The sequence below is a fragment of the Thermobia domestica genome, chromosome 9, assembly GCF_964235325.1.
Source record: "Thermobia domestica chromosome 9, izTheDome1.hap1.1, whole genome shotgun sequence".
Taxonomy (NCBI): Eukaryota; Metazoa; Arthropoda; class Insecta; order Zygentoma; family Lepismatidae; genus Thermobia; species Thermobia domestica.
Window position 1 is genome coordinate 96,954,494 of NC_137462.1, and position 265,809 is coordinate 97,220,302.

The 265,809-nt window shown below is 36.2% G+C and overlaps 3 protein-coding genes and 1 non-coding gene across 6 annotated transcripts; 3 read left to right on the forward strand and 1 right to left on the reverse strand.

Moving 5' to 3' along the window:
- The first annotated feature begins 81,820 nt into the window (after positions 1-81,820).
- On the forward strand, positions 81,821-81,892 carry TRNAR-CCG (transfer RNA arginine (anticodon CCG)). The gene has a single exon. It is a non-coding gene; the product is annotated as a tRNA-Arg (tRNA).
- Positions 81,893-108,939: 27,047 nt separating this feature from the next.
- Positions 108,940-151,082, forward strand: LOC145660947 (sensory neuron membrane protein 2-like). Its single transcript, XM_081726390.1, has 7 exons — positions 108,940-108,960; positions 114,432-114,680; positions 122,112-122,323; positions 123,242-123,420; positions 135,614-135,732; positions 144,691-144,828; positions 150,923-151,082. The coding sequence occupies exons 1-7, from the start codon at positions 108,940-108,942 to the stop codon at positions 150,980-150,982; spliced, it is 978 nt and encodes a 325-aa protein (XP_081582516.1). The 3' UTR covers positions 150,983-151,082.
- A 1,536-nt stretch (positions 151,083-152,618) lies between these two features.
- Positions 152,619-237,409, reverse strand: LOC145694871 (uncharacterized). 3 transcript variants are annotated; one of them, XM_081771576.1, is made up of 10 exons: positions 237,287-237,409; positions 220,776-220,954; positions 217,297-217,484; positions 215,563-215,805; positions 191,367-191,666; positions 179,968-180,093; positions 175,858-175,974; positions 170,886-171,058; positions 166,500-166,723; positions 152,619-153,395 (listed from the first exon to the last, which is right to left on the reverse strand). In XM_081771576.1, exons 2-10 carry the CDS (start codon positions 220,918-220,920, stop codon positions 153,379-153,381), a joined length of 1,533 nt encoding a protein of 510 aa, XP_081627702.1. In that variant the 5' UTR covers positions 220,921-220,954; positions 237,287-237,409; the 3' UTR covers positions 152,619-153,378. The 3 variants fall into 3 exon arrangements, with proteins under 3 accessions (XP_081627702.1, XP_081627700.1, XP_081627701.1); XM_081771574.1 differs by having other exon boundaries at positions 179,968-180,144; XM_081771575.1 differs by having other exon boundaries at positions 179,968-180,144; positions 220,776-220,902; positions 237,287-237,405.
- Positions 237,410-252,345: 14,936 nt separating this feature from the next.
- LOC145694050 (uncharacterized) lies at positions 252,346-256,353 on the forward strand. Its single transcript, XM_081770190.1, has 2 exons — positions 252,346-252,529; positions 255,445-256,353. The coding sequence occupies exons 1-2, from the start codon at positions 252,491-252,493 to the stop codon at positions 256,312-256,314; spliced, it is 909 nt and encodes a 302-aa protein (XP_081626316.1). The 5' UTR covers positions 252,346-252,490; the 3' UTR covers positions 256,315-256,353.
- The last annotated feature ends 9,456 nt before the right edge of the window (positions 256,354-265,809 follow it).

Consider the following 265,809-nt stretch of genomic DNA (forward strand, 5'->3'; position numbering starts at 1 on the left):
TTACTTTTGTTGTAAATGTGGTAGTTTGTTTGAACAGTCTTCCAATAACTGTGGAAAATGTTTACAACATGAATGTGTACAGTTACACTGTTTTGTAACACTTGATCTAAAGACTCAAATAGAAAACCTTTTTGCACAACCTAATTTCATTGAAAATTTATCGAGAGCTCACACACGAAACGTTATGAGTTCAATACGTGATGGTAAAATTTATGTCGAATTTAAGCGTAAATACCTAGAGTTAATTTCTGATGAAGGCAGAATTGTTTTATCTGGAATTTTAAATACTGACGGAGATCAATGTTTTGTTGGCTCCAACACCTCTTTTGGGCCATTACACATTTCAGTTTTAGAAATCAATGAACCACATCGGTGGAAAGCTGAAAATATGTTGTTAGCTGGTATCTTTGTCATACATAGTTTACCAAAAGGTTCAATGAAAAATGTGATCTCTTACACTGTACTTTCTACAAAACAATTGTTTCACAGCTTAAAGATTTAGAAACAGGAGTTGAATTATCTACTAATTTACAGATATTCGAGAAATTTGTGCAACGTTTTACGTTGTTTGTTTTGATGGGAACATTTGATAAGATCGCAAAATGCACGGTGCAACAGTTGGCTCAATTTAACGGAAAATACGGGTGTAGCAAATGCTTACAACCGGGTAAATATTTGCGAAGAGGCTTAAGAGTTTATCCTTATGTAAAGGAAAATCCGAAGGGTCCTCTAAGGTGTTTTTGCTGTTAAACTACATTAGAGCAGCTGCCTGCAAGACATTCGTACACATCCCCATCAGTGCAGGGTCGATTTTTTTCTGTGTAATTTTCATAGTTTGATTTGTATGTGGTAGGAAAGTACATATTTCTGTAAAGCAAAAATTGTGATAAATATCTCCTATGTATGGTTGATTGTGTTTCTTTTTGAATTCCGGATACTTTCAGGAATCTTTTAGGTATGTTCGCTTCTTTTATCATATATAGAATGTTAATGAACTAGATCGACTAACTGAAAGAGGTGATTCCTTAAATTAAATCTTTTTTCTTTCTTTAATAAGTTCTTAATGTTCACCTTTAAAAATAAGAAAAGAGTTCATGTGGACATGTGGGAGAAAACGCATTGTTTCGGAGCTAGGGCTGTCCAAAAACGTGTAGAAAAATATCCCGACGCCCGTTATTTTGAACATTAGAAACATTACTTCCAATCTCCTATCACTGCTATCAAGGCTTACTTTTTGGCTACTTTGGACCCATTTTCAAGCTGGAGCAAAACTGGGAGTTCTGTTGGGAACATATTTGGAATTTTGTCGTGTGAAGAATCCCGTGCGTACCCATTACATACTGCTGAAATGAGCATTTTTTGAGTGTTCTGTGACTTTCTTTATGCTAATGTGGAGAGCCCGCCGCTCCTCCATTCCTCGTGTTTGAAATAACGCGTGTTAAATCTAAGTTTTCCGTACTTTGGACCGTCCTAGCCCTCAAACTATGCAATTTTTCTCCCACATGTTCATATAAACATTTTTCTTAATTTGAGGTAAGAAATCACCTCTTTCAGTTTGTCGGTCTACTTCATTAACACCCTGTATAACAGTAAATTGACGAAGCTGGCAGTATGTACAATGAAAACACGTGTATTCAAAACTTATGCACTTTATTTTTTGGACCATACAATATTTCTAAAAGAAAGACATTAAGTAGAAAAAGGTACTGTGCACAGTCGAAATATTTTGTGGGTTTATAGTTAAGATTTATTATATACAGAGGGAGAGAGAAAAGTGTGTTTTTATACTTAACGCATAAAAACTGTAATGCTTATTTAGAAGTAATTTTTAGGTAACAGTAAATTGCATTTGAATGTACCACAATGTTCAAAAAGTACAAATAATATTTTGTATTTACTTGTATGAACCGTGTACATGCTACTTTCCTGGAAATAAATAAAAAAATATTCATGCAAAAATTCTTTAAAATCTGTTTTCCCTGCACTTGCTGTACACAAGCCTATATGCAGTCATGTTCCAGAAATCTTTTGACGCATCCATTTTAGAAAAGTCTACCTTCCGTTTTCTTTAAATACGGTTAGAAAAAGATCTCGAAGAGGACTAAAGGCGACAGACCTTTCATTTATGTTAAGCTGTGGTAGCTATTGTCAGGGGTGAGTAGCTACGACTGAAAAGAAGTAGCTTTCCCAGATCTTTGAACATGACTGTACCTTAACGAGTCAAAGGTTTTCCTTTTTTAGAAAAAAAATTCGGAGTGAGTAATTACAGTGTTTATATTTTGATATATTATTTCCACTTACTCTGTTCGCAGTTACAAAATTATCTGTGAATGGACATGCATACATGTTGCCGTTCAGTGACAAGTGAATTCTGCACACACATAATTCTGAATGAATAATATGGTACTAATTACTTCACCAGGGTACCCACCTAACCGTGAAACTGTGAATAAGCCGTGGATTTCGTCCGTGAAAATCCTGGAATAAACAGTGAATTTCTTTATCAAACCTTGAAAATTCTAATTAGTGTTTTCCCTTTTTCTTGTGTGTCCAGTTGGCATTGTAAGATTGAACGAGATAGGTTTAATTATTCTACTGCAACGTAGCGACTGCCACGCCCACGGTTCAATTCCGCATCAGGCAGTTTTTATTGTCAGTGCGATCAGTAGAGAATCTGTTTATACACTTTCCGATTAAGAAATTGAAAAATTTTAAAACATGAAAACTGTGAATTTGGTTATTTAGTTTGAGTGAAAACCCTGCTTACTACGCAGTAACAGTTTAAACATTGTCCTGCATATTACACGTTTGAGGCGATGCATATAGGAACAATAACCTCAGCTCTTACTGCATTGGGGTAAGTAGCTATCCTATTGGTGCATGTGTACATTACATTTACAGGCTTTGTGCATGAGTACTATATGTTCATGCTCTGTACAGACTATACTTACATTTCCTTTGTATATATATATATATATATATATATATATATATATATATATATATATATATATCGAACAGGTGATGCCAGAGAAGTTTTTAATGCCTGTACATGCACTATACATTTTATCTATTTAGTAGCATTTGAAGTATATCTACATGCACCGTTTATCATTTATTATGAGCGCACTGTGTACGTGTAGATATACTTCACAAGCCACTAAACAGACAAGATGTGTAGTGCATGTGCAGGCACTGAAAACTTACTCCGATCACCTGTTCGATGTATGTACAGATGCAATAAAAAGGAAACATAAGTATAACCTGTACAGTGCATGTACATACAGTACACATACAGAGGGCCTGTACATGCAATCTACACGTTGCCGGTTAAGTATATGTGCAGGTGTAAAATACAAGCAATGTACAGTTTTCCTATAAAGAGCATATAACAAGTTAATGAAAATGCAATGCACACACAAACTGTACAGGTACTGTAAAAGTTGCCTGTTCAGTGCATGTAAAAAGTTATCAACATGCAAGACACAAGTAACCTGTACAATCATTATACACATTGCCTGTTCAGTGCATGTAAAAAATTTAAAAAATAATAATAACCATGCAATGTACACGTACCTGTACAGGCAATGTACATGTATCTATACAGGCAAAGTACAAACACTTTACAGTTATTGTGCTGGGTGCTCTAAATGGGTGCTGGGTGTGCTACATCTGTGTTACATACCTGAAAAGCACATGTATTTCGCCTTATACATGCAATGTACATGTACTGTTTCCTTCCCTAGGCATGTGCATGTATACGAATTTGTGTTTGTGTTTTGATCCTGAAAACAGCATGTTCCTCACCTGTAAATAAACTGCTTTTTTTCTCTGAACATATACTGTACATTGCATGTACAGGTTTCTTGTATGTGCTTGACGCCTTTAAATGCATGTTCTCTGCGTTTATACAGGCACATTAACTGGATAAGTCCAGGCATTGTACAGGTGAAAAGTCGTGTTCCAATTTTAGGCACATGTTTGACATTAGCTGTACAGGTGACTGTTCTTTTCATATGGGCAGCTTTATTACAGTGGGAGATGAAAAAATCCCAAATATTACCTTTCTCCTCCTGAAAGTGTCACCATAGAGGGTGTTCAAAAATGCCAAAAAAAAACCGGCATTTTTTCAGTTAAAGTGATTATTAAAAATTGTTATAAAATGGTTAATATGTGCACTAGAGATGTGGAACAAACACCATTGGAAAGCTTAAAGATTGCTCTACAAGTTGTACTATATTGAAAAAACCTGTAAAATAAAAAATAACACTTCCAAAATTCGAATTAAATTTGCATTTTGAATTTCGCATAGAAATAACCCTCTGAATTTGTTCAAAATTGTTGAGATTGTAGTCTCATATGTGTACTAAAACACCACAAAGTTGCATTTTGAGCAGTCAATGGGATCCGATTCAAAATTCAAGATAATCAAGCATTGCAGGATATTGACCATGTGAATATCTGGGTTCAGATCGATAACCATTTGCCTGGAGTTATTTACCTGCAGCATCAAAGGAATTTATATTCAATTTCATTTGTTTCTTGATGTATTCATTTGAATTTACACAATTATCCACCTTTTTTCTAATACAGGTCATTATTCTTGTTAGTTAGTATGGATGTTTCTAAATTTATGTTGGCTACATTGGTACATGTTATTTTCATTCCTTTGTTTCAGGATTGCTATTAAAGAACATATTATGAAAGGGAGGGATATATTTTCCTTTCTTTCACAATATTTGCATCAAATATGTTATGAAACACAACACAGTAAGATTGTTCACAATCACTTCACACACTTTCAGCACAAACAATTAGTCAATAAATTCTTTTTCCTATTTCAATTATCCTCTTCCACATATCTGTGACAGCAATCCTGATACAGCCAGAGTCTATTTACTAGATATCGTTCTGGAATTTGACTGATAGACCTGAGGAAAACCCTAATCAGAATAGTGGCAACGGGATTCGTACCCACGACCTCCCGAATGCGAAGCCAACGCTCTACCAACTGAGCTAGTTCGCTATACATATATTAGAATGTTTTAATACAATCTATGCTCTTTTTCACAATAGGACTTGGCAAATACATTTCTCGTACTCCGTCATTCCTTTCAGAAATAACGTAAGTCAGAATATTTCAACATGACTTTTGTACATACGCTTTTGATGTATGTAAGTCAGAGCTTAATATGCATGATTAAACAACGGTTTAATGTTATAGTAACAATTAGAACTTCACTTTACTGATGCTTTTCGTTCTTTCGACTTTCACTTAAAATTCTTTTTAAAAACTATCGATTATCTCAATTAAAAGGATAGAGTGAACGCGTGACGATATTAGAAAACGTCAGAGTGGAAACTTGATGCTGATCAGCTTGATGCCACTAGTTTCGGAGATATAAAGTGCTAAGAATGAATTTGAGCCTAAATTTAAAAACTATCCACTGTAGAGACTACGGCTTAAAATATCACACTGAAAGTAGAACCTTATCTACTTTTAAATGCGTGTTTCAAAGCTCTGCGATGCATGGGCAAGGGATTTCCCAAAGGGACCGACGAACTGAAAATCAATTCACTGTAAACTAAATAGATATTGAAAATATGTAAAATACAGTCAAGTATTTTTTTTTTAAATTTTGAAGACAGTTTATATGTTAAAATAAAATTGGTCGAGCTAGAGAAATCTTTACACAAGAACTCTTGTGACAGTGGATCTAAAATTTTCATTTTTTTAAATATAAATTTCTTCAACAAAGTATGTCAAGATTAAAGTTATGTAAATAAAGTGTACAAGCCGTGAGTTGAATGTTTCTTTTCAAAGCAGAGAAATGGGAAAATACCACTTTAGTTTTAAGTCATTAAGAATATAGTTTGATGTACGATATATTGATGAGGTTTAAAGCAGTACATGAAAATGTTTATCTCTTGTGAAAATGATGATTACAGCTGTGATGGATGGAAAAGGTTTTCTTAGTGTGACCGGGAATAGGAACAACGGAAGTCTGAGGTGAAATTCATTCTTTCACTTCTTTCAAAATTTTCAGTTTGGATTTTTTTGTATTTTACCGTTGCGTTAAAATTTTTTGGAAGTTATTGTGGATTTGTTTTTCTGTTAGGGCCATTACAGACTTAGCATCAGATTTTTCCGTAGTCCTCATTACCAGCATAACTGGGAGGTCGACACCCTGTGTCGGTAGTTTGTGGTTCGCGACCTTTTTCACGAAGAGTTGCGGATGACGGACTGCAGGCCTGGATGCCGAGCTGTGAGTTGTGATGGAAGAGGTTCTGGAATTATCTTCTTTGGGCATATTTGAGTTCCATTTTCCGGGGAAAATTGCTTTGGTGAATGGATCGGTGATTGTCGGTGGCATGCCTACACGAGGCCCAGTAGGTTCGCGGCCACCAGTCAATGATACATTTACAGAGTCCATAGTCCTAAGGAAAGTGAACATCTCACTCAACTACACACTACATTTTACACAAATAAGTAATCCCATACTGCGTTTTATGTATTTATTTAAATATTTTTTTATAATCATTTTCTTTAGTATGATATTAGTATGACTATTAAGGAGATCAAGAACATCTCACAAACATGTTTCTACGAGATTTCCATTAACTTTCACAAATTTTAATGTCAAAATGACAATATGCAATAAAATAAAAAGAATTGTTCTACTTTTTAAATAAGACAACTTGAAAATACCCCACCAGTTTTGTCTTGTCTTTGAAGCAAGCCTAATATTGATCTTTTTCATCTTCGCTATTCCCAATATCTCCTTATTAGTTTGTTACCTTATACATGGTATAATGTAACATGGCCCGGACGTTTTGGGCAAGCAGTATATATAGGAATTTTATATTTATTGAACTTTTGCAAAATATATAATTAGTTGTATACTCAATTTTAGGTAGATCGCAAAATTTGCATTAAGTTGCTTGAAATGATAATTTTAGTGTATTTAATTGAATATACGTATATGGTAATATATATCTACATTGGACAATATTCGTATATTTAGCCGAAATCTAATGTTATTTTAGGAAATAAAGTCATATCTGGTCGTTTTGAATCCTTTCCAGTCTATTTTCATGGATATTTTCGGCTTAGGGGATCCTCAAAAGAAATCAAAATTTTTATTTTCAAAAATCTTCTTTAAAATTTCACATTTGTAAAGTCAGCCATAATAGCTTCTTGAAGCATCTCTTTGTTTAATCCAAATTATCTGTGATTGGATCTTCCGCAATCACAGTTGTGGTTGAGATTTTCCGCTTTCTTTGATCTTGAGAGATAAACCTATCATATAGTTACATCAGAGTAATCTTCCAATTGGGAATCTTCTTCAAGTTGTCTTTGTTCTTTTCGTTAATGAAGCCGTCATGATCAGATGAGTAATGCGTCTGGTCTACAGAAAATCTGCAATTTGATTCAGTGTAGTTAGTTGCTAGTGGATCATTTTGGGAATGTGAACTCCTGAGGACTGCGGCGCCATACAAATTGGTTTTGACTTGCTCATTGTGTAAGGGTGAAGGAGAGCAAGCTGCTGGCGTCAGGTTTGCACGTTGTCGCAGTAACCCGAAGACATGATGGTTGCTTTTTAGCTTTGTGTTTTTTGCCATCCCAATACTTACCAGGAGGTAAGGGGGTGAAGTAATTTAATAACAATAGCCACAGGACCATCCATAACGGGTTACATGCGTAGGATCGACGCTGCGTAGCGTCGAAACTGCGTACGATCGAAACTGCGTACGACCGAAACTGCGTACGATCGAAACTGCGTACGATCGAAACTAAAACCGGCGTAGAATCGAAAACAGATAAGGTCATATGATCAAGCAATAAAAAAACAATTATTTTATAATCACAGAATATTAAGTAATAGTAATTTTTTGAAGTTATATAGGGAAAAACCGGAGTAGGATCAAAACTGTATACGACCGAAACTGCGTAGCGTCGAAACTGCGTAGGATCGAAACTGCGTACGGTCGAAACTGCGTAGCGTCGAAACTGCGTAGGATCGAAACTGCGTACGATCGAAACTGCATAGAAACGAAACTGACAAATAAAATAGTGACAAATATAATTAAATAATCATACAGGGGTGTACCCAGGAAGTTTTTCTTGGGGGACTATGACTTATTCAGGAGGACCAAAAAAGCTAAGTCTTGTCTCAGCAGGGAGAAAGGAGAGGCCTCCCCCCAAAAGCCACTACTTCTGATCAAGTTGGCAAATTCCTTGTTCAGAAGATTGCCGTTAAGTTCAATTGACTTAGCTTAACATTTTCTTAGTTACCTAGTTGCTGTGAATTGTCACTTCTTTTATAGACTTTGCAGGTGGCACAATCGAAGGTTCATGTAATTAGTTCAAGTTTTTGCTAGTTTGGGCTTCGTCCCAAATTTACTAACTTCCAGGGTTGTTTTGTTTAAAACAAAATATTTAAAACAAATGATTAAAACTTTTTTTAAACAATTGATATTGTTTAAAACAAAATTTGTTTATGTTTTAAACATTTTGTTTTAAACACGTATATTTTGAAGACTTGTCTTAAACATGTTTATTTGCATTTTATTTTATGTTCGTAAAAAAAAATCTTCCAGAGCAAGAGAACTGTCCAAAAGTGCTCCCCAATCAGAAGACTATTTTCTTCCCATGTGAATGGTTTGATTTCTCGTGGCTACAGCAGGTCAATGTGGTGATCTACAATTTATTTTGTCTCTTTTCCTCCTTATTTTTAACGTATATTGTATTGTTTAAATGCTTCTCAGTTAACTTGCGAGAAAGTGTCGTAGTCGAAGGTTGGACTACTTATAGAACTGATATTAAAAAATAAATAAAATAATTATCACGGAAACAAACTGTTGTGTTGTATTCATTGCGACGTTGAGGTTCTGAAATTAAAATATCGCAAGCATTCGTTTGTACAGTACATGTTAGTTCTGTCTCCGTACAACATGGAATCATTTAACATGGGTTATACGTGAAGAAAAGGACATGATTTGGTACAAATTTATTAGAGTAACTCAAACTCAATCAGGTAAGTAAACGATCAAATGAGTTTGTTGCAAAACGTGTAAGAAAGAAATGGGCGGTTTAGTTCCAAGAACGAAAATCATTATGAAAAATACAATGCTTGGTAAAAATGGAAACCCAAACAAATGGTAAAAATGTTGATCCGAAAATTGCTTCTGATGAATCTAACGTCAGTGGTGTGGCTGAGATGCAACTGGAAACTTCAGGTAACAATTAATTTTATATCAACAATATCTTTTACATTATATTATGAAAATTTTATTTCGTACCTCTTCCCCACCACAGTTCTAAATTTTCTTTGAAACTTTACAACTTGGCATAGCTTGTATGAAGAGACCAGGTGAGAAACGCAAGGTATGGCAGTCGATCGTGTAACTAACCAAGTGTGATACTTATTATAACGTTAGTGCTGAACGTCAAGGTCTGGGACAATTTGATCTCAATTTGTTTGTTTGTATGCATGTACCACGCTACAGGGTGCAATATTCAGTCTTTTAACATTAATTTTTGAGGATAGAGACACGAGGCGTGGGAATTTGCTGTATAGATTTTGACTGCGATCCCACGTAAAATTTCAAAATTAGTGGGTCAGATCCCACTTTAAACAAAAAGCCCTGTCTCATATAGCCTTGCTACTGATGCAAGTTGTAATCAATCAAACTAAACAAACTAATTTTATATGTTTCGAACAAACTTGGGTTGCAGGATAAATTTGGCTTCAACTCAACATTTAGAGCACAAGGGATCCAAGTTCATTTTCAGAAAGGTTCACTTTTGCTCAGCAAATGTAATATCTTCGTAGCATAGGGTATGAAATAAATGACACAAAAACCACGGGAAAGCGTATGGACTAGAGTTTCATAGGACAACCGCTAGACAAGGGCGTTGACGGAATGGGGAGGAAGGCTAATTTTCCCTTCCCCCTCCTTGCTCATACATTTAAGATATTAACATTATACTTGTATTGTGTATGTTGCAGCGTTGGAATGATTAACAAGTCAAGCTCCGAATGTCATAGTCAATGATGCATAATTACGTTACATAAATGCAGAATGTGTTCAAAAGAATACATCGACGTAAAATGTCATATTTTCACAACCACGAATCCGAGATGAAAGAAAGAAAAACTACCTGAAAAAAAGGAATCTAGAATTTTGTATGATTGCCGCTAGATAGGGGCGTTCGTTTAGAAGTCATCCGTCTTCTACCCTGAATTTCAGATTTTTGGGGCAGTAATGCAGATTTAGAAACATTTTGCTTAGCAAAGTCCAACATTTAAAAATTGAAGTCCTTGCACCGAATAAATACGGATTTTGATCATTGGCTGTAAGGAGCTATAGGCCTATATTGCTTTCTTGTATATTTTTTTTACCCAAGGATTTCAAAGGTGGCTCTACTTTCGAGTTTCGGGCCTGCTTAAAATTCAGGAAATTGGACCTAAGCAACTTCCCAGTTTTAATCATCTGTATGTCCTTCGTATTTATTCGGTGTAATTACCTCAGGCTTATTCTGTTGGATTTTGCTTATCAAAAGATTTCTAAAACTGTCTTACCGTCCCCAAAATCTGAAATGCAGGGTGCGGATGAGGGTGGCTGCCCTCCTGTTCCACTGACGCCCCTACTAGCGGCTGTCATATGAAACTATCCCACGCCTTTTCGCATGGTTTTAGTTACATTTGTTTTGGATTCTTGACTGCGAAGTATTATTTTTTGAAATAGAATTCATTTGCTGAGGAAAACTGAAGTTTATTGAAAATGGATTTGGATATATTGTGCTCTGAACGCCCCAAATATTACCTTTCGTCAATAAATTTTTGACTCAAAAAACAACCAATTACATAGACTTGCAGAAAATATAAAGTTAGCACAATATGAAGTGTGCTTCAAACATTACTTTTCGAAAACGTAGCCCTATTATTATAAAATAATTTTATTAGCACCAGTGTTATGAAATAGTAATCAAATTTTGCAACAAAAATCTCACCCGTCTCCACGAAACGCTAGCTTAGCCCCTAAAGGCATAACTACAAAATTTTTAGAAGCGGTAACTCGAAATTATTTTCTTTATGGTTAAAATAACCGCACAACAGCATTTCTGGTAAAATTCTAGCCCTCATGTAAATTGACACCATTTGCATTTGAAATTTCGAATGCTAAGCACAGATGTTCGCCATGATGCTTGATAGCACCATCTGGTGTGTCAGACCACTTCCAAGTTTCATCATTCTCTCTCAACCCGTTCTCAACGCACAAGGATGGTGAGGACTTTTGTTTTGCCATGTATATTGATAGATTGTGTGAAACCTCTATAGTTGGTAAATTTTAAAATCTACCTTAAAAGCTTATTATATTCAAGAAAATACTTACTGTATGAGAGTCACTTGCAAGAGGGTGTAATAAAAGGGGTCGTTATATGAAATAAGTTGAGAATTACTAATCTATACGGAAATGTTCTGTACCCAACACTGTGTAGTCTTAAAGAGAATAAAATAAATGAAAAGATCGGTTGAAAGAGCAAAAAGTCTTAATAAATACGTGATTACACGATTTTGAAATATGTTTAAAATCATATTTTAAACTGTTCAAAATGTTTAAAACATGTACTTTTTCGTGTGTGTTTTAAAACATCTTTAAAACATTTTAAACACTTTTTTCATGTTTTAAACACGCGTTTTGTTCTTTTTTTTATAAAAAAAAAATTGTATTTTTTCCAACCCTGCTAACTTTTGACCAAGTTGGAAAATTAGAATGCGTTGTTGCCAATATTTACTTAAAAGACTTTCGTTTCTTTCAATTGACATTTGGATTAGCATTTTCTTACTTACCCAGTTGCTGTGATTTTCAATTTCTTTATGAACTTGGCAATTGGCACAATTGAATGTTTATATAATCAGTTTAGTTTTAAGTAGGTGGGAATTTGTCGCCAGATACATTTCTCATCCTACGGCCTCGCGCCTCATAAACCTACTAACATACCAAAATTCCTAGTTTTTATTTCGATTTCAATTACGGTACCTAAAATATGAGATTTTGTACATCTAAAAAGTCTATTTAAATTACACAGTTTTTTGTCTCTTTAAAGCTGCTAAAATTGGAAAATATTCACTTTTGGAAATTTTCTATATAGTCCCAGGAGGCTAAAAACTTTGCCAAATTTAATCGTTGTAGTTCTACTGGAAGTGCCTATACTGTAAAAAATCGTTGTATTATTTCAACGACATGCCTATGTGTTAGCACGATTGTGTTAAAATATAACACAAACAAGTGGTTAGAACAACTCACTCTCCGTTTGGAGTTGTGTGTCAAATGCCGCTAGTTGAAATGACACACAGCCTGTGTGTTAAATTAACCCTTAGTTGGTAACATCCAAAAAATAAGCTATAACAGTAACATCCGCCTGAGAGACGGACACGCACAATTGAGACGCTTGAAGCCAAAGTGGTGTAAGTAAATTTTCAATAAGGTTTAGTTACACCCAGAGAATTGACTCTACGTAACAAAATTAATAAACTGGATAAGAAGCACATCGTAGTTCACTTGTAAATGTACCCATGAGTTCAATGCAACACGCTTCGCCGCTAAGAATTAATTTCTAAATATATACCTTGTAGTGCTTTATCAACACGTATATGCACCCCAATAGAATATGCCGTTTAGCAATTAGAAATGAACTTACTGAAAACATTGGACACTTCTGCTGGTGGATTCTTTCTATTCCTTCGTTCACGAGTAGATGAATCATCAAACCAAGACTTCACACCTTTTGAGGCATGGTTGCATGAAAAGCACGAAGTCCGGTGCAGTCAGTTGATAAAGGTGACACCAAGCTCTCACGTCCTGACTTGAAAATGGATCACAAAGTCATGAAACCAATAAGCCCTTCAATTTTAGTCTTATAAGTATTCTTATAACTTGAGAAAGAGTTATGTAACTTTCTTCTCATCACTTCCATTGTACACTAATGCAGTTCACAGTTTCGTTCAAAGTGTGATCAGTAAGGAATAAATGCCAGATGTCCTCTGGATTTGGAAAATTCTATAACTAATTCGCGGGTCCTACCCATGATGACAATTTATTTATTTATTTATTTATTTATTTATTTATTTTTTTTTTTTTTTGTATAACGTTTTACTTAGGTGTTTTAGTACCCAAATTTGGCTCCTTGCAACTCTATCTGATTGAACTTTTTTTTTTTTTTTTTTTTGCAATAAACACTATCAGTTTCTGTTGTACTTTCGTATTATTCTGATCACTTTTCTGATGATTGCTGTATCCCTTATCAGATATGTTATTGGCATCATTAAAATCTATTTCTGGATTGGTTTTATAAACTTTTGGATAAATGATCTTGCGAAGGAACATACGAGTCATCGGATCCGTAATCATAATCAGTTTCTGATTTATAGCCATCTCTAACTGTTCTATAGCCATTTGTGGTATAGTCTTACTCCTTTGTGGTACACCTTTGCTATTTGACATCTTAAAATATTCAATTTTCGAAACGAAAGAAACAACCAAATATTAATAGTTGTCAGTATAAAGTAATATCCGTCCTTTAGACGGATAAAATATATTTCCTTTACAGTAATATCCGCTTGCGAGACGGGGTGGAATAACTTTATACACTTCGAAGTTTGCAACTATGAGCTAGACACGCAACCACCTGCTGAAAACTGCACACTCAACTCACAACTGAAGCATAGGTGAAGTATCAGATCATACCTGCAATATGAGTACCAACTCTGAAGAAAAAAGTATCGTACATCCGCCTGGGAGACGGATAAGATTTAAATATCTTATAAAACCATCCCTGGAATTGAAACCGACAACTTTTTGTGACGCCTCAGTTACCAGCTACACGCATCGTTCTAATGCTTTGGTGTGACACGGGAATTTATCAAAGTTCCACTCAGTCGCTGTTTCACCTGATTGGACCTTAGACCAAATCTCGTGATCGGTAAATTTCCGCAGCAAAGGCTGAGGTGAAAGTGTAACAGTGTTCCAGTGAATCATTTCGGTGTAGTCTCTAGCTAGGAAATTGATCTTAGGTAGTTGGAAATTCCTTATTGACTTCCTCTTAGAAGTTAAGTTTCTAGCCTTTGTAATTCTTCTGAACCCTAAGTCTGTTATCCCTTACGTGATCCGGGGTTTTTGGGGTATTTTTTAGACTTTCAGTCAAGCAGCTACTGCATCGTCTCTATTTATCCTAGGATCATGGTTCATACCTAATTCTCTTCAGAATGAAGCTGGCTTTCAAATAATACCACTTGCATGCCCATATCATATACTAGAAGAGGGAAAATTGATGCGAAAGGGAAAATTTCGGAGGAAGAATTTTTTCACACTTTGGGCCCCACTGGAGCGGCCCTGTGTGAACGTAGAGATCTCAAAAAAATCTGATAAATAGTACTTGGTAGACTAAATGTGTGTGCCAAATTTCAAGTTTCTATCTTGAATACTAAGGGTGGGAGAAATTTTATCAAGAATCCCCACAATGCCCCAAATTACCGCAAAAGACCATGATCTCAGGTAAAAAATTTCCTGAGACATCCCTAATTACCCTAGGGTCATGTTTCGCCCATCATTCTCTTCAGAATAGAACTGCCTTTCAGACGGTATGACTCACATGTCTCCATCGTGTATCTAAGGCGGAAAATCCCGAAGAAAGGGATTTTTGGTCTAATTATCCCTTTTTTCAACATTTAGCCCCTCTTAACCCCCGTGTTTTAACGCAGAAATCTGAAAAAAATCTGGTAAATACTACTCTGTGGGCTGAATGTTTGTGCACAATTTCAATCTTCTACGTGCAAAAATAACCACGCCAAAACAAAAAAAAAAAAAAAACGAAAATGTCCAATATTCCTTTATACAGAAGTATATTTTTACAAAAATTCCCTCAGACATCCCTAATTACTCTAGAGTCATATTTCGCTCATCATTCTCTTCAGAATAGAACCACCTTTCAGACGGTATGACGCACGTGTCTCCATCATGTATCTAAGGCGGCAAAATCCCGAAGAAAGGGATTTTCTGGTAAAAATATCCCTTTTTTCAACTCTTTGCCCCTCTGGATCCCCCCTGTTTTAACGCAGAAATCTGAAAAAAATCTGGTAAAGACTACTCGGTAGACTGAATGTTTGTGCAGAATTTCAATCTTCTACGTGCAAAAATAAGCGCGCCAAAAAATAATGAACATAGGCTTAATAAGAGAAAATATATATTTTAAAATTATGACGTCATCTCCTCCTATGTCTGGACGCAGGAAGGTGTGAAACCATACGTAAGGTCTTCTACAATGCCCCAGGACTTGAAAAACAAAAGAAAAATTGGCAACGTCTTGAGCGGTCATTCACCTATCTCCTCCTCAATAAGGAAAAATGTGACAATAAGCCTATACCAGATTCAGTTGGTAAGTGCTACTCTGCAACAGGCTCGCAAACAGAGGGGGGTAAAGAGGGACTGGTCCCCCTAAATTTTTCATGTCCTCTCCAGACCTCAATACAAAATGCACAATTTAGATATTTGTAAGAAAATTTTTAATGACTTAGCCCCTCCTAACATATTCATGGACCCCAAAGCTCTGTTGCTGGTCTCGAGCCTGCTCTGCAAGTGGTGGATCAACGGGCGGACATTAGAAGGGTGTAATCAAAACGTTTTTAGAAATGAAGAGATCGATCGAAGTAAGAATTATATATATTTTAGACTGAGTCTAGTGTTATGCAGGAATGCATTTGGCGCTAGCTTAATTTTTGTAAAGTATATTTTTATTTACGTAAATTCATTGAGCGAAACAGGGCTCATAGCAAGTCACTTTTTTAAACTAAAATTTACTTTTTGCAAGTTCCTCACTAAAAGTTACTTTTTTTTTCAAATTTGTCACTAAAAGTTACTTTTTTGAGAGGTAATCTCCACGTTGTGCGTGTGTGTTTGTGTGGTTCATCATGTTCGTCTTGTGCTATGCTTCTTGTATGTTCTTCTTCAGAGTAGGTGATGAATTCGAATATTTCACGTTTTTGAGAACTCTTTATGCGAAGTTAAATATAATGTCTGGGATGAACGAATTCGGAAATAGGCCAGAACTGGTTTCACTTACTCAGAAGCTTTTTACATCTGCTAAGTCTGCTTACCGTAACTACAAAGCATACTTTGAAACCCTAAGAAAGGAGGAAGCTCAAAAAGAAGAAGTAAAGAAGAAACAAAATAACAAACAAAGAGAGAGATGTTGGAGAAATTGACAAAGGAAAAGAGGCATGATGAGATTTTAGTAGTAGTAGAAAATGGATCTATCTGGAATAGACCTGGCTCATAATAGAACAACTCAGGAGCCCCTGGGAAAATTACCACCGTGCACCGTGAGCCCACGGTCTTTTACGACCTCCATTTTAGGGGTGAATTTATTCCCTTTTATGACCACTTTTTAGGGGGTGTACTCGTTCTCTTTTATGAGCACATTTTTAAGGGTGTACTCGTTCCCTTTTATGAGCACTTTTCCAACCCCTATTTCAACATAGCGCATCAGACAGAGACTACGTAACATAGCGGGGGTGTACTCGTTTTTACGAACACACAGCAGATACATAAGACTCGTTCCACCCTTCCAACCCCTATGTTAATTACGAACACATAGAAGAACAGATAACACATAACACTACGTAACACACAGCAGAATAGATAACAGATAAGAATATGAAACATAGAAGGGGTGTATTCATTCCCTTTTATGAGCATATTTTCCAACCCCTATTTTAAGATAACAGAAATTACATACGATTACGAACACATAGAAGAGCAGATAACACATAAGAGTACCTAACATAACAAGGGTGTATTCATTCCCTTTTATGAGCATATTTTCCAACCCCTATTTTAACATAGCATAGAATACACTGAGACTATGAACACACAGCACAACAGATAATACATAACACAGCTAATAAAAGAGCATGGCGTATTTTCCAACCCCTATTTTAACATAGCAGAAATTACGAACACACAGCAGAGCAGATAACACATAAGACTCGTTCTCATTTACGACCTCCATTTTAAGGGGTGTACTCGTTCTCTTTTATGAGCACATTTTTCAACCCTTATTTTAACAACTGAGATTATGAACACATAACAGAGCATGGCTTATTTTCCACCCCTTATTTTAACATAGCAGAAATTACACTGAGACTACGTAACACACAACATCCTCCATTTTAGGGGTGTACTCGTTTTCCAACCCCTATTTCAACATAGCGCATCAGACAGAGACTACGTAACATAGCGGGGGTGTACTCGTTTTTACGAACACACAGCAGATACATAAGACTCGTTCCACCCTTCCAACCCCTATTTGAACCCATGGTCTTTTAGGGGGGTGAACTCGTTCCCTTTCCAACCCTTATTTTAACATAGCAGAAATTACACTGAGACAATGAACACACAGCAGACCAGAGAATACGTAAGATTCATTCCCTTTTAAGGGGTGTACTCGTTCTCTTTTATGAGCACATTTTTCAACCCCTAGTAGAAATTACATAAAACTAAGACAATAATGAGGGTGTATTCGTTCCACCGAAGATTAAACATAGTCCATTTTAAAGGGTGATCTCGTTCTCCAACCCCTATTTTAACATAGCATAGAATACACTGAGACTATGAACACACAGCACAACAGATAATACATAGCACAGCTAATAAAAGAACATGGCTTATTTTCCAACAACACATAGCACACATAAGACTACGGGGGGGTGTACTCGTTCTCATTTTTCAACCCTTATTTGAACATAACAGATAATACATTCGAACCCTATAACAAAGATTCTTTTAAGGAGTGAACTTGTTCTAACCTATATTTGAACATAGCAGAGATTATTTAAAGATTGTAGAGGAATGCGAAACTTCCGTGTTTTGTTATCAGTTACATAATAACTTCCGCCATATGTAGATAATTCTCATTACGTCATTCATCCGGATTTTAAAAAACATTGAGCTAGTTTTCTCTTTAACAGACAATAACTTGTCATTCAACGATAGGAATCCCTGAACGTAATGTAATCAATTACAAAGGTATAAAAAAAGAGGGGAATCCCCGAGCATGACTCATACCTATTGCGTAATATTGCGCAATGCAATCACACAGGTATAAAAGACTGACCGACATGTTTTTTGTAATCACTTCCTGTTTGCCGTCTGAAGCGTAAAGTTCAGATATTTTTTGTGTGTGTGGTTTATATTATTAGTGTGGTTTTGTTTTCTTTTGTAAGTAACACATTTTATAATAATAATATTAATATTATATTATAAAAACTCAGTTCAGAATTATTATAGTAACTTTGAGGAGTTAGTTTTTAAAAAGAAAAAATGGCAACAAAAAAGGTTAAATCAAATACTATCAATTCTGATACTCTATTTAATAATAATTTAAAAAAAATTATTTTAAAATGTGATACTGATTTAAATGAGGATAGTGGATGTTTTTTAAAGAATAAAAGAAAAGACTGTTTAGATATATTAAAACAGGAACAAGATAATTCAGCATTTAAAGTAAATTTTTCGTTGGCTACAACTTTTGTAAAACCAGTAGATTTAGAAACATGTCGATTCTTTGTAAATAGTGGTAACGAAATTATTTTACCGAGTACAGATGTGAATTCTATAATAGAAAAACTATTTAATAAAATTTTAGTTGAACAAGAAAATAGAGCAATTAAGAAATCCGGGTGGTCTTTATGTTCTGAACCAAACCATCACTTAGAAATTAAAATCAGTAAATATGATCCTCTTTCCGCTTCTTCTTTTATAAAATTACCTCAATGGATTTTATCCAAAAAGAATTGTGTTCTAAATATTCAAAATAATGATAATAGATGTTTTATGTATAGTATTCTAGCTGCGTTGCATCCCGCAAAAGATAATCCACATCGTGTAAATAATTACATACAATATATTAATACTTTATTACCATTATTTGAAAAAACAATATAAAATTTCCCGTCGAAATAGAACACATAAGCAAAATTGAGCATATGTATAATTCTGTATTTCCTAAGGAACAAATTTCCGTTAATATATATAGCATTGATTATGATCATGAAACTATTTTCCCGTTACGTATAAGCGAAAACACATGTGTAGATAAACGTATAGATTTACTGTGTTGTGAAGAAAATTGCAACACTCATTATTGTTTAATAAAAAATCTCAATGCGTTATTGAAGAGTCATAAAGAGAAAACTTATGTAAAATTGCCTCAATGGATTTTATCCACAAAATGTGTTTTAAATATTCAAAATAACGATAATAGAAGTTTTATGTATAGTATTCTAGCTGCGTTGCATCCCACAAAAGATAATTCATATCGTGTGAATAATTACATACAATATATTAATACTTTATTACCATTATTTGAAAAAACAATATAAAATTTCCCGTCGAAAGAGAACACATAAGCAAATTTGAACATATGTATAATTCTGTATTTACTAAGGAACAAATTTCCGTTAATATATATGGCATTGATTATGATCGTGAAACTATTTTCCCGTTACGTATAAGCGAAAACACATGTGTAGATAAACGTATAGATTTACTGTATTGTGAAGAAAATTGCAACACTCATTATTGTCTTATAAAAAGTATCAATGCGTTATTGAAGAGTCATATAAAATTGCCTCAATGGATTTTATCCACAAAATGTATTATAAATATTCAAAATAACGATAATAGAAGTTGTATGTATAGCATTCTAGCTGCATTGCATCCCACAAAAGATAATCCACATCGTGTAAATAATTACATACAATATATTAATACTTTATTACCATTATTTGAAAAAAACAATATAAAATTTCCCGTCGAAATAGAACACATAAGCAAATTTGAACATATGTATAATTCTGTATTTCCTAAGGAACAAATTTCTATTAATATATATGGCATTAATTATGATAATAAAACTATTTTTTCGTTACGTATAAGCGAAAACACAGCTGTAGGTAAACATATTGATTTATTATATTTAAACTCTCATTATTGTTTAATTACAAATTTAAATGGTTTAGTCAGACATCAGTTAGGTAGTCATCAAACATTTATTTGTAGACGATGTTTAATATCTTTTTATAACAAATCAAAATTAGATGAACTTGACAAATTATGTAAAGAACACACTCCAACCAAAATTAACATGCCGAAACAAGGAGAAGTTTTAAAATTTCGAAAATTGAAATTGTTATTACAGAATGATGTAATAATAATTGCAGATATGGAAAGTTTATTAAAACTTATAAATAAACAAAGTGGATCTCATACAATACAAATTCACCAACATATACCATGCAGTTTTGGTTATATTGTATGTTGGAGTAACAACTATATGAAATCAGATTTAGTTATTTATCGGGGAGAAAATGTATCGATGAAGTTTATGTCTGCTATGGAGAATGAATTAAGAAAAATCATAAACATATTAGATCAACAAAAACCATTAATACCATTAAATAGTTCTCACTTACAGGAGTTTAACCTATCCACTGAATGCTCGGTTTGCGATAGTAAATATATGAGTAACAATAGAAAAGTTAAACATCATAACCATTTAACTGGTCAGTATATTGCCACGGTATGCAACAATTGTAATTTACAAATTAAACGTCAAAGTAATTTTATCCCTGTCTTCTTCCGTAATTTGTCTGGGTATGATGCACATTTATTTGTGAAAGAATTAGGTTGCACCCCTGGAAATATTTCGGTAATTGCTGAAAGCACTGAGAAATACATAACATTCTCTAAGCACTTTAATTTTAATGGTAGACCTATCGAGTTACGTTTTGTAGACTTATTTAAATTTCTGCCGTATAGTCTCGAAAATTTGGTGTCAAAATTAAAACCTGAGCAATTTGTCTATACAAAGCAATATTTTTCCGATGAAAAGTTTCTTTTAATTCTCCGTAAGGGAATTTATTTTTATGAATACATAACAAATTTAGATACATTTAAAGAAACTGAATTTCCTGGAAGAGAGGCGTTTAGTAGCAAATTGAATGGAACACAAATTTCCGAGACTGATTATCAATATGCAAAACTGATTTGGCGTGTGTTTAAATGTGAAAATTTAGGGGACTACCACGATCTATATTTAAAATGTGATGTACTTCTCACAGCAGATGTGTTGGAGAATTTTAGAAAGACATGTTTAAATGCTTTTTGTATTGATCCGATTAATTGTTTTACTGCACCTGGGTTGGCATGGCAAGCCATGTTATATAGAACAAAAATTGAACTTTTATCAGATATCAATATGTATGTTTGTAGAAAAATCGATTCGCGGAGGTGTTACTCAAGTTGTGTTAAGGTATGCCCAAGCTAATAATCCTTACGTACATGATTTTGATGCGGAAAAAGAAAAATCTTATTTACTGTATATTGACATGAACAATCTGTACGGACTATCAATGATTGACTATTTACCATATGGTGGTTTTCGGTGAAAGGATAAAATTGACAATTGGCAAGACAAACATAAAATTATCAATTGGCCCACGGATAGTGAATGGGTTTTTTTTCTAGAAGTGGACTTAGAGTATCCAAATTATTTACACGAATACCATTCTGATTTTCCATGTGCTCCCACTAATGAAGTTCCACCGAATGGTAAATACTCAAAATTACTATTGACACTTAAATTGAAATCGAATTATATCTTGCATTATAGAGTATTACAATTTTATCTAAAACAAGGTTTAATATTGGTAAAAGTACATAAAATATTATGGTTTCGTCAATCTAAATGGCTTGCGTCTAATATTCAAGAAAATACTCAACGCCGTGCAAATGCTAGAATTGAATTTGAAAAAGATTTCTATAAGTTATTAAATAATTCTGTATACGGAAAGACAATGGAGAATATACGAAAACGAATTGATATAAAATTAATTAACAATGGATAAAAGTGTAAAAAATTAGTAGCGCAAAATCAGTTTCAAAATTGGGTAAAATTGGCTGATAATTTGGCATTGTTTCATATGGTAAAAAAATCGGTAACTCTGAATAAACCAATTTACGTAGGAGCAACAGTTTTAGAATTATCAAAATTAGCTATATATAACTTTCATTATAATATAATGAAACCGCGATATATACATAATATTAGAATTGCGTATATGGATACTGACTCTTTCATTTACCAAATTAAAACTAACAATATTTATAACGATATAAAAGATATGATTGAGTATTTTGACACCTCAAATTTTCCTGAAAATAATTCTTTATATAGCACAAAAAATAAACACGTTTTGGGTAAAATGAAAGACGAATTAGGTGGAGTTCCCATAATTGAGTATGTAGGCTTACGAGCCAAAACTTATGCAATTCCCACTAAATCGGATAAAAAAATAAAAAAAAAATTAAGGGTATAAGACAAAATGTTACTAGTATGATCTCGATCGAAGATTTTAAGAATTGTTTAAACAATAATAAAACTATTCGAAAGACACAAACACAGTTGCAATCTAAAAAACATGAAATTTTTACAATATCTGTTAATAAAATTGCTTTAGATCCGTATGATGAAAAGCAATGTATTCTTAATTGTAACATTCATACATTGCCATGGGGACATTATCAGTTACCATTAAAATATTGTAATAAGTGTAAAATGTAAATTAATTCTTTTTTTAAAGAAAGTTTTTCAATCGATAATCAATGTAAAATATGTAAATAATATTTTAGGAGAAATATATAGAAATGATGTCACAATCAGTTGGAGAACAAATAGTTGCAGAATTACATAAAAGTGCAAGACGAAACTATCCTCGAATACCCGTTATAACGAAAGGGATTCATGATTTATGGCAAGCTGATTTAGTTGAAATGAATAGTGGAAAATTGAAAGGTCTAGCAAAAATTAATCGAAATTACAAATATTTATTAACTGTGATAGATACATTCTCTAAATATGCTTGGCCTATTCCTGTGAAAAATAAAACTGGGAAAGAAATTACACAAGCATTTATAACAGTACTGAGAAAAGCAAACAAAAGCCCTAAATTTTTACAAACTGACAGGGGTCGAGAATTTTATAATTCAGAGTTTCAGAAGGTGATGAACCAAAATAACATTAAACATTATTCCACGTACAGTGATGTGAAAGCAAGTATTATGAAAGATTTAATAGATCATTACGTAATTTAATGTGAAGAAAATTTACACTGCAGGGAAATTATAAATGGATTGGCATTCTGCCGGAATTAATACATAAATATAATAATACTATTCATTCCACTATTAAAATGAAACCTATCGACGCTGTTAAAAAAGAAAATGAAAAACATCTATTGACAAACATCTATTGCAAAAAGTTTTCTGTGATAAAAAGAAAAAGTAAATTTAAGATAGGTGAATATGTAAGAATTAGTAAACTTAAGCGTCCTGGTTTTGATAGAGGTTTTACACGCAATTGGAGTACAGAAATTTTTCGAATTGCTAAAGTTTTCTTCACTAATCCTCCGACATATCACTTAGTAGACTCAAATAATAAACCTATTGAAGGAAGATTTTACGGACACGAATTACAATTAACGAAATTTCCAAACACATATTTAATTGAAAAAGTTTTGCGAAAGAAAAATAATAAGGCCTATGTGAAATGGTTAGGTCTGCCAAAAAGTGAAAATTCTTGGATTGATTTAAAACATACTATATTGTAAAAAAAGAGAAGTCAAGAATTTATAGGTGAAGCATGTCGTCACAAGTATTTTAAATTCTAGCAATATATCTGTAATAGAGATGGAATGGAAAATTCCTTTTACATGTATGGTAGCAGGTCCTACAGGTTGTGGAAAATCATATTTTGTTAAAACATTTCTTGACCATTATAGTAAGTTATTTAAAAATATTGTATGGTGATATGGTGAATGGCAACCGTTGTATGATACTCTTTCAAACTGTACGTTTAAAGAAGGTTTACCTCAAAATAATGAATTTCAAGCACATGAGGGTCCACATCTTGTCATTATAGATGATTTAATGCGTGAGTGTGACCATCGGATTCGTAGATGGGTGATGATTCGTAGATATTTTTACGAAGGGTAGCCATCATAGAAATATAAGTGTAATATTTATAACAGAGAATATTTTTCATCAACAAAAAGGAATGCGGGATATTTCGTTAAATTGTCATTATATTGTTTGTTTTAAAAATCCTAGAGACCAAGCTCAAATTAATTATCTCGCACGACAATTGTATCCAGGTAATACAAAATTTATTCAAGAAGCATATCAAGATGCAACTCGAATTGCACATGGTTATTTACTCTTTGATTTAAAACAAAATACTCCTGATGAGCAGCGAGTTCGAACAAATATCTTTCCAACAGATTCTTTTAATTATGTTTATGTACCTGTAAAAAAATAATAATTGTAATATGGTTTATATTCTAACAACTATTTGTGCTTTAATAGCCGTAAAAAATGATTAGTAAGGAAAATGCACATATGTTAAAACTTTTAGCAAAGTCAAAACCGAAAGCACGTAAGGCAATTTTACAAAATGCAGATCCTGATTTGATTCGCTCTATTTGTGAATGTTCCTATAACGTACACCAGGGAAATGTTCCATTAAATAAAACAGAGATAAATAAGCTAAAAAAATATAAAAAGGAACTGAGATATTTGGTGAAAAAATGTCCGTTATTAAAACAAAAGAAAAAACGAATAATTATACAAAAAGGTGGTTTTCTTACTGCTTTGCTTGCACCTATTATTGGAGGTATACTATCTAGTTTAATTAAATAATTATGCAAAACGCACAGAAACTTATTTTAATCTCACCAGAAAAATTACATCATTATCAAACGATATCTAATCTTGATGATGAAATGAAAGAAATTTTAAATAATAAAAGTTTAAATGCAGAAGAAAAATGGACAAAATATAGAGAAGTCTTACAAAAATATTTAAATATAATTCAAAAACCGGCAGCAGTTACAACAACAGCAACAACTACTACTACTACGGAGGAAGAAGAACAACAGGACGAGGAGGAAGAGGAGGAGGAGGATGAAATAATATCTACTCTCCCTGAAATTTGTAAACGTAAAGCGAGACCTTTATTACGTAAATTGAAACAAAATCCAAATATTCAATGGGACGATAATGGAAATGTGAATATTAATAATAAATTAATTCCAGGTGCAAATATAGTGGATTTGATATCCGATTTTGTTAGATGTCGTAAGAAAAATATTTCAGTTGCCGGCTGGAAACCTTTTGCTACATTATTAGCAAAAGCCAATATACCCTTAGAGTACATTGGTAATCCTCAACGAATAGATTATATTAGAAAACTAACAGAAGACGAAGAAGACGAAGAAGATGGTCCTCCACCCCGTAAACGCAAATGGTGTACTTATAAGCAATAATAATAATATTCTATTGTAATCTATTGATATTTTTAAGTGTGTAGAAAGAAAGAAAGAAAGATGAATGAGTCCTACCTTAATTATTACATACATCAAGCAGGAGGTAATTATAACGTGTATAGAGGTACAGCATATCAAGAAGGTTATGGCATTGGTAGTTTTCTAGGAGGTTTATTTCGTACTGTATTTCCTTTATTAAAACAAGGTGCAAAAACTGTTGGTAAAGAATTGATACGTACAGGAATTAATGTAGCAGGAGACGTACTAGATAATAATAGACCTATTGAAGAGTCTTTGCATGATCGATGGCAAGAAGCTAAAACAAATTTAAAAAGTAAAGCTCAAAATAAATTAAATCAGGTGTTGGAAGGATCTGGAAGAAGAAAAAGAAAGAAAGTTCATTTTAGTGGTGCTGGTGGTGGTGTGAAACGGATAAAAAGATCCAAAGATATCTTTGATTGATTGATTAATTATGGAGCAAAGTGATAGTTCTAGCAATAGTTCTATGGAATATTTTCCTCAAAATACTCTTGCTTGTTATACTACTAAATTATATCAACCTATTGTACTGGAGAACGGAGTGTGGGAAACAGCTGTTGTTGAAGTGCATTATACAAGTTCATTTCAGAATGTTTCCAAATATACAAATAATATTTATTATCGTCTCATGAATACAAAAAACTGGAACATAACTCAAATCTTACCAGGCCACTATTATCATGTTGATGATATTCTATCTCAAATTAATCATAAAAGTGATATATTAAATTTACAATTAAAAGTCAAAGCATCAGTGAAACGAATTGAGGTTAATAGAGTAATAAAAGATCAAGATACGCCTATCTCCTGAACTAGCCAGAATACTAGGCTTTGATCATATTCAACAAGAAGATATTGCAGTTGTTCATCATGCTCGTTATCCACCTGATTTACAAAAATCGCTACCTACACTTATGTATATTTACAGTGATATTGTAGAACCACAAATGGTGGGTGACACCGTAGCTCCATTGTTACGTATTATAAATACAAATATTACAGAGCATGGTATTAATAATGTACATATTTTTGATAATCCTCATTATGTCACTGTGCAACGTAAACAATTTGATCAAATTATTATTGATTTAAGAGATAGTACAGGTAATCCACTTCCTTTCCAATATGGCAGTGTATGTGTAAAATTACATTTTCGTAGACGTAATATGGTATTGTAAATTTTACCATGTATGAATATTAATAGTAAGAAAAGAGAAAAATGCAGTGTGAGTGTATGAAATCAGAATTAGATTTATTTGCTGGTTTACCCACTCAAACCAGTATTATAGGTAATAAAATAGTTCCATATAAACCTGTGGCTTCAATAGCTGATAATACACCAATAGAATTTGTAGTCCCCGGTCATGGGGATGACTATATTGACTTACCGCACACAATGTTATATGTTAAAGGTAAAATTACTAAATCAGATGGTTCTAATTTAACTTCTGCCGATAAGAAAATCGGCCCTGTAAATGATTTTCTCAATGCAATGTTCAGTGAAGTGCAATTATATTTAAATAATCAAATTATTTCCTACTCTTCACATACATATCCATATCGATCGTATATTGAAAAACTACTAAATTATAATGCTGAAGCTAAAACAACGCATCTTCAAACATCAATGTGGTTTAAAGATACTGCAGGGCATATGGACAGTGTGGCCGATGCTAATGTAGGATTTAAACAACGTTTTCTTCTCACTGCTTTAAGTCAGTCATTTGAATTATTGGGTTATATTCATGCTGATATTTTCAATCAGGAGAAATTTTTTACTGAATGGTGTACAATTGCGTATTAAACTAATTCCAGCTAAACCTACATTTTGTCTAATGGGTGACGCAGATGCTGATGGAAAAGTTGTAATTACAGATGCAACATTGCTTGTGAAAAAGGTTGATGTATCACCAGCAGTTAAAATAGCACAAAATAAAGTATTACAAAATCCTAAATTTAGAATAAAATATCCTATAACAAAAGTGCAGGTGAAGACAGAAACGCTGCCACAAGGAATTATGGATAGTACACTTCCAGATCTGTTTTCAGGCATAGTGCCTAAACGTATTATTATTCGTTTTGTTACTAATGCTGCTTTCAATGGTACTTATCAAACAAATCCATTCAATTTTCAACATTTTAGTATGTCATTTTTTACATTGTATGTTGATGGAAACCCAATGCCCTTCAAACCTTTACAGCCAGATTTTGATAATAAGCTATATGTACAAGCATATTCTACGTTATTTACAGGTTCAGGTATTTATTATTCTAATCAAGGTAATAATATTTCACTCGCTGAATATCCTAATGGTTATACTCTACTGGTGTTTGATTTAACTCCTGATTCAAGCGCAAGTGCTGCATTTCATACTAGTCCGCAACGGCAAGGAAGTGTACGTTTAGAGGTTCATTTTAAAGAAGCACTGTCATCTTCTGTAACAACAATTATTTATGGTGAATTCTCTTCAGAATTAGAAATTGATTTCCAGAGAAAAATATATATTAATTAAAGAAAATGTTAAATACAATTGAGCTTTATGAAGCATTACAACAAAATTTGCCTAAAGATCATTTTATTGGTGTGTATGCTGCTGATGAGTTACCTTTGTTTATTCATACATTTCCAGCCGCCATAATTATAAACACTGATTCTAGTGATAAGTCTGGTGAACATTGGGTTGCTGTTTATATATCTAATATGTGTGTGGGAGAGTATTTCGATAGCTATGGTATACCTCCCTATATACAACATCATATAAGGTTTTTAAAACGAAACTGTCTGTATTATACATGGAATAATAGACGTATTCAAGGTGATTTATCTCAATTTTGTGGACATTACTGTTTTTTATATTTAGCATTTCGTGCATCTGGGTATTCGATGCAGGATTTTTTAAACAAATTCTCACTCACTACTATTGATGCTAATGATATTATGCTTTATTCATTTATGAGAGTATGATGATGTTATTTTTTTAAACTCCGCCATTGCCGATCCCAAGCCCTGGATGAGAAAGGAGGAGGGTTGGGGGTGTTGCTACCCCCGTAAAAGAAAATAATGTTACATTAAAATAGAGGTTGGAAACGAGTACACTTCTATTCTCTGCTATGTTAAAATAAGGGTTGGAAAATAAGCCATGCTCTTTTATTAGCTGTGCTATTTGCTATGTTAAAATAGGGGTTGAAAAAGTGCTAATAAAAGGAAACGAGTTCACCCCCTTAAAATGGAGGTCGTAAAAGGAAACGAGTACACCCTTGCTATGTTACGTAGTTTTATGTGCTCTTCTATCTGTTCGTAATTAACATAGGGGTTGAAAAATATGCTCGTAAAAGGGAACGAGTTCACCCCCTTAAAATGGAGGACGTAAAAGAGAACGAATACACCCCCTAAAAAGTGGTCATAAAAGGGAATAAATTCACCCCTAAAATGGAGGTCGTAAAAGACCGTGGGCTCACGGTGCACGGTGGTCATTTTCCCAGTGGCTTGTGAGTTGTTCTAATATGAGCTAGGTTGGCCTAGGTTGGCCCAGATCGATCCATTTTCTACTACTTTTAGTCACTTTTTCGTGTGCTTTTGGCCATTTTTAGTCACTTTTCAACTATTTACAAGAGATCAGACCACTATGAGCCCTGGGATTATTAAAATTAGGGTATATTAAAGAAGACAAAACAGACAGATACAACATATTTGTAAATTGAAAAACTGAATATCTGGAAAATAACTAAATCAATGAATAATTGCTTATAAAAGATATTCAGAGCCAATAACGTAGCTAGGAAGGGGCAGGAAGAGAGATTAAGAGATCAAATAATATTACAACAATTAACTTTAATAACAGGGTTAGAATATTAAAATAATGAAATTGGAACTATGTACAGTATTAATTACTAAACGAATGTGATTTCAGCATGGGACGAGGGAATTTTTTCCCAATTAATATTTTTTAAAAAATCACCCACTAAAACTTGCTGGGGTGAATAAATTGAAATAATAGCAGAATTTTGCAAAATAATTAGACTACAATAATTCGTATGTAATGAATTCACATGTAACTACTGGGTAAAATAGTGGAGGTTAATTCCTAATACAGTGAAACCTCTCTTAACGGGCATCTCTCAATAGTGGACATCTTCGTAAGAGGACAAACTTTCTTATTCTTCCATGCCATAAATATGTGTGGTGTTGTGTTATAAAAAAGAGTGAACCCTTCCTTTTAGGGACACCTCTCATTTACGGACAAATAATCGGTTCCATCGATGTCCGTTTTGAGAGGTTTCACTGTATTACTTAGTTTAATAATAATAATAATAAATGCTCAAATGTGTGAACTTACTTTATTGAACCTACCACTGCGAAGAGCTGATATTATTATTATTATTATTATTATTATTATTATTATTAGTAGTAGTAGTAGTAGTAGTAGTAGTAGTAGTAGTAGTAGTAGTAGTAGTAGTAGTAGTAGTAGTAGTATTGCAATAGTTGCGTAACAAAATATACTGTTTTCTTGTTTGAGTTTGTTTAAAAGTTATATCACTATTCTGAGAGCACACCCCCTTTTATTTTGAACACCCCCCCCCAAGTAAACATTTCTGGCTTACTTACTGTCTTCAGGCAAATCACTGCCTACCTCTTTTGACAGGAGAGTTTCAGCATTTGTATATTTTGAACAAGATGGCTGTGAAAATAAATTAACATTGGACTGAGTTCTTTTATGTTCAACCAACTTCCTTTCATGTCTTTGGGTAATCTCTTTTGTACCGTTACACTTCCAATATTACCTGTGCCAATATTTCTTTCGGGGTACAAGAATTTAATTCAATGATGGGTATTTTTTTTTCAGTTTTTCACAGTTATAGATAATGGACACAGGGAATTCACAGACCTCAGTATTAGTGACCTTTTGGCTATTGCAGTCAAATGTTATTTTGCACTTACATGCAAAGACATCAAACAGTAAAAAACATTTTCTTTTGAAATGTTCAACTTACATGTTCTTTTGAAATATTATCCCGCTTAAACTACTTCATAAGATTATGATAACTTACCTGGTATGCATTTATTAACTGAACAGTTCTGTAAGACGTTGCTGTTGGTATTGAAGCTTTATCAAACACAGATTCAACTTGTCTGCCACAATATTCGAAACTTAAGAAAAACTAACTGACCTGCTGTTTGTTTTCACTACTAAGTTGTAATGTTAATGAAAGAAAACGCTTAAGAAGATCTTCATAAGTTGGAAGTTTATTCAATGATAACTCTTTTGGGTTGCCAAATAACGGGCAGTAAAACTGGCTGCGAGTAATTTTCTTGTAAACAGCCACGACACAGTGGTTAATATAATGAAATCACTAAACAGTTTGTAGGTTTCAATCAGTCATATATTTCAAAATGTCATTTTTTGTATATAAAAAAGTGTTTTTATAAGTGTAATACACTACTAATAAATTGTGAAATGTATTCCTTTTCCATTTATTTATCTTTTATATAATTTTCTCTATTGATATTACTATAGGTACTTGTTATAGAAGTTATTTGAATTTTCTCAATGTATTCAAAAAGTTATGAAAATCGTATATTTTTTCAAAGTTTAGGGTCGTTGCGTACCGTCATACGTAAACAAGAAAATATATTTCTTTTGTATTTTATTTATCTACCATAGAGGCAAGTTTTCCGCAGTGTACCGTTTAAAAGAAAAAATATTTTTTTCGGTGCACCCATATATATATATACAGTATGGCACTAAATTCATTGTACAAAAGCAGAGGAGTTATTCCTGAGAGTAAAACAAACAAAAACGTTCCAATAAACATAGGGCAAAAACCCCATCGTTTACGTGTTATAGGCTGCCAAAAACATGAAAAAATTAATTTTAAAGGTCCATAGCTCCAAAACTATGGGACCTACCGCAGTCGGGTCAAGACTTAACTTAGGAACTAGTATGTGCCCTATCCAAAAATGCGTGTGTCAGAATCCTGAGGTGCTTCCACAACAATTTTTATAGAGGGAGTTTAACTACGGGCCTATGATATAAAGTATTCTCCAACTACCTCCATAAAAATTGTTGCGTGAGTACCTTAGGAATCTAAAACATGTATTTTTGCATAGAGCACATACTAGTTCCTTAGTGAAGTCTTGACTCGACAACAGTAGATCCATTAGTTTTGGAGCTATGGACCTTTAGAATTCATTTTTTCATGTTTTCGGCAGCCTTTAACACGTAAAGAAGGAACGGCCATTTCGCCCCGCTGCTACAACCGTCAGCGTCTTGCATCGTGTTTACTGTAGTTTTTCTTTCAGTGGTCGACGGGATTGCAATGATTGTTAGTGACTGAATAGGTAATTATTACTCCTTGTTGCACATTTCATGAGGACTTACGTAACACAAATGAACATACTAATACATACATAAAATAAACTATAAAATTGTATTAGTTTAGCGATGCCACGTTTTTCATACTCGATACATGTGGGGTGAAACCCGATTAGCATGTACACCTGGTCTTACTCCACCATTAGGGTACTTCCGGGTGATTCGCTTTTTTGTGAAAAACATACATGCAAAACAATAGACAGAACCTATCACATTTTTGTAGTATTCACGAATTATAAGTCAAGAGTAATTGTTCTGATCATCATTACATTTTGTTGCCAATCTTGACTTTGACAACACATCAAACCTTAGTTACCCGTTTCTACCCCACTTTCCCCTATATAAAAATTACTTTAATATCCTTTTTCATTCATACATTACAATATACGTCGCAATTTCATTCAAATACTACTTCATAATATATATATATATATAACCTTCGATCTCTTCCCCCACTTAAAGAACTTTACAACGCAATACATTTTTTGGAAACATTTTCACTGCAATATTTGAAATGGATACAAAGAAATAGCGAACAATCTTTAACGCAATGCGTTCTCAGGAAACTTTATGCTTCTGTAGAGTGTTTTTCATTTACATGAGATTTTTATTTGAAAATGCTACCCAAATAATGTTATTTAAGAATCTAGCAGACGAAAAAATCATCAATCTACAATGTCCTACATACACACAATAGTACCCATTCTAGGATGACTCAAGAAAATTAATTGTCTTTACCAAAAAAAAAAAAAAAAAAAAAAAAAAAAAAAAAAAAAAAAGATGTTAATGGATTTTCACAAAGAATATTAGTACAAGAAATTTTATTCATTTATTATACGAAATATAATTTTCTTTTCTTAAACAATGAATGTTGCATCTTGCTCATATTGATATAGATAAGCTGATATTGAGAGCTGAAATGGGACGGAACCAAAATACGGGACACTTGCCTGTCCCGTCTAAATTGATGGGGACGCAGGACACTTGAGTCCAAAATCGGGACTCCTGTTTTTTACGGGACGTATGGCAGGCATTATATATATATATACGATTCTCAACCTTACGCACGGGACATTTGTACACAAAAACTACTATTTTAACAAAAATCTATTTTCAAATAAAATGAAAAGTATGTCAAAATTAGGGGGGAAATTATTACTGCATAGTTAAATAAAATAAAACATACTAAACAATTGCAAATTTGAGTTATAAGCCAAAATTAAGCGTTACGCACGGGACTCAGACAAAAAGCTCATTTGACAACCTCAATTTCATTGGACATTCTCTGCGATTTTTGGCAGCATCAGCATTTTATATACCATCGCTTATGTTCTACATTCATTCTCCTTACTGTGCATTATGTTTTTAAATTGGAAAATAGAATTTAATGACCTTTATATTAAGTTTTCTTTTCCGACTCACCGTTACGCACGTGACAGAAAAGTAACCATGCAATTGTTTGGTTGTTCTAAGACTGTTATTATGCAATATCCTTACTAAAGAGATTGATATTTTAAGATTAACATTTGGGTATTAACAAGCATAAAAAAATTGTATCAATAATTTAATTTAAATGAATTAAATTACATTCCAAAATATCAAAGTCGAACTTTGCTAGGCAACTCGCTCAGTGTTATTACCATGACTTTGGGGTATTTGTTTGAGCGCTGATTGATGGCGTTCAAACCACATAATCTTGTACAACTGTTGAGCTACTCGATCCTCTGTGGTATCTACCAAACGTTGAGTCGTTTGAATGCCATTGCGGGAAAGTGGATTGAAGGGAAAATAGTTGGTTTTTGGTTATTTGGTATGATTGATTGTTACTTCACAGTGAAGATTATGAATGAAATATGAAATATGAAAATATTGACTTTGCGGGGCCCTGGCAACCCTTGAATTCTCCCTACGCTGACAAAATGATGCTAATGTGTAGGCCACATACTTGTGACAATAATATAAGAAATGGTAGCCATTGCTGCCATTGCGTAATGAATTCGTTTTATGTAGGAAATATTTAAAGAAAATATACGCAGTAAAACATTCATTGAATTAGACATTCTCTCCCCTCCCCCACTAAAGTACCACGTCCATATAAAAATCACTTTTGCTGCACACATCATGTATACGAACAAGAATTATGCTCCTAGACCACTTCAGTGAAATATATCTTGTGTTATATGGGACCGTTTCGAAAATAAATGTAAATTAACCAAATTAGACCCTATCTTCCTCTATAAACAACAAGTACACATACAGGTTAATATCATGTAGGTGACTACTTCATTGTTTCACATACCAATTTTTATGGTTGTACCACAAAGGGGGAGGGAATACCCGCCAAAACCTGATGAAAAAAAAATTGATGAAAAATTTAAAAAAAAAACTTCATCCTCCCTCACTCGGCCGTACATACGTACCCCCTATATATACATAAAATGCAACTGAGGAAAGCTTCATCCCTCAAAAATACTTTGGTACCAAATCATCTTTCTAGCTTAATTAAGGACTGAGCTATTGATTGTTGTAAAAATAAATGTAATTTACGTCAAAAAACTCCACAAATTGGCTAACTTTGCCCCCTTCCTGTTACCATGTAGTGGCCTACTTCATTGCTTCACGTAACAATTTTTATGAATCTATCTCCCAAGACGGAGAATGATCCCCAGAAAACTGTTGAAAAAACAAAAACAAGAAAAAAACACGATATTTACCCTCCTCCCACATACATAAAATGCACATCAGCAAAGCTGCATCTTTCAGGAATGAATTGGTATCAAAACCATCTTCCAGCCTTAATTTGAGGTTTAAAACTGAGGCATTGAGGTTTAAAGTCCTGATAGAACGTTACACAAAGAAACTAAACTACATACTCTGTGAACGAAGATCGGGAAATTCCCGATTTCTTTCTCCGGAATTGAACATTTGGGCGGATCGAGATTAGGGAAGTTCCCGAAATTTGATCTAGTGGTTGAATATAGATGGCAAGCAATATCTAAGAGTGTAAAAATGTAATATATATGCCTATTTAGATTATAGTTTTAAACAAAATAAACATTTTAAACATGTTTTTTTTTTTGGTTTAAAACAAAGTACTTTGTTTTAAACGTTAAAAACGTTTTAAACAAAAACAACATGTTTTAAACATAAAAAACGATCTTTTTTTAAATCGTTTTTTTTTCAACCCTGCTACTGTATAGTACTGAATTTAATTTAATAGAGTTTAATTGTATAGGCACTTCTGACCTGAGGCTATATGAGAAAGTCTTTTGCTGAAAGTGAAATATGGTTAACTATTAGAATTATATCCCAGGTATGATATCCCCACTGATTATTGAACCTGGAACACAAACATGGAAGGCATCAGCGCTAGTAAATTAGCTCTGAAGAAGTACACCATAATTCTAAGTCAAGAATAAGGCCAAAAATAAGAAGCAGAAACGACAGACTGTACGATAATAATACTTTTACAATTTTAATTTCACCTATTTATTTCGAGACTTTCGAGACGAGACCGAGATTTGGCCCTCGAGACCGAGACGGAGATCGAGACAAGCATTTGTTGACCGAGACGAGACCGAGACCGAGACGGCGTTTTTTGACTCGAGACGAGATCGAGACCGAGACAGCTAGTTTTCAACCGAGACGAGACCGAGACTGTACAAAGTCTCGTCTCGTCTCGTCTCGATACCATCCCTAATAACATTTGAAATGCGTATTTAAAGTTAAATTCATGTAGCACATTTCAAAGTAAACTTTATAATAAAAGAGAAATAATATGTTAAGCAAATTTATTAGGAGGCCCTACTCCGACACCGTTAATATTGAGGGGGCTCTTCCCCCACATCATTAACATTGGGGCTCTCCGGCCCCCCTAAGCCCCATTGAGTCGGCGCCTTTGATATATATATATATATGTATGTATGGAGATCACTGTAAATATGGATAATTGTAGTAGTGTAATGTTGTTTTAATTTTTAATGGCATCAGTACATCTGTTTGAATTTAAATCTCTTCTACTTATTGTTTGGAACTTCCAGTTGTTTTGTCTTATATGCAGTTTTATAGAAATACATTACATTGGTGTTCTGCATGAACAACCTCCCCCCCCCCCAGACTGACTGTTCCTCATACAGGCCAAATCGCTTAAGGTAGGAACTTGAAATGTGCACAGTATGTATAATTTATGACGTAGGGTACCACTAAGGAAGGGTTTTTGGAAATTCGATGGGGAAGAGAGGGAGGAAGTGGGGTTCTAAGAATTTCAAAAAATTGAGCGTATCTCCAAATCACTTATCATGCCAACAGACGTATAGTCAGGCATAACCAGATTGTTCAAATTATTGAAAGACATTGCGCGTTAAGAGGCTATCAGACGGGTAAAGAGCTAGAGTTTGATATTGAGAATGTACAATTGAAACAAGACCTAATTGTTGAGAATAACTGTGTTAGTATGTAACTGACATTATCATTACGTTTGAAGGAAATGACATGGATGTAAGGGCAAAAGAAGAGAAAATAACTAAGTATGAAAGACTTAACCCTTTCCGGATCCTGGCTTTTTGGGCTATTTTTTAGACTTTCAGTCAAGCAGGTACTGTATCGTCACTATTTATCCTAGGATCATGGTTCATACCTCATTCTCTTCAGAATAGAATTGGCTTTCAAATGGTATCACTTGCATGCTCATACCATATACCAGAAGCGGGGAAAAAATGTCACAGTGAAAATTTCGGAGGAAAACATTTTTTCTCGAACTTTGGCCCCTGTGTGATCGTAGCCATCTAAAAAAAATCTGAGAAATAGTACTTGGTATACTGAATGTATGTGTCAAATTTCAAGTTTCTATCTTGAATAGTAAGGGCGGGAGTATTTTTATCAAAAATTTCCACAATGCCCCAAATTACCATAAAACACTATGATCTCAGGGAAAAAAATCCTGAGACATCCCTAATTACCCTAGGACTATAATCCGCCAATCATTCTTTTCAGAATAGAACTGTCTTTCAGGCGGTACCATTCACTTGTCTCCATCATGTATCTAAGGCGGGAAATTCCTGAAAAAAGGGATTTTTGGGGCTAAATTTCCCTTTTTTCAATTTTTCTCCCTCTGGACCTCCCTTGTTTTATTGCAGAATCTGAAAAAAATCTGAGAAATACTACTAGGTGGGCTGAATATTTGTGCACAATTTCAATCTTCTAGGTGCAAAAGTAAGCCCGCCAAAAAATAAATATACCCACCATGTCCCATTTTTCCCTATATAGAAGTATAGTTTTCAAAAAATCACTGAGGCGTCCCTAATTACCCTAGAATAATAATTCGACCGTCATTCTCTTCAGAATGGAACTGTCTTTCAGACGGTATGACTCACTTGTTTCCATCATGTACGTAAGGGGGGAAAATGACGAAAAACGGGATTTTGGGGGGTAAAAAATCCCTTTTTTACCCCTTTGCCCCTCTGGTTCCCCCCTGTTCTAGCACTGACATCGGAACAAAAAATCTGGTAAATACTACTCGGTGGACTGAATGTTTGTGCAAAATTTCAATCTTCTACGTAGAAAAATAAGCCCGCCAAAAAATATTGAACATAGGCTTAGAAAATGAGAAAAGAAATTTTTGACTTATGACGTCATCACCTCCTATGTCTGGACGCAGGACGCAGGACGCAAGCTCAAATAAAAGAGAAATAACGCAATGTACCATGAAAAACGCGTATGGTACAAAATTGCACCATAGGATCCCCAAAGGGTTAAACATTAGGTCCATGATAACAAGCGATTTGAGGTTCTCCCCTTGGTCATAGGATCCAGGGGAGCTAAAACACATGTTGCAAGAAACGTGTTTACAAAACTTGGGGTGCCTAAATTCACCCAAAAGAAAATTGCTTTTGCTGCTTTGAGGTCTACGATTGAAATGTTAAATTGCCATTTTAATTATGTTAGTGAATGTATATTTTATGTGGATTTTTAAAAAATTTAAGGGACATTTCAATTTATTTTACTTTAATACGTATTTGAATTATGAGTAGGGATGCGCACGAGACAAGATTTGTGGCTGTCTCGTCTCGAAAATGTGCTGTAAAAGTGATGTCTCGACTCAAAAATGTATATTTCTCTATTAGAAGAGCCGTGTCTCGACTCGAATATTGTAAGGAAAATCCTGTCTCGACTCGTCTCGTGCGCATCCCTAATTATGAGCAATGATGCCGAATGTAATTGGCTATGGTAAATATTGTAAATATGTTTTTTTACACTGCAAATATGGTTAATTATATTGTAAATTTTATTATTTTTTTAATTGACTGGTTTCGTGAACAATATTTTATTAATGTGGTGAATGTAATGCTTTTTTAAATTGAGAATAGGAAATATGAATTGCACAACTTTTATGTGGAATTTGTGTGTGAGAGGAATATTTTGTACATTTTGAAAATTATTGACAGGCTTTCCAACACTACATTTTGATCGGGAAGAAAAATGTCATTTTCAAAATTTCTCGCAACTAGGACTACGTTATTTTAGGAAATATTGGTAACTTTAACAATAATAATTATACCTCCAGAACGGTTTGAATTATCAAATTGCCGTCAACAGTATTATGATCCTCACAACCTTTAAAAAGAATCTATGTAATTAGACATGGTACGTATCTAAGCACTATTTTTTTTTTCGAAATAGTCCTTGGAAATGCAATTTTCAATTCCTTGCAACTGTTCCGTCCGTCTTACTTCAGTTATTAGTATTGTAGAGGCCTCCAAAATTTTCACGTTCCTGAATACTGGTGATGCTGTAGCGTCCTCGGTTTGCAACAATGAACAACAAGTTTGGTTTGGTTTGTTTTTGCTTTGAATGTAGATTTGAAATTTATAATAACCTGACGTAGTGCCATTAATAAAATAACTTTGTGATGGGTTGGCAACACTGTTAATCTGGTGGTATTGAAGAGTATGGTAGAGAATGTCACCCTGCTGATATTTGTATGTGCAAAATCCCAGCGTTATATATCTATTCGCTTAAAAGTTATAAAGGCGTATCAAGATGAATAGTTCACCCCATATCCGAACACAAAGATGCCGCCTGTCGACAAACACAGACTTTTACATGGGAATGGCTGACCCCACGGTTTTTGTGTCCAATAATTTATATAACCTACATGGTTTCATTTAGATTCTTCCGTCCGAGTCCAGATACATCCCTTGTTAGTAAAATTAATTTTCAAGCTTATAAGAGTAAATGGTACTAAAGATGCATTAAAGTGCTTTTTTCGTGATTTTCGGTGATGCAGCGATGTGGATAAATATTTTTTGTACGATGCCCCTGGCGTGCCATCTTTATATTTGTCATGTCGGTGCTACTATATTGGACTTATAATTTTTTTTTTTCAAATAAATTGAAGAGGGGGTATTTTGAGATATTCAAGGTCAAAGGTTAAGGCGTTGATGAAACTTGATATATAAGCTCCTTTCTACTAACTTTATTGAAGATATCGTAGTCTGGAAGAAAACGTAGACTATATAGAATTTTTGGTGCGCATCTTGCGGGGAGGGGAGAAAGAGGGGAAGGAAAAGGTTAAAAACGGAAAAGGGGGTAAGAAGTAATGAAAAATTATAATATCTTACGAGGTGGGGTGATGTATAGAATACTGTCTCTTTCAGCAGCGACTCTATGTAAGACGTGGATCTACCCCACCGGATATCGAACTCGGGAGAATATCAGTCGAGACACTTATGTCAGGAAGATTAAACTTAATATATATGTTCCTTCTAGGTAAATTCATCAAGGACATAATAGTCTGGAAAAGACTGTAGTAGGCCTATATTTAATTTTATTGGGTGCGGATCCTAGGGCGGGGTTCAATGGGCAGTGGTTTAAACTTTGTCAAAAATAAAATATTTCAGGAAGGAGAAATTAAGTTCAAGTATACCTTGAGACCTTCCTATAACTATATTTCCCTGTGCACACCGGGCATTTCAGCTAGTATTTCATAAATGAATGTCAATGCTCACATGTGTTTAGTTTAAATATTACCATTCGATATTGGTGCTGACTTTCTGTTTTCTGGTTCAATGACGTGTACAAGCCTGCCGAATAAAGTTTCGTTCCATTTTGTTATGTCTCATGATGGAGACATATTTCTGAGCCTACATTTACTTACCTAATAATGACCTAACCTCAATTTGTAAATAGAAAATGCACTAGCGAGAGATTGCGAAAAGATCTTTTCTATTACTCAACACATCCTGTTTAAATATGTCATATACCTAGGCCTGTAACCCCTCCCATTGAGTCCTTCATATACTACAGGTCAGTTCACCCAAGGTTGTTTACAGAGCTGATAACGAGCACAGCGTAGGAGAAGGAACCAGAAGTCAGTAGCCCGTAAATCCAGTAGTGAGTCACGTACACCGCTGTGGAAGTTGTTGTGGTGAGCAGCTAGTATTTCTGTTAAAGTGACACCTTATTGCGAAGGTCACATATGTGCACTTCCCGATGCAAAATGCAATGAGTCAGTGATTGTGAAAATGTGTGCGGCAAGCAGCAACAACATCATCAAGCGTGCAGTAGGAAGGGTAATAGCGCTGTAAAAGCACCGGCCCTAAATGTCAAGATCAAGTCGTGAGAGTGAAGAAGAAAGGAGTCCAGCCAGGAAACCACGCGTTGTGAGAAACATCAGGGCAGCAGTTGTGAAGAAGAACCCACCCACCCAAAGCAAACGTGCCATCTCATGCAGGAAGTCTCAGAGCACAATGTGTTGATTCACAAAGGACAATTTGCAAATAATAAAAAAAACGACATTAGGCGATGGGCCATAAGTTATCACCAAGGTATATTCAAGAGAGATTCAAGAAAGTTGTATGAACAGTACCTCTCAGATGACAAATGGTAGTGGGTTGTCACTCTGGATGAAGCCTGGATCTACCTTGATAACACCAATAAGCCCAGGGCCATTTTTTATTCACCACATGATGCGAAGAGCCGCGGCGAGTCCGTCCGTGAATGTCGCGAGAAGTTTTCGAATTGCTTCATGATGGTGGCAGGTTTCTGCGCCAGTGGGAAGTTGCCAATGCATCGTGTGAATTTCGAGGGCAAGGTAAATGCAGACTACTTTCAAACGAACATCATGGAACCCTTATACAGAACGCACATCCCACAGTTGTATGGCAGGGACACCCGGAAGGTGTGGATCCACATGGTCAAAGCATCCAGTCATAATGTGCGCAGTTCTGTCGCGTATTATTGGCGTATGGCCACGGAGAGTGATGTGTCTGTTATACCCTTCTCGTTCAAACTTGTGGAGTCACCAGATGCGTAGCCAATGGATTTCTGCGCCTTTGGCCTTCTGAAACAAGGACTCACACAAAGGCGTCCCATACCATAGAGGGCTTTGGAAAGCTTGTCAAGCGGTGTGGTCTAATATTCCCCTCACACACCTTCTACGCGCAATGCTTTAGTGGCAATTGCGTTGCAGGGCGATAGTCCAGGCTCGTGGCCGCCACATCGAGCACAACCGTTGGTGGAGGAAGGAATTGTCTGAGCAGGTGAGCGCACAAACTTTGGACATCTTAGGTGAATTGAATTCTGTATGGAAATGGAAAGCATTTCAGTTTTATTTAAATCTTGGAAAAGAAACATTCTCTGTGTGCAAAAGGTTAATTTATACATATGACGATACATCACTCCAAATGTTTAGAAAATATTAACTGGCAGAGTATATAGTTATCCTGGGGGCAAGAAAACAAAGGGATTTTTACTGAAATTAAAAATCGTAGTATAGTGGTACGTACCCTACGCATGAATTTACTTCGGAGGAGGGGTCCAAATTCAATGCGAAGATAAATTATTTTCAGATTTGTCAATTTTCGAAGTTTATGTTTATAATTCCGTACCTATACGTCCGAGCGCAAGTGAACTACGTCAGTCAAACATCGGTCCTTACAGAACAAACTTGGGCACAGATCGTTGCAATTGCGTAATTAGAAGGCGCACCATAAATTCGTATTTAGGTTCTAAACATCGTGTGCGTAGGTTTTATCGGGGTTCTCCCGTTTCCTTCCACTTTTTTCATTCCACCATTTCATTCATTTCTCATCATCAGCGTCTACTTTAGCCTAACCGGCATAACCGTAGGACGTGAAACTCAAAGATTTCATTTCATTTCATTTTCGTATTAAGGTTCTAATCCTTGATTTTTCTCACTTTTATATTTATCATAATCTATTAATTTTTAATTACTAGCTTCGTTTATTCAATATCGACATGATACTTTCAGGATATATTAATGGTGGGCTAAGGTTTATTTTATGATAGTTGCATCTGTCTCTTAGCAGTATTTCCAGCCATAGAACTATTTATTTCCAGACTTTTTTGGTAAACAAATTCTCTTTTTTCCCTTCTAAAATTTGCCTCTTATTTCCTTCTCTTCTATTGGCTACATTGGAACGAACATACCAGATTCTGGAAGCCTCATCCTTGACTTACACAACGCACTATAAAAAGTTTCACTTGGATAATTGGGGACACTACAATTCCGGTCTTACAGTATACCATATTACACAATTTTAAGGATAATAGTGACTTTCTAGGAAAAATGATATATTTTTTAAAATTACATGCTTAATTTGAGAGATATCATCATGATACTAGCTGAATATATTATTGGTGGGCCAAAGATTACTTTAAAATTGTTTGCTTCTGACTGGTAGCAATGTTGCCAGCTACAGAAAATGTTAATTGTAATTGTTTGTGAAAATTTTGGGAAATTTATCCTTTCCCTCCTATTATTTCAGTGTCCTTGGCTATATTCAAACCAACGTACAACTGTCTGGAATCATTCTTGGCCTACAAAACGCACCATAGAGGAGCACGATTGTATAATTAGGGAAGCCGGTGAACCACCATGTATGCTGATTTTTGCTTCTGACGCGTAAGAAGTGCCAAAATTTAATGTGTATTATGAGAGGGTTTTTTTCTTTCTCTCTTTGTATGGCAGCCAGCGACTTCAGGTTTTTACTGTACCTTGTCAACATACCAGAAAATTCTTTTTAGGTGACTTGAACCCATGTGGCTTCGGTGTTGCCAGCTAGAAAAAATCATGAAATTCGGCTAGGGATTTTTTTTTTAAAATTTCACTCTTACATTTTTTCAATAATCCCTCCCGTTAGCAACACTGCAATCTAACTTACACAAAAAAATAGCCATGTCCCTCTTTTAAAATACAAGACGTAAACGATATCAATCGGGCTAACAGTGTTTGGGCAATAAATCATTAACTGAAAGTCTACCAAAAACCCCAAAATGGATTTTGTCCCGAAAGGGTTAATGAGATATGCGCGCCAAAGATTTCGGGCTCTAATTTAACGTGAGCCCCCCCCCCCCTTCAAGTTTCTGGGCTGGTCCAGAGAATGAATGGCCTACATAGTACTGTCTACGGGCTGGATGGGCTACCAAATTTCAGCTTTCGTTCTCCCATAGTTAATGTGATATAGGCGCCGAAAATTTGGGGGCTAACTTCACCAGAGCCTCCCAACTTTCTGGGCTAGTCGAGATAAAGATCGATGGGCTAACAAATTTCATCTTTTGGGGCAATATAGTTAATAAGGTGTGAAAACCAAAGTTTTGGGGCGTTAACTTAACGTGAGCCCTTAACTTTTTGGGCAAGTTGAGATAATGGGTGTACCAGGTACTAAACTTCATGGGCCTTCCAACCCATTATTATTTAGCATTTGGGGCACTCAAGGAACACAGATACAGGGTCTCCAAATGTGAAAATGAAAATGCAATCTTTAAATTTTATGTCCGACTGTCATCCTGGGTAGACTAAAGGAGACGCAGATGATGAGAATAAATGGAATGGTGAAATGAAAGAGTTGTGGGAAAGGGAAACTCCGAGAAAACCCTCATACACGGTGTTTGTTCACCACAAACCCCACTTTGCGCAAGTTGGTATAGAACCAGGGCCCCGCATCATGTGTGAATCCTCTGCCACTAAGCCACTGCGGCCCAGAAGTCCTCGAGACGAGACACATAGGCGTATACCTAACGTGTAATTTGTTCGTAGCGGGAATTTCTGTTATGGTATAGTTAATTACATACAATGAAAAACCGAAAATGTGATGTGGACAATCGCGACCGAAAATGTAATGTGGACAATCTCGAACAAGCAATAAACAATCTGCGTGATTTGTTTTAGATTTCGGAAAATAGGTTCTGCCAGATTTACGCTTATCGACTGTAATCGTTTATTTATTTGTTTATTTATTTGGGAGGGAGGCAAAATATAATACATTTAAGTCATTACACATGCAAAGAGATGTTTTATGGTAATTGTTTTTTGCTGAAATATAACTTCGGTATCTTTTATACGTGTTTAGGAGCTGACAAGTAAACCTTGCGTTTGGGTGAATCGAGTTGCTGACTGAGATACATATGAGAAAGTAGTACTAAATGTGGTCAGTATTTCAGTGAAGTTGTAGGTGCGAAGCTCCAGGGGTTTAGGAGATACAGCTATCAGAACATCACATGGAAGTACAGAATAGTCTTCATACAGTTGGAGGTAAAAGCTCTGTAAGACCTCTTGTAACGACAAAAGGTGAATAACAAATATATGGGTATATATTAGGACTAGGGGGAAGTCATATAGTAAGGGTATACCTGACGGCGGCCATCTTGAAATCCGCCATTTGGAATTAAGGTTAAGTTTTTAAAATAGGAATAGGGTCATGTGATACATGATTTAAGGCGCAAATTTAATCAGAAGAACAATGGTCACGTTAATTTTGAGTTACGCACAATTGGTAAAAAGTTACAGGGAAATTAAATATTGTTGCAGCATATGTATTAGTCCTTTACCCCACCTTGTAAATTTTGTTTTAATGGTAATAATTAAATAAAAAGCAGGTGGATAAATATTAGGTCTATGGTAAGAGTTGTCTTGATGGTGGCCATGTTCAAATCCGCCATTTTGAAGCAGACAAAAGTTTTAAACAAAACGCATAACAGTGATACCTTATTAATAGCAAATTTTACCATAACTCCAACGGTATAACATTTTGGCTTTATCATTAAGCATCATTTGTTATCGCATAAACAAGTTGCTAATTTAAGGAAAAATGACCAAAGAATAATTGAGTCATAATTGAACTTGGGTCTTTCTTCCAGAAAAGTCCTCAATTAGTACAATCAATATGTAGTTCAGAAAAGAGTGCATGACTTGCACAAATGCTCTGCTCACAGTGAGCACACCTGACAAAGGCAATCGAGTTACACATGACACATCTGTCGTTAACAATTCCGTCAAAGCAGTAGTCGTAAGGAGCGATCCATTTAATTTTGTGCTGGTTAATGATAAAGCAAAAATGGTTATACCGTTGGAGTTATGGTAAAATTTGCTATTAATCAGGTATCACTGTTATGCGTTTTGTTTAAAACTTTTGTCTGCTTCAAAATGGCGGATTTGAACATGGCCGCCATGAAGGCAACTCTTACCATAGACCTAATATTTATCCACCTGCTTTTTATTTAATTATTATCATTAAAACAAAATTTACAAGGTGGGGTAAAGGACTAATACATATGCTGCAACAATATTTAATTTCCCTGTAACTTTTTACCAATTGTTTCGTAACTCAAAATTAACGTGACCATTGTTCTTCTGATTAAATTTGCGCCTTAAATCATGTATCACATGACCCTATTCCTATTTTAAAAACTTAACCTTAATTCCAAATGGCGGATTTCAAGATGGCCGCCGTCAGGTATACCCTTACTATATGACATCCCCCTAGTCCTAATATATACCCATATATTTGTTATTCACCTTTTGTCGTTACAAGAGGTCTTACAGAGCTTTTACCTCCAACTGTATGAAGACTATTCTGTACTTCCATGTGATGTTCTGATAGCTGTGTCTCCTAAACCCCTGGAGCTTCGCACCTACAACTTCACTGAAATACTGACGTATGGCAAGATAGCCCCCCCACTTCAGAAAATTGAAACAATGACTAGGTCATTCGTTTGTACTACGTTAGTACCGTTTGTACCGAAAATATTTTCGTTTGTACCATTTTCCTTATAGGGTTACTTGAGAGGTCGACTGGGGGGGCTATCTTGGCGCCAAGATAGCCCCCCCGTATCACAGCACAAAAAATTGGAATACACCATTCGAAACCAAATCGTTTGTACCGTTTGTACCGAAAAAAGTTTTGTTTGTACCCTGATAGTTTTCGACAAACAGGGGATGACATTTGGGGGGGGCTATCTTGGCGCCAAGAAGCCCCCCCCCGTATCACAGCACAAAAAATTGGAATACACCATTCGAAAGCAAATCGTTTGTACCGTTTGTACCGCAAAATGTTTTGTTTGTACCCTGATAGTTTTCGACAAACAGGGGATGACATTTGGGGGGGGCTATCTTGGCGCCAAGATAGCCCCCCCCCGTATCACAGCACAAAAAATTGGAATACACCATTCGAAAGCAAATCGTTTGTACCGTTTGTACCGAAAAATGTTTTGTTTGTACCCTGATAGTTTTCGAAAAACAGGGGATGACATTTGGGGGGGGGCTATCTTGGCGCCAAGATAGCCCCCCCGTATCACAGCAAAAAAAATTGGAATACACCATTCGAAAGCAAATCGTTTGTACCGTTTGTACCGAAAAATGTTTTGTTTGTACCCTGATAGTTTTCGAAAAACAGAGGATGATATTTGGGGCGGGGAGTTATCTTGGCGCCAAGATAGCAACCCCCGTATTACAGCACAAAAATTTGAAATACACCATTCGAAAGCAAATCGTTTGTACCGTTTGTACCGAAAAAACTTTTGTTTGTACCCTGATAGTTTTCGAAAAACAGGGGATGATATTTGGGGGCTATCTGTTCGCAAGATAGGCCCCCTAATGTGTAGTTTTTCCATGTCCATTAATAAGTATTATATGTTTATCCATGTGAATTCATGTGCATTTAGAATTCTGGTTGTGCATATCAAAATAAAAAAATGAATTTTTCGGTAATAACTCAACGTTAGGATTGAATCGGCGAGTGGGAAAACAGTGAGAGTCCAAAATAAACCATTTTGAAGTAAAGGAAAAAATAACACTAAAGATGTAGAACTACAAGTTGTAATGAAGAGCAGTGCAATTTGCAAGACCTTGCACGTTATAACAGAATGCTATAATGTCGACTGTACATTTCTAGCATTAACAAACGAAAGTTATTTTTTCAAATATCTCAAAATGCGTTTTGTGGACTAGTAGCGGTTTTATACTCACCGATTCAATTAAATTTTCTCTATTTGTGCCCTTTTCCGTAAACAAATACCGTAAAAAGAATAACGAAGTGTGTAAAATTCAGAAAGAAACTGGCGCCAAGATGACCCCCGCCCAAAATATCACCCCCTGTTTCTCGAAAACTTTCAGGGTACAAACAAAACTTTTTTTTGGTACAAACGGTACAAACGATTTGCTTTCGAATGGTGTATTCCAATTTTTTGTGCTGTGTTACGGGGGGGCTATCTTCAAGATATCCCCCCGCCTCAAATATCATCCCCTCTTTCTCGAAAACTTTCAGGGTACAAACAAAACTTTTTTTGGTACAAACGGTACAAACGATTTGCTTTCGAATGGTGTATTCCAATTTTTTGTGCTGTGATACGTGGGGCTATCTTGGCGCCAAGATAGCCCCCCGCCCCAAATATCATCCCCTGTTTTTCGAAAACTATCAGAGTACAAACAAACCTTTTTCGGTACAAACGGTACAAACGATTTGCTTTCGAATGGTGCATTTCAAATTTTTGTGCTGTGATACGGGGGGGGGGGGCTATCTTGGCCCCAAGATAGGCCCCCCAAATGTCATCCTCTGTTTCTCGAAAACTATCAGGGTACAAACAAAACTTTTTTCGGTACAAACGATTTCCTTTCGAATGGTGTATTCCAATTTTTTGTGCTGTGATACGGGGGGGCTATCTTGGCGCCAAGATAGCCCCCCGCCCAAAATATCATCCTCTGTTTCTCGAAAACTATCAGAGTACAAATAAAAAATTTTTAGGTACAAACGGTACAATCGATTTGCTTTCAAATGGTGTATTTCAAATTTTTGTGCTGTGATTCGGGGGGGCTATCTTGGCGCCAAGATAGCCTCCCCAAATATCATCCCCTGTTTGTCGAAAACTATCAGGGTACAAACAAAACTTTTTTCGGTACAAACGGTACAAACGATTTGCTTTCGAATGGTGTATTTCAAATTTTTGTGCTGTGATACGGGGGGGCTATCTTGGCGCCAAGATAGCCCCCCCAAATGTCATCCCCTGTTTCTCGAAAACTATCAGGATACAAACAAAACTTTTTTCGGTACAAACGGTACAAACGATTTGCTTTCGAATGGTGTATTCCAATTTTTTGTGCTGTGATACGGGGGGGCTATCTTGGCGCCAAGATAGCCCCCCCAGTCGACCTCTCAAGTAACCCTATAAGGAAAATGGTACAAACGAAAATATTTTCGGTACAAACGGTACAAACGTAGTACAAACGAATGACCTAGTCATTGTTTCAATTTTCTAAAGTGGGGGGAGCTTTCTTGCCATACGTGAAATACTGACCACATTTAGTACTACTTTCTCATATGTGTCTCAGTCAGCAACTCGATTCACCCAAACGTAAGGTTTACTTGTGAGATTATTATATAATAATTATAAGGAAGATACAAGTTTTTTTTTTTTTTTTTTTTTTTTTAAAGATACAAGTTTTTCACCTTCGTACAACAATTCATGTTTAATAGGCGTATAGAAGGGGCTCATGCCCAAAACATTGGGACTCCATTTCTGGGACCCCATGGTGGGGGCCCGGTTCCTGATCACCACTGTGCTGAGGGGAATCGGATCTTTCCAACGTCACCATCTGTATGAACAACTCCATGCTTAAACGAGAAATAGAGTGGACTCGAGCCCAACATTTCGGAACCACATTTTCTGGAGCTTCGAGGCCAGGGCCCAATTTCTGACATTACCGCTTTCGTTAATCGACCCCGACCTTTCAAACGCTAACACTATAGTACAACACCATGTTAAATAGGCAAATAAAAGAGACCTGAACCCAAACTTTTGGGATCTCATTTCTGGAGTCTCAGGTCCCGGAGCTTTCCAACACCACAATATGTATCCAATAACTCCATGCTTAAAAGAAAAATGGAATGTTAGCCAAGCTCAAAAATTCGGGACACCATTTTTGGACCTTTGAGACAAGGGCCCAATTTCTGACGTTAACACTGTGCTCAGACGACCCGAACATTTCCAACTTCACCACCAACATACAATTCCATGTTTAATAGGCGTATAGAAAGAACCCGCGCCCAAAACTTCGGGACCCCATTTTTCTGGAGCCCCATGGCTGGGGCCCGGTTTCTGATATCACCACTGTGCTCGGGAGACCCGGACTTTTCCAATGCCACCATCTGCATCCACTAACTCCATGTCTAACACGGCTTCCCCATTGTAGGAGGATTTTGATGAATTTTCTGCAGGTTCTTTACAACTATTTACAACGTTTCAAACTATTCATAAGAAATGAAATTTCAATACATTAGAAACTATGTTCTTTTAAAATGTTCAAAATGGATGACAGCATTGATTTCCAGTAATAATTGTAAACTTTCGTAATGTTATTCTCTATTTGAATAGTAGTTCAATTTCGAATCTTTTACGGTTAAAAATATTTTTGTGAAATGTAACGGAATACATTGAAATGCTCCTACTCCCACGGGTACGTGTTCCAATTATAAATCGCTTTGAGGTTCAGTGTACAAATGAGAAACTCCCAAAGCGAAGTACAACATTGTAACGTTGTTGACATACATATGAATAACTGGTGATTAGGCCGTTAAGCTGTACATAAAATCATATAAATTTTCATTCATATTACGCAGACAAGTACACACAGAACAGCATATGAATCTTTATCTGACTTTTGTTTCTCTAACTTTCTGACAGCCTTTACGAAATAATATCTTTACAATCGAAATATTCGTTAAACATTATTATTATTCTTATCCTTCAATATTCATCATACATCATATTCTTCATTACTTTAAATTCTTCATATTACATAACTATTTTACATTATATTCCGTCGAAGCTATTTCAAAGTTAGTATTACACTTCTGACATAGTCATCATTACAAATCATAATTGATTCTCAATCCATACGCCTGTAACTTGTCCATCCTACCTGCAGTGTGGATCCTACGCAGTTTCGACCGTACGCAGTTTCGATCGTACGCAGTTTCGATCCTACGCAGTTTCGACGCTACGCAGTTTCGACCGTACGCAGTTTCGACCGTACGCAGTTTCGATCCTACGCAGTTTAGGTCGTGTGGAGTCCATTAATATAACCCTAATTTATAGCTGCACAGGTTAAAGAAATTAAAGAGAGAAAAAAAAAATATATTTTTTTTGAGCGCATGATTAAAACTTAAATTATTTCAGGGCAACTGCGTACGATCGAAACTGCGTATGGTCGAAACTGCGTAGCGTCGAAACTGCGTACGATCGAAACTGCGTAGGATCGAAACAGGTTTTGAGCTGAATTTTTCGATCGTACGCAGTTTCGACACTACGCAGTGTCGATCCTACGCCGCATTCCCTCCATAACTCCTAAGGTATAGTCAGGGAGATGATCAAGTAAGTGGTAAAAAGTAAACTCCAAATTATTGTTGTTTTGACCAAGTTCGAAGCTGCAAAATTTTAACCTCTTTCCGAAAATTTTAACCCCGAAGTGTGACCGGGGTTGGAATCACAGACCTGACAGAGAAATTCACTTCGTTAATAAAATCAACAAAATTCATTTTTGGCATTCAGCTTGACAAAATTCCATTCCGTTACGCTATTCAGAATTCAGTTTGAGATTTTTTTATCTGGGTTAGTAAATACAAACATTCAGATCTCCGAAGCACTCATTGTCAGTTTTCACTCTTGGGTCAGAGTCTTGTATTTGTTAGATTGTGGTTTGCAACCTATCTCGCGATGGGATGCAGACTATGAACTGCAGGTCTGGATACTGGACTGCGAGTGAGAATGAAAGAGGCTTAGAAATCTTCACATTTTTTGTCAAAATTTGAGTTCAATTTTCCGGAGATGATTGATTTGGTGGATGGGTCAGTGAGTGTTGACAGCTTGCCCAACCTGGGCACGGTGGGTTCGCGGTCACCAGTCAGTGACACATTCACGCAAACATAGTCTTAAGGAAAGTGAACATCATACAAGAAAACACATCAGTATCATCATTATCATCATTTTACTTTATATTTTTATTTCTTGTAAAAAGTTTTCGTATTTAAATCTTGCCAAATTTACTCAATCTTCTCCATAACCACATTTTCTAGTCGTAAATCATTTTCTCGAATAGTAACAATACTTATTAAATATAGAGAACAACACTTTAAATTAGACATTTTATGGATCTGTCCTATAACTTTCTATACACAGGCTAACCAAATACATTTTACCTTTACCTATATGCTCTTTTACTTTTCTCGTTTCTATTTTGATTTCAAGTCTTTACTAATAACAAGAGTTTATAACCACGAAACGTGAAAAAGAACTAATCAAAATTTTACCATTCAATATTTCTTAATTACATTTACTATTATATGAGTAAATTGCCTAATTTCATCTGTATAATTAAGGATCAAAGAATTCTTAAGTTGGGAAACAGGCACAAACATGTGCTCGAAGTCTCCAGACGTGGTAGCTGTAACATTAGTTGAAATTTGGTATTGTAGTATATATCTAAATTGCTTTGCCTTACCGTGTCCTATGTATTGTAAAGACATCTTTGACGTCATGGCACCATTTATGATTCTCACATTTTCTCTAACTAAGAACATTGAGTTCCATTGTTTAACATTTAATAAGTGATAATAGTCTGCGTCTTGCGGAATATGTTCAAAATCTACAATATTAGTTACTTCGTTATTTAATCCGTTCAAATCGACGTCGGTTACTCCTGCTCCATGCGTCTGAATAAAATGATCTCGCACTGTATTATAACGCAACAGTTCTCCACAATTGTGGGAAGGACAAATGAAAGCTGGAAGTACTAACTGCATTCCTGCTTGATGATTTGGTAGTTGTGCTGCTGCATCAGGTGCTGGTAGTTGTGCTGCTGCATCAGGTGCTGGTAGTTGTGCTGCTGCATCAGGTGCTGGTAGTTGTGCTGCTGCATCAGGTGCTGGTAGTTGTGCTGCTGCATCAAGTGCTGGTAGTTGTGCTGCTGCATCAGGTGCTGGTAGTTGTGCTGCTGCATCAGGTGCTGGTAGTTGTGCTGCTGCATCAGGTGCTGGTAGTTGTGCTGCTGCATCAGGTGCTGGTAGTTGTGCTGCTGCATCAGGTGCTGGTAGTTGTGCTGCTGCATCAAGTGCTGGTAGTTGTGCTGCTGCATCAGGTGCTGGTAGTTGTGCTGCTGCATCAGGTGCTGGTAGCTGTGCTGCTGCATCAGGTGCTGGTAGTTGTGCTGCTGCATCAGGTGCTGGTAGTTGTGCTGCTGCATCAGGTGCTGGTAGTTGTGCTGCTGCATCAGGTGCTGGTAGTTGTGCTGCTGCATCAGGTGCTGGTAGTTGTGCTGCTGCATCAGGTGCTGGTAGTTGTGCTGCTGCATCAGGTGCTGGTAGTTGTGCTGCTGCATCAGGTGCTGGTAGTTGTGCTGCTGCATCAGGTGCTGGTAGTTGTGCTGCTGCATCAAGTGCTGGTAGTTGTGCTGCTGCATCAGGTGCTGGTAGTTGTGCTGCTGCATCAGGTGCTGGTAGCTGTGCTGCTGCATCAGGTGCTGGTAGTTGTGCTGCTGCATCAGGTGCTGGTAGTTGTGCTGCTGCATCAGGTGCTGGTAGTTGTGCTGCTGCATCAGGTGCTGGTAGTTGTGCTGCTGCTGCTGCAAGATCTAAATCATTAGCTACCTCGCCTGCTGCTGCAGGTTCTGCATTTGCTTCGTCCTGTTGAACCTCACCCTGACCAACTTTATTTCCCATTATTTTCTGAAATCAAAAGGAGAACAATAAGGACAACTACCAGCAAGGACTTGTCAAACCAGTTCAAGGCGTATGGAAGTGACATATCCGTCTACAGTAAAAAGACGATTATGTATAGCGAACTTACTAGCGCTAAGACTCCGCAGAAAGGCGAAGTTAACCCCAGAATTGGCAAAGAAGAGGTTGGAATGGGCAAAGTAGATGAAAAATAGATTCAAGTTTGACTGGAGCAAGGTAAGGTACCAAGCATTACATATTTATCCTGTATATTTTGTTAATTTGGGAATCTTTGGGGTGTAAAAAATTTATTGTACAAAAGTTTACTGGATCAATTGCTCCTCTGAATATGATGTATGGTGTATGATAATGTGATAAATTAAAAATCCATACACTAAAATATATTATACTATTTCTAGGTCTGTTTCTCTAATAAATAAAAGCTTTCCATAAGTGAGGAAAGTAGATAATATGTTCGCAAAACATCAGATAAAACATTTTCTCCAAGTTCTGTTTCCCAAACAGTGAAGCATCCGTCAGTCATGGTCTGGAGTTGTGTGTCAGTTTATGTTCCTGGTAGACTGTACCTTGTGAAAGGAATGATGAATCAAAAACAATATCAAAACGTGCTAGAAACCACACTTATTCCACAAATGAAGGAATGTTTTCCGGATGGAAACTTTGTTTTTACGTATGATGGGGCCCCATGCCATAAAGCAAGGACTGTAACTAATTTTCTGAGGGAAAATGGTATTCAGGTTCTGCCATGGCCAGGAAATAGTCCCGACAAACCCTATCGAAAATTTGTGAGTTATTATTAAGAAGAAAATGAAGAGAAAGGATAACTATCAAGATTGATCTCATCGCAGCACTTGTCAGAATATGGCATCGCGATGAGGAAGTGAAAATACTTGTGTAAAGTTAATGAAAAGGATGCCAAAGCATATAGAAATGGCAATAAAATCGAAAGGATAGCATACAAAATACTAACATATTTTAGCATGGTGAAAGAATGCAGTAATACAGGATTTATTTAAAATTGTATTTAAGGTTATTCAGTTTTCAAACTTTAGTCTATATTCGTGGGTGGGGGTCGAACTCGGGAGGGGGCGCAGCATGCTGATTGCAATGACTCATTATGCAAAACTTTCACTAGTCAGTTCGCTAGACAAACATTGCAGTGAAGATTGTCCGGGTATCGCCCAGTGGGGATCCAAAAAGGGGGCGCGGGGCTCGCGCACCCCTCCATTAGGAGTAAAATATAAAGCGCTTGTCAAAATGAAGTCCCTAATGTCCCTAATGAAGCGATTGTTCAAAGCTGTGAAAACAAAGTTTTAAAATTTCTCTCAAAAGGAAGATTCTGAGTGCGTTCTCCACTCATTGCAGATAATGTATGCGTCTCCAGTTCATGGTAATCCTGGATTCTCTCGTGTTGAATAACATGGCTTTCCTCAATGCCGCCTCCAGAAGAGCGGAGATAAATACATATTATGAAGCACCGCAGTCCACATTTTTAGTTAGCGCACCAAATATTGAAAAATCTCAAGTTTATTTTTCTGACCTGCGCTCCTTCTCAAAAATTCCTGGGTCCGCCCCCGGTATCGGCTGATGCCAATTAACTACGGTACTAATAGTCATAGCGTACGTTTTGAAATTTTTCTAACATTCTTTGAATAAGAAACAGTTTTCCGTATTCTTTTTTTCGCCTTTGTGCCCTTTTACTGTGCACCCTGGAGCAACTGCTCCACTCGCTCCATTGTATTTACGCCACTGCTTTCAATCACGCAATGTGAAACCTAGCAATTTAAGTTATCTTTTAGGGTCGCACGCACGGTGAGTACAGGAATAACCACGACGAGCTTTCTCGTCACGTGTTTATCACACACAAAGTTTCAGGAAATTTGAAAAAGGTGAGATCGAAAAGTGCTCTTTTTCTTTAATTTGACGTGGAATGCTGCCGTTGTTAAATTCTATAATTCTATACTCCATTCTATACCACAGTAAAACTTGGATAATTCGAACCTCAAGGGACCAGTAGAAAAATTCGAGTTATACAAAAATTCAAATTAGAAAAGCTTTTGTAAATGGTTGAAATAACCAAACCTCATGTTTTAACATAAAGACCATTATTGGAGCTAATAATAAGTGTTTTAAGTACCATACACTCATTGTAAAACTAGAAAAAAACTAGGTTAATACAATATGAAGTAAAATACTGTACTGTAATACGTACGTACATATTTAATACACTAGCACTGTATTATGCATGAACATTGAAAAAAATCATAAAAACAGAAAAGAATATTACTGTATTAATAGGCAAATAACTGTCATGAGACACAAGAAAAAAATCAACATTTTTCAAAAAATGCTGAGATCTTTGCTTGTTTCCTAGAATTTAGTCTCTCGGTCATTGCAAACGAATCTAACAAATTCAAGGAACGGAATAGTTCATCACTTCAATTTTGCTTTCCAAAAACAGTCTGAGTTGCGTGATGTGCTTCACTGTCTCGGCCGGGGTGGGTGCGATGACCTTCAAGCTGAGTAGCCTGCGGGCGGGCCGGAAAGCCTGCTACAGTACGTATCTTCATCCGTTTCTTGGAAAATCCGACCCCATGACTTTACCTCCTTTTAGATTTACACGGCAAAAACTTCGAATTTTCAGATTATAATTTGAATTAACTATGATTTTTTAGCATTGTTTGTATATAAAATTCTAGGGACCAAGAGAAAAATTCGAAATAAAGAAGTTTTCGAATTACGGAAGTTCGAATTATCCAGGTTCCACTGTATTTCAATGTTACATACTGACATTTTCAACCACAGTACAAATATGTGAAGTAACACGGATGAAATATAAGAATTTCTACGTATGAAAGATTATACTTCACAGGTTTTGGTGGAAATCCTCATATTTTGTCCACGTTTCACCTCACCTATTGTTGTTAGATATTGTAATTGTAATGTTGGGTATTCAGTTCATTTTCAGTAGTATCAATTCAGCTTACAACGGAAGAGGAGGAGATTATATATCGAAAGAAGATGGTTTAAACACCAATCGAAAGCACTAAGGACGCCTATTAAACTGTAATATTTTTTTTTTTTCAAATGCATATACTGTGCGAGTTATATGAATATACAGGGTGTCCAGGGAAAGTCCATTGCCACCCTAGAAATCGCAAACTGTGAAACAGATGCCAAAACAGGAAAACACGTGTTTGATCATTTGCAAAGTGCAACGTATCAAAGCAAAAGTTGTTGTCCCAGGACCACCCTCAGGGTGGGAAGCTTGATCCAACTCAAATATTTCAAATGGTAAGGTAAGGTAGCATATCGTTTGAAAGCTGTTGTTAAGTGAAAGAAGATTGAACGCCTCGACGCTCTACAATAATACTGTGCAAACATCTTGGGTGTTAGTTCTTTCTGTAGTCGGGTTTTAGTTTGTTTTCACTTTAATTCGTGTACTTCAAATAAATTAAAACTAAATGCAGATAAAACGAAGTGTGTTTTCTACCATTTATCTCACAGAATATCAAACCAACTGCCACAGATATCATTGAATAATGAAGTATGTACATTTACTAATAGTGTAAAATTTTTAGGTATGTATCTGGATGATAACTTCTCATGGCAAGAACACGTAGAGAAACTAAGCAAAAAATTAGCCCAAGCTATGTACATAATACGAACTCTAGTCCCAATACTTGATCTGCAATCAATTCTGTCCCTGTATTATGCCATGTTCTTTTCTCATATTAAATACGGAAATGCGTTCTGGGGGTCGTCGCTGAAGCTTCAGAATATATTTAAACATCAAAAATGTGTCTTAAGAATCATTACTAAATCACTGAAACGCACCAGCTGTAAGAAACTATTTGAAATCATTGAATATGATGACAGTTCCTTCTTTATACATATTTGAACTTATGAAAATTACCTGGGATCATTTAGATAATATTAAAAGAGATGGTGATACTCACAACTACCTTACGCGTGGAAAAGATAACTTATCCACTGTGTATCATAGAACATCAGCATACGGAAAATCACACATTTATATGATTGTAAAGTTGTACAATAAACTACCTGGGTACATAAAAAATAGTCATGGAAAGAGTTTCTTTGTGAACTCGGTGCGCAAACTGCTATCAGAAAACACATTTTATACTGTAAATGAATATCTTAGCAGCAAATTTTGAAACTTCCAAAAGTAATTAAATTCCAATTGTATATACTAGATTTATGCCAGTTGATGTAGTTTTATGTATAGTTAAGATGGTAAATACAAATATACAGTAATTAAAATAATAATTAAGTTCCTATATATATATATATATATATATATATATATATATATATATATATATATATATATATATATATATATATATATATATATTATTGTCATATAGATTGTAGAAATGGTTTAGCCTATATCTATTTTCACAAGTTGTGGAACACTAGAGCATTGTATTTGTTTTAAATATTGTATCGTAATTATGTACTGACGAGTTCTATACCATTTTGTACAAATGTACATGTAGCACCGTCCAGAGAATGATTAATAAATCTAATCTAATCTAATCTCAACGTAAAGAAAGGAAATGCCCTTATTGTGAGGTACTGCTCTTTGGGACCCATTAATGTGTAAAGAAAGAAAGAAAGAGAAAGAAAAGAAAATAACAAAGAAAGAAAAGAAACGACAAGAACAGAAAAATTAAGAGAGACTGAGATTATATATCGAAGTGGAATATGGTTTGTATACCAATCAAAAGTACTAATTATGCTCATTAAGAAACTGTAATATTATGGTTCCGAATGCATGTACCGTACTGTGCGAGTCATATACATTTTGTGTTTTTTTTTTTAATTTTATTATTATTATTATTATTATTATTATTATTATTATTATTATTATTATTATTATTATTATTATTATTATTATTATTATTATTATTATTATTATTATCGAATATAGCATCTGATCGCTTCGGAAATGGTTTGAATACAGTCTGAAACTGATTTCCTAGATATGCGTTTGACAGAAGTGCACAGTGTTATCATACTGTTATCGTAAGTGATATTTGCCCAGTAATCATAGTGTTCAGACTTGTTCTGTTTTCATTTAACAACAGCTTTCAATCGATATGTTACTTGATTCCCCCTTGCCATTTCAAAATTTTGAGTAGTACCACGTCTGGGAGCCTGCGGGGGACCGTGGGACAAATATTTTCACTTTCTATCATTGTATTTTTGAAGTGATGAAACCCGTGTTTTCCTGTCTTGACATCTGTTTCATCGTTTCAGATTTCTGGGGGTTAGCCATAGATTTTACAATGACGTTTTTTGTAACATTTGACCGCCCACCATTTTGTACTGGGTAATTTTAGAGAGTCGAGATTTGTTCCGTCTTCTTTCATTTCCTAACAGCTTTCAAACAATATGCTACTTGACCCCCTTTCTATTTGAAATTTTTGAGTTGAACCCCGCCTGAGACCCTGCGGGTGACTCTGGGACAAGAATTTTTGCTTTGATGCGTTGTACGTTTAAAATGATCAAACACGTGCTTTTCTCTTTTAGCATCTGTCTCACCGTTTGTGATTCCTTGGCGGTGGCAACAGCGCCGTAACTTACATTTTTCTGGGGGGGGGGCAAGCATTAATACGCGTATTTGTTTCCTAGATAAGTTGTTTTTCTAATTCTTGACCCCCTTTCTATCTTTCTCTTACTCTTTATGAGCCTCCTGGAGCCCTCGTGGCTACGCCCCTGAGCATTGCTAACTAGGGCCAAATTCAATGTGACGTTCCCCATCATACAGTTTTATGTGGAAATTATCAAGAGTATAAAATATACTTATTTTATAAAAGAAATATGTTTATACTAAAATACTATCCACAGAGGGGGGGGGGTGTGAGCGATTCTACATACTGACTTATTAATATTTGATTCACAAATTACTGTAGCCTTCATTATCAATATAAGCTAAGAATTAACTTGTAAATGAGGGTCTACTTTCATTTGTTTTCTTCTCTACTATATATTTTCTTTCTTATTTTGTAATTCTGCAATCACTTTTTAAATTGTCATTATATTGATTTGCTTCAGTATGGTCCTGTAATTTAAAAATATGAATGCATAAAAACATATTCCATTTGTTAATTGTTAGTGAAAGAAAATTCAGAAATCTTATTTAGTGCGAAAATCTTCTCGTTCACTGGAAACCGTGCTGTGTTGCAGAAGCAATGCAACGACCAGTCCCTTTAACTTCTGAGATAGGGGAAAGGGGATTTAACATTTGCTCCAATTGCCGCGCTGAAGGAATCTGGTCGTTGTATGCTCGCTGCAACACAATATAAATTAGAGACTCTGTGACGGATTATTTTTCGCTTTTTAAAACAGATTAACGGAACGGACAGTTACAGAAGTAAAAAATATGTTATTTAAAGTGTATATATGCGAGTATTAAAAAGTATTTTTTCTGTTCTTTACTACTATTGCTAATAATATTTTTTTCTTGAAATACTTTGGTCGTTGCGCAACGCTGCAACAGTAACATTAGCCTCCACTGGTTAAGGCTGAATTCGACCACTGCGATAGAATGTAAAAAACGTTTGAGGATATTTCTGACGAAACTATGGATCACACAAAGTTGTGAATTCGGATAATTGTAGATTACCTATGCATTGAAGTATGCATTGAAAAAAGTAAAATATTCCTAATCATTGCCATTGTTGTATAAAAAGAGCATTTGAATGAGAAGTTACGGTTTTCGATAATGAACTGAGTTTGAACAGTGGTTCTACTTGTCTCTTATTATTAAAGCAAGTTTTATTTAGTGACTAATAAGCTTTCCAAACTGTAGTTAGAAGTATAAAAGATATTGCGAGACTGCACAATTTTAAACTACTTCTTGTTTCAACGAAATTATCCACACAAATGGAGTGCTCTTCAGGTGGAATTCACCCGCAAAGAGATTCACACAGTACGGCAAGACACAGCAGCAGTGGGAACTGGCATCCGGGATTGAACATTAAGTAATAATAATAATAATAATAATAATAATAATAATAATAATAATAATAATAATAATAATAATAATAATAATAATAATAATAATAAATTATCCTCTCGCGTACTTAATGTGTCGGGCAACCAACAGCGCCCACTGTTTTATAAAGCTGTAAAACACCTCTAAAGCGAAAAGTTACCAGGTGATTTAGGAATAGCTTTCTGAGAAGTGTTGGAAATCTGGCAACCTTGCCTGTCATTACGAAAGGAAGAAGCAGAGTTTTTTATAACTGCTGCTTCTATGGCTTAGGTGTGGTCGCGTTTCTTAAGCGTCACGTCTAGCCAGATGTTTACTATTTATTAACGTAATTTGATACACTGCAAATCAATTATTTCAAGTTTTATCCACGACATGACAAGGTTACTGTGGAATTTAAGTACTTCCCATTGCTGATTAAGGCTCCTCTAAACGCTCCCCACAACGTTTCTCGGTTTTTGAAAATTGTATGAAAACGAAAGAAAGTAATTGAATTTTGAAAATTCGGGCACACAGTGAATTAATGTACAGAAATGTTAAAAAGTGAAAGATCGTTTAAAGAATCTGAAAATTTTCATGGCTGAGACAATTTTCAGTACTATGTAGGAACAAGTGAAACAATTTTTCATGAATCGAAATATTTTCTGTTTTATATGGAAAAATTGAAGAACTTTTTATGAGTCGGAAAATTTTCATCATTTTGAAGCAAAAAATAAAACAACTTTTTGTGAAGCAGAAAGTTTTATTGCTCTGTAGATACAAGTGAAAGGAATTTTCATAGATCGGAAAATTTTAATCACGATGTAGAAACAAGTGGAAAAAATTTTTCATAAGCTGGACAATTTTAGATATTATGTATAGTGATGTTAGGTGGAAAATTTTCCACTATATTTAACTGCACATTCAGCTACAAAATTGAATTTCTTCAGAGGAAAGTTAGTCAGCAACAAATTATAATTTTCCAATTAGCTTTCGGGAACCGAAAAATTTTCTATTTCAAGTTGGGAAGTAAAATTGTACACAGTGTTTCTCTCTTTCTTTTCATCTGCGAGTTCCTTCGTTGCTAAGTGATTAGCATACGCGCCTTTGGCATGGAAGACCTGGCTTCGTTCGATTCCCAGTGGGAGCTCATGTAGTTCGGATTCCACGTTAATCAGTTGGTCCCGTCTTTTATAGTCTTGCTGCTGAAAGGGACGTTAAACTCAAAATCAACTCAATTCAACTCCTCTCTCTCCCTCTCTCTCTCTGTGTGTGTGTGTGTGTGTGTGTGTGTGTGTGTGTGTGTGTGTGTGTGTGTGTGTGTGTGTGTACGAAGTGCAGAAAACATGAGTAGGGATGGTACCGAGACCGAGACTAGTCTCGGTATCGTCTCGAATTATCGAGACCGAGACGGCCTTTTATATACCGAGACGAGACCGAGACCGAGATGGCGTTTTATTTACCGAGACGAGATCGAGACCGAGACGGAGCTCTATAAATCGAGACGAGACCGAGACGAGACTTAGGTCAGTCTCGAAAGTCTCGGTCTCGTCTCGAATATTGATATAGACAACTATTAAGATTGACCTTTACTCAAAATTTCTTTCGTTGCTGTATTAGGTAATATGGGAACAGTTGACTATGTTCAGTGGCGTATTTAGGGGATGACTATCGGACTGAAGCCCCTCCCGAAATTATGATCATTTTTTCGCATTGCACGTACAACACAAATATTTCTTACTCGTTCTCAAGCCTCTCCCGAAACAAAACCCACTGCTGATGTGTATAGTCATCTCTGTCTCCCTCTCTCAACACACACACACACACACACATATATATATATATATACAGGGTGGTTCAGTAATGTTGGACAGCCCTGAATAAATCGGAAACCAGCAGAGATATTAGCAAGAGTGTGGTGGATCCAGATACTTGTGGAAGGGGGACGTCTTTTGAGGTACTACACAATGTTACCAGGTCAACAGTGTTGCCAGCTCAGTACAAAGTTGTATTTTTTTAAATGGAACATATAGAAGTTTATGCCATCAAAAGAATTAGTACAGAATGTGAATACGAACAAGCGAAACCGCACCTGTCAGTGTTGCCAAATAAGGAAGTTATAAAGCTTCAAAGATCAAGAAATTAGAGTGTCCGTAGAGCAAAACTAGCAAAAAGGCAAGAAAAATAATACTACGGAATGAAAAGGAGGAACCAAAAGAGTAAACCCAAGAACGCACAGCATCCAGTGAGTAACATGGTTGCCACAGCAAAGGGGGGAAAAATTGAAAATTTTGCAGTTGCCATAGAAGGAAAAATGCCCATATGACATAATGCTGGAAACACCATAGAAAGTCCATGTAAGATTCAGGAATCCTAATAGCGTTTGTTCGAAAGCGATATCTCTAACCGTTCCCGAGATACACCAAAGGTATGCGGGGTTTGCAACACTGCATAATAATTCCCTCGCCCTCCAAACTACGGCAACGAGTAATGAAAATGACCCGCTCAACAAAATGTAAGAACTACACGAGTCTAATCGTAAAATAGTTTGGAGGGTGAGGGAATTATTATGCAGTGTTGCAAACCCCGCATACCTTTGGTGTATCTCGGGAACGGTTAGAGATATCGCTTTCGAACAAACGCTATTAGGATTCCTGAATCTTACATGGACTTTCTATGGTGTTTCCAGCATTATGTCATATGGGCACTTTTCCTTCTATGGCAACTGCAAAATTTTCAATTTTTCCCCCCTTTGCTGTGGCAACCATGTTACTCACTGGATGCTGTGCGTTCTTTGGTTTACTCTTTTGGTTCCTCCTTTTCATTCCGTAGTATTATTTTTCTTGCCTTTTTGCTAGTTTTGCTCTACGGACACACTAATTTCTTGATCTTTGAAGCTTTATAACTTCCTTATTTGGCAACACTGACAGGTGCGGTTTCGCTTGTTGGTATTCACATTCTGTACTAATTCTTTTGATGGCATAAACTTCTATATGTTCCATTTAAAAAAATACAACTTTGTACTGAGCTGGCAACACTGTTGACCTGGTAACATTGTGTAGTACCTCAAAAGACGTCCCCCTTCCACAAGTATCTGGATCCACCACACTCTTGCTAATATCTCTGCTGGTTTCCGATTTATTCAGGGCTGTCCAACATTACTGAACCACCCTGTATATATATATATATATATATATATATATATATATATATATATATATATATATATATATATATATATATACCAGCGGATCCAGGATACGATAGAGGGAGGGGCTAAACCATAGTTTGACATTTTATCCAGTGTAAAGAAAGAAGTAGGATTGAAGCCCATTTTATACAGTGTATAGCTCTGCCGTGTCGTGACAAAACGCTGTAACTTTGGCGGAGATGTTTTGCGAAAATGAGCCGTAAAGTTTTCGTTCGAAAATGTGATCTGTATCGTGTAGAACCAGTGTATCTTGACTTTGGAAACACGTGGTTACACATAATGTTACGTAAATGCATGTTGTGTGATTAAATTTGGTGAAAATTGATTGGTTGACCATTATTGCCTAGTTACACCGGTTCTACACGATACAGATCACATTTTCGAACGAAAACTTTACGGCTCATTTTCGCAAAACATCTCCGCCAAAGTTACAGCGTTTTGTTACGACACGGCAGAGCTGAGCGTCAAGGGGAGGTATAACCCCTTTAACACTCCCCTTGGATCCTCGCCTGTATATCATATCTAATATAAGTAAAAGGAAGAGTTTGTTTGTCTGTGTGTCTGCGTGCCTGTCTTTCTGATTGCCTGTGTGCGGCCTGTGGACCAGACGAGAGTCCAAGAGTTACGAAATTTGGGTGACAAGTATCATGTCCCAGGCCTCAGACCAAGAAGAAGCGTTTTTTTTTTTAATTTTGAATCAGGAGGGGCGTTTACCGGGACATGTAAAAGTAGTAGAAAATGACCGATATTAGTGTCAAATGTATAGTTTTTGCGGTCGTTGAGATCAATGGTGCCACTTCCATTAGGGATGACTTTCAAATTCAGCTACCAGTGCATGCGGGCCGGGGTTCACCTGTTGGGGAGGGGGTACCGAGACATGTAAAAATAATACAAAATGACCGATACTAGTGTCAAATACATAGTTTTCGTGTTTGCTGAGATAGTGATACTCCCACAGGCCTTGACTTCCAAATACTGGTCCCATGCGAAAAATGGGTATTTCATCTAGTTATATATAATAGTCATATATATTAAAAATGCTAAATTTTTTTAACATGCTGTGTGAAATATGGAAGGGGGAAATTCTTCTAGATACTCTGCAATACCACTAGATAAACAAGCAATGTTGCCAACGCAACATAAAGTTCTAATTTCCCAAATTACACTACGTTTGATATTACATATTTCTGTTCAGTTAATTTAGTTTAGTGCGTGGGTTTTCTCGGGGTTGTCCCGTCTCCTCCCACTTTCTTCATTCCACCATTTCATTCATCTCTCATCATCACAGTCTCCTTTAGCCTAACTGGCATAACCGTGGGACGTAAAACTTAAAAATTTCATTTCATTTTCTAATTGAGTTTAACGCCTCTTTCAGCAGCGAGGTTATATGAGACTGAACCTAGTAATTAACGTTGAATCTAAACCACATGAGCTCCTGCCGGGAATCTAACCCGGGTCTCTCACGCCATAGGCTAACTGCTTAGCCACGAAAGAGCTCTACATATTTCTAATTTAGATATTAAATTAAACCACAAAAGCACATATATATTATTCAGTGTAACAAAGGACAATACATATCACTAACATCAACATTTTGGAGATCTCTAATAACTCAAATGGCAGGAACATTATAACATTAGTGTTCAGTAGTTTCAATTACAACAAGTCGCAGTTACATTATTTTAAGCAGTGTTGGGAACTAAGTATTGCTATTGGGAACTAAATTGCTAAGTATTATTATAAATATAGTGCAAATAACGTAGCTAAAGTGCAAAATATTTTAAAATTACTCGTAATTTGTTTTATAGTGCAAGAATGTTTTCAAAACATGATGCTTTTCATAGTATTTGGGCTACTTATAATGTTAATGTCAAAGTTTTCGTTCCAGCAATACATGTAAAAGCAAATTGTAACTGAAATTAAACGTAACTGGCAACTTTTCAGTAGCACTAGTTGTTCTCCCTAAGCCTTAGGCCTGGTGTATTTTTTAGATGCTGCTTTATTAAAATTTTAATTGCACCCTAACTGCATTTCATTTGTTATAGTTTGACCACCGACCACCTCAAACTCGATCCATACCATATAGCTATATGCAATTATTCAAAGACTTACAGTTAGTAATACACATTGTGTTGATTTTTGGTTTGTTTTGTTTTAGTTTAACGTCTCACGATTATGCTAGAGCGGCTAAAGGAGACGTGGAGTTACTGATCATAGTGGAATCCGAAAAACTTCGGTCGTTGAACATTACCGCAACCGGGAATCGAACTCGGGACCATGCGAACCAAAATCAAACGTACTAGCCATTACAGCAAATGGGGGTTCTTACATTGTCTTGATTTAAATAATTGAGTCAGAGTTTCCAGATCCGAAGATCAAAAAGTAGCGTGTCTGCGCTCCAAAAATAGAGGATATGAACTATTTGTAGCCCAAATATATAGAAATGAATTATTTGGCAACTAAGGACTGGTACTAATGAAATAATGTTTAAAATAGACCGGAAATTATGATCGATAGACGAAAACAATTTTAGATTGGATACCACGTGACAAATACAGCCTAGGAAATGTCCGCATACAAGAAATTGTGATAAAATCAAGAACCACTGGGGAGTAACCTGGAAAAGAATTACCCAAGATAGATAGTTGTAGAGAAAACTTGGGAAGACTTCATCCGGCAGTGGATTGATAATGCTTGATTATGATGATGGTGATGATTTTATATCGAGACCTCAGAGGTAAACTAAACCAAGTCATAATTTCGTAATTTTACAGGAGAAGCGAAAAACCGGTTCCTTAACTAAGATCTATAATACTGTTTTTCAAAGTATACTAAGTAGTTACAAAGTAGTAAGATGGCTTTAGACTCACATTATTACATAGAAAGAACATAGTCTATTTAAAAAAAAAAAAAGTATTCTAACTCAATTTGACCAAAAAGTGACTTAGCATAGTCTACCACTAATGTTCATATACATATATATATATATATATATATATATATATATATATATATATATATATATATATATATATATATATATATATATATATATATATATATATATATACTGTATAAATTTACTAGGTAAGGTAGGGTAAAATTGGATCCAAAATTTAACGAAAGTCATACAGCAAAAATATATATATATATATATATATATATATATATATATATATATATATATATATATATATATATATATATATATATATAACTATTTAATGCTTCATGTTGCTGCAAAACTACGAAAATGAATACAAAAGAAAACTAGAAAGTTAAGAATCACTTGTTTTGGCGAGAGAGAGAAAATAGATACAGCTAGCTCGAATTACCTATATACTTATATAATATGTATGTTCATATTTTGCAAGTAATTTTCAATCAATATAAAAGTTCAACGTAATGAACGCACGATTGGTTTTCTCGGATAAAGATCACATGCACCGCTAAGAGCTCAGGAATAAGCTTAATCTATGTTACGGCAGTGGATATACGTATGCGTATGTAATGCATTACAACTTTAGGAACTTGTATAAGAAACAGAATGTACTTAAATTTAGAGGCGAACTATGCGAAACATCTGACTTTGAATCTAACTTGTTTCGTGATGCATCCCGAGGCCACACATAGCAAAGATGAGTGTCGTAGCTCCTACCACAAAGTTCAGGAATTTCGTGTTATAAGGTGTCAATTAAACACGTAGATGTGAAACGGTAATAAAGCATTTGATCAATTTTAAACTAAATATATTGTAGTAATAATTTACCCTATTTGTTCAGATCATGAACGTTATATTATGTTTTTAAAATGACAGTCAAAACACAACGTATTGGATAATAAATGAGAAATTGTAAAATTTCAATTTCGGTATGATTAAGTACATTCATGCTGCTACGTGTTGCGTTATCCGTTAGGAGGTATTGAACAATTCTTATTCTAACGAAGGAAATAAACTACTGTATAGTACTGAAGTTAATTTAATAGAGTTTAATTGTATGGGCAGCACTGAGGCCAGATGAGAAAGTCTTTTGCTGAAAGTGAAATATGGGTTACTATTAGAATTTTATCCCAGATATGATATACGCACTGATGATTGAAACTGGAACACACGCATGGAAGGCATCAGCGCTAGCAAATTAGCTCAGAAGAAGTACACCATACTATAATTCTAAGTCAAGAATAAGGCCAAAAATAAGAAGCAGAAACGACAGACTTTACAACAATAATATTTTTACAATTTTAATTTCACCTATTTATTTCGAGACTTTCGAGACGAGACCGAGATTTGGCCTCCGAGACCGAGATCGAGACAAGCATTTGTTGACCGAGACGAGACCGAGACGGCGATTTTTGACTCGAGACGAGACCGAGACCGAGACAGCTATTTTTAAACCGAGACGAGACCGAGACTTACAAAGTCTCGTCTCGTCTCGTCTCGATACCATCCCTAAACATGAGTTTGTAGAATACAAATATCCCATTCTATTATTTAAAATTTCAATCTATTAAAAGTCACGAATATTTTCCGGTTCATAAAAACATACTCCACTTATTCCTACATCGTTGTTTAGCCGTAAAATTTATTGGTAATAAATACTGTCTTAAAAAGTTTCATGAAGTGAAAATCTAACGATTCTTCATTTCAAGAATGTTTCAAAAACTTCAATGCGTTCTTCCCTCAGAATCCACCTTTGATCTTACAATATTAGATTTCGTTAGTTTCATAAGCATAGGACGGTTTTCTCATAGTTTTACAACTTTTATAGATTTGCATACTGCAAGTGCATATATATGTACTTGTTCTATCGAATCGTCACTATTTCTAATACGTTTTTATACATAATAATGATAGTTTTACATGTTGATTATACAAAATTCCAATATTGAAATTATGACTTACAAGTGTTAAACACAATAAAATCATTTTCTGAAGATTATGAAGATTATTTTCTGTTACAAAAATAATCTTCATAAGGAACTCTTATGTAGTTGTTTCATTACATAGGCAGGCCTACATGTGAAACGGTAGTGGAATTTTCTGTTTCTGAAATTGATAAATTCACAAAGGTTTCTTTTCAATTTCTTGTTACATTTTAAATATTGGAATGGGATTTTTTTTCTCTACGAACTCGATGTATGTTCCCTGCACTTTTTACATACGTAAAAATACGTAAAAATAATAAGCACTAATTTGCACCTCCTAAGTCTGCAACACAACAGTTTAATCTAAAATGGCTTTATAATAGTGCTTATATTAGCGTTCGGATACTTGTTCCGATGATCCTGAACCACCTGTAGAAGACACTGCAGTTGATCTTCGTCCTATACAATCGATTTGGAGTAGGTTTCGATAAGAGCGACGCCTCGTTCAGCATTGTTGTTGACAACACGCAACTTCTGGACAATCTGCAAACCCTGTTAATGACTCTCCTGTAAGTGCCAACTTTCGGGTTCAGCTTTGATGAAGTCTGTGTCTATTTCCAACAAGGCGAAGAAATTTTTGGTGTTCTTCGTGACAAAGTCAGATATATTGAAATCGGGAACAGTCTTTTCTGTCGATTTTTCTATCGTCTGTAACTGTGCCCGCTTCAGAGGTTTGTTCTCGCCAGTTCGGATTTCTAGAGCCTTCACCATCTTTTGCTTTTCCTCAAAATAAACACCAGGATAGAAAAATGAAAGGGCAATCAGATTCTCACTCAGGTACCAAAGATGACCAGCAAATTTCTTAAATGCCACCGTTGATATATTTTCATTGTTGTTCTTGTAGGCCAGAAGATGTTGAAGGTATTCCAAGTCATTCCTTGGGGCCTGGAGTGGAAAAGGTGCAGTGAACCATAATTTAAGGTACTCCTTAACAACGAAAATGCAAATATCTCTAAGTCCCATTGTTTCTCCATAAGTTAACCTACACTGGCCGCGGAACATCCACATTTTGCGTGCGTAGATAACCTTAGCCATCCATTTTGCACGATGAACTGCCCCTGGGATGCGAAACCTCACTCCACAAGGTGGTGTTCCTCCCAGAAATATAACAGCGAGCTCTAGCGTCTCTCGGTAATCTTCTCGTGGATGGGAAATAGAAAATTGACTTTGAGCGAAATCTATAATGGATAATTTGACGTCCTTGACAGCTGAGAGGACATACGGATCCTCCACGCCTGTCTCATACTTTGGTTGGTCTATCTGTGCCCATGAATCTTGAAATCTTTTAAAAATCTTGATGTCTGGTCCGCTTGACGGGGCCCCCATGCAAACGAAGAATACAGCAGCAATCACAAGTTCAAAAATATGGTGTCTGCAAGCAAAGTAAAACAGTTCCTTGTTGAGTTTCGTTTCAAGTGAAGCGCAAGCACCAGCTTTTGTCCCTGTATTGCTGGCCGTTGTATCGAAGCATATTCCACGGACAGCACCTGTTAGATTCCACTTATTTAAAAGTTCTAAAACTGCAATTGCTATAACAGTCCCTGTTCCGGAATTTAACTTTGGAACACCCAAAAGCTGATCATCAATTCTAGGGCCGGAAACAATAACCGGAAGGCGATCGATCACTTCTTTTCCAGATATATCTGGCAACAACTTTCCGTCCCAGTGTAAAGTAACTGTTTGATATAAAGAAACATGAACTTTTGAAAACTCATTGAAAGAAAACTTTGACTACAACTGTACATTCTCAGACACCTGTTGTAAATGCATATTTGTTAAATAAAACTCGACTAGCTTCCTTCTTTCCTTTCCGCATACCTTCAAGCGCAGCCTGAAACTTCCCGATTCATTGGACTCTTAGGTCATCATTCTTGAGTTGAACAAAACTACGAGGAACAGAACAACAAGGGGTATTCGACACACGATCAAGATAGGTGCAGGATCGTCGGAGACAAGCAGATCCCACCATTGGAGGACCACCGACTCCACAAGTCAAAGAGTACCATTCTGTTGGTTTATCACCGCAGACTCATCAAACTCCAGTCTAGTAGAATGAAGATGTAGAAGGACATCATCCTAAAGAGGCATTATCGACGCCCCTTGCAGATCAACAGGATTAAGATCCAGATGTTGACTGTCTCCAGCTAATCCAGACTTCTCCAGAGAAAGATATTCATCATTCCAGATGACCAGGACGACGCCAGCCTCGTTGGATCTATCAGGCTAGTGCTCATCCCTTATCTTTTATTCATAACCTTTCTCTCTCTCTCTCCCACCCTTCCCCTACTAGTCATTTTCAAAATTAGAAACATTTGAATTTTATTTAAATTCAACCATAAGTTTAGTTGTTAAGTACCGTGTTGTGCATTAGTTCCATCCCCAATTGTTACATTATTGTATGAGTATTTTTTAGAGATTATTCTGAGCTACAACTGATGGCACAGCACCGACACACGATGGAGTTGCTGTGAGGTTTACGCCTTTGTTACGATCCCAAAATTTCGATAGAGTACGATTCCACTATTTATAGTTTGTCGAGAAAAATTAAGTAGAGTTACTTTTAGCCCACCCGCCCACCCTCACTTCGTTTATTCATTTGCTCTGTTAGAATAATTTTTATTTTATTGTTTCTTAGTTAAATGATTAAGTGGGAAAAGAGAAAATTTTGCCAAGTCACTATATTTTGTTTTTCTTTCTGTTAGTATATGAGAAGTGTTATTTACATTTTGGTGTTGGATATATATATATATATATAGTAGTGTAAGATATTTATTATAAGTGATTTGAAAATAGATATAATGGAGAATACTAGTGCTATATCTTCTGCCTTAGATCGTTTAGTAGAACCCCCCAAATTTTCCGCCAAATTGAACGAGTCAGTTCAGTCATTTTTTAGTCATTTTGAGGATTTTTCTGTCCTTCATAACCTACGTGATGTACAGAAACGTCATTTGTTGCCATATTGCTTAGAAAATGGGGCTCGCGCTTTCTTGCTAGCTTCACAATCAACCGCAGAATATGGCAATCTCATGTATGTACAGATTAAGAAGATATTAATAGAGGCTTATGAAGATAACATAGTTTCGCAAGTTTTAGAGCAAGAAATGAGAAATAGGGAACAGTTAGATTCTGAATCTGTTTTAGATTACATTTTTCATAAATGGAAATTAATACTCGAGTACGATCCGAAGATGCCAGTGACCGAACAAATTACCTTGATAATCGATGGGTTATGGATAAAAGTTCTAAAACTGCAATTGCTATAACAGTCCCTGTTCCGGAATTTAACTTTGGAACACTCAAAAGCTGATCCTCAATTCTAGGGCAAGAAACAATAACCGGAAGGTGATCGATCACTTCTTTTCCAGATATATCTGGCAACAACTTTCCGTCCCAGTGTACAATCAAAGGCCCTTCTGGCTTAAACTGCTCTTGCAGATTGGCTGAAAGAGAAGAGCGGATTTGTTGCTTCTCCTTTCTTATCGTGGAGTAACTTACACAATAATCATTGACATTCTTTCCCATGCCTTCTAGGGTTGCTGCTATTACTAAAGCTGCTTTTCGGTTACTGATATTTGTTCTATCTAGAGTGGCAGCTAGTTTAGGTGTTATTATAGATGATGGTCCAGCTTCACTAATATCTACTGGTTGGTCAGATGATTTTTGAGACACACATTTACGATCAAAACTAGGGTCAATTGTTTCACCGACATCAGGCTCAGAGTCGGAGGAATCCATTTCGACGGCAGTCCTGACACAGTGATTTTCTAACTTTCGCTTCTCACGTTCAATTCTTAGCAGTTGTTCCATTTTTCTTTTCTCCGCTCGGCGTTCTTTTCTCGCCAATTTCAAATCAACACTAGTCATGCAGCCGCGACGACCCTTTTCACGCTGTGCCACAAGAAACTCCCGATCATCCTTGTTTGTTATCAATTGCAGTACATCCGCGTGTGCAATATCAAACAAATCATCCAAAGAGTCTACAAATGTCTGCTCATTACGATGTTGCGCTTCACCCTTTGTTTTTCCATTTTTTTTTAAGCGCATCCAAACGTCGTGAAGTTTTTCTATTTTGTTTATCACGTGCTGTACACTTCGAATGGGAATCCGGGCTTTTGACCAAAATACACTCACATTCTTGGCGACTTCTCGCGAACTGTCACGGATAGTTTTCTTAAGATTCCTATGGTAATAAAATAAATTGCACAGGACTTGACGGTTGTATGGAAGTTTACTACCTTTGATTTTACACTCCGCGGACCTGTCCAGAAGGTATAATAAAGTTCTACTTTTCGTTGAAATATCTGATTCTGCCGATTCCAATACACTCGTTATGCTTATGCAACTTACAACAATGTTTTATAACAACAAAAATAGCAGTTACCTCCTCCGAGTCGCGTATTTTGTGATGAAAATCTTTCTTCTAACAATTCACAATATATCACTACACTAAATGAAGCATTGAATGCGGATCAAAGATTACATAGTAATTCACTAGTTCAACAACACTACATACGTTAATTCGTGTTAGATTTTAAAAAAAAATATTTTTTTCACAAGTCACTGTCTACTTCTCAAGAAAAGAAAACATAATGGCTAATTAATAACAGTAATCAGTTAAAGTTGGTAAATCCAATGGCTAAAGTATTACATTGCTGCATGGCTTCGGTTAACTCTTTTATTTTTATGTACATCACGAACATTACCGCCCTAATACTTTCTTCTTCCACTCTACTCAGACTTGCTGAGCAATGTTGCCAGGCTCATGCGGAGTAGAAGTTACTAAATATGATAACCACCAAAAACAAGAATGGGAAAGTTTTGAAATTAAGAAATTAAAACAAAAAGAGTATATGACAATCGGTGTCAAGACTAAGAAAACTTCGTTAATGAAGGTTAATCTTAGTGATCTGAAACGAGGGATCCCCGTAGCTTTATGGCTACAGCTCTCGAGTCCGGCGCTTGTGGTCCCAGGTTCGAGTCCTGCAAAGAGTCCAACGCCTCGAATACAAACCCGAGTAGTGGCTCAGATCCGACACTGTATAGCACCGCTTCTGAAGACAAACGTAAAACCCAACAGAAACAAATGACCTGAAATACAACATAATGTTATAATTTGGCATATACTTTATGCTTGATGAGCGACCTCTAAATATTAATTAATGTAGATCATATTTTGCACAAAATTTTCTTCTAAACAAAGAAACATTTTTGGGGGGTGACACATAAAAAATTCCAAATATGATTTTTTAAAATCACCCTTATATATATATATATATATATATATATATATATATATATATATATATATATATATATATATATATATATATATATATATATATATATATATATAGATGGTGATCAGAAACATGGAAACACCTATACTTGGCAACACGTCAGATGTATAGGTTGGCAGTGGTGTCGTGGCGCCCGCAGCGCCGGATCGCTGGTGGTGGTGTGTTAGGTCGGTCTCCATACTACGTCAGGCGCAGTGGAACAGCAGTGTCCAGTGGCTGCAGCAGACGGAGGTAGTGTAAAATGAGAGACCTCTCAGATTTTCAAAGAGGGCAAATTGTTGGTGCGCGGTTATGTGGAGTGAGTGTGACGGCAGTGGATACTGTGTTAGGTGTGTCGCGTGGGACAGTGTCGAAGGTGATGACGGCCTACACAACACACGGGAAAACCACATCGGGGAAGCGGAACAGTGGGCGGAAGAAAATCATGAGTGACAGGTCACGCCGGGTATTAAAGCACATTGTCACGCAGAACCGTCATGCCACTGTGGAGCAAGTGACGGAAGAACTCAATCAGCACCTCTCCCACCCTGTTTCGACAATCACAGTCCGCTGCGAATTAAATGGCATTAACTTACGGGGTCGTGTTGCACGGGCCAAACCGCTCATCAGGGAACATAACGGTTTCGCACGCCGCAAATGGTGTCGTGACCATGCAACTTGGACCGTTGAGGACTGGAAACGTGTGATATGGTCGGATGAGCCATCCTTCACCCTATTCCCAACCACGGGCCGTGTTTATGTGTGGAGAACGCCCAAAGAAGCTTATGATCTGCAGTTTCTTCGCCCAACTGTGAAACATGGCGGCGGCTCGGTGATGCTGTGGGCCGCAATATCATGGTTTTCATTGGGTCCTGTGGTCACACATAGTGGACGAATCACTGCCAACGATTATGTCGCAATTTTAGGAGACCACTTACATCCTATGGTCCGGATGTTGTTCCCTGACAATGACGCCATCTTCCAGGATGATAATGCACACAGCTGGCGTTGTTGCAGCGTGGTTTGAGGAACATCGGGATGAAGTTCAACACCTCCCCTTGCCCGCCCAATCCCCAGATCTCAACATAATTGAACATCTGTGGTCCGTCTTGGAAACACGACTCCGGCGACGATTTCCACCTCCATCCTCTCACAGAACTGGCCGATGCCCAAGACGAGGAATAGTGTAAAATTCCACTTGCTACCATTCACGACCTCTATGCCTCCATCCCACGTCGCATCAAGGCTGTTCTGAAGGCGAAAGGTGTCCCGACACCATATTAATCTGGTAAGTTGCAATTTCGTTCAGGTGTTTCCATTTTTCTGATCACCATCTGTATATATGGGTGATTCCACGAAAAAGGGAAATTTTCTGTCACGGGCATTTCTTCAAACTACTATTAGAAAGAATCACTTTTTTTTTTTGTAGTAACCGTCACAAAGTAGGTGTGTCATGTATAACCGTTTGCAAATAATACGAAACATACGTAAAAAATTAATTATTACCCAGATTTCTCAACACCGTGGTCTGTCACAGACTACAGTTGACTGATTTTAATCAATAAATTAAAACTGAAGTCGCCAATCAAACATCATTTAATGGTAATTAAATGGAAGAGAACACTTCAATGTTTTGGTTTTATGGAAAGTAAACTTTTATAACGATTATTTTCGAAAGCTTGACTATGTTTCGTTTCTGTCACCTCTATTTCGTCTCAACTCCATGGCATGGGAAAAAATTGTCACTGCTCTCAACAGATAGCATGGTCGTCCATATTGGCAACACCCACAAGAAGACAAGGCAGACATGTTTGACTGAAGAACAGAAAAAGTTGTGTGCATGTGTTAAAAGCTATAGGAAAAATATTTTTGTGTGTGGAAAGCAGGTGCGTATATTAATTGTTACTCAACACCATGGTATTTATTACTGATTCTATTTGTATGGTATACACCTTCTTTCCCTTGAGAAACCTACGTCCTAACGTAGAAAATTCGTACACAATTACTCACATGTACTGGTTGAAAAGTGTGCCGGTAAAGGTAAATTATATTCAATTTTCTCAACTTCATGTCCATCTGAAAACTAAGGAATCCACGGTGTTGAGACAAGTTCACGGAGTTGATAATCCTATAGTGTTTGTTATGCTCATACTCTTCCAAATATTTGTTTTTTCAACATATTGATAGAAATAAAGCTCGTTTATGGTCTAGTGGCTAGTACGCTCGCCTTTCGTGCATGGTTCTGGGTTTGTTTCCCGGTGGAAGCTCAAAAATTAATGGTGTTTACTTTGTACAGTGAGGCAATTGAAAAACTCATTTGAGTAGAGATGTACTGAAACCTGATCGCGCAGACCATCACAACGGCCGTAGGAGCCGACACGCTGACCACGTGTCATTCACACTCAAAGGCTGGTTGGTGGGTCCTAGCCCATTTAAGGAGTGTTTCGCGAAAGTTCAGATTTGCGGCTGTCAGGTAGCCGGAGGTATATATATATATATATATATATATATATATATATATATATATATATATATATATATAACTTCAGTCAAGTCAAGATGTATGGTGTCTGTTTTTACCCTATTGACGTCTCAATCTATAAGTATTATACGCACCAACAAAAAACTTTTTAAAAAGTTTTAAGAAAAATATTTTTGTGCGTGGAAAGCAGGTGCGTATATTAATTGATATTGGTTTATTTCCTCTCTTGATTGATTGATTGATTGATATTGGATTATTTCTTCTTAACTAATTTGTAGCTTTTTCCAACTCATTATTTGTCACATATGAGTCTCAATAGAAGTTTATTAAAAATTCCGAAAAAATAAATTCGGTACGTACAATTTGGTACATAGGCGTTTAACGAAGAAAAAGAAAAAAAAGCTGTTCATCAAAATCTTTCAATATCAATGAATTTCTTAAATATTTCTAAATGTTTCTTATGTAATAGTCTATAAGAAGTAACATTTGTTACAAGTTTTTTTTTTTTTTTTTCATATCAGATTAAAATGCCGAGAAAAAGATTAAGTGAAAAGGAAAAGCTAGAAAGAAAGAGGAAAGCCGATAAGAAACGTCGGTTGGTAATCAGGAATGATCCTATTAAGTATGAAGAGTTCAAGAGGAGAAAACGAGAAAGGTGGAGAAAGAGGAAGGAAGAAGAAAAAATAAAAGGCATATTGTTATTATCCGAAAGAGAGCAAAGAATAAAGAGAAAAAGGTGGCGACCATCATCAAGAGAACATTACGAAAGGAAAAAATCCGCACAAGTTGCTGAAAAATTTGCTACTTACCTGTCAATATCAATTATAAAATGCAAGAATATTACATAGAACCATGGAACCATTACATAGATTTAGGATTGGTCGAAAGGTGCACCTGCGTTATAAATGTACATTTCCTAAAGTGAAAAGCTAGCAGTGAGTTTTGCAAAATCAATAGTTTCTCTCAATTTTCTGAAGGTTGAAGGAAGAGAATTCATCAAGTGCGGACATTGAGCATTTCCAGGGCAATTCTTAATTCACACTACAAATGCCTAAAGACATTTAAAAAACTCAAATTTAATTCAAATGTACTGGCTGTTATTCAGTGCACCCCCTCAGAAAATCCTGGGTCCGACCCTGCTTGGAACTATTCCGAAACTGGACACGGTGTAACACAACACCACAGACCAATCTGGGTGCACAAATGCTTCCTTTCGGAGTTATAGGGTGCCGAAAACATGAAAAAATGAACTTTAAGGATCCATAATTCTAAAACTATGGGACCTACCATAGTCGGGTCAAGACTTCACTTAGGAACTAGTATGTGCGCTATCCAAATATCCATGTTTCAGAATCCTGCGGTACTTCCACAACAACTTTTATAGAAGTAGTTAGTGAGTAGTTCAGATTATATGCCCGTAGCCAAACACCCTCTATAAAAATTGCTTCGTGAGTACCTCAGGATTCTGAAGCATATCTTATATATATATATATATATATATATATATATATATATATATATATATATATATATATATATATATTAGGGTGGTCCTTAATTTTTGATTTCTGAATTTCTTTGGACGAACCCCCTAAAGTGGTTCCATATGGGACCAAATTAAGCCAGGAGAAAAATTATCTCTATTGGATAATGTTAAATGGTGCCTCAAGAGACCTAAAGTTTTGAAGCCTATTACAATACATATAATATATGGAAAAAATCTGGAATAAACTCTTGTAATTTAGAAACAGCTTAAGGGAATGCGAAGATATCCTGGATAATGGAATTAGAGGAATAAACACACCTAATGTTCTATAGTGTTGTCATAGCGGCCATCTTGAGATCCGCCATCTTGGATTCAGGTCAAAATTTTCAAATGGGAAGAGGGTCATGTGACATATCGTTTTGAGGTAGCGTTTCACCAGAAGCACAAATCTGGCACTATTTTAAAGATAACTTTAGTCGTCTAAGAATTATTACCTGTGAAAAGATTTCTCGTTTTGACAGGTAACAATTCTTACACGACTGAAAGTAAGGACATGAGTTTAGTCTTGAAAAGAACTAAAGGGATATGCATGGTTTCAAAAGAAAGAAAAACGCAAAAGAAAAATGCACTTCTGAAACTAATTTTTTAGAATTTTATACGCCAAAAGACATGGAGGTAAGCATTTCAAGAAATGAAGAGGAAAATCCAGCTGAGTATGTTAGAGAAAATGTAAATATGGATGCGTGTGTGCGTCCGGACCTTGCAAGAGATGTAAAAGAGGAAAAACTAATTTTATGAGGTCTACTCCAAGACAGGTTGCTGCTCTTGATATGTACAAGGTCACTAATACAGCAACAATACATATACTGGCAGAAGCATTACGCGATAATGTAGAGGAACTAGTAATAAATACGTCTTCCATTCACCGATGCTGAAAGAAAATCCGTAGTGGAGTTGCACAAGACCACAAAAGCAATTTCGGAGTGCATCAAGTGCTTTAGTTATGCAATGGGACGGAAAACTACTGACGAATTTGACTGGTAGAAAGACTCAACAGGTTATCAATAATTATTACAGGAGATGGTCATGAGAGGCTAATTGGTGTTCTCAGTTTGTCATTATCAAGAGGAGAACATATTGCTTCTATTATAGTTCATTAGCTTGAGGAATGGAATTTGGTAAAGTTCGTGCAGGGTGCAGGCAGCTTGTTGTAACACAACTTCCTGCAATATGTGTTACGTGAATGGTGCTTGCATTCTGCTAGAGCAAAAGCTCCAAAACAATCTTCTATACCTTCCTTGAAGACACTGCATTTATGAATTAGTTTTAAAATGTGTATTTGACAAGTGTTGTGTTTCGTTTGCATCTGGACTGGATGTTCCCCTATTTAAGAGTTTTCAGAACGAGTGGTCTAAAATAGATTGTACCAATTTTATTCCAGGAATTGATGATGATGATGTAAGGAACAATATTTCCAATGTAAGAAATGAAGTGTTACATTTTGTATCAAACTTGTAGAAGCAGGACACTGCATAGAAGATTACAGGGCATTTTCTAGAACTGACCATCACATTCTTGGCTGGCATATCTCCTCAAGGTGTTTTCTTTCGTTTACCGTATACTTCTCTTTCGCCAACAATTTCGTTTAACGAAGCAAATAGAAACGAGTCTTCGGAGAGTATGCATTTTTCTGATACGACTGTATGTGCAAGCTTGATTTAAATGTGATCAAGCACCCCATTCACCATTACAAGACCTGCAATTTTTGAAAGGTTTGTACAGTTATAGACAAATAGATACTAAATTGTCTGAAGTGGCTCTTTCTAAATTTTCTCGGCATCTCTGGTACTTGACCGAGGAATACGTAGCATTGGAGTTTTTTGATGATGAAGTTAGCATAATGGAAAAACAAAAATTGTTTGAAAGAATTAAAAACTGTAAGGGAAAATCGTGAAGCAGCAAAGAGGCTTGATGCAAGAGTGATACCATACAAATTATTGTGATTCCCGGCGGGAGCTCATGTGGTTCGGATTCCACGTTAATCAGTAGGTCTACGTCTCATATAGCCTCGCTGCTGCACGGGACGTTAAACTCAAAATCAACTCAACTCAAAAATTATTGTGGAAAGAGAAATCAGTCATTTTGTTACAACAAACAAATTTTTCTCGAGAGATTTCAAATACTCAAAGGGTTTCTTGAGTGCGATCCGATTTCATGGTCAAATAACAATGACTATCTTCAAGGCATGGTGGAAAGACTACAAGGTGGTTGCATGCGCATGTCGCCTGGAGCGCTGTCGTGGCTGTGACGTCATCTGGTTTGCAAGAGACAACGGGAAAAGGCGCGGCTTTAAGTGACAAGTGGAAATTTTTTGTTACTTTGTTCTTTTAAATGATATCGAGAATGCCTAACTGTGCAGTGTACGGCTGCAGTAATTATTACAGAAAAACTAAGGGAACTAATATAAAATACTTTAGATTTCCTCAAAAAGAGGGGAAATGTCTCCAGAAATTGATTTTAGCTTGCAGGCGACAGGACAAAATAAACCTAAAATATGGTAAATTTTACATAAAAGTAATAAATAAATGCAATGTTAAATGAAATTATAAAAAAAGCTATTTCATTATGTAGTTTCTTTTTAGTATTAATAATATGTAATAGTATATAGGGCTACAGGAGCTTGTGTTGATTCTGCATACAAAAATCCAATAGTACGATTTAAAAAGACGAACTTAGAGGCAAGACCCGGATTCGAAATCAAGAGGGAGGGGAACCGACAGAAGTGATCATTTCTATCATCATTTCCTTTTACATAACATATTGAGACAAAATTTTCCCCACAGAGGCAGGCAAGTAACTCGAGAAGGGAGGCACGATGATCTAGGAGGCTTACGTCCCTCGAGTTACGCAAATGGAGAGCATTGAACGCGTTAAAGTAGTTCAGGTCCCATTTCATTCTGGAGGTCTGCATTCCCTGTAGCCTCGGTGCTAAAACGGGACGTTGCACTTCAAACTTACTAAGGAATGGAAGGTTCGTAATAACGGTTACAAGATATATAACAATGTATTAGATCAAGAGAATAAAGTATCCACCTACCAGTCAGGGTGACATTGTCGGGACATTTTTACCCTCAGATTTTGGAATTTTTGTTCATTTGAATCATAACTTTGGATAATTACATATACATATTTAGGGGCCCCCTCCAGAATTACAAAATTAAGAATGACTGCAGTAAATTTAAAAATATGGTAGATTCTCAACCAATCAAGGAAGCACAGTGGCTCAGTGGCAGAAGGCTCACCTCTGGTGCAAGGGGTACTGGTCCGCTTCTCGGTCAAGTAAGTTTGTGGTTGACAACATTGTGTCCGTGAATTCCTCGGTGTACTCCCGCATTCTCATTCCACCAAATTTCACATAATTATTCACTTGCATTTATCTTTTGTCTTCTTTAGTCCACGGGACAGAAAAGAGAAAACTTATCAAGAAAATTAAGAAAATTATGTAATTTTATGGTTTATATGTTTTCTAGTCTAGCTGTAACACCCCTACATGGTCTTCACCTACGCCTAGTACTTTGTTTCTTGCTTGAAATAGTCAAGTTGCAATTTCTTGGTTTGAGGTGCTTTGTATATACATATTTATTTCTATATATTTTTAGAACACAATAGTATATGTAACGTTTTATTTCGCACAAATGTTTAATAATACAGTTTGTTATGGCGTAAATTTTGACAGTAATATTCAGAGAACTGTCAGTTTCACCAAACCTTTTTTTAAAATACAAATTTATAAATAAGCGATCAACGACTTCAAATAAGATGATTTTTTTTATACAAATCAAAAATAAAAACAATGTTTAAAATATTAAATACGTGCGTCCCTGCTCAATAAAGTTTTTAACTTCCCCTGAGATTCTGACGAAACTTATGTGGGAGCAATCTGTTTTTTTTTTTTTTTTTTTTTTTTTTTTTTTTTTTAATCCAAGCATAAGGAAAATACACTTACGTGCATTTCTGTTTACGAAAACCATGAATTCTCCCTTGAGATATTCTCAAAATTTATAGGGGGTCATCAGTAAAGAATTATCTTTCAAACAAAATAATAATTATAATAAATCAAAACCGGTCAATGTGTTACGAAAATATACTTGAGCATACATAAATATATAATAATGAAATGCATTAACGACACACTGTGTTACAGATTAATTAGGCCTATACATACTCGAGTGTATTACTTCAGATGTTTAAAAAAGAAAAGAAAGAAAGAAAGAAAAAGTAGAAAATGTAGTGAGTAATATTAGCTTGTTCAAGCTTCAAAGTTGTTTAATATGAACTGATATTGCTGTTTCTTTTGCTATTGTAAATATCTTCCTTTGAATTCACTTAGCTTAAGCATTGATTACATTACGTTTATACAATTATTGTTTGTACTAAAATTTTTACTTCGTTGAAGATCACTATAAATAGAAGAGAAGTTTGCGTGTAAGATACCAGCGAGCAAGCGCTTGTTAAAAGTTCATCTGAGTCTCGCTGGCCACGTCGGGGGGGCACGGTGGCTCAGTGGTAGAGCGTTCACCTCCGGTGCGTGGGGTCCCTGGTTCGATCCCAGCTCGCGCCGTGTGGACTTTGTGGTGGACAAACACCGTGCTCGTGGGTTTTCTCGGGGTTCTCCCGTTTCCTCCCACTTTCTTCATTCCACCATTTCACTCATCTTTCATCATCACCGTCTCCTTTAGCCTAACCGGCATAACCGTGGGACGTAAAACTTAAAGATTTCATTTCATTTTTTCGCTGGCCACGTCTGCGACAAAGATGACGTCATGCGCCAGAGCGACAAGAATGTAGCACTGCATTGCATCCACCTTGTAGTCTTTCCACCATGCTTCAAGGAAAGACAATAGTTAAGTTCATCCACGTAACAAACGATGCAACAGAAAGGCGAGTGAAACTAATAGAAGATTACAGCAATGTTCTTACGAAAAATAGGAGCATAAACAGTTTCTTTTGCAGATAGTGAAGGCCCATAGAAAATAGTTTCCTAGATGTGAGAAAAGTGAATTGTGTAGCAAATAAGACTGAAAACTTATTGAAAACTTACCATAAAGCTACTACATAAATAAGGGATATTTCAGTTTCTTCAAAGTTATAATTTTTCTTTTTCTTCATAATGGTCTATGAATCATCTTGATGGGAAACCTTATTTGTAGTTCATGAGGAAACACAGATTTAACTTTCTCTAGCAGTTTGTTTCCAATTTCTGTAAAATACTTTCAAATTCTTACAAGTATGTGGTCCATAACTACAATAAAATAACATTACATCGAAACATTTCGTTTTCCTCACGTAATAACTCTTACATGATTATTGGTAGCGTGAAAATAATGCCAGGTTTGTGCTTCTGAGAAAACGCTATCTCAAAACGACATGTCACATGACCGTCTTCCTATTTGAAAATTTTGACCCGAATTCAAGATGGCGGACTTCAAGATGGCCGCCATGATAATGCTATACAAGATTAGGTTGATCTCTTCCTCTAGTTCCATTATCCAGGGTATCTTCCCGTTCTCTTAAGCCGTTTCTAAATTACAAGGGTTTATTCCAGATTTTCCCCATATACAGCTAATTCCAACAGTAACAGCCATATTTGTACTACTAAGATTATTATTATCACTATCTGTTCTGCACTTATACACGAATTACATAATACAACCTATTTCATTCTAAGAATTAATTACATAGTTAAGAAATTCGTTTCTTTCGAATGGAGATACGAGAATCCCAAGACAAATTCCTAAAATAAAACTAAATAAATAAATAATTAAAAAATAAAAAAATGTTTAAAAAGCATATTTTACCAGACTTCTGAAACCAAGCAAACATTCAGAATTGCAATATATACTGTGCAGAGCGTATTTTATTAAGAGTAGGACAAAAATCCACTAAAGTTTACTTAATTAGGACAAAAGCTCACTAGACATTTCACGAGTGAACATTAAATACCAACTGTATACATAAAGAACGCAGTAAATTTAAAATTGAACAAAGAGCAGTGGGTGACATTCATAAGTCCTAAACGGCAAAGTCCTAAAAATATAGGCACTAGACCTAAATTTTAGGTCCTGTGCCATTTTTGCAGAAATTACTACATAGTCATTTAGGGGTGTAGCCTGCAAATTTTTCTAGGGGAGCAGGTTTTTTATATATTAAAAGCAAATCAAAAGTGTATTTCCAGATTACGAAAGCTTCAATAAGACAATAAATTTATACATATTACACATGTACATAATACTATTATATTTCCAGTTAGTTCCTTTTTGAAACCTGGACCTTGACAGAGCGTAAATTTAAAACCACGGCTTGTGGGAAATGTACGAATAAGTTCAAAACACTTCTGATGAAAGAAAGATATACACGACAAATTGCTACTAGAGTTGGAGTAGGTAAAAAATATGTGAGTAAAATCTCCGTTGCGATGAGCAAGAAGCAAATGTGTCAGCAAAATAGGCTTTGGAAGTGTGGGTGAGATCCAAAACTATCGCTAAGAGGTATCAAAAAAATAAAAAAGATTGTCTCTGGGAAACAGAAACGCAGCTTCTGGAGACTTAAGCATAAAAATGGCTGAGTAAGATGTAGACATTTTGCCTGAAAATGTTCGAAGGGTTCCTTGTGTTAAGGGAATAAAAGCACTCAGGCCAAGAAACAAAGCAAAAATTACTCCAATCATTGCAAAGAAGCGCCTCGAATGGGCACGAGGCAAAGAACATTGGACTGCTGATGTTAGGAGTTTCAGTGATGAATCATGTGTCTTCGTGTCTGATGAATGTTCACAATATGTGCGACTAGTGTTGCAAAGGTCTAGAAAAAAAACGGAAATTTTGGGTAAAAAGACCAGTTTTTTACCGTTTTTCCCGAACTTGAAAAAAACGAAAAGATTGGGGAAATTGAAATTTTCGAATGTTTCACACATTATGCTTTTAAAATGAAAACTATTTTGTATTTACTACTTTACAGTTAAGATCATTGAGTAGTTATGTTTCTTGTATTAGAATAGGAAAATTTTATGGCAATAAATATATTTACACCATTCCTTTAAAGTTAGCACCGTGATAGAATGGAGTTATGGCTACAAAAAATACTGAAATATAATCGAAGTTAGATTAAATAATATAGACGCATTTAAATTATCTTAAGTAATCTTATAAAGTTACCGTTTAATGGCAAGGAAGTGTTAAAATAACAGGGCCTGAATCATTTTAGTTAATACCAGTATGTTAAAATCAAATATCTATTTTATGGAGACACGTATCTTCCTTGTGCTGTGTAAATTTTTGTAAATTTTGAACGCATTAGAAAAAAATCTTTTGTTCGGAAATATTGGCAAAACCCGGATAATGTAATTTAAAAACTATTTATTCGTCTGATGCTAATCTTATTTGCTGTAACGTGTCTGCAGCATCTATACATACAACGTATATCGCTAGCAGGAAAAATAATTAAAACAACATCTTTTAATTTTACTTTTTAGTTTTCTGATAAAAATATCTCTTTATTATTTGTATATTTTTCGAAGAACTCAAAAAGAGAGAGGATTTTCTTTACATATACACACATACACCGCATAAGTGCGTAAATTTGAGCAGCGACAAATATATTAAAGAATTTAACATGTGAAACTTCCGTTCGTTATTCTTAAAGACTAGCAGAATACCAGTTCTTCACACGGGGAGAATAGTTTCATTTTCGGTATAAGGAGCATCAAAACTGTCACCAGTGAACTTAGGGACACCAAAACTATGAGTTTGACACTAGTATCAGTCATTTTCATTTACTATTACACGTCATTCTCTCCCTTTAGAAATAATAATGGGGGATGAATTTGGATTTAAACGACATCGCAAGTGTCACTGTTCATCTCAGCCACCCAGAAAAGTATGGATCCGACACTGATATCGACCATTTTTGACCATTTTTATATACCCACATCTTCTCCCCCCAGAAGTTGCGGTGCTGAATTTGGACTTAAATGTCATCGGAAGTGTCACTGTTCATTTCAGGACCCCAAAATCCATGAATTCAACACAAGTATCGGTCATTTTGGATCATATACATACATACATACATACATACATACACACACACACACACACACACATATATATATATATATATATATATATATATATATATATATATATATATATATATATATATATATATATATATATATATATATATATATATATATATATATATCCGCCTCCAAGTTGAGGGGATGCATTTGGATTTAAACTGCATCGGAAGTGTTACTGTTCATTTCAGCGACTCTAAAAACTATGGATTCGACACTAATATCGGTCATTTTCGATCATTTTTATATATCTCTCCGCCCCCAAAGTTGCGCAGATGAATTTGGATTTAAACTGCATCAGAAATGTCACTGCTCATCTCAGCGACCCCGAAAATATTGATTTGGCACTAATATCGGCCATTTCCAGCCATTTTTATATATCTCTTCCTACCCAAGTTGCGGGCCTGAATTTGGATGTAAACGGCATCAGAAGTGTTACTGTTCATCAAAGCAACCCCAAAAACGATGTATTCGACTATAATATCGGTCATATTCCCCCTCTCCTCTGTCCCCAGGTCACGGCTCTGAATTTGAGTTTAAACGGCATTAGAAGCGTCACTGCTCATCTCAGCAACCCCAAAAACTATAGATTCAACACTAATATCAGTCATTTTCGATCATTATTTATATATCACCCCCTTCCTCCTCCCTAAAGTTTCGGCGTTGAATTTGGATTTAAACTGCATCGGAAATGTTACTGTTCATCTCAGTGGCCCTGAAAACTATGGATTCACACTAATATCGATTATTTTGCATCATTTTAATATACCTCCCCCTCCTTCAATTTCCGGGGATAAATTTACATTTTTTAAACGGCATCGAAAGTGTCACTGTTCACCTCAGCGACCTCGAAAACTATGGATTCACACTAATATCAATTATTTTGCATCATTTTTATATACCTCTCTCAATTTGCGGGAGTAAATTTGAATTTAAACGACATCGAAAGTGTCACTGTTCACCTCAGCGACCGCAAAAATTATGGATTCGACACTTATAGCGGTCATTTTCGATCATTTTATACATCTTCCTCTCCTTCCCCCAAGTTGCAGTGCTGAATTAGAATTTAAACTTCATCGGAAATGTTAGTGTTCATCTCAGTAACCCCGTAAACTATGGGTTCGACACTAAGATCGATAATTTTTAATATATATCCGCACTTCCTTCCTCCAAGTTGCACCTTCAAAGTGAAATGATAAAACCATCTCAGGCCCGAACCTCATCTATGTTGAAAGTTTTTGTCGAGATCAGTCTGGTGGTTCAAGTGTTGTTAAGTTACAAATATAGTTACTTTCATTTATATATATATATAGTTACATTCTTTCATTTCTAGACCAGTTAGTTACATTCTAGTGTACTTTCATTTAAATATATATTTATAAGAAGCTCAGCTATTGCTTCTGCACTATTTCAATGGTTCGTACTTTAATACATCCCTTCCTCAACCATGGTTGCGGAATTGATTAAATGTAATGTTCTTGTATTAAATAAATTTATTTTAAATATATCTTTCTCATTAATTTCAATTAAGCTGCTTTTCAAAGGTTCTCTAAAATTTCAGTGACGCACTATGGGCTATAAGCCATTAACTTCTATGGCCACCCTGCTACAAACTACATACTTAAATATTCGATAAAGCATTTCAATAGTAAGTAGTTGCCACAATACCAATATGAACGTATTTAATTCCAACGGTAACAACTATGTTAGTAACACTAAAATTATTATTAATAATGATAACGAGTAAGGAGTAGTTAATTACGAGTATGACAATTATTTGCTACAGAAAGACTTCTGTACAAGAAATATGTGTAAAAATAATTTACTTCAAAACAACACAAGGAAAGCAAAATTTATGACGTGCATAACTAAAACACAATATTATGTTACTAATATGAGGTCAATGGTGTGGAAATAGAGAAAAACAGACATTATGAAAGATCTAGGAATCACATTTAGTAGGAAGTTAAAATTTTGTCAACATAGATATATATCATGGAAAGAGCAAGAAAGGACAATAGGCTTCATTTATTTATTTATTTATTTATTTATTTATTTATTTATTTATTATTTCAGAACGATAGAATATGTATTTATACAAATAACTTGTAAGAACTAAGGTTCTGTAATATGAAACAGTATATCTAAAACTTTGATTAACAGATTGACAGTATTCTTCTTACGGACGCAATGGTAGCGCCCCAAGAGATTTTTAGGACTTCTGCAGTTTAGGACTTGTGTCGCGAAATGATTTTTAGGAATTCTGCCGTTTAGGACTTGTGCCGCGATATGATATTTCGGACTTGTGCCTTTTAGAACTTGTGCCGCAAAATAATTTTTAGGACTTGTGCATTTTAGGTCTAATGCCGTTTAGGTCTTATGCCTTTTAGGACTTCTGCCGCGTCCCCCACTGAATGACAACTCGGTGACGCAACTTCTTGTGAAGCATTGCTTTAAATTGTTGCGTTCGTACAAGGTACCTGCAGTTGCCGTCACCGACCGCTCTGGACCAACTCGTCAGTGTCCGTCACTCGAGGAAAAGCATTGCTTTAAATTGTAGCCTTCGTACGGGGACATTGCAGTGACCATTACCGCACAATGTTGTCAGTGTATCTTGATGCCAATGTATGTATATGCTTTAAAAAAAAAGTGCTGATGAGACGAAACATGCACACTTGATCTTTCCGTACCTGCCCTAGTCGCGAGCTTTCTACCCCTCCCCGGTGGGGAAAATTTTTAACACAATAGAAAATAGGGATCTAATAATGAAAAACTTATTTTATGCATAGGGGTATACCTTTATTCCGTTTTTGTATAAATTTTAATGAATTTTCATTTTACAAATGCTGTGAAGAAAGACTAATTACTACAAATTCACGATATTTTCTTGTTGTTTGAAATAGTTACAGAGAATGAAGAGTGAGTTTTACAAAATGCGTTGGCGCAATAATGAAAGAAATTAGTTTTGAATTTTCGTCCGTAATAGTTTGAATATTCCAGCACTAAGAATTTCATTAAAAGGAATAAAATAATCGGATTGTTGAAATTTATCTAATTTATATTGTGACATAGTGTTGAGGAGCACATGCACAGGAGGGTTGCGAGGGAAGCGCAGTATACCATAATTACCCGCCTCTTCGCTACTGTCAACTGCAAGTACAACGTTAAAATTCTATTTAGCTTCGACGACCAATGATTAAAGCCAATAGACTTGCTAAATCAATTATTTGGAGACTGTTTAATTTGACTTCTATTATTATTATTATTATTATTATTATTATTATTATTATTATTATTATTATTATTATTATTATTATTATTATTATTACGTAACAGGACTTATAATATTGTATTCTTAGTACGTACGTCTTACCCCCACGATAACTCTTGTACAAATGCCAAATTTTTATATTCTGTTTTTGCAATAGATATGTGGAGCGATTATGGTATCTCGTCCGAGTTCGCTAATGGAGACGATTAATCAACCGGACGTGGTAAAACTCAACCATTTCCGGTTTTAACGTTGCCATTATAGAGCGAAAGTGTAATCCACATTTTATAAAATAAATGTTTCAAATTGTCTTAAATGAAATTAAATATCTTCCAGCATAAAATAAATAGTTTTGTTGTTTAGTATTCACTCCCAATGCTTTGTGTGTTCAATTGCGGGAATTTTCCGAGCACTTCTTCCACGACGGATATTTCCCGAAAATACAGCTTTCTTTACCGTACATCTAAACTACAGTATAACATATGTAGGTAGGTAAACCGATTTGCATAAGAGATTTTGCGTCCAAACGTCTCGTGCCTAAATATCATGGACCCGGCAATTATATAGGTTTGGAACATGTAAATCCAGAAGTATCCAATTCAGGTAAGTTGCACCATATGTGGCCATATATTACATCTAGATAAGGGAGATAGCCGAAAGATACATTTTTATGATCTTCACAGGAATTTTAGCCTACAACACAAAGCAGATAACCTGCTTTTATCCCAAAAAGCGTTTTATTTTTTTCTTGGATTCCTTTGAGTCATTTCAAAACATCTATGACGTGCAATTTCTTCGGAATCGTGCAACGAAATGTAAATTATTTAGGTGAATACAGACACATACGTGATACGAATAATGGTCAGGTATTTTATTCCTGTAAAATATTATAAATGATATAGGTAAAACATTTCCGTGACTTTGTAAGAAGTTATTCTACATTTGCTTTTAAATAATAATAGATGTAACACACGAAATAATCAAAACACTAAAAAATAATTTCTACACACCACGTTAAGTAGTCGCATGCATATTACAGTTTCTGCTTTCTTTTCACTGTGATTACTTAAACTGGGAGAGCTAAAAGGAAGCTTGTGTCACATTTGAGAGCCATTGTAAAGGGTGAAAATAGATATACAGCAACGCTCTAGAATTCTACTGGACGACAGTTGCAGTGACAGCAAAACTAGTTTTTCTCCTTTCGCACAAAATTTTTCCAGCCCCACCCATTCCTTCCGAGCTTTTAGAGATTTTATTGATTTTCACTCTGAGCGCATTCTTTAAGTCGTGAAGTGAGACACACACATTATAGGAAAACGACAAACGACTGTCATTGCATAATCACATATCTAATATATGCCTTACATATAGAATCACTGCTGCTAGATTCCATTGTTCGGAACTATCCCATCATTTATGCTAGCGCATTCAGTCGAAATCGTCTAGGATGGAAAAGTTTCGGTAAGCTTCATCGTTTGATTACTAAATTACCAAATTTCAAGCCAATACACTTCGAAATTCCAAATTCAGACTGAAACTAAAAAAGCCTAAAGTTATTAAACTACAAACTAAGATTTCTTTACCTTTCTTTTTTCTCTTTTTTCGTGAATATGATAGCATGCATTCTTGTATGAAAAATTTCTATTATAAGGTTGACAATGAAAACTAATAAACGAAGGTGTATTGAAATAATTGGCTCTATGTTTAAGAATTATATTCTTGCGCATTACCGGCAATTAAGAAGCCACTCACGTATTAAGGATGGCGTCCTTGGCGATCTCACTACCTGGGGAAGTGGAGATGGAAGGAAGAGGCCTAGTGATGGGCAATGGGAATAATCCCGGTGGGAAGAAATTTAAAAAATGGGAATATTCCCGGGTTTTTCCCTGCCCTATAAATTCCCGGGAAGGAATTTATTTCCATTTCTTTACTTTTTCTTCCAAATTATAAGAACCGTATGACTAATTACATTATTTTAATATATTATGATTTACTTCTAGGTTTTAAAGAATTTGGTGGATAAAAAGTTATAAATTATTTGACGGTACTTTATATAACTAATAATATGATTTTTTAAGTTCCATTTCCATTTACACTAAAAAGTAGAGTAATTGTTTAGTATTCGGGGCCAAAACTAGCAAAAAGTAGGATGATTTACGAAAGAAATGAGTTGAGAGTAGTGTTCAAGTAGTCAAGAAAGTATCGAACACATTTTTAGGGCAGTAGGGGATTTGTACAAACCGTAAAGGTAAGTCGAAGCGGTTTATGTGAGAAAAGAAAGTGAATTGTTGGTAACGAAGATAGAAAACAGCGTGACCTGCGGGGCTCTAATCCGCCTTCACTCGCTAACGCTTGCTCGGCAATGCTCTCTAAATTTAATGTTCGTAACGTAATTTAACGTATGAAACCATAAAACAACAACATCGGAATAGAATATCGCAAAAAAGTAGGTGCAAAATCTGACCCGTCAAAGCTAAACAATCGCCGAAAGTAGCAAAGTACTAATTTACAAATGATGGAAAGAAACCATTTTGTAAAGTAATGTAGAATTATGTAGAAATACAAATGAAGTACTATTAATAAACCCTGAACCACCGTTTTTAATAGACATCAGTCTGTCTCCTCTCTCTGACTCGAATTTCTGAAGAGGTACTCGAACTTCTTTTACATGTGAATTAACGCATGGAATTTCGAGAAATGGGCAGGTAGAAAAGCCGTGTGTGGCAATGTTACATGCAAAATTATAAAGACATGCAAATATTGTGAGCATACATATTTATGTTGACAAATGTTGACAAAATGGTGGGACATCTGTGTTCTGGCAGTTACCTAACCTAATTTGTTTGTAACATTTAAAAATTTAATATGTTTATAATATCAGTAGTAGAAGTTCAGAAAATCCACCAACATGTAAATTTAAACTGTTTAGCGGTTTAAAAGTATGTGGACTTACTATACCATTTTTGAAACATATTTACTTTCATAGAACATATTGTAAATAAATATCCATTTTGTGTACTCTCTAAATATAATAAAATGTTCATAAAATAACATAACATCGTTCAGAATATACACTCACAAGACTTCCCTGGGGACAACAGTAATAATATATTGTGATATAAAAACGAATTTAACTTAAAAATCATAATATAGTAATAGAATGCAATTTTCTTTGTGATTGTACATAACTTCCCGGAAAATTTCCATTTTGTGGAATCTTCTCGGGAATATTGCCGAAAAATATCTTCCCGGGAATTTAAGCATCACTAGGCCCGACTGAAGTTAGGAGTGGCGATGCTACCATATTATATTTCATCACCATATTATAATTCATTTGTCAGTCTACCGTGAACATTTTAGGGGGCAGCTAAAATTTAGAGGGGGCCTAGACCCCCTGAATACGGCCCTGGAGACAACTGTAATAATATAGCTACTGTGATAAAAAAAAAAAAAAAAAAGATCCTAACTTGAAACTATAATATAGTAATAGAATGCAATTTTATTTAAAATTGTAGATAAATTCCCGGAAAAATTCCCATTTTGGGAATCTTCCCGAAAATTAGGTTCTATCCCGACATTAAGAAAACTTCACTTAGGATGCCTGGTGTGAAAAGGCTTTTACACTTTGTGATCGACGTCCCTACAAGGAATAGAACCCGGAACTGCTTGCATAGAATCGAGTACGTTATTCCAGAATATTATTCCACAAGAATTACAAACTCAACGATAAGTAAAGAGAAAATAAAGCCAAGGCAGGTGAATCAAGGTGAGAAATTGTTAATTTTTACTGTGTTCTGTAATACATAATTCTATTTATAACATAAAAAGATGTACGTCTGTCAGTAATGCTAATCGTCTGAAATGTTAAAATAATAATAATAATAATAATAATAATAATAATAATAATAATAATAATAATAATAATAATAATAATAAACATTTTTAAGAGATGTATAATGTTGGTTGTAGGAAGATAAGAGGTACAATGATAATTTATCACAATCCACGGCAAATGTCTGAGTGCACCACACTAATAAGTGTTGCTACGTGTGCCCCCTTTTTTGAAGCTAACAGACGTCGGTATCTGCAGGATTAATTTGCTTAGTGAAGTCCTTAAGTAACTGCCTAAAAGATGTGGTATTGACTGAAGCAGGGTTGGCAAAAACCATGTTTTTTATTTAAAAAAACAATAAACCCGATTTTTTGGTTTAAACCAGGTTTTTTCGGTTTAAATAATTTGCTCTATGTATTTATATCATATATGCACAGAAATAAGTTTGCTTCGCCTTGGTGTTATTATGCAACAACCGGGTAATGCTGGAAGGGGTCCCATACGCTTAAAGCGGAATCCAAACCGCTTTTCGGCTTACATCTGAGAGAAATTGTCCTCCATTTGAATTCGAAACCGGAACTAATTGGCCACAAACGCGATACTTCTGCCGACTCACTCACGAAGGACTCCAGATAAAAATACTTTGTACTGATCTTTACACACTTGTTAATATAATTGTCAAGAGTCATTTCAGAAGGACAAAAAGATAAACAATTGCACAAGTGAAACCATTATTCAGAATTACATATGGACAATTTCAAAATACTGCAGAGTACAGAAGAACTAATGTAGTTCAAGTTAATTCACTACGACTTTTATTAGTCCAAGTTAAAGAAATATAATGACTTGATTTTCATATCAGTAAGAAAAGTGAATAAAGATACGAATTATTTGAGTCCACTTTGGCTCTGAACCATTTATACATAAATAGATACAAACATATTTCTGATTTCAATAAATGCCTCTCGTGGAGTTTGTATGACCCCCCCCCCTTCCCCAAAAGTACGGCATTTCGATGTATTTTATCAATAGTAAACATTATTAAAACGAAACAATATTTAGAATAACAAACTATAAAAAAAATAAGAAACATTCATAAACTTATAAAAAACAAGTTGCTTTTGTAGTATAATCTCTTTGAGTAATGAATGGAGAATTTAGGTCTGAATATACCAAGGTATTAGGAATAATATACGAGAATGAAATGTGATAACCCAGAAATGTGTGTTCATCAAGATTTTACGAAGAATTTTCTTTTTTTTTTTTTATCTAAACCAGTTGTTAAAAAAAAAGCTGGTTTAAACCAGCCAATCTTGCTTTGAAGTGCTGATTGATGACAAACTTTAAAAAAAAGAAAAAAAAGTCTCAAATGGAAACAACTAGAGGGTATGTCCATGGTAACTCACGTTACGTAATGACGTATATTTTGAAGGATACTAACCACAATAAACTTAAAAGCTCCGTCTTTAAAAAAAAAAAAAAAAGAAAAGAAAAGAAAAGCTGTCATATTTATTCAGATAATTACCAAATATCGTCATTTCATGTTACATCAAACCTAGGAGAAAAGAAAATAGTATAGTAACTCACGTTACAATTTTTTTTCCCCTACATTCAGAATTTGTGATTTTTCAGTACATTTTCTTTTGCCCTGGCATAGCTATGTGCATGAAATTACTACGTAAGATAGGGACACACATAATTTAATTATGATAAAAATATTAAATTTTTATTTACATTTTATGACTACTTATTTTAGTAGGTAACTCACGTTATATTTGTCAACGATCTTTTATTATTAAGTATAAGCAACATACATTTATAATAATTTGAAATAAACACAGTTTAATTAAGTTGAACATTGAACTTTACTTTAAGAAAAGGTTTCATCAGTTATATGAAATTTTACCTGGGATACCGACAGAAAAAAAGTAAGACCTATGTAATAATAAATAGGGCTTGTATAATATAATCAACATTAAAACTTAGTAGATGAAAGGTAACCTACGGGAAAAATAAGAAAATAGTAATTCTCTGAAAAAAATTAATGATGCCAACTACATACAACTATATTTTTTATGAGAACAACAACTTGACTAAAAATTATAACTATATTTCTTTCATGAATTTTTGTCCCTATTTCCGTGGACATACCCTAGACCTTTTAACTAAGCACGATTTAAACCGATAGTACCGTATCCGCTCGCATAATGTCCGTACCCCAACTTGAGCGATATTTTTTTTTGGGGGGGGGGGGAGTGACCCGCGTAATGTCTGCACTGTAAAAGTCACAGCTTGAAAATGTAAGTTAGGTCTTGTGGTATTTCTAATAAGTACCAATTTTCGTACTTCTGGCACCAGACACTATTTAAAAATTTAGAATAAATTATACAAAATAGTTGTGGATTATTTTATTTTGTGTAGAATATAATTTTAAGCTAAATAAATAATTTATATACTAGCTACATATTCTTTATCGATTTTGAGTCAATCCCTTGAATCCAACCTTAATAATAATAATAATAATAATAATAATAATAATAATAATAATAATAATAATAATAATAATAATAATAATAATAATAATAATAGAGCACGGTTTTTTGAACTATCCGCGTAATGTGCGCACCTGCATTTTGACACCGCGATTTTAGTATTTAAAAAAAAAGTGCGGACATTATGCGAGCGTACACGGTATACAGCTGGGCCAAGAATTGGATATAACAATTATTGATAAATAATGAAAAAGTTTAGATCAGAAAATACCATACCAGCTGTGAGAGTTCTATAAAAATTACACGTGAAGAAGTTAGACTCAACTGTAAATCAAACCCTGTACCCATGATTTACCGCGCCAGCGCGTTAAACCAATCCGCTCCTTGAGTACCCGCAAGTTTCTACTTTTTCTAAGTTTAAGTTAAAACCAGAAGCAGATTTCGTAGTGCTCCGCATAGATGGCCATTTTCCACTGGGCTCGCTCGCGCTCGCGCTCACCTGTCTCTACTGGGCTCGCGCTCATCTGTTTTGACTGGGCTCGCACTCACTCGCGCTTGCGCTCAACTGTCTCAACTGGGCTCGCGCTCACTAGCACTCGCGATCACTTCTCTCAACTGAGCTCGCACTCACTCGGGTTCGCGCTCATCTCTTTTGACTGGGCTCGCACTCACTCGCGCTCGCACTCACTTCTCTCGATTGGGTTCGCGCTCACTGGGGCTCGCGCTCACTAATCTCAAGTGGGCTCGCTCTCACTCGGACTCGCGCTCACTTCTCTCAACTGGGCTCGCACTCACTTGGGCTCGCGCTCAACTGTCTCAACTGGGCTCGCGCTCACTAGCACTCGCGATCACTTCTCTCAACTGAGCTTTCACTCACTTGGGCTCGCGCTCATCTCTTTTGACTGGGGTCGCATTCACTCGCGCTCGCGCTCAACTGTCTCAACTGGGCTCGCGCTCACTAGCACTCGCGATCACTTCTCTCAACTGAGCTCGCACTCACTTGGGCTCGCGCTCATCTCTTTTGACTGGGTTCGCATTCACTCGCGCTCGCGCTCAACTGTCTCAACTGGGCTCGTGCTCACTAGCACTCGCGATCATTTCTCTCAACTGAGCTCGCACTCACTCGAGCTCGCGCTCATCTCTTTCGACTGGGCTCGCACTCACTCGCGCTCGCACTCACTTCTCTTGATTGGGTTCGCGCTCACTGGGGCTTGCGCTTACTAATCTCAAGTGGGCTCGCGCTCACTCGGACTCGCGCTCACTTCTCTCAACTGGGCTCGCACTCACTTGGGCTCGCGCTCACTTATTTCATTGGAGCTCGGGCTCACTCGGGCTCGCGCTCAATTATTGAGCCCGAGCCCGGTTGAGCGCGAGTGGCGAGCTCATGAGCGCCGGGCTCGCGAGTTTGGACACCTATGGTGCTCTGGTGCGAAAAGCGGGAGGTCCGAGATCGATTGCACAATCTCAATTTTTCAATGTATGAATTTTCATGTCGGAAACCGTTGAACATACAGCATGATTTGACGGAAATTTACGGAAACAGAAGAACTAGTACAAACTAAAACTAATTTAGTATATGATACATTTTCCCTATTTGGATATAGGTCAACTTTAAGGTAGCCAACACTATCCATTATTATGTAAATTTTAATTTCTATATAATTCTTCTCTTTCCAGGTTTTTTTATCATGCCTTTTGAATTATATATGTATTACAGTCGGGTGACAAACGTAGTAGTCCTTAAAATAACGGGATCGATTTCTAGTGAATGATGTGATTTAGATTCATCCTATGCTGTACATCGGGTCCATGTGTTAATACAACCTCGGTGCTAAAAAAAATAAAAAAAATAATAAAAAAAAGAGGCATTCTCTTTAATATGCATTAAATACACTTTTTTCGGTGCGGCAGACCTGTGTTCAATTTCCAGAAATCAAGTAAACTAAGTATACGTCCTATGTAGCCTGGCGCTGAAAGGCAGGGTAAACCCTAATATAATTAATTAAAACAAACGAAACAAAGTGTTCCCGCTTAATGTTGCCTGCAAAAATTCGTTCCTCTTAAATGTCTTTTGAAGCCGACCTTACTTATACCCCTTAACCTGCACCAAAAGAACTATTTGTAGCTGTTTCTGGAGGATCGCTCAGCTTCATCCAGTATCAGACACTGACGATTGTCAATCAGCCTCTTTCTTAAAATTATTTCCCCATCTCTAGATTTAGTACTTATCAAAAAAGCATTACGATTGAGGATCCAGTCCTACTTTAGACAACCATAGATTTGTAAAATATACAGAAAGGGGTTACTTTCCGCAGATTAAGCCAGAACCTAACCTAATCTATATTAACTTGATTAATCTAACTTTTCTTAATTACATAGTTTGGTAATTTGTAGCGTAAAACATCCTGGCTCACATCTTCGGAACATATTGCACAGAAGAAATGTATAGTGTTAGTTTAAAAGAGAAACCCGTAAGTAATCAGAATGCAAAGTCGTTCAAAAAAAAAAAAAAAAAAAAAAGTTTAATTGTATAACTGTTAAAAGGACTGATGAAAACATCTCATTTTTGGTAGCTTGAGACGTTCCAAGAAAGCCTGAACAAGACTTGTTCAAGATCGTTCAAAACTATTGATGAAAAAGACGTCAGCACTGATGTCATTTTTATCTTGAATTCAATAGGGCTTGTGTATAGCCCGCTCCCCCCACCTTGCACTCCCCCCAGTTCTTTGTCACCGGAAGTGGAAGAGTCACTACTACTGCTACTTATATTGAGAACAGAACCCAACCAACCCCTGCGGGGCTTCTAACCCGTTCCTACTACTACTACTACTATTGATACTAACTACCACTACTACTACTACTATTGCTACTAACTACTACTAATACTGCTACTACAACTACCGCTACTACTACTACTTCTACTACTTATACTAAAGCTTCCTTACCGCAAGATTTACATCTTAAATCTTTATAACATGCGATTCCGATTCATTATGAACTAGTATGAATCGTTAGAATCACTATGATTCGTTAAAAATCACTGGGGGAAGCGGGCTATACTCAATCCTTCAATAGTTTCGTTCAAGAAATTTCGTTTCAGTCCTGTTCTAAAGAATTGGATTGTTTAGAACGCCAATCAGCGTTCGAATTGAGTGCAAGAAAATGCAAATTAAGCATGATGGCGTCGTGAGACAGAGCGGCAGTTGTTGAATAAATATCTTTCGATTACTCTTTTCCATAATTATCTGATGTTCCAAGTGTGCATTATAATAATAAACAAAAGCTAATATCTGCGCCGAAAGATATGTTAGTATTTTTTGTTGATAATACACACGATTTATATAGTTATAGTGCTTGCATCCTCATAACTATTGTTAAATTTTGAGGCAATGAGAAGTATTAATTTGAGAATTTAATATACAAGACTACCGAGTGTAGAAAGGTACAGAGTCTACCTTATGAAAGAAGAGTCCATTGAATAAAAAAAAAAGCCCTTGACATCGTATTCACTAATTTGAACTCAACTATAGCTCCCGTAATGATTTGGTACTTGTAACATTAAACTTCTAAACATAAAATACTGAGATATTTTCCATAATTAGAAGCTTTGCTTTGTTATAATTTTGTGATAATTAAATATAAACTAATTATTTGCTGAGCCAAACTATGTATTTTAATTAAAATTCAACACGTGTTACAGTTTCACCAACTCCTTGGCTTATCAGACACTATGTGATACAGTATCCTCCGATTAGGCTTATTTGAGTATGGCGAATTAAGACGGCATACTACAAAAAGACTTTCATTGTTTTGTCTAGAAATTTAAATTATTATAACTCATATGCTCATAGAGAATTGAATTAAATTAGTCTATTTAATATTAAATTAATGAATACTCTAAGTTCAATTACAAAGAACTTACAGTACACAGAAACTTCTTTCGTGAATCGGCTGGCAGTTCTTCGACTCGGATATTTTGTTTTAAAATCAACTACTATTTCTTAGGCAACCAATATTTTATACTTCATTTGTTTAAATTTAAATATTGCCAGTTAGTAATGGTTAAACAATCAACATACATTGAAGCTTTGTAGAAACAAATAACAATAGCGGAATTTTATTTAATTTAAAATTATGATAATCAAATCATATATAAAATAGATTTCGTACATAAATAGTGGAACAAACAGCAAAAAGAGCGACTTTGAGTATGTTAAAGTTAGGGACGAAATTATTAAAGAACCTAAGCGGATTGCAGATGTCTTCAATGATTATTTTCTAGATGGTGTAGAGGCACGTAGCCAAGGGGTGGGTCCGGACCCCTCCCCCTTCGAGCCCAGAAATGAAAAAATTAAGGATGAAACAAAAAAAAAGGATAAAATGAAGAATGAGCGTTAAAAATAAAAAGGTACAGCAAGTGTTTGGTTACTCTTTCTTCTGAGGAGCTTTGTGTGGAGGAAACAGGGTGTCAAGTTACAAATGGATATTATTGAAAGGGAGCATTCCGAATTCATCTAGCTCCATGCTAATCCTATGGACTACAAATGATGATCGATAAACCGGTTCGATCAGATAGACTCTCATGTAGAACTTAAGAAATGCCCCCAATCACCAATAATATGAGCATGGCAACGTAGATTCCAGTTACACTTGTTAAAGAAATTTTAAATTTCGCGGCAACACTGATCCAATTTATACGATGTCTTCACTGTCAAAAGAGATCTCGTTACTATTCTTGACGCCCAGTCAGTGTTGCCAATAGCTATACACAGAAACTGGCTAAATAGAACTTCAAAAACGGCTAGAAATGGCTAAACCAGTGGCTTATTTAGGAGGGATCACCCGGCTCAACCCCTTCCCCCCATTGAGTGCATTTTTTAAATGTACTTGCAGTGATAAGAGAGAAACTCGTGAAATTATCACCTAACGTCTCTTGTCGAAATGCAGAACAAAAGGCAGCATATCTGCAACAGAATGGCCCATCCCTCTTCACCTCTATCCCCACCACACACCCACCCACCAATAAACACTTTTAACAAGCGAATATGTTATTGCAGCGGAACGCTTTAAAACCCCATTCCAGTTTGGCTCTCTGTTCTTGGGACCTTTCTCCTGCGCATGTTTGTTAAATGTTTAAATACAGTATATATATATATATATATATATATATATATATATATATATATATATATATATATATATATATATATATATGAGAGAGAGAGAGAGAATCTCCTCCCCATTGAAAACTTCTGGATACGCGCCTGGGCTAAACTTCTTGTATTGCATGACTAAAATATGGGTACATTCTTTCATCATAATTAGATTTTTTTGAATTAGAAGAAGTAAATATACTAATGCACAACAATAAATAAAATCTAAATAAATAAATAAAACAGGATTCTACTCACTTTTAAATTGTCCTGTATCCAGATATATATTTTATGAAATTAATATCGCATTATATCATATCAATGTCCTCCTCGTCCCTCTTCTCTTTCACGGCTATAGGCTCCACTGGTGCCGATTATCTTGATTGTGTTTTCGAGAAGTTTATACGTATGACAGCACGCATTCACTCGCTTCAACCCAAAGCTTACTGTTAGGATAGAATTTAGAGTTCCAGTCTTCATTCTGTTTCTAAATTTATTTTTTACTATAGTACTCGCGCCGAGTCGTGAAGCTTGGGCTCTAAACCAATCATAGAAATATTTTGCTTGAGCTCCAACACATCGGGAAACTTCGGTACAATTCGTGGTGCCGCTTCCCGAGCGCACACTTGGGGAAACGTCAAACAGCTGAAATTCATAAACAATGTTGCCAAACTTTGAAGACATAGTAAACGAGTATATAAAAAAAAGCATTTAAAAATTACCAATAATAACACTGCACAACAATAACTACTGTAACAACCAGTGGCGGATCCAAGGGGAGGGCTATAGGGCTATAGCCCCCCCCTTGACGCTCAGGTTTACACTGGATAAAATGGGCTTTAATCCTGCTTTACACTGGATAAAACGGCAAACTATGGTTTAGCCCCTCCCTTGATCATACCCTGGATCCGCCACTGGACAACTATTCTAAAATGGTAACAATAGCACAAATAATAACAACGAAAATATAACGCAACAAAAAACAATTAACAAAACGGAACTTGACGCCAATCCGACAACACTGTACTTTCGGGAGATGTTTTCCGTGTAGCGCGAGAGAAGACACTGACAAAATCTGATGGTTGGAGGTTGACGACCGGAACACACTCTCGCGTTCTATTGGGTTGTGAAGTCGGTAGATCTAGGTCAAGCTTCACGACTCGGCGCGAGTACTATATATTCGTCTGACTGAAAACTCGTTCAACTTCAGCATTGGAGTAAGGCGGGCCAGTAACGTACTGTCAGTGTTGCCACAGTCCTAGCTCTGGAGTGTTTTGAAAAATAGTACCAAATTGAAACAAAAAGGGATGAATTCATATTTTGTCAAAAAGTAAAATATTTTTGCCCACGTATGATCCTCCCTTGTTGGAAGTAAAACACTGCATAAGTGCGTTTCGCATCTCAATTGTCTTTTGTTAGTGCTGCTCTCTATTAAAAAAAAACTGCTGTGTTCGCATAATACAGAAGTGTTAATAATAATATATAACTTATACCAAGCAAACCAACAAAGTGTAATAGAGAATACAGTTCGAAGATGCCTAAATAAAACCTAAACGCTACTTCTGGGTTAAAGAAAGAAAGAAAAGTGTGTGTGCTTGTTGCATCAGAACTGCTCTTTTTTTTTTTTTTTTTTTTTTTTTTGGTTATTTCTAGTGTAAAATACCTCACGCTGAGGTTTCCTGTGTTAATAAATATTCATGTAACAAACACTGTAGTCTGCCATAATTTTGTTTTTAGAGGTTATGAGCCCAGGCCACGAAGTACATTGCGCATAGTTAACTGTTAACATCTTTGTGCTTTTCTTGACGTGAAAAATGGCTTCTTCGAGTGAATTTAAAATAACGTTGGACAAACTTGAAGGACCTGATGATTGGGCTAAGTGGAAATGGCAGATGAATATGGTGTTAACGTGCACACGGACTAGAATCCATTGTTGATGGCACAAGGAAATGTATAGAATTAACAAATGATGCAACTCAAGCACAAAACCTGGCGTTTACCGAGTGGCAGAAGGACGATGTAAGGGCAGCAAGCATTATCGCGAGTGCGTTAAGTAAACCTGTCGCGGAGCTCGTGTTAACGTGCAATCATTCAAAAGAACTATGGGACAAATTGTGTGCCCGTATCGAGCGCAGTAGTACACAAAGGTTAAATATGCTGATTGAGTCATTTTTTCATGTTCGGCGGGATGACAAAGAAGATATCAGCATGCATGTGGCAAAACTGCATAAACTTTTTGTCGATTTGAATGATGAACTGACAAGACACGGTGAGAATACGTTATCAGAACGCATGCTAAACGGTCGGATCTTATCCACGTTGGGTAAGGAATATGACAATTTTAAAGATTTGTGGGACACTATTCCAGCTGATGAACAAAAACTTAATTTGCTGATTCAAAAGTTGTGTGCGATCGAGTTACATGAGATGCAGAGTGACCAAACTGCAACCGACTCCAAAGCTTTTTTTGTGAGCAGTGAACGCGGTAAAACTAAATTCTCAAACTCTAAGAAGGACACCTCGAAGAAAAGCGGTAAAAGTGACCTCAGTCGTGCAAAGAAGAAGTTCCCCTGTAAGAAGTGCAAGGAACTAGGGCACTGGGCAGCCGAATGTCCACAGAAGAAAACTGTACCTAGTAACGTTGCTTTCCTTTGTGCTATGGGTGCGTCAGAGACAAATTACGTCAGTGCAGATAAGTGGGTTTGTGACAGCGGTGCATCAAAACATCTGACATCTAATAAACAATATTTTTCGTCATACACAAACTTTTCTGTTCCTGAAATAATTTCGTTGGGAAAACAAAATGTTGTTATGAAGGCTTATGGAAAAGGGACACTCAAGATTCAAATACTTAATGATGATGTGTGGTATGATGCTGAAATGACTGATGTGTTGTATGTTCCTGATGCTAGTGCGCATTTATTTTCTGTGAAAGCAGCTGCACAAAATGGGTATAGTGCGACAATGGACAGTGAAGGTGTTACTATCCGTGATGTAAACACTGGCAATATTGTGATGAATTGATGTGTTGGCAACGGACTGTATTTTTTAAATATGCGTGTTGTAAAGCCAGAACAAGCTGTTGAAGTGCATTTGGTCACCCCTAGTGACACACTACAGGTGTATCATGAGCGTTTTGCTCACCAAAATAAAAAACATGTGAAATAGGTATTAAAACAAATGAACATTGATGTGGAACAGGGCAGTGAACAATTTTGTGATGGGTGTGTTTTAGGTAAAATGCATCGGTTGCCATTTAAACCAAGAGTCTACAGAGCCGAGAAGGTTGGTGAAATTATTCATGCAGATGTTAATGGACCAATGAACATTACATCTATGGGCAGAGCACGGTATTATGTTTGTTTTAAAGATGACTTTAGTCGATTTCGTAGACTGTTTTTTCTAAAGCATAAAAACGAAGTTTCTGATGTTCTTGATTTTTTTTTAACGAAGCACGTACAAAAGGTCATGTCGTAAAATATTTCAGGTGTGATGGGGGAAAAGAGTTTGACAACAAAAAGGTTGCAGAATTATTGGCAAGTCATGGTATTGAGTGTCAGATTACTCCACCTTATACGCCTGAACAAAATGGAGCTGCTGAACGGGAGAACCGTACAATTGTCGAAGCAGCTCGTTCTATGCTTAATCTTACGAATCTACCGAAAGCACTGTGGACTGAAGCTTGTAATACTGCAGCGTACATTTTAAATCGTACCGGTAAATCATTCATTGATGGTAAGGCACCGTACGAGTTGTGGTACGGAAGAGAAGTTGGCAAGCTTAACCATTTGCGAATTTTTGGAACACAGTGTTATGTTCATGTACCAAAAACCTGTCGTTCTAAGTTTGATAATAAAAGTATTTCCGGTTATCTAGTTGGCTATGTGAATGACAAGGATGTTATCGTATTTGGGTACCGTCACAAAAGAAGGTAGTTCTTAGTCATGACGTGAAATTTAAATCCGAGGTTGTGTGTAACCTGCGCGATGATGACCTAGTAATAGAAGGAACAATCGAAGCTGATAGCAATCAATGCAGGAAGAGCATCAATGTTACAGTAACGGAGAATGTGGAAAAGAGAGGTCTACAAACAAATGTTGATCAAGATAATGAAGTAGGACGAGAAGCAAACAATCCTGCATCCTCATTCGAAGGAAGAGAAGGCTTACCAGCACAGAACAATGAAGACAATCAACAGCGCAGAAGTCAGCGAGAGAAGAGAAAACCGAAGTGGTTGAAAAGTGGTGATTTTGTGTTAGAAAATGACGAACTTGTGTGCATGGCTGATTTTCAAACTAAGTCTTGTTCAGATCCACGATCATATTGTGATGCCATTCGATCTAGTGACAAACAAAAGTGGATGGAAGCTATGCGTGAGGAATTAGAATCACTGCAAGAAAATGAAACTTGGGACTTGGTTGATCGTCCATCTGGTGTACAAGTGTTGAAAAACCGTTGGGTTTTCCGTCGGAAGACGTCAAACGACGGTACGATTCGGTTCAAAGCTAGGTTAGTAGCGAAAGGCTTCGTGCAGAAGGAAGGAATAGATTACGGTGAAACCTTTAGTCCCGTTGTTCGCTATGACACAATCAGAGTGTTGTTAGCATTGGCCGCAACAAGACAAATGAAATTAAAACAGTTCGATGTAAAAGCTGCATTTCTGAACGGTACTCTTGAAGAAGATGTGTATTTGGAGCAACCGGAAGGTTTTGATGATGGTAGTGGCCGTGTATGTCACTTAAAAAGAAGCCTGTATGGGTTAAAACAAGCCCCACGCTGCTGGAATAAACGGTTCATTAAATTCATGACGGACGCCGGTTTTGAGAATAGTTCAGCTGATCCGTCTTTTTTTTTTTTTTTTTTTTTTTTTTTACCGGAAACAAGATGGATGTGAGTTGTATGTTGCGCTTTACGTTGATGACGGACTTGTAATAGGAAGTAACGACAAGGATATTGACGGTTTCATCAATGAGTTACAACTTGAGTTCAGAATCTCGATTGGTTCCTTAGAGAATTTTCTGGGAACGGAAATAAAATGTGCGGATGACGGATCAATCACTGTAAGTCAAGAAGCATATACCAACCGAATTTTGGCATAGTTTGGAATGTCTGACTGTAATCCTGTTTCAACACCAGTTGGTCGGGAGGAAGGTAACAACTCTGAAGATTTTACAGGAAAGGTTCCTTACCGTGAAGCGGTAGGTTGTCTCATTTACTTATCAATGGCAACTCGTCCCGACATTGCATTTGCTGTTGGTAAGGTCACATGAAAAATGAACAAGCCATCGGGATGTGATTGGGGCAATGTAAAACGAATTTTCAGATATTTGAAAGGTACTACAGGTTTCGGTATTAAGTACAAGAAAGAACCTGCGGATCTGAAAGTTTTCAGTGATGCCGATTTTGCTGGGGATAAAAACACAAGACATTCAACTACGGGTGTTATTGCTACATTTGCTAATGAAGCCGTAACTTGGTCAAGTCAGCTTCAGAAGGTAGTTGCGCTCTCTACTACAGAAGCAGAAATAATTGCTGCTAGTGAAGGGGCTAAGGAGCTGGTGTGGTTGAAGAGACTTTTAAGAGAACTTGAGTTGATTTTAGTTTAGCGTCCCTTTCAGCAGCGAGGCTATATGAGACGTGGACCTACTGATTAACGTGGAATCCGAACCACATGAGCTCCCGCCGGGAATCGAACCCGGGTCTCCCACGCCAAAGGCGCGTACGCTAACCGCTTAGCCACGAGGGAGCTCTTTTTAAGAGAACTGTCGCAGCTTTCAAATTTGAAATCTTCGCCTACACTCTATGTGGACAATGCAAGTGCTGTGATGTTGTCGAAAAATCCTGAATATCACAAACGATCAAAGCATATTGAAGTCCGGCATTTTTATGTACGTGAACAAGTTTTGAACAATGATATTCAAGTCGAACACATTGGTGGGAATGATCAGTTAGCTGATCTTCTTACAAAACCTCTTAACAAGTTGCGTGTAAATATTGGTGTTCATTACATTAAATGTTTATAAATGCAGTGTTTTGAAGGAAGTGTTGGAAGTAAAACACTGCATAAGTCCGTTTCGCATCTCAATTGTTTTTTGTTAGTGCTGCTCTCTATTTAAAGAAAACTGCTGTGTTCGCATAATACAGAACTGTGTGTGCTTGTTGCATTAGAACTGCTCATATATATATATATATATATATATATATATATTTGTGGTTATTTCTAGTGTAAAATACCTCACGCTGAGGTTTCCTGTGTTAATAAATATTCATGTAACAAAGACTGTAGTCTGCCATAATTTTGTTTTTAGATCCCTGATCTAACTTTAGGCCTATACATAAAGTTTGTTACAAGGCAACGATATAGATCTCTAAAACGCAGAAATGTTCGGGTATTTTTATATTCGTCAATATGGCGTCACTAGCAAACAACTTAGCCCGGTAAGCCGGCAACTACGTCAATGTATTTTTTCGTGCTATACCGTGCCGATGGGGCCCGGTCCCGGGCGCCGAAGTAAGGGGCACAAAACTCGGAAGGATATATATATGTATGTTTTTGTGTGTGTGTGTGTGTGTGTAAAATTGAAGGAAAAAGTAAGAAAAAGTGCTCAAAATCAAGGATAACAAGGGTTTATTTTTAAAAATTTTATTACGCTTCGCGCCAACCATAGTGGCGCTTTGCGGCTGGTCTACCGACTTCAGTCATATGTACTGGGTCGCCGTCGTATATTCTCGTCCTGGCCCTGATTTTCCACGGTACAGCACTGGTGCTATTATTGTTTTTATGTAGAATCTTTGCAATGACTCACAAATTATAGACTTACTTCAGCACACACTGGTCTTCTTCAGAATATGGAACACTTGATTCAACATGTATGTACTTAAAAAAAAAAGCTAAACTTTCCACCACACTGCTTCTTTCTCGTCTCCTTGCGCGGCGAGGTTGCGCCCATCTAGCGTCATTTGTTTCCCGATATAGTTCGAATTACGAATTTTCCACACAAAGTTTGTAGCGTTATGCGGTGCAACGTCACAGGATGAATGTTCACCAGCATTTCTTAAGAGTCCAACACAGTATGAGTAACGTGAACTTTTGAAAATGTGATAATATTTGTTAAATGGTGCTGAATTGGGTAGAATTGCACAAACTTTTTCACAAAAGGGGCTGAAAATGCCAGCGTGGTACCAACGGGCCGATGAATGACAAAAAGGGCTGAATCTGGTACAATTGTACCAAGTCTGGCAACACTGCGTACTGTTTACCCTCGGACATTAGGTCCCTCGACACTTCTGCGCATGACAGAAGTAGAAGAGTCCATTACAAAAAATGGGTATGTGTATTACCATAGCCGTCTTTAGGAAGGCTCCGGCCTTCGGTGTGGCAACGGTGTTCCCCACACTACTCGACGTCCATCGCGAGCAATACGAGGACAAATCTTTTTCTACAGGTTGTTTTTCTTTCTTTTTTATTCACTTCCTTTTGTCAATTTTTTGTGATTATTTTGTCCAATAAACAAATGGAATATTCTTGTTGAATATAATAAGGAAGAGAATAATATAGCGAAGGCTACCTAAGTTAGTAATAAGTAATCAAAGAGTGATTGACTAATACAATATAATTAGTAAGATACAATTTAAAGTACTAGGATCATGACAACAAATTGACTAAAATAATATAAAATCCATTCATAAAATAAGATGACAAAATATATTGAAAGATGTAAGTCAAAGCAAGAAAGGGTAAACGAACAGTAAGATAGGCTTATATAACTAAATTGACAATTAAATTGAAGTTCAGCGTCCTTTTCATTACTGAGGCTATCTGTATGAGTGACGATGATATATGCATAAATTCCTTTTCTAGTTTTATATACATTTACATAAGTATTCATAAAACATAGGCGCACGAAGGTGGGGGCAGGGAGCCCGGTGCCCCCTGGTTCACGAAAATGTGTATTATAACAACTTAAATTTCTTAAGGGGCCGCGTGGCTCAGTGGTAGAGCGTCCATCTCTGGTGTTTGGAGTCTCAGGTTTGATCTCAGCTCGCACCAAGTGAACTTTGTGGTGGACAAACACCGTGTGCGTGAGTTTCCTCGGAGTTCTCCCGTTTCCTCCTACTTTCTTCATTCCACCATTTCACTCATTTTTTCTCATCATCACCGTTTCCTTTAGCCTAACCGGCATTATCGTGGGACGTAAAACTCGAAGATTTCATTTTAAATTTCTTAAGGTTTTCTTAAAATAAATAAAAGAAAATACCAAACGTAATATAGCAACCAGGGAGATGTCCCTTAGAAAATTTTCTTCGGGTGCCCATGTTCTTAAGTATTGTAGATAATGCATATACAAATTTGGCAGAATTGTCAGAGTTTTAGGTCTATTGAAAGCCGTTCTCATGCTGAAAAGATGTCTAACTTCCTTCTATTCCTTTCTTTCACAACAGATTGCTTCATTAATTTTGAATAGTTATTTAAAAGAATATTATATAAACAATGTTTGCTACCAATTTTTCACTGTCGTGATGGCATGGATTTACAATAATATTATACAATCAAGTATGTTATTGTCTCTACTTATCCCTAATACACTTAAGCGATCCAAGACTAATTTCTGATTATTGTTTGAAATTAACTTGTTTTCATATTCTTTAGATCAGTGGTTCTCAAACTTTAAGATTGCGTGAACCCCCTCTTCGTTCGGAAAGGGATCTGCGGACCCCCTTGCAATGCTATCTGAAATTTAATATGGTATTAAAATAATGTACTAATTATAATTACCACTGACAAGAAAATGGTCAAGAAAACGAATGCTGTAAGTAATGTATTCTAAAGGTACACGCTTTTTTTTTTTTTTTTTTTTTTTTTTAAGGAAATCCACTTGATAAACAATATTCTTAAATGTGGGGTCACTAATGTGAGGAATTAAATTAGGTTTTTCCATAATTGCATCGAAATCTGGAATAGGTTTTGTCACCATTAATCTTAGGTCCGATTCCTTATTAAGACGATTTCGCTTTAAAGTTTTAATACTGCAAAGAGCAGAAAATGTCTGCTCACATAAGCAAGTGGTAGGGAAAGGCATCAAATGTTGCAACGCCTTTTTAGACAACTCTGACAACTCTTCATCCTCACAGCACACACGCAACCAAAAACTACGAAGTTCATTTAAAATAAAGTTTTTGCATTTCCAATAGCTGTTCTTGTTGTGTTACAGAGATTCACCCTTTGTATGTCATTGATTTCTACATGAGTGAAAGGATTTTCAATCCAACCATTACCAGGTTATGTTAGAGGGAAATATTCTCGAAAACTTGCAGCTAATGCTTTCAAGTGTCCTCAGCGTTCAAGTGTTCAAGTGTTTTGTGCATTTCAGCAGAGTTTTTCACCTGAAGAATCAATGAAATCCTTGAGTACTGGAAATGATGAATAGTTATTGCTTTGTATTTGTACTGCCCACAGCTGCAGTTTCTTAATTTTAAAAATACTTCTTGCATGACAGCTATGAATTGCATTTTATTACAACACATTTCAATTTTTAGGCCTCGCGGACCCCCTGGCTAGGTCCCACGGATCCCCAGGGGGCCGCGGACCCCACTTTGAGAACCACTGCTTTAGATATTAACACCTGCATAATTGCAAATACATGTTTGCATACTCTTACAATAAAATCTGACGGTACCGGCAATATGCTTCGATTTATGTTAGTGAAATATTCATCTTTTGATTCCTCTTTATGTATCAACATATCATTACACGCTTCACAGTTAAATTTGCGTGCTGTCTTGAAACACATATGTACAGCCACATACGTACAGAAATGCAGAATCATCTAATATAACACTGCTCTAATAGTCTTTGTTTGGAATCTCAAGAAACAAACTATTAATATAATCTTTACTGTTTACAAATTCGTAATGATCATTCAATATTTCGCTTGAGAATGAAACGCTTTGAAAATCGGGAACTCTTTACATATTCTTACTTCTTAATTCTTTTAGTGTAATTACGTTGATATTCGGGCATAATAGATTTTTCAGGCATTTTGTCCTCTAATTCCCATAAATGTGACACTTTACAGCATCTAAATACTAACGTCTTTTACTGACAGTGTGCGATTTTCACCATTTACCGAAAAGCAAATGTTCCAGCCGATAGGACGTTCGCGCTGCGTTGCCAAGTTTCTATGGCGGGGCCTTCCTAGAGATAGGTATGGTATTACGGACAACAAGTGTTCGTTTTCTCCTCTGGGAGCGAGAGAAAGAAGGTTGGAAGTTTAAACATAGTTGCCAGCCTACGTAAATTGGTTCCAGGTCAGCAGTACAGTCTGGTCAGGCGATGATGTCACGCAGTGAACAGAGCGCGCGCATTTTAAATGCAGCCTAGTATTGTGTTTTAGGGGCCTCGATATTCGGTTGATTGCGCCAACTTGCGAGAGGGCATAAGTTATTGTCTTTCTCTACGCTAGACATACGTTTGTGCCTGTGCGATTTACTGTATTTTTCTAGTTCTTTCTCTTATCTATTTCGTATTTATGCTTGCGTGAGCGCGCGTGTGTGTGTGTGTCTGTATGTGTATGTGCTTCGTTTTGTGTATTTGTTATTATGATGGAGCCAATACCATCAACCAGTGATCAGTGGCGGCTTGAGCGGATAGGCAGGGGATAATTATTTAACAAATAGCATTAACCGCTTTTGTCAAAGTAATTTCCTACTGTCATTATCAATCAAATTTGTATATGTATCCATAACCGAGGGAGCGGGCCTACCCAAAATTAAAATCCTAAAGCTGCCCGTGTCAATGATAGTAAAATCTTAGGCAAAATATTGTGCTTATCCCCTCCTCCAAAATTTGGATTATTATTATTATTATTATTATTATTATTATTATTATTATTATTATTATTATTTTGTTCATCTTCCACCATAGATCCCCTACGGTCAATAATCAACGATTATCGGGCTTTCAGTGATGTAGTCCCACTTTGATTTCATTCTCATATTATTATTTATAAAATCTTATACGGTATAGATTTACTGTCGGGTTGGTAACACTGTTCAAACAACACTTTTACCAAGAATGTTATAAATAGAAGATCTGCCCATATGTATCTTCATCCTATTAAATCGATGAAGCCAAAAAACAACCGAGCATCGGCACGTCTGATTGGCTACACTCGTTTCTGCCATCGTCTGATTGGCTACTTTTGTTTCCGCCATGATTGTTGGGTCAAAACATTGCGATCCTATTGGGCGGAGTGTGCAGAGTAGGGGTGGCGAAACTGTGACGTATGGCTTCAAGATTTTGTTGTAAGGGCAGATCCTCTATTTTATAAGATCCTTGACCTTTACCGTCGACGCGAACAACCAACACCTTCCTTCCTCTTCTTTTTTTATACTTCTCTCCTTTCTTTAAGATAGACTCTCCTTGGCACTCTGCCAACTAGAGGTCTCAGTCGAATGGGCGAACAGTAGCATGAAGTTTGGGAATGGGTAGGCTGAAATCAGGTCCGTAGCTAGGGGATAGCTAGGAGGGGCCCTGTCCCCTTGCGATTATTGTTACTCGCATGAAACCTTGTTGCATGTATATATGAGAGTAAAGTGAACTAAAGATATTACCCATTTTTCTGCTCTTTCAGTTAACCATACTCTTGTATGGTACCATTTAGACTGGAAATCTCCTATTTCTTTTTCGTCTTTTTCCACAAGCAAAAAGAGATGAAGTACGTAGCTTATTGTTTGTTTCAACTTTTTCCTTTGTTGTGGGACGGGTGAAATATCTCATTCTCAATGAGATCGTCCACTAAGTTTCACGATGCCTTAATAGATCTACTTATGTCACCCCACTAATATACCTATATACATGCATATCACACAAAATTGACAAATTACACCGTCAAAAAAAAGTAAAAACGGATATAGACCTACTATATATTTAAGTATAAATTCACTAAATCATATACACAAACTTATTAATTTCACCTCATATCATCTCATACCAGCGTACTAATACAGAACAATAGTGCTGCAGCGCACAATCAATTGTGCACTTATATGTTTTACGGAAATAGCTATTCTTTACATGGCACTATTTAAAAAAAAAAAAATATATGCCTCACCTGGGGATTCATTCGTATCGGTCCTCGCCAAACTTGCCGACCGCAACCCAAAAGGTACAAGCAAATATAAATACTACACCAATTACCGCAAATTAAAATTAAAATTTTGCGTTGCGATAACGTAAACCAGCACGAAATAAGGTACTATTCATGATATCATACTTTTTTCTTTTTTCCGTTGGATTTCTTTTTTCTGAATTCGAACTGCTTAATTTTTTATAGTCTTTCTATTTTGTATTTCCTGACAAGACCACGTCTGTTGCTGGGAGACCTTAGGCCGCACCTTCATTGCATCGAATGCGACTGCGAACGCGAATGCGAATGAGAGCTGCGAATTCATGTGTCTCTACTACATCCGAAGTTATGTGAATGCGAATCAAGTTGCAATATCTCTTTCAAACCTTCAATGTGAAATATTTTTGCTTGAAAATTCACATCTTAAAGTTTTCACGGCAATAATAATAATATTAATAATAATAATAATAATAATAATAATAATAATAATAATAATAATAATAATAATAATAATAATAATAATAATAATAATAATAATAATAATATCTATTAATTTCCTTTGTGTGTAAAATAGAGTGAATGTCGCTCCTGTTATTATTATGCTTCTGTGGTAACCGCTATTTTCACTTTAAAATAAATTAACTAAATAAAATTAGAGATTGCAAAATCAACCAACTTTGTAAGAAAATTTTCTCCATGAATATAAGAAAAAAAAGTTTTTGCTATTTCAAACATATTCGTGAATAATTACATGTATTCGTAAAATGATGATTTGAGGAACAAAGACGAAATATAAATTGAATAAAAAGTTGCGGTTCGTGTATTAATTAAATCTTCATATTTTAAAAACAAAACAAAGAAAATTATACATACCTTCCACTCCAAGTTTTTTACTTACATCTGCCCATAGTTTGTTCACGATGTGTAGTTTGTGGTAATCTGAATGAGCTTGGATCCACAATGGAACTTTATCAAAAACACAATTTATTAAAACATCAACATCTATTTCTATTTTTATTTTTATTTTTATCTCCACACTTCGCAACGTCGTCTACTTTCACGCAAAACAAACTTTCTTCTCTCACGTAGCGCTCAATTTCTCTGCAGACGACTATCCATTCCCACGAATACGGACGAACAATCCCAGACATGTTGGGATCGTTCGAATTCGCATCTTTTCGGCGGTTTTCACAATTCGCAGGTCGGAACTACAGTGCCCGAGAATTATTTTGGCAGGGACGTAGACACCGCTATTGCTCAAATGCCATCCCACTGGTTAAGTACGAGATACATCACCCAAGCTTACAATAGTATATACGCGTATTTGTGTCGTGAAGAACATTTCCTAAATTTTATTTTTTAACAATTGCCAAATACAAGGGTTTGTCGTAGGTACCCTTCTAATAATTTAAAAAAGCAGCATCAATGTAATCATGTCTTATGAAAGGAAATGTACCTCTATATTCATCCACATAATCATAATGTAATTAGTTCTCATCAAAGGGGATAAATGAGGTCAAAAATCTCCAAATTTTAATTCTTTGCCTATTTTATACCCATGAAATGGAACGAGATAGACATTCCAAATTAACAATATTATATATATTAGGGTCCTAGAGATCATTTACTACTTATTGGTTTTTGACAATTTCCAAATTTACTGGGTGGTCCTGTGTACCACTTCCAAAAATTTTATAACAAAGCATAAATCTACACATGCCCTATTTATAGAAATGAACCTCTGTACACATACTTATAACCACATAAGGTAATAAGGCCTGATCAAGAGGAGACAATAGACCGAAAACTCCCGAAATTTAAATTTTTGACAATGTTTTACCTGTAAAAGTAAACGAGATGGACCACACAATCTTACAGAGGCGCGTACCCTGATCCTATACTTCCATATTAAATATTTATTTTTTAACAATTTCCCAAATTTAAGGATAGTGTCCTAAGTATTCCTCTCAAAATTGAGGAGATGTGTCAAGTAATCTGCCAAATTTAGAGGGGTGCCCCTAGGTAATTGACTCCTACTATCGAAAAATGTTTGCTGACTCAGTCGCTCGAACGTCGGGGCCTACAACTCTTACTGAATGTTCTTCATGTGAATATTGCAATGATTTTAATTTTCTTTTTTATTTATTTTTCAGGGAATAACAAGACTTTTATATGCTGCTGGGTATCCTGAATTTGTTATAAAGGTAGCATTGGAAAATATGTTTAATTCAGCACGTGACGTATTCCTTACAGACACTGTTCACAACATATTATTCGGTGGCGTTAAGGTAAATTGCCAAGGATTATTAGCGAACATAAGTTGTGAGCGTTTGAAGCCATTTCTTCCCCCTTTTATAAGAGCAGAAGGCAATGGAGATTTCAGTTTCGCGTTGTTCAGACATGTAAGTTTCTTCTTCCTCAATTAGATTTATGTTGAATTATTTTTTCTTATGTTCCATACTTGGTTATTCGCAGACAGATGTAGGCAGGAGTGAGTCCTGGGGGTTTGCCCTCCCTCTAATATCCCAACTTGTCTATAAATTTAGTATAATTTTTGGAGGTGATTTTATAAATTTTAATATAATTTATCCACATTTTGAATTTGGACCTCCAAAAAAAAAAAGCTTCGGACCCCTCAAGTATGAAATTCCTGCGTGGGTCCCTGTACGCAGATATGAATTTGCTGTGGAGTGTTGTCTTAAAGAAGCAAGAAATCTTATTACAAAGATTTGAAATAACATAGTGTCCTGTTAAAACTAGAGAGTATTAGCTAAACTTGCTTTCATACACAAAACATGTTATCGATCAGAACATTACAAGAAAAATTTTATAGTGATTTTTAGTAATACGTAGATACATTCGTAACGACATTCTTGATTTTACAAGTTTTTTCATGAGTTCAAATGTCCAATTCTGTAGCATATAGAATGATAATGCTTACAATCTGTAACATATAGATAGTTAAAAAATTATCAATTCGGCACCATGGTAAAGATTTGGATATTTCGAGAAGCTCTCTACAACGAATTCTGAAAGTTTGTTGTGGCGCTCACGCTAACGCTCTCGCCTTTGGTCAGCCAGCCAGCCATCCTGAATGGGGTATTCCTGGATTTTCCTCATTCACATTAAAAAAAATGCCGGGATGGTTCCTAACTTATAGGTCCCAGACCGCTTCCTTTCTTCCCCTTCCCCGGATGTGTGCTCGCCGAGGGACTGTCGTCCGTCATACGTGCCGGGCTAAATGGCCACAGATGCCGAAAGCCCAAACATCTAAATCCTAAATCAAGAAAGGTTTGCATCAAGACGCGACAAACCAGTCTTTTGTGCCTAAAATTCGAAGTTATGATTGAGGACAATATGTGGTTTCAATAAGACCATGCCTCATGCCATACAGCTTGAGAAGCAAGCCAATTACTGCGTGGATCATTTCCTCTTCCAATTGTTTTCAGAATTGTTCGCGCAGATCATGTGATTTAACGGTTTGGGTACAAAACCTCGCGGCGATAACCTCGTGGACCAAAACCTCGCCTGGCCAAAACCTCGCCTCCCAAAATCTCGCGGCCCAAAATCTCGCCGGGCCGAAACATCGCCTGGCCAAAACCTCGCGGGACAAAATCTCGCCTTCCAAAACCTCATCTTCCAAAACCTCGCGCCCCAAAATATCGCCATACCCAAAATCTCGCCTGACCAAAACCTCGTTGTAATGATCTCGCGACACAGAATTTCCCCTGGTCTAAATTAAGCGAGACATAGTGTCGCCTGGGAAGAAATGTCGTCAGGATAAAACCTCTTCACAACGATTTCTTCAATGTAGAATGTTCTATATATTACTATATGTATATATTTAGTAATAACACATAATTACATTAAAATAATGACAAGAAAAATTCTAATGCATGCTTTGAAAATCTATATATATATATATATATATATAAATTAAATGACTATGTTTGTTACATTATACACAGAGCCGTAGCTAGAGATTTCGGCGCCCGGGGCGAAGTAGAATTCGGCGCCCCTACTCTCACCACACCAAGCTCTTCCTTCCTTTTTTCTTTTTACTTATAAGAAAAGCAGCAGATATTGTTATACTACACTGAATTTTTATTAAGCTGCAGGCGAGATTTTGGCCCACGAGTTCTTGGTGGCTAGGTTTTGGCCACGCGATGTTTTGGGTGGCGAGGTTTTGGACGGCGAGGTTTTGGCAACGCGAGGTTTTCGTCCGGCGAGATTTTGACCCGCGAGGTTTTGGGCGGCGAGGTTTTGGCCACGCGAGATTTTGGGCGGCGAGGTTTTGGCCACGCGAGGTTTCGGGCGGCGATGTTTCGGCCGCGAGATTTTGTCCGTATCCCGATTTAACACCACTGGATTTTTTAAAATCTAAGCTTTATGCCAACAAATCCACGACTACCCACGCATTAAAGGAGAAAATTCAGCCACATTTATACAAAACGGTCATGGAATTTAAAAAAAAAAAAAATAAAAAAACATCGCAATGTGCCAGCAAAGCCGTGTAGGTCATTTACCCGATATGCTATTCCATACATAACCCTATACTGTATACTTTATGAATCAATAAAAACAATTAGTATTTCTAATTATAAGCCTCTGTTTTCTATCAAAATTACTTCTTACATGAACTTTGGGACACCCGTTAGTTTCTTTGTACACTAAATAATTACGCATTCTTCCTGATAAAATGACAAAATCTTACTTCAAGATAATAATAATAATAATAATAATAATAATAATAATAATAATAATAATAATAATAATAATAATGAATGTCCTTCAAACAGAACCTTTCAAAGCTACCTGAAGGTTTATCAAAAGATGAACAGCATATTTTGTTGAAGAGACCACATGCCATACGATGTGTTATGGGAAAGGAAGGAAAAAATTTAAATAGCAATTAGTGTTGACCAAGGCCTTTTTTGTTATTGTTCGTTGCAAGCGGAAATACTGATGTGGGAATTACTGAATAAATTCTCTTAGATGGTTAACACGAAAATATACATCTAACTTGAAGTGTGTTTCATTGATACATAACTAGGAAGAGCTTTGTCAAATAGTATGGACACGGCAACACACTCTAACAGAAAATACTGACCAGAAATAAGAGTAAGTGTCGCAAAAGCATCTTAAGAAACTAATCTAATAATCATTGATAATGCACCTAAATATAGTTTACAAGATTAAAAGCATGCTTCTTTATACGGAAACTTTCATATAATAATTCGGTGTTGCCAGTATACCTACAGGTACATAAAATATATTTATTTCGGTTTAGTTGTTCATTGAGGTTTTAGTGTTTCTCTTCAACACCAAGACTACATAAGACAGGGACTACAGTTTAAGGTGAAATCTGAAACATCATAATACGTTCAATGCTCTAAAAACCTGGAATCTCGTACCGAAGGCAGCAGGGAGGGTCAGTTAAATTTTAACTTTGTAATGTTAGGTAGTGATATTGACACGTTTCATCAAGTTTTGAGTTGGTTCTTATATAAGGATTGCTCAGAAGACAAGGCGAGGCGTGACAGAACTCTTCCATTAACAATGATACACTTCTGAGACGATATTTTCATGGCACCTGTTCGAAAAAATGGAATCTTTCAGTTTGACGTTCCACGAATATGTTCGTCAGGCTAAGGAAGACGGAGGAGTGAGAATATTGAGGAAACGGGAGTACCCCGAGAAAGCCCACAGACACGATGATGTCCACCACAAACTTACTTGGCCGGGATCGAACCACAGACTCCAGGTACTAGCAGAAAGTGCTCTACCATGGAGTCATCGTGCCTCCCGGCGATTATTCGAGGCGAAACGTCTTCAAATTTTGCCCCTTCCTTAGCAACTTTACCTCCTATAGAACCTGGTAGCAACATTAGTACTTTACTTTATTTTATACTGATAAATACAATAAAGTTTGTTTGATTCAAATGTGATAAATAAATAAGGTATGATGATTTTGGAGAAATTATTCAATTTACTCAAAACTTTTTCTTGTATTTCAATTGGAGTGGGGAAAAATCATGTTTTCCATTGTATAAATATAACATAAGAATTTACCTAATCCCGTTAGTTTATTTAATGTGCGCTATTTGAAGTCCAATATTATTACTACATCAGATGCAGATCTCATATTTATTATTCTAATTTATTAATTTTATTTAATCATTGTTTTAATTACACAAACAAATATTTTAAGTTTAAGAACTAGTGTAGGCCGGATAATCACAGGACTACAAAAAAAATTGAAAAAAAAATAAAAAAGGTAAAATATACAATAAAGAGTAAATATCAGAGGTATACTAACAAAACGTGCTAAATCTATTTGGGTCATTCCATGTCAAATCACCTCAATTTTAAACATGACCGTGCTTCAATGTTTCAGATACTCTTCAAATTTTTTTCATACATAAATACCAATGAAATTATGTTAAATTATTTTTTTCCGATTTTTTGGATGAGAAATGGGCCGGGGAGAAATTTTTGAAAAATGTGAATTTGGCGCCAATTTCACTTTCCGGCACTCAGCATCATGGAACTAAAACTGCCATAACTTCTTCATTTTTCAAGCTATTCAGCTCGTCAAGGTGTCAAATGAAAGCTTAAGTCTTGCTCTTTTAGAAGATCCTAAGAAACCTTGCAAAAGGTTATATTGTCAAACATTAATGGGCATACGAAGCAAATTTTAGTTTTTTTTTTTTTTTTTTTTTTTTTTTTTTTTTTTTACAAATTGTGCCATTGCTCGAAAGTTACAACCATGACACTTTTGAAACTTTTTTCGTACATTTATCTTAACATGTACATGATACGGTTAAAAAATAAAAAGGGTGTTTTTTTATATTTTTGTAATTATTATTTTTTTAAAAATATTTTACATTGACGGAAATATACAGTTTTAAGTTTTGTTACAAATTGTGTCATTGCTCGTAAGTCACAACTATGAAACTCTTGAAACTTTTTTATAGAATCATTCTAGCACATAAATGATATGGTTAGAAAATAAAAAGGGTGCTTTTGGTACTTATTTTTATTTTACATGTACGGAAATATACAGTTTTAGGATTTGTTACAAATTGTGTCATTGTTCATAAGTTACAACTATGAAACTTTTGAAGCTTCTTTCTATAAAATCATTTTATCACATACGTGATATGGTTAAAAAAAACGGTGCTTTTGGTATTTTTGAAATTATTATTATTATTATTATTATTATTATTATTATTATTATTATTATTATTATTATTATTATTTGTGTTTTAGTTGCACAGAACAGTTTTACTGTTGTTAACAGATTATGCCTTTCCTCTGAAGTAGTCATGGCCAATTCCGGAATTTTTACTTTCCGGATTCCGGAAAGTAAAATCGGAAAAAAATTCGGAATTCGGAAAACTTCTGATTTCGGAAAAATCTTTAATTCCGATTCCAGAAAGTTTTGGCCATCCCTACTCTGAAGTGACAATTGTCCCACTTGAAAACTTTTTTCAAATAATCATCTTAGTACTAGTAAATATTATATATGCTTACAAATAGAATTGGTATAATGTGTAGTTTTGGTATTACTATAATATTATATTTGTTTACTTTAACTATAACTTTCAATTTTTTCCCAATTGTACCATCGCTTACAACTATCAAACTTGTAACTTTTTAGATTAGTTTGGATTCACCAGGTATGATTAAATCACAAAAAGTGATACCTTTTCTGTAATAATTTTGCGGTTTTGTGAATGGGAAATATAGGCCTAGCAATGTAGGGGGTTGAGTGATTATTACAAAACCTATCAACAGAAATGAAAAATAATAGACTAATGTATATACATAGATGAAAACAATAAACATACATACGGGTAATACTTCTTAGAATTACATAGATTCACATACAAAATATGTGTCCTATATTTCACAGCTCATTCTTTTCTTTGATGATATAATGTCTTCTTTTAATTTTGCTTTCAGTTGCATAAGTCCGGGCTGATTGGCTTTTAAGAGATGGAACAGGAATTTCCCAGATGATATTTTCAAAAGGTACCAAACAAAAGTCTTCATTTTCTGGCCAGTAGAATATAGAAGGTCCAGAGCGATTCATGAATTGCACTCTGACGTACAAAAATAATAATTACAAAAATATCAAAAGCATCGTTTTTATATTTTAACCATATTATGTATGAGCTAAAATGATTCTATAAAAAAGGTTTCGAGAGCTTCACAGTTGTAATTTACGAACAATGACACATTTTGTAACAAAACTTAAAAATGTATATTTCCGTACATGCAAAATACCAAAAAACAATAATTACAAAAGTACCAAAACACCTTTTGTATATTTTAACAATATCATGTATGTGCTAAGATGATTCTATTTAAAAGTTTCAAAAGTTTCATAGTTGTAACTTACGAGCAATGACACAATTTGTAACAAAACTTAAAACTGTGTATTTCCATCCACGTAAAATATAAGAAAAGAATAATTATAAAAATATAAAAAGCACCCTTTTTATTCCTTAACCATACCATGTACGTATTAAGATGAATGTACAAAAAAAAGTTTCAAAAGCTTCATAGTTTAACTTTTAAGCAAAGGCACAATATGTAAAAAAAAAAAAAAAAAAAGCTTTGTATGCCCATTAATATTGGACAGTAGAACCTTTTGCAAGGTTTCTTAGGATCTTCTGAAAGAGCAGGAATTAAGCATTCATTTGACACCTGGATGAGCCCAATAACGAAAAAATAAGAAAGTTATGATAATTTTAGTTCCATGATGCTGAGTACCGGAAAGTGAAATTGGCGCCAAATTCACATTTAAAAAAAAAAATCTCTCCGGCCCGTTTCTCATCCAAAAAAATCGAAAAATAATTAATTTAACATAATTTCATTATTATTTATGTATGAAAAAAAAAATTGAAGAGAATCTGAAACACTGAAGCACATTGCTCTAGGTGAGTTGACATGAAATGACCCATTTTTCAATTTTGTCATGGAACGAAGAAAAAGTGACACCCTTATGTTTCAGAATTGTTGAACAATTATTTTTCTTTAGTGGTAGATTTCACTCATCTTCATTAAGTAGTGACCACTAAACAAACAAAAAAAAGAAAAGAAAAGAAAAGAAAAGAAAAGAAAAGAAAAGAAATGCTCAATAACTCTGAAACACTTTTTCTTCGTTTCCTGATAAAATTGAAAAATGGATTTAGCAGGTTTTGCCCCTTTACCAATGATATATTTTCCACTATTTATATTAATATTAGATAATTATTTAACAAATATCATCAACCACTACTGTAAAAGTTATTTCCTACTGCCATTTATTAATCAAATGTGTATTTGCATCCATAAGCGAGGAAGCGGGTCTACCCAAAATTAAAATCCTCAAGCCACCCCTGTTAGGAACTAGGTGTAGGTGTTACAGAAAGCTTCAATAAATACTGTATACAACATAATTCCTTCATGTAATTTACTTCTATATGTCTGTATGGAAAATGTGTTATTAAGTTGAAAAGTATGTGTAATATGTGCTGACCAACTTTCGAAATAAAAGAATATCCCAATTTGACTGCCACACATTCGCTAATTACAGATTACTACTTCACTTAAAAGATAAAATATTTTGTATTTGGTAGAGAGGAGTTTGCAGTGAGAGGAATTTGTAGTCAGTAGAGAGAGGTAGCTACTTAAAACCGAGCAGACTCTAAATACCTAACCTTTGCTCGTCTATTAATTTATTTTAAAACGCTTATCTTGCCCTTGGTATGATGTTTGCTATTTATATATATCGAATGTAAAAAGAAACACTACTAATTATAATCTGAATATTACTTTCACAGAATAACTTCACAGACGATGGAGTATTCGTTATTAACACGGGGAATGAAAACCCTGCCTTAACAGGTCATATTGAAAGCTGGAATAGACATTCATCAGTAAATACGTGGAGTGACAATACATGTAACATGATAAATGGATCAAACACACCGTTATTAAGTCCATATATAACACGAGAAGATACTTTACAAGTATTTATTTCGGATATATGCCGGTAAGTAATCTGTGTTATCTAACTAGAAATTTTAATTCTGAAGTTCCTAGTATAAATTTTCCATTGTAAAATTTCAAATGCTAGTGCAAGTTACGCAATCGAATTATAATAATTGTATTAACTACTTAACAAGAACTAGTTATTTTATAAATAATATATTTTTTCGTACACGGATGCTGTCACACTATTGTACAAATTTATCAATTGTGTGTGTTGAAACTTATTCCTATTTTTTTCAATCATTAGTCAATAATCAGTCATTAGTGCTTTTTAGGATTTGTAATTCTTGGTTAGCTCAGCATTTTCCCATGTTTGGGCTTCGCAAAACAAACTTGTCTGACGCGATCAACAACTTGATTTGAGACTGGTGGACTGCCTGAATATATTTTACACTGGTCACAGATACATCCTTCTCAACAAAATTGTTGTAACACTTAAAAACGGACTTTTTTCTAGATGTGTTCATGTTAAATTTATGCTTGAAAGCACGGTTCACCACTTTTCATTGAAAGAAATTCTAATATATACTAACAGCATTGGCGTCATCTTGAAGTTATTTCACTGCTTTCTGTTGGTACAAAAATTCTGATAATAAAGAATTAACTTGTTTTGAAGTTATATATTCACTAACACATTATATTTCAATATAATCCAATAAATTCTTATTTTATAACAACTTCGAATCAAGGAATGTTTTCGTGGATACGCTTGTCCATCATTATGTATATTTCATTTGAAAGTTATATTTATTAGTGTTGACACTATGTGGTAATGATGAAGTAACTAAAGCTACTAAGCTTTACTCAAACTACTTTCGTAAGTTGGCTCTTTTTGATATACCATGTGTTCTAGTTATTGAAAATAACATATTAATACACTGTAGTTTAGATTTCTAAGATTTGTTTCTGCCATCCACAGGTCATTGCCTTTGAAATACGAAAAAAAATTTACGTACGAGGGAATTATTCATACATCTCGTTATATTTTAACGGAGAAAGTTCTCGCATATGTTGTTCAGAATGCAGAAAATTACTGTTTTTGTCCAAGGGAAGAAGCTTGTTTGAAGAAAGGAGTCCTTGATCTTTCAATGTGTCTTAGTAAGTGTTTCAAATTCTAGGAAGCAAAATGTAACTTCTTCAGCTTCTTGGAAATGTTCAGTGATTAGTTAGATGTTTCAATCAATTTTAAATTAAAATGCAACTTGAAACAAGAAATAGATCTTGCTATGTTTCCCTTTAAAAAATTTTTAAAAAAATTAAATACTTATTAATGAAATTGGAACTAACAGGTGGTGGGAATATCCTAAATTATAGCATGTGTATGAGGCTGCAGAGGAAACGATAGGATATCATGAAGTGAGTACGGATAAAAAGATACGTTGGGGGAAAAGAAAAGAAAAGAAAAGAAAGATCCGAAAATGAAGATAAACTGAAACATAAAATATGTATAAAAATTTAGACAATTATTTGCCTAGAAAAATTCGACATCATTTTGCGGAATTTGTATAAAGTAACAAATTAATCATTGATACTAATCATTGATGGCAAAAGTTATGTATCACCGGGTCCCTTGGATCAAGAATTGTCAGATCTAGATCTCACTTAACGGATCCGGTATGACTAGGCCAGATCCTGCAACCCAGAGTGACCTTGATGACCTAGACAGACACGGTAAACGGAATTGACCAGAACAGACTCACTGACCCGACAGCAGCTGAATTATCTGTAATGTAGAGGATTAGACTCTATTAATTGAGCTTGAATATTGGCGTGTTTGACTTTTCTGAATGAACGTACCGTGTCTTGGATATTTCAAATATTTCATGTTTATTCGTCATCCCATACTAAGACAGTAGTTTTGAACAAAGGCTGCACAAGAAGATTTAATACAAACTGTTTGGAATTAGTGATATTTTCTACATTCTACACCACTACACGACAAGTTTTACTAGCTTACTAGATTAAATTTAAAACATCTTTCATACGAGAAACATGTATCTATATTTTCCTTTCATTGGTTCTCATGTCTTGGTGGTCATGTCTCTTATAATCCTTTTGTTATCTTTCAGTGGAACTTTTTGGCACATACACAAGTGAGTCTCAAACATACACTCCTTCTATGGGACTATTTTTATAAGCAATCAAATTACCATTTTGTAACGCCAGCAAAGTACCCTTATATTTTGAATAATTGAATGCACACATAGCTGCATGCAGTTTTGTTGGTCGCCAGCGTCTACCACGAGTCACGTATACCACTGTGTAGTGTTCTAAGAAGGAACGATATCAATGTTGCCGGATATGACAATTCCTATATACAGAAAAATAAAGATGGATTTTTATAGATATTCAACTTTAGGACGACTGAAAACGATATTTTTACTGAATAAACAAAATAAATTATTACTTCCCTTAATTTAACAGATGTAAGTTATCAATAAGTAATTGTTGACTATTCTGTCCTTTTAATCAAAAGATTCAGATTAGTTTGATGTGTTAAGAATCCCATCTTCTAGTTTTGAAACCGCTTGTTAGATTTTAATAAATGTTAGTAATATTTTTTTTTATTCATTGAGTTTGCATATCTGTAGAAAAATCTTTTTTGACCATGGCTAAAACTTTACCTTCGAAGCACGTAGTTCCTAGTTCGAATGGCGATGGGAGTTCCATTACGGTTTTGATCCTGCATTGTGAAACAGTTTGAGAGCTACTTGAATTGAAACGCTTACAATTCAAGTGAGACATAACTATTATTTCTACTTTAATTAGTGATTGAGTTTTTGTTGTCTCAGTAAGACTAGGATTTTAACAGAAAGATAAAATCTTACAAAGGTAGCAATATTTAAATTATTTCATTTTTCAAACCAACTGCAATTGAGTTACAAAAATTTGCATCAAGACTTATTTTGACATGCTGAGTACAATCAAAGAAAAAAAATTCTGATCCATGTGTCAGTTTATGGAAGTCTACTGAAATTTGATATTTTGTAACAGTCAGTTTGTCGGTGTGTGTGTATGTGCAGAGCCTCTATATGTGAAGATTTTTCGTCAACGTCGAGTTATACGGGATCACTGGTTTGTTGGGTCACAAGTCTAACTGCTTTCGGATCTGCCTCCTCACGGGTCACGAAGTTTATGACCCATTTCGTCACTGATACCCATAAATATGATGTCATAGAAAATTTCAGTAAGGTAGAAAAATATAAATAAATACACAGAAAGACAAAGTGTTTGGACGTAGGGAGTAGTGTGAGAAGAATAATGATAGTAAAAACTAAAAAAAAAAAAAAAAAAAAAAAATGCATAGGCGATAGCCGAACAATATGGAGTTTTAAATTTATATAGGCTATATTGATGCAGTGTGTGATAAGAGGTTCCGAAGGAAACTCAATTTGTTGTTTTAAAAATAGGCATATCTACTAAAAAATACAGTTTGAAGAGTCAAAATCGTAATTGTCTATTTATTTTGGAATTATGTTTTCTGAGGGACAGCGGAACGTTTTGCACAACCTGTGTAGAACATAAGTACTGGATGTCAATGCTATTTTGATATTACTACTCAAACATCTCAAACGTAATATTAAGCTTTCGAATTGCACGCAAGTTTGCTGAATTTTCTTACTATCATTAACGTTCCATATCTAAAGTAGGAAACAAAAACCGGAAGTATACATGTTTCAGAAGAAAGCAGTAACAAATTTATCATTAAGCAACTCAAGTACTTTGCTTTTGCTTTACTGTCCTTTTCCTAGTGAGATCAAACAATAGACTAGAACTAACACCATTTTGAATATTATGTTTATATTGTCATTCAAATATCACAAATTACCAGCAACTGATAGTATTGGCATACGTAGACATAAAATTTAGATTTATTTGAAAATGAAAAATGAAATGAAATTTTTAAGTTTTAAGTCCCACGGTTATGCCGGTTAGGCTAAAGGAGACGGTGATGATGAGAAATGATGTTCCACCGCAGATATTCTGTAGGTTTAAATAAGGAGATTCTAAATGTAAGTAAATGATGATCAAATTAATGTTGCACTGAAGATAGTAGAAGGGAAGGTAGAGACACTGAAATGTACTTGACTGTGCAAACCAGAGTTTCACACTAATATTAAGATCAAATCAGCTGCACAAGGGCTGACAATAAAGATCGCAAAATTACCACCGTATGCTATAAATAATTGTCACAGAATTATAGAGTAACTATGGTAAGTGGCTATGGTAAGTTAAGATGGCTCTGCTACTCTTAGTTGTCAAATATACACAACATATTGCAATACAGGTACACTCATGTCCAAAATTATCGTCGCATATATATAACTGTCTTCTTGTAAGAATATAATATGATAATGATTTTGCAGGGTTCTTTTAATACTGATACTATGTGTATAATGAAATTTGACACATATATGTCTTTGCCAATTATACACATACTAACATTATAAGAAATACCAGGCGAATTCGTTATCAAATTTTATCCCTAGAACAACATATTTATAGACATGCGACAATAATTTTGAACATGAGTGTACATCCATGGACTTCAAAAAGAAGGGTATGACCTTTCCCTAACAAGTAAATGGATTGTTTGTATAAAGTTTCCGGGCACAAGCAAATATTTTCTGAATTTAATGCTCCAGTATTTCTTTTCTTTCTTTCTTTTTTCTTTTTTTTTCCTTTTTCTATGTTTACAATTTCTGTTGTAAAAACAGATATTATGTCCAGGGAGTATTCTGTACATCCCTAACACTCCAAAAAAAAAAAAAATTCTTACACATCCCTGGGCATAAAAATATTGTTTTCTTTGAGTTTGTATAAAAATGTATATCATTATTGGGGGTACACATCCTCATTTATTTTGAACACCCCGCTACGTAAAAGTTTCTGGTGGTCTTACCGATTATGTCATTAGTTAGGTGGCTAAGTGAAAAAATTGTGCAAAATGTGATACCAACATGCCACTTTCAGGGATGATGTGTACTTATGTAAGGACAAAATATGGATATAGACCCAAACTTCTGGGGGCGTGGTTTGCCTGGTATGACGTCATCAACATGGCCGCCAGCTGAATTAATTTCCTTAAATAAAAAATAATAATTACTTGGCTACCGTTCAACATAGAAACTTCGTTCGTGCTTTATTTGTGAGAACATATTCCAGATCTTGAATTATGTAGAAAATATCTTATATATATGGCCGCCATTTTTAAAAATGGCGTCTCAAAGTGAAAAGAAAGCATTACTCGAAAACAATTCTTGCGTTTAACGGTGAATAACTATGAAACGAGTAGGAATTCACAAAAACACTTTGAAATAATCAAAATCCCGCGTTTCAAGAGCTTTCAAATAGCGCATTTATTATTGTTGTATCAATGTCATTAACAATTACAAAATTAATAGTTTTATTTGTTTTTGTGTCTTTTTAGGTTCGCCCTTGAGTTAACTTCTGCTTGGGATTTGTTTGGAACACATTTCACAGAGAAACCATGTCGAAGGGAAAGAAGTGTCAATTAATCAGTCTTGACCAAGATTTGCAACGTGTAGTGAGTGGAAGACCTTAAAACATTATTAACTGGAACCTATGTATTTTGTGTCAAGAACATTCATCTGAAAAGCTCGTGTGTCCAGCGAAAACCAAAAGATCAGACCTTGGCGCCGGATACAGGACTTTGTGTAATGATTTATTATCATATTAAGAAAACAACGGGCTTCCATCTAACATCCGCCTTGAATTACTTGATGACGGAAGTGGACTCGAGAAAACCATTACCAGAAATGAGGGTAAATTTCATAAAACGTGCAGAAACAGAATCGATCGAAGCAAACTACAGAGGATAATAACAAAAAAGCGAAAACACGAAGATGAAATCGTTGATAGTGCCCCATCTACTCGTTCAACGTTCCACGCAGGTGACGTCAAGTACACCTGCTTCTTCTGTGATGCAGACGCCTCATCTGATACACTGGTCAACGTTCGTACTCTTGAATTAAGTAACCGAGTTCGTGATGCTGCTGTTACTTTATGTGACACTAAGTTATTGGCAAAACTTAGCAGCGGTGATATGGTCGCTACGGAAGCTAAATATCATAAAAAGTGTTTGGCTCAGTTATACAATCGTGTACGTAAAGTAGCAAGTAACAGGAAGAGCACTGAAGAAGAAAATTATGCATTAATATATGGGATGGTGCTCTCGGAAGTGATTTCCCATCTTCAAGATGCGCTGCAGACAGAAAGCCTCCCAGTGTTCAAAGTAGCTGACATTAAAAGACTTGTAATTCGTCGCCTGACCGAATTTGGCGTTGCTGATGCAGAGAAGACGGTACACAGCTCAAGGCTTCGGGAGAGAATTCTAACCTATATACCTGAGCTAACAGAAGTAAAGAAAGGAAAAGATATTCTTCTTATTAATCAGTCTAATGTGGGAGATGCTGTTCACAGTGCATGTATGTATAACTCTGAAGAGGATGGAATGTCCTTAGCTAGAGCAGCATCTATTCTAAGGACCCATATTTTCAAATCTACCCCAAAATTTAATGGACATTTCACCAGCAAGATCCAAATGGAGTCCGTTCCTGTAGTGCTGACAACGTTTATGAGAATGGTTCTGGAAGGGCCAAACATTTCAAATGAGGAATGTGTGGATGCGAGTACAGCAGCATTATCTCTATCTCAACTAATTAAGTTCAACTGCGTAAAGCGGAGACTAAATAATAAGTGTCATTTGAAAACCCGTCATTCCCTGGAAAATGAAACTCCCTTACCACTGTACATAGGCTTGGTTATTCACACGAAAACACGGAAGAAAGGCTTTATAGAACGACTAAACAAACTTGGATTATGTGTATCATACGATCGAATTCGCGAAGTATCAGCAACACTAACCAATAAACTTTGTCACTATTTTAAGGACCAGAATGCCGTGTATCCTCCTGGTCTGGTTCCAAATAGGTTTATCTGTGCTGCTATAGATAATATCGATCATAATCCATCTTCGAACACTTCCCAGGAAGCGTTTCATGGAACTGCCATATCATTAATTCAAAAAGTGTCCAACGATGACAGTGCTCCCCATTTGTTGGTAAGTGATAAGGAATGGACAAAGAAGATCACTAGCTCATTACCTGATTGGTACACTCGCATCCCTACAACATCAGTGAGGAAAACTACTGAAATCACTGCATTTGAAAATGAAATTTTAACGTTTAGTGCAGAGCACAATCATTTTTGTGACAAATGGCTGCAAACGATAGGAGAAATTGATCTCGAAAGTTCTGAAACCATTCAGCATATTGCGCGGAGTGCTTTCTATTCTGCAGATTCTGACATTCCTCCTCCATCAAAGAGTGCGTGTGTATTACTTCCCGTATTATATGATTCGATAACATCACTAGCAGTCGTTCGTCATTGCTTTGATATCATTAAGCAAGCACTGTTGTCATTAAATTCAGGCCATGTCCCTGTGATTACGTGTGATCAACCAGTGTATGCTATTGCAAAACAGGTGCAGTGGTCCATGAGTGATGTGTATGGAGAAGACAAGGTGGTTGTAATGATGGGTGCACTTCACATTGAAATGGCTGTGCTGAAAGTGCTAGGGAACTGGCTCACAGGGAGTGGATGGGCAGAACTTCTTTCAGAATCAGACATCCTCACTTCTGGTAAAGCTGAGCAGTGTCTTCGAGGTATTCATGTTAAAAGAACGAGATATGCCCACGAGGTTACATACGCAACACTTTATCTACTTCTAAGACAAGCATATCAAAATAGTTTGTCTACAAAAAGTGATAAGCAACCGACTTTTGAGGAGTGGATTACAGTTCGCCTGAACGAATCCTACCAGTTCAAATACTGGTACACAGTGTTTCAGCTGCAGTCTTTACTGTTCCTTCTTCTCCACAGCATTCGAGCAGCAAATTTTGAAATGTTCATCCTTTCACTAAAGTTGTTGTGCCCATGGATGTTTTCTACTGATCACACACATTATGCGAGGTGGATGCCAGTTTTCATCAAAACTTTGGAAGAATTAAGGACAAAACATCCATCTATTTACGAGGAGTTTCGGCAAGGGGGATTTGTTGGCTCTACAAGTGGACGTCCCTACACATGTATGTCGCATGATCACATGCATGAACAGTGTAATAAAGATCTGAAGGGTGATGGGGGCGCCGTTGGGTTGTTTGACAATCACGGAGCTCTGTTGAAGTGGTTCTTTTCTGGACCCGTTATCATGAACCTGGTTCGTCAGTTTGAGAATGACAGTGGTATATGCAGCACCATAAATGACGACATCGAAGTCCACCTTGAAGACACGCCATCCGCTAACAAGCGATTCTTTCAAAACGTTAAAAACCTAATGGAGGTATTCCAGCGAGATGATCGAAATCCATTCACTCAAGAAGATAATGTGCTTTTCTCTCTATCGAATGGAATTGTAGCCGATGATGACGCAGTACGTTGTGTTTGTATTGCTGAACCCCTCGGCAAAGAGCAATACCAAAATTACGTGAAGGATCGCCTTGTAGAACGTAAAAAGTTAATTTACGACAAAATTCCCAGGAACAACATTCTTCCATTTGATCGACCTGTACGAAAAGTAACAAAAGGACAGCAGAAAGTGACAATCCTAAAAAACGACTGTGCTCTATTTAGCCGCCTATTCATAGCATGTCAGACACGAGAAAGTGACCTCTCTGACTTTTTCACACATGAAAACCTTGAGTTTCCTCCATCACTATCAGAAGATGGAACTCTCCGCAAAGCCAAAAAATCTGACATCATCACATGCTTAGAAAATTGTGGAGATTCTCAACACGTGGAGCCAATCGCTACATGCATAATTGTGGATGGACCAGCGATCGTCCACATGCTGAAACCGCTCCCCCAGCAGACATTCAAAGAATACAGAGACACAATATTTTATCCCTATATTGCAGCGATGTTATCCAAGTTTGAAAGAGTAGATGTTATCTTCGACGTTTACTTGCAGCGTAGCTTGAAACTGAGCGAGCGGAAAAAGCGTGGTAGTGGACCACGAGTAAAGGTAAGCAGATCAGCACGTATTCCTAGAAACTGGTCTATTTTCCTACAAAACGCCGAGAATAAATCAGACCTTTTCAGATATCTTGCTAGTGGTGTGAGTGAAATTGAAATATCACAAGAGAAGAGTATTATTTTCTCCAATGGTTGTGGAGTATCTTGTAATTCCAGTCTTGATCTCTCTTTTCTTTCTCCCTGTGAACACGAGGAAGCTGACACACGCATGTTACTGCATGCAAGTCATGCCAGTCAGCACGGCCATAGCTCGATTATGATCCGAACAGTCGATTCTGATGTTGTGGTAATTGCCGTTCATGCATTTAACGAACTAAAGCTACAGAGTCTCTGGATTGAGTATGGTGTTGGAAAAAATCACAGGTACCTTCCCATCCATCAGTACGTGGATAATCTTGGAATAAATATGTGTATTGGCCTTATTTTCTTACACGCATTCACTGGTTGCGATAACACCTCAACCTTTGCAGGACGTAGGAAGAAAACCGCATGGGATGTCTGGCGGAAAAATCCTGACATTAATAAAGCATTTATGGAGTTGTCTTCTTGTCCACCTAGTATTTCGCCATCTGCTTTCGAGAAAGTTCAACAATTTACAGTTCTTTGGTATGACCGCAATAGCACTACCCAATGAATGTAAATGAATGTAGGAAATTTCTAGTGGCAAAGAAGAGCCGAACAATTGAGAGTGTGCCCCCTACAGAAGCAGCACTTTTTGAACACACCAAACGTGCAGTTTTACAAGCTGGTTACATATGGTCGCAGTGGTATAAACCAGTTCCCATTATTCCAGATCCTCAACATTGGGGCTGGAAAGAAGTGAATGATGAGTATGAACCTTTTTGGACTCAGCTGCCAGATGCATCAAAACACTGCCAGGAGCTTGTGCAATGTGGTTGTAAAACACTATGCACTCATTCGTGTAAATGTGCAAATCTGACACTTAAGTGTACAGCACTTTGTGCTTGTGATGGTCAATGTTCTTACTAAAAAAGAACACTGTTGAAGTGCTTCAGACTCAATAATTCTTATCATAGCTTCAAATTAAGTTTTTCTCTTACGTACGTACCCGTTATTTCTGAAAGCGGCATGTTGGTAACATATTTTGCAGGATTCTGAGACATCTACCTGCAATCTGGCATCTTTTGACAATATGTTATTTTTATAGTATTCCACTTAGCATTACCAAAAATTAAATATCTCCGTTAGTTTTAAAGATAAAGCAATGATATAGGTGTCGTTTGAAAGCTCTTGAAACGCGGAATTTTGATTATTTCAAAGTGTTTTTGTGAATTCCTACTCGTTTCATAGTTATTCACCGTTAAACGCAAGAATTGTTTTCGAGTAATGCTTTCTTTTCACTTTGAGACGCCATTTTTAAAAATGGCGGCCATATAAATAAGACATTTTCTACATAATTCAAGATCTGGAATATGTTCTCACAAATAAAGCACGAACGAAGTTTCTATGTTGAACGGTAGCCAAGTTATTACTTTTTTTATTTAAGGAAATTAATTCAGCTGGCGGCCATGTTGATGACGTCATACCAGGCAAACCACGCCCCCAGAAGTTTGGGTCTATATCCATATTTTGTCCTTACATAAGTACACATCACCCCTGAAAGTGGCATGTTGGTATCACATTTTGCACGATTCGGCATTATATTGACGTTAAGCCACCTAACTACATGTGATACAACGTGAATACCGAGATGGTATCAAATAAATCAGCCTCAGAGCGACTTCTTTCATATCCTTTCTCTTATGATAGCTATATTAAAAATACAAAACCAGAGGACAAACTTTGCCCTCTCCTGGGAAATCTCTCATGAGTGTATTTTTTAAAGTCAAGTCAGGAAAACCGAATGTATACTAGTGCGAACTGAATAGGTGGCTGCTTATGAAGATTTGCTTTCTAATTGGAATGATCCAATGGAAAATATCTCATCAATCTTGCATAAGTTATTTAAGGTTTGTGATTGTATCATCACCATTTCATTTTGTCTGCAGTCGATAACGATTTCAAGCTGATTACACCTTTCATAACTAGCTACTTACGATGTTCTCACCAGCATACTTTAGGTTTTTCTGACTTGAGTTCTTTTCAAAAAGACACAGCTGTTAAAAAAACTTTGAACCAACGAATTTATATTAATGTGCATTTCATTAAGTCTTACAAATATAAACTTATGGAAACATAAACTTCACCGTTGTATTTCTCGTAAAATTCTAGCCCAATTTGACATTGATCCCCTTCCTATTTAAAAAAGTCGAGCCAGATTCAAAGTGGCTGACTTCTAGATGGCGGTCATGATAAGCATGTCCACAAATAGATATTTACTTCCTCCCGATGTCGGTTAATGTGTTTTTGTTTTTCATCCCTTTACCCGTTTTACAAATAAAGTGAAATGTTCAAACTTGAAACAAATTGTTATGGCTTATTCTGATCAATCAGCTCTTTGGCCACTGCGGCCGTCTTTATGGACGGAAGCACTTTAAATTTGGTTACGCACGTTTTTTGATATTCCGCACTTCTCTGCCAAGTTTGGTCAAGAAATAGATTTCAATATCGATAGGTTTATTTGTAAGAGAAGAAATCTATGAAATACTGGTACAGAACCTTCTTGAAATATTGCGAGGTACAAGGGTGAAATATGTATTTTAAAATCCATTCACTGTCTGCATTTGCATTTGAGCTATTTCTCTGAAAAATTAGTTGCTTTAAGCAATGAACAGGGTGAGCGTTTTCACCAGAACATTTTGCAGATGGAAAACGTTATAAAGGGAAATGGGATCCGTCCATGATGAAAGATTACTGTTAGTTTCTCCTGAAATAGGACTTCACAACATAGAAACAGGAAAATGTTTCGAAACTGTCTTTGACGTTAATCAGTTTTCTTAATTAAGCTTATAAGTAAACATGCAAAGGGTTCCGGGGATAAACTTACAAACCTATCATAGGTGTTCAGGATCTCAATACAAGAAAAATATTTTTCTGCGACTTTGGTCTGAAATTCTTAATTACGGAGAATGAGCTAATTAAAAGTAATTACTATAATTGGTCATTCCTCTTACCCTTTTATTATCTCTACCTCCGTAATTAAGTATTTCCGGTCAAAGTTGCAGACTTTTTCTTGTATTGAGATTCTGAACGCATATGTGAAGTTTGTCGGCTTTCCCCGGACACCCTGTATATGAATACATAATAACGATATACATATAAGTTTGTAAATGATGTGTTTGCAGGGCTTAGTATCACATACTGCATTTCTTTAATTTGGTTCTACAGACCTTGGTGCAAGTTAGTTGCAAACCTTGCATCCTCCATCACCTAAGGCCGGCCCTGATCTGAATCACTGTAATGTGTTCAATAGTGTCCCACCGAGGAATTGAACTCGGCAAAACCACGTGCTAGGAATAACGTACCCAGCAGTTGAGCATCTAACCATGAAAAATATCCTGTATGTGTTATATTTTGGTGTGCCCTCGTTTGAATATCGGAACTCGAACTAGAGCAAGGAATAAACAAACGAGGAGTAAACAGCGATTCTGTACTGTATATTCACTTAACACCATTTAGCGATGGCTATCAATTTTTCACCAAAAGCGAAAGGAAAAAGAATTGACGCCTCAATGACCATCCAAGCCTATGATTTGGTATTGAATGATTTATTTGACAAATTAAATACAAATGAGACTTATAAATTACATGCGTCCTTTCCATCCAATGTTGTTTGTACACTACATCCATCTTCACCAGAACGACCGGCTTAGTGTTCATATACCATGCCTATCTTCAAAGGATTAATTAAGTCTCAGCGATCACTTTCTATTTCCGATTACAAAACAAACATTGAAACGGAGTAAATTAACGATGTTAATTATATAATGAATAACAGTACGATTCTGAAGGCTTTTCCACTAATCGAGTTCTAGAATTAATCGGTTGATATGGAACTGACAGCGGTGCATAGCTAGAAGGTAAGTTATCTTGAAGGTGTCCACAGTGATATTTACAAAATGAAGTAAGTTGCACTTTTTACTGCGATAAGTTTCCAGCCTTTATTGTCAGAAGACTACTTTGTTGCTTCTCTGTTTTTCCTTACAACATTTAATTTTATTTGATACATTGTTTCCTTTTTGCTGTTTTGTTATTACGTTATTATGCAGACCTCAGTGTAACTATAAGCATTCTGTTATTAATTTCAGTACGGTATTAACTTTTTTTTTTTCAGAATTCCCCATGTACTTATCATTTCCACATTTCTACATGGCAGACGATGATTACTTAAGAGGAGTTGAAGGACTAATGCCAGAGAAGGAGAAACACGAATCTGTTGCTGATGTGATGATCGTAAGAACAAAATCCTAAGTAGACAAACTAATGACAAAAGGGTAGACCAAGATTTTTAGGGATTACAAAGCCGAGTTCAAAGAATTAATATTAGATATGTCCTGAACATTATTATTATTATTATTATTATTATTATTATTATTATTAGTAGTAGTAGTAGTAGTAGTAGTAGTAGTAGTAGTAGGAGGAGGAGGAGGAGGAGGAGGAGGAGGAGGAGGAGGAGGAAGGGAGTAAGAGTAGTGAAGTTTCATTTTTGCTTTTTTTGCTCCAGTAGTGAAATTTAACTCCACGGTCATGAAGAACAGGATCCACTATTAAAAGTAACTTGGAAACACATCTGGCACTTGAACACAGTGCAGTTGGCGGGTGTACATAGTAACATCTAATATTAACATCAGATTAACCGTCATACTATACACCGTTTCCCACCACACTAACTTGCTTCCAAAATAGCTGGATTTCAGGAGCAATGAAGAACCCAGTTATATTATTATTGTTATTAGTTAGGTTTCACTAGATTTATGATACTTGCTACTTTGATGAAGCTTCTCAGTTTTATATTTACAATTCCATAGAATCTAATTACCTTACAAAGCCTTATTATAGTTGAACACACATATTTAGAGGATTGAGTTTAGTGATGCCCACAAGACTAGGTTCATGGCTATCTCGTCACGAAAAGCTAAGGTAAAAACTCTTTCGTTTCTCAGTCAAAAAGTGTAATTGTTTCTATTAGAAGAGCTGTGATTTGTGGTGTCTTCGAGTGTTACATTACTCGTGTTCCATTCCACAACGTATGCTGTCCTAACTTAAGTAATTTTACGGTGTTATGTAATGATCTTTAGCAGTGACAGATTCCAAGGATAATGGAAACTTTATCCCCGCCTCCCATTGAACTCACATTAAGTTCAAACAAATTAAATAGTACTTACGACAGTTAATCGTATTCTACAACGGCTAAATACCACAGGTAAGATTGTATATGTTTTTCCTTTTCTCCTTCTTAAGTTGTTGCTGTCTAATTGATTGACTGATTATGTTGTATACTTACCACTAGAGATGCAAGGGCTCGGAAAAAAACGGCTTTTTTGAAAAAAAAAAAACTCGGTTTTTTCCGCTTCGCTTTTTTGCTTGGGAAATTTTGGGCTTTTTTCAAACTTCTGCTTTAAATTGATAAAGCAGACTTTGTTTCGCTTCTCTATAACACAAAAAGTCATTTAATTAGTGGTTGATGCCGATAATAATATAAAACCTCGAAAATAAACCATGAATTTCGAAAAGATATTTTAAACAATTTTACTTCAACATTTTTACATTATGAATTCCAAAGGATTAACCAATGTATATAATAAAAAAAACTAACCTCCTATATACAAAAGTAAGCAGAGTTGGCAAGAACGATGGTTGTTTCTGAAATTGCCACAAACCCGTTTTTGGGGGGCAGTTTAAACCAGGCTTTTTTGGGGTTTAAACCAGGTTTTTTGATTTAGATATTTTGCTTTATGTATTTATATTACATATTCTCAGAAATAAGTTTGTTCCGCCTTGGTGTTATTATGCAACAAAGGGGTTATGCTGAAAGAGGTCCCGTAAGCTTAAAGAAGTCCGGTCAGTAAATTTCTTAAATTGAGAAACTCCCGCCCTAGCCATCGGGAAAATCCCGTCATTCTTTTAAATGTAAAACAATAACGGGAAAATCCTGTTATTGCTTTCCATGTAAAATTTAAAGGACAACGTATTATAATCAGGACGCTAAAACTGAGGTATTAAATTACAAATTTAGTATGTAGATACCATTGAAAGTCCAATCCAAGCTAATGTTGGAAGCTACGTAGGCGATCGATAAATTTTACCAATTTCAATCAATATATTTAAGCAACCTTGGCTTCTTTATAAAACAACAGACATGCAGAAATATATAATTTGGTTTCGTTTCGTATGTTTAGGATTAACATCCTTACGTAATACCGAGATTATCAAGGAGAAGACTTTCGCTTAAAGTGACATCCGAACCGCTACTTGGTTTACACATGGAAGAAGGGTTGTGGTTCGACCGAGAATTGAACATGGGATACCTTGATTAAAAGGTGAAAAGGAAATAAGACTAATGCAGATGGTTTGACATGTGGAAACGTCACCATGAAGTTCACACGATTCGCATTTTTGTTCTTTTTTTTTATTTTTTTTAGTTTAAAGCAGTTATTAAAAAAAACAGCTGGTGTAAACGAGCCAACCCTAAAAGTAAAAACTTCTTTTAAAAAAATATACAAATAACTAGCAAAATTGTATGTAGTATTTTTACTGCAAAATATTCCATACCCTCTTTTTGAAACAAAATAAAATTAAAATTAAACATACGAGAAATGCTTAGATTTATATGATACAATTAAAGGCTGCACATCTGGAACTTTTGGTTCTGTATATGCTTGAAATTCTACAGTCAAGTTTTTTATAACCACCATCAAGGGCGCCCATCAGGAAGGGGGCAAGAGGGCGCTTGCCCCTAGAGGAAAATGTACTTCAGAATATTGAAAATCCAATAGAATTTTTACATTAGTTACAGCAAAAATTGAAACTATTTTTGAAACGTCGCTTATACTTGCCCCTCCTTGGAAACCACAACATGGGCGCCCTTGACCACATCACGGTTTACCCAGTCCTCAAGTTTTCTGATTTATTAACAAGAGGGATTCAACATATCATTAGGGAACTCCCCCCCCAAAAAAGGACTACGGAATATATTTAAGTTAAGCTAAATACAACTGCACAACAAACATGACTTGGCGCTTCTATCGGGAAGTCCGGGATTCAATCCAGCATTCGACCATTCTGACAAAGCCTTCCTTCATTCCATCTGTGAATGTAGAAATAGTGCGTGTACTGGCCGACTAGGAGTGTAGGAGTTGGCCGACTTTCTTTCTTATTGTTTTTAAATCGTTATTATTACTAATTACCAGCAGTGACGGTTTTGCGAAGGTTAGGGGATCAGTGTTTTGGACTGAAGCCTGTTCTCCAAAGTTGCGGAATGTCTAAAACGAACGAAATATCTATTAGTTATGCCTTTACTCATAAACTTTAAGCTCCCGTCAAATAAAAATTACGAATGTTTAAAAAAACTAAACATTAGTAGTAAGAAAACCCCTCCCAAAACACTTAAAAAAAAAAAAAAAAACAATTCGCCACTGATTCTCAGCATAAAATGATCTTCAAGGTTGTATCCGGAAGATTATTGCTAAACATATAAACGAAACGAAATATTAGTTATGCCTGTACTCATAAACTTCAAGCACCTCCCAAATAAAATTAGGACTTTTTAGAAAACGAAACAATCAGACAAACCCCTCCCAAAGTACTTTTCTAAATCCGCTACTGATTATTTGTATAAATTGGTATTCAAGGTTGTATCTGGAAAATTATTGTTAAATCATTGTACAACTACAGTATAACAGAAATGTGGAAGTACGGTTTGACGGACATATTTAAAAACGTATACTTTGACGGATATATAGAAAAACGTAAGTTTAACTTTTGTGCTAGAAGCTAGAATACTAAGCTCTTAAAAATGAAACACGGATGACAAACTAAAATGATCTAGAGAAGAAAAAAATGTCGATAACTCAAAAGTTAAAATAAAGTTAAATACCCTGTAAAATTGTCTTCAAATACTACATTCTTCATGTTAGCTTTAATTCGTAAAATATGTGCTCCATCCATCTTGATGGTGAATTACACAGCTAAATATGGCATTTAGGTCGTGGAATTCTTATCTAACTATAGAATATATTATAAGAAAGCTATTTGAATAGAAAAATCATGAAAATGAAAAAAGCCAAAATTTCCAAAATTCTCGTTTTTTCCCCAAAAAAGCCGGCTTTTATGTGAAAAAAACCATCGATTCAAAAAAGCCGGCTTTTTTGCATCTCTACTTACCACATCTCCTCTATTACTTTATCTACTTCATTCTTTCATCTCTCCTTGCAACTATTATTATTATTATTATTATTATTATTATTATTATTATTATTATTATTATTATTATTATTATTATTATTATTATTATTATTATTATTATTATTATTACAAAATCATCTTTCTTGATATTGTGATCAACTTCTAATTATACTCTCACGAATCTCGTAAACACCATTTCCTTGTAATATTTGTTGGTTCTAGATCCAAGATTGATTCCTAACGATATTCATATTGCTGGTTGCTACATGATTTATGAAGTCTGAATTGAAGAGCAATACTAAGCTTTAATATTAGGCGTGCTTCACATGTATGCCACAATTCTAAACAAACTTCTTCAAACATTACATTTCTTTTAGAATTCCATTCGAGTATAAGAAATTATAGCAGATACTCTTATCGGAAGATAATGGAGAGATCAGAAATGTTCATAACATACTCCTCAGATTACAAAAGTCCTCTCATGGACTTTACCTTTAGTTAAGGAGATCCTGGTTCCCATGCCATGTTTCATCTTCCATTTCGCCGCCTTTGAAACTTAGTATCTAAGTATTAATAGAGAACAAAAATAACAAGAGATAGCGAGAAACGTTAGATTTTGGGAACGATTTAGAGTTTTAAAAATAGTTACCTTAGTTACTTGTTATCTCTCCAGAACCCTCTATTTCAACCGGAAATGATTGAAATAAAATACTTCCGGTTTTCACGTTTATTGGTATAAAGGGCAAACGGCAATATATATCCAAAAAGAAACTAGTTTCTGTAATCAATTTATCATCCCAAGAATATATTTCTTCTACACTCTATTTCCTCTACGAAAACCGGAAGCTGTAGAAATTTACTACGACTTCCGGTTTCAATGTTAATGGAACAAATATCACGTCATACAAATCAATCTCCTTTACGAGGTGTCAACGTCACACTGCTACTTGTTATTTTTCTATTAAGTTTTCTAGAGTGAATTCAATTCCAAGGAACATATCAAATCCCAAGAAATTCTACTGGAAATTCAACATGTTTCATTACTCTCTTGTAAAAAAAAAAAAAAAAAAAAAAAAAAAAAAAAAAAAAAACCTTTAAACATATTTCTTATAGATTCAGTGAGTTACCCCTTCCCCTGATTGATTTTAACCTCAAGCATATAAAAATAATTGACGCATGTTATCCACGAATAAAACTGTATGACACATTTTGGAATGTTCTAAGCTACCAATGGAATCATGGTGTACAGAACATGACTAACTTATATTGAAAACCTCATTTTTCCATAGCAGGGTTTCTCAACCTAGAGGTCTTAAGATGGTTTCATTGGGGTAGTGAAAATAAGTGGAAGAGATTAATATAATTAGAATCTAATACCAGAAAATATTTTAAAATATTATTTTAAATATTGTTCTGATAGGTATATTTTTTTTTTATTTTTATACTTACTGTTAAGAACAACAAAAGCTTAGGTCTACTAAACATTTTCAACAGGTGCAGAGTTGTTTAAAAATCAATTTAAATGAAAAAGGTACGATATGAAATTAATTAGAACTGCATATTGAAATACCAGAAAAATACAAATGCAACAAAACTCGCTTATTGAAATACAATTAAAAGTGAAACATACTGAGATACCTGAGCATGGTATGATCTCATTTGTGCAGCCATATCCGGTTCAATCTTCGTGACGCATATTATCAAGTCATTTAAAATACTCAATAAATTTTTAAACCAAGTCATTTAAAATGTTCAATTACTTTTTTAACAACTGACCAAGTTTTTTAAAAAAACAAATTTAGAAATCATTTTATTTTTTATCATATGACCAAAATTAAGGAAGTTATAAAGTCGTAAAATTTTCGGCCTTCATTTTGAAACAGTATGACGGGTAGGATTCGATATTTGTAATATGAATGAACTGAACAAATTTAGTTCTAATCCATTCGTTTTTATTGAAGTTACTGTATCCGCTATATACAAGAAACGGATTCTATTAGCATAGAAATAGATGGATATCGTGAGATCTTCGCAATAGGAAATTATAGAATATTAAAATTACCATACAAGCTTATTACAAACCAGAAATTATAAAGGGGTCGCTGGCAAGAGGATGTGATAAAATGGGGCTCGTGATAGGTTGAGAACCACTGGTCTAAGGTATTTAACTATAGTGATCTCAACGAGTCGTGAAGCTTGACCGAGCTCTGCTGATTTCTTCATCCAATAGAACGCAAGGGTAAGTCGGTTGTGAACCCCCGTCCATAAAATTTGCCAGTAATGTTTATCGCGCTATACGGAGAACATCTCTTGAGGGTGTAGTGTTGTAGGATCGCAGCTAAGTTTCGTTTTGTTGTTATAGTTGATTTATATTTTTCCTATTTGGTCTAGGAATTAATTCGTGCGGTTGGTACGCATACATTGAAGCTGTAGTACAAAAACACAAAATACATAAATACCTTAAGAAAAATATTGTCCATCGCTAGCCACAACTTTCGCCCATCTGTCAGGCAATGTACGGATTCCGTGGCGAAAGAAGTCCTCATCCTTGGAAGCGATCCACTCAGAGACCCATGTTTCGATATCTTCTGAAGAAGTAAACCGCTGTCCAATCAAATCGTTGTTCATGCAATCGAACAAGTAGTAGTCCGAAGGAGCAACGTCTGGTGAATACGGCGGGTGGGGTAAAACTTCCCATCCGACATTTTCTAAATAGGTTTTGACCGGTTTTGCGACATGTGGGCGAGCGTTATCATGTTGAACAATAAGTTTATCATGTCTGTTCTCCCATTCTGATCGTGTTCTGGCCAGAGCTTGCTTCAAACGCATTAATTGTCGTCGATAACGTTCTCCATTCATAGTTTCACCCGGTTGCAGCAGCTCATAGTACACCACACCTTTCATATCCCACCATATGCACAACATAACCTTTGCACAATGAATATTTCGTTTTGGTTGTTATGGACCTGGTTCACCTGGTTTCACCCAGGCCTTTTTTCGTTTAGGGTTCTCGTAATGGATCCACTTCTCATCACCCGTAATAATTCGATGCAGAAACCCCTTTCTGCTCTGTCGTTGAAGCAGCAATTCGCAAATGGTTTTTCGTCTTTCAACGTCTCTGTCTTTCAATTCATGTGGAACCCAATGTGACATCTTTTGAATCATTCCCATGGCTTTCAAGCGTTTGAAGACTGTTGTTTGATCAACGCCTAATGCTGCTGCAAGTTGTTCCTGCGTTTGACACGAATCCTGCTCGAGCAATGCTGTCAATTCTTCGTCTTGAATTTTTTTTGGCTATCCAGCTCGCTCTTGGTCTGCCAAGCCGAAATCACCACTTCTAAACCGTGCAAACCACTTCTGACACGTTCGCTCAGCTAGAGCATGGTCACCATACACTTCCACCAAAATACGATGACTTTCAGTCGCACTTTTCTGCATGTTAAAGTAATGCAGCAGGACACCCCGCAAAAACACTTTATCAGGCACAAATTGCGCCATGTTCACTTAACTACAAACTGGTGTTGTTGACGCTTTAATCCACTGCCCTATACTACGAACGATACGCGATGACAGGGATTTGCAACACATGTGTGAATACACGGAACTGTGGGACGCTCCGTTCGTTGCGCCATCTCTTGTCCACCCGCACGAATTAATTCCTAGACCAAATATTATTATTGTTATACATAACAATATATATATATATTGTTACTCATAGGAGATGCACTTTGTCATTCAAGCAATATCTTACAACGCCGACTTTCAACTGTACGAAGTTCTATAACTAAAATCTGTTAGTTATTTCAGTGCTAGTGTTTAATGTAATGAAGTCTTAAAACTGTATACACATTAGCGTGGAAGTTGAAGTTAATTCTCCATACGTATTTAAGTACACTCCTCCGTAAATGTGGTGGTAGTAGTAATGGAGATAATAACGTGCATGATGATGGGAGTAATAGTTCGAAGAAAAAAGTTCGAAGAAAAAAGTTCGAAGAAAAAAGTTTGTTTCCTAGGAGTTATAATTTCTAGGACCAAACTTCCGCTGTGAAACATATATCGTAAATACTCAAGAATTCACAGTACGGGGGAAGATAGCGCGGTTCCGGAATTCTGCTGTCTTGGAGGCAAGATAGTAGGTGATGAACGGCCTATACTGGAAGGATTGATCTTACCTGATGGTCTGTGCCAAGTGCACGGTAACTTAGTTCGGAGTCCGCGTTAACAGTAGGTTCCCATCTTTTGTAGTGACGGTATATCATATCGATGCAAAACATAAAACCTGAAACTCAAACTAGAATACATAATGTGAATAGAATGAATATATTTTATACTGAAAATATGTAATTAAAACTTGCCAGATAGACTTTTTGTATGAAGTTTGACGTTGCTTAGCACCAAGGACAGAAGATAAGATTAAACTTGATGTTTGAAGCGAAACGTTCTTAGAATGAAGGATAGAAGATAGATTAAACTTGTTTCAAGATAGCGTTTCTTAACACCAAGGCTTAGAGATAGATTAAACTTCTTGTTTGAAGTTAAATCTCTAAGTACCAAGGGTTGACTATTAGTTGTAACTTGCTGTTTGAAGTTAAGTGTTCCTTAGCAACAAGGATAGAAGATATATTAAACTTGTTTAAAGTTAAGCGTTCCTTAGCACCAAGGTTTGAAGATAAATTTAAACTTGTGGTTTGAAGTTAAACCTTCCTTAGCACCAAGGATAGAGGATAGGTTAAACTTGTTGTTTGAAGTTAACCGTTCCTTAGCAACAAGGATCGAAGATAGAATACACTTGTTGTTTGAAGTTAAGCGTTCCTTAGCACCAAAGGTAGAAAAAACTACAACTTGTCGTGTGGTTTGAGCTATGTGAATTTCTTATCAGGAAGTGAACACATATCCCGTTACAGTTTATTCCACGAAGAAGCAACAAAAACAAACAAACAGTTTCCCTTCTGTTGTCTGAAAACTTCGTGTTGTGATATAGGATAATTAAATATTGTTTATTTACAGGGCATTGTTGAAAACGCCAGTGGACTATTCAGGGAAGCAGGTCGTATACATTTTAATATGTTTCTGCAGCAACATGAACATATAGAATTATTCAAGAACGTACAAGATACTATGTTTCCCATTCTGTGGGTTGATAAGGTATGTGTAAATTGTTTACACAATGATATCACTAGATCTTAAATTTACATCAATATAATGAAATACTTCAACTGCTTTCGAAAAACTCCATGTTTGCGATGATTCGGAGGACACGATGATGGTTCAGTGGTACAGGGCTTACTTCTGATGTCAGGAACCATGGTTCGATCTCAGTTTCCTCTTGCATTTTCATTCCGCCAATTATTTCATCATCACTCACTTGCCATCGTTTCTCTTAACCTGAAAGTGCATAATAGTGGAACATAAAAGTGGAACATTTCATTTTGTTCCAATACTTTAGATTTTATTATTTACATTAGCTGGAGTTCACTCTCTCGTTTTAGCACTAAAGCTATGCGAGACTTGAACTATAATTTAAGGTGGAATCGGCCACACCGTAATACCGTTCAAATTTTAAGGTTCTCTCACCGGGAATCGAACTGGGAACCTCATGTAACAAAAGCGTACGCACTTACTATTAGATTAGCGGAGAGGGCTCGATATTACTTTTATTGTACGAAACTTGAACTTATTTTGCACAATCTACACAAAATGTCACAGAATTTCTTGAATTTGAGAAAAATAAGTTCAGTTATGTAAATCAAAAGTTAGGTTAAAATATTATAAGGTATGGGTGAGTATACAATGTTGGACAACATCACGCTATAAGATTAAGATATAGCAAATAATGTATGTTTTGTAACATTTTCTTAATGCATCTAATAATGCGTTTTAGGCCGATGATACAATGTGATTTTACTTGGTAAAGTACATGTGCAAAAGAAAAAGAGTTGTACGACGAAACCAATGTTCGAGAAGTGTTTAAAAAAACTTTCTGTTTTAATTTTCTCCATTCATGACACCTTATTTCCGTGTCTTAAAGAAATATTCGAGTTTTTTTCTTTCTTTGTTTTGCCCATTAAGAACAAAATTCGTTCAGTTTTAGTGAAATAGTACGAATGATCGGTCGTTCCTTATAGTCTCTAGTTATGCCAAAATAATATCATACAGTAATAGAGTAACGTCTTCTTAGATGCTAGGTTCTAAGACTTGACCGCGGAATGAGCATCATGATTTCCCGTTAGATTTCATGAAATGGAAAATTTTCAAATCTGAAGTAGATATTCTTCTGAGACTGAGTCGTCTTTGGGAGTGAATCAACCACTTCAATTGCTGCTCTGAGTCCTTTCTGAAGGCTGGTAAGAATTCACTAAATATGGCTGAATGTCCTCGTTGCGTGGAGAACACTGTTATGTGTAAATCTAATGAATTACTTATGAAAATAGTAAAAGGAAGTTCTATTTCGTCTCAACAAAAAATAATCTTGTTTCTCATGTTTTTAAAATTAAAATGAAATATTATTGCAACACGACCGTAAATATAAAGAAATATATTCATACGTACGTAAATATCTCATTCTGTTGATTTCGACCTTCACGATTCTTAAAGTCGAAACTTTCTTTTTGTAACGCTGAGTGCTTGCGTGTTAAAATAATAATAATAATAATAATAATAATAATAATAATAATAATAATAATAATAATAATAATAATAATAATGCAATGATTATGCATAAGAAATTAAAAAGTAGAGGTCGAAATCAGTAGAATTAGATATACATATTTTGCTGGTGAGAAGACACTTTATATATATTGTCTGATTTAAAAGGAATTCGTAGGATGTGCTGATCGTAGTTGCAAGATCTCAGCACACTAGAAATTGTAAAGGATTAGTGCATCATTGTGTCTGTATAAGTAATGCTGGTACCAGTTAAAATGCGTCGAAGAACATTGATTCTCCGAATACCCAAGCGATAGTTCCGCACAACTGCCACGTCGATCGTTTACTGTTTTCTGCTCCAGATATGCATCCTAGTACCCCCACGAATGGCATTGACAGAAGGATTGCTCGTGCTGTCCTAACAAACAAAACTGTGCCCGGCGATGCAGTCACAACCACCTTGACTACCTAGATGAATGCATGAACACTACATAATGGACTCTTTGGGACCGGTCTACGTTCTCACATTCCTCTCATATAACTTTAATTCTTATCGTGAAGAGCGATCTCAGTCATGTCTAAGTGACTTCGTTTCGAAAAGAATCGAGGGCGATAAAAGTATTTCTGTCTCGGGAAATATGGCCATTTGCGTGGCCGTAGATGACCACGTTAGTCGGAAAATACGAATCTGTTTACCCTCGGCCTACAGTTATGTCTACAAAGGCAATAAGCAACGCATCCCACTTGTCTATTATCTTCATTTAGAGGAGTATAACTACTGCGCTGTATATTTGTGGCATTATGAACTCGGTTCTCTGACATTTTCTGGAGATTTTGCAGGACCATATATTACGCGCGTCCCCGTAAGCTAGGTCAAATATCGTGTTAATTGTTGTGCAGCGTCTACTCTAGCCTGTCAGATCTCCGGACCTAAGCACGTGGGGAACTTCGTGGGATTTTGCCTGGCCTCGGGAATTGCCATAGCGTAGGGTTGCTGTATTTCAAAAATGAAACTCCGGGACGCTCCTAAATTACGAGAATCTTTTAAATGTTTAAAATGAAAAGAAGTGGTATATACTAATTTACTTTCTTCCACTGGATCCATGTTCAAGTATTACGTAATCACATTTTTAGTCATTTTAGTAGACATTCTTCTGCCTAGTTAAGCAAAAGCAGTTGATTTACCCCCTTCCTCCTAAGCAATAAATAAATAAATAAATAAATAAATAAATAAATGAAAAATAAAAATTTCTCAGAATCTGTTATGTTTCGTGGCTTTCAGAGCTAGTTTAGCTCATTCAAGGTACAATGTTTCCTTTCGCACGTTTTGCATGTTCGTGTTGTATTTTCTTTTAGACCGGTTAATACATTGGCTTTTATTTTTAAAGAAACATACTCCAACAGTTTCCCATTGTTGTCTCTTCAGTTTTATTAATTTAAACAGTATATTTTCTTCTTGAATGGTCAGCGAATAGTTATCAAAAATGTCGGTAAGTTATTATTGATTAAAATATTTCAGAAGCAAGATGCAGATTGAAACGGAGTACTAAAGATAACAATAAGATTAAGCAATAAAACCTTTTGTCCCTGGCTTGATGAAACGAATGCTTCGTTCATGTCAAAGTAGTTAAATGGTGAACTTAATTAAATTCATGTTTTATGTATTGAATTTTTCAACTTTTGAATGACCATACTCATGGAGAGAATAATTATATACCTAATCCTGTGAGGAAAGCAAACTATAATATTTCCTTCCTTTCTTCTTCGCTGAAATCCAGAACATTTAAACGTCCTGAGAAATATTTTCGGGACATCGGGACGCAGACATCGATTCCGTGACAGTTTCGGATTTTCCGGGTCGAATATCAACCTTACAGCTAAGTCAAATTAGGGGTCTCATGCCCCTCGCATGTATATCCCAGAAGCTCTATCCTTAACACTACATTTCCGGTAATTTTGTGTAATGGAAATTAATAAGCTATATTCAAATTCCTTTATACTGCTTTCTCTTCAGCATATGCACCAAAATTTACCATCTGTGTATATGAATAGAGAGTATAAAACAAGAAAATGGAAATTGAAGGTTGTTTAAGAAAGTATGTTACTGAGTTCCAGCTTAGCCGAATTGTAAGCGCGTTACACTTCTATGTAAGTTTTCACTGGTTCTATTCCCGATGGAAGTACTAAAATCTCCAATGTTAACCCAGCATCATAAGACAATTGTGTAATTGCCTAAATTAATTAGTACAAATTAATCAGTAGTAGTAATTAGAATTCCAACCCAGAATGGTACAAATAATCGTGCCTGAGAGTCGATGTGCTCATCCGCATTTCCCAGTTCAACTGTCACACCTATGGCCATAAGCCTTTAACTCCATACTTATGATCTCGAACCAGTGTATATGAGCAGCTACGGAAAACATAATGGTATGTCACATTTCCTAACTTTCGAATAACCTGTGGAAGAATGTTCAACTTTCCTATGCAGTTCAGAGCAATGATACATCAAACAAACTTACTCTCATGTCTGCTGGTACATTTTCAAAGTTAAACAACCTATGCGCTCTATGATGCAACCTCACCTCATTCCTCCTAATAAATAAATTTCACCGGAAATAACGATTATGATTATGTTCACCCAAGCCGTTCTGCCGCATAATAATATATATAAAGTTTCTTTATTTGGTTCACCATTGCTATTCAATATTCTACTGCCAGTGAAGATTCATAAAGAAGAATAGCATAAATTAGATAAACATATGCAATATAATATATGGTAACTGATGCGAATATCGATGTCAATGGTAAGTATTGCAAATTAATTCATTTTCAACAACTGTCGCCTCAGAGCCCGAGTCATGATTTTATGGAGCTGTACCATGCTCGAACAATAAGTCAAGGACTGTTGCTTGATTAAACATTTCTTAATATATGTATATTCGTCGAATGGAAGATAGAAATGATCACAAATACACACCTGCAGACGACAAAAAGTAAAAATCGTAGGTGGGAAAACTAAGGAAAAATGGCATCGCATCTAAAAGTCGGAGGAATAAATATACATTTATTAACAAAATAGCAGAATCTTACCTTTCACCGAGAAAAAAAGTGTATATGACCTACTTAAAATCGTATGTTACATTTGTAAATCCTGTAGTTTTTTTGACTTAACATACAACAAACGTATAACTGAACACACATATTTTATAATACTTTCTTTATAGGTGTTCCGTCTGTACATAATTTCCGTATGGAACAATATAGGCGGTCAGGATCTCACATACAAATGGACGTATATAGCATATAGCTGACGAAGGTAACATATATATATATATATATATATATATATAAGGTGATAAGGTAACTCCACCGACAAACTTTGGGAGCGATTCCCTATACGAAATGAAAGAAAAAAGTTCTAATAAACATGGGCCGAAAAATGCCTCCTTTCAGAGTTATGATCCATTGAAAATTCGAAAACTCATTTTTCAAAACTTCCTAACTTAGAAACTATAGGACCTATTCCAAGCGGTTTAAGGAATTACACAGGAACTAGTATGTTCTCTATCTAAATATCCATGTTTTACCATCTTCCGTTATCGCTGAAAGGAACTGTGAAAGAAACTGTGAAGTATAAGGATACTTCTTTAAGTACTAATGGTGTGTTCGTTTCGCTGGTACCGGTGAATTCTGAAACATGGATATTTAGATAGAGCGTGTACCAGTTCCTGTGTAATTCCTTAAACCGCTTGGGACAGGCCCTATAGTTTCTAAGCCAGGATGTTTTGAAACGTGATATTTCGAATTTTCGGTAGTTCATAACTCTGAAAGGAGACGTTTTTCGACCCATCTTTATTAGAACTTTTTTTTTTCGGTGGAGTTCCCTACTACCCTGTGTGTATATATAAGGAAGGCTGTTAGATATCAGACATCATACAACGGCATGATGTAACATCTAAGGGCAGTGCCTATGAAGCACACGGATAGCGCATGCTCCGTACTGATTTATGTAGTAATCAAGAGGATTCCGTATATTGTACAGCTGTCTGGAGAACGGATTTTTCTCAGTGTATAACTGCCATGAACATAATTGTCACTATTTAACGCCAATCCTGTTCATTTATTAAAAATACTAAAGCAGGAAGCATCTTTCAAATCAATTTATATCGTCTGTAGTATTTCTATACCCATTTGTGAACATACACACAAATATATTAAAAGCACGTTTTAAATGTAACTACAACATAGACAATATCGCTAAATAGGGAACATCCTCCTCGAAAAAAAAAGAGCATAGCGCGCTCGCAAACAATCAGCAAATATACCCACAACGAACCAGATCTTTAACAGTGCTGGTAACTTCACAAGCTTAAATTATGCGCTTCAGTGACGATGTTGTCGACGTGGCAATATTCGCATCAGTTACCCTGCACGTAGTACTTTATACTTTTGTTTTTAGAGAAAAGTTATTCATTTTGCAAAACATATAAAGTAAATTATTTGTAGATGTGACATTTTTGTGTAATTCTAACTGTATGAATTAATAATTTGGGTAGTGAGAAAACCACTGATTTTATTATCTTTTCTTTTATAGGAATTTTGCATTCTGAACCTGAAATTTCATCCTGAGTTTAATAATACACTACATAAATAGAATAAAGAAGATTCGAAAGAAATATTGACTTTTATGATCTTTTTAAAAACAAATTGTTCGAGAGATATTAATAACAATAAACGACACATTTCCTCTGTTATAAGATGGTAAATAAAGTATATTATTTAAAATTTACTAATATTACTAAAGTTATTTTAACGTTTATGTTATTAACATTAGGTATATTTTATTTCGCTCGTTGAATATTTTCCAAAATAACGTTAAACGTACATGTGAGCTAATTTGATAACATTACTTCTAGAAGATAATATATCCTTTCTTAAAACTTTTACTCGAGGCACGTACTTTGAACAAAAATTCTTTCATGTTTTTTAAAATGTCTTTTAGAATGAATGAAAGAGCCACATACCATGGTAAGTAAGACTGAGTAACAGGAAACGTATTCTAAAGTGAGTGGAAAGTTGTTCGCAACAAAACATATTTCTTTTACAAGATAAAAATGGCCATTAAAAAATTCACGTTTCATAGTTCGTGATGGACCAGTATGTGCACCTGTCAGTCTTCTGCCGACTTTTTTCATGGAAGGGCAAGAAAGCTTCATGCGTTTACTGGGTTAGCGCCTATAATGTCTATGATGGCGTCCGGTTTAGGAAAGTTGATGGTTTAAATGCACCCCATAATGATGGATCTGATTTTCAGTTTGCCCTTTTCATTGTCCGAGTTCGCATTCTAATGGAACTCTCGTTAGGATTATCATTGTTAGGATTGTATGGGACCATATCATCTAACGACGCCCAGACAAAAATGCATTGGTAACTTCATGTTTCTGCTCTGTGTCATACTGTACGTCAGACATCTTCAACTAGGTCTAAGAGCAAACATGTGGTGGCTCACGACTATGAAGTTGGAATATCAGACAATCAAGTCAACTGATTTGGTGACACCCTTTTGTTATGGTTTTCTGTTGTATACAAGTGTTCGCACAAGAGTTGTATGCATTTCTCATTTAGTGCCAGTTCGTAGCTAGTATATATTGACAATGTGTACGCATGATAAACAGCGTCACCCAGAGTTGAGTGCTCGAAATGCTGGTTGAAATTGTAAGTATATTGATATGCATTTCTGAATATACCACAAAAAATTTACAACATATGACCGTTGAATTTTAGTTGTTTGAAATAACATTTGAAGCAAGTTACACACGGTTGATGACATAAATGCGTGAGACCGCAATTTACTTAGTTGTTTCTTTAACTATAAACTTATTGAAATTAACTGGCTGTCATATGTATTACTGTGAAAACATATTACTTTTTACTGTATACAGATATACTAAAGAGATAATGTACTTTGATTTTCTAGTGCATCTTCAGGTGAGGATATGATAACACTTAAAATGACCATTGACAAAAGATATAAATCCCATCTTAACTTTCCTATTCTCAGCTGAAAAAATAGTAATGTGTTTGTTTTCGACTTGATATCCTAAATAATCTGAAGAATTAAAAGATATTTCATTATTAATCAAACGTAATTTATACATGCAGCTGTAGGGAGTTTTCGAACTTCTGGGACAATATAGTTTATAAATACTTATTGTAATACTTACGGAAAAAACTTTGTCTATGCATTGCTGAAAGTCATATAGGCCATGCAATAATCAAACACAATCAAAAGTAAATCAAATCCACTTTTATTATTTAAGTTTATACATATGAGGGAGAAAGGTGAAGTAAATGACATAGGTAATTTAAATAATTATCTGTGTAATTCAAATGCTATGAGCACGTAATTCTGGTAGTAATAAAATATACAGTATATCAAACATTTTTAATTGCACGTGCTGTCAGGAACAACTACAATGCAATATTCAGTAAGCAAACGTAGTTATATGAATTTCTAATTCAAAATTTAATTCAAGCAATTCCTAGTTAACGACTATGCCTATTAATCAAAAAATGAAGATTTACATACTGCAAAAACAATTTAAAATGGTATTTGTTCTAGAACATGTGTTTCCAAATGGTTACATAAAATATAATCTCACTTCTTTATGAAACACTTTCTTATCCACTATTATGATAACTTAGATACTGTATATAGCCCATATCAAAATATTTGATTACCAGACGAAATGTATTTAAACTTAAATATTTGCAGATAGAACTCTTAAAGTAATAGTATTTGAATAGCATTAAATCTACTTAATTTTCTGTTCAAATCAAACTAAATTTGTAATAACAAATTTCTTTTAAGTCAAATAGATATATATATCTTTCATAATAAATAAGTTCTAATTATAATATATTGCTTTTGCAAAGAGTGTAATATCTTTGATATGTTTACTAACTACTTCTAAGAGGAAAGATCAACGGACCAATTAAGATTTTGAATTTGGAATCTCCAGTAGCGGTCTAAACACTACTTCAAGGAAGTTATATTTTCTTATTAGCTGTAAAAGAAGAAAAGAATCATCAATGCATTTTATAAAATGTATCGCAGTCATAACAAGAAAAGTAATAGTATTAACTAGTAGTATACCAAACAATGTTATAAGTAACACTTAGGATGCAATTATTACACAAGTTATATATTAGGAGACTTAATTTAAATTTAATAACAGGTCACGTCATGCTGCAGTGTTTTTGTTGAAATACTAAATTATGGAATGTGTTTAAATCGATCAAGGTACTGTAGAAAAATGAAAGGAACATGAGCTACATCACCACTAAACTAACCTTTCAGAACTTTTAAAAAAGGAAACATATTATACATCACTATTAATGAAACACAATTATTTGATTAGATATGACCAAGACATTCTCAAAAGAAAAACATATTCAACGAGAATTTAGCACACTAAAAAATTGCCCTTTCCTGATTCTTTGAAGGATTCTTCAACTTACGTAAGTTACTACGGGTCAGACAGAAATAATAAGTAGGAGTGGGTGGAATAAAGGATTTCAAAGATCATCATATGGATCAAGAAATGACACAAAGACAGCTGTAATTGAAATGGGATTCCCAACGGAGGCACACACTTTCAAATTCCATTCAATGTACTGAAATAAGGACAAATAGGAAGGAGGGCGTACATATGGAAGGCAGCTGTTTTGGTGGAAGAAAAATAATTTAGTAGTTGATTGGTTCATAGGCCTTTGTCACATGTTGCCATTATTTCAAACCACGAAAAGTAAGCAAAACAAGCTTTCAGATGATGCGGCTCTTAATGTGGAAAATATTTCATACAAGGTCAATTAACATTATGTTAAACAGCGTTAGAAAAGCTGTGAAGAAAGTTGTATAAAAATAATGTTAAAAATATACTAACAATGATTATTAAGATGAATATGTTTCTATCAAGATAAAAGTAGAAAATGTGAGAGCCCAGCTTCTGGTGCCAAACTTCACATCCTTATAGTGAAGATATGACGGGTAAGAGTAAAAATAAGAAGGATTAAAATGGTGAAATCTGTCCCTACAGCAGTGGCGGCCGGTGGATTGTGCTTTTGGGTGTTGCAGTACGAACGATAAGACAGAAGATATAAAGTGGACTCATTAACTATTCAGAATAAATTTAGATGCAAATGCTATGTGACACGTGAAATTAAATAAAATTCTGTTTTTAAAAAATTAAAAATGCAGAACAGTTTATCCGATTAATTACCTTAATTAATTAGTAAGTTCATTCTCCTCTCTTTGATTGGAACAAATCTGTCTAATACATGCTGGTTGAAATCTGGTATTCTTAGGGGTCAGGTCTTTTTCGATGGAAAGCATAACCAATGGTGATAACCTTTCTTGGGACATTCAATTTCTTGAAAGTGTCAATTCTTTTTCATGTAGAAAAATACTTTACATCTTTTGCTGACGCCATAGGTACAGTTAATATTAATTTCGGAAGCTTTGTAGATTCACTAAATATTTTTTCTAGATTATTGCGAACAATTCATTCTAGCAAACTCAGTCCCTGACAGTGATCCGAATTCCTCTTCAGCGTTGACTGAAGAGAGTTCGTAACAGAGATTTGTGTTATAAAAATGTCCATTGAACACACTTTATTCACAGTTTATCCAGGAAAATTTAAAATAAATTGAGGAAATGTATCTAGTGCAAACAACATTACTGCCATAAACATCCTGTAAATTTAAACTGGATTTTTTTAAACAGTCTCCTGAATTGTCCTTTGCTTGTTTTGTCTAAGCCTTAGTTGGAAGTTTTCCTCAGTTGAAAGCTGATCAATGTTTTTTGTAAGTTATTTACAGAAGTCACGGTATAGAATTCATTCAGAATTTGTAGGTTATTTACAAATTTAAAGCACACACAATAAAATTAAATCTAATAAATAAAAACCAAAACAGTGATACAAAAGAGGTACTGGTATATGAATTCCGAATGTCACATATTCACACAACACACACACATGTGCGTAAAAGAAGAAACTACAGTCCAAATCATCCGTCTTGCTTGTTATGCAATGCACGATGAACACAATATACTTCCACATGAGGCGAAACAATGCTTATCAATGTCATATGTTCTGGAAAGGAAACCTCGAAACCCGCCAGATGTAGGCTCAGTATACCTAACAGAAGGTAAAAGTCGAAGAACATCAAAACAAACAGCACTGCCAGTTCTACACCCAGAAATGTGTGTTGGGAGGGGTTCGATACGTCTATGCAATATATACCTTTCTTATTCTGCATCTGGAAAGACGATAAGTAATAACTGTCATCTATATTCTTAGCAAATAATGATAGAACAAATGTTTTTAAGAAAAGAGAGAGTACATGATGAGGCGTAAAATAAAATATTTAGCCTACATCAATCGTTTCTCTGTTAAACAAGTACAGTTCGTTAGGAAAGTCTACAAATGTTAGTCAAGTTTCGAAATTTTTGGGAGGTCCGGACCCGGTAGACCCCCCTCTTGGCTACACCCCTGAGGATTGCTAACTAGTCCCAAATTCAATATGGCGTTCCCCATCATACAGTTTTATGTGAAAATTATCAAGAGTATAAAATATACTTATTTTATAAAAGAAATATGTATATACTAAAATACTAGGCTATTCAGAGTGGGAGGGGGCGATTCTACATACTGACTTATTAATATTTGAATCACAAATTACTGTGGAAGAAGCCTTCATTATCAATATAAGCTAAGAATTAACTTGTAAATGCAGGTCTACTTTAATTTGTTTTCTGCTCTACTAGATATTTTCTTTCTTATTTTGTAATTCTGCAATCACTTTTTTTTTTAAATTGTCATTATATTGATTTGCTTCAGTATGGTCCTGTAATTTAAAAATATGAATGCATAAAAACAAATTCCATTTGTTATTTGCTAGTGAAATAAAATTTAGAAATCTTATTTAGCGCGTAAAACCTTCTCGTTCACTGGAAACCGTGCTGTGTTGCAGAAGCACTGCAACGACCAGTCCCTTTAACTTCTGAGATAGGGGAAAGGAGACTTAACATTCGCTCCAATTCCCGCGCTGAAGGAATCTGGTCATTGTATGCTCGCTGCAACACAATATAAATTAGAGACTCTGTGACGGATTATTTTTCGCGTTTTAAAATGGATTAACGGAACGGACTATTACAGAAGTAAAAAATATGTTATTTAAAGTGTATATTTATAAATATATAAATATGCGAATATTAAAAAGTATTTTTCTGCTCTTTACTACTATTGATAATAATGTTTTTTTTCTTGAAATTCTTTGGTCGTGGCGCAACGCTGCAACACTAACATTAGCCGCCACTGCCCTAGAGAGAAAAAATATTAATCAATTTTTACTTTCGAGTAACGATGGGAAATATGAAAGTATAGTGATTGAGAAATACCAAATTGGAGAATTCAACAGATTTGCACAATTCACGGCCTCTAATGCGAAACAAGTGATTTTTTGAACGTCTTTCCGTCTGTTCGTTCCTGTGTTATTATGTTCACTTGTTTTAGAAGCCATACGGTTAATTGTAGATACATCAAATCGTCAATTGAACCGTGGCGTCTCAGTGGTAGAGCGTTTACCTCTGTGCTTGGGGTCACGGGATCGATCCCAGCCCCCGCCAAGTGAAATTTTGGTGAACACACACAGTGTGCGTGAGTTTCCTCGGGGTTTTTCCGTTCCACTTTCATTCCACCATTTCATCTATTACTCATCATAACCGTCTCCTTTAGCCTAACCGGCATAACCGTGGGACGTAAAACTTAAAGATTTCATTTCATTTTCAAATCGTTAAATTGAAGATTTTCGTAAGAGAGACTAGTGATGTTTCCGATTTCTCTTTCTAGTCTAAGAAATAAGGGTAATATGGAAGGGTGAAACTGAAAAATTGAGATTTTGTTGATAATTCATTAACAACATTATACTAAGGTACAAGTCATTTCTCTGGGGAAAATCAAAAGGAGTAATTTTCTCTTGGAGTGATTTATTTTCGGATGATTGTCTCGAGAATGACGCAGAAGAGTTCGTTCATATGGCATAAATACACATTTCATTAGTAACATCAAAATATGGCTTAGTAGTGAAAAATCCATAGTAGTAGTTTACTCTTGGGGAGCTTTTTTGGTGATTTTTTCAAACCAACCCCCTAAAATGTTGTTCATATTTCATAAATAAAATTTGCATTAATAACCTGACAATGTGATGTAACTCATTTTTCTGAACAATCCACAAGAATTTGTTTACTTTGGGAGTAGCAGATGAATTTCCATCGGACAAAGTTTCTGAAAACATCTTATAATTGTGTTCTCATTTTGCAAATAAATGTTTCAGCAATAACTGCAACTTAACATGATTTAGATGAAGAAATTGAAGCGATAAAGTTTACAGGAGTAGCCAGTATCTTTGATTTTAAAAGAAACAACTCTAAAACTAAGAAAAGACTGTGTATCTTATCCATTTCTTTCTGTCAACATCGCAGAAGCATAAACACAATACTCCACGTCACCCGTGTCGTATAAGGCAACAGCCAATAAAGTGGCACTGCGCTGTTACTAAACCTTCAGGAAGGAATCTAATCATTCAGAATTGATTTTGTTCGCATTCGTGGACAATTATGAATAATTAGATTCGTCATTGAAAATTTGATACGAGGGGATATCAGAAAGTTTTAATTATTCCACAGATATTATTGAGTAATCTTAACATAATTTGGCCTGTGCGGACATTAGAACTTACATGTAAGATTTAGTGAAAATTATTCACGTATTATTTACTTTCTTTACAAGTTTGGCTTTAGTAAGGTGCAACATGCCGTAGTGTGATAAAAGTTTTGCGTTTGAACAGTAACAGAGCCCGGCAAATTGACGGTGAAATAAAGCTTGTGTATAGTATGGTTGCCCATCCTATGATACTGTCATGAGGTCGAAGAGAAATCCCCAAACATATCACATGTTTCTTACAGATGAGCCAAAATCTAAAGTAAATCAATCACGGATGAAGCTGCCACAGTGAGAAAAATAGATGATTTGATGCTAGGAGATCAATAAACACCCATACATAACATCACTCAGCGAAATAAACTTAGTTATGATAGTGTGTGAAAATTAATTCATGGGGAAATTCATATGTCTAAGTGTCAGCACGTTGGGCTTCGCATTTCCTGACATCTCCTCAAAGACAGACACGGCGTAACAGGTTGAGTTATTTGCAGTCTTTTAGTGAGAGGAATTATTTCTCGTTTGATAACTATTGACGAATATTGAATCTATTTATACGATTGTGAGACAAAAGACATGAGGAGATGTAGAAACACACCTTATCGTCTTACCTTCTGAAAGGCTAAATCAAATATCTGCCAGTAAGGTAATGTTATCGGTTTTTTGGGACTATTGTGGGATCCTCCTTACAGAATATCTTCAGAAGGGTGTTATTACCATTGGCGGAAACTACTTCTCAATTCTATAGAAGTTACGACATGCTGCTAAGCAAAACTGCCATGGTATGCTCACCAAAGAGATCCATCTACTTGCGGAAATTGTACCAACTCATGCATCCCAATCAGCGACAGTGGGAGCTGCTAAATGTAGCTTTAAAATATTCCCGCACAAGCTATATTCCCCTGATCTGGCACCAAGCTACTCCTAATTTAACACCTGAAGAATCCACTTCAGGGTTGCCATTTTGACAACTCGTATGACGTCATAATGGAGGCGGAGCAGTGGTTTTCCATTCTATTTATAGTGTTCTTCAATGATGGAATTCGACAGTTCGAAAAAAGATGTGACGATAATTATTTCACCTAGTAGAGGTGAATCGTTTAACAGTATACGTGGTGTGTGGGGATTAGTAATCGCACACAACACAAACCTGGTAAACAAGCTCTGGTAGCGATAACCGCATATAAGCATAATCATGCACACAGATTATAAGTGCTAATAAAAAAAACATAGGATATACACTGGAACGTATTTAAATATATTTAGACTATGCAATATAACGTGAGAACAATTAGAGTACAGGATGACTTGTATATTGGCCTATGACAATAGAACCTTTCGCCAATCACACATACTGTCAGCCATCCGCTTGTACTATTGCAATTCCAAGTAATATATAAGATCATTTGTATAATATAAACCGTTAGGCCAAATATATTCACATTTGCGTCTTAGGATTATCACTTATTACACCCGATGATAGCAGATAAATACAGCACTACACTGAGAACCAACTCACGGCACCATATGTTTTCGTGAATACCTCAAGAATTAAAACTGCTAATGTATAGTAATATGGTAAAAATATATATGTTAATAACCTTTGTCACTGAAAGAATACTATATCGCACTTGTATAAGCACTGGCTAAGACGGATTGGTACAATAACCAATTATTTTATCTTCACACATAGAGTTTCTGCATGCAGCGCGTTTATTTCTCTTCCCACCATACATAGACTATCCACTGTTTACAGTGTTGCTAACTCGGAGATCTCTTTGCGGGATGAGCAGTGGGACCAAGGTTGGTCACAATATGGCTACCCAGCGTGGGCGAGCTTAATTAGGTCAGTCCTACTGAGCACTAAGCTCCAGAACCCATGATGGTATCACCTGTATGTTGATGTTTGGTGGGCTAGTTCCCCAGGTTAGCAACACTACTAGTCAGTCGATCGGTTTTCACTTGTCGTGTCTAAGTTACTTCTCGAATTCTTGTTTAGGATCTCTATCCACTGTTGCTCAGTTTTAGGTGTAGGATTCCATTTCCTACAATTGTCGACGGATTGGGGTCGAAGATTTTTCCCTGTCAACGGGTCCTTCAAGATCAACACTTTGTCGTCGATCACCTTCTCACACCAGAAGGGACCTTGATATACTTGGAAGAACTTGCTTATTTTTCTTCGTGCGAAATTACTGAGATAATGAGTCCGTAAGAACACCCAAGCTCGTGCCTTGATCTCCTTTCGGGAGGCTTGTCTCTCGTTATGGGCTTCATTTCTTCTTTGTCGTTTGGTTAACTTATTCGTATAGGCTTGGAGTAGTCGTCTGTCCCATTCCGCTTTTATGTCTTCCGGATCGAGATTTGTCTGGGTTAGTCCTAAATACCTTTGCACATAGTAGTGTGGAGAATGATTCAACATTAATCCAGCTGGTGTCACTGCTAAGGGGCTGGAAACAGAATTGTTCAGGAGCATGATACATTCTTGCAAATGCGAATACAACTTCTCATGGTTCTCGTGGCAAATATGTCTCAATAGCCTGATGAGCTCTGAATGGTTCCTCTCTGCCCTATTGCTGGAAGGATGATACGCAGTAGTGAAACCTAACTGAATGTGTTGTGCTGCCAGGAAGTCGGAGAGGCGCCCACTTCTAAATATGGTGGAATTATCGCACACTACCACGTCGGGTCGCCCAAGGTGCGTGATGTACGTTGATAGCGATTTGATCACATGGCTGGTTGAGGCCTTGGTGCTAGGATATACTACAATGTAGTTGCTGAAAGCATCCGTAGCTGTCAATACGTATTTATAGCCATGAGTTGAAGCTGGCCATGCGCCCAAGTAATCAATACATAGTACTTGCCGAGGTCTAGAAGCTTGAAATACTTTAAGAGGTTGTGCAGGAGGGTGTCTATCTACTTTGTTTCTCATACACTCAACGCAATCTTGTATGAATCTCTGCACATGTTCTTTCATGTTCCGCCCAAAGAAGTTTTCTGATAATTTCGCGTAGACTTTCCCCACGCCGAAATGTCCTGTACGTTCGTGACTAATCCGCAGCATGTCCGGTACCAGATCGGCTGGAAGGCAAACCCTCTGTATGTGACGGTAATTATTTCACCTCTGTAGCCTGTCCCCTTGTCTGCACGTCCACAAGGCTCTTAACTTCTTTCCAGTCCTTCTCCATCATATAGAACTTGTGCTCTATGGTATCCTGCTTTACCTCTATATGTCCAATTTGGCTTTCACAGCTCTTCCGTAACTTATCTAGCTCCTGCCGCATACCATTCGTTGCTACTTCCGTTTCCTGTCTTACATCTTGCACTTCTTTGTTGATGTGCAAAATGTCGGCCTGCACTTCTTCTTTAAGTTGTTTCACTTCCTCTGTGACCTGGTTAATGTTGTTCTTTAGTGTTTGTATTTCTCCATGCATTTCCGTGACATGTATGGACATGTTTCCTATACTTTCTGTAAGCTTTTCCATTCCGGCATCTGCTTTGTTCTGCTGCGCCGTCATGGTTTCTTTGAGTTCCTTCACACTTTTCAATAATTCTAACATTATGTGTTGTCTGTCCATCGGTTCTACTGTGTATGACGCTGACTCACTGTCACCCATCTTGGTGGCCCACTTAAAAAATACCTGCACGGAACTGTATTGCAATGTTTTCTTTGTTTTTTTTTTTTTGCACCTTGTAACTGTACGCACTTACAACTTATTTTCTGAGTCTCATAATCTTGTATGTGACGATAATTATTTCAGCTAGTAGAGGTGAATCGTATAACAGTATACGTGGTGTGTGGGGATTAGTAATCGCACACAACACAAACCTGGTAAACAAGCTCTGGTAGCGATAACGCGCATATAAGCGTAATCATGCACATAGATTAAAAGTGCTAATAAAAAAACATAGGATATACACTGGAACGTATTTAAATATATTTAGACTATGCAATATAACGTGAGAACAATTAGAGTACAGGATGACTTGTACATTGGCCTATGACAATAGAACCTTTCGCCAATCACACATACTGTCAGCCATCCGCTTGTACTTTGCAATTCCAAGTAATATATAAGATCACTTGTATAATATAAACCGTTAGGCCAAATATATTTACATTTGCGTCTTGGATTATCACTTATTACACCCGATGATAGCAGATAATACAGCGCTACACTGAGAACCAACTCACGGCACCATATGTTTTCGTGAATACCTCAAGAATTAAAACTGCTAATGTATAGTAATATGGTAAAAATATATATGTTAATAACCTTTGTCACTGAAAGAATACTATATCGCACTTGTATAAGCACTGGCTAAGACGGATTGGTACAGGTAACCAATTATTTCATCTTCACACATAGAGTTTCTGCAAGCAGCGCGTTTATTTCTCTTCCCACCATACACAGACTATCCACTGTTTACAGTGTTGCTAACTAGGAGATCTCTTTGCGGGATGAGCAGTGGGACCAAGGTTGGTCACAAAGGATAGGATAAACGTCACCTTTGCAGGGAAACTATGTAGGAAATTCTTAAGAAAGGACATATAGGGCGGTATTCAGAGAGAATTCGTTAATCGAAGTTTAGTCACAGATTAGTTAGTAAGCATACTAACTCTTTACTAAGGAAGGTGCACTTTTTGGTATTCAGAGTCTACATTTAGTACAACAAAAATGAGGATTTGGGTATGATTAACTTATAGAACCAGAATGCATCGGTGAGTAAAATAAATGTGGCAACTATGGAAAAGTAGATGAGCGCATGCGTAGTCTGTAAAAATGAAAACACAGTAATTTACGAAATACGAAATGTTGTGTCGCACGCTAAACCATGAGTAAAAGAGTAGTATCTGCTCTGGATTAATTAGTCACGTGTGATTAACTTCGTCCAATACTACGTCCTAATCAGAGACTCTGAATACAATTTTGATAACCATCCGTTAGGCAACCTCGTAGTAAGGTGTTAATCAGACATCAAAACGACTCTGCATAAGGCCCATAGTGTCTTGTAGCTGGAAAAATATTGTATCCATTTCAGTTGTATAGTTGCGCAAGTTTATCATTTAAATCAGTCGTTAATCTTGGCTACAAGGATGCTTAATTTCCTCGGACTGAAGCATTATCATGCAATGTGCGAGTTCAATGCACAGAAACTGACTCAAATGACTGTCTCCAACGAACCCATCCAGCTACACTATTGAAACTAATTCATTATACCTTCGATAGATGGCACTATATGCTACGATCGAATTATTACGACTGGTGTGATTTTTCAGTATAAACGAGAAAACTCTTGGAAATACCATCGTATACATTGCGTTGAAGAACATGCAGTTATTATTTAAACAGAACAGGTTATGAGTAATCACACAAGCAACTGTTTAATAAGGGAGCACCAGAATTGTTTGCTGGGTGTGTAGTATCCCGCTCTTGCTAAAATACTGACCAAGCTGGACGATGATCGTTGCTAGAGCTCTCATGATCATAAAGGGCTTTATGCAGAGTCGTTCCGACGCGTGATTAGTGCCATATTAAAGAGTTCGTTTAACATATGTTTCCTGCAGTAGTTAGGCCTTTAGAACGAAACTAATCATATATCAAAACGACTCTGCATAACGCGGAGAGACTTCTGTTAACCCGTCGTGGTCCATTAAGTCACACGGTTAGTTGTAGGTGAGTCCAACGCCTACCCTTTATTTTCTTGTAAATAATGCGCATGTTATGATTAATATATTTTCTTTTTGTACGCTACCCCTTTATCATTTGTTTACATTTTGCATACTTCATTATTTTATTTATTTATACAAATACGCCATTTATTCTAATTTCAAAAAATTCACGAAATACAAGGGTGTATCCAAAAGTTCCAGGACTGAATCTGTAAATTGAAAGTTTCTTACCTTTGAAGTTAAATTCCTCCATCACTTTCAAAGTGCTCCCCTTTTGCATTAATGTAGTGGTCACAGAGTTTCTGCCATGCTTGGAAGCATTTCTGGAAGTCCTCTTTTGGAATAGTGTCAAATACCGATTCTTCTTGAATTTCTGGAATTGTGTTGAATCTCACCCCTTCATCCGATGCTTCAGCTTGGGAACAAGGAAAAAGTCACAGAGGACCAGGTCAGGTGAGTATGGGGGATGAGGAACCACTGTCATGTTGTTCTTAGCCAAAACTTTGGCCACTTTAAAGGACCGGTGTGCAAGTGCATCGTCGTGGTGGAGAATGAGGTTACCGTTATACCATTTCTGTGGCCTTTTGCGACGCACATTTTCACGCAACCTTCTTAGGACATCACAGCAGAAGTCTGCATTAGTCGTGCTTCCATGTGGAACAAATTCCCAGTGTACGATCCCCTCTTGGTCAAAGAAACAAATGAGCATCGTCTTCAATTTGCTTCTTTCCATGCGTGCTTTTTGAGTCTTGGAGACCCAGAACTCTCAAATTGAAAAGACTGCAGTTTAGTTTCTGGATCGTAAACATAAGATGCTCTCATCGCCTGTAATCACGTAATCACACCTGTAATCCTATTCTTTTTTCGCGGTTTTCAATATTAAAAAGCCGTTTTTTCGAAAATACAGTTTTGTGACATTCCTTCTTTTTTCCCCTTACCCTTCATATGAGTCTCACCAATTTTTCAACGCCATTTCCTTTTATTTGCACCCATGCGTAATTTTCTAATGAATGTCACTTTCGAACATACAGTGATGTCCAAGTTATTATAATGATTTAAAACCCGACCATATCACGTGATAGTTTGTAATATGCACAATTTTTTAACAGTATTTTTCATAACAGTTTTCAGATACATAATACGTTTTACAGTAGTAATTTTGATCTCCGTAATCCGGCATTGAAGGTGAAGTCGGTAGCAACAAACATTATGATCGGTGGTGTAAACAGCAGAAAATAAATCAAATTTTCTTCCATTTTTATAGCCAATCTTGAAGATAATAAATTTTGTGTACTTTCCTTACATAAAAATAGGTCTGGTTCTCCGGTCAGATTACTAATGTGTACTTCAATAAATAAATCTGGAGACGGTGGAGAATGATATAATGTACGATTTTTCAACCAATCTTCTACACGTTGGTGCTCCCTCGTAGGTTCCTCAAATTTAAAGCTTGCGTTAAAATCTAAGACATGAATTAAAAAAAAAAAAAGAATCCAGCTTAGCTGTATACAAAATTTCTTCTTACACTCATATTTAAATAACATTTTTGTGGCATAACTATTACGTGATACCATGTGATCTTTATATTTAATTTAGTAATAAAGTTATAGAATGTGTATTGTACCTAGGTATTTAGCAATCCGTTATACGTAAGGTCAAGTTTATATGTATGTCAGGTTTAAGGTCAAGCTTATTATAAAAACAAAAACATGTACATTATCTGATTTAATGGTGCCAGATACAGAAATAAAATTAATGTACATTACGGAATTGAGCGGTGTGAAATAATTTATATAAGGCGAATTAAAGGTGTTAAATCCACAAATAAAGTGATCAAAGTATTTTCATCACATGCAAATTTTCCACTCTGCAAATTTTCAGGTGCACTTTATCATTCGATAATTCGCATTCTCTAATGGTACTCCTTCTTCTCTACCAATTTTAATTTCGGTTTCTTCTCAGGGCTCATACGAAGCAGATGTTTATCCAACTATTCAAATACGGTCTCAATAAAATTCATGCTGCGAAGTCAATACGCATTCAAAAAATGTGTTCATACAAATTAATGACTCATCCATTGTAACTATATAAATCAATAAATCCTTATATTTATCCATAAATTCTTTAAACTAACATTATATCATTTACATTTACAAAAATATACTTTTATAAGTTAATTCTTATTGGTGTAAACCTTAAAAAGGATTACAATAATTATAAAACATTTATATGTGATGAATTAGCACACATAGAGTTCACGATAACGACAAGGAAAAATTTATAATTAACATGATGCGATTTTTACGTGACAAAGTAAAATTTTAAAATATTCATATATATAAAAGAAAAATTAGCATAATATTGTGAGCTACAAAGGGTTTATGATTATGCCAACGCAAACTTTAAAAATATTAATAAGTAACCTACATTCTACAATCTATTCACATTGCGGTGACCTACATAATGGTTTTCCTTCATGTACATAATGAGGTCGGGGCGTATAATCAAGTCTGGCCTTTTCTAGTATACACATACTTTTACAAAGTCATGCCTTGAGGCGAATAACAGCATTTTCAGCCATCTTGACCATATTCTAGTATTTTGCTACTCAGCTTGTAGTAAGAAAAGTGGACTTCAGCAGAAATATTAAACTGAAAATTCTTCAGAATTATTAATATTTTACTTAGTCTTATTTCAGTTAATGACGTACTACTAACCTTTACAAGACTTTTCCTTTCCATTGAATTTATCATCTAGTTTGTCAAAATTTCTTTTTAAGTTAACTATGTCCTCTTCGATTAGCTCAGATTTCAAGGTATAGTAAGTAGCCTCCGACCCAAAATCAGAAAACATTTGACATATTGCGGGTTCCAGACAACAGATCCTCTTCTCATGAAATAACTTATCCAATTTCGTTTTCATATTTTTTAGTTTATTGGAGCTGAAAAACAATAATATTTACTTCAAATTACTACACTGACTATAGATATAAGAACCATCAATTATATACTATGCTGACCATCAACCGTCTTTCAACTGAAATAGCTATGATTGAACAGCCATTCCTAACTCGCCGATGTATGACGTAGAAATGCGATATTAACATCAGAATCTGGAGAAAGAGAACATACGAAAACGAAGAAGGTATGAGGACGAGATAGATGGAATGCAATAAAACAAATGTTGGCAATATTCAATTAGCCACGAATTCACGAGTATTGTATCTGCAAAATCATGGCTATGACTCATTTGCCTGTCACCACTCACTTCTACCAATGCTAGATTTGCTGCATTCTGCTTATTAGTACCTGAATCCATTGTGACGACGCAGAACCCCAGTTGGAAATTACTGACATACAATCTGGATTCTATCGAACGAAACTAGCAGAAAAAAAAAGAGAAATCATCTTACAGACAAAATGTCCAATCAAGTCTGAAACATCAGAAAATAAAAACCAGACTATATGAATCAAATTTTCGATTCGAATTTAAAGGTTTCAAACCCAATAAATGGCTTCATCAACAAGTGTATTATTTGTGATGATAACATTACTTCACTAATTACACACTATACGTGTTAACTTCCAGAGAAAACTGGATCAACTTCTTCATTAGGTTAATTTTGACAGATTTATATCTGCATATATTTTCTTGCGTAAATCAATGTGGTACTGTAATTAAAAGAACATATTTAGTAGGCTTGTGGGGGCTACAATATTTAAGGATATGAAAATGTTTTCACTTAGAACAAAACTGTAAAATCTATAACTTTTGTATCAATAAACGCTTGAACATGTCTTTAATTATCTTCAATGAAATGTCTAAATACCAAATTTTATTTCCATAACCTGAACAGATTATAAGATATGGTCATCGTATTTTGATTATTGTAACTTCCACCTTTTTCTGTTCGTCCTTTTCTTCACTTGTAAAGAACATACCAAACTTCTCTTAAATACGTCTTATTTTATTTTAAAGAATAGTCTAAATACCGAAATTCGAATCTCTAACCTCAATGGATTTCGAGAAGTGGAATTCTTATTTTAAAATTGAAACTTACACGTTTTTAAAAACAGCTTTCACTTTGCCATGGATTAAATCGAAGTGTACAAACTTTATGTCTCTGTTTCTCACAACTTTGGTGATGAGATTTGAACACTTTGTGCACTGAACGGACCATTTGTCTTGTCACCGTCCTGCCCTGTGTTGCGTACATAACGAAAAGTATCACAACCTTCACTCTGGCTACATTGGTGAACAAACTGGTACAAACTGCATAAAAGATACTTGACGTGGTCAAAATGGAAGATGGTTGTCATATTAGATGAAATCTACATTTATCTAATGATAGCATAGGTCAATTAAGTACCACAATACCTCTAATAAAGGGCGTGGCAAATTTTGAGGCTAATACAGGGAAAGTTTCCTGTAGAAAATATTGTCACTACGTCGATTACCAAAGACGTTTGATGTACTTGATAGGTTGACTAAAACATAAAGTTAAATACTTCTGGTAACACAACCTGACGGGAAGACATACGTATCTAGTTTGTACGGAGCTGCCGACAAGTAAGTGTGGATTCATATCGACAAAGTGTTCGTATATATACTTCTTGTTTTATCATAACATCGAGCTAAAAACAGGAATACATGGTATTCTCTTTTATGATATTGTGTCAAAAACTCTGATGTCAGTCCAATGGGTTTGTAAGTATTTGGACTCTTAAACAATATTTATAACATCACCCTCAAAGACCTATGGAAAAAGCTGCAAGGAGGATTAGAATTGATTCTTTGTTACAGTGCTTTAACGTACTTTGCTGTAGTGGAAATTGTGAGGTTCTGTGATAGTTCATAATCCTAGTGGTTCGATAGAACACAACAGGTGGGATTCCATGAAATAAGCACACTTTGAAAATCGATAGAATAAAATAACCCTATCAGCCTCTTATATTTTGCACGAGATAAAAAAGATATCTCAGAACTGCGAACGACGATTATCATTGTCGGACACAATTTATGGTATTTGGTTTAGCAGAGGAGTGTACTAATTGAGTACTAACTTCCAAATTGAGGTCAGTAAGCTCTTAATGATTACCAAAGCTGACGATACTCGATTATTTTTTAAGTGTGTATTGAACAATAAACTACCAGCATTTCTCCCAATTACAGTGTCCTAAACAATTACAATCCTTTATATAATTACGAATTATTATCTTGAGTCTCATTACACTGCCGAAATTTCAATATTCTTGTTACATCTTACTATGCTGTGAAATGAATTGCAAGAACACCATCTCCGTCCTCTCTTTTTGATTGGAGTACACGGAAGCATATTTAATTATAGCTCCTTATTTACGTCATGTTATTTGTTTACTTCATTTAAGAATACTTAAGAAATAATTTGGTTGTTTAACCCTTTCTAAATGAATACCGTAAATATTCTGAAGTATTAATTCGAATATTTCGCACTAATTCCTCACTTTCGAAGTGAGATTTAAGCGCAGTAGAAAATAGTAACTAGCGGTATTAGTTATCTTCTTATAAATTGCAAATTACTAAACAGCAACATTATTCAATAATGTTCTGTATTGTACTTTTAACCCTATGTTAGAAATAGTGGAGCGCAAAAGCATACCAACGTATTAGAAGGACTTTAACAATAAACTGAGGAGAGAAGCAGGAAGGCACCAGCAAATACAGAAGGTATTTTGAAGTGGGTTACAGCTAGAGTATAAACAGTATAGCATAGCTATTTGCATCTTTTCTTATTTGTCTTAATGTGTATTTATGGTAAATCAATAACAAAATACCTTCTGTAGAAAGTAAAATAAAATATACTTTTCTTATATTTTTGAACTATAAGTTATTTCTTTTACAAAGTGTTAATTTGGAAATACACTTTCTTCACTGACTGCTTACGAATATCTAATTAGATCAATTTGTAATTAAATAATAGGCTGAAGCATGAATTAGGAAGTTAATGGGGTGACGTGTCATATTTGGGCGAAAGTTGTGGGCTTCTTTGTCGGTCTTCTCGACTGCCATCAACTTATTGTCCGCCATGTTTGGCTACTATCGATTCCCAATTGCACATTGATATTTTAATACTTTTTGGAGCACAGGAAACAACTTTCTCCCAAACATGATATATCTCTAATTTAACAGTGTAATATGTATACGTATCTTATTTGGAATATGAATGAGTTTTCCATTATTCAAGTTTTGCTTTAAGAATACGTAAATTTGATTTAAACTGTTCGCTGAGCAAAATAATACATTTCATCTAAAAAAATTATTAACGTGTAATATTTTGGCTTCCCAGTAACAGAATGAACTGGAACTCTGGTCTTAAAATACAAGAAAAGTGTAATAAGTTATTACGTAGTCTTTAATATTAATAAATTGTATAGGTTTATTCTTGTAAATTCAGTATTACTTATTTAGTTATGCTTTTTTAATTTATAATACATGTTATATTATTAGTATTCATATTTAAGAAGTTAATTGTAAATCTTATTTTGTTAACAATATTAGGCTTAGCTCTTAGAAATGAATGTATATGGTTGTCAACAGTGTGAGGGGGAAGAGGAATAACGATTTTTTATTTCTGGTTTTGTTTCTTCATGTGTGGTATAAGGGGACTGGCTGTTGTAGATTTCCGTAACCAATCAGGGTGCATGGATCTATTTGCTGTCTCTTATATATTCTGTCACTACCTGTGTATTAATAGCATGTGATGAAGCCAAAGTGGATCGTTGGCGAAACAGTTACAGGAAAATAATTTTTGCAATAAACGTATTGTTTTGTTCAGCGAGTTGTTTAAATCTAATTTGTGAATGAGTTTGTTTGTAAGTCAGCAATTTAGAGAATTTTGGGTGCATAAGTTCAAATTGTTCTGCAAGAGTTTGTATGGTCATATGTAAAATTCTTTATGCATATTTTAACTTTATCATGATATACGCTTTCAAAGTAGGCATCGATTTGGCACATCGAGTTTGCTGGTTAACTGTTAAGATTACATATCAATAACGATTATATAAAGAATACGCAAAAGTAAACAGAAATAGTCAGATGAAATAATTTTATATATACTTTCTTACCTCTCTCTCAGATCTTTTACTTCATAAGTAAGAGCATTGAGTTTTTCAGAAATGGAAGTATGCACTTTGAAATATTCTAAAGTGGTGCAATAATCATCATCTCCTCTTATATTTAGTGTCTTCAGCAGATCTCCAAATGGCTTTCCAGAAGCTTGTTGCCAAATGTTCAATGGCTACGAAAAATGTATCAATATATTAGATCTCCTAACTTATTCCACTATTATATAAATTTACTTTTTGTAAATATAATTTCAACCAGTTAGTACATCTTATGTATATGTACACTCAGTTCCAAAATTATTGTCGCATGTCTATAAATATGTTATTGTAGGAATATAATTTGATAACGAATTCGCCCGGTATTTGTTATAATGTTAGTATGTGTATAATCGGCAAAGACAAGTATGTGGCAAATTTCATGTCAAAAGCCCAATAAATAAGAACAATAAAACGAAAAAATATTTCTTGTCCATTTAGCAACATTTTGTTTTACTCATTCTAATTTTCGTATCTATAATTATTTTCCTATGAAATTTGCCACAAATATACATTTCCCGATTATACACATAGTATCAGTACTAAAAGGGCCTTGCAAAATCATTTATCAAATTATATTCTTACAAGAAGTCACTTATAGATATGTGACAATCATTTTCGACATGAATGTACATTGGAAAATCACAATTTCTTTTAACGGTTTCCACTTAATATGTTAGCTCTTATATTTATTATCTTAGCTCTCATTGAACACATAATCTATTCGTGCGTGAAAATGTTAATATTTTTCTGAAATAATTTGTTTATAACTCAACTAGATTTTACACTTCCATACTGTGGTACGAATAAGTATCAGAAGTCTTATAAAATGATTATGTTTGTCCGTTTGTAGACAGGCATCTGAGGATATCAGGAAGCGATTTTTGGAAGAGATTAAGTGTCCCGAGAATAGGATTCATCTCATCCGTTAACCAGCTCTTCAAACCGAAAGTGGTAGGATTTCATCATTTCGGATTTCAACGTTGATCGCTATGGAAAAGATTGTAATAATATAGAAAATTACAAATGCTGTTTGGGATCTGATTTAGCACATGAACAAAATATAGCATTCTTAACCGCCCATTTCTTCTAAACCAATGAGTGGTAGAAATTTACTATTACTTGTTATTTTAAAATTGATCTCCATAGAGCAAAATACGATAAGCGGTAACAACACGAGTTTTTATTAAATCGAATCAGCATCCTAATAACACACTGAGCCTATTCCCTTAATCCTGATTTCAAACTTGAAGTGGTAGAAATTAACCATTTCTGGTTTCAACATTTATCACAATAGAGCAGAAACGAAGAAATAGCAAGAATCAGTTTTTGAAATCGTTTTGCATCGCTAAAAGTAGGTTTCATTTCCACTCTTATCCTTCTAATGAAACACCATGTGTTGGCAATTTACTACTACGTACTTCCGGTTTAAATATTGGTCTTCATAAAGAGGAAAACAGTAAGAGATTACGAAAATTAACATTTTACACAGATTCAGCCTCCCACAAATGAATTTGGGTTAATTTTTATCTATCTGTTCAAATCGAAAATGATGGACTTTGTAGAATTTTAGTTTCAAGACTATCACCATAGTGAAAAGATGGAAAGATATAGGGATGGACTTTTTTAAAAATAATTTTTCAAGACCATAAAAATACGTTTAATCTTTATTCATTTATTGCAACCTTTAATTTCTTCTAAAATATTAGGTTGAGCTGTACCGTCCTTGTACAGACGGAAAGAGGATAATTTTCTTTATATATTTCAGTGTGAAACACAAAATCGGAAAGAAGTGGAGCTGTCCCCTTATTGCACCGAGATTTTTAATTGAAAATTGAAGAAAATGTATTTGACATCCTTTCAGCAACATATGTGTACGGTATTTGGAATGCACACGAGAGAAGATTTGATACTTTCTTACCGAAAATATGTCGTGAAAGATGTCTCGACTAGGGATGGCCAGAACCGGTTCCTGAAATATCTACTAGGATCCAGGTAATAATGGATCCGAGTACCAGATTCATGGGTCAAGAGCGTGGTAACTGATTCTCGGTTCTGGATTTAGATATCGTATTCTTGGATCCAGATTAGATAACCGGTTCCGGTCTCACTGGATCCGAAACCGGGTAACTCTCATCCAAAATTTTCTGGCTATCCCGACTCTCGACTTTAAAAATATATCTATTTCTCTTGGAAGAGTTCTGTCTCGTCTCGTTGCAGTCCTCATATACTGGTATGTGCACGAAACATAACAATTTATTTCTAAGCGGAGAACTACATAAGCGAAAGGTGGTTCAGAAAACATTCTGAGTAACAAAAGCGGTGTCATTTTGAATTGTTTTCAGAAACGCTGCAATACGATTTCTCCATTGTGAGTGAGGGAATTATTGGGACTTGGAATCAATATCACGTGTGCAGCACCTAAATGAGTATGACGAAACATTTTCTCAATTTTCAAACCAGAAATGGAATTAGATATTTACTATTTCCGGTTTAATTAAGAGAGAGCAGAAATAAAACACATTCCTAGGACACTTAATTGATTAGAGAAAACCGCTTTTCGCTATCTGCAGCTGTTTTTGGATCAATAGATTCAATATATTTCAATCAAAAATTTTCCTGTAGGCCTTATATCTGGAGAACTACATATAGTGTAGCAAAACCCAAACTATCACTTAACTTACTATAATGTGCGTATTTCGTCAAAAATACGAAAACTCATTTCAGGATTTTGTGGCACCTGATCCAAAATTTTAATATATTTCAATCACAATTTTCTTGTAGGCCTTATATCTGGAGAACTGCATATAGTGAAGCAAACCCCAAGCTATCACTTAACTCAGTATGATGTGCTTATTCGTAAACAATGCGCAAATTAGATTTAGGGACCCTTCAAAACTTTTGTGGCCCTTATCCATAAATCCAAATATTTCCCTTATCCATAATATTTCTATCAAAAAATTTTTGTATGCCTTATATCTGGAGAACTACAGATGGTGATCAGAAAAATGGAAACACCTGAACGAAATTGCAACTTACCAGATTAATATGGTGTCGGGCCACCTTTCGCCTTCAGAACAGCCTTGATGCGACGTGGGATGGAGACATAGAGGTCGTGAATGGTAGCAAGTGGAATTTTACACCATTCCTCGTGCAGGGCATCGGCCAGTTCTGTGAGAGAGGATGGAGGTGGAAATTGTCGCCGGAGTCGTGTTTCCAAGACGGACCACAGATGTTCAATTATGTTGAGATCTGGGGATTGGGTGATCCAGGGGAAGTGTTGAACTTCATCCTGATGTTTCCTCAAACCACGCTGCAACAACGCCAGTTGTGTGAATGGGTGCATTATCATTCTGGAAGATGGCGTCATTGTTCGGGAACAACATCCGGACCATAGGATGCAAGCGGTCTCCTAAAATTGCGACATAATCGTTGGCAGTGATTCGTCCGCTAAATGTGACCACAGGACCCAATGAAAACCATGATATGGCGGCCCACAGCATCACCGAGCCGCCGCCATGTTTCACAGTTGGGCGGAGACACTGCAGATCATAAGCTTATTTGGGCGTTCTCCACACATAAACACGGCCCGTGGTTGGGAGTAGGGTGAAGGATGACTCATCCGACCATATCACACGTTTCCAGTCCTCAACGGTCCAAGTGGCATGATCGCGGCACCGTTTGCAGCGTGCGAAAGCGTTATGATCCCTGATGAGGGATTTGGCCCATGCAACACGAACCCGTAAGTTCATGTCATGTAATTCGCGGCGGACTGTGATTGTCGAAACAGGGTGGGGGAGGTGCTGATTGAGCTCCTCCGTCACTTGCTCCGCAGTGGCACGATGGTTCTGCGTGACAATGCGCTTTAATACCCGGCGTGACCTATCACTCATGATCTTCTTCCGTCCACTGTTCCGCTTCCCAGATGTGGTTTAACCGTGCGTTGTGTAGGCCGTCATCACCTTCGACACTGTCCCACGCGACACACCTAAATCTGAGAGGTCTCCCATTTTATACTACCTCCGTCTGCTGCAGCCACTGGACACTGCTGTTCCACTGCGCCTGAAGTAGTATGGAGACCGACCTAACACACCATCAGCAGCGTTCCGGCGCTGCGCGCACCACGACACCACTGCCAACCCATACATCTGACGTGTTGCCAACTACAGGTGTTTCCATTTTTCTGAGCAACCATCTGTACATATAGTGTAGCCAAACCTAATCTATCACTTAACTTAACGTGATGCGTTTATTCCGTAGAAAATACAACAACTTGATTTACTAACCGTTCAAAAATGTTTAACTAATTATTGGCCAAGATGGCAATCTTTTGATCCATTTTTCCTAAAACTCTTCTTACTCTATAGTGATCAGCGTTAAATCCGAAAGTGGTTAATTTGTTAATTTCAGTTTGAAGGTAAGATGGTAGGGTTAAGAGGGAAGATGTTATAAATTCTTAGAACGCTAAATCGATTGGAAAAATCCGCTTTTCGCTATCACTGATCTTTTTTTTAGCTCTATGTAGATCGATATTGAAACCACAAGTAGATTTGTATCACTTGTGGTTTTAGTAGAGAGTTGAAAATGGAGATGAAATGTACTTTTGGGACGCTTAAACAATTGCAAGAAACACACTCTCCTTAACGATTACCCTTTTGCTCTGTAGTGTCGATCGTTAAAACGGGAATGGTTCATTTCTTCTACTCCAGATTTGAATATCCCTTCCATCAATAAACTTTATTCCTATTATTTGTTTGTTTACATCCTGGCCAAAATTGTTCATCAAGTAATTCTTGCCATTTGTTGTCTCCTGGATATACAAAAACACATACTACTAGGGTGAGCTTTAGAGGAGGAGGTAAGCTATATTTCCTAAAAGGAAACTCTATTTTATTAACTGATCTAAAAGTATTAACTGATCTAAAAGTTGTCTTACCACTTGGACGATAATTCCACACAGCAGCAGAGTACATGCTAAGAACACCACCAGTTCAAGGGCTGATGAAATTTCTTTAATGGAACGTACCAACACACATCTTCTATGTTTCCCCTCCTATTACAAAGCAATCAATAGTTTTGTAGTTAACCATCATGACACAGTAACATGCTTTACATGTGGCAGAAATAAGTAGACATGTATGTTATATCAGTAATATATATGTGTAGTATATGTATTCATATCATTTGTAAAGTACCCAAAATCTTTACATGTATTTTTTAATTTATTTTGTTTACTATAAAATAAGGAAGTGATATTCAAACTGCTTAGAAAAAAATAAAAACAGATAACGTCGGCATCAAACCACAATTATAGGAAGTTTTCCTATACGGAAAAAAGTAAGTAAGAGATTGCAGAAAGAGACCTGAGCTAAGCTCTTCGCCACAACCAAGAAGCACCTGAATCCCGGAAAGGGGTTGTGCTGGTTGAGGACGAAGTGTAGACTCGAGGAGTTGTAATTAAGATTGGAGAGTGGAAGGACATCGTTTGGAGTTGAACTGAGCTGAACTACCTGTGAGTACTGCATCTATTTGCGATGTTAGATAACCATAATGGTTAAGTTTCTGTGCCATTACGATGTAGTAGATTTCTATAGTTAAGACCATTTCGAATCCTAATAGCTTGTGGTGTGATGTCGAAAATATCCAAAAGTAATTGATTATTTCATTTCTTATCCTTAGATGATTAGTTAAATTCATCCTTGGATGATTAGTTTCTTAAATACTAATTCATTCCAGTTAGAAATTTGTAGCACATGTAACATTTGATTACAAGTCAGAGGCATGTATATACAAGATTAAAGTGATAATATTTCTCTTTCCTTTAAGATTTGTTTGAATGCTTGGAGTTTAACCATCATAACTCCTCTCCTCCTTTTCACAAATGAGGCTATAAAAATGAGCGTAAAGGTAACATACTACCCAAATAATAGGAATACTAAGCTGAAATAGTTACTGACTTTTCTGCATCAAGAATCATGGACTAAGAAGGAGAAAGCAGACTTTGGTAAATGAACTTCAGGGCATTTTTCTCGAGATGGTAGTGCATATTTAAAGTGTTAATATTACAGACTGAAAGAAAGTAATAGCCAAAAATAGCAGAGAAAAGCGTTATAGCAGAGATGGTAAAAATAAAAGAGGAACCAAACGCGGTACCCTTTGCACGTGAGTCGCAGATTCTTCTCACACTGCCACAGCGTCACTTAATAAATTTACGCGTCGTATGATATATGCGGCGAGTGGAAAGCTTCAAGACTCTTTTTCTCCGCTATTTTCGGTTATTGCGTTCTTCCAGTTTGCAATATTAACACTTTAAATGTGCACTACCACCTCGAGAGAAACGGCCCCGTAATTAATTTACCGAGGTCTGCTTTTTCCTTGTAGGGTTCGATCCCAGCCCCCGCCAAGTGAACTTTGTGGTTTATAAACACCGTGTGCGTGGGTTTTCTCAGGGTTCTCCCGTTTCCTCCCGCTTCCTTCATTCCACCATTTCATTGATTACTCATCATCACAGTCTCCTTTAGCCTAACCGGCATAACTGTGGGACGTAAAACAAAGATTTCATTTCATTTTTCTTTTTCCTTGTAAGTGTTTAATACCAACAGCTGTCAATTGCTGGCTGTGTGACTGTCTGGACGAGGTAGTCTTATTAAATACAAATGTATACTTTTGCATGAATTTCGCAAGAAGGTTAACGGCTATATGAACTGAAATAATTTTTACTTGCCTCACTAAAGTTTTAAATAATCTGACTGAGTTGAAAGAAGACATTACTAGAATCAACTAATTCATTATTTTAACTGGATAAAAATGTGTAAACGAATCTTTTCATTACTATTATCTGGCTATAGAGCGGTAGTTACACCAAATCCAAGCATTTCTTGAAGACTCGCAAAACGCAACTTATTGGTACATTCAAGCATACATTAACATGTTCTCGAGCAGTTGCGAGCAGTTGAGTCGATGAAACATTCTTCCTGTATGCGATGATAAAGATCTATATTTAACAAGATAAAACGCACAGCAGTATGACTCGAACAATTGTTGCACACTGCTTGTAGCACGTGAAATCAACATGCGTTTCATGCTGTATACGGACATTTCAGGCAAGTGTGAAATTATTAATTTACTACTTTTGTGGGCTTGCGTGTTTAAAAAATGACTTGTAAACATCGTCCACACACAGTGCTTGGTGTGTGTTACCTACATGATAGAAAGTACAGAATTGTTCCGAATCAGTGTTGCCAGACTGGTCAGTAGGAAAAGCAGAAGATTCGAACATAAAAAACAGGAGAAAGCAATAGACACATAAAGTGGCGGCATTTGAGTGCAAATCCAGGAGGACCAAAAAATTGCCATTATTAAGGGGACGGTGGCCAAAACAAGAGGCCCAGAATTCATTATTACTTTAATTTCAAAATAAAACAATACATACAAAACATAAATTTGAATTTTAATTACTTCAAAATAAGAGCTTATCGTGGAGATGTGATCTAAGCTACTCTTCCAACCCTTCTGAAATAGTAGGGTGACGCATGATAGGCCGTCCTTCTTTCCTATGTTTATTTACTGTAAATTTTTAGGAAGGGGAGGACGCCATAGGTATTTTTGGAAGTGGGGTAACGACGTCCCCCAGCATACCCCTCACTTTTACCTCGCTTCCAACGCAAGTCCCAATCTAAACAACACTTACTCGTAAATCTTACAGTAAGTCATAAAGATCGCCAACCATCATGTATATAGAAGATGACGTACAGTTGTATCCTTGTATTCATATTATATACATCAAAACTCTATAACTATTTGCGCGAAATTTCCTCTTTTTATGTAAGAAAAATGAAAATTCACTATTAATAATAATATATTTCTTTAACTTCTCAAAGGAAGAAAAAAGCAGGAGATTGTTCCCTTTTCATTTTCTTTCACAGTAGATCAGTAGAACGTAGAAAAAGCAGGGGATCTCCTGTAAAATCAGTAGCTCTGGCAACACTGTTCCGAATAGTGACGTCTTTTGACGAGGTATGCTTTCAACTGTCCCCCTTGAGTTTGAGATTCATACACATTCCTTTTAAAAAAATAGGATAAGAACAGACCAATGAAAAACGTTAAAATTATTTACAAAGGGGATCTTGCCCCCGACACAAAATCTAAAATGACGCTGTTCTCATTACTACTAGCAAAAGCGTCCTTCAGTGGAAACTTCGATGACGGGATATTGTTTACTTAGGACCGTCATGCAGACCGCAATCGCTTCTCGTCCTGCTACTCATTTCCGGAATCCCATAATTGTAAGCTCTTCTGTATATCACTAAAATGCACGTTTGTTATGAGTTACATCGTTTAATTTGTTATGAATTATATATACCATACTATCAATTTTATTTCAGTGAAAGGTTAAGAGATAGCAGCATAATCTTGGTTTCCTCTAATAAATATGAAGAATTGATGATCAACCTATTCACGTTTAGTTCTTTTATCTATACTTCATGTTCAGAAAAAAGTGCAGATACATGAGATACTAAAAGGAAATAACCGAGGATTTAATGCTCAGGATATTTATAAAAGAAAGGATATTTCATAAGTTTGCAAAACAGTTAACTCAAAGAGAAGTATTGGGGGGCCGCGGTGGCTCAGTGGTAGAGCATTCACCTCTGGTTCGATCCAAGCCCGCGCCAAGTGATCTTTGTAGTGGATAAACACAAAGGTTCCCGTGGGGGCACTCGGTCGAAAGTGTTAAACGCCTTTTCAGACCAGCCACCCTGAATGAGGTTTTCCTGGGTTTTCCTCATTCACGCCAGTCAAATGCCGGGGTGGTACCTAACTTATAGGTCCCAGACCGCTTCCTTCTTTCCCAAATCCTTTCTTCCTTCCTTTTCCATGGATTGTGTGCTCGACGAGGGACGTCATCCCTCAAAACGTGAAGGGCTAAATAGCCTTAGATTCCGAAAGCCCAGAAATCTAAATCCTAAAGATAAAAGTTCTCTTTGAATTTACTGATGTCAATTATGTCACTTAAATACAGAGTATAAAATTACAAAATGTTACTTACCTTCGGTTTGACAACTTTCTCGTGTTCTTTTTCACTGCCTTTATTCCTCTCCTTTGATCCAATCTCGACTACCGATTTACATAATGTCTCCTCATCAGAACGTTCTTGGCTACTAGCATCATGCGACTGCAATCCAAGAAAATCTTTACTTTTCTGCAAACCATGAGCTGATTTTTCCTTGTTTTAATAAACAAACAACATTAGAAAAATATTATTTTAAGCGGACATTTCTACAAATCAAAAATCGATTTTCCTTTACTAAAGTAACCGAAGCATTGTTTGTTGGAAAATTAATGGGCTTTACCACAAATAAAATAAAACAAATATAATAGACTCTATACTATTAATGTTACGATAATAAATTTCAACATAGCTCAAGAAACGACATAGATCTTCATAATTTACTCTATATATTGTTATTTTGTTCTTTTTTCTCTTCAAATTATGAAAATCTTTTAATGATAGAAGGAAAACATTACAAATATTGCAATTGGGAATAGGGTTGTGCAAATTCAGTTTACTATCTATTTGGGGATTGTCGATAGTTTTACACAGGTCGGACGCAACTACGAGAAAAGGTTTTACTTGCAACGTCCTCTGAGCTACTTGCATTTTCGACCACAACTATCATGTCTTTATCCAGTTTGCAGACCCACTGACTGACACGACAGGGATCCAAAGTAAATTTGAAAAAAAAATCTTGAAAAAACAATAGATAGTAGCATTACTTTCAAATTTAAGCAGTTTTTATTATAGGTAATTCCTTTATAGGTACTTTGCATTTTTGTTCTTACCAGTGAAGAACACTCAATGACCAAATTTTTAGTAAAAAGTTATGCAAATAGTTAGTATGATTTTGTAAACATGGACAAGAAAAAGAGCCACGCATCTTCATTAGATTCTAGGGGCTTAACAATCAGAAGGCAGGAAAGAAATTGTGCAGATTATTGGAAGATTTAGGAAAATTGAATTGTGACTGCCACACTTTCTATGATTTTTCCAAACTTTCTGTTGCTCTCTAACTTAAGCCCACTGGCGCAAATCCCGGGGGGACGACGGGGAACATGTCCCCCCAATGTTGGACTGCGGGGGACTGTCCCCCCCCCCAATAATCTGACTTAAAAAGTGCTTTTTGGAATATGTGTTATGATTTGTGTCCAACTGCCACAAAGGAATGTGAGAGGAAATTTATTTCTCTTGGCTTTTTAAAAAGAATCGTATTCTGTAGTATTTCAAACTGAACTTTGTGCTGTAATGCGTTTAGTAGTCTCATCTATATGTATTAATTCCACTTCCGCTACTTGGGAACAAATTGCAATAAATGCCAGAGGAGGATATGCCCCTCTCCTCATGCTGGAAAGTTGTCACAGCTCTAGGTACGGGCACAAATTCGAGGGAAATGGAGAGACGTCCCCCTCCCCCCAATAATGGAACTGGAGGCTCTCCCAATAATCCGATTTGAAAAGTGCTTTTTGCAGATAAGTGTGATGATTAGTATCCGACTGGCACAAACGAAAGTGAAATGAAATTTGTTTCTCTTGGCTTTTAAATTTTTAATGAAAATGAAGGGGTGCGACTGTGCGTGACGTAACCTGATATGGAATCTTATCTCCTCCTCTCCCCTAGGCCCTAGCACACGAAGAGTATATAGACTACCCAATGTCAGTAGAACCCATCTTTTCAGTAAATGCGCATTTAATCTATCTGTAGTATCAGCCTAGGCATCTACTCATGCTTCGTAAGTTAACTAACTCTATAGCCTATGGAACCTGGAAATTCAATGCCGCGTTCACAAAAACTCTCCACTGACTTCTATCCTTAGCTAACTGCATCCAGTTTCTACTTTGTATTCCAATCTCTGCGAGATCCATTTTAATATTGTTTTTCCATCTGCGCATAGGTCTTCCTAATGGTCGTTTTCCGATTGGTCTTACCGCTAACACTTTGAAAGCGTTTCTACTTTCTTCCATCATGACTATATGTCCTGCCCACCTAAGCCTCCTAGACTTGATGACCATAACAATGTTTGGTAAGCCGTATAATTTAGCTAGTTCCTCGTTATGAAATTTCCGCCATTTCCCATTCCCGTTCCTCTTGGGTCCGAATATTCGTCTGAGCATCTTGTTCTCAAATACTTTCAGTCTATGTTCTTCCCTCAGAGTAGCCGACCATGTTTCGCAACCATACAGAACAACAGATATGATTATCGTTTTATATATTTTAAGCTTCAAATTCCTCGACAGAATTCGCGACGACAAGAGATTTTGAACTGAATAATAACAAGAATTCCCTGTTTTTAGTCGACATTTAATTTCTTCGTGAATATGATTTTCCTCTGTTAATATTAATCCTAGATATTTGAAAGTATCCTCTTTATCAAAAGTATTATTTAATATTTTAACGCATTCATAATTTTTCCGTATTACGGTTCCGATGCACTTCCATATATATTTAGTTTTCTCTGCATTTACTTCTAAACCCTTGCCCCTGCAAGTGTTTAATAAGACCTCCACATTTCTTTCTATTGTTCTCCTATCATCCACTATTAAATTTACATAATCAGCCTACGCATAACCTGGTGGACACCGTTCAGCTCTAGGCCCTGGTTGCTATCTTTGATTTTCCTTATAGCGTATTCCAGGACAAAGTTGAATAATAATGGCGACAAAGCATCTCCTTGTTTCAGCCGTAAGACTTTCTAAAATCAATAAATAGTTGATGTACCGTGCTACTGTATTCCCACATCTTTTCGAGTATTTGGCGAATGGTAAATATTTGATCGATAGTTGATCGATTTCGTCCAAATCCACACTGATAATCTCCAATAATTTCATCTGCGTATGGGGTCAATCTTGCAAATAGAATGTTTGAAAGGATTTTATAGGATGTTGACAGAAGAGAGATGCCTCGATAATTATTACAGTCAGTTTCGTCGCCTTTCTTGTGGATTGGAACAATGATTGATTCTTTCCACTCTTGTGGCAATTCCTTGTTCTAGATAAGGAGAATGAGTTTGTGTATCTTGTTCCACAATTTTTTGCCTCCAGCTAAAATTAACTCAGCCGGAATTTCGTTTACACCCGGGGATTTGTGTTTCTTTAATTTCTTTATAGCGATTTCTACTTCTATTCGGTTGGGTTCTGGAATATACGGTTCTGAGTTGTTTATCTCCCTTTCTCCACGCACATTAGTTTCTGGCTGCGTGTTAAGCAAATCGTCAAAGGAATCTTTCCAATCTATTTAGAATGCTATCTGTATCAGTGAGAACTGTTCCATCAGCTTTCTTTAACATAAACACGAGAAATTCGTTGATCCCTTTATACATGTGCCGATTGTTTTTATTTGTACTATTATCTTCAAGTTCCTAAATTTTAGCTTTCAAAAAATCGCGTTTTTTGTTCTAAAAGTTTTGGAAGTTTCCCGCCTGATATCTGCGAAATTTTATGTAGTTATTCGGATTTTGTAGCCAACGTAATTTTGCCTGTTTTATCTTCTCTGCTAGTTCGAACCATAGTTTGTTCCTACGTATTTCCGCGTGTGTCTTTTTTTTTTTTTTTTAATAAAAGGATACTTCGTAAGCAAAGAAAAGAATTCAATTGCTGGATTTTTTTTTCTCCATAATCTTAAGGTTACATGTGTTAACTAAAGAGTATATGACATGCGTCACATTTCTGTAACGATTCCTGTAATGTTATTGAGATTACCATCATTTTGCTCAAAGAGTATTGTTGCGTCATACATAATTGATATTCTTTCTTCATAGTTTTGGGGAAGTCATCATTTATATTATTATACTATTATAAAACAATTTTAAGGTGGATCTTTGTGGATGCCGAATTAGAAACATAACAATTATAAGTATGCATGTATTCAGATTTCAGAATATGTTCACGGCAGTGATTTGTAATACTGATATGTACTACTACTTCATCTACATCGCCTAATATATAATATACTCTACAACAGTTGATCAGATTCATCTACCGTAATATGACTTTTATCTCCCTTCTCTAGAATAAGGCTCAAATCTGCCCACCTCCCAATGTTGAAGACAACCAATGGCGTATTTAGGATTTTGTTTCGAGGGGCTATGCCCAACACAAGGAAGAGAGTGGGCAATTGACCACCTGAGTCTGAGAATTAAATATATTTTAATTTATGCATAAATTGAAGTTATAATGACAAGAATTGCAGTCCAATAAATCCTATATGATATGATACAAAAATTTAGGAGTGAATCTAATCCTTTATTCTATTCATACAAGAAAAAGAAAACATCCTGTTGGCCTTCCTAATTTCCCGGGCCAATTATTCTCCCGTTTTGATTTTCTTTAATTCAAACATTTCCTTCTTTTAAAAATAACTAAACGATATAATTTTTCCTTTGTTATAGTAACTAAAGTTCTTTCATGTTGATATCCGCGCAAGTTGGTGTGGAACACCAGTTTCATTTATCAACTCCTCTTAGTTTTGGTGTTACTGATAACGGCCGACTTGAATCACAACTGACAACGGTCGATAAAGTATGATAGGCGAAATGAAATAAAGTAACGTCAAGAAAAACAAAACAGAAAGTAGAAAGGACGAAAGAAAGAGCAGAAGGACGCAATTCTTACATGGAATGAAATTTGACAAATACAGTATTATTTTTGAACAAAAAGCATAAGAAAATGGAAAATTAATGACATTCTTAAAAATGTTTGTGGAATGCGAAAAACTACCAAATTTATTTCGGGGGTAGCTTGAGCCCGATAGGCTCCTAAATACGTCACTGAAGACAATTCTGCACCCCTGTTCCTTCACAGCATTGTTTTTCAACTTCATAAATATTTTGAACATCGTCATTGCTTATAGATATATATATATATATATATATATATATATATATATATATATATATATATATATATATAATATGGGAACAGTCTTACCCGTCCCCCCCAAAATGTTGAAGACAGATTTGCGCCGATGCTTAAGACACAAAGAAAACTCCTTCCTGCGGCTACTCAAAGCCATTCACAGTACAGTGTATTCTTTGCCAATGATATCAACTTTATATACGAAAGTATTCCCAAAAGCAAGGACTTCTATTTTTAAAAAGTACAAAAGTTTATTATTCTCAATAATGTTTTCACCATTCTAAAATGTATACACTTATTAATTATACTAAATATGAGGCTGGAAAGTTCCTGGACTTCTTCCCTTTAAATTAAAGTAATTGACAAATGAAATTGTCGGCATATGAAAGCCTCATATCTTAATATTTAACTATGATAAAATTAATTGAAGCCTGATTGTATAACATCTGTCATTGCAGGTAGACGTTGAGATGGAAGAGGCATGAGGAAGTTCCACGTCGTCGGAGCTCAGGACCATTATGAAGTTAATATGGCTCCAGGGAGAGTCTACAAAGGATGTGCCAAAAAGTGGACAAGAGATGCCTTCATACTGTTGTGTAAAACCTGGATATCACGTTTTAAGGCTGGTCATTTCACGGTGGAAGTTAGCACCACAGCGGACGCTTGTCAACCCCAACAGGCTAGCAAACATGCGATGCTGTCCATGCGCTGATTCTTGAGGATCGTCGAATATCAGCCCAAAAGATTGCCCAAATATTTGACATATCTTGAGGATCTTGACATATTATTACTACAGTCCTAAACATGCATAAGCTTTCAGCGAAATGGGTGATGAAACTTTCAAGCATATATCAAAAGAAGTAACGTGTCGAAGAGTCCACCTTGGCTCATTTGGAAAAGACAAATTACTTTCAGTGACAGAAGATGAAACATGGTTGCACATTTATGACCCCGAAACCAAGGAACAGTCAAAGGAAAGACGCCATAGTGGTTCCTCCACTCCAAAAGGGTTCATACCCAGAAATCCCTCAACAAGAAGTACTGGCGTCTGTTTTGTGGGACAAATATGGCATTATAATGGAGGACTACCTAACGAATGGCGCTTCCATCGTCATAGAGCATTATGCTAATCTTCTAGACCAACAGAAAGAGAAAATTAAGGGGAACGAAGAGGAAAGCCTACGAAAGGGATCAAGATATTGCATGATAATGGAAACGCACACAAGTCCAACATTATTGCTGCCAAATTGGCCACTCTAAGATTTTAATTGGTGCACCACCCACCTTACTCTTCAGACCTGGCTACTTCTGACTATTTGCTATTATCCTACTTGAAAAAAACACCTGAATGGTCTCCGTTTTGAGGACATTTCTGACGTCGCACGGCTGCTTAGAGCTAGTTGAGGGTCAATCAAAAGGTTTTTTTTTTTTTTTTTTTTTTTTTGCATGGGCTAGAAAAGCTTCAACAACTCTGGCAAAAGTGCATTAATTTAATTGTGGAATACGTTGAATAAATGTAATCACGGCCCTCTGTTTTACTTGGCAAAGCAAGGAACTTTTCAGCGCCCCGTCGAAATCGCAATTTCGGTTGATGCATTTTTGAAGATGCTGTGTGGCAGCTTTTGTATGCCCATACCATACAAGTTCTCCGCCGTATGTTTGAGGAAGAGCTGAACATCATCTTTCATATCATTGTCGTTGTTGAAGCGTGTTGCGCAGAAATGTTTTTGCACAATTGTATAGAAGTGGTACTCACTAGATGCCAAGCCCAGACTATAGTGTGAGGGGTGATGTCCCATTCAAACTATTTCAAGAGAACGACGAACAGTGGTCGGGAACTTGGAAAAGGCGGACAAAAATAGTTTGTTCCGAAACGATTGAAGTTGACGGATATCTGTCTGTCGTTCTATACGCAATTGTCGATTGTTTCTAAGTCGATTGCAACTACTGCGAAAGTGATTCGGAGAACACGTGCTATTATATGTACAGGGTAGCCCAAAAGTGTGGAAACCCCTCGCATAAATGTCAAATACTGCAAAATATAACCAAAGGAACAATGTAGGGGAGTAATAAAAGTAAAGAGAAATTGAGGAGGACACAGAACAATGAAAGCCGCCATCTTGAAACCCACCATCGTGAATCATACATACAGTTTATAAATTGAAAACATAACATGTTGACGCCTTATGTGAATTGGATATCTCTAGCCAGTACAACGTTATGATAAGTGTTAATATGCATCCAATAAGCGGTTCAATGTGCTCTGCTTCTAATTGTATGTGCAGATAAAAAGATGATGGAAATCAAATGTGTGTTTGGCCTTGGGATACTTCGCGGTTTTGCACTCGCACCATCTTCGAAGAAATACTAGTATTTAGTGGAATGTAATCTAGTTCATGATTACATTGTTTCGGTAAGATTAAAATATTGAGTATAGAATTTTCTTATATACTATTGCAATGACATGTAATATACAGCTTCCACATGACCGATATTTTGTCACTGCAACATGTATGAGCCTTTCACTACAGCTTTGATTCAGGGACGAAGGCAATCCAAATTACGTACAAGACAATATGCCTTTTCCCTTTGTTAGGCTCAGATAGCGGATCTTGATTCCATCACAACAACATTATTCATTATTTCCAGTTAGACAGGGCTGAGTCCTTCAGCTGCACTTGGCTGTACCTACTTTTAATGCCCAAGATTTGTACTATTCGTGGTCAACTCATTAAACATTATTTTGCAGATAAGCAAGGATAAGCTTAGAATGCAGAGCTACTAACATCAGCGTATATGTAACTTTTCGGTAAAGCTACCTTATAAATGATATGACAATGGATAACAAACAAAACTCTTCACTTAACACACAGTATTTGAGTCCAATGTACTATTCAACGGCTTTCATCGACCTCAGAAACGATATAAATGGTATAATCGGTATCATATTGTTTGCTTCATTTTTACTGATTTTTCGCCATTTTTATTTGTTCATGTTTACATGCATTTTATGGACAGCGAAAATATTCTTATGTCCTGAAAGATGACGGGTTTGGAAGCAGGAGAGATACTTGTAATCAAATATCAATACCGATTTCATAGGCGGCGAAGCTGACAAAATTGATTTTTGACCGCTTTTTACCAGTTTCCGACCACTGTGCAACGTGGGAACGACAGTTGTCGCAAAAACTGTACACGCCCCTCGTTCAACATTCATCTTCTCTGGTTCTGTATCACCAGTCTGAAAGTTTTCAGTGTTTCACAATACCCGTCACGTCTATTGCGATACCAAAATCCATGAAGTCGAACAATAATACCCACTTTCGATCCAAAAACACAGTTGCTATGATTTTACCGCGGACTGCGTTTGAATTTTCGCGTCTTGCGCTAAGAGAAATATCGCCACCTGCAAAATTGTTATTGGTCTCAGGTTTGAAATAAAACGCCAAGGTTTCGTCACCCGTAACAATCGATTCCGAAAATTTTTCTTTTTTTCCGCATACCAGCGAAGAAATTCAGGAGATAAGTCAACATATCTGTGAGTATTGCTGCGCAAATTTCCATTATTGTAACTTTCCCTTAAATAACCCAACGTGCTTCGAGAAACCTCAGAAAGCAAAAGCAAAGATCATCCAGGGTGATTCGCCGACCTTCACGCTTGGTTTGTTTTACCTCCACGACTGTATGATCGCGGAGGTCTCCCACTTCTTTCTTTCTCGTGGATTTCCGTACGACCAGATGCAAACTCCGTACACCACTCGCGAACTTTTTCGATATCCATTTACGCCTCGCTAAACACCTCCGCTAACTGGCGGTGAATTTCAATCAGTTTTAGGTCTTTTGTGTTGAGAAAGCAAATAACAGAGGTATCTTTGCACTTGGTGCGGTTTCGACAATCGAGATCTCCATTGAAAACGGCTGCCAAACGAAAGCTGAGCGTCCAAGCAAGATGCGCACATACTTTCTTGAGAGCGTAAGAAACAACAACCACAAAAGCATTGACAACAGCCTCACGAACAGTTTTCCAGCGTCCCCAGCGTTCTGGAAGCCTTATTTTTGTAATTACTATCGTAACTTACATCATGTTATCCTCTTAATATTTTTGCGAGATGAGTATAAATTGTATCAAACGTAAATGATTACATGATCCTATCCTCACTCTGAAACAGCATTCAAGGATTCGTCTTTGTAAGTAGTATTAAAATATGCTTATACTGATGATAAGAGAAGGTGGCTATAATCGAAAAAAGAAAATTTCTCACCCTAGTATCATATTAGAAGTTATATTAAAACATATACTACATTTTCATATAAAAATACGATCATGCTATCGTACATTTTATACATTATATTGTCATTCTAATGACTAATATCATTAAATATACTAAATAATATGTAATTTATGAGAATTTAAACTTAAATAATAATTATAGTTACTTGGAGCTTTAATGCCCCTTTCCAGCAGCAATGTTAATTGAGACGTCGGTCTACAAGGTAACATTGGATCTGAATAGCAGAGTTTAACAGTGAATAGAATTCTATTCTCCTTCCTGTCACTACATATGCTAATGAAATAGCCACAATGAAACTCAGCTAATAATGTTAATGATGTTAAAATGTTGACATTAGAATCTGACGTAATTATATTACAATCAGAATATTACGTTACAGCTTCCTAAAAGTTAGTTATACACTTTTGAACATTAAGAATTTAACACACACAAAAAAATGTAGCATCCAAAACTGTGTAAACAAATAGTTTGGGGTACAAGTAAGTGTATGATAATTTACCTACCGTTCTATACAACGTCTAGTAGTTTGGATAGGTTAATTGGAATTTAACATTCCTTTCAGCAATGAGGCTCTATGAGAAGTGGAACTACAACTTAACGTGGAGTCCAAACCACACGAGCTCCCACCGGAACGTGTGACAATGAAGACATATGAACACGTTAATCAAGAAAGCAATGGAATATACTGTCCTTTCAGAAAGTGTAGAATTCTACAAATAGCTTCACATTGTCTCGTTAGAAAGTATACACATGTAGAGGTTGTAGTGTATGGACCGCAACCGAGTTCAGAATCTCATTAATGCACCGTCAAAAATATGTCAATGCATGTTATATGAGAGCGAAAGTATAACTCAGTGGCACTTCATATCATTAAGTGCTGATTTGGCTTTATAATGAAGAATGTGGTGACCGTCCAGCGTATTGCTGCGGTTTCGTCAGATATAGATGTGATTAGAGTTATACTGCATACAGAGGTAGGTTTGATTCAAGAAGAGAATTTCTTGTAATTCACCTCTCTATCAAAAATCACTGGTCTATAGTAAAAATTCAAATGGATTTTCCGTAATGAGTGGTGTCTAATATAACCGCCCTTCATACTATGTCAAACGCTTCTGGGAGACAGTGGTCTAATCCCTGTAATCCCAAATTCGTATGCCAAAGTCTGAATCACCATAGCCATGCTTATGAGTATATTCTCTCTATCCGTAGTACATTTCCCTGGGATCGTGAAAGTTCTTGGTATTCTTTCATGGAAAAATCGATTTCCTATTCCTATACCGTGGAAGAATAAATTAAAGTCTCAATATACCAGAATTCTTTCTCGAACTGAGGAAAAAATATGCTGGAATTGCTGCAACATTTGGCAAGGCATTGTTGGATCGTTGTCAGACACATTTGTCACGCCAATATTTACCTGTTACTTAACTATTTCTCTTTTTAGTGTGTCTTCAGCTGCTGCTTTCACAAGAAGTAGATATGGAACTTATTACCAAAAGATTTACTGTAATTCGCCCTTCCCATATCAGTGCAACAAGCACTTAGCACTTAAATCATTAGTAATCTATATGAATGATCCAAATTTCCTATTGTAAGTATATGATGATTTGGGACCCAACCAATTTATTCACTGTGGGGAATTTGGGCTTTTTGTTTCATTCGCGAATAGGTTGATTACAATAGTAAATAGTTTCGGTATTACACTTAGAACCTCAGAAGTAATTTAAGGTTAGTAGAAATACCCCCTCTGGTTTCCAGTTTTTCAAAACACAAGTTAGACTCTGTCGTGTTGTAGTCATTTCATGGGGTTCAGCACCTAGTTGTGTCTGGACTCCTACTCTCACTAAAAGAGGAATATGAGCTTTCTTTACTTCGATGCTGACTCCTACTTGATAGGTGAGTTTCATCCACCATATATGTGTAATTGATGTTTGGGTTCGGCCAATAGCTTTAAAAAATGAATAACATTCCCATTCTTTGGAAGGGTTCAACACTTCTGGAAACATTTAAGTAGCAATTACTTTCCACCAGTTTACCAATTCAACTCTAGTGAGTAAACAGAAGATACACTACTGTAAATCCTTTCATCTTCTACACATTCTTCATAGGTGTGGTCAATATGATATCTCCTTTTCGTTGTTTTATTTTTAATATGCTGTAGCGTAGGTGAGATATGGTAACATTTTCTTATTCTGCTACTAACATAATTAAAATACTAATAACGCGTGTTTAGTGCACTGAGCTAACTTACCTTTGACCTAAGCGTAGTATCATTAAATATACTCTTCAATTCCTTCTTAACATGGCCAAGCACATTAGCTACGATATTCTGTTTACGCTCGCAGTCCTCCATTAATGTTAGTACATCACCAAGCTTTATATTATCTACAGAAGTATAGTCTGCTGTGTTAGGTGGTGAATTTCTTCCAAAAAGTGTTTGAACCCTGGATCCAAATGGAAGCTTATCAAACAAGTTCGACCTGTTCTCCACACTGGAAGGCTCATCTCTTGCGCTTATACTGGCCTTCATTTCAGAATCAGTGTTGGATCCCTGTTTAAATCAGAAGAAAAAGATAGTTATCGAAACTCAACTTAGAAAAATATCAAAGTAAGTAATTGATCACAGTTCAATGAATTTAGACAAAGGACAACACAATACAAGGTAATAACTTTCCTCTATTACTTGTGTTGGCGAAAGAAAATCTCATAATATTCATAATTACAACTAAAAGAGGGGGAAACCTCTATTAATAGTTCGGCGATAGCAGCTAGTCTATTAGTCCGTGTTATACTTTTATATATAGCATAATACAACACACAATGTATGTTTACCAATGACATATATCATAAATGCCAAAGAGGCCATGTTGGAAGTCTAGCGACAAAACAATTCTTCTTAAATATAATACTTTAATTAGCTTTTTTTGGTGGAATTCATTTATTCTTATTGCTTCAGGCTGGATACAGGTTTTCATATTCTCTCAAAAGTGACACCACTTTCGTTCGTACTTTCAAACAGAATGGAGTACCATATTATCTGAGTGCTGCTTTTTCAGTGATTGCATTGAAAGTGATTACCCCAGGGATGCAAATAAGCAACAAAACTTTACTAGCCCAAGAAAAAAGCTACTAGCCCACATCCCACAATAGAAATCATTTACTTATCTTCGGTATGATATTAAACACTCGCCCGCATCGATGAACCACTCGCCCCGGGCGAGTGGGCAAGTGGTTATTTGCATCCCTGGATTACCCTCTTAAATGAGCAACCTTGACTTGAGTTAGATTAGAACTGTGACTGGAGCTCATAGAGGCTCATAGAAGCAAGAGGTTCTCATAGAAGCTTCAATTATCACTTCAATAGAGTAATCCGTGATTTTCATTTTAAAAAATAAAGGATTCTCTTCATTATAATTGTCTAAAACACAATACCGAAATGTCACATTTAATGCACCGATTCACTATCTTATAAGGTTACCATGCTGTTGAATTGTAGGAACCTTCCGCGTCTTGAAAATAGTACCCACTTCTACTTCCTTTTTCTCGTATTAAGCATTACTGCTTAATGTACATACCTAAACATCACGTAAGAACTCCAAATAATCATTTCTTACCCCATTTCTTCTGTTAATTTTTCTACTAGGAAAACGGAGGAGCAACTCTAAACTTAACCCTGCCTCACAAATGTATAGCTGCACCAAGAAACTCAAAATCGTTTATAGAATACCATTTCTAAATACTTATACTTAAGTACACTAAATGTGCACGGTAGAATTATTTAGTTGCAGATAAATGTATAATTTTTCACTGCCATTTTTGAGAAAACTTTCCAGTAGAAATGATTTTAGTTCCGCTTTAATGTAGTTTGAATCGGCTTTTTTCTAAAGAGTCACTTAATTTACGAGTTTTGCCATAGTAATTACGGTATAAAGTAAATGTTTGCCAATAAATTCAATGTCGTTTATATTATACCGTTTTTGAGAACATTAAGTCTATTTTGTTAAACAAGCATGCTATTTTTAATCATTATTTATTGGTAGCCTACCTTACATTTATTATTATGCACCCTAGAAGCGTATAGTTACAGATAAATGTTTAACGTTTTACTATTAATTTCTGAGAATATTTAACGGTAAAAACGATTTAAGTTTCCAGTTATGAGTTCAACTTTACAAAGAACGTGCTGCATTTATAATCATAATGATTATGGCCAGTAGCATATTTACGATTTTGTTTCGGGGAGGGCTTTGCTAACTTTCGGGGGGTGCTTTGCCTGAAAATCTGAAAATTGTGCAAGATATTTCATATACTTTAATAGTAAGTAATATTTCGGGGGGCTTAAGCCCGGAATCCCCCCTAAATACGCCAGTGATTATGGCTAAAGAGTAAACCTGAGTAGTAATCGCATGACTTGGCCTAACTTTTAATTATCCAATTTGGGTCCCCCATGGACCATAATGAATGAATCAGGGATGCTTTGGCCCCGGGATTACGTCACCTATTGAAATTTTGCTTATGCTTATTCAGGGGCCATGCACGATGGTACGAATGAGTCAGAGGTACCTTGGCCATGCTATGACGTCATTGAATTGGGAATATTGGATCAGAGGTCATGATGATTCTTTAAAATTACTAAAAATATGGTCTTGATGATTCATTACGTTATGAAATAGTACAGGTTTACGAATGCTTTCGTTCCCTTTTATGGCATAAAATTTGGAGATTGTTATGCATGGACTAACACTTGTGCAAATGAAATCTTTAGTTTTACGTCCCACGTTTATGCCGGTTAGGCTAAAGACCCATACAGCAGAGGTGAACGCTCTACCACTGAGCCACCGCACCTTTACTGGTATGAATGAATTAGAGGTAGTTGGTTCGATCTAATATGTTCGTTTGACGTCACTGAACTGGGATTTTTAGCTTGGAGCTTATGATGGCTTGTTTCGTTTCCTTTTATGGGTATAAAATTACCAAAACAAGGTTTGATTTCTTTCTTGATGACCTATTACATTATGAATTAGTAGACCCCAGTAATAGTATAAATTAGTATTAATATGAAACTCGAAAACTTTGGAGTTCCTTTGTGGCTAACCGGTTAGCGTATGCGCCTTTAACGTGGGAGACCAGGGTTCGATTCCCGGCAGGAGCTCATGCGGTTCGGATTGTTATCCCTTTGATGAGATGGACTAACACTGGTGCAAATGAAATCTTTAGTTTACGTCCCACGATTAGGCTAAAGGAGACGGTGACGATGAGAAAGGAATGAAAGTGTGGGAGGAAACTGGAGCATAATGTTGCTTACCACAAAATTACTTTGAACCAGGGACCCCATACAGCAGAGGTGAACGCTCTACCACTGAGCCACCACCTTCCTTACTGGTGCGAATGAAGTAGAGGTATTTGGTTTGAGCTAATGTGTTTGTTTGACGTCGGGCAGACCCTATTTCACTTTTGGGACCCCCCCACATGGACCATAGCGAATGAATTAGAGATGTTTTGCCCCGGGATTGCATTACCTATTGAAAGTTTTGCTTATGTTTACTCAGGGGCAGGGATCACTCAGGACACATAAGATCACATTGATTTACATCAGGAGTTGGGGGAGGGAGGGAGGGGAGTATCGCACCTCGTACTCATTGATGAGTATAAAAATATCAATTTCGGAAGTTTTTTTTTTTTTTAACTTATCCTATTATCTTTCACGAGACATTTTCGTTATATAATAGAGTACAATGGTTTACTTTTGGGGAGTTATCGTTCCCTTTGGAGCCTTATTACGTTATATGGAGGCGTATTTAAATATTCCCTTAAATTTGATAAGTACTTTGTGATCCATTTTGTTCCGGTTCAGGGGTGAACATGGATACCTTGGAAGCGTCCCGAGTTTGATTCTTGGAAATGTTGAATTTAACGTCCCCGCGAAAACGGTGAGAAATGATAGGACGAAACAGGAACTTACTTGACTGAGGATTGAAGCAGGGACCTCATACAGTAGAGACAAGCGCTAAGCGACCGTACACGTGTGTTGATTACTATGCAATGGTCCCGAGTTTGATTCTAGGTGTTAGTTTCAGGAAATGTTAACGTTCCCTTGAAACGATGATGAGAAATGAGAAAACATCATAAACTTACTTGCTTGCGGATTGAAGCAGAGACCTCACATCAGAAATAAGAGCTGAGTCACCGTACTCCATTGAGAAGTTCAGTTTGTAATGGTCCCGAGTTCGATTTTTTTTTTTTTTTTTTTTTTTGTTAGTTTCAGTGCGAACAGTTTCGCGTATGAAAAGAAGACGAGCGGATTATGTTACATTACACATTTCATTGCGAACAGTTTATACTAGGTTTATGTTTCATATAGAAAGATAGAAGATCTGTGTTGTCATCTTTTTATTTCGTGTACGACTTTGACCTTGAAGAAAACCTTGTTGACTCAGTGCAAAGCATTGACGTATACACATAATCTTATTGTTTAGTTGGCTGTATTTAGAGATGAATCAGACATTTAAGGTTGTTGGTTCGAATCTAGTTGTGTTCGCTGTAACTCAGGGTCTGAGCGATACTTACCGAAAATTTTCCAGTGTTGCCAACACTATCAGAATGAATCGATTCATTTAGTCGGAGCAGTTTCGTGACGAAAACTGATTTTTGTTTTGCACACAAAAATTTTTCTGAAACAGAATTTTGTTTGTACACCTTGTCTCAAAAAGGTTGAGCGCATTCTTTATTGGTGTTTTGAGGCAAAAAATTTCTAAGTCCAGCTTCGGGTATCTTCGGGAAAAAGTAAGCCAGGTTCGAACCTCCAAGCCAGCCTTTGCAATCGGGAAAAAGTTTGCAGATGTGTTTTTCTTCTTTTCAATATAATAGGACTTGTTACCAAGTGTTTAAAAAAGCAACATTGATTGAAATACTTAATGATACAATATTTCGAAATTTTTTTTTTTAATGTCAGCACATGCTTGTTTGTCATTTAGCTCTCCATACGTAATGGAACATTTAAATACGTTAAAGAATCTTTCCATATGTAAAAGAATGCTCAAAGTTAAGAAATAGAATATAATTATCGCCTGAGTACTAAAATAAAAGTCAAAGTAGAATAGAAACAGCGTTTGTAATGGATATGAATGTCATAATTATCTTGAGATCCGTTATACATCGCTAGAAGCATAGTTCTAGAAGTCATTGTGTTAGCTCATTGGTAAGCTGTCGGATTTCAAATCATAAGGTTAAGAGTTCGAATCCCGTCTAGGTTAATCCTTTTTTTAAAATTATATTTTCCGCAATGCATGAAAAATTATATAAAATAATTACATTAGAATACATAAGTTGTGTATATATAACATAATCATTGCAGAACATAGTAATTATTATGTTTAAAATATAACATCTGAGATAATTTTCACAGTAGGTCGGTATTATATATGAGGATGTAAATACAAGTTAGGAAAATCATTTAATAGCAATAAATAAGTTATGTAGTGTATTTATTTGCATCTATTTGTCATACAGATGTAACTTCTCAATATTCTCATTACAGCATGTCATTTACATTCGTGAAATACAATATATTCCTACGGATATAGAAAGTGTATAAACAGAGTATCCAAAGTCGTATCCTGCTTCAAGACACACAACTTTTCCCGATCCCCTTAACGTCACGGGAAGAAACACAAATTCTCTTTAGAACGGAATGTCGTTACTTAGAGTCTCATTCCAATACGTTGAATATGCTTTTGTATATTCATCTCTCTCTCTCTCTCTCTCTCTCTTTCGCTTTGTTTATGTGTGTGTGTGTGTGTGTTGCGGAATATCCCAAGTTGAATACAACATTTGCCAAGTATATGAGCATCATTGTCATCGAATACCAGAAATTGAAAGTCGTGTTTCTTCAGGTTGGGTTTGCGTGTTCATGTTAGCTCACTGGTAGAGTACTGACTTGCCAATAAAGAGGTCTTGAGTTCAAAGCCTACAGCTAATTATCATTCTTTTGTTAGTAGGATTGCACAGAAATCGGATACAAGGAGTGGTTTACTTCTAGAAATATTTTCAGAAGCGTTTAGGTAGCCCTGAAAAGGGCTGTTTTCGGGAGTTAAGGCGGGGACATTAATATTGTGTCCAAGACCGTTCTGAATTTATTACACGCTCCATTCTTCTGGGCATGGAATCTATTACATGGGTGACAAATCTATCTCCTTCCCCTACCTCCAGCCATGCTTCGGAAACAAGATGCCACAGGTCATCCTGAGTTCTTGGTGGATCTGCCTCAGGCCAACTTTCCCTTAGAGTACGCTTCACTTCTGCCCACATATTTTCCATGAGATTGAGGTCTGCTCCACGAGCGGCCAGTCGATTAAATCAATCTCAGGGTGCCCTGCGAACCATTCCTGAATCACACGGGAAGTATGTATTGGCGACTGGTATTGCTGGAACTGAATTACACCATCAGGCTGAAATACCCGTACAGATAGCACCATGATATTACTGATAATGTCTAAGTACTGAGCATTGTCCATATGTCCTTCAATTCTATGAAGCTGTCCTGCTCCGCGACTGGAAATCCAACCCCAACATAAAATAGATACATGGCCACTGCGATTGCAAGCAGCCACATATCCATGGTCATATCGGGTGCCTCTCGGACGATACACAAAACGGCGTCCCTCCTTTGATGTTGTGAATATGGATTCATCTGAGAAAACTACGTTTTCCCAATTGAGACCCACATTCGCCTGTGCAAACGCGAGACGGTAAATTTTGTGGTCGTCTGAGAGTTTTTCCTTCACGGCAGCAACACGGCCACGTAACCCAGCATGACGAAGTCTTCGCAGAGCTGTATGCTTACTACCAGGAAAGAGAGAAACTTCCCTTAGCTGTCTAGACGTCCTTAGTGGTTCTAACCGGGCTTCGTTTACTAATCTCGCATCTTGGGCTTCGGTTGACACATGCGGACGACCAGGAGATCGTAAATTATCAGTCTGACCTGTAGCGCCATATTTCCGAATCCATAGCCTTCCTGTAGAGGCCGGGACACCTACTCGCCTGCTAGCTGCAGTTGCAGAATAACCTTCCAACTCCCATAAAGTAATTACTGCTGTACGTCTATCCATAGTTACCAATGTTCTGAGCTGTGAGAAGGAAGCAATAGGTAAAAGCTAGTACCTGACGTGTGATTGGTTACTTGCACGACACGCCTATTGTGGGGAACAGCGTTGCCAGATCTAGCATAATGATGCTAGATCTAGCATAATTTGCATTTCTCTAGCATCTAGCATCTTGCTTTTAGCATCCTGCCCAAATCTAGCACAATTTCAGCAAGTTTATCAAAAAGCCGTAAAACCTGGAGATGAGAAAGAAGTTGGTCGTGGTAAGAAAAAGAACGGCAGAAATGTATCCTCTTCCATTGATTCATACAGTCGGTAAACCATACAGGCAGTCTTATTTTCCGAAGTAAGTTCGAAACGTCTTTGGGCTATTTTGTGGCTCCACCCAGGGTTTTCTAATCCTTTAACTCCGAGGCATGGGCGGAGCTATGGGGGCCATTCTCCCCCCAACTTTTTGACAACTTCACTATCTTTATTTCTGACTTCATGATCATATTTATTCCTGAAATGACAGCTCCGAGACCGACCAAAAATCTGCCCCCCCCCCCCAGCAGACGATTCCCAACTCCGCTTATGCTGCGAAGTAATTTTCTTTCAAAATATGCAAACAAAAACTTTGCATTCATTTATACGATATATACGCCATTGAGTCTGGCAACGACTGCATTAATTTAGCTGAGTTAAAATTTTGGTGCGTGAAGTATTGAGTTCTATCCATGCAGTCTTGCTCTCTGTGTATTTTAAGTTACGTTATCGTATCTCAACTTCGTTTTTTTTTAAACTCCTGAATTAGTAATTATGAGGATCTAGCATAATTTGACCGAATCTAGCATAAGTTCGATCAGGTTTTGGAATAATTCCGAGCTGTGAGTCTGGCAACGCTAGTGGGGAACGACTTGGTCAACGACTCGCGAAAGAAATCTGAAAATGGTGCGCCGTAATAATGATATCAAAAACAGTTTTTATAAAGGAATATTAATACATACGAAAAGCTGTTTAAAGAATGAATTGTTATACTGACTTTACACGTATAAAAACATATACCATATACCAAACAGATTGAGCGATATGATAATAGCTGTTTTGAGACAAACTCTTTCGAAGTCCAACTTCGGGTATCTTCGGAAAACAGTAAACTAAAGCTGCTGGTTCGAACCTCCAAAGCCAACCTTAGTAATCGGGAAACGATGTACAGATATGTTTTTCCTTCTGTTAAATATAATAAGACATGTTGAAATGGTATTAAGTGTAGAAAAAAGTAACATTGAAATACTTAATGATACAATATTTCGAGACTATGTATTCCCACTCTCGTTTCGTCATTGTGATTTCCATACGGAAAAGAGCATTTACGTATGAGCTCAGTTATATTTCAGAAGCAACTTCCGAAAAGCGGTCATGTTAGCTCAGTATTACACCACCGAGCGTTAAAATCGTGAGTTCGATACCCGTTCAGGTGAAATTCTTTTATGATATTCTACTTTCCTCAATGCATGAAAATTATGTAAAATAGTTACATTACAATTCATCAGTTGTATATATCAGTTGAATATATATATTCATATCATCAGTTGTATATATCAGTTGAATATATATATTCATATCATTTCACGACATAAGTAATTCTTATCTTTAAAATATAACATCTGAGGTATTGACAGAACGTCGGTGTGTTATGTGTGAATATTGAATACAAATTTAAAAAATCGTGTAATAGCAATAAATAAGTTATGTAATGTATTTATTTGCAGCTACTTTCATCGCAGATAACTTCTCAATATTCGCATTACAGCATTTAGGTAGAGCATATCGAAAATCGGATCGTGGTCCAAGACAAAAAAAACTAGCTAGCCCCAAACTGTCACGTAAGAAATTCGCGAATCGCAAAAGTAAAGTGAAGAGATTGAGAGCGGTAATTCCTTAATCGCTTTCTCTCAACTCTTTCTTATCTGCATTTATACACATAAAAGTGTATGTATGTATGTTCCAACATAACTCATGTATGCCTAGAGCAGGGTTTCTCAACCTGGAAGTCGCGGCCCCTAGGGGATCGCGAAGATAGGCGGAAGATATAAATATAGTTAGAATCTAATACCAGAAATTATTTTTAAATATTACTTTTAATTTTGTTCTGATATACTGAACATTATCAAAGGGTGTAGAATTCGTGTTACTATTCGGTTCAAAGTATCTTGTCGTCGCGAATTCTGTCGAGAAATTTGAAGCTTAAAATATACAAAACGATAATCATGCCTGTTGTTCTGTATGGTTGCGAAACATGGTCGCTTAATCTGAGGGAAGAACATAGACTGAAAGTATTTGAGAACAAGATCCTTAGACGAATATTCGGACCCAAGAGGAACGGGAATGGGGAACGGAAACTTCATAACGAGGAACTACATAATTTATACGGTTTACTCAACATTGTTAGGGTCGTCAAGTCTAGAAGGCTTAGGTGGGCAGGTCATGTAGCTAGAATGGAAGCAAGTAGAAATGCTTTCAAAATCTTGACTGGAAGATCAATCGGAAAACGACCATTAGGAAGACCTAGGCGCAGATGGGAGGACAATATTAAGATGGATCTCGCTGAGATAAGAATACAAAGTAGAAACTGGATCCAATTAGCTAAGGATAGAAGTCAGTGTAGAGCTTTTGTGAACGCGGCATTAAACCTCCGGGTTCCATAGGCCATAGAGTTAGTTAGTTAGTAGAGTTGTTTAAAAATGAATTTAAATCAAAGAGGTATGATATAAAACTAATAAGAACTGTATATAGAAATACTAGAAAAATACACATGCAACAAAATCTGCACATTGAAATACAATTAAAATTAAAACCTAATGAAACACCTAAGATTGGTGTAATTTCACTAGTGCAGCAATGTCCGGTTCAATCTTCATGACGAACATTATCAAGCCATTTTCAACTGATAAGCGATTTCTTATCTTTGTTTTAATGTTTACCATAAAAAAAAAAAAAAAACACTTTCGCACAAGTACGATATAGCAAATGGAATTATTACTTTTAAAGCAGCAATGCCCAGACCAGGATATTCTTCTCTCCTCATCAGGCAGAACTTGTCCAAGTCTTCGTTACAAAAAAACAGTTGCAAAGACTTGTCGCATGATCATTCTATTATTTGGTCAAGAAGTTGTGGGCTTAGATCGGATACGTTAATGGCCTCTTCAATGAAGGAGTTTAACATCCATCTTGAACCAGCACCTTCGTCGTTGGGAATATAGATATTACAGTTACTGTATCCACTGTCAGTGCCGGGCGCCGAAAAAAGGGGCCACAAATTTCGGAGGAAGTGTGTTACTCATGTTAGGAAAGTGCATGTGCACATGTGTAAAATAGAAGGAAAAACGTAATAAAATGTGCTCAAAATTAAGGAAAGGTAGGGTTTATTTTGAAAATGTTATTGAGCTTCGTGCCAACCATGGTGGCGCTTCGTAGCTAGTCTGTCGACGTCACTCATATATACGGTGACATCGTACTATACTCTCGCCCCGGGCGCTGATTTCCCGTGGCACTGTTCACTATAAACAAAAAAATGGATTCTACTATTATAGAAATAGGTATGTTAAAAATCCCACACTAGCTTATTATAAAACATATTATAAAAGGGTCGTTGGCAAGAGCGTGTGATAAAAGGGGATCGTGATAGGAATTAGATTGAGAACCACTGGCCTAGAGTAATTTTAACCACATTTCTTATGGTTTCAAAAAGAGTGCTGTCGGGTTACCTATGGTGAATGGGAGGGGGATACATATAAAAGATTGCTAGAAAATGATCGATATTAGATTCATAGTTTTCGGGGTCGCTTAGATAAATAGTGAGACTTTCAATTTCGCTTAACTCCGATTAAGCTCTCATTAGTAGGGATGGGCACGAACGATTTTTCTTTGAAACTAGACTCGACTCGAAACAGACATCTTTGAGGTCTACTCTTGGACTCGGCGCGAAAAATGTCTTCCAACTCGACTCGGATTAGAGTCAAGTCGAACCAAAACGAGCTAAATCCTGTGTGTAGTCCTACCTAGACAATACATAGACAATAATTATTCTATCATCAATTATACTACTATTACTATAAATAATAATAATAATAATAATAATAATAATAATAATAATAATAATAATAATTATTATTATTATTATTATTATTATTATTATTATTATTATTATTATTATTATTATTATTATTATTATTATTATGACAACACCGTGTACAAACATGAACAATAGATGGTTAGTAAAGGAATACTAAAAGCTAGTTGACTGCCGACGTCGGTAGTCATGAACTCTACAAGGCAAAGACATCGTTCATTACTCTAAGCTGTAAGCGTCGGTGGACTACAGATGATCAACTATTGACCTCTCGCCAGAAATTGGTGGCCCCGCAGCGACGATCCGTGGTGGCCCAAGTTCCATTTTGAAAACTTTACTACCAGCAGCAGAGACGCGATGAAACGCCAACGAACCACAAAATTACTCTCCCAAAATATGTCAAAATGCCTATATGTGTGATTTGTTTATATTTAGGTGAATCAAAAAAAAAAAAAAACACACACACAAAACAAATACCCGGGGTGGACGCAAACTATCAATATTACGATTACTAGGCACGTGTTCTTCTGACTTCCTCACGGAAACGATCATAAAAAGCTTGGTTGTTGAAGGATAAATCATTGACGCCTTAATTTAGCCAATCAGACAAACCCCTACATCTCGAATTCTAGGAGGTCATACCGTGAACCGTTTCAGATTTATTGCTTTCTGGTGGAGTACTATCCATGCGCAAAATTTGAGCATAATAGCCGACATGCATCTTCGGTGCCTCTTATCTTTAGTACAATTTTAACCAGAGATGGTGTGGGTCAATGAAAATTTGATCCACGACCCATCATGACCCACTATCACCCACCACCCAAATGCCCCATTGGCCCAATCTGATCCATCAACCATCGTGATCCACTCTGACCCACCACCAACTATGAACCACTCTGAACCATTGTGACCAACTCCGACCCACCAAAATCCATCGACATCAACTCTGACCGATGGCCCACGTCCTCCTCTCCACCAGGGGCGGATTCAGGGGGGGCGATCGCCCCCCCCAGAAGAGGAAACTTTCTTATTTTACATATATAAATAAAACCCATCCCAAAGTTTGAAGCCCTTAAAAGTAGCAGTATGACAACCCACCGCCCCTCCCAGAAGTCGGTCCTGGATCCGCCCCTGCTCTCCATTAAATAAAGAGGTTACACTTGTAATAAAACAAGACTGTGAAATTATCACTTATCGGAGTTTGAATTTCTACCGTTAATGGCTCAAGCACCTCTCTGTTACAATACTGGTGGGTCTGACCTTTACGATATTGTATAATGGCAAAGTGTTTCTCATCTTCCAAATTAAAATGAATTTAAATTTATCATATATAATTATTTCTTTGTTGCCTTACAGACACATTTTAGTAGAAAATAGGGTGAAGTTTGAAAGTTTCAAATCAAGGAAAAGTAGACCAACGTAAAAAAAAAAAAAAAAAAAAAAAAAAGAGAGAGAGAGAGAGAGAAACTAATTTTCTATATAATTAAGCACGCCGTACTAATTGAAAATGCCCATGTAATTAAGTTTAGACTACAAATTTTATGGCCATTTTTCTCTAACTTTATGGCTTGATTGCCTTATGCTCGGAACGCTCCATATATTAAACACCAGCTTCAACAATTATAAATAGAAAGCAGTGGGTATAAAATTCAAAAAGAACTTTAGTTTGCATTACTCAATCTGTTTCTCAACTAATATCAATCGTTTTCGATTATTTTTACAAATCAACCCACTACCAATTTCCAATATATAGAAAGTGCACCCCCGTCCCCCCGCTCATAAAAGATAATTTTAAAAAATGCCAGGACATATTCTCTTTATTTTAAATAAAGAGTTATATGCTGAATTTCAGCTCTCAGTTGAACGGCTTGTGAGATACTAAATTTTTCGCAAAAATTCGGACTTCTACTCCCCCTAAGGATATGTATTATAATGAAAGTGACACGCGTATGATAACTTCCCAGTTGGGATTGGAGCCTGATTATATACCAAACGTCAATTCATTTGACTTTGCAATTTGACCGTGATGATTACGCAGACATAGTTACTTTCAATTTTTTATGATGCATATCCTTATTTCATATGTTACAGATGATTCAAAAATATTTTTTCAAGCAGTTAGCTCCTCTAGAATCTCACAGGCTGCATCCCAAAATCCAACTCCTACTATCCTATGACAATCCAAAAGTGACTGAACTTTTTTATTAAGAACAAATGACAAAAGAAAAATGGAGATCTTGAAAGTAAAATGTAGAAAAGCTCGGTGCCCCCAATAACTACATATTTCTCCGCCCCTTCATCCCGAACTTAAAAATAAAACTTAATTCGAATATGGTTAATTAGTGAATTTATTACAGTTAAATTCCACTCACTACATGCTACAGCTACAACTATGTAACAAAAAATAACAACTGTGAAACATGTTCTGAATTACTATTAGATTTCTTACGCTATTATTAAACATATTAGAATAGTAAAAGAGGATTGTTCGTGAAATAGTATATTTGCTCTTGATTTATAACTTTTTCATACGGAAAAAAATAAAATATTATTCAAGTTTTAAACTTTGCTCTCTGCAAATATGTTGCCCTCTAGGCAATGGGACCAATGTGAAATGTGGATTAATGTGGACTAATGGGAAATGCTGCACTGTTAGCGGCGCTGAAAACTTACGATTCGATTCTAATATCGAATGATTTCGATATCTTTATGTCGCTACGTAACCACCCTGGGTACTAATGGGAGCTTAATTGGACTTGAATTGAAAGTAGAACTATTCACCTAAGCGACCACGAAACTATGGATTCGATACTAATATCGACCCGTTTCTAGCATTTTTGATATGTATCCCGACAGTACTCTTTTTCCAGACTGTAAGAAATATAGTTAAAATTGCTCTAGATATATCAGAATTATGTTGAAATGCACACATAAATCCACTTTTATATTCTGTATAAATAGAGAGTGAGCGAGCGAGCGAGCGAGAGAGGGCGACTCAAGGCACTTCCACATTGCAAAAGCATATATCAGGAATTGAATTGAAAATCTATGTAAAGACTTTCTGCTGTGGCATGCTTCATAAGGACAATTCCAGTCTGCTCACGTGACCTTTGGGGTTCATGAATTTTTTTTTGCGAGCGTTCCGACTTTGGATTCTCTGTTTATACCTTCTGTTTATGCATCGAATACCTTTTCAAGAACATAAATGGCATTCTGTATTATGAATGTTGAGAATTACCCTCTATATGACAAATAGCTGCAAATAAATACACTACATGATTTATTTATTGCTATTGAACGAGTTTCTTAACTTGTATTTACATCCTCATATATAATACCGACCTACTGTGAAAATTATCTCAGATGTTATATTTTAAACATAATAATTACTATGTTCTGCAATGATTATGTTATATATACACAACTTATGTATTCTAATGTAATTATTTTATATAATTTTTCATGCATTGCGGAAAATATAATTTAAAAAAAAGATTAACTTAGACGGGATTCGAACTCACAACCTTATGATTTGAAATCCGACAGCTTACCAATGAGCTAGCACAAGGACTTCCAGAACTCTGCTCCTAGCGATGTATAATGGATCTCAAGATAATTATGACATTCATATCCATTACAAACGCTGTTTCTATTCTACTTTGACTTTTATTTTAGTACTCAGGCGATAATTATGTTATATTTCTTAACTTTGAGCATTCTTTTACGTATGGAAAGATTCTTTAACGTCTTTAAATGTTCCATTACGTATGGAGAGCTAAATGACAAACAAGCATGTGCTGACATTAAAAAAAAAAAGTTTCGAAATATTGTATCATGAAGTATTTCAATCAATGTTGCTGTTTTAAACACTTGGTAACAAGTCCTATTATATTGAAAAGAAGAAAAACACATCTGCAAACTTTTTCCCGATTGCAAAGGCTGGCTTGGAGGTTCGAACCTGGCTTACTTTTTCCCGAAGATACCCGAAGCTGGACTTAGAAAATTATTGCCTCAAAACACCAATAAAGAATGCGCTCAACCTTTTTGAGACAAGGTGTACATAAAAATTTTTTCTGAAACAGAATTTTGTTTGTGCATAAAAATTTTTTTTCTGAAACAGTTTTTGTTTTTGTACACACAAAAAAATTTCTGAAACAGAATTTTGTTTTCGTACACACAAAATTTTTTCTGAAAACATTTTTTTTTCGTACACAAAAATTTTCTGAATCAGTTTTTTTTTTCGTACACAAAAAATTTTCTGAAACAAAAATTTAGTTTGATTTTTTTTTCCGCAAAACATTGATTTATTTTATCGGTAAACTGATTCAGAAAAAATAAATTGAAATCGCAGTACAGGAAATAAAACACAGAATCATGTTTTTGTACATTTATTTTTAGCATGTGAAGTAGAATACAGAATTTCTTTTTCTTCAAAGGAAGACGTGTCCGTGACGGGTACAAATTCTGTAAAGAGAAAATAAAACATATGAATATACATGGTAATATTTATTTTGTTTCCTGTGAAAGAAGAAAAACAGATTATTAACATCGAACTAACTGATCAAGAGAGAGAGTGAGGTGAGAAAAGAAACGCAAATGTGACGTACCTGAATTCCTTTTTTTTTCTCCACGGGTTTCTGCAAGGTGATGTCATCTGAGTTTTGTTTCCGCTGTGGCCTCGTTGAAGCATGTCCCGTGTTGCGTTGATTCTTTGCCCCGTCTTTGGGAGGTGATGTTGGTGGGATTAGGGGAAAATATGGCTGTTATTCTGTTCTGGCTTTTTTATACCCATAGGGCAATGTCTCGTATGTGTCTGGTATTAATCGGCGTTTTTTATAGTTGAAACTGTACTTCTTTTCTTCAGGTTTTGTGACAAGATGATGATCGTGGGTTCTGTAAATTTTGTGCGGCGTGCTAATGGAGATTTTTTCATTCGATTGAGTTATGATCATTTGCTCCAGACTGTTAAAATTTAGCTTTTGACTTGCAGTATAATTGAGTGTGAATCCACGAATTTTCCATACATAACTGGTTGATTTCGTGTCGGGGTTGTAGATTTCCAAGGCGTACTGTTTTGGGCCACCAGACACGAATTTTTTAATGTATGCTTTTGGTCCAATTGATTCCAGTTCATTTGACATTGAACCAAGAAATACTTCTGGTTCTATTGTGGGCTGTGATGGTCGCTGCGTGAATATTACGGAATCTGTATCGAAATATAGTACTCTTTCTTGCAGCAGTTCTAAATATTTGTAGAGTTCCAGACGAGCTTGACACGTTGTAAATGCTCCAAGGACAACATTAGCATTGTGATTTTGTACTGGAACATCATCTTCATACTGCCAATAAAGGTATAACATCGAATCGTTAACAGGTAAAATTTGGTTGACTTTTATATCTGGAGCAGTTAATTTCTGATACAGTTCTTTGGGGTCGTTAATGATGGTCGTTTGGCTGAAATTGTCTCTTATAGCGAGTCGTCCCCAGAAGGCATTCAAACAGAGTTTTGCAAGACTACGACGTGCTGAATTTGTCATTATATTTGCTGCATCTAAAGTTATGCCTTCCCGTTGTTGTACCACTTGAATATACTGCTGCTTTTCTTCTTCGGTGACGCAATTGGCAGGCCATCCAGAAGCTTCCAGCTTAGATTTCAAAAATGTGTTAATGTATTCGCTGAATAATCCGCCAGTCTTGGTTTCTGGATCATATACGGTGATGTCGTAATCCCAAATTTCGTAAATTTCAATGACTTGATACCCAAGTTCAATGGCTTTTTGAATTTCATAGGACACCCATGTTCCTGTTAGGCTTCGTTCACTGTCCGAATGTGTACATTCAGAATCTTGATTTAATGCTGTGGCACAGGCAGCACAAAGTGGAAACAACAACTTCTTATTTGAACGAAATGGCAGCACTGGATGAAACACATTTCTGCTAGGCAAGATCTTCAACTTGACCAATCCGTTGACAGTTTGAATGTCGGGCATTTCTGGATCTCCCTGTAGATATATTCGTGGATGCCCTATTGGATACCGTCCACAATTATTCACATAAGGATACAGGGAAACGATATCCAAGAATTTTATTTCTTCGCCTTCATTTTCATTTGCGACGTGGTACAATTTAATGGCATTAACACGGCCACCATGGAAGCTGTCTCTTGGATTTAATGGTGTCTTATTAGTATAAGGATGTGTGCTTAAAGAAGAGGCCAATGCTGGATTGGATTTTAACACTTGACGAAATTCACATTCCCACATTTCATGTATTTTATATCCCATGGATCGTAATAATTTCATTTTACGCTGTGTTCTCTCGTAGCGATAGTTCATCGTTTCTTCGGAGTTCTCATAAATGGGCTGATCACGGCCTGTAGGGACACATAGAGGACAGCCGTGAATTCTGCAACCTTCAAATTCATACACGTGTTCCTCTTTAGTGTCAGGATCTTTGTAGTAGCCGTCCAGATGAAAACCAGCAACATAAACTTCTTTACCTTTGGCCGCATGCAGAATTGAATGACCCTCTTTTTCCTCCATGTAGGCAAGCCACTGCAAAGCAATCCGTGACTGATTGTTTCTGTGACGGTATCCTCGTGCAGGGAGAATGCTAATAGTATTAGGTTTTAAGAAATTTCGTCGAAATACTAAATTGCACGCACTCGCCAAAGTGATAGCCTCCAGGAAAGGATTGACGTGAGTTTCTTGTTCAAAAGTGGTCATGAAAGATATACAAGCCAATCGAAGTACGTTGACGTCCTGGATACAATAGTTCACCAATTCTTTTTGGAAAATAAACGTATCGTTCTGGTGTTCGTTATACCATGTCATGAATTTCTCTCGTTCATCCACTTTCATTTCATCTGCACCATAATAATAGATGTCCGGTAATTTTCCCACATACGCTTGATTTGCAGCAGTATTAAAAAAGTGTGGAAAATATCCTTTGGTCGCTGGTAAATGAAATGCCTTGGATAATTTACTTAAAGCCATTGGCATGAAATTTAAGGAGTCAATAAACGATAAGTGATTCACTTTCATGCTTAAAATTTTTGCTCCGTTCAAGATCAAAGTAGGTTTCAATTCATGTTCTTCCACTAAAGATTTAAGAATAAAATGACCATCATATCCCTTACAGTTATGTGCCAAAGATACAATAAGTTTGATGTTGGGTTGTGGTTGACGTAAATACGCAAGAAAGGCATTGATCGGATCATCTTGAAAAATATGTTCCCGCTGTCCACAAACTTCACACGGATGATGTATATCTTCATCTTGAACACAGTTGTAACATACTTGTTGGGCCACCAGTAAATTGGGCTTATGAATGAACGTGTCTTCATCGAAGAAAGTATCCTGTGTGGCTTCGATATCATAGAAGACAATCATAGCCTTCTTGGCATGTAACACTGATGGAACTCCAGGTTTTAATTGAGTCGTATCAGGCTTCATGTAGCATTGGTGGGTAGACGTAACGTGTTTATGGCACACATTACAAAAATAATCTGTACAATCATGTTTTCTTTCCCCTGTATGGACAAACGAATAAATGCGTAGACATTTGGCACACTGTTTCACCATCTTGCATATTGGTTGGCCTTTATGATATGGTAGAGTCAGATGATTTGTATAGCATGTTTCACCATAAAATTCACGATTGCATTCTAGGCACTGCTTCTCCGTATTGGTCTTACTGCATGGCGGTTTCTGCAAACATTTCTCGCACATGGCCGAACAGTTCTTGACGTGTGCATTACGATGATCATATTTTTTGTGGCATGCAGCACAGTAATAGTTGGTAGAAAAAACAGACGTTAATGACGTGATGATGTCATAATGAGAATTGATGCACATTAAATTGATTGGAATCTTGTCTTCGCCACCCGGTCCTTCATACAGAATATCTTCTCCGGAGAAGCTGGTGTATACGGTAAGTTTATAATTTGTCAAGTAACGTTGCAATTGTCGCAATTCTTCCACGGATCCTCCATGATCTAAATTCACTGATGATCTGGACAAAAGTTCATGTACGGCTGGGAGAACAACACACTTGCTCTGGTTGTGATATTGTCTGTACAGTTTCTTGTTCGTATCCTTATATTTCTTTAAGCCAATAGCAATCACAATTGCATAAGCCAAACATTTCTTGTCGGTGTTTTTTACTCGTAGGATGCCTTTCTTGCACTTTAATAATTTGTCGTTTGATAAAAGACCTCGACGCACCAATCCAAATCCACGGGGCACATCCACATGATGAAAATGTACAATGAACGGTTCGTTCATGAGAAAACTATCGTTACTTTGAAGGATGCGATCAAAGGAAGCCCATAAAGTCTCCAGTGTCAAATTACTTGCACGCCGAAAAGATAAATAAAACGGTTTGTTCTTCTCATCATGAGATAAAATAGATAATCCAACCATCGATAATTCGTCGACATTTTCCAATAAGTAATCCAACATCTGTTGAAAGGAGGCCTGAACCCATTCAACAATATCGGTGCCACTGGCCGGAGCATTAATTTGAATTTCCAGCATTCGTCCTTCAAGATTAAAACGCCGATAATGTCTATTGATTTCTCGCAAGACAGTAAAGCCAGAAGTAGCCATATTCAAATAGGAAAAAGGTAAGGTAAGCAGAAAAGGAATAGGCAAAGAAAACAAATATCTAAAACGAGAAGAGAAAAAAAAGCACGAATTAAAATTGAATTCAGAGATCACTACGTTATCAAAATGACTACACGATCAATCCTAAAAGAATGATCATATCTCAAACAGTTCTACTACTGAAACGTTTTATTGTCGTCATACTGGAAATCAAACCCGGGACCAACATGTAACTGACCTAACTTTCTGTAGTGATAAAAAGAATGAATGAAATTGTTTTTCTAACTGTGCTGAGAGAATCATTTTTCCCCTGACACTGAACTTTAAACGTACGACGAACATGAAACGAAAACAAAATCTCATGCGCTTGCTTTTTTCAAGCGGTTAGACAAGAAAGACTCGAATTCGTTTCTCGGCGGGAGATCAGATCCCACATTAAACTGCAAGTCCACGTCTCACGTTGTAGGGAACAAATTCGTGCGTAGTTTCTTTGTTTACGTTAATGGTAACTTTCAGAAACTGAGCTAAGTGGTTAGCGTTACGCACCTCTGGCCCGGGTTCAACACCCAGTATGCACTCAGATTCAACATTAAGCTTTATTCCTAGCCCCCCCCCCACTACTGAAGGGACGCTAAACCAAAATCAACAAATTTCTCGTGCTTACTTCTAATGTGTGGGATGTGGCCCGGGTTCAACACCCAGTATGCGCTCAAATTCAACATTAAGCTGTATTCCTAGCCTCACTACTGAAGGGACGCTAAACCAAAATCAATAAATTTCTCGTGCTTACTTCTAATGTGTGAGATCCCCGGTCAAGTAAGTGAGGGTTATTCTTCCATTTGCTAAAATATTTCATGTTAAATAAAAACAGTGATAACAATGTTATCCTCATGCAAAAACACTCCATTGATATTAAGAAAACGCGGTTGATACTTACCTCAAATTCAAGGAACGGAGTAAAGTCACGCTGTCACTAGAGGTACACCTACGTTCATTCAAGATCTTCGTGGAAGTAGGACTTGAAAATGAAATTAAGAATTTTATTTAGATCTGAAACGTGTTCAACTATAAAGTGACAACACTATCAGCCAATCAGAAACGAGGAAATGAATCAATGACATCACGGAGAACCAATGAAAACACAGCTTTCATCATGTATCATGAGCCGAAACGTGATGTAAGAAACAATCTGATTGGTTGTGACATTATTCACGTTTTTCTCCTTACACATCAATCGTTACGACATCTAGTATCGCAATTTTGATAATGACATCATACCGTTGACTCGTTAGTTTAATACGACATTCAAATTACCACATCTAAAATGTGATTCATTTTCCTTAAACTTGATTGAAAAGTGTAACACTCATCGATATGTTACGAAACTGTCTTTGACATAAATGTAAAGTTGAGCTTTAAAAGTCCGTCAGCCGAGAACAATGCTGATGTAGTAAAAGCACATGCTGCAATTTCACAATAACAAACTTCTATGCTTAACAACGAGCAGAAATGTGTAATGTAACATAATCTGATCATGTTCTTTTTCATACGCAAAACTGCTCGCACTGAAGTTGGCATGATGGCTCAGCGTTTTTTTCTGATGTGTGAGGTCTCTGCTTCAATCCGCAAGCAAGTAAGTTTATGATGTTTTCTCATTTCATCATTTCTCATCATCGGTGGGGACATTAAATTCAACATTTCCAAGAATCGAACTCGGGACGATTCCAAGGTATCCATGTTCACCCCTGAACCGGAACAAAATGGATCACAAAGTACTTATCAAATTTAAGGGAATATTTAAATACGCCTCCATATAACGTAATAAGGCTCCAAAGGGAACGATAACTCCCCAAAAGTAAACCATTGTACTCTATTATATAACGAAAATGTCTCGTGAAAGATAATAGGATAAGTTAAAAAAAAAAAAAACTTCCGAAATTGATATTTTTATACTCATCAAAGAGTACGAGGTGCGATACTCCCCTCCCTCCCTCCCCCAACTCCTGATGTAAATCAATGTGATCTTATGTGTCCTGAGTGATCCCTGCCCCTGAGTAAACATAAGCAAAACTTTCAATAGGTAATGCAATCCCGGGGCAAAACATCTCTAATTCATTCGCTATGGTCCATGTGGGGGGGTCCCAAAAGTGAAATAGGGTCTGCCCGACGTCAAACAAACACATTAGCTCAAACCAAATACCTCTACTTCATTCGCACCAGTAAGGAAGGTGGTGGCTCAGTGGTAGAGCGTTCACCTCTGCTGTATGGGGTCCCTGGTTCAAAGTAATTTTGTGGTAAGCAACATTATGCTCCAGTTTCCTCCCACACTTTCATTCCTTTCTCATCGTCACCGTCTCCTTTAGCCTAATCGTGGGACGTAAACTAAAGATTTCATTTGCACCAGTGTTAGTCCATCTCATCAAAGGGATAACAATCCGAACCGCATGAGCTCCTGCCGGGAATCGAACCCTGGTCTCCCACGTTAAAGGCGCATACGCTAACCGGTTAGCCACAAAGGAACTCCAAAGTTTTCGAGTTTCATATTAATACTAATTTATACTATTACTGGGGTCTACTAATTCATAATGTAATAGGTCATCAAGAAAGAAATCAAACCTTGTTTTGGTAATTTTATACCCATAAAAGGAAACGAAACAAGCCATCATAAGCTCCAAGCTAAAAATCCCAGTTCAGTGACGTCAAACGAACATATTAGATCGAACCAACTACCTCTAATTCATTCATACCAGTAAAGGTGCGGTGGCTCAGTGGTAGAGCGTTCACCTCTGCTGTATGGGTCTTTAGCCTAACCGGCATAAACGTGGGACGTAAAACTAAAGATTTCATTTGCACAAGTGTTAGTCCATGCATAACAATCTCCAAATTTTATGCCATAAAAGGGAACGAAAGCATTCGTAAACCTGTACTATTTCATAACGTAATGAATCATCAAGACCATATTTTTAGTAATTTTAAAGAATCATCATGACCTCTGATCCAATATTCCCAATTCAATGACGTCATAGCATGGCCAAGGTACCTCTGACTCATTCGTACCATCGTGCATGGCCCCTGAATAAGCATAAGCAAAATTTCAATAGGTGACGTAATCCCGGGGCCAAAGCATCCCTGATTCATTCATTATGGTCCATGGGGGACCCAAATTGGATAATTAAAAGTTAGGCCAAGTCATGCGATTACTACTACCTGTACTAATAAGTGCAACATCCCTTGTAAAATATCGTTTGTGAAGGCAACTTTCAGCCTATTTAATCGGTAAGACAGGATACATATTGTTACCGGTATCTTGTGTCAGTGTGCGTGTTATTAATTTGCAGTATGCATAATGTCTAGTTATATATAAATAAATAGGGTTTAGAAAGTTGAAGACTCACATTTGCTGATGGAATATAGTTATTTAATAGCTGGAAAACGCGTTGTGTGAATTAAAATAGAGTACAGATTTATTTGAATAGAGAACCATGTATGAAATGTATTCATGTCTCTCCGAAATTGAAGGGTAAAATCAGTATTATTTTCCATCTACCGAGAAATATTGTCTAAAAAATGATTTTAAATTCTTTTTAAATTAGCACAGTGACCGTGTTCGTTTGTTCATATTAAATAACTGTATTGTTACATATCCATGTATGCCTGTCTTCTAATCCATACATTAGAACCGTGGGATACACACAAAATTTGGTTATTTGAGTTTACTTGAATTTGAATTAGTATATAATATAGTTACATAGCAGTAATGGAATGTCAGAGCATGTAATAGTGAACAAGTGATCAAAGATTTAACAATACAATATAAAAGCTACCTCTTAAACTTCAACAATATAATATTTGGAGTTACAAAATACTGGCCTAAATTATCAAGTTTTTACTGAGAATCACCTATTTCTTTCAAAACATTAACTAAAATATTACTCTTAGAATCAGTAGACCTTTCTGCAACTAGGTAACTTGTTTTACACTTAATCGACGAAATTAAATCTCAAATTTCTTTTTCTTCTATCCCTGTTTCTTTCAAATAACAATCATATTCGCGCATCGCGCTGCTAAAATAACAATTATATTAAGCTAACAAGGGACATCACCCAATTGTCCGGCTCCGATTTCAATGAAATTTTTCTAGCTGATAGAGGTCATATATGTATTATTTGTGATGACAGAAATTTTTGCCATGGTGCATGTTTTCTATTTTATATATATATATATATATATATATATATATATATATATATATATATATATATATATATAATTTTTAGGAGTTGTGATGTGGTTATTAGAGATTACTGCAGAAGTTCCTTACTAACCTTTGTAACCGCGGAATTTCTATACATTCAACTATGAAACATATTATGCTAAGAATAATTCAGGAATCCTTCAGAAACAATAAAACACAGTTTGGATATTGAAGGTTTTACGGAATTAGTTTAAAGAATTTATATTTTTATTTATAGTGTTGGAATTTGTTATAAAAGGTATTCTAACACCTGGTTTGAATGTACAATAAAAGAAAAGTTAAAAAATGTCATTAATAATATTGTCGCAAAAATTTCTATGTAAGATAGAATGTGTTAAACGGAGTAGGATACTTATTTTAAAAATGCATCTTACCATTGAGCTTGTCACATTTTGGGAGACTCTATTTTCCAGCTCCGCCTTTGGATGACCGAATACATTTGCCGTAGACTCTTGTTTATCCTCATAGCCATTCATCAACTTCAAGACGAGTGTGAGTTTTGAATGATTCCCTCGAGCATCGTCATCTTTTGAATTTTTTCTTTCCTCATTTTGAACAGAAGTTGGGTTATGAAAATTCTCTGGAGTGTAAGGTCTGTTCAAGATATCTTGCGATTTCTGATGGAGAAATTAAAACATATTATTCACAAGAGATTACATACATTCATTCTCAATGTACTTTCAAAATTCATGTTAATTATCTGAAATATGTTATACTCTTATACTAAATAGCAATATGAATGGCATACAATATATAATATTTTGTGGACAGAGTAATTAAATGTTTAAGATCAGCATTCATACTTGCATGGCAAAACGGTGCACTTGAGTTATTTTGATGTATCTACAGGACATATTGCTTTGGAAGTGAAATTTCTTTAGAGATACATATACGAAATAACAGTAGCAAGGCAGTGTAATCTCCATTACAAATTGCGTGAAGATGGAACACTCTGATCTTTATCCCGTTAAATACTTTAAAATGAAGAAAATAAATTAGGACAGATATTTAATATATTTGCTAAGGGTAAAGAGATTATACATACATACTATTTGGTTTGTTATCACTCAAAGTAACATATCTACATAGTAAAAAGAGCCAGAAGTTTGTATAATTTCCAAATTGATTTCAATAAGAGTATTAGGTTGGTTTTTAAAAAATAAAAAAATATGACTTATTGTAAAAAAAACTATCTGTATAAATATATGACACTGAGTGATATTCTATTGCCAAATACTACAAAATGTATATTATAGGGTATGTGCAGGTAATTGAGAACCTAAAAATATGGCCATCATGATAGTATTAGTGGAACATAAAATAGTTGCTTATTATTAAATCTGACATTTCATGCACCTATTCAATCTAATTTCACGAATGTGGTAGATTTTGTACGAAAATCCATACCCTTTGAATGTTAGTTAAATGTGCGTTGGTTAGTTGATCTGTGTAGATATTTTAGAATGTTTTCATATCAATCTTGCACATAGATTGTATTATTCATACGTGTATTTCTAGTAGACGATTTTACATTAAACTTTATTTTCCATGCTGCATATAATTTCGATTGTCTATAGTTAAACTGGTAAAGGTTTGGCTTTTAGATCTAGGAAAGAATGGGAGACAGGATTGTATAACTTTTATAAAATATTTTTTCTCAGCCTCTCGAATAGAACAAAGTTGGCAAGTTTCGTTCCTATCGGACCTCATTCTAAAGGAACTCTTCTCCCCTTTGGTATGTGATTTTTTCTCAAGTTTTATTATTGCTTTGATGGGGTATGTATCCTGTATGTTAGGTTGCAACCCTGACAGTTCTTTTAGGCTAGACAAATAGCCGAATCTTAAACGTTAAATTATACACAAAACATAAAAGTAAACCTACAACCAAATATAACTCTTCCGGTTAAAATGTGCTTCTACCTTGGGAAAGAACATAGTTACACATATTGAATCATCAGTGAACATTCCTGTGGCAATACTATCAAATTCGGTACGTACGTAATCTAGTATTTTCAACACAGTATACATTTGAAATCACATTGATGTTGACAACAGATAAATGTAAAACTTTTGAAATGAAAATAATTAGCGCTGCTATATTTACTTACCCTTTCCTCTGAAATCCTTAATGGAGGTAAAGGACTGTCAGTTGGAAGTCTATCAAAAGGTGGTTTAAATACGCCTTCTAGCATCTGTTCATTTAGTGCAGATAAATAACTGGTTCTGATATTTAAGTCTGGACATTCCTTCACTTTGTTAACCCACGACATGTAGTGTTTTCCAAAAGACAACGCGTCTAGGTGTCATGAGAAAAAATAATAAAAGAGCAGTTAAATATTACTATTAACAACTCATCATTTGTACTTCATATTAGATGAGAAAGACTAAGGGAAATAATCTGTGTTGATGTATAAGGTATCAAACTTCTTGATATTAAGAAAACAATGCCAATATTGTAAAATATGATTTCAACGGACACTGTATCGGAGGATTCCTAGGAAATCAAACACTAAAATATAATTGCCTCAGATACATAGATATTTTAGTTGAACCTTAGTTTAGAGGTTGCAGTAATGGGCTGAATTGATTTTCATCCAGACAAGTAAACAAACAAAACATAAACAGTGTATTGTCGAAAAGATATAAAAGTTTTTACATGATTGTTGAAAAAGGAAATCGCATGCTGAAAACCTGGGTTGAATTATTTCATATTACGAATATTTCATATTTGAATGGACTATTTTAGTTTCAAATTAGACTGTATCCAAGACGTTTGTTTACACATCACAAGAGGTGACAGTGACATTTCCTTAGAGGAAGAATGTGGTAATCCCTCATGATAGTATCTCCCGATAGTTTCACTCGATATTATGAAGATGCAGTACTCGATTGTATAATGACTCTCCATTATAAAGGGAAATACTGAATTTTGAATTTAATTACTGATATGTCTGAAAGGATATGTCTGAAGGGTAATAGTAGCATTAGCACACAAATAGGAAATAGGTGGATCTCTTATGAGTAAAAGAGGTAATCATCATCCATTTTCACATTTGACACTTACTGATAACGTCAAGGTTAAACTGAAGAAATCACTTTGTATGTCATTTAGGTGTCTCTCATCGAATAGCAGTTACTTGTGCTAAACGTATTAGAGAACTGCAAGTAAACATGTGTTGCTGCAACTAGATAGCGAGTAAAATATGAATTACTGTAATGAATACCAAGTAAGACTCCTATATTTCTAAACTCAAAATTATGGACACCTTATGGAAATTTACGCTTACATTTATGAATACGTACTTTCATCTTGCTGAAATATCAGAACTAACAAAATGATAGGTCAACACTTATCAAAATTAGTAACTGAAATCTAATTATGAAATGCATAGACATTCAGATAAATGTCATGGATCACACAGTTTAACCTCAGAAACGAAGTCACCCCTACTGTCAAAATTCATCTTCTGAGTTGTTTGCTTCGTTTCTGGTAAAAGAAAGAAGTCACTTGATTCTAGGTCTGGTAATTATGAGTGGAGCAACAGCAGTCAACAGGTGTCAACAGCAGCACACCTTTTGTGACCAATCCATGATGTTTCTTTTTCAGTTCGTTTCTTAACTTAGGAATGTAATAATATGTACTAGTAACAGTTTGCTCCCGTGGAATTAATCTATCTTCATGACGGCCAGGTCAAACACGAGGTGCTAATTTTGTACTAAGCTGTTTGGTATTTCACGATCTATCAAAGAAGGTATCACTCGCCCTATGATGCCATTTGAAAATTACACGTACGCCTCCCCCTCCAATATGGGGGGCCGGGGGACCTCGTGTTTTGCTCATATTTTAGGCCGTCTGTATTGTACATTGACCCTTAACACTTTTGTTTCATGTTTTCTACTCAGCCGTTTCTGATTTATAAGTACTGGAAATGTTATCTGATACAGAACATAACCATCTTTTTGGGGGCCATCTTGAAAACGGTGCCCAATAGCAAAAATTGATTCCTACCAAAATTGTTTACTTTTCCAAGCTCTTTCGAACGAGGTATCACTCGGCCAATGTTCCCATTTGAAAATTTCACGTACACCCCCCTCCTCCCAAAATCGGGGGCGGCAGGAATCTAGTGTTTGACTCATTTTAAGGCCTCTCTGTATTGTATATTCACTCTAACATTTTTCTATTTGATGTATAGTTCGCGAGATATTGGCTTGTAACACTTATTTTGACTGACCCTGTATATATACGACGTATGTAAAGCTATGTTGAAGCGATAAAGAATTAGCGAAACTTGGAAACAGAAGGAATAGAAAAGAACCTATGAGGACACTGCATACTCTTATTACAAGACCTAAAATATGGAATCCCATATGTAGACGAGATACCAGCGGAAATCGCTCAAATTATGAGACAGGAAGTTCAGTACACATTGTATAAAATAATTAACAACATTTGTAAAGAAGGTAAGGGTCCACCAGACTTGCACAGTAGCAGTTTAATGGCAATACCAAGAATAGTAGGCGCAGAGGAATACGAAACCCAAACAACGATAAACTCACTTGCTCATGCTTAAAATATATGCGTTCCCCTTCACTTTTACCTATGGTATACAACAAATGGAGTTTTACAACGTACTTTGTTTGGTATTTTTATTCCAGAATTGTGGTAATAGAAGACGACGTGCCTGTGTGGTTTAAGTGATAGTCATTACTAGTAGAGAGGTTGCCTGTCATAGTTGGAGGTGCATCTATCTATCTCTGCCTGATTCTAAGTTCCTTGTCATGAGTTTTACTGTTAGGAATGATAACTTCTTTCATAGTGTAGTCCGTTGCTTTGCTCAAATGCATTTACTTTTATATATACTTACTTCAGTAGTTACATTTATTCGGAAATATACCTAATACTGGACTGGACCTAGTGCTAATTACTGAACATACGGGTTCTATAGAACATACCCTTGACCTCTAGTCTTGACCAAACGTGGGATGGGGGTAAAAATGAAATTTGTAGTATTATGTACCATGCTAAAAGAGACGGGTGAAAATAATACAATTAAATGATTATGAAAGAACTGGTGCAATGGAAATGTAGGAGAAAACAGAAGAATCCTGAAAAACCACACGGACATCATATTGTTCCCTACAAACTACGTATCCGAGGACTGAATCAGGGATTTTTTGCACCAATAGTGAGAGCTCTAGCATAAACGTACACTTTGACTGACCTAGTAAGCACGTGAAATATTTTTTTCTTTGAAGATCTTTGGTTCTTAAGATATTGGCAACTAATTTTGGGCTTAAGTAAGTCGAAGTTCTGCTAAAGTTACTAATTAATTGTAAGACATCTAATAAATTAGTGGAAATTGCAAAAACGAACCTACAAAACGTGAAGTAAATGCACTGTGCACTTATAATTAAGGTTTCTAAAATATCAATAAAGAGTAGTTTTCCTCATAATCGGACAAACTCATAACTAGCTAAATGAAACATATCTTCTCCATAGAAATCCATAAATACGGAGTTAAAGATGTTGCTAGGATCTAAAATGATAATGTGATTTCCTTTCCTAATTTTACAAACTAAAACTTACCTTCGTACTTTGAGGAGGATTGACATAAATTACTGCGTGTCTTTCCAGTTTCTTCAATCAATCTATCACTGTCTAGTTCCCTATTGCAAAGTTTGCGGTCTCTCAAGTAATAAACCTCTTCCATTTCCTGTAAAGGGCTTAACATGTTTATGAAAACTGTTTGAGGGTGAGCAAGTGATCTGAAATGAACAGTGCATTGTGAAGACTAATTTTCAGCAGCTCAACTCTGAAAATAATACTACATTCTTAAGTTATGCTGTGAATAGATTTGTCCAGACTGGAGGTTGAGACTTAACATGAATTCATTTCTTTGTATCAGCTCCTAAAACATAATTTCTGTGTATATTAATTTTTGGAAAGTATGTTTAAATGCCTTACAGTTGGGGTAATATATCTCCTGCACTACAGTTGGGGTAATTTGGAATTCAGCATCAACTATAGTCCCCTAGGGCATGTAATGCGTATTACTACTCTTATCGGCCGTAACAATACAAAATGGAAGTTTTCTGTTGACATATATCTGTACATTTCATTACAATTTTGAACGACCTATGCCGCATCTACAATGTAAATGAACGCAGTACGCCAACGCCAAATTCCGACATAGTGTTGTTGATACCAGGGGCGGATCAAGGGAGGCCATCGCTGCGATTGCTCCTCCCCCCTTCTCAGAAGAATAAACTTTCTTATTTTATATTTAAATAAAAGCCATCTTACAGTTTGGAGCTCTTAAAAGTAAGTCTACGAGTAAGTAACAGTATTACAACCCACCGCTCCCCCAGAAGTCCGTCCTAGATCCGCCCCTGCTTGATACTGTAGATATCTTGGGTAACGCGAATCCCGATAGCGGTGATGCATTCTAAGAGCACTCCTCAGCGCGCTCACTACTATTTGGACTTTTGGAATGACCCTTTATCAACGCCGCCAGCAATGGGACAAATACCCCACTGGATTTTCGATGAATACATGTCAAAACGTACTAGTTTGCTTTCACACTCTCTGTAATACTTATATATTTATACCATGGGAGTCTGAAGAAATTTTTCTAGGGGGAGGAGCTCAAATCCCTGGTTGTTATATTACTTTTGGTATTTTTTATTTGTATTAAGAACATCTTTAAAAATTAATACATTTTCGAAAGCTAGGGGGCCTCGGGCCCCCACCCTGCCCTCCCCTTCGGGTGTCCACGATTTAAATTAATTAGAACATATAGTACAATAGTTCATTTATTGTAGTTAATAAGGATGTGTGCGTAAGTAATTGCTGGCTTTTTATTATGCATTATATGCCCGCACATATTCATGTGGGTGATTATTCGTGACTGTACTTGTATGTTAATCTTTTGGCCTCTTGAAAAACAAACCTGCTAGCGTCCCTGGGCCTTATGATACCGTTCGGCTGAGTGAATCAGGAGAAAATATTAACTAATCATGTCAAAAATAACGAGAGTTGAGTTGAGTTGATTTTGAGTTTAACGTCCCGTTCAGCAGCGAGGCTATATGAGACGTGGACCTACTGATTAACGTGGAATCGAACCCGGCTCTCCCACGCGAAAGGCGCGTACGCTAACCGCTTAGCCACGAAGGAGCTCAAAAATAAAGAGAATTTACAATTTCATCACCTTGTATCTTCTATTAACATCCTGTTCCGTTTACTTCCTCATTTCAAGATTATAAACTCAACTTTAACTAACCATTTTCTAAGGTAATTTCATTGTTCTTACAGTATACAATTTCGGACAAATATAAGTAACAGGTTTTTAATATTAATAATATTTGAATACTGTGAGACTGTACATTTCAAAGTGTGTCATTTATATAATTATATATTACCTTTACCTAACTTTATATGTTAACATGACATTTTCAAATTTGAATAATACATCTACAGAGAATAAGAGTAATAGATTGTATAGGCTATTTCAAAAAACAAATTTAATATAGGTTTACTTTAAATTCAAATAAAGAATTTCACTTACTGTTATTTTGAACATTATGGGATATATTTAATTGAGTCTCTATGCTGGTTAAATAGTAGTCAAATTTAAATAGTAAGTTGTCTTTGTGTCTGGAAGAGCAAATATACTCTCAGTGACTAAACGCATCATAAAATGTACGAACATGCCTATTAATGAAATTCACTATACATATATCAATAGGGGAAATGTATCAAGAACAAGGGAGAATAGTAATGTTAGATATTGCTCGCGCTCCTTCGGATTTTAGTACGACTATTATTATACGATGTATGCTAATTAAGTCGAAATGTTTTGTTTTTAATTTATTATAGAGCACGTTCGATTCAATGAATTTCCAACGCTAGCTGATAGCCTATTTCTTGAATTTACACTTTGCTGCAGTTTGAAGTATTAAGGAAAGAACAGTGTAATCGTCTTCAGCTCTGTGTGTACTATATATTTATATCTATCTGTCTACGTATCTATATTGGGCAAACGTGGTCTGTCCAATAAATACGCGAACTGAGCTAGTAGGATGATCTTGAGTTATGTTAGGGTAAGCGCATTTCTGTTCTATAGGTAGGGAACCCACTAGAGCGAAAATAACCACCAGCCCGTCGAGGCCAGCGTACAGCTATAGATGGTATTGGTTTTGTGGTGCTCTACTTTTGTTGACTTATGCCCGTTTGGCTTTTACCCGTTTCGCCTTATGCCATCAAAACATATTTTGGCAGACAACCGATAAGGATGTTATCTTAAGGCGGAACAGGAATTCCCATATGACCTTTTCCTGTTTCACCTTATAACATACAAGAGAATTATCACACCGTATCTGTAACAGAGAGGAATTTATTTTATTCTTTACTGCAACCTCCTTTCTATTAGAGACAAATTAAACTCAAATATCTCAAGTATACAAGAACATAAACTTTATTATCACACCTAAAAATAGCATATCAAGTTTCTATGTGGATATAATATGAAATAGCATTAATATATGAAATTACATCAATTTCATTGCTCTGCGGTCTAAAATAAGCCAGTATTAAAGTATTAACACATATGTAGAATTAAATATATAAATAACAATAAAACATAACGTATAATTTGTAATGTTATTCTAGTTTATCAAGGCACATTTCTTATGTCATTATCATTTCTTATTTCTTATTAGAGATACAAATATAAAGGTAACTGAGAAAGTTCTGTCGTTTTTTTTTTTCACCCAACACCTTCGAACATTGATATGTTGGCCTTGGATCAAAAATAGTCCCATCAGCATCGATAACCTTCTGCCAACGTTCTGAAAGCCATGGATTTCATCGCGGTAGAACTTGGTGAGCCGTGAAGCGAAGTAGGTATCAAAAGCATTTTGCACCTCTACTAGGGATTTGAACTGGCGTCCTCTAAGGTGATTGTTCAAGGAACGGAACGGGTGATAATCAGACATTGCAATTTCAGGGGAGTATGGCAGATGCAATAGTGTTTCCCATCCAGGGCGTAGAATGGTGTCCCGAGTCATCCTAGCCACGTGGGATTAGCGTTGTCCTGTAACAGGAAGATCTCTTTGTGATTCAGAAGTCCTGGCTCCGGAGTTTTGAGTTTCTCTTGAACACGGCTCAACTGACAGTACACAGTTGCATTGATGCTCTGATCAAATTGTTGCAAAAAATGAAATCTTTGAGTTTTACGTCCCAGGGTTAAGCCGGTTAGGCTAAAGGAGACGGGGATGATGAGTAATGAATGAAATGGTGAATGAAGAAAGTGGGAGGAAACGGGAGAATCCCGAGAAAACCAATGCACACGGTATGTCCACCACAAAGTTCACTTGGCGGGAGCTGGGATCGAACCCTGGACTCCAAGCACCAGAGGTGAACGCTCTACCACTGAGCCACCGCGGCCCCACTCAAATTGTTGCAGTTCCCGATGCACGATGCAGCGAGTAATCCTCTAAACACACAAGAGGAACTTCTTCTGGTGCAGTGCTGGTTTCGGCTGTTTTGGAACCGGTTCGTGCGATGATAACCAATGATGACAGCGCCGTGAAGCTTCGTACAGGACCCACTTCTCATCACATGTCACATGGCTCCTTTCTCACAAGGGAACATCTTATATTGATAGTAGCATTGTCCAAATCAAACAATGCACAATCAATAGAGGAGTGAAGAAAAGTGAGAAATCCAAATTTTTAAGGGACGACACCCAGAAACACAGGAGATATAGAGGAAAGAAGAATCAAGAATCATGTGAAGATAGCAATGCAAAAGTTACACTGACACACTCAAAATGACATTTACACAATAGTATAGTAAGCAAATATTGTACCTACAGACAAGCTTAATAACATTATATGAAATGCAGTGTTGCCAACTGAGCGGAAATATGAAGTTTGTTAAATGGCAAGGAACACAAATTATAACATCTAGAAAATCTAATTATGAGTAGAACTATACCTGTGAAGTCTTGATACAGTGTTGTCAACGTTTGAAGATAGACCTATATGAATCTCGGATGTAGAAGAGTACATACAGTATACAATTCGAACTAGTTGAAACCAAAATATGAGACCGCAAACAAGAATATAATCACTGAAGTACAAAAATAACGGACAAAGCACAGTGTCGAAGCATTTTTGCTAAAGAAAAATGTCATAATATTACCAAAACAGAGCACATAAGCTGAAGTGATCCATGCTCTTGGATGACCAAGTGGTCCGCAAACGTTGGCAATACTGTATATCAAGACTTCAAGTGAAAAATTGGAATCTGTATTAGGGAACATATTCTTTTCATTGCCTCATACAACTTAACAGCGTAGAAACATGAAAAAAGTGCACGAATAAAAGTTGTTGGAAATTTCATAAGCTTTAAAACAATGTGTGTATATATGGCCACTATATACAATGTCAAAGATGCGCAATGAAGCTTCAAACGTCATCGAAAAACGCACAATTTCTGTAGAAACATACGAATGAATCATTTAACATGAATACAAAGATATTTAGTGGTTTGAGACTACTCTTCATTGCAATTTACAGCAAGTATCAACAGGTATGGAAGTCTAGCTAGTTTAATAAATAGTTCGAAAGCAGTGGTGTCGGCAGGAGGTGCGCAAGAACCCTGAAAGTAAACTTGCGCAATGTCTTTCTGAATGTATGTGTCCATTGCATTAGTGTTTGAGATAAACGTTTTAAAAAAAGAAGATGCAATCTATTGAAATGTGTTTTACTGATGTTGTTATCCCGCAAAATATCAATTTGTGAGCTTTCCGCCTTTTTAAATAAATAGCCCTAGACCAGAGCAATTACGACAAAAATCTATCAAACTTACAGATTTTAAGAAAGATTATATCTGTTAGAATACGTTATATGTTATGTATGTTATTTACATTATACTAAAACAGTCCCAAAACTCTAGTTGCTGGTTTAACGCCATATTAAGTAAGCAGTACAAAATCTTGAATTTTTCCCCAGCACGTAGTTTTTGCCTTATGACTCCTAAGATTATAAACGTAAAACTATCATAATTTCTTCATTATATTTCTAATATTATATGTTATATATGTTCTAATATTATAGTAAGTGATTACTTTCTGTGCGTTGGCATTAACAAAAGTTCAGTGTACCTTAAAGTTTTATCTATTAGTGCTTGTAAATATGAACTTAGGAAAAAATAAAAATGATCATTAACCAGGGATTAATTATTAAATATGAAGGAAAATATACTTACCGGAATTATTTGAGATGCATTTTGCATTCGATTTACAGCAAATACCATCATATTTTGTTTCGTCACTTTCACTATTTCACTATACGTACTAGCTTTTATAAATGTGCTTCGATTCTTCTGCGCATCTATTAAACTGTTAAACTTAAAAGTATTGTAGTTATAACAAGGAAGACAATATACATTAATCACCAGTTGAAGAATTATAGACACCTACCTAATTGCGTGTAACACCAACTTTGGCTTTGATAACGGAGCCTACCCGCCGCGGCAACAACTCGCGCCTGAAGTGTTGTTGTGGAATCCCAATCCATATCTGCTGCAAAGTCTCCCACAGAGCTTACAGGTTAGTTGGAAGAGGGTCCACACCCGAAGGCGTCCTTCAAATGGCGTCCCAGATGTGTAAGATCGGATTGAGATCCAATGACCGTGTTGCAGACTAGCGGAGTGCATATCCAACCTTATGCTGATATCCTAGAGTGGTGGGCCGGCGCATTGTTTTGCTGCAAGATGAGGTCATCACCTGGATGTAGCAACCATGGTCGACAAGAATATCGCGGTAGCGTTTACCTGTGAGGGACTGTGTTACACGTGTTAGGGGACCCATTTCAGCCAGATGAGAATATCACCACCATCGGCCTGCACAGTTCCCTGCTGTCACGATGGATGCATTTCCTCTTGCGGTTGGCCACGCACCCTACCGGTTCATTGGCATGTACCAATGCCAAACTGTCCAGACAACCTTTTCCCACATTTCCACGGTCCAGATGCATTATTCCTTTGCCCATGCTAGACGTTGTTTCCTGTGTTGTGTTGTTAGAAGGGATACTCGCGTGAGTCGATTTCTTCTGTACCCGATGGTGAGCAGGTGGTTGCGAATTTTGTGGCTGTTGACACGGTGTTGTTGTCTTGTATTGAACCTCTCCGCAATTTGACGCACTGTGGCCCGTCTATCGGCTGTTGCGATGCGGGCCACTCGGCGTTGCCTAGCAGTTGCATATTATAAACTTTAACAAATCTTCTGGAACAGATTGTTCAAATGTTCCTACAGAAAGAAGGCAATTACCACAAATTCTTCACTACCATTCAGCTGGAGTCATCTGTTGATTTTTTCACTGTTGAACTTGATAGAACACATGAAGACTATGCTGAGTTGCAGCAGTATATATGGTTGGAGATAGCACTGCTACGTTGAAAGTGTCACTAATGCGTTGTTTGGATACAATCTTTTTGTACATGCAGAATCTTGTACAATTCAGATTTTCTTTCTCTGCACATCTATATAACGCTAAAAACGTTTTTTCTCTAGCAGTTGCCACATCATCAGTTGGTTGGGTTGTTGAAAACATCCATTTCTTGAAACAGTTCTTCATTTTTTCCCAGTATTTTACACGCAAATTTCTTCCCTTTACTGTGTGGAGCAGAAGCTGTATCACAACCAGTGAAGACATGCAGAAATAAAATGCAGTTCGTGATATCTCCCAATACTCCCTGAAATTTGGTACTGCTATATATCTTATGTGGTGGCTTCGAGCCAGGAATAAACATGTAAGACTCAGCTGTTTCGAGTGCTACCATCAGAACCAAAATACCTGAATATTCTCCCACTATTACTGACAAGCAAAGATTTTGCAAGATTTGGTGCGATTAACACAACTAATATGTCTGCATCTACACACAACCAGATGTATGGTATAACCAGATTTCTGGAAATATTTTGTCAGAAGTGATATCCATTCGGATTTGTTCTTTGTGTTAGAAAGAAATTCCTGGTGAGATAAACGAACAACGTGGATGTTACCCTCAAGGATTACGCGTATTCATGGATTCTTTGTTCATGTCCAGTGCCCTTTAATTTAGGTACAACATCATAACCATCAAATACAATACATTATTTATGAAGTGTTTTGTGATAAACTTCACATATTGCTCATATAGAATATAATTGGCCACAAAAATTATGGAATACCAACAACTTTGGTTTTGGTACTGTTTTAGTATAATATCAACACATATAACATATTCTAACAACTTTAATCTTTCTTTTTAAAAAATCTTTAAGTTAGATAGATTTTTGTCGTAATTGTACTGGACTAGGGCTATTTATTCAAAAAGGTGAAAAAACAACTGGATTTTTGCAGGATAACAACATCAGTAAAACATATTTCAACAGATTTCATCTTTTTTAAAGAAGTTTATATCAAACACTAATTCAATGGACATAGGCCTACATACAGAAAGATAGTGCGAAAGTTTACTATAAGAGTTCTTGCGCACCCCCTGCCGAGGCTACTGTTTATGAACTTTTATTAAACTAGCTAGACTTCCAAGCCTGTTGATACTTACCAGAAATGCAATGAAAAGCAGTCTCAAATCACTAAATATCTTTGTATTCATGTTAAATGATTCCTTCATATATTTCTACAGAAATTGTGCGTTTTTCGATGACGTTTGAAACTTTATTGCGCATCTCTGACATTGTATATAGTGACAATATATACATAGTTTTAAAGCCTATGAAATTTCCAACAACTTTTATTCGTGCACTTTTTCATATTTCTACTTTGTTAAGTTGTATGAGGCAATGAAAAGAATATGTCCCGTAATACAGATCCCGATTTTTCACTTTATCCTAAAGTCATGCAAAAATAGTTACTCGGAAAAAAGGGATAAAACTTGTTACATTAACTATATTATTAGAAGTATAAAAAAGACTTCTTCTAAAAAGAAGACTATTTCTTGTAGAAGTATAAAAAAGACTTTTTATGTAATTTGACTGGACTATTATGCAAGCTTATGCAGTAACTGAAATGCCACAACCAGCTAGTATGTTGGATATACTAACACCAAAAACTGATCTTCGCCTTATCTCCATTTACATTAAACTTACGCAGTGAGGACCAATTGAACACAGACCTCCACAAAAAGCGACAGAACTTGTGCGTGCTTGTGCATTCCGAGATACACTTCTCATCGACTAGTTACTTCTGGTCTTCAACCCAAATCACCCCCTCCTCCAGCTTTTCTTGTCTAAAGCGGTGTGTGACGTAATATAATCTATCCATTCAGACGGAAAAAACAGGAAACAGTTTACAAGGTTTATCGCTCTCAAACCATCTCTTTCATTCGTTTGTTCCGAAATGCCTTTCTAGAGCCTGAATAAAACAAAACGTCACAAAATGTTTCCATAGCTTCATAAACACAGTTAGTTGCATTCTTTCCCTTCTTCAAAGGCTGCATATCACATCAACCTAGCAAGATGCACCTTGTGAGTTCTATGGAAATTGTTAATCATGGCAGTACGTTTTGTGCTTCCCAAAGTCTGTAATGGGGCGCATAGCTCTAAAAACTACTGACAAAAATGAGTGTTTTTCTTTTCTTGTCAGTAATTGCAAGCAACTGTTCCAGTTGGCGTCATTTGGACAGGACAGAAGGGTGTAATTGCCCCCTCCCTTGAGCTTGAGAAATACATATTGTTTGATCAAATGTGTAGTAATATAATAAAAAAAACTTCGACCCCAGCTAGCGCTAAGTAAACTTTGAGGTGGACAAACACTGTGAGCGTGGGGTTTTCCGTTTCCTCCCACTTCTTCATTCCACCATGTTCTTTATTGCTTGTTGTCACCGTCTCCTTTATTCTACCTCGCATAATCTTGGGACGGAAAACTTAAAGATTTCATTTCATTTTTTTATTAATACAAAAATGAAACTTTTATGTCTCCGGATAATCTTTGTCTCCACTCCGGACCCGGGTGAAATCTAATATGACGCTGCTTTTAACAACAAGCTTATATAGTTACGATAGCACATTGTTAGAGCGCTTATATTTGGTTTTAAGAGTCGAAGTTTTGATCCCAAGAACTAACAGTTCATGGACGACATTAAGAGAGAGAGAGATTCAAATATGGAAACAGAAAGTAATGATTTACATATACTACAAGTTTAGAATTGGAGAAAAAATGATCGGGCAGCCGTATTATGATGAAAATTGTTACTTTGTGAAACAGAAGAAATAAAGATTCCAAACTGCAGGGATCGCATTAAGCAGTTGTTGAATTAAGATGGATAATTTTTCTCAGAGCATCAGATGATTAGGAAGGGAGAGAAAGATCTTAAGATCTGGAGAATTAAGAATTTAAAAAATCTTTAGCTTCCGAGCCGGGTTTCGAATCAGGAACCTTTTAGTTATCGATCCATGACTTTATCCTCTCAGCCACAGAGAACTCTACGTAGTCTACCACATACTTTTCCGTCACCTACTATAATGGGATATTCCAAACGTTAACTCGGTGGAGGCGACGTTCAGATGTGACGCAGACATCTTGGAGCTTAGTTATAGGGTGTATAATGAACTTCTCCTTGTTCAGGAACACCTTTTACGTCAGTAAAATTTATTCTTATTGTGTTCATTAAGTTATATTTGATTGAACTATATGATAAAATAGTGGCAAATACTTTGCGTCTGTTGCGTGAATGTTTAATGTAAGGGATTCCTACTTGGATGGTCTTAGGTTCGAATCCCGACCATTCTTATTGACTTTTTCTTCTAGCCACACTAATACTGTGCAATCGAGAAACTCAATTTTGAAGTAAATGTAGTCACAGCTAGTTTAAGACGAAATTACGTTCAAATAGGAAAATATTTGTTATTACATGATTTTCTTTAACTTACGATGTTTCAGTGTTCATATTAAATCCTACTACCTCTATATAATGCGTTCCCTACGTCGTATCATGCTTAATGTTTGCACAATGACTGCAGTCGGACGATAATAAAAAATTCCATTTTTACTGTAATCTATGTAACTTACAAATTTATGCTTGAATCAAATATAGTATCAGCCAGTGAATTAATTGTAGCTGACATTATTTTGAAATATGACACGTTAATACATGTTTTTCATTAGCTTGCAATACACAACTTTGAAAATAATACTACATTCAACTTTGTAGCTACATTTAATTTACTAGCTGCTATTGTATTTGCTTCAAGCTTTAAGATCTGGATTGCATAAACTAAGTGTAGCTAAAAGAAAAGTAACAAAAATGGACAAGATTTGAACACCAGCGTAGAAATCCCGTTCACTAACCTATCTAATAAGCCATGAGGTGAACATGACTATTTGTAAGTTATAAATACTCATCCAAATGACACCATTATGAGAATGTGTAATATATTTTTTGCTCTTTTTCTCTTCAAAAACGTAACATATTTAAGACAATTTGATTCACTTTAAATTAGAAACTCGAAAAAGGTTATTTGTGTTTGAGCATATTGTCTCCTTTATCAGATATTTCTCCCCAATACAACTCAATTCACACAACAGTATAAAACTCTTACTGGCTTAGAAAATGTTCCTAAAAAGGAAAACAGCATCATTCACCCTGAACGGTGGGGGTAAGTAACTGGACCGCGGTGCGGGGTTCTCACGGCAGAAGGGGGCTCATTTAAGTTTCGTAATTCCTCTTTGTAGGTTTTTATATAATTTCACACTTTTTGCTGAATGTCTAAAATGGACACTACTTCATTCTTAAAAGTAAAGGAAGTTGTAAAGGAATTATAGACTGTAAAATCTACTCAAAACATTTATCACCTCTTTGCTGCAACAACTTTAACGGACAGTAATAAAGGAAACAATTGTGTGAAATTTCAACTTAGAATGAATTACCTAAAGTTTCATTCTTAGATAACTGTCATTGCTGGTAGACCCCTACTCATTTATAACTGTATCTCACTTTTCCTATGACGAAAACATCACATAAACGAGCATTCAGTGAACTAAACGCCATTAAAACCTATATTCATAGCACAAATGTTCAGATGACGTTGAGCTCTTTGGCAATCTTCAGCATGGAAAACGAAAAAAAGCCCCCACATTGGTATTGAACAAATAGTCAACGAATTCCTCTTCAAAACAGATCACATGCACAGTTGTTTTTCAGATGGTAATTTATAGATATACTTAAGTTGGTTGAAATTCCTGCATAGTTAGGAGCTGGACGCTGAAACCGTCAACGATAAGGGTGGAAGACGACATGTAAAACCAGTCAAATCCGAACGATATTAGTGTCGAATTCATAGTTTTCGGGGGACACAAAGATAAATAATGACATTGTTGATTATGCTTAAGTACGAGTTAAGCGTTGGAGGTCAGAGTGGGAGGATGACAGGCAAAAATAATCGAAAACGTTTTATACTTGTGTCGAATGCATAGTTTCATAGTTTTCTGGATCACTGACATAAATAGTGCCATTCCAGATGTAGTGTATGTCCAAGATCGGACTCATTGGCATGAGGGTCAGAGGGGAGAATCAATTAAGATTTCCGAACAGTTCCTTTGGCATGAGTTTCAATACACTGTGAGTGAAAAGTGATAATGCACAAATACTGGTGTCACATTCGGCCCTATCAGTGATATGATTTCTTTGAAAGTCTCGTTGCATTATCCCCTGATCACTAGCTAAAATCGTCACTTCTTTGCAGTTGCATAAGCAGAAAGTTATTTCAGGAATAGAAAGCTTTTAAGGGGTCCAAATTCAATATGAAAACATACTGTACTACAATGTCTAACATAATTTCTAAAAAGAGGTAAAATTTACAGATAAGTAGTGATATCAGGGGGCAGAGGGTTATAGACCTCCAGAGCCTACATTATGTGTATGTCCCTGCCGCTCTGAGTTATCATAAGTTTCTCTTCAAACGTATAAGACATGCCATGTATATAAGAAATGTAGAACAGACTAAAATATAAATATATAATATATGTAATCATAACTAAGAGGTAGAAAAAATAATTACAAACTAAAGTTGAAGGACAAGTTTTTTAAACAATCGTAATTGAAAGGAAAAATATATTTATAAAGCCATTTTCCACTTATGCAGGGCTAAAAACAAGTAAGGAGCGCTCATCTGAAGTGCCACTATTCATCCCTTCGAACAAGGAAACTATGAATTTGGCACTAATATATTTCGTACCGGTATTTTATTACTTTCTTTACATCTGTTCCCCTCCTAGGGATGGTTTCAGTGTGTTGCAAGCCACAGCAAATTGTTTAGATGGCAATTTACAAATTTACTAAATTAGTTTGAATTTTCTCCAGGAGACCATGTTGCACTGTACGGTTTACTGTACTTTTTTCTGAGTCAAAATTCCTAGGGAATCAAATAATCAACAAAATTTTACTAGCCCAAGAAAAAAAGCTACTAGCCCACATCCCACAACAGAAATCATTTACTTACCACAGGTATGATATTAAATACTCGCCCGCACCGGTGAACCACTCGTCCAGGGTGAGTGGTTATTTGCATCCACACTAACAATGGATTTCTTATTACCGCCCGTTTGAAATATCCCATTCTAGTAGGTGAAGGAAAAGTATATGACAGGATACAAGAGTTCTACGTGGCTGAGTGGATAAAGTCAAGTAACAATAACTAAAAGTTTCCTTTTTCGAAACCCGGCTCGGAAGCTAAAGATCTTTCAAATTCTTAATTCTCCAGATCTTAAGATCTTCCTCTTCCTTCATAATCATCTGATGCTCTAAAAAGAATTCTCCATCTTAATTCAACAATTGTTTAATGTGATGCTCGCAGTTCGGAACCTTTCCTTCTTCTGTTTTACAGTCACAATTTTCATCATAATACGGATGCTGTCCGGTCATTTTTCTCCAATTTTAAACTTGTATATGTATATCATTCCTTTTTGTCTCCATATTTGAATCTCTCTCTCTCTCTCTCTCTCTCTCTCTCTCTCTCTCTCTCTCTCTCTTTCATGTCGTCCATGAACTATTATGGCTTAGTATGAAACCTTCGACTCATCAAACCAAACGTAAGCACTATAACAATGTGCTACCGTAACTATATAGGTTTGTTGTTAAGAGCAGCGTCATTTTAGATTTTGTCCGGATCCGGGAGAGAGGAGATGGAGATTATCCGCCGACATAATAGTTTCATTTTCGTATTAGTAAAAAATTGAAATGAAATTTTTAAGGTTTCCGTCCCATGATTATGCGAGGTAGGATAAAGGAGACGGTGACGATAAGCAATGAAGGACATGGTGTAATGAAGAAGTGTAAGGAAACAGGAAAACCCACGCTCACGGTGTTTGCCCATGACAAAGTTTACTTGGCGAGAGCTGGGATCGAACTTTGTTATTATATTACTGAACATTTGATCAAACAATAGGTATTTCTCAAGCTCAAGGGAGAGGGCAATTACACCCTTTTGTTCTGCTCAAATGCTCAAAAATGCTACTCTGCTCAAACGAATGAAAGAGACAATTATAGAGCGATAAACTTTGTAGACTGTTTCCTGTTTTTTCCGTCTGAATGGAAAGAGTATTACTTCACACACCGCTTTAGACAAGGAGATGTGGAGGAGGGAGGTGAGTTGGGTTGAAAGCCGGAAGTAACTAGTCAATGAGAAGTGTATCTCGGAATGCATAAGCACACGGCGCAAGTTTGTTCCTAAGTTGGACTTAAACTTTTTGTAACATTTTCTATGCTTCGAACTGTACCATATTACTCTAGCGAACCAGCAGAATAGCACCACTGCCAAAAACAATTTACGAATACGGTACTGCACGCACTGCACAGCAGAAAGCGTACTGTATTGAGGTCCGTTACACACAGACGAAACAATGAACAAGAAGCGGAACGATGCTGTTTTCGTATCACCCCATCACAACGTGTATTTAGCACACGACACGTAAGAGGATCGTAGCAGACGCCCGCTTCCAATGCCTTGGCAATGTTGCCAATGTAACGCCTAGCCATCCTAATTTAATTACGATAAAGAAAACTAGGCCGGATAGTCGAGAGCCGGATACTCCGGAGTCTACTGTACTAATCTATTCTGAAATATTCTGTTCCAAACACAGTGCAGTCTTAACCAAGATACAATAAATGAAAAGGTCGGTTGCAAGTAAGGAGCAAAAAGTCTTATGAAATAAGTTATTACACGGTTTTGAAATACGTGTTAAAAATCATATTTTAAACTGTTCAAAACGTTTAAAACATGTTTAAAACATTTTGAACATATTTTTCATGTTTTAAACACGTGTTTTATTCTTTTTTTGAAAAAATTCAACCCCAATTAGTAGTAGTAGTATTGCATTGTATGTCTTCTTACTGCAAATAGCAAATAAACCAATCAAGAAATAACTTAATCATTATTAGTATTCGAATGACCATTGAAGCACATTTGCTTTTTCAAACATTAAAATTTACAAAATTGTACATGAGATTAGTTTTTCTATTTTCACATACAGTGTGAGATGTTTCAGTAAATTTACTCCTGAAGAGAGAGCTGAAATTCTTTGCCATATGAACAGTCTTATCATCTTTGCTATATTACAAATTACAACGGTTTTAGTTACAAAACCTCGACACTTGGTAAAGTTGAAGCATCTCATTTTATTGGTGGTATATGCGCAATCAGGTTTGGCTGTTTAGAAATGTGCCCTGAAAGTGGCTCTACTACCAGTAAAGGAAGCATATTCTGGAAAAGGGAGCCATGAACCAGTGGAAAATTTCAGACATCAAGAAAGTGCTCAAATTCATTCTACGCGAGTTTCTGCCTTTCTATGAAGATATTTGTTTGAGGCCCACCACAGACTGTCATGATCCAGAAGAGGGCTTCTAAATCTACACTAACTTTGTTATCTGTTATTATAACCTATGATCCAAAATAATGTCTGAACTTAAGACTTAGTTTAGCTTTCCATTGACTGTTAATACTACATAACAGTGACAGACACAACAATACCCATGTAATCTGTAGCATATATATTATATATTTATTTTTGCTGTAAGTGAAGAATTAATAATATTTTCATTTGTTCAACATAATGTAAAGTATAGACCTAGGATTGAGTATAGCTCGCTCCCCCCAGTGATTTTTAACGAATCATAGTGATTCTAACGATTCATACTAGTTCATAATGATTCAGAATCGTATGTTATAAAGATTTAAGATTTAAATCTTGCGGTAAGGAAGCTTTAGTATAAGTAGTAGTAGTAGTAGTAGTAGTAGTAGTAGTAGTAGCGGTACTAGTAATAGTAGCAGCAGTAGTAGTAGTTAGTAGCAATAGTAGTAGTAGTAGTAGTAGTTAGTAGCAATAGTAGTAGTAGTAGTAGGAACGGGTTAGAAGCCCCGCAGGGGTTGGTTGGGTTCTGTTCACGATATAAGTAGTAGTAGTAGTAGTAGTAGTAGTAGTAGCAGTAGGAGTAGTAGCAGTAGTAGGATTAGTAGTAGTACTAATAATAGTAGCAGTAGTAGTAGCAGTAGCAGTAGTAGTAGTAGTAGTAGTGACTCTTCCAGTTCCGGTGACAAAGAACTGGGGGGAGCGGACTATACACAAGCCTAGACCTATTTTCCTGTTTTGAACGAAAACAAGTATCTCCAATTTTTAATTTTCCTTTTTAAATGTAACAAAACGGATCGCATCGAAGTGGAATCGTATGTAAACAGCCATATTCTACGGTCAAACAAATAAAAACAGCCCTATATGTCAGATTTATGTTCACTAATTTATGTTTTGTTTCTCGTGTAAAATTAGTTTCGATGGAGATGGCTGATTTTCGAACTCAATGCATGACGACGAAACCTTACAAATCAGTATATTTTATTAAGTAAGATGAATCATTGCAAGTGTAGAAATTACAAATTAGTTGAATTTAATAAGACAGAAATTTCGAGAAAGAGTTGATTTAAATTATTCGGTTTCATAATTATTGGGGCACTTTGTAAATTTCATCATTAGTAATGCAAATTGAATATGCAATATAATCAATATTCTAACATGTGTTAAATAAAATGTTGAACTTACGTGAATGAAATGTTTTGTTTCCAAAGTACTACTTTCCTTTGTTCACCTTTTTAAATATAGAATAGTAGAATCGAAGAGGCACAATTTCAACCTAGTTCAAGAACGTTGGCAGATAATTGTCAGAGATTATAAACAATAGAGTTTAAATTTTAACCTTAGACAACACACACACTAGCGCCACACATGATAGAACTAAATTTAAGTTGATTATTGCATCATATCTATATATTAATAACTGTGTTTGTGAACAAAAAACTTCAGATCCAAATTGAAACTGACTACGATTGTGACTCTTAATCTCTTGAAACTCCCGACCGATCACGATCAAACTTTCAATATAGATAAGGTTCGGACTTGGGATGTTTTCGTCATTTTATTTTGACGGCATAATGCAGGGGAGAAGAAGGGGGACCAGTAAAAAAAAATAAAAGTAAAAATGACTGTCTTTGATTAATTTGATTTGATGAGTAGTCTTCATCATGTTTAAACCACCGAACCGATCTTAATCAAATTATCAACATAGATGAGGTTCGGACCTGCGGTGTTTTTTTTTTTCATATCCCTTTGACAGTAGAACTTAATTTAGGAGGAGGTGAGGGGAGAGATATATAAAAATAAATAAAACTTAATATCTCTTGAACCACCTGACCGATCTCGATCAAATTTTCAGCATAGATGATGTTCGAGCCAGTTTTTAATTTTTTTTTTTCACTTTGACGGTAGAACCTAAGGGAGAGGAAGGGGAGATTAATATACAAAAATAAATAGAACTTAACTCTTGAACCAGCCAACCGATCTCGATCAAATGTTCAACATAAGTTACATGACATTCGGGACTGGGATAATGTTTATCATTTAACTCATCTCGTTCAAATTTTCTACGATGCAACGTAAGGGAGAGGAGGAGGAGATGATCAAATTTTCAACTACCTAACCGATCTCGATCATATTTTCATCAACCTAGATGAAGTTCTAATCTGAAATGGGTTTTGTCGTATCATTTTGACGTGTCACTTACGGTAGGGGGAAAGACATTTGAAAATGATCGAAAATGACCGATATTAGTGTCGAATCTATAGTTTTTGGAGTTGCTTAGATGAACCATTGACACGTCTGTTTTGTGGTCGCTGACATGAACACTGATACTTCTAATGACGTGCCCCGCAACATGAGGAGGGGAGAGGAATATATAAATATCACCAAAAATGACCAATATCAAAGAACGCTTTACTAAGTTAAAAACGGAACATACTACAATTTTTCCTTAAATTAACCCAGCGAAATCTGGGTGCGTCTTAGATTCGAGGACGTCATAAATTCGAGTAATTATCGACAAATTCTTAAGAAAGACATTATTAAAGTGTTATTAACTACTTTGCTAGCCATAAATATTTTAATTGCGTATCATATTCAATCATTCATAGAAGAACAGTGTCCTGCGCTTGCGCAGGACGTGCAGGTTTGCTAGTATTGTATAAATAATTTTAAAAATGCATCAACTGAACGGAAGAAGTGCGATAACATGTTACACTCAAGGTGAAGTTTTGCGATATGTTGTGATGTAAAAGATATTTCTCTTGCTTTAAACGATACCCAAATCCTAATACGTTCTACGGTGTTTTTTTTTTTTTAAAAAAAAAGATCAATAGTAATGTGTGCAAATCAGTGGTGTAATGAGTTTTACTGCGCCCAGAATCGATCGATCATCGATTTACTCACAACCGCTCCCTGCTCCACGCATTTCAGCTGTTGCGTTATACCTATCTATCTACCTATCTCTCTCTCTCTCTCTCTCTCTCTCTCTCTCTCTCTCTCTCTCTATATATATATATATATATATATATATATATATATATATATATATATATATATATATATATATGATAGAGAGAGTGAGAAAGAAAGAAAGAGAGAGAGAAATATTAACAGTATACAAAGTTATTTTTATTAAGAAACTTAAAGTTTTTAGTCATCTTTTCCCTAAGTTATCACTACATACTTAATGCAAATTATGTTCATAGGAAATAAAAATAAAAATGGTTTACTGTACTCAATCTAATTTAATAAAAATTAACGATAATAATAAAATAAAATTACACAATAATAAAAAGGTGGTAATAAGGGGATACGGACAAAATCTCGCGGCCGAAACATCGCCGCCCAAAATCTCGCCGGCCAAAACCTCGCGGGACAAAATCTCGCCGGGCCAAAACCTCGCGTGGCCAAAACCTCGCCGCCCAAAACCTCGCGGGACAAAATCTCGCCGGGCCAAAACCTCGCGTGGCCAAAACCTCGCCGCCCAAAACCTCGCGGGACAAAATCTCGCCGGACCAAAACCTCGCGTTGCCAAAACCTCGCCACCCAAAATCTCGCCGGGCCAAAACCTCGCCACCCAAAACCTCGCGTGGCCAAAACCTCGCCGCGAATGAAACTTTTCTTTAAAATTTACCCAATGAGTTTCTTAATATGCAATTCCACATTACAAATAATAATAATAATAAGAAGAAGAAGAAGAAGAAGATACAAAACATCGTGTGCGTGGGCTTTCTCGGGTTATTCCCGTTTCCTACCACTTTCTTTATTCGATCATTTCCTTCATCCTGGTCATCTACGTCTCCTTTAACCTACAGGACATAATCAAGGGACGTCGTAAAAAGTCATATATTATTTCATACTTTCATAAATATTAGATTTTTGTTAAAATTTTAAGTTTTTGGATGTTCCAAAGTTCACGAAACTAACCCCGTTAGTTGTCATTGCTTTCCTTATGCAGACTTTCTTTCCCTATAACCAGTTTAAAAACATCCTGTCGCCCTATCTTCACATTGAAATCCTCTAATACAGAAATATAATTTTCATATGGTATCGCGAGACTTGGTCAAATACCCGTGATACTTTTTCTGAAACAGCGTCTTTTATACCGTCATCCTTATCATCTGTTGGAACATTTACATTTTGGTCAGGCGAGATTTTGGGTATGGCCATATTTTGGGGCGCGAGATTTTGGCAAGGTGAGGTTTTGGCCCGCGAGGTTTTGGCCAGGCGAGGTTTTGGCCCGGCGAGATTTTGTCCTGCGAGGTTTTGGGTGGCGAGGTTTTGGCCAGGCGAGGTTTCGGCCCGGCGAGATTTTGGGCCGCGAGGTTTTGGGAGGCGAGGTTTTCGTCCGCGAGGTTGTCGCCGCGAGGTTCTTTCCGCGAGGTTTTGTACCCAAACCGGTAATAAGAACTGAGTTTTCATGGTAATCCTGGATTCTCTCGTGTTCAACAACATGGCTTTCCTCAATGCTGCCTCCAGAAGGGTAGAGATAAATACGTATTATGAAGCACTGCAGTCCACATTTTTAGTTAGAGAACCAAATATCAAAAAATATATAAAAATTATTTATTATAGGCAAAATATTAAATATCAGCCCTCTATCTCATAGGAACCAAGATATCCATAATTTTCTTTCTTTTCTTTTTTGTTTTTGTTTTGAATTTGCCTGCTAGGTGAACATATTCAAACACTTACTCACTCAATAGATGGCGTTACATATCATTTAGTTTATCACTTTGTTAATAGATGTCGTTGTTTGTAGAAGTATTTGTTCATATATAAGTACTGATTTTCACTCGATTTCTTTGAGTACGTGTTAGCCGAGCGTGCTTGCTCATAGTCTGGCCAGCTGTGAGTAGTTATCGGCGTGGTCAACGTCGCATGTTCGAATCGCCTCCAACCTAGAAGAAGGGCTTTCACTCTCTCCACTACAAGCTAACAAATCAGAGAGAGTTGATGTGAATGGAGACTAGCGCTAGTCGGGAAAGCAAAACGGAGGCACAACAAAAGCAGCAGCAGAAGCAACAGAAACAGAAACAGAAACAGAAAAAGGAGCATGAGAGACAGCCGAAAGCAAAACCAAACAAACAAATAAGAGAAAGGCGTAAGTCCTCTCAGGTCCACCTGTGTACAGGTTTTGCTTCGCTACTTATAAGATAAATTACAACGTTTCGGAATATTTTTATATTTTTAACAGATCCATTACTCCCCTGGTTCCCAAACATTGGAGAGGCTGCCCATGTGACGCATGAAAGAAAATCAAGGCGGTACAGATTACTGAAATACCATGAATTGCTAAATTATTTTTACACTAAAGACGTCAGATATTTTTTATTTCCAACCAAAATTATCTAATCTTTATATTGAACGAACTTCCAATTAAATATTGAAATTTTGTTTTACCGATTCAAGTAAGCACTCTATGGAACAGAAACATGTACATTAAGCAAAAGCGATGAAAAATATATTGGAGGCTTTCTAGAAAAGGAGAGAATTAGCTGGGTTGAACGGAAAACGAATAAGAAAGTGTTAGTAGCAGTAGGAAAAAAGAATAATTTTAGATATAATTAAGAGGACGCAAAGTAACTGGTTAGGACATTGGCTGAGGAGGAACTTTATTATGAGGGACGTCCTATAGGGTATGGGGGAAGGAAAGAGAGGGAGGAGCAAAGGAGATTGTAGTTGAAGGAAAGTATTAAAACAGAAAATTGATATGTCAAGACGAAGAGACTAGATTGAGGACCACCGTATATCGAAGCTTCTGAGTTGCAACAAGTCACCTGCCAATAATGACAGACCGGCTATGATGATGATGATATGTTGGCAATATTGACCAAAAAACAGAGAGAAAAATTAAAATAATAATGATTACAGAGGTTGTTCAGTCTACATTTTGCCAATTTCGACTTATCTAAAAATTTAGAAGAATCCAGGGCGCCAGGTTCGTAAGTGCTCGATGTGTTTCCCTTGGTTCCTAACAATAGCCCGACAGCGTAATTTCCACTGTAATAGGCTTCTCTGAAGAACTGGGAGGGGAATCTTGTCCCATTCCCTATGCACAGCTTTCCAAAGTCCTTCCACAGTTGTCACACGCCGTTTCCTCAAAGCCAGCTTCAGCAATCCAAATCTACAATAGTCCATAGGACTTGCATCTGGAGATTTAACAGGTACCTCATTTAAAAGTATCACCTGTATACCACTTGCCTCCTCCATCTCCCTGTAGAATGCGTGGGACGATCGTGAGGTGTGATGAGTCTTTGTCCATGTGAATGCGCACCAGATTGGCGTCATTTCCGTACATTGCTGGAATCTCATGCTCCCGCATGATCTGCTCCTGAAAATATACTGCGAATTTATTTTGCAGTTCTTCGCCACCCTACGAATCTTCAGTTTACCTCGGTAACAGTAGCCAGTAACGACCATGAACCCTTTTGGGAAGGCTTTTTACAGACACGGACCCACCTTCTGAAGTTCTTGGGCCTTTCTCTCGGTACATGATGGCTCTCGGTTTGCCGCAGTCGGCTGAATCGAGCGTTACGACATACATCCACCTTTGTTTTGCCAGATGCCGTTCGTGCAGCTTCCGGGCGTTACACTTTCGTTCCTTTTGGTGGGCAACCGTGAAAAGATGGCCGCGAGCTTTCATGACTTTTTCCAGCTTGAGTTGATGGTGTAACGTCCGGCTCACAGTCCCTAAAGACACGTCAGGACCATTAGCCATACAACTTTATGTTGACGGATTTTCTTGCATTGCCATTTTGAGGAGTTTCCTCCGCATGGTAGAGGCGGCGGTGGTGCATTCCAGCTTCCTAGGTAATTTCATTTGTGATCCAAATGGTGGAGCTTCGTTGCCCTTATACTTTTTAATAATATTTTTATTCCACTTAAACTGATGTTGCAACCATTCTTCTTGCACTGTTTTCTAATGACAGAAACACTAAAGTGGGCGTCATAAAGAGCCGCAACATAGCCGTCCCAAAACCGGCTTAGTTTGGGCGGCATTTTGGTCACAGTGCGGAAACCCACACACTTGGAAACAAATTTAACACAACACTCACAACAATGGTCCTGTTTTGTGTTGTGCGTTATTGTCGTCCGCGTGGTAAAACAACTCCGTTCCCAGGAAGCTACTACACAACACTGCAGGGCGCCAAGAACCAGGTCGGGTGAGTCCATTCTGGCCGGGTGGGGGAAGGAACGAAATCGGCCAAACGTAAGCTGAACAACCTCTGTATAATCAAACCTCATAATATTTTAGAACAATATGAGTGAAAGCTAAAAACGACTCAACTGTCCATGCCTTTTATGTAAACTCAATTTATACAAATAATGTTTACCTATATTAGAAATACAAAAACACAATATTAAACTCCAAGTTATTTGAAATATCGGTACAAAGTCACTCTCACTTGTGAATATGGATTATTTATTGTTGTATAATGTTATATCGCTGAACCTCGGGTGCCGTACACCTGACGAGGCTAAAAAATTATATTAATAAACAATAAATAAACAAGCACCCGCCCATGAAATCAAACTTGCGGTCACATACACTAAGTTTTTGTCAATAACATGAAAATGTTATTTCGATATTAATCTTTTGAGCACACATTAAACATTTCTAACGGATGCTTGATCCTTGGAGCCAAGGCCATACCCATGTAGCCGGTACCTATGGTGTACGAAATTACTAATGTTCCATCCTTCATTTCTCTTTAGTTTAGGAAGAAGAAAAACCACTATTATGTTTTGAAATTATGTAATATCTAGTTTTACGTGTCACAATTATAAGTGGAGGCTAAGGGAGATGGTGATGATGAGAAATGAAGAAAGTAGGATGAAAAGTTAAAATCCCGAGAAAACAAACGCACACGGTATGTATCCACCGAAACAACTCAAATGGTGAAAACTGGGAACCAGGGACCCCAGCACCAGGGATGAATGCTCTACCACTAACCGGTACTTGTGCAAGACTCTTGCGCAAGAGTTTTGGTCTTGGTCTTGGTCTTGGTCTTGCAAGTATGGTCTTGGTCTTTTTCTTGGTCTTGCATCGGGATTCGTGGTCTTGGTCTTGGTCTTGCATGCAAGACTCTTGCGATCATCACTAACTACGTTCCGATCTTGACGAAGGAGCAGCGGCCATTACCTGAACGCAGTGATTTTTGCTTACGATTTTTGAAGGAAACTAGACGGGTTATACTGTGTTCCTGTTTCTGCAAGAGTAAAGGTATATAGCTGTTTTGGTACAACATTTAATTACCTTCATTATAATCCTAAGTAATTGTCTGCAGCGTTTTATATAGTCAGATGACTAAAAGTATAATGAAAACTGTGCGTGCGGTGCACCTCGATTTTTAAAACATAGAAAGTCTATTATTATATTTGCATTGGTCCGCGGTGGCACAGCGGTAGAGCGTTCACCTCTGGTGTATGGGGTTCTTGGTTCGATCCCAGCTCGCGCCATGTGAGGTTTCTGGTGGACAAACACCGTCTGTGTGGGTTTTCGCAGTGTTCTCACTTTCTTCATTTGTCATCACCACTGTCTTTTTTAGCCTTGCCGGCGTAACTGTGGGACATAAAACTTAAAGATTTCATCTTTCCATATTTGCGTTGTTTAATGATTTTCCATTTTCTGACATAAAAAATGTAGGATAACATTATTTTCAAAAGTGGCCACGTGATAGGTGTATCGTAATCCTTAAAATGTCCGGTATTGCAATGCTTCCGTCTTATATTCTTAGATACTAAAAACAGATACGTCAGACTTTGACTATAAAAACTAGAAAGACAATCACATAAATTAAGACATATCTAGAAAATAAGAAATAAACCTGAATCAAATTTTAATCTCCTTTAGGTCCAGATAATGTTTGCAATTTAAATCTTTTCGATTCCAAGACAATGTTACTTCTTTAAACTGATAGATACTGAAAAAGAAAACCATACCTAGATCTCAGGAATTAAAATTTTCAAATTATTTATATACTGGATCTTAGGGTAAAATACGAAGGATATCCAAAAGTTTTAATTATCACAAAGAAATTGTACAGATATTTACATGAAACTTTTAGTGTATAATCAGTTTCATTTCTTGTGTAAATATCAAATATCTGTCAAAAGTAATTTTCTTGCCACAGCTTGCAAAAGGCATCAACCTGCATGATGAACAAAATTGAAGCCCGAAGTGTCATAAAGTTCCTCCATTTGAGGGACAGCAACGCACGAAAAACCCACGACAAAATGAAAGCTGTCTATGGGGATAAAGGCCGTCATATAAGGTTGTGACGTGGAAGCGGAATTTTCAAAGTGATCACATGTCCGTCACAAACGATCCACGAGCGATCCACGAGACCCTCAATCAAGGATGATCCTGTCATAGTGAAAAAAAGTGGAGGCCGTTATCCTCAAAGACAGAAAATCGACCATGGAAATAGTGATGGCGGAGAATGGATTAACTCCGTGGAAGTGTGTGGGGGATTATTCACGAGTAACTGCACATGAATAAGGTGCCTGCACGGTGTATTCCTCGCGTGTTGATACCTCTTCAAAAGCAAACTCGCCACGGCTTTGCCACGACCTACTGGTTAGACTATGAACTTTTGCCGCACCCACCTTATTCGCCTGATATTGCGCCAAGTAACTTCTTCCTCTTTCCCGAGTTGAAGAAACCACTTTGTGGTAGGCGATATGAAGACAGAGAGGATGTCATTTTCGAAGTGGAACATTGGTTTCCGAGCAAATCGGAAGACTTATAAAAACGACTTGAAGAGGGTGAAAAAAACACTGGGGAAAATGTGTGTCTGCAGCTGAACTACGCGGAGAAGAACTAACTTTGACCAATTACAGTGAATGTTGTATGTTTTTCTTTCATGGTAATAATTAAAACTTTTGGATACCGCTCGTACTTACAAAAAATGTGTAGCCCATTTTCGCTTTTTTTTTTTTTTTTAAGTGCATGCTCCGTATTAATTTTACACACAGCAGTTCATAATGCTGTATGATTGTAAAATAGGGAGATCCAAGTTGTAGTCACAATAAATACGTCTCAGGTTGGTTGAAGTAGGTCTAATAAAATTCCGTGATTCCGTCACATCAGTCTCTGTGCCCTCTCCATATTTTATGGAGAACCAACTGTCGATCAAATTTCTTAACCTAGCCAAACCGGCAATTTATTATTATTATTATTATTATTATTATTATTATTATTATTATTATTATTATTATTATTATTATTATTATTATTATTATTATTATTATTATTATTGTGAATAGTTCTGACACTGCAGTACTCTGTAAAATAATTTTGTTGTGGCTGATGCATTTCATTTTGCAATTTACGACAAGAAATACTGAAGGAATAATTGTCCCATAATGTTTAAATAAGGGCTGTTCCTGTATCCCTTGGAGGACGTAATTAAGACGCATAAACACTTTAACCGGCAATTAAAATGACAGTACTATGTCAATTGTGTGAGAGGCAAGGAAGAGCAACATTGGTTAAATTCACTTCATATATTTTTTTTTATGAATTACTGCAACATATTAACAAATAGGTAGTAAAATTATGAAAATTAATGGTAACAATTAAATCTCTGTGATATATAATTATATTTTATATCGAATCATGTGGTAGTTTATCTAGTTAAAACTCATATTGGACTGCGTTCGAAAGAAAAACACAAGTTGTAATCAAAAAGTACGGTGAATGTAGTTACAGTGTGCTATCTATTGATGTTGTATTCATTTCAACTTACCTAAACCTTTGGTACAATCAGTGCCGAATTTGAACGAGTTGTGACCAGTGTTGCCAATTTAGCGACTTTGTCGCTAGAACTAACGACGTTTGGAAGTGTCTAACGACAAAATTTTTTATTTAGCGCCTAGCGACAAATCTAGCGACATTTAGGAATTCAAATATTTTATTCTATATTTATATTAAAGTTTCCAAAATTTTGCAGTTTGTGATACTAATAATTACTTTTACGCACTCGGTTGCACTACTGCTATGAGCGACTTCGTTGGATTCATCGCTGCTATGAGGATTATGTCCTTCTTCACTGCGGTTTCGGAAATCCGGAAATTTCCCGTATCTAACTAGTTGCGTAATAGCTGGTAACCTATTGCATTGCACAGTGCGTACAGTGACAGTGACGTTGGAGAACGTTGTACTTTTCTGGTTCAGTGTACTGCGTGTGATTTATATATTAATTTAACTGCGGTTGTTCTTAATATAAATTATACAGAAATTTACACAGGGGTGAGTTCGGTGAATTGTTCCAATACGAAAGCAACATGAATTTCCCAACCCCTCCAAAAAATATAATCGTACTCTATAAGAAGGAATGGAAAAAAGTGATCCAAAATTTTAAGTATTTGCAAACTTTTAATGCTATATTTATTAATTTTGTATTCTTAAAGCGCATAGTGCAGTGATTTTGTCAAGATGGTCATTTTTTAAAGAAAAATTACTCGAGTCTTCCATTGTACATGAAAAAAAAATAATTATTTAAATTCCTTTGTAAAATTATATAGCGACTTTTTTAGCGACTTGGCAGGAGGCGTTCAGCGACTTGTAGCGACTTTAGAGTACTAAACTAGCGACATTTCACTCTGGTGAGTTGGCAACAGTGGTTGTGACATGTTAGTTGGCTTCCAGACGCAGAAGAGTGAGGACGTGTTAAGAGCGTCTGCCGCGTGCCAATATTAACTTTTGTTGTGACTTGAAAAACATGGCATAGAAGCTCACGAAATGTCAAACTCATGTGGATGTGGATGTGGATGAAGCGATGGCATTAAAGACTATAAGTGATAAGGAAGCGATTCAAAAGCAGCAAGAAGTCGGTTGAAAACGAACAACGATCGAGACGTCCTTCAGCATTTCAACAATAGATTGCATCTCGTCCGTCAACTCGCTATTCAAACCGTAAGTGGTTGAAATTAGCGTTTTTCCGGTTTTAATGTTTTACGCCGTAGAACAAAAACGGTATTATAGATACCGAGAAGCAGTTTCTTGCAAACGACTCAAGCAGGGTCTCATCCATGACTATCCGCCACAATCTACCGCAAACGGGAGTAGTTAAAATTACTAGTAGTTCATGTTTCAATATTGATTTTCATTGAGCGAAAAACTGTAAGATACCGAGAAGCAATTTTTTCAATCAATTGTGCGTTCCAAGAATACACTCCATTTTCTCCAATAACCTTCTATTTAAACCGAAAGTAGTTGAAATAAACCTTTTCCGGTTTTAACGATTTTCGGCAAGGAATAACAACGAGAAGCGATTCTTTGCAAACGATTCAAAGTCTCAATACAACATATCATTATTACCCGAAACACTGTATCGAAATTAGTAATGGTTTACATTTTCTATTATTTCTGGTTTCAGTATTGATTTCCATAGAGAAAAAAACGGTAAAATATGTCAGTAAGCATTTTTAGAAATCATTCCTGCATCCCAAGCTTCTCCGTTAACTCTCCATTCAAACCGGAAGATGAAGAAAATCAACCGTCTCCGCTTTTCAACGTTGAACACCGTACAACAAAAACGCTAACAGATTTGAAAAACGTTTTTTTCTGGCTCATATTCTGTGTCCCACGAGGAAGTTTTGTCTCGATCTTCATCTACTGTATCTGTTTAAATCTGAAGTGGTGAAAATTTGCCTTTTCAGTTGCAAGATTGACCATATAATGGATAAAACGGAAAAAGACAGTGGAAAAGCAGATTTTGAATTGAATTCAGTTCCACAAGAATGTTTTTCATCTCTGATTTTATTTCTCTATTGTAAGTCACATCACTTAGCGCTTCTGATGTCAACGTTAATCTCCATAGAGCAAATACAGTAAGAGATAGGGATTAAAGGCTTTTAACCCTTTCTGACCGTATGATTCCAATTGGAATCAAAAACTTTCTTGACTTACATAACGCACATATCGTGCCAAATGATTCCAAGATGTCTCGTGAGCAGTGATGCCAACCTGTGGGAAAAATCCCATATCGTGGGAGTTTTTAACCTTATTTTCTCGGAAAGGGATAATAAGCAGCATGTATGGGATTTTTCAAAAAGATCGAAATTTACGGCTTATTCATTTAGATATTGTAAAAAGTGACTAGCACAGAGAAATTTAATTTTTAATATTATAGCATACTTTTAATTAGTATAACGTGGGAAATTCACACATAAAATGGGATTTTTTTTTGCCTCTTGACACGGGACTTCATATTGTTTCAGGTTGGCATCACTGCTCGTGAGTTGTAGTTCTAGCTTTTAACAATGGATGGGAGCTGAGTACGGTTTCGCCACGATCGTCAGTTTGCTCGCAGATCAGAAAGACTCAGCGTCCGAGGAACAGGTTCTAATTTTTAATTTATTACTCTATTCAAATAGTTACGGATGTATTACTTCAAGGTTTAGTATTGAATTAACATCAGAAGTCTACCGTTTTGTTACACTGTAAAACGAAACTCATTTGTTTAAACGTTTTATTATGTTATTGTTTAAATCGGGTTTAAGAGATTGGGTGACATTTGTCGGAATATTATCTTAATGCAGAAAGTTAATGAAAGAAGTACAATAACGCTATTTTTCTGCATTTCCACATCCACATAAAGTCACTTTGAGCTTTGTATGTGTCGTATTATGTCTCTAAAAAATTATGTATGAGAAGTGATCGTTAAGATGATGAAATGTGAAATGTTCTGAAACAATGACTGGTGAATATTCGTTTTGACCAATATTTAAATTTGAATTTAGTATTACTGTAAGCATCTATGAGGCGTTGCATATAATTAAAGTTGTACTTGCATATTCAGTCAAATCCTTACAATAAAGCCTTTAAAAATAATGATTTTAAGAGGAACTATGTGGATAGTTGCTGGCAGTTTGTGATTCAAAATTCATTTCGATCACGGCAAACAATTCAGTGAGATGTACAAATGATTCATTAGAAGAATCGATTCATTTGTGAAAAGAATCATAATTCATTTAATTCACGCTATGATACGTTCATAATGATCGAATCGTTCATGATCGACACAACACTAGCACACACGGTAGAAGAGTGTTACAACTCAAAAAAATGGAAATTTTATCATCAGTCAAAAGAGAATAGAGAGAAAGAAAAGCGAGCTCTACCTGGTAGTATTTTAGCAGAAACGTAACTAAACAAATTAACCCATAGATGGCAGGTAATCAAGGCTATAAAGGTAACCAATAACGTTCTGTCGTTTTTTCTCTCACCATCTTCGAACATCGATATGTTACTTAAGACATACCTGAAAGATCAAAAATAGTCCCCATCAGCATTGACGACCTTCTGACAAAGTTCTGGAACGCCATGGATTTCATTGCGGTAGAACTTGGTGGACCGTGAAGCGAATAAGGTACCAAGTGCGTTTTGCACCTCAACTAGAGATTTAAATTGGTGTCCTCTAAGGTGATTGTCCAAGGAATTTAACAGGGGATAATTGAACGCTGTAATGTCCGGGGAGTATTACGGATGCAATAGTGTTTCCCATCTAAGGCCTAAAATAGTGTCCCGGCTCATCCTAGCAACGTGGTGCTTAGCGTTGTCCTGTAACAGTGCTTGCTTCAGAGTTTTAAGATTCTTTTGAACATGGCTCAACTGCTGACAGTACACAGTTGCATTTATGCTCTGACCAGCTGGTAGCAGTTCCGAATGTACAATGCCGCGAGCAGCCCATCAAACACACAGGAGGACCTTCTTCTACTGCAGTGCTGGTTTCGGTTGTTTTGGAACCGGTTCATGGAATGCTAACCAATGATGTCGGCGCAGTGAAATTTTGTACAGGACCCACTTCTCATCACATGTCAACACTCTGTCCAGAAGCGGCTTCTTCCTCAGACGAGACAGCAAAGAAACACAGTTGTCTGCTCGCGTTGCCTTCTGGTCCGAAGTCAAATCATGTGGGACTCAACTTGTAGTCCTTTCCAACTTGGTGGAGTAGACAGTGCCACGGGCCATAGGCTAATAAAGTTTTTAAATAATGGCACATACACATATTAGTAAGTTGCTAAGTGATATACTGTGCAAAGATTTAGTTTATGTAATAATATCAATGGCAATGTTTGTTCTGTAGTTGGAAAGACTAAGATATTGGAAAAGCAAGTATAATTTATAGGTAATATGATAATAAATGGAATTAGTGAAATGGAGATACTTGTATTTATTGTTGGGTATATGTATCAGTTTGCCTAACAGTATTAGCATACAATCATTTAATATAATTCTGCAATTATATTAAAGTAAAGGTGCAGGGCAAGTTTAAGAGATCCACGATTGAGTATTTTGAAAAATCTAACCCAACTTTGACTTACTAACAGACGTCATATCTTCCAAAGTCGGAACTGGATTCTTTGGGGTTTATTGTGAGAAATATCTCGCAGATAGTATTGCATATTCCAACAAGTTGTGTTTTGTTTGGTGTTTGATGGGTAACTGTACTGCATTACCCATTTCTCTAAGTTCAATAACAACGCTTAGAGAGATCGAGAAGTTTTAGAGAAAAGGGGATTCTACTTCATTCTTATTCTCTTATCATTACTTTGAATAATAAGAACACTCATGCAGAGTTGCACCAATCGAGGATTAAGATCAGATAAGATAATCCGGTGATTATTTTAATCTTTGGATAAGAATGTTACATTGTTGCACCCTTAGTAAGAGTGGATTAACTTATCCACGAATAATCGGAAGGTACAAAACTATGAAGTTCACGACATGATGTCATACAATATCATACGTTTGATTGGAACAAACAGTGCAATAACAACTGAAAACTGATTCGCGTAGCATGTAGTAACTTTTCGTATTAGACATGGGAAGAAAGCACACGAAGTTGTCTCCTCGGTAAAACAAATAATTTTTAATGCTGGTGGACAACATATCCTTGAACAAAAAATAAAATAGTGAAAAGGAAGCTGTTTCTTATATTTCAAGGTTGAAATAGGAGTATATTGTTTTCGGGGAGTAAAGCGGGATGGCATGGGAGATAAGCCAGCGGGAGCTCATGTAGTTCGGACCTTAGGTTAATTTGAGGGACTGTGTCTCATACAGCCTCGTTGCTGAAAGAGATGAAAATTCCAAACTAAATCAAATATAAATATCTTGGGTCCAAATATTAAGGACAAAAAAGCTCTGTTCTAGCAGATCAAACTTCTTTATCCTATTGTTAAGCAAAATTTTTAAGTAAGGGTGGGTCATTGAGATAATATATAGACCTAGAGGTGCCCTAATGCGAGATCTTTGATGGTATCGAACTCGCAAAAATCGAATCGATCCGCCATATTGTGAAGGGAATAAGAGATAATGATAATGTGTATTTGTGTTATGTGTTGATTATCTTTGTTCTGAAGAGAAATTTATGCCGAATGAATAAACTTTCTTTGGAATTTCATCATATTTCAAAGGTAAGTTATTTTCTTTCCTTTAAGGTTTAAATAAATAATAAAACGTGATTGTGTACTTGTAATAATATTGGGTAAATAAGCATATGCATTGCATTTACACTGTCAAGAAGCTCGTAAAGACTACTACTTAGAGAATTGTCAAACTGTTATTAAGTTTGCTTATTTATTAAATTGTATGTTTATGAGTTGTTGGTAATTTTGCCAAAATTATAGAATCTACAAGTGTTCTGTGACACCTTGGCAAGGAAACTGTATGGTTGTGGAGGGAGTAGGCTTATGCTAAAAATGTTAAAAATTGCTAAAGATGTCAATTACTGGATAAAATAATCCTCACTCATTGTTAAAAGCAGTAATAGACATATCTCTCATACAAGTCGCGCGTTATTAATCGATATTCTGGACAAAAAAGTTATTTGTAAATGGGTTCACGTTCACTTTAGCAGACGGTTCTACCAAATTTTTACACAAATCTTACATTTTCAGGATAGATTAAAGCTTTGCATTTCTTTTAGCGGAGCATGCACTGAATTAGGAGCTCCATTACTAATTGTAGATTGACTTCAGGAGGGCTCTGTATAACAGGTGTACGTTTGGCATAAACATTGGGCAAGGTTCTAGAATACAGGCCCCCCTCCCATTTAGCTGTAATAAAGACAGAAATCAACGTGCTCTGCGGGGCTCTAACCCGCCTCCACTCGCTGGCGCTCGCTCGGCAATACTCTGTGAATTAAAATTTAAACTTTGGTACAGAAAGGAACCAACCTTGCTACTAACCTATATGGAGGACTTGTGTTCTAGAACTCTCCCTTCCATAGCATTCGTGCCATTTAGTGGCCACCTAGCACAAGTTAGGGCTATTGTTTAAACTTGGGGAGACCAGCTTTTTCACCTACTTTTTTGTGATATTTTATTCCGATTCGGTTTCATTCCGGTCGTTGTATGGTTGCATACCTTAAATTAGGATGCATAGCATATGTAGTAGTAGTAGTAGTAGTAGTAGTAACAGGTTAGAAGGCCCGCAGGGGTTCGTTAGATTCTGTTCTCGACATGAAATGGGCAATCACTACCACTTACCTTTATAGTTGGAACAGGTCCCATATTGCCTACATAAAATTCTGTTCGATACTGTCTTGACTACTTGAACAGCAGTATCAACTCATGTCTTCTGTAAATTATAGGGGTCTCTTGTATTTTGCCATTCTTGGCCCCCCAATACTAAACATTTACCCAAGTTCGTGTTTTATGCACTGCAGTTTTTAGGGAATGTTCTGAAACACAGGTCCCCCCATAAAGATTAATACCTAGGTTGGTTCCTTTCTTTACCAAAGTTTAAATTTTAATTCACAGAGTATTGCCGAGCGAGCGCCAGCGAGTGGAGGCGGGTTAGAGCCCCGCAGGGCACGTTGATTTTTGTCTTTAATACAGCTAAATGGGAGGGGGACCTGTATCCTAGAACCTTGCCGCTATGCAACCGAGTCTGAGCATAAGCGCAGCAAGGGGGCTCGAGACGCAGCGAGAGGGTGCTTCCGTAGGGAGCAGGCGCGTCAGCGACAGAGGGTATACGCATAAACGAGGACAGTGGAAGAGGACACTTATACATACAATACTTTCACTATAAGTAAAAATGCATTTCAATATGCTGTGCACTGCCAGTAATTACTTATATTCACACTTCCATTCCTTCACGAAAAATGTTTCATCTATCAATTTTCTATTTGGTAGAACCGTCTGCTTCAATAAAACCTTTATATTTCATGTACAGTATTATATATATGTTTGTATTGGTGGTATTTGTTAGTTAAAAATCACAGGATTTACGATTTACCTTCAAAAATAATACTTTCTGATTTAGTGTTGTAAAGCGTAGAATTCACTTTTCTTTCATCTGCACCATTTGAGGGATTAAACTGAGTTAAATACCTCAAGAGCAGAGCGCTGAAAAATATGACAAGTAATACAATATATGGCAGAAGCGTACATAACTAGCCCATCATATGTGTACCATTAGTAAGTGTAGTATTTTCTAAAATGGAAAGGACCAAAATGTTATTTATTGGCAAGTTTCCCAGGGTTGTTGTGAAGTTCACGCACTTCTCACATACAGCATTGCCTATGGTTTTGTATTACAAATTAGAGAGCTCCCAACTGGGGGGTCCGCATCATTATTTATACATATAAACAATAGTGGGGGTTAAACACGTCTTACTCCGACTACTGTCACCCACTACACGCTTATAAGACATTTGAAGCCCTTCACACTTCGACAGAGTTGACAGTGTAAATCATAATAATGTAGCAGTTTTTTACTGTGTTGGAATATTTTTTCTTGAAGAACATTGGCAACACTAGTCGATCTTAACGCCACTACTGGCTATAAAGCGAAACAGTAGGGCATCGTAGCTCAGTGGTAGAGTACTCTTAAAGGTAGGGTCCCTAGTTCAAATCATGTCCAATTCAAACTTGAGCTTTTAGTGGACAACAACGTGCTCTCAGGTTTCCTCCCACATTCTCATTCCACCAATTCTTTCATCATTCTCATTCACATCCTCAGAAAAAAACACCAGGTTTCTCCGGGTTGGACTCCTTGAAACCCACCTGGATTTTTGATATTTTGGTTAGTATATTATTGATACAACTAAGCTGATCTCATTGAAAGTGATTTTTACTAGATTTTGGGAAAATACATGAGTAAATAAAGCTGCATTTTCGAAAAAAAAAGTGCTCATAAAATATCCGTAATTGAACGCACAAAGTATCGGAAGTGAACTTCCAACTATAAAACCATTTATTTTACAAAACATAAATTTAATTTGGTGCTCAAAATCTCATGGCACCTCTATAGACGTAATTATAATTTTTATGTATTGATTTTTTTTTAAATATCAACACTATTGATTTTTGTTACATTGTTTCAGGCAACAAAAAAGTGGAAATCTCCAAACGTCCGATGTGTAGATTTTGAAGATCAGAGCATTCAGCGTGAGATCATTCAATCAAGCAAGTTAATTCCCAGACAAGACAATCGTAATATGGTGCTGGAGTCGTGTAACACAACTTTACCTACCTTAAAGCAGCCTTTCCATGGTGTTTCTAATGTTGATACGCAGTCACTTGACCCTTCTTGCAGTGGAACGGAGTTAACACCACGAAAAAAACTTTTCAAAAGGAAGTTGTTTGAAACAGAAACCAAATGTATGGAATCCAGGAAGAAGATGAAAGCATTGTACTTGAAGAATAAACGTCTTAGAGAAAAATATGCAAGTATTCAGGATATTGTGCACTGTCTTAGAGAGAAGTGTATGATAACAGAAGGTACTTTAGAAATGTTGTTAAAATCAGTACCCCTCAGTGTTGAAGGTAATGCAGTGGTGAAGTCGCTCTTGAGTCCGTCGGGTAACAAAAAATTTGATCCGGCTCTCCGAAGTTTTGCGTTAACACTTGACTTCTATTCCCCAGCTGCATATGCGTCTGTTCGTAAAACATTTAACTGTGTGTTACCGCATCCACGGACTTTAAAAAAATGGTACTCTTCAGTGAGTGGAAATCCTGGACTATGTGAAGAAGCCTTCAATGCAATGAACGAAAAGGTGCAAATAACGAAACAACAGAACAAATGCATTCAAGTGTCATTAGTTGTAGATGATATGGCAATAAAACATGTCGAATTTACTGGAAGAGAATTGTCGGGTTACGTAGATTGCGGTACTGGAGTGAGTGATGAGACTGTGCCAGAAGCAAAAAACGCTGCGGTCTATATGGTTGTGGCTTTGAAGGATTCGTGTTAAATTCCTTGTGCATATTACTTCATAGATTCCTTGAATTGAAGTGAGCGTGGAAATATTACGCGTAAATGCGTCAACAGATTGTATGAAATAGAAGTTGAAGTTCAAGCATTAACATTTGATGGAGCTTCATCAAATTTCAGTTGTGCTCATGAAAGTAATGAAGCACTAACTGTTTATCCTTGTCATGTATGTACTGATAGAAGTAACGATAGCTATACATTGTAAGTCCTTTATTTTCTTGCTGATGTTTGTGCTACTCACGAAATCACAGAAAAAAGAGCTTGTCCTTCACGTATATACCAATAGAAATGCTGGTACCAATGATGATAGCTATGCATTGTATATTCCTTTTTTTTGCTGATATATGAATGCATTGTTTATTGAATGATCTGATTCAATTTCTTATGCTTTTCGAAATGATATTGCTAGTGTAAATTTTTCATTAACTGGTGACCTTGACATGTAGAATTCAAGAAAGGCTAATCAAGAATTTATTTTGGATTGTTAATATTACAAGGACTAACTATTTGTATACTTATTATTTAGCTATTTTCAGTTATTTTTTCTTTAAATTGAAAGATTGTATGAAGTGTAGGTCAATCTTATGTAAAAAAATCAAATCTGATAGAAAGGAAGTGAGTAAAAAATTTTTAAAGCCTACTGACTGTCATGAAAACCGAAAGTGTTCATGGAAGCAAATATGTCGTATAAATTCAAAGTTCAAGGGTAAACCTATGTAACTTCTTAGGGCTCGAATTTTGTAAAATCTGTTCATAGTACGCACCTGCATCACAAAATGAACCTACTGATCAAACGTAATGATTCTAGCTACGGTGGTTTTCGCTGCGCGTTGATCAGTGCGTAAATCCCCCAGATACCCTTTGAGGCATTGTAAAATCCGTCCTTAATACGTCTGTACATTATAAAAGGAACTTAATGCCCAAATTTCATGGTTCTAGCATCAGTGGTTTTCTCTGTTTGTTGATCAGTGTGTAAATTCTGTCCACCCCTCCTTATTTACCTCCTTAGAGTTCGATTTTTTCAAGAATCCGTTTTCAGTACGCCCCTACATTATAAAATGAACATACTGTTCACATTTCATGCTTCTAGCTTAAGTACTTTTTGCTGGTGGTTGATCATTGAGTGAATGTGTCAATGAATCTGTATTTCGCTTTTATATGTTTAGATGTATATGGTTTATTGAACGCTTCATACAAAAATTGGTGTAAAGCATTAGAAAACGTCCAAATTGACAAAAGAGAAAAATGCTTTATTTGTGGGGTTCTTTCTGTGACTTTCTACATCATACACAGATGCAATATTTAAAGCTTTTACTTCACATTTATGACATTTAATTGCTTTTATGAACGCTCATTAATAATCACTTTAATAGGCTAAAAAGGCCGATCTTTGCGCATCCCCCTTTAAAGTGGAGAATATGTGACAAGTATAAGACATTATAATCTGTTTTAAGAGCGACGACATTTCTGAATTCTTGTATTTCTAAGGCATTGTATATGTAAATGTACTCAAACCGAGATGAACAACTTAATAATGAATATAACCATTATGAAAAGTAAATTATGTATTCGTTTATTGATGTATATGAATTACTTCTATGAACCAAGTTTATGGAAATACATTTGCCAATTTAGCTTCATTCTAGTCGTTTTCATAGAAACAAAATGTAATTACAGTGAATCAATTGCTATGACAGTATTTAATCAGTAGTGAGTGTAGTAACTGAAATGAACGAAAAATTTGCGCAGCTTTGCCACATATAGTTCTGCTCATGAAAATCCTATGGAATGCATAACGTACTGTAATAGTGTACAGATATTGCAGAATCATGTATGGTACTCAATTTAGATTACTGCATTGTGTGTGAAAATAAGCATCGATTGCCAGCGGGTAAATCCTGGGTTCGTTATTCAAATATGTGAAAGTAACATTCAGTTTTCTAAGAGTAATCCTTATGGTTACGAGGAACCTAATTCCTGTGTTCACTCTCAATTATTACGTCATTATGTTGGGATTGGGCTTCGTAGTGTTTGTAAAGTTAAAAAGGCTGAAGTTGTCTCCGTGAGTTCCTTTTCTAAGACAATCTAATACAAGGTAGGAAATTACAATAAAGGAAGGAGGGTATTACCTCATAGCGAGAGTGTGATTTTTGCCTACGAAATTCTTAAAATAGCAACGAATTCAGAGAAAGGCTACCTGCGACGGATGTAAATGTGCGATTATTTCTCATTTCTTAGTTTTTATATACAGATGGTGATCAGAGAAATGGAAACACCTCAACGAAATTGCAACTTATCAGATTAATATGGTGTCGGGCCACCTTTCACCTTCAGAACAGCCTTGATGCGACGTGGGATGGAGGCATAGAGGTCGTGAATGGTAGCAAGTTGAATTTTACACCATTCCTCGTGCAGGGCATCGGCCAGTTCTGTGAGGGAGGTTGAAGGTGGAAATGGTCGTCGGAGTCGTGTTTCCAAGACGGACCACAGATGTTCAATTATGTTAAGATCTGGGGATTGGGCGGACCAGGGGAGGTGTTGAACTTCATTCCGATGCTCCTCAAACCACGCTGCAACAACGCCAGCTGTGTGAATGGGTGCATTATCATCCTGGAATATGGCGTCATTGTCCGGGAACAACATCCGGACCATGGGATGCAAGTGGTCTCCTAAAATTGGGACATAATCGTTGGCAGTGATTCGTCCGCTAAGTGTAACCACAGGACCCAATGAAAACCATGACATGGCGGCCCACAGCATCACCGAGCCGCCGCCATGTTTCACAGTTGGGCGGAGGCACTGCAGATCATAAGCTTCTTTGGGCGTTCTCCACACACAAACACGGCTCGTGGTTGGGAATAGGGTGAAGGATGACTCATCCGTCTATGTCACACGTTTCCAGTCCTTAACGGTCCAAGTTGCATGGTCGCGGCACCATTTGCGGCGTGCGAAAGCGTTATGGTCCCTGATGAGCGGTTTGGCCCGTGCAACATGATCCCGTAAATTCATGTCATGTAATTCGCGGCGGACTGTGATTGTCGAAACAGGGACCATAACGCTGATTGAGTTCCTCCGTCACTTGCTCCGCAGTGGCACGACGGTTCTGCGTGACAATGCGCTTTAATAGGCGGCGTGACCTGTCGCTCATGATTTTCTTACGCCCACTATTCCGCTTCCCCGATGTGGTTTTCTTGTCTGTTGTGTAGGCCGTCATCACCTTCGACACTGTCCCACGTGACACACCTAACACAGTAGCCACTGCCGTCACACTCACTCCACATAACCGCGCACCAACAACTTGCGCTCTTTGAAAATCTGAGAGGTCTCCCATTTTACACTACCTCCGTCTGCTGCAGCCACTGTACACTGCTGTTCCACTGCGCCTGACGTAGTATGGAGACCGACCTAACAAACCACCACCAGCGGTCCGGCGCTGCGGGCGCCACGACACCACTGCCAACCCATACATCTGACGCGTTGCCAACTACAGGTGTTTCCATTTTTCTGATCATCTGTATATCCCGGATCGGAAAATAACCACCTTTGCTCGCTTCGCATACAGACTCAGGATACTCTATTTCTTTTTTTCACACTGAATCCGAGTGTCCATGATTTTCTCTGTTTGAAGTGAGATGGCCTTACCGTATTACGCGCCTCTCGCTACAGTAATTCTTCCAGTAAGTAGTCCATGGATTCAGTCCTCAAAACTTTAAATGTTTAGCACGGGGGCGCAAATTACTGCATGTTTATGCATTTAATGTTCAAAACTTACTACGTATTAGGGCAGATTTTATAGCGTTTAATGTTGTGTACAATAGTCCTCTACGTGAAATGTTTTATTAATTCAGCATTTGAATCGTTTATTTTATGGAACAACGTTAACTCCAGAGACCACTTTAGGTGATTTTCCAATTAAATGTAATGAACCGACTTCGGGAGAATATTGAGGCACGTTCATATAGAAACCTATCTTTTATTTATGAAAGAACGTAACTACATTTTTGTCAGAAAGTTAGTTATGAGTTTCAGATCATTATCCTGGTAAAAAAATTGATTCTGTTTAAAATTATTTTTCTCTCCTGAAAAAGCTTTGTCTCTGGAGTTTTTGTTTCATAAATTAACGATTCGAACACAAAATCAGAGGACTGAATTAAAAACACATTAAGGAGGTGTTGAACACAATATTAAACGCTGTGAGTTTGCTTTGAAAAAAAAAGGGAAAGTTTTGAACATTAAATGCAGAAACATGCAATAATATACCCCCTCTTCGAGATGTTCAGGTTTCTTTTTTTTTTTTTTTTTTTTGTATGAACTACTTAGGAGAGTAATTACTGCACCGAGACACTCCTACCTTATTTAGTTTCTTAGATTTAAAGGAAGGTCCACACTGGAAGTGAGTCACTTACCATTCTGCTCACAAGAGTTTGGACATCGCTTGATTTCCTGTTGAACGGATTTTCCATATCCTTCCCACTCCCCTCACCTCATGACTCGAGATTGGGCATGTTGAAGGACGCAATTTTCCTAACATATAACTTCCTACCACTACACCGGTGTTAAGACAAAAAAGATTCGGCCATTTGCTTTGTCATTCTAGCAAACCGTGTTCACTAACATGTTCATCGATGCATATATTCTTCATAGGACCACTTTGAAGAATATGTGCAACATTTTGAACACATGATATACAGGAACGATTCCTTGTAAATTTACAATATGTATTGAGTTGACATCCATTTGCCAACCTTTCTTATGTTTCATTATGTTGTACAATAAATAAATAAATATCAACGGATTTCAGTACTGTTTGTTTTGCCGCACACAAGAACAAGATGTTAAAGTTTGTGACGTTTGGTTACAATGAAGCCTACTTTACATTTTTTTTAAAGAATGGATTTTACAATTGATTGCAGTAAAAACAATATTGAAAAGGTATTGAACATATATTTGGTCTAGGAATAATTCGTGCGGGTGGACAAGAGATGGCGCAACGAACGGAGCGTCCCACAGTTCCGTGTATCCACACATGTGTTGCAAACCCCTGTCATCGCGTATCGTTCGTAGTATAGGGCAGTGGATTAAAGCGTCAACACCAGTTTGTAGTTAAATGAACATGGCGCAATTTGTGCCTGATAAAGTGTTTTTGCGGGGTGTCCTGCTGCATTACTTTAACATGCAGAAAAGTGCGACTGAAAGTCATCGTATTTTGGTGGAAGTGTATGGTGACCATGCTCTAGCTGAGCGAACGTGTCAGAAGTGGTTTGCACGGTTTAGAAGTGGTGATTTCGGCTTGGCAGACCAAGAGCGAGCTGGACAGACAAAAAAATTTCAAGACGAAGAATTGACAGCATTGCTCGAGCAGGATTCGTGTCAAACGCAGGAACAACTTGCAGCAGCATTAGGCGTTGATCAAACAACAGTCTCCAAACGCTTGAAAGCCATGGGAATGATTCAAAAGATGTCACATTGGGTTCCACATGAATTGAAAGACAGAGACGTTGAAAGACGAAAAACCATTTGCGAATTGCTGCTTCAACGACAGAGCAGAAAGGGGTTTCTGCATCGAATTATTACGGGTGATGAGAAGTGGATCCATTACGAGAACCCTAAACGATAAAAGGTCTGGGTGAAACCAGGTGAACCAGGTCCATCACAACCAAAACGAGATATTCACTGTGCAAAGGTTATGCTGTGCATATGGTGGGATATGAAAGGTGTGGTGTACTATGAGCTGCTGCAACCGGGTGAAACTATGAATGGAGAACGTTATCGACGACAATTAATGCGTTTGAAGCAAGCTCTGGCCAGAACACGACCAGAATGGGAGAACAGACATGATAAACTTATTGTTCAACATGATAACGCTCGCCCACATGTCGCAAAACCGGTCAGAACCTATTTAGAAAATGTCGGATGGGAAGTTTTACCCCACCCGCCGTATTCACCAGACGTTGCTCCTTCGGACTACTACTTGTTCGATTGCATGAACAACGATTTGATTGGACAGCGGTTTACTTCTTCAGAAGATATCGAAACATGGGTCTCTGACTGGATCGCTTCCAAGGATGAGGACTTCTTTCGCCACGGAATCCGTACATTGCCTGACAGATGGGCGAAAGTGGTGGCTAGCGATGGACAATATTTTTCTTAAGGTATTTATGTATTTTGTGTTTGTATTACAGCTTCAATGTGTGCGTACCAACCGCACGAATTAATTCCTAGACCAAATATATTACCGTCCTATGAAAACGTCTGACAATCATTAAAAGAAACGATATGGACGCCGAGTAGCCAAGCATGGACATTGTGAGTAGCAATGATTTGTACGACAATGTATGTTCTGCTTGAAGTTATAAAACATAAAATTTCGAACAACAAATAGTTACAAATGTACTGAAAGAAGTTTATTTACTGTGGTAAATTTCTTAAGAATATAATAATCAATAACCGATATTAAAACTTCACATTGTTTGTTAGAATATTTGGCGCTGCAATATCACAGATATTTGCTCTATGCTTACTTTCAAAATAGTTATCATAGTATGAATGCACAGAGATAAAGATGGAATAAGGACTAAAGTCAAATTAGCAATACAAACTGATCAGTCATTAGAAGAATCATTGTTACGAGGTGGATCCGGTGACAGAGAACATTCCTGGTTTTCACATAATACGCACGCACAAGCATCAATATATTGAAGCCTTTGTGTCACACATACACGTGGACACTCGTCTGTTCTAAACGTTTTGGTCTCTGTGCAAGAACAGCTAACCATTTCCAATATTTCTTAAGTAGTATTTTCTGTTGTCCACTTTATTTGGGCCACTCACCACTTGTACATTAACACTAAAGATGCATTTCTTGATTCTAAATGTTTCACTGCTTTTCCTGCGATGATTTCTTTTTGAAATATAGCTACAGTCAATATATCCTACAACTCTAGGAAAACTAGCCATTTGATGAAATTGAACTTGAACTGTCCTCAAACAATCAGGAATGGGGAATCAATCACATATATCAGGCGACGAGCAAAGACTGGTGATACTTTCCTCACAAGCTGGCAAATTGTTGGGTGGTTCATGAAATTGGTTATCTTCAATGTGTATCTGTAAAACAAGGACAGAAATACGTTACATAAAAAATTCAGGAATATTCTTTTTGGAATCTTGTTTGCTAATTTAGCAACTTCAAAATTTATTCAGATGATAAAACTGAAAATTATTCAGATGCACCTTTCCCGTGAGAAACGACGCTACCTATAATTATGGCAAGTCACATTTGTGTTTACTTTGGATTCTAGGAATGAGTAGATGAAAAATGGTAAAAGATTAGCTAATTTTTAATAAAAATCCCTTTTGGAGCAGTTTCAATTTACAACTCTAATTTACAGTTTTTTGTTTATTATCTGTAAAATAAATTAAATTAATCAGAAAATGAAAATTATAACTAAGTTTCTTAGATTATGTTATTTTGCATCAAATGCTGTAGCTGAGACTCACCTACATAATTTTATCAATTATCAATTATGAAGATGCAATGGGAGAGTAGGAAGGAATACCTACGTGTATATTATTTTCTTTAACAACTTGTATAGTTTTTTATCATGTTGAAAATGATTGAACCATGAATAAATTGATTTAATCTGTTATTTTTGTTCTGAGCAAATATCTAAAAGTATGATATAAATTAATTACGAAAGTGACTTTCATATTAACAAACAGTATTGCGAATTATGCGGTTGATTCATCAGAGATAAACTTTGATATCTAGCACTGAATCGTGGTTTCCAGCTGCAAAAGTTTCAAGAAAGGAAAAGAGCAATTATGGAAAAGATTAAAATATTGATTATTAGGAAAAATAAGACAAAGATAACAGTATAAGCCCTTTTTGTATAATTCGCCATTAAAATAAAATCACATAATCGCTGGTACCTACTGTTTATGTGACAAAATTTTGCTGTGAAATGATCAACACCATTAAATAATCGAAATTGCATCGTGTGTTTGGTGATGTAACATTTTATTGGGGACTACAAAGCTTTATATTTTCTATTATACGAAGTGTAACCCAGTATACAGCGTGTATCAAAAAGAATCATCCGGTTTTAAACAATAATATCTATTCTGTCTTTTCAGAGATGTGAGTGAACAACGTACTTTTGGAAAGAGGAACGTATCTAGTTGTACATGGTTTTCGCTAGGTAGCAGCACTGTGGTTGAGTGAACACCCACTACGGTTCTGGTTAAAATGGCATCTGGAAAACAGAAAGCGTTTTGTGTACTACGTTTTGCGGAGTGCAAGTCAGAGATAACTGTTCAGCATGACTTTCGTACTAAGTATGGTGTGGATCCTCCTACTGCACAGAGCATTAGACGATGCCATGAACAATTCCGAACAACAGGTTGTTTGTGTAAGGGAAAATCATCGGGACGTCCTCGAGTGCCCGACGCAGACGTGGAGCGCGTCCGTCAATGTTTTACACACAGTCCGCAGAAATCCGTTCGTCGTGAAGCTCGACAGCTCAACATGTTCTCGATGTCCGTCTGGCGTGTGTTGCGTCGTCGTTTACACATGAAACCATACAGAATTCAGCTACTGCAAGCTCTTTGTGAAGGTGACAAAGAACGACGTATGGAGTTTTGTAATTTCATTCTTGGCAAGATTGCAGAGGACGACAGTTTTGTTCAACGCTTAGTGTTTAGTGACGAGGCAACATGCCATTTGAATGGAAATGTGAACCACCATAATGTGCGAATATGGGGAACGGAACACTCACATGAAGTTGTAAAACATGAGAGGGACTCGCCAAAAGCTAATGTGTTTTGTGCAGTTTCCCGAAAAAAGGTGCACGGTCCATTCTTCTTTGCCGAGAACACTGTGACGGAAATAACCTACTTTGATATGCTTCAGTACTATTTTTTCCCACAGTTGGAGACTGGTTCGAATGATTTCATCTATCAACAAGATGGGGCACCGCCACACTGTCATGGGAAAGTGCGGGGATTTTTAAATCGAATGATTCCACAACGATAGATCGGTCGCACTGGACCAAATGTTGCAGCGTTACATTACTGGCCTCCAAGGTCACCTGACCTTATGTATGTGATTATTTTTTGTGGGGGTTTATAAAAGACTCCGTTTATGTGCCTCCGTTACCAAGCACATTGAATGAACTGCGACATCGCATAACAGCAGCTGTGGAAACTGTAACTGAAGACATGCTAGCTGCAGTTTGGGACGAATTTGAATACTGCATGGACATATGCCGTGCATCTCACGGGGAGCACATTGAACACCTATGGACAGGCGCAATAAAAACTTTTTGAGTTTCACTGTCATGCAAAACAAAAACTATTTGTATATGTTTATTAGTTTCAGAAATACAGACTTGCCAAAGTGGATGAATCTTTTTGATACACCCTGTATAATAGTATGGTCTGAAAATAATGACAGAGAATCATGATTTTACTACTG

What these genes read in the sequence shown, in the direction of transcription:
- LOC145660947 (XM_081726390.1), top strand. Translation starts at nt 108,940, where the DNA reads ATGGTCAAGAAAACGAATGCT. An exon ending in CTGTTGCTGATGTGATGATC is followed by an intron (nt 135,733 to 144,690) that starts GTAAGAACAAAA and finishes GTTTATTTACAG; the next exon opens with GGCATTGTTGAAAACGCCAG. An exon ending in CCATTCTGTGGGTTGATAAG is followed by an intron (nt 144,829 to 150,922) that starts GTATGTGTAAAT and finishes TTTCTTTTATAG; the next exon opens with GAATTTTGCATTCTGAACCT.
- LOC145694050 (XM_081770190.1), top strand. Translation starts at nt 252,491, where the DNA reads ATGAATAAACTTTCTTTGGAATTTCATCATATTTCAAAG. An exon ending in AATTTCATCATATTTCAAAG is followed by an intron (nt 252,530 to 255,444) that starts GTAAGTTATTTT and finishes ACATTGTTTCAG; the next exon opens with GCAACAAAAAAGTGGAAATC.
- LOC145694871 (XM_081771574.1), bottom strand. Translation starts at nt 220,920, where the DNA reads ATGTTAAGCCCTTTACAGGAAATGGAAGAGGTTTATTACTTGAGAGAC. An exon ending in AAAATGTGACAAGCTCAATG is followed by an intron (nt 191,667 to 215,562) that starts GTAAGATGCATT and finishes TGATTTAAACAG; the next exon opens with GGATCCAACACTGATTCTGA. An exon ending in GTGGAATTATCGTCCAAGTG is followed by an intron (nt 171,059 to 175,857) that starts GTAAGACAACTT and finishes CATTTTTCGTAG; the next exon opens with CCATTGAACATTTGGCAACA.